Source organism: Somniosus microcephalus, chromosome 1, assembly GCF_052327205.1.
Source record: "Somniosus microcephalus isolate GS21.2 chromosome 1, FLI_Smic_1.0, whole genome shotgun sequence".
NCBI lineage: Eukaryota > Metazoa > Chordata > Chondrichthyes > Squaliformes > Somniosidae > Somniosus > Somniosus microcephalus.
Window position 1 is genome coordinate 344,077,227 of NC_140987.1, and position 288,358 is coordinate 344,365,584.

Below are 288,358 nucleotides of genomic sequence, written 5' to 3' on the forward strand. Positions count from 1 at the left end.
TTTCTGGGACCCATATGGGTCCAGACCCATGGCAGCAGTCAGGGGTAGGGATGGGACACAAGCGAGTGCAGGGGTAGCTTTAGCCCCGGACCTTAAGACGGTCTAAACCCAAGACCCCATCCTTAAGGCAGTTCTCAGTGCAGTGACTGAGGGAAAAAGGGTAGAGGGCCCTTACGGCACAGCAGCCCTCTCCGTGAAAGAAGGCATGCTGTTTAGGGGAGAACAATGGGTGGTACCACAGCAGCACAGGAGGGAATTCCTTCAACTGGCCCATGAGGGTCCAGGAGCGGGACATCCCGGGCCTGAGACCACATGGCAGCGGGTGGAACAGGCGGTATGGTGGCCAGGACTCAGGGAAGATGTCCGCAAGTTCTGCGCCAGCAGTCTGGTGTGTGCTGCTAACAACCCTGACCCCCACAAAAAGAACGTACCCATGGGACACATCAGGAGGGTAGAGGGACCATGGCAGTCGATACAGGTCAACTACATCGGGCCCCTGCCCACCACCCAGGGAGGCTATAAGTACTGCCTAGTCCTGGTAGATGTGTTCACGAACTGGGTAGAAGCCTTCCCCTGCAGAACAGCCACAGCTCTGGGTACAGCCAGGATCCTGGTCCGGGAAGTGTTCTTGTGATGGGGGCTACCACAGTATGTGGAGTCCGACCAAGGGAGTCACTTTACCGGGCAGGTAATGCAGAATACCCTTATGGTGCTCGGCATCGAGGGGAAGTGGCACGTTGCCCACAACCCACAGTCGTCAGAGATTGTGGAGAGGATGAATAGGACCTTAAAGGAAAGGTTGAGGAAAGAGACAGTGGACTCGCCTCGAAAATGGGCAGAGGTCCTACCGTTGGTCCTGATGGGGATCTGGGCCAGCCAGTCAAAAAGCAAGGGGTACTCCCCGTATGAGCTGATGACTGGCAGGGTTATGCAGACCCCCACCCATGTACTAGCCCCGGTGCTCACAGAAGGTCAGCTCAGGGAGGTAAACCGGGACAGGTTCACCCAAAACCTCTTCGAGTACCTTAAGCAGGTCCATGGGCAGACGGCTGGGAACATGGGAAAGCAGCATCGGAGTAACCGATTGCTGTTAGAACCCCGAAAACACCACGAGTGGGAGGTAGGGGATCAGGTTATGGTGAGGAATTATGCTCGGGTAGGAAGTTTAGAGCCACTATACATGGGGCCCTACAGCATTGTAGACAAGGCCAGCCCCATGGTATACGCCATTAAGATGCCTCGGCACACCAAATGGTTCCATATTAATCAGTGTAAACTGTTTAAGCCCGAGAAGAGAGAACAGTCAGTTGGGGTAAGGTCTGAGGATAGAAATCCTCAGTCTGCAGCGGGAACAAGTCCACAGACTGTACAGGCAGGCGCTGTGGCTTGTTTAAGGGGAGTGTCCATCCCGCCCACCAATTGGGACACTCCCCCACTCTTCTGGGATCCAGATGAGGAGGGACCCAAGGGCGAAGACCCTGCCCCTGACCCAGGTTTAAAGGAGGAGGGACCCGAGGGCAAAGACCCCGCCCCGGACCCAGGTTTGGGACCTGGGGGCGGAGACTCTCAGTCTGCAGCAACAGGCTGCGAAGAGTTACCTGTCCCTAGCCCAGGTTCGGGAGAGGTAAAGCCTGAGGAGGAAGATCCCCAGCCAGCGGCAGTGGTAAGCCCGCAGACTGCACCGGAGGGTACAGTGGCTCGGGTCAAAGGCCCACCAGCCAGAAAACCCCCACCCGCCAAAGTCCCTAGAAGGTCCCCACGGACGCCCCAGCCAAGGAAACCGTGGTCACCGGTGTTACGTCCGTGTACAATAAGACACAGACTGCGAGAACGGTACAACAGGTGTTTACTCAACGTGGCTCAAACTGCAACTGAACTGTACAGATTACTACTCAGTGTTATATATAGTTGTGGTCACTGCCGGTACTGCAGTATATATGAGCTGTAAAAAATAGTTCCCTCCTTAAAGGTATATACATTACAATTCCTCCCCTTTTAGATTAACAGTACCATAACACTCATTTAATAATTAAATATCAAACTAAGTACAATTAACACTTTTAACATGCAACATTAGCTGAAAATAGTTTATTTATATATTCAGTCTTTGGGGAGGCTTCCTGATCCTTTCTGGATAGCGCCTTTCCCGAGTGTCTTGCTCTTGGTGCAGAGGCGATTCTGGCCCCCTGTCGTCGGTTGGTTCATCAGCTTCCGATGCTACTGTTTCTGGGGTAGATGCGACCTGTACGTCGCGTTCATCACCAGGTACGTATGGGTGAGGCATGGGGTTGACTTGTTCCTGTGGCTCTAGGATCTGGTCAGCATGGCGTCTCACGATGCTCTCCCCAACATCCACTGTGTACATTAGTGGGCCCTGCCGTGTGCATATCGTTCCTGGCTGCCATTTTTCTGTTCGGTAGTCGCGGGCCAAGACTGGTTGCCCTACATTGAAGCTCCTTGTTGGCTTCTCATGGATGCTTACTCTCAACATCTCTTCGTACGTTTGGTCTGAGCAAATCCAGGCGAGATCTTAACCTTCGGTTAAAGAACATCATGGCTGGGGCCTGGTTGGTGACTGCATGTGTCGCATTCCGGAAGGCGAACAGGACATTGTCCACCTTGTGCTGCAGCGGAATGTTGTCATTGTACATAGCCTTTATTGCCTTCTTAAAGGTTTGTATGAACCTCTCAGCCAATCCATTTGTGGCTGGATGATACGGGGCGGATGTGTAATGCCCTATCCCATTCTTTTTCAAGAACCTCCGGAACTCTTCGGACACAAACTGTGGTCCGTTGTCGGAGCAAATCTGTTCTGGCAAGCCATTCCTGGCAAAAATGGTCCGTAGGACTGCAATAGTTTTCTCCGTGGTGGTGGAAGACATTTTGATGACCTCAGGCCATTTTGAGTGCGCATCCACGGCTATTAAAAACATTGAGTCCATGAATGGACCAGCAAAATCAATATGCACCCGTTGCCATGGAGATGAGGGCCACTCCCATGGGTGTAGAGGGGCCTGTGGTGGTGCATTTTGGACTTTCTGGCATCCTGAGCAGCTTTTGGTCAGGTCTTCGATTTGTTTATCGATTCCCGGCCACCACACATAAGCCCTGGCTAGGCTTTTCATTTTTACCCCTCCCAGATGACCCTCATGAAGCTCATTGAGTACTCTATCCCTTAACTTGGGTGGAATTACCACTCGGGATCCACACATCAAGGTCCCCTGGCACACTGACAGCTGTTCTCTCCTTGTCGAGAATGCTGGCAACAGTGAGTCACCATGTGCTGGCCATCCCTTCACCGTCAAATCATATACCCGAGACAGTGTCGGGTCATTTCGGGTTTCCTTTTCGATACAAGTGTTAGTTACCGGTAGGTATTCAACTATAGTCGAATGGAATATTTCGACAGGATCCACTGCTGGTGCTTCCTCCGCAGTAGGCAGTGGCAGGCGTGATAGCCCATCAGCATTTCCATGCTGTTTCGTGCCCTTATATTCAATCTCACAGTGGTGCGCCCCTAGAAAAAGTGACCACCTTTGTAGTCATTGCGCAGTCATCACCGGAACGCCCTTCTTCGGATTAAAAATGGAGACAAGAGGCTGGTGATCAGTCAGCAAGGTGAATTTCTGCCCGTGCAGATAGTGATTGAACTTTTTCACTCCCCACACTAGGCTGAGGGCCTCCCTGTCAATCTGGGCGTAGTTACGCTCGGCTGAGGTTAGTGATCGTGATGCAAAGGCTATTGGCCTCTCTGAGCCGTCCGAGAATTTGTGCGACAGCACCGCTCCAATGCCGTAGGGTGACGCATCACATGCCAACCTAATTGGTAATGCTGGGCTGTAATGGGCCAATACCTCTTTCGATGTGATTAGTGTTTTGCTCTTCTGGAAAGCTTGTCTACATTCGTCACTCCACTTCCATGGCACCCCAGTTTGCAGTAGGGTGTTCAGTGGGTGTAGTATTGTAGACAAATTTGGCAAGAACTTATGGTAGTAGTTTACCAGCCCGAGGAACGACCTCAGTTGTGACACATTTTCCGGTGCTGGAGCCTTGACTACTGCCTCAATCTTCTCTGGGGACTTATGTAACCCCTCTTTATCGATAACGTGGCCACAATACGAGATCTGATTTCTAAAAAACTCGCATTTGGGCCGGTTAGTTTGGAGCCCATATTCCTGCAATCTAGTGAGCAGCTGCTCCAGGTTGGCAAGGTGATCACTGTCATTTTCGCCCGTGACCAGGATGTCGTCCAAATAACACTGGGTCCCTGGGATCCCTTGCAGGACTTGTTCCATTGCCCTCTGCCAAATAGCCAGGGCTGATGCTACCCCGAATACCAGCAGGTTGTATTGGTAGAGACCTTTATGGGTGTTGATTGTGAGGTATTTTTTTGATGCTTCTTCTACCTCCATTTGCAGATATGCCTGGCCCAGATCAATCTTAGTGAAGCGTTTCCCTCCAGATAGCGAGGCGAAAATATCTTCAATCCGCGGAAGTGGATATAGTACGGTGTGAAGGACCGGGTTCACTGTTACCTTAAAGTCCCCACAGATGCGAACCTTCCTTGGTTCCCCAGGCGTGCTGCTCAATGACTTTTTCATCACAGGGACGATGGGTGTAGCCCACTCGCTCCAGTCTACCTTGGGCAGTACATCTGAACGTTCCAGACTCTCCAGCTCTGCTTGAACGGCTGGGCGGATCGCATAAGGTACCGGTCTGGCCTTAAAAAATTTGGGGCTTGCATTTTCTTCAATTTTAATCATCGCTGTCATGCCTTTTAGTGTTCCGAGTCCTTGCTAGAACACTTCTTTCATGTCAGTTAGGATCTTTGACAGTCGCCCAGGTGTGACGCCGTCATCCTTTTTGTCAGCCACAGTCAGTGCCTGTATGGAATGCCAATCCAGTTGTATTTTCCGGATCCATTCACATCCCAGTAATGGTGATCCTCCATCTTGCAATACATACAGGTCTAGTTTTGGTGTTTCCTTACCGTTATATATAACGGTCACCCTTATTTTTCCTTTGGGGTAGACTTTTTGCCCCGTGTACATCTTCAAAATAATTTTTGTGTCTCTCAAGGGTATGTGTGAGAATAGCCGCTCCTAGTCCCGTCGGTTTATGACTGTTAGGGCTGATCCTGTGTCCAATTCCATCTTTACCTGGACTCCTGCTAACTTGAGAGTCACCCAAATGGTTCGGTGATCCTCCATTGTGATCACATTATGTAGTTTCAGACAACTCAGTTCCCTGCTTTCGGAGTCGTTATCACTCTTTTGTTCGTCTGAACTATTCTCCGTCATCTTATGTACCTTCTTGTACTTTCCTTTGGTAGGTTTCTTATTGCTGGTTTTCTTTCCCGACCTGCTGACTCGTGCTATGTGTCCTACTTTCCACACTGTCTGCACACTTTGTCTTTGAACCAGCAATCATTCTGGTTCTGTGTTGTTCTGCCGCAGCGATAGCACTTCTCTGTTCGATATGACATTTTGTTTGTGCCATATTCTTGCGGTCTCTGTTGTATCTCTGCAGCGCCCCGTGCTCTGCTTCATATGATACCGCAATGCTGAAAGCCTTTTCCAGCGTAAGGTCCTTTTCAGATAAAAACCGTTTCTGGGTTCCTTCACTTTGAAGCCCACACACAAACTTGTCCCTTAAGGTATCTGCCAGTCCTGCTCCAAACTGGCAGTGTTTCGATAGTTTGCGCAGTTCTGTTAAATAATCAGCATTGCTTTCATCCTTATGCTGGTTCCGTTTGTGAAACTTGAATCTTTCTGCTATCAGCAGCGGTGTGGGGTTTAAATGTTCCTTTAGTATCGTTACTATGTCTTCAAAACTCTTTTCCATTGGCTTCGTTGGGGTTACTAGATTTCGTAATAAACCATACGTCTTTGCACCCATTAAATTTAACAATACCGACGCTTTCTTGTCATCTGACACCTCATTTGCCTTGCAGTACACCTCTATTCGTTCGACATATGTAGTCCAATCTTCGACTTCATTGTCAAATGCGGTGATACTGCCACTCTTCGGCATTTTGGGTGTGGTTTAAAATGGCGTCTCCCAATGGCTTAAAATGGCGTCTCCCGCACTTTCCTTCCTCCCCCGCGGCTGCCGGCTCTCGTGGCAATGGCGGCGCCCTGTAGGTTTCGCGCGCTTCTCCTGCGCTGCTGCCAACGCCGCTCTCGGCGGTCCTCGTGGCAATGGCGGCACCTCGCGTGTTTCTGTGCGTCTCTCTCTCCCTCTCTCCGACGCTGCTCGGCCCCTGAACACCGGCTGCGCCCTGTGTGCTCTGCCCTCTCTCTCTCTCCCCCGTCGACGCTGCTCGGCCCTTTGCTGTGCCGCTCGGTCGGGCTCTAGCCCGCCGCTGTCCGGGACGGGTCTGCGCACTACCTGTTGCCAGCCCGGTTCGCTGGACCACCTTGACTGGAAAGCCAAGCCTGGCACTCGACAGCCTCCCCCGCAATTCTCGAGTCTCTGCTGGATGACTGGGCGGTTGCCCGTGGTCGACGCCCGAGTCTGTGGCCTTGACCTCCAATCCACTGATCTTCAGGAACGAATCCCCAGGAGGTGATGCAGAGTTGCAGGTAGGTTCGAACCTGTCTCGTCGCCAATGTTACGTCCGTGTACAATAAGACACAGACTGCGGAGAACGGTACAACAGGTGTTTACTCAACGTGGCTCAAACTGCAACTGAACTGTACAGATTACTACTCAGTGTTATATACAGGTGTGGTCACTGCCGGTACTGCAGTATACATGAGCTGTAAAAAATAGTTCCCTCCTTAAAGGTATATACATTACAACCAGCTCCCCATTTAAAAAGGGCAGCCTCTCAAGTGAGGGATCAGTCTGAGGGCAGAGGTCCCCAGCCAGCAGCCACCGGCTGTGAGGGACCGAAAGTACAGGACAGTGCGGCCACACCGAAGGGAGCGGTGTGCCGCAGCCCGAACAGGAATTAGGCTGGCCGCCCGGAGACGGGCGGCGGATGTACATAGTTTAGGTAATTTAAGTTTGATACTGTTAAGTTTGGATGTTTAGTTTAAGTTTAAACGAGGTGATTGGTAGTTATAAATAAGTAGTAGTATTGTTAAGAGTGTTTGTATTTGAGTCGAGGCCGCAAGACTCTACTATGCTTCACCCAAGCCAGAGAATCTCCTCGGGACCTGGCTATATGTTCTTGTATCTCTTTGCAGAGAGATTTCAGGATGAAGGGGGGCGTACTCCTACTCGCCCTGATAGGAATGAGCATTGGAAAGCGAGGTGACATGGAGGAATCCCACATCTATGGGTGCTCAGGAGATAGAGCACCGATAGTGACCGACGGAAGCGGCGAACGGGATGTGGAGGATCTCGCCATTTACTTCCACGAGGGAAGGTGGCCAGGGTGGCTGGAGTCCAATTCGAGTCAGTACTCCAGCCAGACCAGGTTCACGTACAGGGAGGCCTCCCTCCTGTGCCCCAGGGTGCAGGTTGTTGCCACAAGGGTCAGCGTCACCGTAGGGAAACATGTACGTTTATCATGCAAGGGACAGATTCCTTTAGATAGATGGTGGTGGCTCAGAAAACTGAGCAAGAATATGGGAAACCCCGCAGTCGAGTGGGAACGATTGGGGAATAATGCCCATCGGATGATTACAGGGACTCACGGGGGATTGAGTGTGTGCTGGGACAAGTGGAGGGAACCGGATCAGCGGATTTATGTCTGTATGTGGGGATCAGAGAAGGTCTGCCCCACAGGCATATCCATCATTTTCCACCAGCAGTGGCAAGATGCCGGGGAGGGGGTGGAGTGGGATTCCAGCCTGAAGGCGCGCACGGTCCCATACTCCCCGTTCCCAGTGAATGCCACTGAACTCGTGACCCGCCCCCAAAAGCCCCTGCCCACAACCCAGGCAACAAGGACACACACAGAGGGGTGCCCTGCCACCACCAAGGGACCAGGGAATGGGCTGGTACTAGTGCCGACGGATCAGGTGCTGTACCAGGGGGTATACTATGCGGTAGCCTCCGTGATTTTAAACCTCACCGAGGTACACTTACTGAAGTGGTGCCCCAAAGAGACAGAACAGCTATACCAGGCCCTGTTAGAAGAGATGTTTAGGAAATTTTACGAGTTCAATTTTGCCAACGTAGATAAAACAGAACTGTACACCACACACAATGAGTACTTTGGTAATACAGGGAGACAATGAAGGGGAGCCTGGAATGATGTTTTTACTGCATTTAACACAGGGTCCTCTGTCATCAACAGCTTGGATGACATAGAATTGCAGACACAGATAAACGGTTTAAAAACACAGTTAAAGAGAATCTTGATGGATGAAAATAAGGTGGTAGGCTCAGAGTTACATGAGGACCAGGCCATGACGGTCCATTTAAAAGAAATCATAGCTGAGTTGGAGAAGCATGCAAAGACCGTAAATGCCCTTATAAGAGAGGACAGAAATGCTTCAGATCAGGCTGCGCAGAACGAGGTGTGCGTGCTGTATGGGGTGTGGTTGCTGGGCGACGGCCACGGTAACCTGGAGGATTTAAAACAGGGTTTAGTTCCCTCCTGGATCAGCAACAAGCACCTCGCAGCCCTCCATCCATTTGAGAATGCATTAAGCCTGTGTCAACTCCGGATAGCTGCTGAGGCCTACCCAGTCCCAGTAGATTGTGGACGTTCAAACCATACTATCATGGGTATAGTAGTAAGAATGCCGGTCATGGGTGGGACAGCCCAACCCGCACCGGTATACAGGGTAGAGAACATTGGAGTCATTCAAGGGGGTGCACACATCTGTTTCATTGAAACATAGAAACATGGAAGATAGGAGCAGGAGTAGGCCATTCGGCCCTTCGAGCCTGCTCTGCCATTCAATGAGATCATGGCTGATCATCCAAATTCAGTACCCTGTCGCTGCCTTCTCCCCATATCCCTTGATCCCTTTAGCCTCAAGAAATATATCCAACTCTTTCTTGAATATATTTAATGAACTGGCCTCCACCGCCCTCTGTGGCAGAGAATTCCACAGGTTCACCACTCTCTGGGTGAAGAAATTCCTCCTCATTTCAGTCCTAAATGGCTTACCCCTTATCCTTAGACTAGGACCCCTGGTTCTGGACTCCCCGGCCATCAGAAACATCCTTTCTGCATCTAGTCTGTCCAGACCTGACAGAATTTTATAGGTTTCAATGAGATCCCCTCTCAATCTTCTAAACTCCAGTGAGTATAAGCCCAATTGACACAATCTCTCCTCGTACGTCATTCCTGTCATCCCAGGTATCAGCCTGGTGAATCTTCACTGAACTCCCTCCATGGCAAGAACGTCCTTCCTCAGGTAAGGTGACCAAAACTGCACACAATACTCAAGGTGCGGTCTCACCAAGGCCCTGTACAACTGCAGCAAGACATCCTTGTTCTTGTACTCAAACCCTCTTGCTACGAAGGCCAACATACCATTTGCCTTCTTAACCGCCTGCTGCACCTGCATGCTTACCTTCAGCGACTGGTGCACAAGAACACCCAGGTCTCTTTGCACTTTCCCTTCTCCCAATCTATTGCCATTCAAATAATAATCTGCCTTCCTGTTTTTGCCACCAAAGTGGATAACCTCACATTTATCCACATTATAGTGCATTTGCCATGTTTCTGCCCAATCACCCAACCTGTCCAAATTGTACTGGAGTTTCATGACATCCTCCTCATAGCATACCCTCCCACCCAGCTTTGTGTCATCTGCAAATTTGGAGATATTACATCCAATTCCCTCGTCCAGATCATTAATATATATTGTGAACAGCTGGGGTCCTAGGACCGATCCTTGTGGTACCCCACTAGTCACTGCCTGCCACTCGGAAAACGGCCCGTTTATTCCAACTCTTTGCTTTCTGTCCGCCAACCAGTTCTCTATCCAAGTCAATTCCTTGCCCCCAATCCCATGTGCCTTAATTTTGCACGCTAATCTCTTATGTGGGACCTCATCGAAAGCCTTCTGAAAGTCCAAATACACCACATCCACTGGTTCTCCCTTATCTATTTTACCAGTTACATCCTCAAAAAATTCCAGTAGATTAGTCAAGCATGATTTACCTTTTGTAAATCCATGTTGACTTTGTCCGATCCTGTCACTGCTTTCCAAGTGCTCTGCTATTACATCTTTTATAATTGACTCTAGCATTTTCCCCACTACCGATGTCAGGCTTACCGGTCTATAATTCCCCACTTTTTCTCTGCCACCTTTTTTGAATAGTGGGGTAACATTAGCGACCCTCCAATCCATGGGTACTGTTCCAGAGTCTATCGAGTTCTGGAAGATGACCAGCAATGCATCTACTATTTCTATGGCCACTTCCTTAAGTACCCTGGGATGTAGATTATCAGGCCCTGGGGATTTATTGGCCTTCAGTCCCATCAATTTTCCTAACACCACTTCCCTACAAATACTGATTTCTTTCAGTTCCACCCTTTCATCAGACCGTATGTTCCGCGGTATTTCTGGGAGGTTGTTTGTGTCCTCCTTTGTGAAGACAGAACCAAAATATGTATTTAGTTGGTCTGCCATTTCTTTCTTCCCCATTATAAATTCCCCCGATTCTGACTGCAAGGGACCTACGCTTGACTTCACCAATCTTTTTCTCTTTACATATCTATAAAAGTTTTTACAGTCAGTTTTTATGTTCCCTGAAAGCTTACTCTCATATTCTATTTTCCCTTTGTCCTCCTTTGTTGAATCCTAAACTGCTCCCAATCCTCAGGATTATTGCTTTTTCTGGCCAATTTGTATTTCCTCTCCTTGGATATTATGCTATCCCTAATTTCCCTTGTTAGCCACGGTTGAGTCACCTTTTTTGTTTTATTTTTATGCCAAACTGGGATGAACAACTTCTGTAGTTCATCCATTCGGTCTTTGAATGTTTGCCATTGCCTATCCACCGTCAACCCTTTGAGTGCCATTCCCCAATCAATCCTACCCAACTCGCTCCTCAGACCATCGTAGTTTCCTTTATTTAAATCGAGGACCCTAGTTTCTGAGTCAACTACTTCATTCTCCATCTTAATGAAGAATTCTATCATATTATGATTGCTCCGACCCAAGGGGCCTCGTACAACAAGATTGCTAATTAATTCTTTCTCGTTACATAATACCCAGTCCAAGGTGGCCTGATCTCTGGTTGGCTCCTCGACATATTGGTCCAGGAAACCATCCCGTAAACACTCCAGGAATTCCTCCTCCACAGTATTGTTACTAATTTGGTTAGCCCAATCTATATGTAGATTAAAGTCACCCATGATGACTACTGTGCCCTTATTGCACGCTTCTTTAATTTCCCTTTTAATGCCAGCCCCAACCTCCGCCTTACTGTTTGGAGGTCTATATACCACTCCCACTAATGTTTTTTTCCCCTTAGTATTTCTCAATTCTACCCATACAGATTCCATCTCATCAGAGCTAATATCCTTCATTACAATTGTGTTAATCCCTTCTTTAACCAGTAATGCTACCCCTCCTTCCTTTCCTTTTTGCCTATCTTTCCTGAATATCAAATACCCCTGGATGTTGAGTTCCCAGTCTTGGCCATCCTTGAGCCACGTTTCCGTAATCCCAACCAAATCATATTCGTTTACCTCTATTTGCGCAGCTAATTCATCCACCTTATCACAAATGCTCCTCGCATTAAGACACAAAGCCTTCAGGCTTGTTTTTTTAACGCTCTTAGACCTATTAGAATTATTATTTACTGTGGCCACGTTTGATTTAAACCGTTGATTTCTCTGACTGCCACTTTTGTTTTTCTCCTTCCTATCTTTTGCTTTTATCCTTGTTTCCCTTTCCTCTGTCTCCCTGCTCAGGTTCCCAACCCCCTTCCATTTTAGTTTAAATCCTCCCCCACAGCACTAGCAAACACTCCCCCTAGGACATCGGTTCCAGCCCTGCCCAGGTGCAGACCATCCGGTTTGAACTGGTCCCACCTCCCCCACAACCGGTTCCAATGTCCCAGGAACTTGAATCCCTCCCCCTGGCACCATTCTCTAGCCACGTATTCATCTGAAGTATCCTTCTATATCTACTCTGACTAGCACATGGCACTGGTAGCAATCCTGAGATTACAACCTTTGAGGTCCTGTTTTTTAATTTACCTCCTAACTCCCTATATTCCGCTTTTAGCACCTCATCCTGCTTTTTACCTATATCGTTGGTGCCTATATGCACCACGACAACTGGCTGTTCACCCTCCCCTTCCAAGATGTTCTGCAGCCACTCGGAGACATCCTTGACCCTTGCACCAGGGAGGCAACACACCATCCTGGAGTCTCGTTTGCGGCCGCAGAAATGCCTATCTATTCCCCTTACAATTGAACCCCCTATTACTATAGCTCTACCACTCTTTTTCCTCCCATTCTGTGCAGCAGAGCCACCCCTGGTGCCAGGAAGTTGGCTGCTGCTGCCTTCCTCTGATAAGCCATCCCCCCCAACAGTACTCAAAGTGGTATATCTGTTGGAGAGGGGGATGGCCACAGGGGACCCCTGCACTACCTGCCTGCGCCTAGTACTCTGCCTGTTGGTCACCCGTTCCCTTTCTTCCTGTCCAACCTCTACCTGTGGTGTGTCCAACTCCCTAAACGTGCTATTCACGATGTCCCGAGCATCGTGAACGCTCCAGTATGCATCCAATCGCAGCTCCAGTGCCGCAATGCGGTCTGTCAGTAGCTGCAGCTGGGTGCACTTCCTGCACACGTAGTTGTCAGGGACACAGGAAGTGTCCCTGATTTCCCACATCTCGCAGGAGGAGCAGATCACAGGGCCGGGCTGTCCTGCCATGACTTACCCTTTAATTAATTGAGTTTAAATTAAATCAATCAATCCCACTAATTACACTACAGTTAAATAGTTTACCAACAGTCCCCGCTACACCAGAGAGCCCTTAGAAACTATAAAACAGAGTTAAAGTTTAAGAAAGAGAGAAATACTCACCAACCAATCACTTACCTACTTCCTGCTGACGTCACACTTGGATTACTTTTTACCTCTCTCCCGGAGCCTGGATTGGTACACCTCTGGTGCTCCCTCGCAGGTCCGCTGCCTCTCCGGTCTCGGGTCTCTGGGCCTCGCTGCCTCGGGCTGCTGTTTAAGTACCTCCGCCGCCTCTGGTGCTCCCTCGCAGTTCCGCTGCCTCTCCGGTCTCGGGGCTCTCACAGTGGTCCCACCTTATGTCATAAATTGGGAGCACGCTATGACAGGTACTGACCTCTTGGGGTGCCGGAGCTGGGGAGCACACATAATATTGTGTCCCCAGCACTTGAATGCCTATTCAAAACCACAGTGCGGGTTTAGAGCTGCTGGCGCAAAACCTATAAACTGTACCATGGAGGTAATGGCACAAGACCATGTTCCCCCACAGGTAGCATATATAGGAGGTGGGATATTGGATAAAGGGACCCTGTATGGACAAGTTATTAAAAAGGATGCCCAAAATGGCTTCTGAAACCTCGTGACCAAAACCAACAGGATTTTAAAAGCAAGGCCCTGCAAAAGGCAGGCCCTGAAACGAAACCTAACATGCATGGATCTGTGAAAGACTTTGTAAAGCCAGACAGCTAGGTAAACACAGAATATGCATTCTTCACCTTGGAATAGATCAAGTCAGGATGGGCCTAATCCTGAGGCCATCAACTTTTTGCATACATAATCGGTAACAGATCAACATGGCCACCGAGCCAGGAAAACCCGATTAAGTTTCATAAATAACAAACAGCCAGGATATCGAAGCCATTAAACCAGGAGACAACTGCCCCAGAAGTTGTTAAAGTAAATGACTGTAATCATTTTAAACGAGCCCGCCAAAAGTTAGACAAAGAACTGACCTGATTTGGCACGCAGATAAGGGGTGAAGAACCGAGAATACTTGTAGGCCCACCGGTAGCCAAGCTCTCTCTTCTCTCTTGCCTCTTGCTCGGCCCCTTGCTCGCTCCCTTGCCTCTTGCTGAGGACACCCATTACAACACCGGGGGCCAAACGGGAAAAAAAATGAAACCGAATCAAGCACGCACAGGACACACGGGGCCACGAATGGGTAGGCGAGACGAGATGAGATGAGAAAAATGGTAAAACCAGTAAAGGCAGAGAAGGGCAGCGGAAAGACACATTGGTGGACAAATGGCCTAGTTATAAGCTGGCGTTTGATGAATAAGTTGGCGTTTGAAGCATGGATAGTCAAGTCAATTAAGAATAAGCTGCTGTTTGAAGCTTGGGTAGAAAAATCAGAGTAACGTTAAAAACCGCCAACCAAGCCCCAACCGCAGCAAAACCGTTGGCGACCGAACCGCCCGAAGAAGAAGACCCATCGCGACAAAGTACTCAACGAAGACGTAAACGGAGGAAAAGGAGGGTGCTTCGCACAAACAACTCTATAGTAATCTGGGATTTTATGATTAAGGTTATCCGCCAGAGGGTGTTGTAGCTAGTGCTGCTGCTAGTTAAGGTCAGCGGACGTGGAATGGGAGGATGCAGGCCTGTGTGTTTGTTACGCAGCTGTTTAATAAAGTACACGGACTAATTCTAATATCTCGCCTCTTCGAGTTCCTTGTTTCACTACATGGATTTATCACATTTGGCGACGAGGTAAAAGGACACTGAATAAAGAAGAGAAGTCTGCCAGGACTTTTAAAAAGCAAACTCACGAGCTAAAGTTAGCTACCAATTTGATGAGAGCATGGCTGCCATGGTAGGAATGGTCTCCGCTTTTGATATTCTAGCACAAACCTGGGAGGAATACTGTGAAGTGTTGGGTTATTTCTTCGAAGCAAATGAAATAAATGATGCTGGAAAAAGGAAAGCCATTCTGCTTAGTTCAGTGGGAAGCCAAACCTACAGTTTGATGAAGAATCTGCTCAGTCCTGAAAAGCCTGGAGACAAATCAATTGTTGAGTTAGTGGCCTTGCTAAAAGAACATTTCAACCCTAAGCCTAGTGAGATTGTACAGCGGTTCAAGTTTAATTTAAGGAACAGAAAAGAGGAAGAGAGTGTAATGGACTATGTAGCGGTGTTGCATAAATTAGCACAAGATTGCAATTATGGGAACAACCTGAAGGAAATGCTGAGAGATAGGCTAGTTTGTGGAATAATGGACGACCGAATGCAGCGTAGATTATTATCCGAGACTGGGCTTACTTATGAAAAAGCATTGGAACTTGCTCAAGCCATAGAGACAGCGAACCAAGATGTAAAAGAAATACAGGGTTCAGACAGGGCTAATGCTAAGCAAATTGCAGCTCAGGTTATTGTGCACAAGTTAAACATGCATCAGAAACCATAACATGAGCATGTGAAGGCATGTTATAGATGCAAGGGCGATCACCTGGCGAGTGAATGCTGGTTTCTGGAGGAAAAGTGCCACAAGTGTGGGAAACAAGGACACATAAAATGAGCATGCAGGGCAAAATCACCTGTGGAGGAATCCGAACCAAAAGGAAAGCAAAACCAAGGAAGAGAAGTGAAAAAACATGGAGCACACCACATCAGCGGGGAAGCTGAGGAAGAAGAGGACATGTTCATAATGTATAGCATGTTAGAGAACATTCCAAAAGTGGCTCCTATCACATTGCAACTGACAGTAAATGACTTTAAGGTGAACTTTGAAGTTTATACAGGGTGCGGTGTAACCATAATGAACAGGGCAGAGTATGCAAAATTGTGGAACCGTGCAAAAGTTCCAGAGTTAAAGTCTTGCTCTCTGCATCTTAAAACATATACAGGTGAATGAGTAACGACATTAGGTGCAGCTAATGTAACTGTGCAACACAGGGACACAGTGGAACAGCTACCTGTAGTTATAGTATCAGGTACCGGACTGAACCTGTTAGGCCGGGGCTGGATAAAAGAACTTAAATTAGACTGGGGAGCAGTAAATAAAATAGATAAGGGCAAACAGTTGACTTTGCAAGAAGTGTTGAGTGAACAGGAGAATGTGTTCAAGGAGGAACTTGGCACATTAAATGGCCCCCCAGCTAAGATTTATGTAGACAAGGAGGCACCGCCAAGGTTTTTTAAACAACGAACTGTGCCTTATGCCATGAAACCAAAGGTAGAGGGTGAGCTTGACCATCTATAGAGAGAGAACATACTGGAGCCAGTGAAATGTTCGGAATGGGCAGCTCCCACAGTACCTGTTTTAAAACCGAACAATTTGGTAAGACTCTGGAGATAATAAATTGGCAGTCAATCGGGTGTCCAAATTGGAGCATTATCCTATTCCCAAAACAGAGGATCTCTTTGCAAACCTGGCTGGAGGAAAGAAATTCACAAAGTTGGATATGAGTCATGCATACTTGCAGATTACACTGGATGACGAATCAAAGAAGTATGTTACCATAAATACACACAAGGGCTTGTTTACATATAATTGCTTATCGTTTGGTGTCTCATCTAGTCCAGCTATCTTCCAGAGGACAATCGAAGGTGTACTGCAAGGGATTTCACATGTTTCCATCTATCTGGATGACATTCTGGTGACGGGAAGAACCGACCAGGAGCATCTGAGCACTCTGAGAGAGGTACTACAGAGATTGGAGAGGGCAGGGTTACAGCTCAAGAGGAGTAAGTGCACTTTCCTGGGGAATGAGGCAGTGTTCCTGGGACACAGAGTGGACGCCACCGGGCTCCATCCAATCAAGGAGAAGGTACAAGCACTGCAGGACGCCCCTGCTCCTACCAATGTGGCTGAGTTAAAAGCTTATGTGAGGCTGCTGAACTATTATAACAGGTTTTTACCAAACTTGTCAACAGTGTTAGCACCTCTTCACAAACTACTGCGCAAGGAGACACAGTGGCAGTGCAGAGAGGAGCAGGGGGTTTCATTTGAACATTCCAAGAAACTGATGCTGTCGTTGGATGTGCTGGTTCACTACAATGAAGAGAAAGACATCATTCACTCTTGTGATGCTTCACCTTACGGGGTGGGGGCAGTTCTTTCACACTGCATGAAAGATGGAACTGAAAGACGAATAGGGTTTATGTCCCGAACTCTAACACCAGCGGAAAAAAACTATTCCCAGTTAGACAAAGAGGGGTTAGCAGTAATGTTTGGGTTACAGAGATTCCACAAGTACATATATGGCAGGAAGTTCACCATATGCACCGATCCTAAACCTCTTCTCTCTCTTTTCAATGAAATGAAAGCAGTTCCACAGATGGTATCACCCCGGATCCAGAGGTGGGCAGTGACGTTGAGGGCATGAGTATGTCATCGTCTACAAGGCGGGCAAGTACCATGGGAACGCAGATGCCTTGAGCCGTCTTCCACTGCCAGGCACACCTATCCTTGCAGCTCCAGAGGACAGAGTTTTGATGTTGGAGGACACTGACACGGCACTTGTGACTGCAGAGCAAGTAAGAACATGGACAGGTAAAGATCCAGTACTGTCTAGAGTTCGAGAATATGTGGTGAGGGGATGGCCACAGCATCCGGAAGGGACTGACTTCACACCCTACAGTGTCAGGAAAACAGAGCTGAGTGTGCAGGATGGTTGCGTGTTGTGGGGAGTATGAGTGATTATTCCACAGCCAGCACGACAGTCTATCCTAGAGCAACTACAACAGTGTCATCCTGGGGTCTTGCATATGAAAGCCTTGGCTAGGAGTTACTTGTGGTGGCCAAAGCTAGATGAGGAGATAGAAAATCTAGTCAAGACATGCAGCACTTGTCAGGTACACAGGAAGGCCCCAGCAGCGGCTCCTCTCCACCCCTGGGAGTGGCCGGATAAACCATGGAGAAGATTGCACTTAGATTATGCGGTTCCATTAATGGGAAAGATGTTCATCATAATCATTGATGCACATTCCAAATGGATGGATGTTTATCCTGTTAATTCTGCTTCCTCCACTACTACTATAGACTGCCTGCATCAGAGCTTCAGTAATCAAGGGCTACTGGAGATCGTGGTAAGTGACAATGCCACTTGTTTTGTGAGTCCAGAGACAAAAGAGTTCATGAGAAACAATGGCATAGTGCAGGTGACCTCGGCTCCATATCATCCGTCCTCAAATGGACTTGCAGAGAGAGCCATACAAACATTTAAAGAGATGATAAAAAAAAGTGCAGAAGAGAGTTTAGCAGCCAAAGTATCACGGGTTCTGTTCAGCTACAGAATAACACCTCAATCCACCACAGGACTCTCTCCTGCTGAGATGTTATTAGGTCGTAGACTACACTCCACTCTTGACCTTGTCCACCCAGACCTAAAAAGGAAAATGGAAAACAGACAAAACAAATAAAAAGAGAACCATGACAAAAGAACAAAGAGCCGAAGTTTTGGAGAAGGAGATGCGGTCCTTACCAGGAATTTCAGTTATGGACCAAAGTGGATTCCTGGCTTCATAGACTCAATGACAGGTCCAGTATCATACAAGGTCATGTTGGGAGATGGTAGGGTAGTACGCAGACATGTAGATCAGATACTTACCAGACAAGGGGAAATTGAAATTGAGGTTCCAGATGCAATGGCTGAGGACAGGTTTGCCCCCAGTTATCCAAGTGCATCTGTGGTGCCACCACCATGGACAGAGACAATTCCACAAGAACCCATTCATCAAGAGGAAACCATCGTTGCAGAGTCAGATACTCTGAGCACTGCTCAGGAGCAGCTGGTGGCTTCACCATAAACAAGCAGGGACTTTACTGTCAGACGTTCACAAAGGTCTCGCAAGCCACCAGAGAGATTGGTACTGACCTGTTAGATTCGTCAAGTATTGAACATAGTGAATGGAGGCTTCTTATGTGACCCTTAGGAATGGTTGTTTGTTAAGAAATTCATATTGAAATCTTAAGGGAGGAGGAATATAGCAATCTGGGATGTTATGATTAAGGTTATCCACCAGAGGGTGTTGTAGCTAGTGCTGCTGCTAGTTAATGTCAGCGGAGGTGGAATGGGAGGATGCAGGCCTGCATGTTTGTTACGCAGTTGTTTAATAAAGTACACGGACTAATTCTAATATCTCACCTTTTTGAGTTCCTTGTTTCACTACATGGATTTATCACAAACTCCATCGCCGCACCCTGTGACCACGTGACGATGACGAACCCCAAAAGGACAACAAGAGTGAACCCCAAAACCCACAACCAGTTAAATCAACAAGGTTTCGAATTGGTGAGCATGAATTCCTGGCCCCTCGTAGCTTAATCGAGTTAGGTATTGGGGGTGGGATAAGGATAAGGGGAATTTTAATGTGTTTATTCCCTTGATGTACCATGTGTTCCCCATTCCCAAATAAGTGTATTGTTTTTGCCTGTAATTATTCCAGTAATTCTCAGTATTGTGTTTTATTCAGCCTTTTAATAAAATTATGGTTTTCTTGTACCAAACCACTTGTCTACTCTATTTCTGTATCGCCGCCTGTACCTAAGTCCAATGTTTAGAACCCAGGGGTGTGGGAGCGATTTGAACCGCTCAGAGACAGTCAGGGGCAGAGCTGACTGGGCACACGCCACCCCCTACATAGGTCAAATAATTCTAAAGTTATCCTTCCTGAAATAGTTACATATCCAAAGGTTTTGATCTCAGTAAGTTCTTCACTGTCACTTTTTGAGTTTATATTTCAACAGGAGATCTTATTTTGAAAACTAATGCTATTCGCAGTATTTTATTTCCCTTCATTTGAAGAAATTAAAAATTTGTTGAAGTACTCAGACATTGAACTATTTTAAGGAAGTAGTTTTATTTTGGGCTAAAAATAATGTAAAGTGAATGACGCCAACAGCAGAGGGATTAGTGCAACTTTGTTTCTGAGTTCAGACATCCCAATGCAATAAAGCAAAGCATCAATAACATGGCAATTCATACGAAATGGGGCAAGCACAAACTTAATGAATAATTAGCCAGATTATTATTTTTTTGCCAGACAATTGCCATGAGGTTGGGAGGAAGGGGTTAAGAATTAAAATTTTTTGCAAAATAATCCTTGAAAATCGTTTCAAATTTGGTAAGAGAATATATTTGATAACCAATTGTGTGTTTGCTTATTTTTGTTCTATTTCTATTCTCACTAGCTGAAGTGCCCGGCGGTGCCGAGGGTCTTTTGAGGGCATGTTGTTGTTGGAAGAGAGAGAGAGAGCGACTGGGGGGAAGAGAGAGAGAGTGACTGGGGGGAAGAGAGAAAGGGACTGGGGGGAAGAGAGAGAGCGACTGGGGGAAGAGAGAGAGCGACTGGAGGGAAGAGAGAGAGAGTGACTGGGGGGAAGAGAGAGAGCGACTGGGGGGAAGAGAGAGAGCAACTGGGGGGAAGAGAGAGAGCGACTGGGGGGAAGAGAGAGAGCCACTGGGGGGAAGAGAGAGAGCGACTGGGGGAAGAGAGAGTGACTGGGGGAAGAGAGAGAGCGACTGGGGGGAAGAGAGAGAGAGTGACTGGGGGGAAGAGAGAGAGCGACTGGGGGGGAAGAGAGAGAGCGACTGGGGGGAAGAGAGAGCGATTGGGGGAAGAGAGAGAGCGACTGGGGGGAAGAGAGAGAGTGACTGGGGGGAAGAGAGGGAGCGAGAGACTGGGGGGAAGAGAGAGAGCAACTGGGGGGAAGAGAGAGAGCGACTAGGGGAAGAGAGAGAGCGACTGGGGAAGAGAGAGAGCGATGGGGGGAAGAGAGAGAGCGACTGGGGGGAAGAGAGAGAGCGACTGGGGGGAAGAGAGAGAGCGACTGGGGGAAGGGGGAGGCGGGGAGGAAAGGAGGAGGGGGGAGGAAAGGGGAGGGGCGAGGAAAGGGGGAGGGGTAGGAAAGGGGGAGGGGAGGGGGGAGGAAAGGGGGAGGGGGAGGAAAGGGGGGGATGGGGAGGGGAGAGGGGGGAGGGGAGGGGGAGGGGAGGGGAGGGAGGAAAGGTGGGAGGGGAGAGGGAGAGGGGGGAGGAAGGGGGGGGGAGGGGGAGGGGGGAAGGGGGAGGGGGAGGGGGAGGGGGAAGTGGGAGGGGGGAAGAAGGGGGAAGAAGGGGGAGGGGGAGGGGGAGGGGGAAGAAGGGGGAGGGGGAAGAAGGGGAGGGGGAGGGGGGAAGAAGGGGGGAGGGGAGAAGAAGGGGGAGGGGGGAAGAAGGGGGAGGGGGGAGGGGGGAAGGAGGGGGAGGGGGGGAAGGAGGGGGGAGGGGGGAAGAAGGGGGAGAGGGGGGAAGAAAGGGGAGGGGGATTGGAGGGGGAGTGGGGATGGAGGGGGAGGGGGGAAGAAGGGGGAGGGGTGTAGAGGGGGGGAGGGAGCGCCCTGTCAGCCCGAGCCCTGCCCCCCGCATCGCTGAGCCCCGCTCCACGATCTCCCGAGCCCCGCCCCCCGATCTCCTGAGCCCCACCCCCCGCCCTCCCGAGGCCCGAACTCCCGAGGCCCGATCTCCCGAGCCCCACCCCCGATCTCCCAAGGCCCGATCTCCCGAGCCCCGCCCTCCCGAGCCCCGCCCCCCGCCCTCCCGAGCCCCGATCTCCCGAGGCCCGATCTCCTGAGCCCCGCCCCCCGCCCTCCTGCCCCTGATCTCCCGAGTCTCGCCCCCTGATCTCCCGAGCCCCGCCCCTGATTTCCCGAGCCCCGCCCCCCCCGACCTCCCGAGGCTCGCCCCCCCCGATCACCCGAGGCCTGATCTCTCGAGACCCGGCCCCCCCAAGCCCCGATCTGCCGAACCCTGATCTCCCGAGCCCCGCCCGAGCCAGCTTCAAGAGCAGAGAGAGAGACGCCGCCGCGCAACCTACCGTGTGAGGTCTGGCCGGACTCAAGTCGCGCGCGCTGACTCCTGCCCCACCCGCCTTTACTAAGATGGTGGCCGTGGCGATGCTCGGCTCAGGCCCGCCCCCTCCAGCCTTCACAAAGATGGCAGCGATCGCGAGCCGCTTGTTGAGCGCAACGGGAGGTGCCTAGCTCGGGCATGGCTGGGAAACAGAGGCCCAGGCTTTCAGGCCTGGAAAAACAGTGAAAGGTAGGACAATTCTAGATGTTAGAGAAAAGATTTACAAATTAATTAACTTTTTTTAAAAACAATTTGTGTTTTAAAAGCAACTTTTTTTTTGCTGGAAATGTAGATTTGAAAAGAAACACGCAGAAAGTGGGAAAAATAAATGAACAGTTTGGAATCAAGATGGCGGCCACTCACCTCGGTTCAGAATGATAAGGCCCACCCACCCACGCACCGATTGGTCAACCGTCAGGTCACTGAACTGTAGGATTGGTCAATCATCACGTCACTCAACTGTAGGATGGCCCGCCCGCACACACAATGAACCCGCCCCCACTCGATGCAAATGAGCGGATAATGAGAGGATTTTTGAAAGTTTTTTGGGTACCGTCAGCACAACTTTTGTCCGAGCAAAAAGTAAATATGCCTACAAGAGTCCCCTAATGATGAGCTTTCTTTTGGTATAACATATGTGTAGGTATGCTCTATAACTTTTGATTGTATAGCCGGACAGAGAGACAGACAGAGAGACAGACAGACAGACATATCCTTTTATATATATAGATTTAGAAATTGAAGTTATATCTAAGAGTTTATAGGATACAAGGAAAAGGCAGAGAAATGGGATTAGACTAAAGAAAGAACAAACTTGCATTTCTATAGTGCCTTTCATGACCTCAGGACATCCTAAAGCATTTTACAGCTACTGAAGTACTTTTGAAGTGAAGTCACTGTTGTAATGTAGGAAATGTGGCAGCCAATTTGCGCACAGCAAGCTCCCTCAGACAGCAATGTGACCAGATAATCTGTGTTTTTAGTGATAATTGAGGGGTAAATATTGGCCAGGATACTGGGGAGAACTCCCCTGCTCTTCTTCAAAATAATCCCATGAGATCTTTTACGTCAATCTGAGAGGGTAGACAGGGCATCGGTTTAACGTCTCACCCGAAAGACGGCACCTCTGACAGTGCAGCACTCCCTCAGTACTGCACTGGAGTGTCAGCCGGGATTATGTGCTCAAGTCCCTGGAGTGGGCCTTGAATCCACAACCTTCTGACTCAGAGGCGCGAGTGCTACCCACTTTTTTTTTTATCATACTTTATTGAACATTAAGAACATTTACAACATCGTGATCATTACATTGTTTGATACAAATCAATTCCACCGCCCTGCACAGCCATTCCGCCACCACATTTTAACATCAAAACCTGAAGTTTAATTTGTCACCTGTAACATATATTAATCGATTGTACTTTAAAAATTGGTTGTAAAATACTGTCCTTAAATTCCTTTCTGAATAAAACATCCACAGAGCCTTATAATGGTCTTTTAGCTTATATTTAAAATACTCTTTAAGATTGATTCTCCTCCCCTTAAAAAACAGAGCATTCCTTCTTTGCACAATCACGAATCTAGCCAAACTGGACATTAAATTAATTGCTGCTCCGCTAGACTCTGGCAGACTCTCCTGCAATCCCCATCTCAAAATCGAGTCCCACGGGATTCCCATTCTTGCTGTTCGGTCCCCACCCAACAAAAAAGCTTCACACAACTGTCAAACATAGTACTCAAAGTAATTTAACTGCGGACATAACACCAGTAAATGGGACAGAGTCTCATCCTGTGTCCCACGCATTGGGCAAGTTGCCGCCTCCACTCGTCCAATCTTGCACAAGACCGTCATGGTAAAAATCCGGTTATGAGCCAATTTGAAATCCAGTTCAATCCATTCTGGGCATTTAAAATTCGCCCACACTCCCTTCCAAATCCTGTTGAAGTCCAGCTGTGGGTATGTACTCTGCCAAAACTCTTGACCAGCAGGTGTCTTGAATCTCCATTCTCTGAATACCTCATAGAAATCTCGAGTATTACTGTTGTCAAATTGGACTAACTCTCCCCCTTTCTCCAGTACAAAGCTTGGAAAAGCAGGACGCATTTTACTTCCTTTGGAGATTTCTGCATTTATTTCTTCCATCCAATCCTGTGGCATTGCCCTCACAATCTTCTCATACATGATTCCTATTGCTTTTCCTTCTACCTCCTGATCCTCCTCCCACACCATGTCCCTCACTATCGCTTCCGGCAACCAACCTGGAATCACCTCGTATAATACATCTTTCACCGATATAATCCCAGCTTTTATAAAAGCTTGATTAAATAAAACCTCTCCTTCGATGTTGACCCACCTGTTCAAAAATAAGTGCTGTTCTAAAAATTCCTCAGCCCCCTTGGGCATAAACTGCACACTTTTTAAAAATTGAGCCCAAGTCTCTACAACCCCCTTATAAAACCTAGGGAGAAGCTTAATCGATTTCAAAAACATATTATTGTATTCCATATACAATATCCCCTGCCCTCCTATCCCACTTCGGTTTAAAAAATGCTCAAAACAACTCTTCCAAAAACTTGAATTTGACTTCTGAAGAAATCTCTTCACCCATTTGATTCTAAAGGATTTTTTCTTCAAATCAGTATCTGGGAAGTTGAGTCCTCCCTGATTTCTCCGTCCAATGATGGTATTGTAAGCCACCAAGGCTGGTTTCCCTTCCCATAAAAACCTCACACAAGCCTCTCGGATGGACTTTTCTGCCCACTCAGGAATATCCTCCACCGTCAATAAGTACCATAGCTTAGATAGCAGGAGAGCAGACACCACTGTCGCTCTTCCTTGCACTTTCAACCACCTTCTTTCCCATCTTCCCAAAATCTTTTTAATTTTCATAACCTTCGGTTCCCAATTTAATCGATCCACTTCTTCCCTGTCTTTCTTGCACCCCATATGCACCCCCAGAACTTCCAAAACCTCCACCACCTTAAAGGGACATTCCCCCAACCATTCCCTCCTACCCCTCCCTGCAACCAGGCATTGGGACTTACTATAATTCACTCTGGCACCTGAAACTCTACAATATTCCTCCACTACCTCCATAGCTTTCCTCACTGACTCCCCATTTCTCAATGTTAAGGTTGTGTCATCTGCATATTGGTGTATCACCGACACCGGCCCGGAACTGGGTACCACAATCCCAACTACACCTTGTTTCTTTCGCATCATGTAACCTAATGGTTCTGTTACCAATGTGTACAGCAGTGGGGACAGGGGACAACCCTGTCTCACTGATCTCTGTATCGGAAAATACTTAGATAAAAAACCATTACATTTAACACAGCTAAATATGTTTGAATAAAAAATCCTTATCCACTGAATGAAATTTTCCTTGAAATCAAATGCTTCCAAAACCTTCAATAAAAACTCATGAGAGACCCTATCAAATGCTTTCTCTTGATCTATCTTTAATACATAAGCCTCCCTCCCACTCTCTTCCATGAGCTCTATCGCATCTCGGATTGAGACCACAGAGTCTGCGATGTCCCGGCCTATGACTCCATAGGACTGAGAGGGCCAAACTATCTCCGGTAACACCTCCTTCAAACGATTTGCCATAACCCTCGCCAAGATCTTATAATCCACATTTAATAGTGTGATGGGCCTCCAATTCTTCAGATCCCGTCTATCCCCTTTATTTTTATATAAGCTAAGCTTATGATACTTCTCCTCATAGATGGGGCCAGGCTTCCCTCAATTTTAATTTCCTTAAAAACTTCTAAGAGCAATGGACTTAAAATCTCAAAAAATTCCTTATAAAATTCTGCACTTAGTCCATCGGACCTTGGGCTTTCCCCCCCCCCCTTCATTCCACTTATTGCTATTTTTATTTCCGCTAATCCTACTTCTTTATCACACATGCTTCTCTCATCCTCCTTTAAACCCTTTTCAATAAAAGCAGTAACCTTCTCCATCTCCAAATTGGAAATGTCTTCTTTTGTATATAGCTCTTGATAAAAGCTGCTAGCCGCCTCCAAAATCTCCTCACTTTCATGAATGATCTTCTCCCCAACCTTCAACTCCTCAATTAACGATAATCTCTGTCGCAGCTTCTCTTGCTCTAGAAAATATCTAGTGCATCTTTCGCCCTCCAATGCATCTCTAGCCTTTGCATGGAGAATGGCCCCCTTGCATTTTTCAGCTTGCAATAATTCCCACTCTTCCTTTAGCACCCAGAACTTAGTCTCAGCTCCCTTATCCCCTCCGTCAACTGCTTTACAGACATCCGTAAACCTTTTGTTTATATTCTCTTCTCGATGCCGGTTAGCTGCCGCCCTCTTTTTCCCATAACGTACCGAAAAAACTTTTACCTCATATTTGAAATTGTCCCACCAAACTCTTCTTTCTTTCAAGAACAAAAGTTCCTTCCGAGCATTCTTTATTATATTTATAATCCCTTATTTATAAGCACTTTCCTTCAGGTATTGATTGTTTAAAATCCACACCCCTGAACCGATCTTAACTCTGCTGTTCCTAATTCTAAGAACCAAAGCCGAGTGATCACTAAAAAATATAAAAATACTTTTTTATAATAAATCTCCATCACCTCCGAATTTAACCCTTCCCGCATTAACACAAAATCTATTCGGCTCTGTTTTAAAACATCACCCACCCAACCTGCTCTGGAGAACTCCCTTTTTATGGGGTTCCGGTCCCTCCATAAGTCTCTCAAATTTAAATTTGCCATCATTTTTATAATCATCCCGCTGGAGTTATCCTCTTTAAAGGTCATCTGGGCTGAAATGTCCATCCAAGATAAAAATACATTAAAATCCCCCACTATACAAGGATTTTCCACCTCTGCCACTTCAGTGAATAACCCCCGAAAAAACTCGCGACGCTTGCAATGGTCGTTCGGTGCATAGATATTAGAAAGATCACAATTAATTCCCTCCAATTTTACCCTTAGCCGTAAAAATCTCCCCTCAGTGTCCTTGTCCACCAAGGCAACGTTCTCTTCTATGGACGGACTCACCAAAACAGCCACCCCTCTACGGTTATTGTTTGCATAACTTGCAAACACCTCTCCCTTCCAAACCTTCTGAACTCTTTCTAGAATATCCTCATCCCAAAAGGTTTCTTTCAGACACAACAAGTCCGTGCCTTTAAAACCCTGCAACAACTGCTGCAATTTCTTCTCACCCCTCAGTCCATTCACATTGATCGAGACCAATGTAATCATGGCTCCAAAGAAGGGAAATATGCCCAATAATCTCCCCATCATTTAATCTCTGGCTCTTCCCTCCTCTCATGCTCCTTCTCAACTTTTCGGGCAGCTGTTGCTTTTTCCTGCAGCCTCCAGCTCTTTTTCCCCTCCTGTTTGACCCCTCCCTGCTGTTTCAGCCTCTTCCTTGCCTTAAGTTTGGACCCAGGAGCTGCCCTTTCTCCCTCCTTCTGCCCCTCACTAACCTTTCCCTTTCCACATGATGCCACCCCATCCCCGACTTCCATGTCTCTGTCCCCCTCTAATTCCTCACACTCAAGCTCTTCTGCAACCCCCTGTGTCTGCTCCCCGTCAGATACATAATCCTGCTCCCCGTCAGATACTTCATCTCCCATAGAGAGTCTTCCTGCTATCCCAGATTCTCCCACTGTGCCGCCCCCTTCGACCAGGTCTCTACCTCTGACCCTTGCACCTTGTTCCCTCACTCCATGGGACAATGGCGCACCTAAATTGTTCCCTTCTGACGTCTCTACCTCGCCGATCCCATTCTGCTGTCCCTTTAAGGCTCCTGCCTCTTGCACCCTCTCCCCGCCCTGCCCCCTCCCGCTCACCAAAATATCCGACTCCCCGCCTCTCCCCGGAGCACTCACTTCCACCACACACCCCGCTCCTGCCTCCTCTCCCCCGCAGACACCAGACTCCCCAGGGGGCGCCGAACTGCACTGAGGCTCGAGTCTGCACTCGACCCTTGCTGCCCGCTGCTGTCTTTGTTCCCCTCCATAGCACTCGCCGTGTTTTCCGCCATCTCCATCTCGATCTCCGCTCCGCCAACCTCTGCCTCTTCCTGTGCTCCATTTTCCTTCATTTTGCCGGCTGTGTCCTTCGACTGCACCGCACCTCTGACCGTTCCACACTCCTCTCCTGCTCCTTCTCCCATCTCCTCATCACTCATTTCGCTCCCTTCTGCCACACACTCACAGCGGGCGGGGCCTTTATGACAAACTCCACAGCTCTCCGCCTTGCAGCTCCACGCGATATGTCCCGACTCGCCGCAATTGTAACAATACAAATCAGGACAATTTCTTACGAGATGGACATGTCCCAGACAATAGCAACACACCTTTACTTGGTTATCGTGCAGCACACAAAAGTACTGTACTCCTTCCAGTGTCTCGAACTTCATACTGTAAGGCAAAGACCTCACCCCCTCTGAGAACCACACCTTTACATATCGGGTTCCGTCTGCTACCCGTGTTCCCGGATAGTACCTCCTCTTTATTTCGGAACAGATTTTAATGTCCCACGACTCCAACTTTTTGCTCAGCACTTCGTTCTCAATGTACACAGGCAAGTTCAAAAATGAAACCGCCACCTCCTCTGAATATAGCAGAGTCACCTCCAAAAATTTCTCCCCAACTTTCAGACTGAGCAGCAGTTTTTCCACCTCCTCACGGCCACTGACCGTCACCTCAAATCCCACATTTGGTTTTGGTCGGCAGGCAAAACAGCTTCCCTCACCACAGTCCTCATGAACCACCTGGATTATATCCCAGGCTCGAATCTTCTTATCTTCACATTGCACCACCACCGTATTTTCTTTACCAAACCTCCTGAGGTCCCGGCCCAAATCTTTGGGCCTTTTTTTTCCCCTTCCCACCACAGTTTCTTCCCTAATAAAATTCCTCTCGGGAATATTGTCCTCTGAGGGGCCCGGCACTCCGGACCCCTCAGCAGCCATCTGGCTGTTTTTTGTGGGCCAAAAAGGCCCTAAAACCTGAAAACAACACTCCAAAACCCTCCACCAACTTTTTACAAAACTTCCTCCAACACCCAGCTGCAATTAGGCAACCAGTCACACCTGGCTCACTCCTAGCCCCTCCCACCTAGAGAGTGCTACCCACTGAGCCACAGCTGCCACTCCATTGGAGAGCTAGCAGCCGCATGAATGGGCCAAATGGCATCCTTCTGTACAGTAATTTCTATGCTTCTATGCTGCAAGGTGACAATCAAATGCAACCTTTAAAATGTTCATAACGCAGGAAAAGCTGAGCAACATTCCTGCACTGGTGCTCTGCTGGTCAGTCCCTGTTATGCTATTCAATCTCTTCCCTAAGTGGAAAACTAACAACCCAAATAATTTCTCTATTAATTTTCACTGTATCTTCAAGATGAAAGTGATTAAAACAAATGCAGATGCTCTGCTGGAATCACAGCTTGGTGATATTCTTTAATAACTGCAAATATAGCTCTGCAGAGAAAAAAAATGCAGTTTGCAGTTAAGACTCATTAGACAGTATGAAACATTCTGCGAGAGACTAGTATTTAATTACAGGCTGTACTTTTGGCTGGAAGATATAGATCCTACACAGGCTCACAATCTCCCTCCCCCAAGGCTACACACATCAGTTACTGGAAGAGCCTTCATTAATCCTGCACAGTGTACTGCGCTATGTGATTTGGCACCAAGTAATTAATAGGCTTTCGCATCTCCATATTCACTGATATTGTTAACTAGGTGTAAAACAGGGTCCCTTTGTTACACAGCATGAGAAGTCACTGGACTGCTACATTACTGAGCAATGCAAGGAGCCAGTTTGTGTTAGGTTTCTGGGCCTGTGCCATCATTTAATACAGTTCAATATAATATCTGGTGAAAATTCATTCCTGAACTCACCACAAAAGCGTAAAAAGGAATTACATAATAAAGCTATATTAATTAACCCTGTAGCATGCCGTGTGTAAACATATTTTCTTTTATGGACTAGATTGGACAACTATAGCCTTAGAAAGTATCAAACAGACTCAGACCTTTCATTTTATTATTTATTTTCTGTGTATTTCTGATACTGTGCATACATCGTTCAATCAGTTCACATGAAAAGGACTTTTTGTTATATAAGACCTTGTTACGCCTCTCAGAAACATCTCAAAATGTTGGGCATTGACTCATTATCTAGGCAAACATAGCAGCCTGGTCCAAGCAGCAATGAGGTGAAGGACCAGTTAGTCTGTTTTTGATCGTTTGGTTGGTTTATTGTTGTACAGGACGCTGGGAGAATTCCCTGCTCTTCTTTCCCTCAGGATGTTTAACATTCACTTGAGCCACTAGAAAAGGCAGATTGGGCCTCAGTTTAACATCTCATTCAAAAGTTAGCACCTCCAACAATGCAGCAGTCCCTCAATATTGCATTGGGTTTGGGGTTTGAGCCTAGATTTTGTGCTGAAGTCATAGAATATGGCTTGGACTCAATCTTTTGATTAATTCTTGAAAGTGTACTAACAAGTCTTGCACCTATAGTTGCAGATAAATGAGAATGTCAGTGTACAGGTAAATAGTTGTGTTCCTCCCAGTTCTCTTTCCTTCTCGGAGTCACTATCCAGAGTATGTAACCAATAAAAGTTGTCTTGGTTTATATTTTCTCACAATTTTCCCTCTTATGGGCTGCTCCCTACCACTTAAAGCCACAGAAGCTGGTAAGGTGCAGGGAAGATATCTAAGCTACCATGAAGGGTAGCGTAGTGACTATGCCAGATTGTCGTATAAACCCATCTGGTTCACTAATGTCCTTTAGGGAAGGAAATCTGCCTGTCTGGTCTGGCCTATATGTGACTCCAGACTCACAGCAATGTGGTTGACTCTTAACTGCCCTCTGAAATGGCCTAGCAAGCCACTCAGTTGTACCAAACCGCCACAAAGAACAGCAGTTCAAGAAGGCAGCGGCTCACCACCACCTTCCCAAGGGCAATTAGGGATTGGCAATAAATGCTGGCCTTGCCAGTGACGCCCACATCCCATGAACGGATAAATAAAAAAAAGCTGCTGTCTTCTGTCATTGCTGCACTTTGACTGGCTAGGAGGGTAGTGTATTTTGCATAAGGCAAAACCAGAAAACATCACCCGTTCCACTCCCTGGCTAGGAACAACTTGCGATTGCTGGTTCTGTCCAGTGTCCCAACATTGACAAGCACATTCACCCAGATGAGTTAAGTAACATGAAATGATTGGCAGCCATTGGACCTGAGCTCATAACCTTTGGGTTGTGAATGAATTACTGAATCACTTCTTCCAAGATTTAAAACAAATCTTACATTGCACAATATACTAACTACCTACTTTCAACTTTTTTCAGAAATTATTTTTATACATTGGAGAGGGTGCAGAGGAGATTTACTGGAATGGTACCAGGGATGAGGCACTTCAGTTATGTGCAGAGACTGGAGAAGCTGGAATTGTTCTCCTTAGAACAGAGACGGTTTAGGGGATATTTAATAGAGATGTTAAAAATTACGAAGTAAATAAGGAGAAACTGTTTCCACTGGTAGAAGGATCAGTAACCAGAGGAATAAAAAGAATTAGCAAAAGAACCAGAGAGAGGATGAGGAAAAATGATTTTACACAGCGAGTTGTTGTGATCTGGAATGCATTGCCTGAAAGAGTGGTGGAAGCAGATTCAGTAGAAATTTTCAAAAGGGAATTGGATAAATTCCTGATAAAGGAAAAATGCAGGGCTATGAGAAAAGAGCAGGGGGAGTGGGATTAATTGGATAGCTCTTTCAAAGCCAGCACAGGCACGATGGGCCAAATGGACTCCTGTGTGCTGTGTGATTCTATGATTCAACACGCCCTAAATTTAATAATATTTGTTCTTACTTTTAGAATATTAATAATTAGTGCAAATATCAATAATAATGTGGCACAAAAAAGCTGTGACAGGTGACAAAATTCAATATTTGTAGAGAACAAGTGCAGCGGCACACTCCCTCCTGTGCTCTCTTTTAATTCACCTTTGCACTCAAAATAAGTGCAAACAGAAAAAATGGAATTTGCAGAGGGCTTGTATGATCGAATTTGGACCATGGCACCTAGACCTTAAACAGTAAACTCCAGAGTCTGGCAGTATTTGGCTCTCACGAGGTGGGACTTTTCAGTCACATGCTAGATCATTTTCACTTATATCTGAAAAACTTAGTAAAAAATAAATCTAAAAGAAGATGCCATTTCCCTTTTAACAACTACTGTACATCTGCATTTGATTTCTTCCCCTGCCTATTTTTAATTTATTTGCTGGCATGTGCTGAAGGCAACTCTATTAAAGAAGAAAGGCAAACACTTATGTTGTCTGCCTGAAGGGAATCACGATGCTGGATTGGAAGGTGTGAAAGAATATAAGACGTTACATAATATAAGAAATAATTCTTGGTTCTTTGGATTTGGTTTGAACCTTTTATTTGTTTGTGTGGCATTTTCAAGTCTTTGTTTTCATTATGTCGTGAATGGTGTCTGATATCAAAAACCTCATTTACATGCTCAATAACCTCTGTGCAGCCTACAGTGAAATTATGACTGCCTAAAGGCCCAGAAGCAAATGGTTTTTGGAACGAATTGGCTGCAACATTAACACTGGCTTGAACATAATCTTTTGTGATTAGAAAGTGGTGGTCTCTCTCATAGCAGGTGGTCCTTTCATGAAGGAGATTGTAATACTTTTAACGGCATGTTGCGCAAAGCCGCAGAGTTGTGGTGTTCAAAGAAATGCAAGGAGTGTCCATTTTGCAGAGGGATGGATTTTTATCTTCATCAATCTAACTCGATATTCCCAGTACCAATTTCAGCAGGTTGTTCAGCTGTAAATAAAGGACGTGATTTAAGGGTAGGAATTAACGTAGGCGCAGTTAGCAGATGGGCGCTTAACATGTTCGTGTGACATTGCTCGACTATTTCTAACTATTTGACGTAAACAGGTTGAAATAAACAGCTTGCATTAAAATAGAGTACAAAGGAATGTCACACTGAATGTGTTAAGCCTTCGTCCACTTATATTTGCAACGCTATTTATTCACTGAAGGAAGAGCTTCATCTGACCTTGGCCAGTAAGTCATGCCCTGCAATTTCTTGAGTAAAATTACCCAATACAAAGAAAAGAAAGAGCTTGCATTTATATAGCGCCTTTCACGACCTCATGACCTTTACAACCAATGAAGTCATTTTTTGAAGTGTAGTCACTGTTGTAATGTAGGAAATGCAGCAGCCAGTTTGCACACAGTGAAGTCCCACAAACAATAACGTGATTATGACCAGGTTATCTGTTTAAGTGCTGTTGGTTGAGGGATAACTTTTGTTCAGGACGTCAGGGAGAACTCTCCTATTCTTCTTCGAAATAGTACCATGGGATCTTTTATGTCCACCGGAGAGGGCAGGCAGGGCCTTAATTTAATATCTCATCTCAAAGATGGCATCTCCGACAGTGCAGCACTCCCTCAGCACTGCATTGGATTGTCAGCCCAGATTATGTGTTCAAGTCTCTGGAGTGAGACTTGAAACCCGTGACCTTCTGACACAGATGATTGTGTTACCAACTGAGCCATGGCTGATGCTGTAACTGCAAGCAAAAAGAACCAAGTTTCAAAATAAAAAAAAGAGATCAGAAATGCTTGCCGATGCAAATTATTGAATCGAAGCTCGGGTAGCACAACTCAGCAGATCAGAGTCTGACCCGCAGTAACAGCAAAGGAAAGGGAGTGGGCAGAATAGAATAATCTCAGTAGAAATAGCCTACTTTACATAAAGTTGTTGTTCTCGTTGGAACACAATGAGAAAGGGAACACAAGGAGAAATGGAACACAATGAGAAAGGAAACACAATGAGAAAGGGAACACAATGAGAAAGGGAACACAATGAGAAAGGGAACACAATGGCCCAGAAATTCGGGTCTCCATGGGTGAGTACGCACGGGGTACTCACCCGTAAGCCCAATGGAAGTGGCGGTTTCCTGCATGCACTGCACATGCGTGGAAAACCGGCACTTCCGTTCCCCTGAATGAAGGGGTTCAGAGGCCGAACGCGTGTACAGGAGAGGCTGCGCGTGCGCATCGAACTTGCGTTTTTTTTTTGCAGGTTTTCCCAGGAGGGTAAGTCTCCAAAAGTTACACATGTAAAAAGCAGTCGCAAGGCCTGCTTTTTACAAGGTAAGTGGTGAATTATTTACAATTAAAACTTTTTTCCACAGGTTTATTATTTTTAAATACTTTAAAGAAAGGTAAGTTTATTTTTAGTCTCGTTAGAAAATAAAATTATTTTTTTCAAAATTTAAATTATTGTTTAAAATAGTTATTTCATGTAATTTATAGTTTATTTAAAAAATGTGATTAAAAAAAAAAATTATTTGAAGATTTAGTGATGTTTTGGGGCTTATAATATGAATGAAGCATTCCCAGCTACCATTGGCTCTCCATGGCCCACGTGATCCCAGGGGACGCATTGAACTAACTGCGCCCCTGGGATACACAAATACTGCATGCCAGCAGTTGGAGGAGGCCCAGGATCGGAATTCCACGGGGGCCCACAGTTCAATGGCCCGCGCGCAAGGTAAGTGCAGGTCAGGGTCTTGCACCCACGGGACGCCCCCGACCCGAATTTCCGGGCCAATGAGAAAGGGAATACAATGGGAAAGGGAACACAATGAGAAAGGGAACACAATGAGAAATGGAACACAATGAGAAAGTGAAAACAATGAGAAAGGGAACACAATGAGAAAAGAAACAAAATGAGAAGGGGAACACAATGAGAAAGGGAACACAATGAGAAAGGGAACACAATGAGAAAGGTAACAAAATGAGAAAAGAAACACAATGAGAAAGGGAACAAAATGAGAAAGGGAACACAATGAGAAAGGGAATACAATGAGAAAAGGAACACAATGAGAAAGGGAACACAATGAGAAAGGGAACACAATGAGAAAGGGAACACAATGAGAAAGGGAACACAATGAGAAAGGGAATACAATGAGAAAGGGAATACAATGAGAAAGGGAATACAATGAGAAAGGGAACACAATGAGAAAGGGAATACAATGAGAATGGGAACACAATGAGAAAGGGAATACAATGAGAAAGGGAGCACAATGAGAAAGGGAATACAATGAGAAAGGGAACACAATGAGAAAGGGAATACAATGAGAATGGGAAAAAATTAGAAAGGGAATACAATCAGAAAGGGAACACAATGAGAAAGGGAACACAATGAGAAAGGGAACACAATGAGTAAGGGAATACAATGAGAAAGGGAACACAATGAGAAAGGGAACACAATGAGAAAGGGAACACAATGAGTATGGGAACACAATGAGAAAGGGAACACAATGAGAAAGGGAACAAAATGAGAAAGGGAATACAATGAGAAAGGGAACACAATGAGAGAGGGAACACAATGAGAAAGGGAACACAATGAGAAAGGGAAAACAATGAGAAAGGGAACACAATGTGAAAGGGAACACAATGAGAAAGGGAACACAATGAGAAAGGGAATACAATGAGAAAGGGAACACAATGAGAAAGGGAACACAACGAGAAAGGGAACACAACGAGAAAGGGAACACAATGAGAAAGGGAATACAATGAGAAAGGGAACACAATGAGAAAGGGAACACAACGAGAAAGGGAACACAATGAGAAAGGGAACACAACGAGAAAGGGAACACAATGAGAAAGGGAATACAATGAGAAAGTGAATACAATGAGAAAGGGCACACAATGAGAAAGGGAACACAATGAGAAAAGGAATACAATGAGAAAGGGAACACAATGAGAAAGGGAACACAATGAGAAAGGGAACACAATGAGAGACGGAATACAAAGAGAAAGGGAACACAATGAGAAAGGGAACACAATGAGAATGGGAACATAATGAGAAAGGGAATACAATGAGAAAAGGAACACAATGAGAAAGGGAACACAATGAGAAAGGGAACACAATGAGAAAGGGAGCACAACGAGAAAGGGAACACAATGAGAAAGGGAACATACCGAGTAAGGGAACACAATGAGAACGGGAACACAACGAGAAAGGGAACACAATGAGAAAAGCAACACAATGAGATAGCGAATACAATGAGAAAGGGACACAATGAGAAAGGGCACACAATGAGAAAGGGAGCACAATGAGAAAAGGAATACAATGAGAAAGGGAACAAAATGAGAAAGGGAACACAATGAGAAAGGGAACACAATGAGAAAGGGAACACAATGAGAAATGGAACACAATGAGAAAAGGAATACAATGAGAAAGGGAACACAATGAGAAAGGGAACACAATAAGAAAGCGAATACAATGAGAAAGGGAATACAATGAGAAAGGGAATACAATGAGAAAGGGAACACAATGAGAAAAGGAATACAATGAGAAAGGGAACACAATGAGAAAGGGAACACAATGAGAAAGGGAACACAATGAGAAAGGGAACACAATGAGAATGGGAATACAATGAGAAAGGGAACAAAATGAGAAAGGGAACACAATGAGAAAGGGAACACAATGAGAAAGGGAGCACAATGAGAAAAGGAACACAATGAGAAAGGGAACACAAAGAGAAAGGGAACACAATGAGAAAGGGAACACAATGACAAAGGGATTACAATTAGAAAGGGAACACAATGAGAAAGGGAATACAATGAGAAGGGAATACAATGAGAAAGGGGACAAATTGAGAAAGGGAACACAATGAGAAAGGGAACACAATGAGAAAGGGAATACAATGAGAAAGTGAACACAATGAGAAAGAGAATACAATGAGAAAGGGAATACAATGAGAAAGGGAACACAATGAGAAAGGGAACACAATGATAAAGGGAATACAATGAGAATGGGAACATAATGAGAAAGGGAACACAATGAGAAAAGGAACACAATGAGAAAGGGAACACAATGAGAAAGGGAACACAATGAGAAAGGGAACACAATGAGAATGGGAATACAATGAGAAAGGGAACAAAATGAGAAAGGGAACACAATGAGAAAGGGAACACAATGAGAAAGGGAGCACAATGAGAAAAGGAACACAATGAGAAAGGGAACACAAAGAGAAAGGGAACACAATGAGAAAGGGAACACAATGACAAAGGGATTACAATTAGAAAGGGAACACAATGAGAAAGGGAATACAATGAGAAAGGGAATACAATGAGAAAGGGGACAAATTGAGAAAGGGAACACAATGAGAAAGGGAACACAATGAGAAAGGGAATACAATGAGAAAGTGAACACAATGAGAAAGAGAATACAATGAGAAAGGGAATACAATGAGAAAGGGAACACAATGAGAAAGGGAACACAATGATAAAGGGAATACAATGAGAATGGGAACATAATGAGAAAGGGAACACAATGAGAAAAGGAACACAATGAGAAAGGGAACACAATGAGAAAGGGAACACAATGAGAAAGGGAACACAATGAGAAAGGGAACACAATGAGAAAGGAAATACAATGAGAAAGGGAACTCTATGAGAAAGGGAAACAATGAGAAATGGAACACAATGAGAAAGCGAACAAAATGAGAAAGGGAACACAATGAGAAAGGGAGCAAAATGAGAAAGGGAACACAATGAGAAAGTGAACACAATGAGATAGGGAACACAATGAGAAAGGGAATACAATGAGAAAGGGAACACAATGAGAAAGGGAACACAATGAGAAAGGGAATACAATGAGAAAGGGACCACAATGAGAAAGAGAATACAATGAGAATGGGAAAAAATGAGGAAGGGAATACAATGAGAAAGGGAACACAATGAGAAAGGGAACACAATGAGAAAGGGAACACAATGAGAAAAGGAAGACAATTAGATAGGGAACACAATGAGAAAGGGAGCACAATAAGTATGGGAACACAATGAGAAAGGGAACACAATGAGAAAGGGAACACAATGAGAAAGGGAATACAATGAGAAAGGGAACACACTGAGAAAGGGAACACAATGAGAAAGGGAACACAATGAGAAATGGAACACAATGAGAAAGGGAACACAATGAGAAAGGGATTAAATGAGAAAGGGAACACAATGAGAAAGGGAACACAATGAGAAAGGGAATACAATGAGAATGGGAACACAATGAGAAAGGGAAAACAATGAGAAAGGGACCACCATGAGAATGGGAATACAAAGAGAAAGGGAACACAATGAGAAAGGGAGCACAATGAGAAAAGGAACACAATGAGAAAGGGAACACAAAGAGAAAGGGAACACAATGAGAAAGGGAACACAATGATAAAGGGATTACAATTAGAAAGGGAACACAATGAGAAAGGGAATACAATGAGAAAGGGAATACAATGAGAAAGGGGACAAATTGAGAAAGGGAACACAATGAGAAAGGGAACACAATGAGAAAGGGAATACAATGAGAAAGTGAACACAATGAGAAAGAGAATACAATGAGAAAGGGAATACAATGAGAAAGGGAACACAATGAGAAAGGGAACACAATGATAAAGGGAATACAATGAGAATGGGAACATAATGAGAAAGGGAACACAATGAGAAAAGGAACACAATGAGAAAGGGAACACAATGAGAAAGGGAACACAATGAGAAAGGGAACACAATGAGAAAGGGAACACAATGAGAAAGGAAATACAATGAGAAAGGGAACTCTATGAGAAAGGGAACACAATGAGAAATGGAACACAATGAGAAAGCGAACACAATGAGAAAGGGAACACAATGAGAAAGGGAGCAAAATGAGAAAGGGAACACAATGAGAAAGTGAACACAATGAGATAGGGAACACAATGAGAAAGGGAATACAATGAGAAAGGGAACACAATGAGAAAGGGAACACAATGAGAAAGGGAATACAATGAGTAAGGGACCACAATGAGAAAGGGAATACAATGAGAATGGGAAAAAATGAGGAAGGGAATACAATGAGAAAGGGAACACAATGAGAAAGGGAACACAATGAGAAAGGGAACACAATGAGAAAAGGAACACAATTAGATAGGGAACACAATGAGAAAGGGAGCACAATAAGTATGGGAACACAATGAGAAAGGGAACACAATGAGAAAGGGAACACAATGAGAAAGGGAATACAATGAGAAAGGGAACACACTGAGAAAGGGAACACAATGAGAAAGGGAACACAATGAGAAATGGAACACAATGAGAAAGGGAACACAATGAGAAAGGGATTAAATGAGAAAGGGAACACAATGAGAAAGGGAACACAATGAGAAAGGGAATACAATGAGAATGGGAACACAATGTGAAAGGGAAAACAATGAGAAAGGGACCACAATGAGAATGGGAATACAATGAGAAAGGGAACACAATGAGAAAGGGAACAAAATGACAAAGGGAATACAATGAGAAAGGGAACACAATGAGAACGGGAACACAATGAGAAAGGGAACACAATGACAAAGGGAACACAATGAGAAAGGGAACACAATGAGAAAGGGAACACAATGAGAAAGGGAATACAATGAGAATGGGAACACAATGAGAAAGGGAACACAATGAGAAAGGGAACACAATGAGAAAAGGAACACAATGAGAAACGGAACACAATGAGAAAGCGAACACAATGAGAAAAGGATCACATAGAGTAAGGGAACACAATGAGAAAGGGAACACAATGAGAAAAGGAACACAACGAGAAAGGGATCACAATGAGAAAGGGAATACAATGAGAAAAGGAACACAATGAGAAAGAGAACACAATGAGAATGCGAACACAATGAGAAAAGGAACACAAAGAGAAAGGGAACACAATGAGAAAGGGAACACAATGAGAAAAGGAACACAATGAGAAAGGGAACACAATGAGAAAGGGAACACAATGAGAAAGGGATCACAACGAGAAAGGGAACACAATGAGAAAGGGAACACAACGAGAAAGGGAACAGAACGAGAAAGGGAACACAATGAGAAAGGTATCACAATGAGAAAGGGAACACAATGAGAAAGGGAACACAACGAGAAAGGGAACACAATGAGAAAAGGAACACAACGAGAAAGGGTGCACAATGAGAAAGGGAACACAAGGAGAAAGGGATTACAATGAGAAAGGGACACTATGAGAAAGGGAACACAATGAGAAAGGGAGCACAATGAGAAAAGGAAGAGAATGAGAAAGGGAACACAATGAGTAAGGGAATACAATGAGAAAGGGAACACAATGGGAAAGGGAACACAATGAGAAAAGGAACACAATTAGATAGGGAACACAATGAGAAAGGGAACACAATAAGTATGGGAACACAATGAGAAAGGGAACACAATGAGAAAGGGAACACAATGAGAAAGGAACATAATGAGAAAGGGAACACAACGAGAAAGGGATCACAATGAGAAAGGGAATACAATGAGAAAGGGAACACAATGAGAAAGGGAACACAATGAGAAAGGGAACACAATGAGAAAGGGAACAAAATGACAAAGGGAATACAATGAGAAAGGGAACACAATGAGAACGGGAACACAATGAGAAAGGGAACACAATGACAAAGGGAACACAATGAGAAAGGGAACACAATGAGAAAGGGAATACAATGAGAATGGGAACACAATGAGAAAGGGAACGCAATGAGAAAGGGTACACAATGAGAAAAGGAACACAATGAGAAAGAGAACACAATGAGAATGCGAACACAATGAGAAAAGGAACACAAAGAGAAAGGGAACACAATGAGAAAGGGAACACAATGAGAAAAGGATCACAATGAGAAAGGGAACACAATGAGAAAGGGAACACAATGAGAAAGGGATCACAACGAGAAAGGGAACACAATGAGAAAGGGAACACAACGAGAAAGGGAACACAACGAGAAAGGGAACACAATGAGAAAGGTATCACAACGAGAAAGGGAACACAATGAGAAAGGGAACACAATGAGAAAGGGAACACAACGAGAAAGGGAACACAATGAGAAAAGGAACACAACGAGAATGGGTACACAATGAGAAAGGGAACACAATGAGAAAGGGATTACAATGAGAAAGGGACACAATGAGAAAGGGAACACAATGAGAAAGGGAGCACAATGAGAAAAGGAAGACAATGAGAAAGGGAACACAATGAGAAAGGGAATACAATGAGAAAGGGAACACAATGGGAAAGGGAAGACAATGAGAGAGGCAACACAATGAGAAAAGGAATACAATGAGAAAGGGAACAGAATGGGAAAGGGAACACAAAGAGAAAGGGAATACAATGAGAAGGGGAATACAATGAGAAAGGGAACACAATGAGAAAGGGAACACAATGAGAAAGGGAACACAATGAGAAAGGGAACACAATGAGAAAGAAAATACAATGAGAAAGGGAACTCTATGAGAAAGGGAACACAATGAGAAATGGAACACAATGAGAAAGCGAACACAATGAGAAAGGGAACACAATGAGAAAGGGAGCAAAATGAGAAAGGGAACACAATGAGAAAGTGAACACAATGAGATAGGGAACACAATGAGAAAGGGAATACAATGAGAAAGGGAACACAATGAGAAAGGGAACACAATGAGAAAGGGAATACAATGAGAAAGGGACCACAATGAGAAAGGGAATACAATGAGAATGGGAAAAAATGAGGAAGGGAATACAATGAGAAAGGGAACACAATGAGAAAGGGAACACAATGAGAAAGGGAACACAATGACAAAGGGAACACAATGAGAAAGGGAACACAATGAGAAAGGGAATACAATGAGAATGGGAACACAATGAGAAAGGGAACACAATGAGAAAGGGAACACAATGAGAAAAGGAACACAATGAGAAACGGAACACATTGAGAAAAGGAACACAATGAGAAAGAGAACACAATGAGAATGCGAACACAATGAGAAAAGGAACACAAAGAGTAAGGGAACCCAATGAGAAAGGGAACACAATGAGAAAAGGAACACAATGAGAAAGGGAACACAATGAGAAAGGGAACACAATGAGAAAGGGATCACAACGAGAAAGGGAAAACAATGAGAAAGGGAACACAACGAGAAAGGGAACACAACGAGAAAGGGAACACAAAGAGAAAGGTTTCACAACAAGAAAGGGAACACAATGAGAAAGGGAACACAATGAGAAAGGGAACACAACGAGAAAGGGAACACAATGAGAAAAGGAACACAACGAGAATGGGTACACAATGAGAAAGGGAACACAATGAGAAAGGGATTACAATGAGAAAGGGACACAATGAGAAAGGGAACACAATGAGAAAGGGAGCACAATGAGAAAAGGAAGACAATGAGAAAGGGAACACAATGAGAAAGGGAATACAATGAGAAAGGGAACACAATGGGAAAGGGAACACAATGAGAAAGGGAACACAATGAGAAAAGGGATACAATGAGAAAGGGAACAGAATGGGAAAGGGAACACAAAGAGAAAGGGAATACAATGAGAAGGGGAATACAATGAGAAAGGGAACACAATGAGAAAGGGAACACAATGAGAAAGGGAACACAATGAGAAAGGGAACGCAATGAGAAAGGAAATACAATGAGAAAGGGAACTCGATGAGAAAGGGAACACAATGAGAAATGGAACACAATGAGAAAGCGAACAGAATGAGAAAGGGAACACAATGAGAAAGGGAGCAAAATGAGAAAGGGAACACAATCAGAAAGTGAACACAATGAGATAGGGAACACAATGAGAAAGGGAATACAATGAGAAAGGGAACACAATGAGAAAGGGACCACAATGAGAAAGGGAATACAATGAGAATGGGAAAAAATGAGGAAGGGAATACAATGAGAAAGGGAACACAATGAGAAAGGGAACACAATGAGAAAGGGAACACAATGAGAAAAGGAGCACAATTAGAAAGGGAACACAATGAGAAAGGGAACAAAATGACAAAGGGAATACAATGAGAAAGGGAACACAATGAGAACGGGAACACAATGAGAAAGGGAACACAATGACAAAGGGAACACAATGAGAAAGGGAACACAATGAGAAAGGGAATACAATGAGAATGGGAACACAATGAGAAAGGGAACGCAATGAGAAAGGGTACACAATGAGAAAAGGAACACAATGAGAAAGAGAACACAATGAGAATGCGAACACAATGAGAAAAGGAACACAAAGAGAAAGGGAACACAATGAGAAAGGGAACACAATGAGAAAAGGAACACAATGAGAAAGGGAACACAATGAGAAAGGGAACACAATGAGAAAGGGATCACAACGAGAAAGGGAACACAATGAGAAAGGGAACACAACGAGAAAGGGAACACAACGAGAAAGGGAACACAATGAGAAAGGTATCACAACGAGAAAGGGAACACAATGAGAAAGGGAACACAATGAGAAAGGGAACACAACGAGAAAGGGAACACAATGAGAAAAGGAACACAACGAGAATGGGTACACAATGAGAAAGGGAACACAATGAGAAAGGGATTACAATGAGAAAGGGACACAATGAGAAAGGGAACACAATGAGAAAGGGAGCACAATGAGAAAAGGAAGACAATGAGAAAGGGAACACAATGAGAAAGGGAATACAATGAGAAAGGGAACACAATGGGAAAGGGAAGACAATGAGAGAGGCAACACAATGAGAAAAGGAATACAATGAGAAAGGGAACAGAATGGGAAAGGGAACACAAAGAGAAAGGGAATACAATGAGAAGGGGAATACAATGAGAAAGGGAACACAATGAGAAAGGGAACACAATGAGAAAGGGAACACAATGAGAAAGGGAACACAATGAGAAAGAAAATACAATGAGAAAGGGAACTCTATGAGAAAGGGAACACAATGAGAAATGGAACACAATGAGAAAGCGAACACAATGAGAAAGGGAACACAATGAGAAAGGGAGCAAAATGAGAAAGGGAACACAATGAGAAAGTGAACACAATGAGATAGGGAACACAATGAGAAAGGGAATACAATGAGAAAGGGAACACAATGAGAAAGGGAACACAATGAGAAAGGGAACACAACGAGAAAGGGAACACAATGAGAAAAGGAACACAACGAGAATGGGTACACAATGAGAAAGGGAACACAATGAGAAAGGGATTACAATGAGAAAGGGACACAATGAGAAAGGGAACACAATGAGAAAGGGAGCACAATGAGAAAAGGAAGACAATGAGAAAGGGAACACAATGAGAAAGGGAATACAATGAGAAAGGGAACACAATGGGAAAGGGAACACAATGAGAAAGGGAACACAATGAGAAAAGGGATACAATGAGAAAGGGAACAGAATGGGAAAGGGAACACAAAGAGAAAGGGAATACAATGAGAAGGGGAATACAATGAGAAAGGGAACACAATGAGAAAGGGAACACAATGAGAAAGGGAACACAATGAGAAAGGGAACGCAATGAGAAAGGAAATACAATGAGAAAGGGAACTCGATGAGAAAGGGAACACAATGAGAAATGGAACACAATGAGAAAGCGAACAGAATGAGAAAGGGAACACAATGAGAAAGGGAGCAAAATGAGAAAGGGAACACAATCAGAAAGTGAACACAATGAGATAGGGAACACAATGAGAAAGGGAATACAATGAGAAAGGGAACACAATGAGAAAGGGACCACAATGAGAAAGGGAATACAATGAGAATGGGAAAAAATGAGGAAGGGAATACAATGAGAAAGGGAACACAATGAGAAAGGGAACACAATGAGAAAGGGAACACAATGAGAAAAGGAGCACAATTAGAAAGGGAACACAATGAGAAAGGGAACAAAATGACAAAGGGAATACAATGAGAAAGGGAACACAATGAGAACGGGAACACAATGAGAAAGGGAACACAATGACAAAGGGAACACAATGAGAAAGGGAACACAATGAGAAAGGGAATACAATGAGAATGGGAACACAATGAGAAAGGGAACGCAATGAGAAAGGGTACACAATGAGAAAAGGAACACAATGAGAAAGAGAACACAATGAGAATGCGAACACAATGAGAAAAGGAACACAAAGAGAAAGGGAACACAATGAGAAAGGGAACACAATGAGAAAAGGAACACAATGAGAAAGGGAACACAATGAGAAAGGGAACACAATGAGAAAGGGATCACAACGAGAAAGGGAACACAATGAGAAAGGGAACACAACGAGAAAGGGAACACAACGAGAAAGGGAACACAATGAGAAAGGTATCACAACGAGAAAGGGAACACAATGAGAAAGGGAACACAATGAGAAAGGGAACACAACGAGAAAGGGAACACAATGAGAAAAGGAACACAACGAGAATGGGTACACAATGAGAAAGGGAACACAATGAGAAAGGGATTACAATGAGAAAGGGACACAATGAGAAAGGGAACACAATGAGAAAGGGAGCACAATGAGAAAAGGAAGACAATGAGAAAGGGAACACAATGAGAAAGGGAATACAATGAGAAAGGGAACACAATGGGAAAGGGAAGACAATGAGAGAGGCAACACAATGAGAAAAGGAATACAATGAGAAAGGGAACAGAATGGGAAAGGGAACACAAAGAGAAAGGGAATACAATGAGAAGGGGAATACAATGAGAAAGGGAACACAATGAGAAAGGGAACACAATGAGAAAGGGAACACAATGAGAAAGGGAACACAATGAGAAAGAAAATACAATGAGAAAGGGAACTCTATGAGAAAGGGAACACAATGAGAAATGGAACACAATGAGAAAGCGAACACAATGAGAAAGGGAACACAATGAGAAAGGGAGCAAAATGAGAAAGGGAACACAATGAGAAAGTGAACACAATGAGATAGGGAACACAATGAGAAAGGGAATACAATGAGAAAGGGAACACAATGAGAAAGGGAACACAATGAGAAAGGGAATACAATGAGAAAGGGACCACAATGAGAAAGGGAATACAATGAGAATGGGAAAAAATGAGGAAGGGAATACAATGAGAAAGGGAACACAATGAGAAAGGGAACACAATGAGAAAGGGAACACAATGACAAAGGGAACACAATGAGAAAGGGAACACAATGAGAAAGGGAATACAATGAGAATGGGAACACAATGAGAAAGGGAACACAATGAGAAAGGGAACACAATGAGAAAAGGAACACAATGAGAAACGGAACACATTGAGAAAAGGAACACAATGAGAAAGAGAACACAATGAGAATGCGAACACAATGAGAAAAGGAACACAAAGAGTAAGGGAACCCAATGAGAAAGGGAACACAATGAGAAAAGGAACACAATGAGAAAGGGAACACAATGAGAAAGGGAACACAATGAGAAAGGGATCACAACGAGAAAGGGAAAACAATGAGAAAGGGAACACAACGAGAAAGGGAACACAACGAGAAAGGGAACACAAAGAGAAAGGTTTCACAACAAGAAAGGGAACACAATGAGAAAGGGAACACAATGAGAAAGGGAACACAACGAGAAAGGGAACACAATGAGAAAAGGAACACAACGAGAATGGGTACACAATGAGAAAGGGAACACAATGAGAAAGGGATTACAATGAGAAAGGGACACAATGAGAAAGGGAACACAATGAGAAAGGGAGCACAATGAGAAAAGGAAGACAATGAGAAAGGGAACACAATGAGAAAGGGAATACAATGAGAAAGGGAACACAATGGGAAAGGGAACACAATGAGAAAGGGAACACAATGAGAAAAGGGATACAATGAGAAAGGGAACAGAATGGGAAAGGGAACACAAAGAGAAAGGGAATACAATGAGAAGGGGAATACAATGAGAAAGGGAACACAATGAGAAAGGGAACACAATGAGAAAGGGAACACAATGAGAAAGGGAACGCAATGAGAAAGGAAATACAATGAGAAAGGGAACTCGATGAGAAAGGGAACACAATGAGAAATGGAACACAATGAGAAAGCGAACAGAATGAGAAAGGGAACACAATGAGAAAGGGAGCAAAATGAGAAAGGGAACACAATCAGAAAGTGAACACAATGAGATAGGGAACACAATGAGAAAGGGAATACAATGAGAAAGGGAACACAATGAGAAAGGGAACACAATGAGAAAGGGAATACAATGAGAAAGGGACCACAATGAGAAAGGGAATACAATGAGAATGGGAAAAAATGAGGAAGGGAATACAATGAGAAAGGGAACACAATGAGAAAGGGAACACAATGAGAAAGGGAACACAATGAGAAAAGGAGCACAATTAGATTGGGAACACAATGAGAAAGGGAGCACAATAAGTATGGGAACACAATGAGAAAGGGAACACAATGAGAAAGGGAACACAATGAGAAAGGGAACACAATGAGAAAGGGAACACAACGAGAAAGGGAACACAATGAGAAAGGGAATACAATGAGAAAGGGCACACAATGAGAAAGGGATTAAATGAGAAAGGGAACACAATGAGAAAGGGAACACAATGAGAAAGGGAATACAATGAGAATGGGAACACAATGAGAAAGGGAACACAATGAGAAAGGGACCACAATGAGAATGGGAATACAATGAGAAAGGGAACACAATGAGAAAGGGAACAAAATGACAAAGGGAATACAAATAGAAAGGGAACACAATGAGAACGGGAACACAATGAGAAAGGGAACACAATGACAAGGGGAACACAATGAGAAAGGGAACACAATGAGAAAGGGAACACAATGAGAAAGGGAATACAATGAGAATGGGAACACAATGAGAAAGGGAACACAATGAGAAAGGGAACACAATGAGAAAAGGAACACAATGAGAAACGGAACACAATGAGCAAGCGAACACAATGAGAAAAGGATCACATAGAGTAAGGGAACACAATGAGAAAGGGAACACAATGAGAAAAGGAACACAATGAGAAAGGGATCACAATGAGAAAGGGAATACAATGAGAAAAGGAACACAATGAGAAAGAGAACACAATGAGAATGCGAACACAATGAGAAAAGGAACACAAAGAGAAAGGGAACACAATGAGAAAGGGAACACAATGAGAAAAGGAACACAAGGAGAAAGGGAACACAATGAGAAAGGGAACACAATGAGAAAGGGATCACAACGAGAAAGGGAACACAATGAGAAAGGGAACACAACGAGAAAGGGAACACAACGAGAAAGGGAACACAATGAGAAAGGTATCACAACGAGAAAGGGAACACAATGAGAAAGGGAACACAATGAGAAAGGGAACACAACGAGAAAGGGAACACAATGAGAAAAGGAACACAACGAGAAAGGGTACACAATGAGAAAGGGAACACAAGGAGAAAGGGATTACAATGAGAAAGGGTACACAATGAGAAAGGGAACACAATGAGACAGGGAGCACAATGAGAAAAGGAAGACAATGAGAAAGGGAACACAATGAGAAAGGGAATACAATGAGAAAGGGAAAACAATGGGAAAGGGAACACAATGAGAAAAGGAACACAATTAGATAGGGAACACAATGAGAAAGGGAACACAATAAGTATGGGAACACAATGAGAAAGGGAACACAATGAGAAAGGGAACACAATGAGAAAGGGAACACAATGAGAAAGGGAACACAACGAGAAAGGGATCACAATGAGAAAGGGAATACAATGAGAAAGGGAACACAATGAGAAAGGGAACACAATGAGAAAGGGAACACAATGAGAAAGGGAACAAAATGACAAAGGGAATACAATGAGAAAGGGAACACAATGAGAACGGGAACACAATGAGAAAGGGAACACAATGACAAAGGGAACACAATGAGAAAGGGAACACAATGAGAAAGGGAATACAATGAGAATGGGAACACAATGAGAAAGGGAACACAGTGAGAAAGAGAACACAATGAGAAAAGGAACACAATGAGAAACGGAACACATTGAGAAAAGGAACACAATGAGAAAGAGAACACAATGAGAATGCGAACACAATGAGAAAAGGAACACAAAGAGAAAGGGAACACAATGAGAAAGGGAACACAATGAGAAAAGGAACACAATGAGAAAGGGAACACAATGAGAAAGGGAACACAATGAGAAAGGGATCACAACGAGAAAGGGAACACAATGAGAAAGGGAACACAACGAGAAAGGGAACACAACGAGAAAGGGAACACAATGAGAAAGGTATCACAACGAGAAAGGGAACACAATGAGAAAGGGAACACAATGAGAAAGGGAACACAACGAGAAAGGGAACACAATGAGAAAAGGAACACAGCGAGAATGGGTACACAATGAGAAAGGGAACACAATGAGAAAGGGATTACAATGAGAAAGGGACACAATGAGAAAGGGAACACAATGAGAAAGGGAGCACAATGAGAAAAGGAAGACAATGAGAAAGGGAACACAATGAGAAAGGGAATACAACGAGAAAGGGAACACAATGGGAAAGGGAACACAATGAGAAAGGGAACACAATGAGAAAAGGAATACAATGAGAAAGGGAACAGAATGGGATAGGGAACACAAAGAGAAAGGGAATACAATGAGAAGGGGTATACAATGAGAAAGGGAATACAATGAGAAAGGGAACACAATGAGGAAGGGAACACAATGAGAAAGGGAATACAATGAGAATGGGAACACAATGAGAAAGGGAACACAATGAGAAAGGGAACACAATGAGAAAGGGAACACAATGAGAAATGGAATACAATGAGAAAGGGAACACAATGAGAAAGGCAACACAATGAGAAAGGGAACACAATGAGAAAGGGAACACAATGAGAAAGGGAACACAATTAGAAAGGGAATACAATGAGAAAGGGAACACAATTCGATAGGGAACACAATGAGAAAGGGAACACAATAAGTATGGGAACACAATGAGAAAGGGAACACAATGAGAAAGGGAACACAATGAGAAAGGGAACACAACGAGAAAGGGAACACAATGAGAAAGGGAATACAATGAGAAAGGGAACACAACGAGAAAGGGAACACAATGAGAATGGGAACACAATGAGAAAGGGAACACAATGAGAAAGGGAACACAATGAGAAAGGGATTAAATGAGAAAGGGAACACAATGAGAAAGGGAACACAATGAGAAAGGGAATACAATGAGAATGGGAACACAATGAGAACGGAACACAATGAGAAAGGGAACACAATGAGAAAGGGACCACAATGAGAATGGGAATACAATGAGAATGGGAACACAATGAGAAAGGGAACAAAATGACAAAGGGAATACAATGAGAAAGGGAACACAATGAGAACGGGAACACAATGAGAAAGGGAACACAATGACAAAGGGAGCACAATGAGAAAGGGAACACAATGAGAAAGGGAACACAATGAGAAAGGGAATACAATGAGAATGGGAACACAATGAGAAAGGGAACACAATGAGAAAAGGAACACAATGAGAAAGGGAACACAAAGGAACACATAGAGTAAGGGAACACAATGAGAAAGGGAACACAATGAGAAAAGGAACACAATTAGAAAGGGAACACCATGAGAAAAGGAACACAAAGAGAAAGGGAACACAATGAGAAAGGGAACACAATGACAAAAGGAGCAAAATGAGAAAGGGAACACAATGAGAAAGGGAACACAAAGAGAAAGGGATCACAACGAGAAAGGGAACACAATGAGAAAGGGAACACAACGAGAAAGGGAACACAATGAGAAAGGGAACACAACGAGAATGGAAACACAATGAGAAAGGGAACACAACGAGAAAGTGAACACAATGAGAAAGGTATCACAATGAGAAAGGGAACACAATGAGAAAGGGAACACAATGAGAAAGGGAACACAACGAGAAAGGGAACAGAATGAGAAAAGGAACACAATGAGAAAGGGAACACAATGAGAAAGGGAACACAATGAGAAAGGGATTACAATGAGAAAGGGACACAATGAGAAAGGGAACACAATGAGAAAGGGAGCACAATGACCAAAGGAAGACAATGAGAAAGGGAACACAATGAGAAAGGGAATGCAATGAGAAAGGGAACACAATGGGAAAGGGAACACAATGAGAAAGGGAACACAATGAGAAAAGGAAGACAATGAGAAAGGGAACAGAATGGGAAAGGGAACACAAAGGGAAAGGGAATACAATGAGAAGGGGAATACAATGAGAAAGGGAATACAATGAGAAAGGGAACACAATGAGAAAGGGAACACAATGAGAAAGGGAATACAATGAGAACGGGAACACAATGAGAAAGGGAACACAATGAGAAAGGGAACACAATGAGAAAGGGAACACAATGAGAAAAGGAATACAATGAGAAAGGGAACACAATGAGAAAGGGAACACAATGAGAAAGGGAACACAATGAGAAAGGGAATACAATGAGAAAGGGAACACAATGAGAATGGGAACACAATGAGAAAGGGAACACAATGAGAAAGGGAATACAATGAGAAAAGGAACACAATGAGAAAGGGAACACAATGAGAAAGGGAACACAATGAGAAAGGGAACTCAATGAGAAAGGGAACACAATGACAAAGGGAATACAATTAGAAAGGGAACACAATGAGAAAGGGAATACAATGAGAAAGGGAACACAATGAGAAAGGGAACACAATGAGAAAGGGAATACAATGAGAAAGGGAACACAATGAGAAAGGGAAAACAATGAGAAAGGGAACAAAATGAGAAAGGGAATACAATGAGAAAGGGAACACAATGAGAAAAGGAACACAATGAGAAAGGGAACACAATGAGAATGGGAACACAATGAGAAAGGGAATACAATGAGAAAGGGAACACAATGAGAAAGGGAATACAATGAGAAAGGGAACACAATGAGCAAGGGAACACAATGAGAAAGGGAACACAATGAGAAAGGGAACACAATGAGAATATGAACACAATGAGAAAGGGAACACAATGTGAAAGGGAATACAATGAGAAAGGGTACACAATGAGAAAGGGATTACAATGAGAAAGGGAACACAATGAGAAAGGGAATACAATGAGAAAGGGAATACAATGAGAAAGGGAACACAATGAGAAAGGGAATGCAATGAGAAAGGGAACACAATGAGAAAGGGAACACAATGAGAAAGGGAACACAATGAGAAAGGGAACACAATGAGACAGGGAACACAATGAGAAATGGAACACAATGAGAAAGGGAACACAATGAGAAAGGGAATACAATGAGAAAGGGAACACAATGAGAAAGGGATTACAATGAGAAAGGGAACACAATGAGAAAGGAAATACAATGAGAAAGGGAACACAATGAGAAAGGGAACACAATGAGAAAGGGAACACAATGAGAAAGGGAATACAATGAGAAAGGGAACACAATGAGAAAGGGAACACAAAGAGAAAGGGGATACAATGAGAAAGGGAACAAAATGAGAAAGGGAACTCAATGAGAAAGGGAACACAATGAGAAAGGGAACACAATGAGAAAGGGAATACAATGAGAAAGGGAACACAACGAGAAAAGGAACACCACGAGAAAGGGAACGCAATGAAAAAGGCAACACAATGAGAAAGGGAACACAATGAGAAAGGGAACACAATGAGAAAGGGAACACAATGAGAAAGGCAACACAATGAGAAAGGGAACAGAATGAGAAAGGGAATACAACGAGAAAGGGAATACAATGAGAAAGGGAACACAAGGAGAAAAGGAATATAATGAGAAAGGGAACACAATGAGAAAAGGAACACAATGAGAAAGGGAACACAATGAGAAAGGGAACACAATGCGAAAGGGAACACAATGAGAAAAGGAACACAATGAGAAAGGGAAGACAATGAGAAAAGGAACACAATGAGAAAGGGAACACAATGAGAAAGGCAATACAATCAGAAAGGGAACACAATGAGAAAGGGAATACAATGAGAAAGGGAACACAATGAGAAAGGGAACACAATGAGAAAGGGAACACAATGAGAAAGGGAATACAATGAGATAGGGAACACAATGAGAAAGGGAATACACTGAGAAAGGAACACAATGAGAAAGGGAACACAATGAGAAAGGGAACACAATGAGAAAGGGAACACAATGAGAAAGGGAACACAATGAGGAAGGGAACACAATGAGAAAGGGAACACAATGAGGAAGGGAACACAACGAGAAAGGGAACACAATGAGAAAGGGAACACAACGAGAAAGGGAATACAATGAGAAAGGTATCACAATGAGAAAGGGAACACAATGAGAAAGGGAACACAACGAGAAAGGGAACAGAATGAGAAAAGGAACACAACGAGAAAGGGAACACAATGAGAAAGGGAACAGAATGAGAAAGGGAATACAACGAGAAAGGGAATACAATGAGAAAGGGAACACAAGGAGAAAAGGAATATAATGAGAAAGGGAACACAATGAGAAAAGGAACACAATGAGAAAGGGAATACAATGAGAAAGGGAATACAATAAGAAAGGGAACACAATGAGAAAGGGAACACCATGAGAAAGGGAATACAAGGAGAAAGGGAATACAATGAGAAAGGCAACACAATGAGAAAGGGATAACAATGAGAAAAGGAACACAATGAGAAAGGGAAGACAATGAGCAAGGGAACAGAATGAGAAAGGGACGCAATGAGAAAAGGAACACAATGAGAAAGGGAACACAATGAGAAAGGGAACACAATGCGAAAGGGAACACAATGAGAAAAGGAACACAATGAGAAAGGGAAGACAATGAGAAAAGGAACACAATGAGAAAGGGAACACATTGAGAAAGGGAATACAATCAGAAAGGGAACACAATGAGAAAGGGAATACAATGAGAAAGGGAACACAATGAGAAAGGGAACACAATGAGAAAGGGAACACAATGAGAAAGGGAATACAATGAGATAGGGAACACAATGAGAAAGGGAATACACTGAGAAAGGAACACAATGAGAAAGGGAACACAATGAGAAAGGGAACACAATGAGAAAGGGAACACAAAGAGAAAGGGAATACAATGACAAAGGGAACACAATGAGAAAGGGAACACAATGAGAAAGGGAACACAATGAGAAAGGGAACACAAAGAGAAAGGGAACACAATGAGAAAGGGAACACAATGAGAAAGGGAACACAATGAGAAAGGGAACACAAAGAGAAAGGGAACACAATGAGAAAGGGAACACAATGAGAAAGGGAACACAATGAGAAAGGGAATACAATGAGAAAGGGAACACAATGAGAAAGGGAATACAATGAGAAAGGGAACACAATGAGAAAGGGAACACAATGAGAAAGGGAACACAATGAGAAAGGGAACACAATGAGAAAAGGAACACAAAGAGAAAGGGAACACAATGAGAAAGGGAACACAATGAGAAAAAGAACACAATGAGAAAGGGAACACAATGAGAAAAGGAACAAAATGAGAAAGGGAACACAATGAGAAAGGGAACACAATGAGAAAGGGATCACAACGAGAAAGGGAACACAATGAGAAAGGGAACACAATGAGAAAGGGAACACAATGAGGAAGGGAACACAACGAGAAAGGGAACACAATGAGAAAGGGAACACAACGAGAAAGGGAATACAATGAGAAAGGTATCACAATGAGAAAGGGAACACAATGAGAAAGGGAACACAACGAGAAAGGGAACAGAATGAGAAAAGGAACACAACGAGAAAGGGAACACAATGAGAAAGGGAACACAATGAGAAAGGGATTACAATGAGAAAGGGACACAATGAGAAAGGGAACACAATGAGAAAGGGAGCACAATGAGCAAAGGAAGACAATGAGAAAGGGAACACAATGAGAAAGGGAATACAATGAGAAAGGGAACACAATGGGAAAGGGAACACAATGAGAAAGGGAACACAATGAGAAAAGGAAAGCAATGAGAAAGGGAACAGAATGGGAAAGGGAACACAAGGAGAAAGGGAATACAATGAGAAGGGGAATAAAATGAGAAAGGGAATACAATGAGAAAGGGAACACAATGAGAATGGGAACACAATGAGAAAGGGAATACAATGAGAACGGGAACACATTGAGAAAGGGAACACAATGAGAAAGGGAACACAATGAGAAAGCTAACACAATGAGAAAGGGAATACAATGAAAAAGGGAACACAATGAGAATGGGAACACAATGAGAAAGGGATCAAAATGAGAAAGGGAATACAATGAGGAAAGGAACACAATGAGAAAGGGAATACAGTGAGAAAGGGAACACAATGAGAAAGGGAACACAATGAGAAAGGGAATACAATGAGAAAGGGAACACAATGAGAAAGGGAACACAATGTGAAAGGGAACAAAATTAGAAAGGGAACACAATGAGAAAAGGAACACAATGAGAAAGGGAACACAATGAGAATGGGAACACAATGAGAAAGGGAATACAATGAGAAAGGGAACACAATGAGAAAGGGAATACAATGAGAAAGGGAACAAAATGAGCAAGGGAACAAAATGAGAAAGGGAACACAATGAGAAAGGGAACACAATGACAAAGGGAATACAATTAGAAAGGGAACACAATGAGAAAGGGAATACAATGAGAAAGGGAACACAATGAGAAAGGGAACACAATGAGAAAGGGAATACAATGAGAAAGGGAACACAATGAGAAAGGGAACACAGTGAGAAAGGGAACAAAATGAGAAAGGGAATACAATGAGAAAGGGAACACAATGAGAAAAGGAACACAATGAGAAAGGGAACACAATGAGAATGGGAACACAATGAGAAAGGGAATACAATGAGAAAGGGAACACAATGAGAAAGGGAATACAATGAGAAAGGGAACACAATGAGCAAGGGAACACAATGAGAAAGGGAACACAATGAGAAAGGGAACACAATGAGAATAGGAACACAATGAGAAAGGGAACACAATGAGAAAGGGAATACAATGAGAAAGGGAACACAATGAGAAAGGGATTACAATGAGAAAGGGAACACAATGAGAAAGGGAATACAATGAGAAAGGGAATACAATGAGAAAGGGAACACAATGAGAAAGGGAATGCAATGAGAAAGGGAACACAATGAGAAAGGGAACACAATGAGAAAGGGAACACAATGAGAAAGGGAACACAATGAGAAAGGGAACACAATGAGAAATGGAACACAATGAGAAAGGGAACACAATGAGAAAGGGAATACAATGAGAAAGGGAACACAATGAGAAAGGGATTACAATGAGAAAGGGAACACAATGAGAAAGGAAATACAATGAGAAAGGGAACACAATGAGAAAGGGAACACAATGAGAAAGGGAACACAATGAGAAAGGGAATACAATGAGAAAGGGAACACAATGAGAAAGGGAACACAAAGAGAAAGGGGATACAATGAGAAAGGGAACACAATGAGAAGGGGAACTCAATGAGAAAGGGAACACAATGAGAAAGGGAACACAATGAGAAAGGGAATACAATGAGAAAGGGAACACAATGAGAAAGGGAACACCACGAGAAAGGGAACGCAATGAAAAAGGCAACACAATGAGAAAGGGAACACAATGAGAAAGGGAACACAATGAGAAAGGGAACACAATGAGAAAGGCAACACAATGAGAAAGGGAACAGAATGAGAAAGGGAATACAACGAGAAAGGGAATACAATGAGAAAGGGAACACAAGGAGAAAAGGAATATAATGAGAAAGGGAACACAATGAGAAAAGGAACACAATGAGAAAGGGAATACAATGAGAAAGGGAATACAATAAGAAAGGGAACACAATGAGAAAGGGAACACCATGAGAAAGGGAATACAAGGAGAAAGGGAATACAATGAGAAAGGCAACACAATGAGAAAGGGATAACAATGAGAAAAGGAACACAATGAGAAAGGGAAGACAATGAGCAAGGGAACAGAATGAGAAAGGGACGCAATGAGAAAAGGAACACAATGAGAAAGGGAACACAATGAGAAAGGGAACACAATGCGAAAGGGAACACAATGAGAAAAGGAACACAATGAGAAAGGGAAGACAATGAGAAAAGGAACACAATGAGAAAGGGAACACATTGAGAAAGGGAATACAATCAGAAAGGGAACACAATGAGAAAGGGAATACAATGAGAAAGGGAACACAATGAGAAAGGGAACACAATGAGAAAGGGAACACAATGAGAAAGGGAATACAATGAGATAGGGAACACAATGAGAAAGGGAATACACTGAGAAAGGAACACAATGAGAAAGGGAACACAATGAGAAAGGGAACACAATGAGAAAGGGAACACAATGAGAAAGGGAATACAATGACAAAGGGAACACAATGAGAAAGGGAACACAATGAGAAAGGGAACACAATGAGAAAGGGAACACAAAGAGAAAGGGAACACAATGAGAAAGGGAACACAATGAGAAAGGGAACACAATGAGAAAGGGAATACAATGAGAATGGAACACAATGAGAAAGGGAATACAATGAGAAAGGGAACACAATGAGAAAGGGAACACAATGAGAAAGGGAACACAATGAGAAAGGGAACACAATGAGAAAAGGAACACAAAGAGAAAGGGAACACAATGAGAAAGGGAACACAATGAGAAAAAGAACACAATGAGAAAGGGAACACAATGAGAAAAGGAACAAAATGAGAAAGGGAACACAATGAGAAAGGGAACACAATGAGAAAGGGATCACAACGAGAAAGGGAACACAATGAGAAAGGGAACACAATGAGAAAGGGAACACAATGAGGAAGGGAACACAACGAGTAAGGGAACACAACGAGAAAGGGAACACAACGAGAAAGGGAACACAATGAGAAAGGTATCACAATGAGAAAGGGAACACAATGAGAAAGGGAACACAACGAGAAAGGGAACAGAATGAGAAAAGGAACACAACGAGAAAGGGAACACAATGTGAAAGGGAACACAATGAGAAAGGGATTACAATGAGAAAGGGACACAATGAGAAAGGGAACACAATGAGAAAGGGAGCACAATGAGCAAAGGAAGACAATGAGAAAGGGAACACAATGAGAAAGGGAATACAATGAGAAAGGGAACACAATGGGAAAGGGAACACAATGAGAAAGGGAACACAATGAGAAAAGGAAAACAATGAGAAAGGGAACAGAATGGGAAAGGGAACACAAGGAGAAAGGGAATACAATGAGAAGGGGAATACAATGAGAAAGGGAATACAATGAGAAAGGGAACACAATGAGAATGGGAACACAATGAGAAAGGGAATACAATGAGAACGGGAACACATTGAGAAAGGGAACACAATGAGAAAGGGAACACAATGAGAAAGCTAACACAATGAGAAAGGGAATACAATGAAAAAGGGAACACAATGAGAATGGGAACACAATGAGAAAGGGATCAAAATGAGAAAGGGAATACAATGAGGAAAGGAACACAATGAGAAAGGGAATACAATGAGAAAGGGAACACAATGAGAAAGGGAACACAATGAGAAAGGGAATACAATGAGAAAGGGAACATAATGAGAAAGGGAACACAATGAGGAAGGGAACAAAATGAGAAAGGGAACACAATGAGAAAAGGAACACAATGAGAAAGGGAACACAATGAGAATGGGAAGACAATGAGAAAGGGAATACAATGAGAAAGGGAACACAATGAGAAAGGGAATACAATGAGAAAGGGAACAAAATGAGCAAGGGAACAAAATGAGAAAGGGAACACAATGAGAAAGGGAACACAATGAGAAAAGGAACACAATGAGAAAGGGAACACAATGACAAAGGGAACACAATGAGAAAGGGAACACAATGAGAAAGGGAATACAATGAGAAAGGGAACACAATGAGAAAGGGATTACAATGCGAAAGGGAACACAATGTGAAAGGGAACAAAATGAGAAAGGGAACACAATGAGAAAGGGAACACAATGAGAAAGGGAACACAATGAGAAATCGAACACAATGAGAAAGGGAACACAATGAGAAAGGGAATACAATGAGAAAAGGAACACAATGAGAAAGGGATTACAATGAGAAAGGGAACACAATGAGAAAGGGAATACAATGAGAAAAGGTACACAATGAGAAAGGGAACACAATGAGAAAGGGAACACAATGAGAAAGGGAACACAATGAGAAAGGGAATACAATGAGAAAGGGAACACAATGAGAAAGGGAACACAATGAGAAAGGGGATACAATGAGAAAGGGAACACAATGAGAAAGGGAACTCAATGGGAAATGGAACACAATGAGAAAGGGAACACAATGAGAAAGGGAATACAATGAGAAAGGGAACACAACGAGAAAGGGAACACAACGAGAAAGGGAACACAATGAAAAAGGCAACACAATGAGAAAGGGAACACAATGAGAAAAAGAACACAATGAGAAAGGGAATACAATGAGAAAGGCAACACAATGAGAAAGGGAACAGAATGAGAAAGGGAATACAACGAGAAAGGGAATACAATGAGAAAGGGAACACAATGAGAAAAGGAATGTAATGAGAAAGGGAACACAATGAGAAAAGGAACACAATGAGAAAGGGAATACAATGAGAAAGGGAATACAATAAGAAAGGGAACACAATGAGAAAGGGAACTCCATGAGAAAGGGAATACAAGGAGAAAGGGAATACAATGAGAAAGGCAACACAATGAGAAAGGGAACACAATGGGAAAGGGAACACAATGAGAAAGGGAACACAATGAGAAAAGGAATACAATGAGAAAGGGAACAGAATGGGAAAGGGAACACATAGAGAAAGGGAATACAATGAGAAGGGGAATACAATGAGAAAGGGAATACAATGAGGAAGGGAACACAAAGAGAAAGGGAACACAATGAGAAAGGGAATACAATGAGAACGGGAACACAATGAGAATGGGAACACAATGAGAAAGGGAATACAATGAGAACGGGAACACAATGAGAAAGGGAACACAATGAGAAAGGGAACACAATGAGAAAGGGAACACAATGAGAAAGGGAATACAATGAGAAAGGGAACACAATGAGAATGGGAACACAATGAGAAAGGGATCACAATGAGAAAGGGAATACAATGAGGAAAGGAACACAATGAGAAAGGGAACACAATGAGAAAGGGAACACAATGAGAAAGGGAACACAATGAGAAAGGGAATACAATGAGAAAGGGAACACAATGAGAAAGGGATTACAATGTGAAAGGGAACACAATGAGAAAGGGAATACAATGAGAAAGGGAATACAATGAGAAAGGGAACACAATGAGAAAGGGAATGCAATGAGAAAGGGAACACAATGTGAAAGGGAACACAATGAGAAAGGGAACACAATGAGAAAGGGAACACAATGAGAAAGGGAACACAATGAGAAATGGAACACAATGAGAAAGGGAACACAATGAGAAAGGGAATACAATGAGAAAAGGAACACAATGAGAAAGGGATTACAATGAGAAAGGGAACACAATGAGAAAGGGAATACAATGAGAAAGGGAACACAATGAGAAAGGGATTACAATGAGAAAGGGAACACAATGAGAAAGGGAATACAATGAGAAAGGGAACACAATGAGAAAGGGAACACAATGAGAAAGGGAACACAATGAGAAAGGGAACACAATGAGAAAGGGAATACAATGAGAAAGGGAACACAATGAGAAAGGGAACACAATGAGAAAGGGGATACAATGAGAAAGGGAACACAATGAGAAAGGGAACTCAATGAGAAAGGGAACAAAATGAGAAAGGGAACACAATGGGAAAGGGAATACAATGAGAAAGGGAACACAACGAGAAAGGGAACACCACGAGAAAGGGAACGCAATGAAAAAGGCAACACAATGAGAAAGGGAACACAATGAGAAAGGGAACACAATGAGAAAGGGAACACAATGAGAAAGGCAACACAATGAGAAAGGTAACAGAATGAGAAAGGGAATACAACGAGAAAGGGAATACAATGAGAAAGGGAACACAATGAGAAAAGGAATATAATGAGAAAGGGAACACAATGAGAAAAGGAACACAATGAGAAAGGGAATACAATGAGAAAGGGAATACAATAAGAAAGGGAACACAATGAGAAAGGGAACACCATGAGAAAGGGAATACAAGGAGAATTTAAATCAATGAGAAAGGCAACACAATGAGAAAGGGAACACAATGAGAAAAGGAACACAATGAGAAAGGGAACACAATGAGCAAGGGAACACAATGAGAAAGGGATGCAATGAGAAAAGGAACACAATGAGAAAGGGAACACAATGAGAAAGGGAACACAATGCGAAAGGGAACACAATGAGAAAAGGAACACAATGAGAAAGGGAAGACAATGAGAAAAGGAACACAATGAGAAAGGGAACACAATGAGAAAGGGAACACAATCAGAAAGGGAACACAATGAGAAAGGGAATACAATGAGAAAGGGAACACAATGAGAAAGGGAACACAATGAGAAAGGGAACACAATGAGAAAGGGAACACAATGAGAAAGGGAATACAATGAGATAGGGAACACAATGAGAAAGGGAATACACTGAGAAAGGGAACACAATGAGAAAGGGAGCACAATGAGAAAGGGAACACAATGAGAAAGGGAACACAATGAGAAAGGGAATACAATGACAAAGGGAACACAATGAGAAAGGGAACACAATGAGAAAGGGAACACAATGAGAAAGGGAACACAAAGAGAAAGGGAACACAAAGAGAAAGGGAACACAATGAGAAAGGGAACACAATGAGAAAGGGATCACAATGAGAAAGGGAATACAATGAGAAAGGGAACACAATGAGAAAGGGAATACAATGAGAAAGGGAACACAATGAGAAAGGGAACACAATGAGAAAGGGAACACAATGAGAAAGGGAACACAATGAGAAAAGGAACAAAAAGAGAAAGGGAACACAATGAGAAAGGGAACACAATGAGAAAAGGAACACAATGAGAAAGGGAACACAATGAGAAAAGGAACAAAATGAGAAAGGGAACACAATGAGAAAGGGAACACAATGAGAAAGGGATCACAACGAGAAAGGGAACACAATGAGAAAGGGAACAAAACGAGAAAGGGAACACAATGAGGAAGGGAACACGACGAGAAAGGGAACACAACGAGAAAGGGAACACAACGAGAATGGTAACACAATGAGAAAGGTATCACAATGAGAAAGTGAACACAATGAGAAAGGGAACACAACGAGAAAGGGAACAGAATGAGAAAAGGAACACAACGAGAAAGGGAACACAATGAGAAAGGGAACACAATGAGAAAGGGATTACAATGAGAAAGGGACACAATGAGAAAGGGAACACAATGAGAAAGGGAGCACAATGAGCAAAGGAAGACAATGAGAAAGGGAACACAATGAGAAAGGGAATACAATGAGAAAGGGAACACAATGGGAAAGGGAACACAATGAGAAAGGGAACACAATGAGAAAAGGAATACAATGAGAAAGGGAACAGAATGGGAAAGGGAACACAAGCAGAAAGGGAATACAATGAGAAGGGGAATACAATGAGAAAGGGAATACAATGAGAAAGGGAACACAATGAGAATGGGAACACAATGAGAAAGGGAATACAATGAGAACGGGAACACATTGAGAAAGGGAACACAATGAGAAAGGGAACACAATGAGAAAGCTAACACAATGAGAAAGGGAATACAATGAGAAAGGGAAGACAATGAGAATGGGAACACAATGAGAAAGGGATCACAATGAGAAAGGGAATACAATGAGGAAAGGAACACAATGAGAAAGGGAATACAATGAGAAAGGGAACACAATGAGAAAGGGAACACAATGAGAAAGGGAATACAATGAGAAAGGGAACACAATGAGAAAGGGAACACAATGAGAAAGGGAATACAATGAGAAAGGGAACACAACGAGAAAGGGAACACCACGAGAAAGGGAACGCAATGAAAAAGGCAACACAATGAGAAAGGGAACACAATGAGAAAGGGAACACAATGAGAAAGGGAACACAATGAGAAAGGCAACACAATGAGAAAGGTAACAGAATGAGAAAGGGAGTACAACGAGAAAGGGAATACAATGAGAAAGGGAACACAATGAGAAAAGGAATATAATGAGAAACGGAACACAATGAGAAAAGGAACACAATGAGAAAGGGAATACAATGAGAAAGGGAATACAATAAGAAAGGGAACACAATGAGAAAGGGAATACCATGAGAAAGGGAATACAAGGAGAAAGTGAATACAATGAGAAAGGCAACACAATGAGAAAGGGAACACAATGAGAAAAGGAACACAATGAGAAAGGGAACACAATGAGCAAGGGAACACAATGAGAAAGGGATGCAATGAGAAAAGGAACACAATGAGAAAGGGAACACAATGAGAAAGGGAACACAATGCGAAAGGGAACACAATGAGAAAAGGAACACAATGAGAAAGGGAAGACAATGAGAAAAGGAACACAATGAGAAAGGGAACACAATGAGAAAGGGAACACAATCAGAAAGGGAACACAATGAGAAAGGGAATACAATGAGAAAGGGAACACAATGAGAAAGGGAACACAATGAGAAAGGGAACACAATGAGAAAGGGAACACAATGAGAAAGGGAATACAATGCGATAGGGAACACAATGAGAAAGGGAATACACTGAGAAAGGGAACACAATGAGAAAGGGAGCACAATGAGAAAGGGAACACAATGAGAAAGGGAACACAATGAGAAAGGGAATACAATGACAAAGGGAACACAATGAGAAAGGGAACACAATGAGAAAGGGAACACAATGAGAAAGGGAACACAAAGAGAAAGGGAACACAATTGAGAAAGGGAACACAATGAGAAAGGGATCACAATGAGAAAGGGAATACAATGAGAAAGGGAACACAATGAGAAAGGGAATACAATGAGAAAGGGAACACAATGAGAAAGGGAACACAATGAGAAAGGGAACACAATGAGAAAGGGAACACAATGAGAAAAGGAACACAAAGAGAAAGGGAACACAATGAGAAAGGGAACACAATGAGAAAAGGAACACAATGAGAAAGGGAACACAATGAGAAAAGGAACAAAATGAGAAAGGGAACACAATGAGAAAGGGAACACAATGAGAAAGGGATCACAACGAGAAAGGGAACACAATGAGAAAGGGAACACAACGAGAAAGGGAACACAATGAGGAAGGGAACACAACGAGAAAGGGAACACAACGAGAAAGGGAACACAACGAGAATGGTAACACAATGAGAAAGGTATCACAATGAGAAAGGGAACACAATGAGAAAGGGAACACAACGAGAAAGGGAACAGAATGAGAAAAGGAACACAACGAGAAAGGGAACACAATGAGAAAGGGAACACAATGAGAAAGGGATTACAATGAGAAAGGGACACAATGAGAAAGGGAACACAATGAGAAAGGGAGCACAATGAGCAAAGGAAGACAATGAGAAAGGGAACACAATGAGAAAGGGAATACAATGAGAAAGGGAACACAATGGGAAAGGGAACACAATGAGAAAGGGAACACAATGAGAAAAGGAATACAATGAGAAAGGGAACAGAATGGGAAAGGGAACACAAGCAGAAAGGGAATACAATGAGAAGGGGAATACAATGAGAAAGGGAATACAATGAGAAAGGGAACACAATGAGAATGGGAACACAATGAGAAAGGGAATACAATGAGAACGGGAACACATTGAGAAAGGGAACACAATGAGAAAGGGAACACAATGAGAAAGCTAACACAATGAGAAAGGGAATACAATGAGAAAGGGAAGACAATGAGAATGGGAACACAATGAGAAAGGGATCACAATGAGAAAGGGAATACAATGAGGAAAGGAACACAATGAGAAAGGGAATACAATGAGAAAGGGAACACAATGAGAAAGGGAACACAATGAGAAAGGGAATACAATGAGAAAGGGAACACAATGAGAAAGGGAACACAATGAGAAAGGGAACAAAATGAGAAAGGGAACACAATGAGTAAAGGAACACAATGAGAAAGGGAACACAATGAGAATGGGAACACAATGAGAAAGGGAATACAATGAGAAAGGGAACACAATGAGAAAGGGAATACAATGAGAAAGGGAACAAAATGAGCAAGGGAACAAAATGAGAAAGGGAACACAATGAGAAAGGGAACACAAAGAGAAAAGGAACACAATGAGAAAGGGAACACAATGAGAAAGGGAACACAATGAGAAAGGGAACACAATGAGAAAGGGAATACAATGAGAAAGGGAACACAATGAGAAAGGGATTACAATGTGAAAGGGAACACAATGAGAAAGGGAATACAATGAGAAAGGGAATACAATGAGAAAGGGAACACAATGTGAAAGGGAATGCAATGAGAAAGGGAACACAATGTGAAAGGGAACACAATGAGAAAGGGAACACAATGAGAAAGGGAACACAATGAGAAAGGGAACACAATGAGAAATGGAACACAATGAGAAAGGGAACACAATGAGAAAGGGAATACAATGAGAAAAGGAACACAATGAGAAAGGGATTACAATGAGAAAGGGAACACAATGAGAAAGGGAATTCAATGAGAAAGGGTACACAATGAGAAAGGGAACACAATGAGAAAGGGAACACAATGAGAAAGGGAACACAATGAGAAAGGGAATACAATGAGAAAGGGAACACAATGAGAAAGGGAACACAATGAGAAAGGGGATACAATGAGAAAGGGAACACAATGAGAAAGGGAACTCAATGAGAAAGGGAACACAATGAGAAAGGGAACACAATGAGAAAGGGAATACAATGAGAAAGGGAACACAACGAGAAAGGAAACACAACGAGAAAGGGAACACAATGAAAAAGGTAACACAATGAGAAAGGGAACACAATGAGAAAGGGAACACAATGAGAAAGGGAATACAATGAGAAAGGGAACACAATGAGAAAGGGAACACAATGAGGAAGGGAACACAATGAGAAAGGGAACACAATGAGAAAGGGAATACAATGAGAAAGGGAACACAATGAGAAAGGGAACACAATGAGAAAGGGGATACAATGAGAAAGGGAACACAATGAGAAAGGGAACTCAATGAGAAAGGGAACACAATGAGAAAGGGAACACAATGAGAAAGGGAATACAATGAGAAAGGGTACACAACGAGAAAGGGAACACCACGAGAAAGGGAACGCAATGAAAAAGGCAACACAATGAGAAAGGGAACACAATGAGAAAGGGAATACAATGAGAAAGGGAATACAATGAGAAAGGGAACACAATGAGAAAGGGAATGCAATGAGAAAGGGAACACAATGTGAAAGGGAACACAATGAGAAAGGGAACACAATGAGAAAGGGAAAACAATGAGAAAGGGAACACAATGAGAAATGTAACACAATGAGAAAGGGAACACAATGAGAAAGGGAATACAATGAGAAAAGGAACACAATGAGAGAGGGATTACAATGAGAAAGGGAACACAATGAGAAAGGGAATACAATGAGAAAGGGAACACAATGAGAAAGGGATTACAATGAGAAAGGGAACACAATGAGAAAGGGAATACAATGAGAAAGGGAACACAATGAGAAAGGGAACACAATGAGAAAGGGAACACAATGAGAAAGGGAACACAATGAGAAAGGGAATACAATGAGAAAGGGAACACAATGAGAAAGGGAACACAATGAGAAAGGGGATACAATGAGAAAGGGAACACAATGAGAAAGGGAACTCAATGAGAAAGGGAACACAATGAGAAAGGGAACACAATGAGAAAGGGAATACAATGAGAAAGGGAACACAACGAGAAAGGGAACACCACGAGAAAGGGAACGCAATGAAAAAGGCAAGACAATGAGAAAGGGAACACAATGAGAAAGGGAACACAATGAGAAAGGGAACACAATGAGAAAGGCAACACAATGAGAAAGGTAACAGAATGAGAAAGGGAATACAAAGAGAAAGGGAACACAATGAGAAAGGGAACACAATGAGAAAGGGAACACAATGAGAAAGGGAATACAATGAGAAAGGGAACACAATGAGAAAGGGAATACAATGAGAAAGGGAACACAATGAGAAAGGGAACACAATGAGAAAGGGAATACAATGAGAAAGGGAACACAATGAGAAAGGGAATACAATGAGAAAGGGAACACAATGAGAAAGGGAACACAATGAGAAAGGGAACACAATGAGAAAGGGAACACAATGAGAAAAGGAACACAAAGAGAAAGGGAACACAATGAGAAAGGGAACACAATGAGAAAAGGAACACAATGAGAAAGGGAACACAATGAGAAAAGGAACAAAATGAGAAAGGGAACACAATGAGAAAGGGAACACAATGAGAAAGGGATCACAACGAGAAAGGGAACACAATGAGAAAGGGAACACAATGAGAAAGGGAACACAATGAGGAAGGGAACACAACGAGAAAGGGAACACAACGAGAAAGGGAACACAACGAGAATGGTAACACAATGAGAAAGGTATCACAATGAGAACGGGAACACAATGAGAAAGGGAACACAACGAGAAAGGGAACAGAATGAGAAAAGGAACACAACGAGAAAGGGAACACAATGAGAAAGGGAACACAATGAGAAAGGGATTACAATGAGAAAGGGACACAATGAGAAAGGGAACACAATGAGAAAGGGAGCACAATGAGCAAAGGAAGACAATGAGAAAGGGAACACAATGAGAAAGGGAATACAATGAGAAAGGGAACACAATGGGAAAGGGAACACAATGAGAAAGGGAACACAATGAGAAAAGGAATACAATGAGAAAGGGAACAGAATGGGAAAGGGAACACAAGCAGAAAGGGAATACAATGAGAAGGGGAATACAATGAGAAAGGGAATACAATGAGAAAGGGAACACAATGAGAATGGGAACACAATGAGAAAGGGAATACAATGAGAACGGGAACACATTGAGAAAGGGAACACAATGAGAAAGGGAACACAATGAGAAAGCTAACACAATGAGAAAGGGAATACAATGAGAAAGGGAAGACAATGAGAATGGGAACACAATGAGAAAGGGATCACAATGAGAAAGGGAATACAATGAGGAAAGGAACACAATGAGAAAGGGAATACAATGAGAAAGGGAACACAATGAGAAAGGGAACACAATGAGAAAGGGAATACAATGAGAAAGGGAACACAATGAGAAAGGGAACACAATGAGAAAGGGAACAAAATGAGAAAGGGAACACAATGAGAAAAGGAACACAATGAGAAAGGGAACACAATGAGAATGGGAACACAATGAGAAAGGGAATACAATGAGAAAGGGAACACAATGAGAAAGGGAATACAATGAGAAAGGGAACAAAATGAGCAAGGGAACAAAATGAGAAAGGGAACACAATGAGAAAGGGAACACAAAGAGAAAAGGAACACAATGAGAAAGGGAACACAATGAGAAAGGGAACACAATGAGAAAGGGAACACAATGAGAAAGGGAATACAATGAGAAAGGGAACACAATGAGAAAGGGATTACAATGTGAAAGGGAACACAATGAGAAAGGGAATACAATGAGAAAGGGAATACAATGAGAAAGGGAACACAATGTGAAAGGGAATGCAATGAGAAAGGGAACACAATGTGAAAGGGAACACAATGAGAAAGGGAACACAATGAGAAAGGGAACACAATGAGAAAGGGAACACAATGAGAAATGGAACACAATGAGAAAGGGAACACAATGAGAAAGGGAATACAATGAGAAAAGGAACACAATGAGAAAGGGATTACAATGAGAAAGGGAACACAATGAGAAAGGGAATTCAATGAGAAAGGGTACACAATGAGAAAGGGAACACAATGAGAAAGGGAACACAATGAGAAAGGGAACACAATGAGAAAGGGAATACAATGAGAAAGGGAACACAATGAGAAAGGGAACACAATGAGAAAGGGGATACAATGAGAAAGGGAACACAATGAGAAAGGGAACTCAATGAGAAAGGGAACACAATGAGAAAGGGAACACAATGAGAAAGGGAATACAATGAGAAAGGGAACACAACGAGAAAGGAAACACAACGAGAAAGGGAACACAATGAAAAAGGTAACACAATGAGAAAGGGAACACAATGAGAAAGGGAACACAATGAGAAAGGGAATACAATGAGAAAGGGAACACAATGAGAAAGGGAACACAATGAGAAAGGGAACACAATGAGAAAGGGAACACAATGAGAAAGGGAATACAATGAGAAAGGGAACACAATGAGAAAGGGAACACAATGAGAAAGGGGATACAATGAGAAAGGGAACACAATGAGAAAGGGAACTCAATGAGAAAGGGAACACAATGAAAAAGGGAACACAATGAGAAAGGGAATACAATGAGAAAGGGAACACAACGAGAAAGGGAACACCACGAGAAAGGGAACGCAATGAAAAAGGCAACACAATGAGAAAGGGAACACAATGAGAAAGGGAATACAATGAGAAAGGGAATACAATGAGAAAGGGAACACAATGAGAAAGGGAATGCAATGAGAAAGGGAACACAATGTGAAAGGGAACACAATTAGAAAGGGAACACAATGAGAAAGGGAACACAATGAGAAAGGGAACACAATGAGAAATGGAACACAATGAGAAAGGGAACACAATGAGAAAGGGAATACAATGAGAAAAGGAACACAATGAGAAAGGGATTACAATGATAAAAGGGAACACAATGAGAAAGGGAATACAATGAGAAAGGGAACACAATGAGAAAGGGATTACAATGAGAAAGGGAACACAATGAGAAAGGGAATACAATGAGAAAGGGAACACAATGAGAAAGGGAACACAATGAGAAAGGGAACACAATGAGAAAGGGAACACAATGAGAAAGGGAATACAATGAGAAAGGGAACACAATGAGAAAGGGAACACAATGAGAAAGGGGATACAATGAGAAAGGGAACACAATGAGAAAGGGAACTCAATGAGAAAGGGAACACAATGAGAAAGGGAACACAATGAGAAAGGGAATACAATGAGAAAGGGAACACAACGAGAAAGGGAACACCACGAGAAAGTGAACGCAATGAAAAAGGCAACACAATGAGAAAGGGAACACAATGAGAAAGGGAACACAATGAGAAAGGGAACACAATGAGAAAGGCAACACAATGAGAAAGGTAACAGAATGAGAAAGGGAATACAAAGAGAAAGGGAACACAATGAGAAAGGGAACACAATGAGAAAGGGAACACAATGAGAAAGGGAATACAATGAGAAAGGGAACACAATGAGAAAGGGAATACAATGAGAAAGGGAACACAATGAGAAAGGGAACACAATGAGAAATGGAACACAATGAGTAAGGGAACACAATGAGAAAAGGAACACAAAGAGAAAGGGAACACAATGAGAAAGGGAACACAATGAGAAAAAGAACACAATGAGAAAGGGAACACAATGAGAAAAGGAACAAAATAAGAAAGGGAACACAATGAGAAAGGGAACACAATGAGAAAGGGATCACAACGAGAAAGGGAACACAATGAGAAAGGGAACACAATGAGAAAGGGAACACAATGAGGAAGGGAACACAACGAGAAAGGGAACACAACGAGAAAGGGAACACAACGAGAAAGGGAACACAATGAGAAAGGTATCACAATGAGAAAGGGAACACAATGAGAAAGGGAACACAACGAGAAAGGGAACAGAATGAGAAAAGGAACACAACGAGAAAGGGAACACAATGAGAAAGGGAACACAATGAGAAAGGGATTACAATGAGAAAGGGACACAATGAGAAAGGGAACACAATGAGAAAGGGAGCACAATGAGCAAAGGAAGACAATGAGAAAGGGAACACAATGAGAAAGGGAATACAATGAGAAAGGGGACACAATGGGAAAGGGAACACAATGAGAAAGGGAACACAATGAGAAAAGGAAAACAATGAGAAAGGGAACAGAATGGGAAAGGGAACACAAGGAGAAAGGGAATACAATGAGAAGGGGAATACAATGAGAAAGGGAATACAATGAGAAAGGGAACACAATGAGAATGGGAACACAATGAGAAAGGGAATACAATGAGAATGGGAACACATTGAGAAAGGGAACACAATGAGAAAGGGAACACAATGAGAAAGCTAACACAATGAGAAAGGGAATACAATGAAAAAGGGAACACAATGAGAATGGGAACACAATGAGAAAGGGATCAAAATGAGAAAGGGAATACAATGAGGAAAGGAACACAATGAGAAAGGGAATACAATGAGAAAGGGAACACAATGAGAAAGGGAACACAATGAGAAAGGGAATACAATGAGAAAGGGAACACAATGAGAAAGGGAACACAATGAGAAAGGGAACAAAATGAGAAAGGGAACACAATGAGAAAAGGAACACAATGAGAAAGGGAACACAATGAGAATGGGAACACAATGAGAAAGGGAATACAATGAGAAAGGGAACACAATGAGAAAGGGAATACAATGAGAAAGGGACCAAAATGAGCAAGGGAACAAAATGAGAAAGGGAACACAATGAGAAAGGGAACACAATGACAAAGGGAATACAATTAGAAAGGGAACACAATGAGAAAGGGAATACAATGAGAAAGGGAACACAATGAGAAAGGGAACACAATGAGAAAGGGAATACAATGAGAAAGGGAACACAATGAGAAAGGGAACACAATGAGAAAGGGAACAAAATGAGAACGGGAATACAAAGAGAAAGGGAACACAATGAGAAAAGGAACACAATGAGAAAGGGAACACAATGAGAATGGGAACACAATGAGAAAGGGAATACAATGAGAAAGGGAACACAATGAGAAAGGGAATACAATGAGAAAGGGAACACAATGAGCAAGGGAACACAATGAGAAAGGGAACACAATGAGAAAGGGAACACAATGAGAATAGGAACACAATGAGAAAGGGAACACAATGAGAAAGGGAATACAATGAGAAAGGGAACACAATGAGAAAGGGATTACAATGAGAAAGGGAACACAATGAGAAAGGGAATACAATGAGAAAGGGAATACAATGAGAAAGGGAACACAATGAGAAAGGGAATGCAATGAGAAAGGGAACACAATGAGAAAGGGAACACAATGAGAAAGGGAACACAATGAGAAAGGGAACACAATGAGAAAGGGAACACAATGAGAAATGGAACACAATGAGAAAGGGAACACAATGAGAAAGGGAATACAATGAGAAAGGGAACACAATGAGAAAGGGATTACAATGAGAAAGGGAACACAATGAGAAAGGAAATACAATGAGAAAGGGAACACAATGAGAAAGGGAACACAATGAGAAAGGGAACACAATGAGAAAGGGAATACAATGAGAAAGGGAACACAATGAGAAAGGGAACACAAAGAGAAAGGGGATACAATGAGTAAGGGAACACAATGAGAAAGGGAACTCAATGAGAAAGGGAACACAATGAGAAAGGGAACACAATGAGAAAGGGAATACAATGAGAAAGGGAACACAACGAGAAAGGGAACACCACGAGAAAGGGAACGCAATGAAAAAGGCAACACAATGAGAAAGGGAACACAATGAGAAAGGGAACACAATGAGAAAGGGAACACAATGAGAAAGGCAACACAATGTGAAAGGGAACAGAATGAGAAAGGGAATACAACGAGAAAGGGAATACAATGAGAAAGGGAACACAAGGAGAAAAGGAATATAATGAGAAAGGGAACACAATGAGAAAAGGAACACAATGAGAAAGGGAATACAATGAGAAAGGGAATACAATAAGAAAGGGAACACAATGAGAAAGGGAACACCATGAGAAAGGGAATACAAGGAGAAAGGGAATACAATGAGAAAGGCAACACAATGAGAAAGGGAACACAATGAGAAAAGGAACACAATGAGAAAGGGAACACAATGAGCAAGGGAACAGAATGAGAAAGGGACGCAATGAGAAAAGGAACACAATGAGAAAGGGAACACAATGAGAAAGGGAACACAATGCGAAAGGGAACACAATGAGAAAAGGAACACAATGAGAAAGGGAAGACAATGAGAAAAGGAACACAATGAGAAAGGGAACACATTGAGAAAGGGAATACAATCAGAAAGGGAACACAATGAGAAAGGGAATACAATGAGAAAGGGAACACAATGAGAAAGGGAACACAATGAGAAAGGGAACACAATGAGAAAGGGAATACAATGAGATAGGGAACACAATGAGAAAGGGAATACACTGAGAAAGGAACACAATGAGAAAGGGAACACAATGAGAAAGGGAACACAATGAGAAAGGGAACACAATGAGAAAGGGAACACAAAGAGAAAGGGAACACAATGAGAAAGGGAACACAATGAGAAAGGGAACACAATGAGAAAGGGAATACAATGAGAATGGAACACAATGAGAAAGGGAATACAATGAGAAAGGGAACACAATGAGAAAGGGAACACAATGAGAAAGGGAACACAATGAGAAAGGGAACACAATGAGAAAAGGAACACAAAGAGAAAGGGAACACAATGAGAAAGGGAACACAATGAGAAAAAGAACACAATGAGAAAGGGAACACAATGAGAAAAGGAACAAAATGAGAAAGGGAACACAATGAGAAAGGGAACACAATGAGAAAGGGATCACAACGAGAAAGGGAACACAATGAGAAAGGGAACACAATGAGAAAGGGAACACAATGAGGAAGGGAACACAATGAGAAAGGGAACACAATGAGAAAGGGAGCACAACGAGAAAGGGAACACAATGAGAAAGGTATCACAATGAGAAAGGGAACACAATGAGAAAGGGATCACAACGAGAAAGGGAACACAATGAGAAAGGGAACACAATGAGAAAGGGAACACAATGAGAAAGGGAACACAACGAGAAAGGGAACAGAATGAGAAAAGGAACACAACGAGAAAGGGAACACAATGAGAAAGGGAACACAATGAGAAAGGGATTACAATGAGAAAGGGAATCAATGAGAAAGGGAACACAATGAGAAAGGGAGCACAATGAGCAAAGGAAGACAATGAGAAAGGGAACTCAATGAGAAAGGGAATACAATGAGAAAGGGAACACAATGGGAAAAGGAACACAATGAGAAAGGGAACACAATGAGAAAAGGAAAACAATGAGAAAGGGAACAGAATGGGAAAGGGAACACAAGGAGAAAGGGAATGCAATGAGAAGGGGAATACAATGAGAAAGGGAATACAATGAGAAAGGGAACACAATGAGAATGGGAACACAATGAGAAAGGGAATACAATGAGAACGGGAACACATTGAGAAAGGGAACACAATGAGAAAGGGAACACAATGAGAAAGCTAACACAATGAGAAAGGGAATACAATGAAAAAGGGAACACAATGAGAATGGGAACACAATGAGAAAGGGATCAAAATGAGAAAGGGAATACAATGAGGAAAGGAACACAATGAGAAAGGGAATACAATGAGAAAGGGAACACAATGAGAAAGGGAACACAATGAGAAAGGGAATACAATGAGAAAGGGAACATAATGAGAAAGGGAACACAATGAGAAAGGGAACAAAATGAGAAAGGGAACACAAAGAGAAAAGGAACACAATGAGAAAGGGAACACAATGAGAATGGGAAGACAATGAGAAAGGGAATACAATGAGAAAGGGAACACAATGAGAAAGGGAATACAATGAGAAAGGGAACAAAATGAGCAAGGGAACAAAATGAGAAAGGGAACACAATGAGAAAGGGAACACAATGAGAAAAGGAACACAATGAGAAAGGGAACACAATGAGACAGGGAACACAATGAGAAAGGGAACACAATGAGAAAGGGAATACAATGAGAAAGGGAACACAATGAGAAAGGGATTACAATGTGAAAGGGAACACAATGTGAAAGGGAACAAAATGAGAAAGGGAACACAATGAGAAAGGGAACACAATGAGAAAGGGAACACAATGAGAAATGGAACACAATGAGAAAGGGAACACAATGAGAAAGGGAATACAATGAGAAAAGGAACACAATGAGAAAGGGATTACAATGAGAAAGGGAACACAATGAGAAAGGGAATACAATGAGAAAAGGTACACAATGAGAAAGGGAACACAATGAGAAAGGGAACACAATGAGAAAGGGAACACAATGAGAAGGGGAATACAATGAGAAAGGGAACACAATGAGAAAGGGAACACAATGAGAAAGGGGATACAATGAGAAAGGGAACACAATGAGAAAGGGAACTCAATGGGAAAGGGAACACAATGAGAAAGGGAACACAATGAGAAAGGGAATACAATGAGAAAGGGAACACAACGAGAAAGGGAACACAACGAGAAAGGGAACACAATGAAAAAGGCAACACAATGAGAAAGGGAACACAATGAGAAAAAGAACACAATGAGAAAGGGAATACAATGAGAAAGGCAACACAATGAGAAAGGGAACAGAATGAGAAAGGGAATACAACGAGAAAGGGAATACAATGAGAAAGGGAACACAATGAGAAAAGGAATATAATGAGAAAGGGAACACAATGAGAAAAGGAACACAATGAGAAAGGGAATACAATGAGAAAGGGAATACAATAAGAAAGGGAACACAATGAGAAAGGGAACTCCATGAGAAAGGGAATACAAGGAGAAAGGGAATACAATGAGAAAGGCAACACAATGAGAAAGGGAACACAATGGGAAAGGGAACACAATGAGAAAGGGAACACAATGAGAAAAGGAATACAATGAGAAAGGGAACAGAATGGGAAAGGGAACACAAAGAGAAAGGGAATACAATGAGAAGGGGAATACAATGAGAAAGGGAATACAATGAGAAAGGGAACACAAAGAGAAAGGGAACACAATGAGAAAGGGAATACAATGAGAACGGGAACACAATGAGAATGGGAACACAATGAGAAAGGGAATACAATGAGAACGGGAACACAATGAGAAAGGGAACACAATGAGAAAGGGAACACAATGAGAAAGGGAACACAATGAGAAAGGGAATACAATGAGAAAGGGAACACAATGAGAATGGGAACACAATGAGAAAGGGATCACAATGAGAAAGGGAATACAATGAGGAAAGGAACACAATGAGAAAGGGAACACAATGAGAAAGGGAACACAATGAGAAAGGGAACACAATGAGAAAGGGAATACAATGAGAAAGGGAACACAATGAGAAAGGGATTACAATGTGAAAGGGAACACAATGAGAAAGGGAATACAATGAGAAAGGGAATACAATGAGAAAGGGAACACAATGAGAAAGGGAATGCAATGAGAAAGGGAACACAATGTGAAAGGGAACACAATGAGAAAGGGAACACAATGAGAAAGGGAACACAATGAGAAAGGGAACACAATGAGAAATGGAACACAATGAGAAAGGGAACACAATGAGAAAGGGAATACAATGAGAAAAGGAACACAATGAGAAAGGGATTACAATGAGAAAGGGAACACAATGAGAAAGGGAATACAATGAGAAAGGGAACACAATGAGAAAGGGAACACAATGAGAAAGGGATTACAATGAGAAAGGGAACACAATGAGAAAGGGAATACAATGAGAAAGGGAACACAATGAGAAAGGGAACACAATGAGAAAGGGAACACAATGAGAAAGGGAACACAATGAGAAAGGGAATACAATGAGAAAGGGAACACAATGAGAAAGGGAACACAATGAGAAAGGGGATACAATGAGAAAGGGAACACAATGAGAAAGGGAACTCAATGAGAAAGGGAACACAATGAGAAAGGGAACACAATGAGAAAGGGAATACAATGAGAAAGGGAATACAACGAGAAAGGGAACACCACGAGAAAGGGAACGCAATGAAAAAGGCAACACAATGAAAAAGGGAACACAATGAGAAAGGGAACACAATGAGAAAGGGAACACAATGAGAAAGGCAACACAATGAGAAAGGTAACAGAATGAGAAAGGGAATACAACGAGAAAGGGAATACAATGAGAAAGGGAACACAATGAGAAAAGGAATATAATGAGAAAGGGAACACAATGAGAAAAGGAACACAATGAGAAAGGGAATACAATGAGAAAGGGAATACAATAAGAAAGGGAACACAATGAGAAAGGGAACACCATGAGAAAGGGAATACAAGGAGAAAGTGAATACAATGAGAAAGGCAACACAATGAGAAAGGGAACACAATGAGAAAAGGAACACAATGAGAAAGGGAACACAATGAGCAAGGGAACACAATGAGAAAGGGATGCAATGAGAAAAGGAACACAATGAGAAAGGGAACACAATGAGAAAGGGAACACAATGCGAAAGGGAACACAATGAGAAAAGGAACACAATGAGAAAGGGAAGACAATGAGAAAAGGAACACAATGAGAAAGGGAACACAATGAGAAAGGGAACACAATCAGAAAGGGAACACAATGAGAAAGGGAATACAATGAGAAAGGGAACACAATGAGAAAGGGAACACAATGAGAAAGGGAACACAATGAGAAAGGGAACACAATGAGAAAGGGAATACAATGAGATAGGGAACACAATGAGAAAGGGAATACACTGAGAAAGGGAACACAATGAGAAAGGGAGCACAATGAGAAAGGGAACACAATGAGAAAGGGAACACAATGAGAAAGGGAATACAATGACAAAGGGAACACAATGAGTAAGGGAACACAATGAGAAAGGGAACACAATGAGAAACGGAACACAAAGAGAAAGGGAACACAATGAGAAAGGGAACACAATGAGAAAGGGATCACAATGAGAAAGGGAATACAATGAGAAAGGGAACACAATGAGAAAGGGAATACAATGAGAAAGGGAACACAATGAGAAAGGGAACACAATGAGAAAGGGAACACAATGAGAAAGGGAACACCATGAGAAAGGGAATACAAGGAGAAAGTGAATACAATGAGAAAGGCAACACAATGAGAAAGGGAACACAATGAGAAAAGGAACACAATGAGAAAGGGAACACAATGAGCAAGGGAACACAATGAGAAAGGGATGCAATGAGAAAAGGAACACAATGAGAAAGGGAACACAATGAGAAAGGGAACACAATGCGAAAGGGAACACAATGAGAAAAGGAACACAATGAGAAAGGGAAGACAATGAGAAAAGGAACACAATGAGAAAGGGAACACAATGAGAAAGGGAACACAATCAGAAAGGGAACACAATGAGAAAGGGAATACAATGAGAAAGGGAACACAATGAGAAAGGGAACACAATGAGAAAGGGAACACAATGAGAAAGGGAACACAATGAGAAAGGGAATACAATGAGATAGGGAACACAATGAGAAAGGGAATACACTGAGAAAGGGAACACAATGAGAAAGGGAGCACAATGAGAAAGGGAACACAATGAGAAAGGGAACACAATGAGAAAGGGAATACAATGACAAAGGGAACACAATGAGAAAGGGAACACAATGAGAAAGGGAACACAATGAGAAAGGGAACACAAAGAGAAAGGGAACACAATGAGAAAGGGAACACAATGAGAAAGGGATCACAATGAGAAAGGGAATACAATGAGAAAGGGAACACAATGAGAAAGGGAATACAATGAGAAAGGGAACACAATGAGAAAGGGAACACAATGAGAAAGGGAACACAATGAGAAAGGGAACACAATGAGAAAAGGAACACAAAGAGAAAGGGAACAAAATGAGAAAGGGAACACAATGAGAAAAGGAACACAATGAGAAAGGGAACACAATGAGAAAAGGAACAAAATGAGAAAGGGAACACAATGAGAAAGGGAACACAATGAGAAAGGGATCACAACGAGAAAGGGAACACAATGAGAAAGGGAACACAACGAGAAAGGGAACACAATGAGGAAGGGAACACAACGAGAAAGGGAACACAACGAGAAAGGGAACACAACGAGAATGGTAACACAATGAGAAAGGTATCACAATGAGAAAGGGAACACAATGAGAAAGGGAACACAACGAGAAAGGGAACAGAATGAGAAAAGGAACACAACGAGAAAGGGAACACAATGAGAAAGGGAACACAATGAGAAAGGGATTACAATGAGAAAGGGACACAATGAGAAAGGGAACACAATGAGAAAGGGAGCACAATGAGCAAAGGAAGACAATGAGAAAGGGAACACAATGAGAAAGGGAATACAATGAGAAAGGGAACACAATGGGAAAGGGAACACAATGAGAAAGGGAACACAATGAGAAAAGGAATACAATGAGAAAGGGAACAGAATGGGAAAGGGAACACAAGCAGAAAGGGAATACAATGAGAAGGGGAATACAATGAGAAAGGGAATACAATGAGAAAGGGAACACAATGAGAATGGGAACACAATGAGAAAGGGAATACAATGAGAACGGGAACACATTGAGAAAGGGAACACAATGAGAAAGGGAATACAATGAGAAAGCTAACACAATGAGAAAGGGAATACAATGAGAAAGGGAAGACAATGAGAATGGGAACACAATGAGAAAGGGATCACAATGAGAAAGGGAATACAATGAGGAAAGGAACACAATGAGAAAGGGAATACAATGAGAAAGGGAACACAATGAGAAAGGGAACACAATGAGAAAGGGAATACAATGAGAAAGGGAACACAATGAGAAAGGGAACACAATGAGAAAGGGAACAAAATGAGAAAGGGAACACAATGAGAAAAGGAACACAATGAGAAAGGGAACACAATGAGAATGGGAACACAATGAGAAAGGGAATACAATGAGAAAGGGAACACAATGAGAAAGGGAATACAATGAGAAAGGGAACAAAATGAGCAAGGGAACAAAATGAGAAAGGGAACACAATGAGAAAGGGAACACAAAGAGAAAAGGAACACAATGAGAAAGGGAACACAATGAGAAAGGGAACACAATGAGAAAGGGAACACAATGAGAAAGGGAATACAATGAGAAAGGGAACACAATGAGAAAGGGATTACAATGTGAAAGGGAACACAATGAGTAAGGGAATACAATGAGAAAGGGAAAACAATGAGAAAGGGAACACAATGTGAAAGGGAATGCAATGAGAAAGGGAACACAATGTGAAAGGGAACACAATGAGAAAGGGAACACAATGAGAAAGGGAACACAATGAGAAAGGGAACACAATGAGAAATGGAACACAATGAGAAAGGGAACACAATGAGAAAGGGAATACAATGAGAAAAGGAACACAATGAGAAAGGGATTACAATGAGAAAGGGAACACAATGAGAAAGGGAATTCAATGAGAAAGGGTACACAATGAGAAAGGGAACACAATGAGAAAGGGAACACAATGAGAAAGGGAACACAATGAGAAAGGGAATACAATGAGAAAGGGAACACAATGAGAAAGGGAACACAATGAGAAAGGGGATACAATGAGAAAGGGAACACAATGAGAAAGGGAACTCAATGAGAAAGGGAACACAATGAGAAAGGGAACACAATGAGAAAGGGAATACAATGAGAAAGGGAACACAACGAGAAAGGAAACACAACGAGAAAGGGAACACAATGAAAAAGGTAACACAATGAGAAAGGGAACACAATGAGAAAGGGAACACAATGAGAAAGGGAATACAATGAGAAAGGGAACACAATGAGAAAGGGAACACAATGAGAAAGGGAACACAATGAGAAAGGGAACACAATGAGAAAGGGAATACAATGAGAAAGGGAACACAATGAGAAAGGGAACTCAATGAGAAAGGGAACACAATGAGAAAGGGAACACAATGAGAAAGGGAATACAATGAGAAAGGGAACACAACGAGAAAGGGAACACCACGAGAAAGGGAACGCAATGAAAAAGGCAACACAATGAGAAAGGGAACACAATGAGAAAGGGAATACAATGAGAAAGGGAATACAATGAGAAAGGGAACACAATGAGAAAGGGAATGCAATGAGAAAGGGAACACAATGTGAAAGGGAACACAATGAGAAAGGGAACACAATGAGAAAGGGAACACAATGAGAAAGGGAACACAATGAGAAATGGAACACAATGAGAAAGGGAACACAATGAGAAAGGGAATACAATGAGAAAAGGAACACAATGAGAAAGGGATTACAATGAGAAATGGAACACAATGAGAAAGGGAATACAATGAGAAAGGGAACACAATGAGAAAGGGATTACAATGAGAAAGGGAACACAATGAGAAAGGGAATACAATGAGAAAGGGAACACAATGAGAAAGGGAACACAATGAGGAAGGGAACACAATGAGAAAGGGAACACAATGAGAAAGGGAATACAATGAGAAAGGGAACACAATGAGAAAGGGAACACAATGAGAAAGGGGATATAATGAGAAAGGGAACACAATGAGAAAGGGAACTCAATGAGAAAGGGAACACAATGAGAAAGGGAACACAATGAGAAAGGGAATACAATGAGAAAGGGAACACAACGAGAAAGGGAACACCACGAGAAAGGGAACGCAATGAAAAAGGCAACACAATGAGAAAGGGAACACAATGAGAAAGGGAACACAATGAGAAAGGGAACACAATGAGAAAGGCAACACAATGAGAAAGGTAACAGAATGAGAAAGGGAATACAACGAGAAAGGGAATACAATGAGAAAGGGAACACAATGAGAAAAGGAATATAATGAGAAAGGGAACACAATGAGAAAAGGAACACAATGAGAAAGGGAATACAATGAGAAAGGGAATACAATAAGAAAGGGAACACAATGAGAAAGGGAACACCATGAGAAAGGGAATACAAGGAGAAAGGGAACACAATGAGAAAGGCAACACAATGAGAAAGGGAACACAATGAGAAAAGGAACACAATGAGAAAGGGAACACAATGAGCAAGGGAACACAATGAGAAAGGGACGCAATGAGAAAAGGAACACAATGAGAAAGGGAACACAATGAGAAAGGGAACACAATGCGAAAGGGAACACAATGAGAAAAGGAACACAATGAGAAAGGGAAGACAATGAGAAAAGGAACACAATGAGAAAGGGAACACAATGAGAAAGGGAACACAATCAGAAAGGGAACACAATGAGAAAGGGAATACAATGAGAAAGGGAACACAATGAGAAAGGGAACACAATGAGAAAGGGAACACAATGAGAAAGGGAACACAATGAGAAAGGGAATACAATGAGATAGGGAACACAATGAGAAAGGGAATACACTGAGAAAGGGAACACAATGAGAAAGGGAGCACAATGAGAAAGGGAACACAATGAGAAAGGGAACACAATGAGAAAGGGAACACAATGAGAAAGGGAATACAATGACAAAGGGAACACAATGAGAAAGGGAACACAATGAGAAAGGGAACACAATGAGAAAGGGAACACAAAGAGAAAGGGAACACAATGAGAAAGGGAACACAATGAGAAAGGGATCACAATGAGAAAGGGAATACAATGAGAAAGGGAACACAATGAGAAAGGGAATACAATGAGAAAGGGAACACAATGAGAAAGGGAACACAATGAGAAAGGGAACACAATGAGAAAGGGAACACAATGAGAAAAGGAACACAAAGAGAAAGGGAACACAATGAGAAAGGGAACACAATGAGAAAAGGAACACAATGAGAAAGGGAACACAATGAGAAAAGGAACAAAATGAGAAAGGGAACACAATGAGAAAGGGAACACAATGAGAAAGGGATCACAATGAGAAAGGGAACACAATGAGAAAGGGAACACAACGAGAAAGGGAACACAATGAGGAAGGGAACACAACGAGAAAGGGAACACAACGAGAAAGGGAACACAACGAGAATGGTAACACAATGACAAAGGTATCACAATGAGAAAGGGAACACAATGAGAAAGGGAACACAACGAGAAAGGGAACAGAATGAGAAAAGGAACACAACGAGAAAGGGAACACAATGAGAAAGGGAACACAATGAGAAAGGGATTACAATGAGAAAGGGACACAATGAGAAAGGGAACACAATGAGAAAGGGAGCACAATGAGCAAAGGATTACAATGAGAAAGGGAACACAATGAGAAAGGGAATACAATGAGAAAGGGAGCACAATGGGAAAGGGAACACAATGAGAAAGGGAACACAATGAGAAAAGGAATACAATGAGAAAGGGAACAGAATGGGAAAGGGAACACAAGCAGAAAGGGAATACAATGAGAAGGGGAATACAATGAGAAAGGGAACACAATGAGAATGGGAACACAATGAGAAAGGGAATACAATGAGAACGGGAACACATTGAGAAAGGGAACACAATGAGAAAGGGAACACAATGAGAAAGCTAACACAATGAGAAAGGGAATACAATGAGAAAGGGAAGACAATGAGAATGGGAACACAATGAGAAAGGGATCACAATGAGAAAGGGAATACAATGAGGAAAGGAACACAATGAGAAAGGGAATACAATGAGAAAGGGAACACAATGAGAAAGGGAACACAATGAGAAAGGGAATACAATGAGAAAGGGAACACAATGAAAAAGGGAACACAATGAGAAAGGGAACAAAATGAGAAAGGGAACACAATGAGAAAAGGAACACAATGAGAAAGGGAACACAATGAGAATGGGAACACAATGAGAAAGGGAATACAATGAGAAAGGGAACACAATGAGAAAGGGAATACAATGAGAAAGGGAACAAAATGAGCAAGGGAACAAAATGAGAAAGGGAACACAATGAGAAAGGGAACACAATGAGAAAAGGAACACAATGAGAAAGGGAACACAATGAGAAAGGGAACACAATGAGAAAGGGAACACAATGAGAAAGGGAATACAATGAGAAAGGGAACAAAATGAGAAAGGGATTACAATGTGAAAGGGAACACAATGAGAAAGGGAATACAATGAGAAATGGAATACAATGAGAAAGGGAATACAATGTGAAAGGGAATGCAATGAGAAAGGGAACACAATGTGAAAGGGAACACAATGAGAAAGGGAACACAATGAGAAAGGGAACACAATGAGAAAGGGAACACAATGAGAAATGGAACACAATGAGAAAGGGAACACAATGAGAAAGGGAACACAATGAGAAAGGGAACACAATGAGAAAGGCAACACAATGAGAAAGGTAACAGAATGAGAAAGGGAATACAACGAGAAAGGGAATACAATGAGAAAGGGAACACAATGAGAAAAGGAATATAATGAGAAAGGGAACACAATGAGAAAAGGAACACAATGAGAAAGGGAATACAATGAGAAAGGGAATACAATAAGAAAGGGAACACAATGAGAAAGGGAACACCATGAGAAAGGGAATACAAGGAGAAAGGGAACACAATGAGAAAGGCAACACAATGAGAAAGGGAACACAATGAGAAAAGGAACACAATGAGAAAGGGAACACAATGAGCAAGGGAACACAATGAGAAAGGGACGCAATGAGAAAAGGAACACAATGAGAAAGGGAACACAATGAGAAAGGGAACACAATGCGAAAGGGAACACAATGAGAAAAGGAACACAATGAGAAAGGGAAGACAATGAGAAAAGGAACACAATGAGAAAGGGAACACAATGAGAAAGGGAACACAATCAGAAAGGGAACACAATGAGAAAGGGAATACAATGAGAAAGGGAACACAATGAGAAAGGGAACACAATGAGAAAGGGAACACAATGAGAAAGGGAACACAATGAGAAAGGGAATACAATGAGATAGGGAACACAATGAGAAAGGGAATACACTGAGAAAGGGAACACAATGAGAAAGGGAGCACAATGAGAAAGGGAACACAATGAGAAAGGGAACACAATGAGAAAGGGAACACAATGAGAAAGGGAATACAATGACAAAGGGAACACAATGAGAAAGGGAACACAATGAGAAAGGGAACACAATGAGAAAGGGAACACAAAGAGAAAGGGAACACAATGAGAAAGGGAACACAATGAGAAAGGGAACACAATGAGAAAGGGAACACAATGAGAAAGGGAACACAATGAGAAAGGGAACACAATGAGAAAAGGAACACAAAGAGAAAGGGAACACAATGAGAAAGGGAACACAATGAGAAAAGGAACACAATGAGAAAGGGAACACAATGAGAAAAGGAACAAAATGAGAAAGGGAACACAATGAGAAAGGGAACACAATGAGAAAGGGATCACAATGAGAAAGGGAACACAATGAGAAAGGGAACACAACGAGAAAGGGAACACAATGAGGAAGGGAACACAACGAGAAAGGGAACACAACGAGAAAGGGAACACAACGAGAATGGTAACACAATGACAAAGGTATCACAATGAGAAAGGGAACACAATGAGAAAGGGAACACAACGAGAAAGGGAACAGAATGAGAAAAGGAACACAACGAGAAAGGGAACACAATGAGAAAGGGAACACAATGAGAAAGGGATTACAATGAGAAAGGGACACAATGAGAAAGGGAACACAATGAGAAAGGGAGCACAATGAGCAAAGGATTACAATGAGAAAGGGAACACAATGAGAAAGGGAATACAATGAGAAAGGGAGCACAATGGGAAAGGGAACACAATGAGAAAGGGAACACAATGAGAAAAGGAATACAATGAGAAAGGGAACAGAATGGGAAAGGGAACACAAGCAGAAAGGGAATACAATGAGAAGGGGAATACAATGAGAAAGGGAACACAATGAGAATGGGAACACAATGAGAAAGGGAATACAATGAGAACGGGAACACATTGAGAAAGGGAACACAATGAGAAAGGGAACACAATGAGAAAGCTAACACAATGAGAAAGGGAATACAATGAGAAAGGGAAGACAATGAGAATGGGAACACAATGAGAAAGGGATCACAATGAGAAAGGGAATACAATGAGGAAAGGAACACAATGAGAAAGGGAATACAATGAGAAAGGGAACACAATGAGAAAGGGAACACAATGAGAAAGGGAATACAATGAGAAAGGGAACACAATGAGAAAGGGAACACAATGAGAAAGGGAACAAAATGAGAAAGGGAACACAATGAGAAAAGGAACACAATGAGAAAGGGAACACAATGAGAATGGGAACACAATGAGAAAGGGAATACAATGAGAAAGGGAACACAATGAGAAAGGGAATACAATGAGAAAGGGAACAAAATGAGCAAGGGAACAAAATGAGAAAGGGAACACAATGAGAAAGGGAACACAATGAGAAAAGGAACACAATGAGAAAGGGAACACAATGAGAAAGGGAACACAATGAGAAAGGGAACACAATGAGAAAGGGAATACAATGAGAAAGGGAACAAAATGAGAAAGGGATTACAATGTGAAAGGGAACACAATGAGAAAGGGAATACAATGAGAAATGGAATACAATGAGAAAGGGAATACAATGTGAAAGGGAATGCAATGAGAAAGGGAACACAATGTGAAAGGGAACACAATGAGAAAGGGAACACAATGAGAAAGGGAACACAATGAGAAAGGGAACACAATGAGAAATGGAACACAATGAGAAAGGGAACAAAATGAGAAAGGGAATACAATGAGAAAAGGAACACAATGAGAAATGGATTACAATGAGAAAGGGAACACAATGAGAAAGGGAATTCAATGAGAAAGGGTACACAATGAGAAAGGGAACACAATGAGAAAGGGAACACAATGAGAAAGGGAACACAATGAGAAAGGGAATACAATGAGAAAGTGAACACAATGAGAAAGGGAACACAATGAGAAAGGGGATACAATGAGAAAGGGAACACAATTAGAAAGGGAACTCAATGAGAAAGGGAACACAATGAGAAAGGGAACACAATGAGAAAGGGAATACAATGAGAAAGGGAACACAACGAGAAAGGAAACACAACGAGAAAGGGAACACAATGAAAAAGGTAAAACAATGAGAAAGGGAATTCAATGAGAAAGGGTACACAATGAGAAAGGGAACACAATGAGAAAGGGAACACAATGAGAAAGGGAACACAATGAGAAAGGGAATACAATGAGAAAGGGAACACAATGAGAAAGGGAACACAATGAGAAAGGGGATACAATGAGAAAGGGAACACAATGAGAAAGGGAACTCAATGAGAAAGGGAACACAATGAGAAAGGGAACACAATGAGAAAGGGAATACAATGAGAAAGGGAACACAACGAGAAAGGAAACACAACGAGAAAGGGAACACAATGAAAAAGGTAAAACAATGAGAAAGGGAACACAATGAGAAAGGGAACACAATGAGAAAGGGAATACAATGAGAAAGGGAACACAATGAGAAAGGGAACACAATGAGAAAGGGAACACAAAGAGAAAGGGAACACAATGAGAAAGGGAATACAATGAGAAAGGGAACACAATGAAAAAGGGAACACAATGAGAAAGGGGATACAATGAGAAAGGGAACACAATGAGAAAGGGAACTCAATGAGAAAGGGAACACAATGAGAAAGGGAACACAATGAGAAAGGGAATACAATGAGAAAGGGAACACAACGAGAATGGGAACACCACGAGAAAGGGAACGCAATGAAAAAGGCAACACAATGAGAAAGGGAACTCAATGAGAAAGGGAACACAATGAGAAAGGGAACACAATGAGAAAGGCAACACAATGAGAAAGGGAACAGAATGAGAAAGGGAATACAACGAGAAAGGGAATACAATGAGAAAGGGAACACAATGAGAAAAGGAATATAATGAGAAAGGGAACACAATGAGAAAAGGAACACAATGAGAAAGGGAATACAATGAGAAAGGGAATACAATAAGAAAGGGAACACAATGAGCAAGGGAACACCATGAGAAAGGGAATACAAGGAGAAAGGGAATACAATGAGAAACGCAACACAATGAGAAAGGGAACACAATGAGAAAAGGAACACAATGAGAAAGGGAACACAATGAGCAAGGGAACACAATGAGAAAGGGACGCAATGAGAAAAGGAACACAATGAGAAAGGGAACACAATGAGAAAGGGAACACAATGCGAAAGGGAACACAATGAGAAAAGGAACACAATGAGAAAGGGAAGACAATGAGAAAAGGAACACAATGAGAAAGGGAACACAATGAGAAAGGGAACACAATCAGAAAGGGAACACAATGAGAAAGGGAATACAATGAGAAAGGGAACACAATGAGAAAGGGAATACAATGAGATAGGGAACACAATGAGAAAGGGAATACACTGAGAAAGGGAACAAAATGAGAAAGGGAACACAATGAGAAAGGGACGCAATGAGAAAAGGAACACAATGAGAAAGGGAACACAATGAGAAAGGGAACACAATGCGAAAGGGAACACAATGAGAAAAGGAACACAATGAGAAAGGGAAGACAATGAGAAAAGGAACACAATGAGAAAGGGAACACAATGAGAAAGGGAACACAATCAGAAAGGGAACACAATGAGAAAGGGAATACAATGAGAAAGGGAACACAATGAGAAAGGGAACACAATGAGAAAGGGAACACAATGAGAAAGGGAACACAATGAGAAAGGGAATACAATGAGATAGGGAACACAATGAGAAAGGGAATACACTGAGAAAGGGAACACAATGAGAAAGGGAGCACAATGAGAAAGGGAACACAATGAGAAAGGGAACACAATGAGAAAGGGAACACAATGAGAAAGGGAATACAATGACAAAGGGAACACAATGAGAAAGGGAACACAATGAGAAAGGGAACACAATGAGAAAGGGAACACAAAGAGAAAGGGAACACAATGAGAAAGGGAACACAATGAGAAAGGGATCACAATGAGAAAGGGAATACAATGAGAAAGGGAACACAATGAGAAAGGGAATACAATGAGAAAGGGAACACAATGAGAAAGGGAACACAATGAGAAAGGGAACACAATGAGAAAGGGAACACAATGAGAAAAGGAACACAAAGAGAAAGGGAACACAATGAGAAAGGGAACACAATGAGAAAAGGAACACAATGAGAAAGGGAACACAATGAGAAAAGGAACAAAATGAGAAAGGGAACACAATGAGAAAGGGAACACAATGAGAAAGGGATCACAATGAGAAAGGGAACACAATGAGAAAGGGAACACAACGAGAAAGGGAACACAATGAGGAAGGGAACACAACGAGAAAGGGAACACAACGAGAAAGGGAACACAACGAGAATGGTAACACAATGACAAAGCTATCACAATGAGAAAGGGAACACAATGAGAAAGGGAACACAACGAGAAAGGGAACAGAATGAGAAAAGGAACACAACGAGAAAGGGAACACAATGAGAAAGGGAACACAATGAGAAAGGGATTACAATGAGAAAGGGACACAATGAGAAAGGGAACACAATGAGAAAGGGAGCACAATGAGCAAAGGATTACAATGAGAAAGGGAACACAATGAGAAAGGGAATACAATGAGAAAGGGAGCACAATGGGAAAGGGAACACAATGAGAAAGGGAACACAATGAGAAAAGGAATACAATGAGAAAGGGAACAGAATGGGAAAGGGAACACAAGCAGAAAGGGAATACAATGAGAAGGGGAATACAATGAGAAAGGGAACACAATGAGAATGGGAACACAATGAGAAAGGGAATACAATGAGAACGGGAACACATTGAGAAAGGGAACACAATGAGAAAGGGAACACAATGAGAAAGCTAACACAATGAGAAAGGGAATACAATGAGAAAGGGAAGACAATGAGAATGGGAACACAATGAGAAAGGGATCATAATGAGAAAGGGAATACAATGAGGAAAGGAACACAATGAGAAAGGGAATACAATGAGAAAGGGAACACAATGAGAAAGGGAACACAATGAGAAAGGGAATACAATGAGAAAGGGAACACAATGAGAAAGGGAACACAATGAGAAAGGGAACAAAATGAGAAAGGGAACACAATGAGAAAAGGAACACAATGAGAAAGGGAACACAATGAGAATGGGAACACAATGAGAAAGGGAATACAATGAGAAAGGGAACACAATGAGAAAGGGAATACAATGAGAAAGGGAACAAAATGAGCAAGGGAACAAAATGAGAAAGGGAACACAATGAGAAAGGGAACACAATGAGAAAAGGAACACAATGAGAAAGGGAACACAATGAGAAAGGGAACACAATGAGAAAGGGAACACAATGAGAAAGGGAATACAATGAGAAAGGGAACACAATGAGAAAGGGATTACAATGTGAAAGGGAACACAATGAGAAAGGGAATACAATGAGAAATGGAATACAATGAGAAAGGGAATACAATGTGAAAGGGAATGCAATGAGAAAGGGAACACAATGTGAAAGGGAACACAATGAGAAAGGGAACACAATGAGAAAGGGAACACAATGAGAAAGGGAACACAATGAGAAATGGAACACAATGAGAAAGGGAACACAATGAGAAAGGGAATACAATGAGAAAAGGAACACAATGAGAAAGGGATTACAATGAGAAAGGGAACACAATGAGAAAGGGAATTCAATGAGAAAGGGTACACAATGAGAAAGGGAACACAATGAGAAAGGGAACACAATGAGAAAGGGAACACAATGAGAAAGGGAATACAATGAGAAAGGGAACACAATGAGAAAGGGAACACAATGAGAAAGGGGATACAATGAGAAAGGGAACACAATGAGAAAGGGAACTCAATGAGAAAGGGAACACAATGAGAAAGGGAACACAATGAGAAAGGGAATACAATGAGAAAGGGAACACAACGAGAAAGGAAACACAACGAGAAAGGGAACACAATGAAAAAGGTAAAACAATGAGAAAGGGAATTCAATGAGAAAGGGTACACAATGAGAAAGGGAACACAATGAGAAAGGGAACACAATGAGAAAGGGAACACAATGAGAAAGGGAATACAATGAGAAAGGGAACACAATGAGAAAGGGAACACAATGAGAAAGGGGATACAATGAGAAAGGGAACACAATGAGAAAGGGAACTCAATGAGAAAGGGAACACAATGAGAAAGGGAACACAATGAGAAAGGGAATACAATGAGAAAGGGAACACAACAAGAAAGGAAACACAACGAGAAAGGGAACACAATGAAAAAGGTAAAACAATGAGAAAGGGAACACAATGAGAAAGGGAACACAATGAGAAAGGGAATACAATGAGAAAGGGAACACAATGAGAAAGGGAACACAATGAGAAAGGGAACACAAAGAGAAAGGGAACACAATGAGAAAGGGAATACAATGAGAAAGGGAACACAATGAGAAAGGGAACACAATGAGAAAGGGGATACAATGAGAAAGGGAACACAATGAGAAAGGGAACTCAATGAGAAAGGGAACACAATGAGAAAGGGAACACAATGAGAAAGGGAATACAATGAGAAAGGGAACACAACGAGAATGGGAACACCACGAGAAAGGGAACGCAATGAAAAAGGCAACACAATGAGAAAGGGAACACAATGAGAAAGGGAACAGAATGAGAAAGGGAACACAATGAGAAAGGCAACACAATGAGAAAGGGAACAGAATGAGAAAGGGAATACAACGAGAAAGGGAATACAATGAGAAAGGGAACACAATGAGAAAAGGAATATAATGAGAAAGGGAACACAATGAGAAAAGGAACACAATGAGAAAGGGAATACAATGAGAAAGGGAATACAATAAGAAAGGGAACACAATGAGCATGGGAACACCATGAGAAAGGGAATACAAGGAGAAAGGGAATACAATGAGAAACGCAACACAATGAGAAAGGGAACACAATGAGAAAAGGAACACAATGAGAAAGGGAACACAATGAGCAAGGGAACACAATGAGAAAGGGACGCAATGAGAAAAGGAACACAATGAGAAAGGGAACACAATGAGAAAGGGAACACAATGCGAAAGGGAACACAATGAGAAAAGGAACACAATGAGAAAGGGAAGACAATGAGAAAAGGAACACAATGAGAAAGGGAACACAATGAGAAAGGGAACACAATCAGAAAGGGAACACAATGAGAAAGGGAATACAATGAGAAAGGGAACACAATGAGAAAGGGAACACAATGAGAAAGGGAACACAATGAGAAAGGGAACACAATGAGAAAGGGAATACAATGAGATAGGGAACACAATGAGAAAGGGAATACACTGAGAAGGGGAACACAATGAGAAAGGGAGCACAATGAGAAAGGGAACACAATGAGAAAGGGAACACAATGAGAAAGGGAATACAATGACAAAGGGAACACAATGAGAAAGGGAACACAATGAGAAAGGGAACACAATGAGAAAGGGAACACAAAGAGAAAGGGAACACAATGAGAAAGGGAACACAATGAGAAAGGGATCACAATGAGAAAGGGAATACAATGAGAAAGGGAACACAATGAGAAAGGGAATACAATGAGAAAGGGAACACAATGAGAAAGGGAACACAATGAGAAAGGGAACACAATGATAAAGGGAACACAATGAGAAAAGGAACAAAAAGAGAAAGGGAACACAATGAGAAAGGGAACACAATGAGAAAAGGAACACAATGAGAAAGGGAACACAATGAGAAAAGGAACAAAATGAGAAAGGGAACACAATGAGAAAGGGAACACAATGAGAAAGGGATCACAAAGAGAAAGGGAACACAATGAGAAAGGGAACACAACGAGAAAGGGAACACAATGAGGAAGGGAACACAACGAGAAAGGGAACACAACGAGAAAGGGAACACAACGAGAAAGGGACCACAATGAGAAAGTTATCACAATGAGAAGGGGAACACAATGAGAAAGGGAACACAACGAGAAAGGGAACAGAATGAGAAAAGGAACACAACGAGAAAGGGAACACAATGAGAAAGGGAACACAATGAGAAAGGGATTACAATGAGAAAGGGACACAATGAGAAAGGGAACACAATGAGAAAGGGAGCACAATGAGCAAAGGAAGACAATGAGAAAGGGAACACAATGAGAAAGGGAATACAATGAGAAAGGGAAAGCAATGGGAAAGGGAACACAATGAGAAAGGGAACACAATGAGAAAAGGAATACAATGAGAAAGGGAACAGAATGGGAAAGGGAACACAAGGAGAAAGGGAATACAATGAGAAGGGGAATACAATGAGAAATGGAATACAATGAGAAAGGGAACACAATGAGAATGGGAACACAATGAGAAAGGGAATACAATGAGAACGGGAACACATTGAGAAAGGGAACACAATGAGAAAGGGAACACAATGAGAAAGCTAACACAATGAGAAAGGGAATACAATGAGAAAGGGAAGACAATGAGAATGGGAACACAATGAGAAAGGGATCACAATGAGAAAGGGAATACAATGAGGAAAGGAATACAATGAGAAAGGGAACACAATGAGAAAGGGAACACAATGAGAAAGGGAACAAAATGAGAAAGGGAACACAATGAGAAAAGGAACACAATGAGAAAGGGAACACAATGAGAATGGGAACACAATGAGAAAGGGAATACAATGAGAAAGGGAACACAATGAGAAAGGGAATACAATGAGAAAGGGAACAAAATGAGCAAGGGAACAAAATGAGAAAGGGAACACAATGAGAAAGGGAACACAATGAGAAAAGGAACACAATGAGAAAGGGAACACAATGAGAAAGGGAACACAATGAGAAAGGGAACACAATGAGAAAGGGAATACAATGAGAAAGGGAACACAATGAGAAAGGGATTACAATGTGAAAGGGAACACAATGAGAAAGGGAATTCAATGAGAAAGGGAATACAATGAGAAAGGGAACACAATGTGAAAGGGAATGCAATGAGAAAGGGAACACAATGTGAAAGGGAACACAATGAGAAAGGGAACACAATGAGAAAGGGAACACAATGAGAAAGGGAACACAATGAGAAATGGAACACAATGAGAAAGGGAACACAATGAGAAAGGGAATACAATGAGAAAAGGAACACAATGAGAAAGGGATTACAATGAGAAAGGGAACACAATGAGAAAGGGAATTCAATGAGAAAGTGGACACAATGAGAAAGGGAACACAATGAGAAAGGGAACACAATGAGAAAGGGAACACAATGAGAAAGGGAATACAATGAGAAAGGGAACACAATGAGAAAGGGAACACAATGAGAAAGGGGATACAATGAGAAAGGGAACACAATGAGAAAGGGAACTCAATGAGAAAGGGAACACAATGAGAAAGGGAACACAATGAGAAAGGGAATACAATGAGAAAGGGAACACAACGAGAAAGGAAACACAACGAGAAAGGGAACACAATGAAAAAGGCAACACAATGAGAAAGGGAACACAATGAGAAAGGGAACACAATGAGAAACGGAATACAATGAGAAAGGCAACACAATGAGAAAGGGAACAGAATGAGAAAGGGAAGAGAAAGGGAACACAATGAGAAAGGGAATACAATGAGAAAGGGAACACAATGAGAAAGGGATTACAATGTGAAAGGGAACACAATGAGAAAGGGAATACAATGAGAAAGGGAATACAATGAGAAAGGGAACACAATGAGAAAGGGAATGCAATGAGAAAGGGAACACAATGTGAAAGGGAACACAATGAGAAAGGGAACACAATGAGAAAGGGAACACAATGAGAAAGGGAACACAATGATAAATGGAACACAATGAGAAAGGGAACACAATGAGAAAGGGAATACAATGAGAAAAGGAACACAATGAGAAAGGTAACACAATGAGAAAGGGAACACAATGAGAAAGGGAATACAATGAGAAAGGGAATACAATGAGAAAGGGAACACAATGAGAAAGGGAATGCAATGAGAAAGGGAACACAATGTGAAAGGGAACACAATGAGAAAGGGAACACAATGGGAAAGGGAACACAATGAGAAAGGGAACACAATGAGAAATGGAACACAATGAGAAAGGGAACACAATGAGAAAGGGAATACAATGAGAAAAGGAACACAATGAGAAAGGGATTACAATGAGAAAGGGAACACAATGAGAAAGGGAATTCAATGAGAAAGGGTACACAATGAGAAAGGGAACACAATGAGAAAGGTAACACAATGAGAAAGGGAACACAATGAGAAAGGGAATACAATGAGAAAGGGAACACAATGAGAAAGGGAACACAATGAGAAAGGGGATACAATGAGAAAGGGAACACAATGAGAAAGGGAACTCAATGAGAAAGGGAACACAATGAGAAAGGGAACACAATGAGAAAGGGAATACAATGAGAAAGGGAACACAACGAGAAAGGGAACACAACGAGAAAGGGAACACAATGAAAAAGGCAACACAATGAGAAAGGGAACACAATGAGAAAGGGAACACAATGAGAAAGGGAATACAATGAGAAAGACAACACAATGAGAAAGGGAACAGAATGAGAAAGGGAATACAACGAGAAAGGGAATACAATGAGAAAGGGAACACAATGAGAAAAGGAATATAATGAGAAAGGGAACACAATGAGAAAAGGAACACAATGAGAAAGGGAATACAATGAGAAAGGGAATACAATAAGAAAGGGAACACAATGAGAAAGGGAACACCACGAGAAAGGGAATACAAGGAGAAAGGGAATACAATGAGAAAGGCAACACAATGAGAAAGGGAACACAATGGGAAAGGAAACACAATGAGAAAGGGAACACAATGAGAAAAGGAATACAATGAGAAAGGGAACAGAATGGGAAAGGGAACACAAAGAGAAAGGGAATACAATGAGAAGGGGAATACAATGAGAAAGGGAATACAATGAGAAAGGGAACACAAAGAGAAAGGGAACACAATGAGAAAGGGAATACAATGAGAACGGGAACACAATGAGAATGGGAACACAATGAGAAAGGGAATACAATGAGAACGGGAACACAATGAGAAAGGGAACACAATGAGAAAGGGAACACAATGAGAAAGGGAACACAATGAGAAAGGGAATACAATGAGAAAGGGAACACAATGAGAATGGGAACACAATGAGAAAGGGATCGCAATGAGAAAGGGAAAACAATGAGGAAAGGAACACAATGAGAAAGGGAATACAATGAGAAAGGGAACACAATGAGAAAGGGAGCACAATGAGAAAGGGAATACAATGAGAAAGGGAACACAATGAGAAAGGGAACACAATGAGAAAGGGAACAAAATGAGAAAGGGAACATAATGAGAAAAGGAACACAATGAGAAAGGGAACACAATGAGAATGGGAACACAATGAGAAAGGGAATACAATGAGAAAGGGAACACAATGAGAAAGGGAATACAATGAGAAGGGAACAAAATGAGCAAGGGAACAAAATGAGAAAGGGAACACAATGAGAAAGGGAACACAATGAGAAAAGGAACACAATGAGAAAGGGAACACAATGAGAAAGGGAACACAATGAGAAAGGGAACACAATGAGAAAGGGAATACAATGAGAAAGGGAACACAATGAGAAAGGGATTACAACGTGAAAGGGAACACAATGAGAAAGGGAATACAATGAGAAAGGGAATACAATGAGAAAGGGAACACAATGAGAAAGGGAATGCAATGAGAAAGGGAACCCAACGTGAAAGGGAACACAATGAGAAAGGGAACACAATGAGAAAGGGAACACAATGAGAAAGGGAACACAATGAGAAATGGAACACAATGAGAAAGGGAACACAATGAGAAAGGGAATACAATGAGAAAAGGAACACAATGAGAAAGGGATTAGAATGAGAAAGGGAACACAATGAGAAAGGGAATACAATGAGAAAGGGTACACAATGAGAAAGGGAACACAATGAGAAAGGGAACACAATGAGAAAGGGAACACAATGAGAAAGGGAATACAATGAGAAAGGGAACACAATGAGAAAGGGAACACAATGAGAAAGGGAATACAATGAGAAAGGGAACACAAAGAGAAAGGGAACACAATGAGAAAGGGAATACAATGAGAACGGGAACACAATGAGAAAGGGAACACAATGAGAAAGGGAACACAATGAGAAAGGGAACACATTGAGAAAAGGAATACAATGAGAAAGGGAACACAATGAGAAAGGGAACACAATGAGAAAGGGAACACAATGAGAAAGGGAATACAATGAGAAAGGGAACACAATGAGAATGGGAACACAATGAGAAAGGGAACACAATGAGAAAGGGAATACAATGAGAAAAGGAACACAATGAGAAAGGGAACACAATGAGAAAGGGAACACAATGAGAAAGGGAACACAATGAGAAAAGGAACACAATGAGAAAGGGAACACAATGAGAAAGGGAACACAATGAGAAAGGGAGCAAAATGAGAAAGGGACCACAATGAGAAAGGGAAGACAATGAGAAATGGAACACAATGAGAAAGGGAACACAATGAGAAAGGGAATATAATGAGAAAGGGAACACAATGAGAAAGGGATTACAATGAGAAAGGGAACACAATGAGAAAGGGAATACAATGAGAAAGGAAATACAATGAGAAAGGGAACACAATGAGAAAGGGAACGCAATGAGAAAGGGAACACAATGAGAAAGGGAACACAATGAGAAAGGGAACACAATGAGAAAGGGAATACAATGAGAAAGGGAACACAATGAGAAAGGGAACACAATGAGAAAGGGAACACAATGAGAAAGGGAACACAATGAGAAAGGGAATACAATGAGAAAGGGAACACAATGAGAAAGGGAACACAATGAGAAAGGGGATACAATGAGAAAGGGAATACAATGAGAACGGGAACACAATGAGAAAGGGAACACAATGAGAAAGGGAACACAATGAGAAAGGGAACACATTGAGAAAAGGAATACAATGAGAAAGGGAACACAATGAGAAAGGGAACACAATGAGAAAGGGAACACAATGAGAAAGGGAATACAATGAGAAAGGGAACACAATGAGAATGGGAACACAATGAGATAGGGAACACAATGAGAAAGGGAATACAATGAGAAAAGGAACACAATGAGAAAGGGAACACAATGAGAAAGGGAACACAATGAGAAAGGGAACACAATGAGAAAAGGAACACAATGAGAAAGGGAACACAATGAGAAAGGGAACACAATGAGAAAGGGAGCAAAATGAGAAAGGGACCACAATGAGAAAGGGAAGACAATGAGAAATGGAACACAATGAGAAAGGGAACACAATGAGAAAGGGAATATAATGAGAAAGGGAACACAATGAGAAAGGGATTACAATGAGAAAGGGAACACAATGAGAAAGGGAATACAATGAGAAAGGAAATACAATGAGAAAGGGAACACAATGAGAAAGGGAACGCAATGAGAAAGGGAACACAATGAGAAAGGGAACACAATGAGAAAGGGAACACAATGAGAAAGGGAAGACAATGAGAAAGGGAACACAATGAGAAAGGGAACACAATGAGAAAGGGAACACAATGAGAAAGGGAACACAATGAGAAAGGGAATACAATGAGAAAGGGAACACAATGAGAAAGGGAACACAATGAGAAAGGGGATACAATGAGAAAGGGAACACAATGAGAAAGGGAACTCAATGAGAAAGGGAACACAATGAGAAAGGGAACACAATGAGAAAGGGAATACAATGAGAAAGGGAACACAACGAGAAAGGGAACACCACGAGAAAGGGAACGCAATGAAAAAGGCAACACAATGAGAAAGGGAACACAATGAGAAAGGGACCACAATGAGAAAGGGAACAGAATGAGAAAGGGAATACAATGAGAAAGGGAATACAATGAGAAAGGGAACACAATGAGAAAAGGAATATAATGAGAAAGGGAACACAATGAGAAAAGGAACACAATGAGAAAGGGAATACAATGAGAAAGGGAATACAATAAGAAAGGGAACACAATGAGAAAGGGAACACCATGAGAAAGGGAATACAAGGAGAAAGGGAATACAATGAGAAAGGCAACACAATGAGAAAGGGAACACAATGAGAAAAGGAACACAATGAGATAGGGAACACAATGAGCAAGGGAACACAATGAGAAAGGGACGCAATGAGAAAAGGAACACAATGAGAAAGGGAACACAATGCGAAAGGGAACACAATGAGAAAGGGAAGACAATGAGAAAGGGAACACAATGAGAATGGGAACACAATGAGAAAGGGAACACAATGAGAAAGGGAACACAATGAGAAAGGGAATACAATGAGAAAGGGAACACAATGAGAATGGGAACAGAATGTTAAAGGGAACGCAATGAGAAAGGGAATGCAATGAGAAAAGGAACACAATGAGAAAGGGAACACAATGAGAAAGGGAACACAATGAGAAAGGGAACTCAATGAGAAAGGGAACACAATGACAAAGGGAATACAATTAGAAAGGGAACACAATGAGAAAGGGAATACAATGAGAAAGGGAACACAATGAGAAAGGGAACACAATGAGAAAGGGAATACAATGAGAAAGGGAACACAATGAGAAAGGGAACAAAATGAGAAAGGGAATACAATGAGAAAGGGAACACAATGAGAAAAGGAACACAATGAGAAAGGGAACACAATGAGAATGGGAACACAATGAGAAAGGGAATACAATGAGAAAGGGAACACAATGAGAAAGGGAATACAATGAGAACGGGAACACAATGAGAAAGGGAACACAATGAGAAAGGGAACACAATGAGAAAGGGAACACAATGAGAAAAGAAATACAATGAGAAAGGGAACACAATGAGAAAGGGAACACAATGAGAAAGGGAACACAATGAGAAAGGGAATACAATGAGAATGGGAATACAATGAGAATGGGAACACAATGAGAAAGGGAACACAATGAGAAAGGGAATACAATGAGAAAAGGAACACAATGAGAAAGGGAACACAATGAGAAAGGGAACACAATGAGAAAGGGAACACAATGAGAAAAGGAACACAATGAGAAAGGGAACACAATGAGAAAGCGAACACAATGAGAAAGGGAGCAAAATGAGAAAGGGACCACAATGAGAAAGGGAAGACAATGAGAAATGGAACACAATGAGAAAGGGAACACAATGAGAAAGGGAATATAATGAGAAAGGGAACACAATGAGAAAGGGATTACAATGAGAAAGGGAACACAATGAGAAAGGGAATACAATGAGAAAGGGAATACAATGAGAAAGGGAACACAATGAGAAAGGGAACGCAATGAGAAAGGGAACACAATGAGAAAGGGAACACAATGAGAAAGGGAACACAATGAGAAAGGGAATACAATGAGAAAGGGAACACAATGAGAAAGGGAACACAATGAGAAAGGGAACACAATGAGAAAGGGAACACAATGAGAAAGGGAATACAATGAAAAAGGGAACACAATGAGAAAGGGAACACAATGAGAAAGGGGATACAATGAGAAAGGGAACACAATGAGAAAGGGAACTCAATGAGAAAGGGAACACAATGAGAAAGGGAACACAATGAGAAAGGGAATACAATGAGAAAGGGAACACAACGAGAAAGGGAACACCACGAGAAAGGGAACGCAATGAAAAAGGCAACACAATGAGAAAGGGAACACAATGAGAAAGGGACCACAATGAGAAAGGGAACACAATGAGAAAGGCAACACAATGAGAAAGGGAACAGAATGAGAAAGGGAATACAATGAGAAAGGGAATACAATGAGAAAGGGAACACAATGAGAAAAGGAATATAATGAGAAAGGGAACACAATGAGAAAAGGAACACAATGAGAATGGGAATACAATGAGAAAGGGAATACAATAAGAAAGGGAACACAATGAGAAAGGGAACACCATGAGAAAGGGAATACAAGGAGAAAGGGAATACAATGAGAAAGGCAACACAATGAGAAAGGGAACACAATGAGAAAAGGAACACAATGAGATAGGGAACACAATGAGCAAGGGAACACAATGAGAAAGGGACGCAATGAGAAAAGGAACACAATGAGAAAGGGAACACAATGAGAAAGGGAACACAATGCGAAAGGGAACACAATGAGAAAAGAAACTCAATGATAAAGGGAAGACAATGAGAAAGGGAACACAATGAGAATGGGAACACAATGAGAAAGGGAGTACAATGAGAATGGGAACACAATGAGAAAGGGAACACAATGAGAAAGGGAACACAATGAGAAAGGGAACACAATGAGAAAGGGAATACAATGAGAAAGGGAACACAATGAGAATGGGAACAGAATGAGAAAGGGAACGCAATGAGAAAGGAATTACAATGAGATAAGGAACACAATGAGAAAGGGAACACAATGAGAAAGGGAACACAATGAGAAAGGGAACTCAATGAGAAAGGGAACACAATGACAAAGGGAATACAATTGGAAAGGGAACACAATGAGAAAGTGAACACAATGAGAAAGGGAACACAATGAGAAAGGGAACACAATGAGAAAGGGAATACAATGAGAAAGGGAACACAATGAGAAAGGGAACACAATGAGAAAGGGAACAAAATGAGTAAGGGAATACAATGAGAAAGGGAACACAATGAGAAAAGGAACACAATGAGAAAGGGAACACAATGAGAATGGGAACACAATGAGAAAGGGAATACAATGAGAAAGGGAACACAATGAGAAAGGGAATACAATGAGAAAGGGAAGAAAATGAGTAAGGGAACACAATGAGAAAGGGAACACAATGAGAAAGGGAACACAATGAGAAAAGGAACACAATGAGAAAGGGAACACAATGAGAAAGGGAACACAATGAGCAAGGGAACACAATGAGAAAGGGAATACAATGAGAAAGGGAACACAATGAGAAAGGGATTACAATGTGAAAGGGAACACAATGAGAAAGGGAATACAATGAGAAAGGGAATACAATGAGAAAGGGAACACAATGAGAAAGGGAATGCAATGAGAAAGGGAACACAATGTGAAAGGGAACACAATGAGAAAGGGAACACAATGAGAAAGGGAACACAATGAGAAAGGGAACACAATGAGAAATGGAACACAATGAGAAAGGGAACACAATGAGAAAGGGAATACAATGAGAAAAGGAACACAATCAGAAAGGGATTACAATGAGAAAGGGAACACAATTAGAAAGGGAATACAATGAGAAAGGGAACACAATGAGAAAAGGAACACAATGAGAAAGGGAACACAATGAGAATGGGAACACAATGAGAAAGGGAATACAATGAGAAAGGGAACACAATGAGAAAGGGAATACAATGAGAAAGGGAACAAAATGAGAAAGGGAACACAATGAGAAAGGGAACCCAATGAGAAAGGGAACACAATGAGAAAAGGAACACAATGAGAAAGGGAACACAATGAGAAAGGGAACACAATGAGCAAGGGAACACAATGAGAAAGGGAATACAATGAGAAAGGGAACACAATGAGAAAGGGAACACATTGAGAAAAGGAATACAATGAGAAAGGGAACACAATGAGAAAGGGAACACAATGAGAAAGGGAACACAATGAGAAAGGGAATACAATGAGAAAGGGAACACAATGAGAATGGGAACACAATGAGAAAGGGAACACAATGAGAAAGGGAATACAATGAGAAAAGGAACACAATGAGAAAGGGAACACAATGAGAAAGGGAACACAATGAGAAAGGGAACACAATGAGAAAAGGAACACAATGAGAAAGGGAACACAATGAGAAAGGGAACACAATGAGAAAGGGAGCAAAATGAGAAAGGGACCACAATGAGAAAGGGAAGACAATGAGAAATGGAACACAATGAGAAAGGGAACACAATGAGAAAGGGAATATAATGAGAAAGGGAACACAATGAGAAAGGGATTACAATGAGAAAGGGAACACAATGAGAAAGGGAATACAATGAGAAAGGAAATACAATGAGAAAGGGAACACAATGAGAAAGGGAACGCAATGAGAAAGGGAACACAATGAGAAAGGGAACACAATGAGAAAGGGAACACAATGAGAAAGGGAATACAATGAGAAAGGGAACACAATGAGAAAGGGAACACAATGAGAAAGGGAACACAATGAGAAAGGGAACACAATGAGAAAGGGAATACAATGAGAAAGGGAACACAATGAGAAAGGGAACACAATGAGAAAGGGGATACAATGAGAAAGGGAATACAATGAGAACGGGAACACAATGAGAAAGGGAACACAATGAGAAAGGGAACACAATGAGAAAGGGAACACATTGAGAAAAGGAATACAATGAGAAAGGGAACACAATGAGAAAGGGAACACAATGAGAAAGGGAACACAATGAGAAAGGGAATACAATGAGAAAGGGAACACAATGAGAATGGGAACACAATGAGAAAGGGAACACAATGAGAAAGGGAATACAATGAGAAAAGGAACACAATGAGAAAGGGAACACAATGAGAAAGGGAACACAATGAGAAAGGGAACACAATGAGAAAAGGAACACAATGAGAAAGGGAACACAATGAGAAAGGGAACACAATGAGAAAGGGAGCAAAATGAGAAAGGGACCACAATGAGAAAGGGAAGACAATGAGAAATGGAACACAATGAGAAAGGGAACACAATGAGAAAGGGAATATAATGAGAAAGGGAACACAATGAGAAAGGGATTACAATGAGAAAGGGAACACAATGAGAAAGGGAATACAATGAGAAAGGAAATACAATGAGAAAGGGAACACAATGAGAAAAGGAATATAATGAGAAAGGGAACACAATGAGAAAAGGAACACAATGAGAATGGGAATACAATGAGAAAGGGAATACAATAAGAAAGGGAACACAATGAGAAAGGGAACACCATGAGAAAGGGAATACAAGGAGAAAGGGAATACAATGAGAAAGGCAACACAATGAGAAAGGGAACACAATGAGAAAAGGAACACAATGAGATAGGGAACACAATGAGCAAGGGAACACAATGAGAAAGGGACGCAATGAGAAAAGGAACACAATGAGAAAGGGAACACAATGAGAAAGGGAACACAATGCGAAAGGAAACACAATGAGAAAAGAAACTCAATGATAAAGGGAAGACAATGAGAAAGGGAACACAATGAGAATGGGAACACAATGAGAAAGGGAGTACAATGAGAACGGGAACACAATGAGAAAGGGAACACAATGAGAAAGGGAACACAATGAGAAAGGGAACACAATGAGAAAGGGAATACAATGAGAAAGGGAACACAATGAGAATGGGAACAGAATGAGAAAGGGAACGCAATGAGAAAGGGAATACAATGAGATAAGGAACACAATGAGAAAGGGAACACAATGAGAAAGGGAACACAATGAGAAAGGGAACTCAATGAGAAAGGGAACACAATGACAAAGGGAATACAATTGGAAAGGGAACACAATGAGAAAGTGAACACAATGAGAAAGGGAACACAATGAGAAAGGGAACCCAATGAGAAAGGGAATACAATGAGAAAGGGAACACAATGAGAAAGGGAACACAATGAGAAAGGGAACAAAATGAGTAAGGGAATACAATGAGAAAGGGAACACAATGAGAAAAGGAACACAATGAGAAAGGGAACACAATGAGAATGGGAACACAATGAGAAAGGGAATACAATGAGAAAGGGAACACAATGAGAAAGGGAATACAATGAGAAAGGGAAGAAAATGAGTAAGGGAACACAATGAGAAAGGGAACACAATGAGAAAGGGAACACAATGAGAAAAGGAACACAATGAGAAAGGGAACACAATGAGAAAGGGAACACAATGAGCAAGGGAACACAATGAGAAAGGGAATACAATGAGAAAGGGAACACAATGAGAAAGGGATTACAATGTGAAAGGGAACACAATGAGAAAGGGAATACAATGAGAAAGGGAATACAATGAGAAAGGGAACACAATGAGAAAGGGAATGCAATGAGAAAGGGAACACAATGTGAAAGGGAACACAATGAGAAAGGGAACACAATGAGAAAGGGAACACAATGAGAAAGGGAACACAATGAGAAATGGAACACAATGAGAAAGGGAACACAATGAGAAAGGGAATACAATGAGAAAAGGAACACAATCAGAAAGGGATTACAATGAGAAAGGGAACACAATGAGAAAGGGAATACAATGAGAAAGGGAATACAATGAGAAAGGGAACAAAATGAGAAAGGGAACACAATGAGAAAGGGAACCCAATGAGAAAGGGAACACAATGAGAAAAGGAACACAATGAGAAAGGGAACACAATGAGAAAGGGAACACAATGAGCAAGGGAACACAATGAGAAAGGGAATACAATGAGAAAGGGAACACAATGAGAAAGGGATTGCAATGAGAAAGGGTACACAATGAGAAAGGGAACACAATGAGAAAGGGAACACAATGAGAAAGGGAACACAATGAGAAAGGGAATACAATGAGAAAGGGAACACAATGAGAAAGGGAACACAATGAGAAAGGGGATACAATGAGAAAGGGAACACAATGAGAAAGGGAACTCAATGAGAAAGGGAACACAATGAGAAAGGGAACACAATGAGAAACGGAATACAATGAGAAAGGGAACACAACGAGAAAGGGAACACAACGAGAAAGGGAACACAATGAAAAAGGCAACACAATGAGAAAGGGAACACAATGAGAAAGGGAACACAATGAGAAAGGGAATACAATGAGAAAGGCAACACAATGAGAAAGGGAACAGAATGAGAAAGGGAATACAACAAGAAAGGGAATACAATGAGAAAGGGAACACAATGAGAAAAGGAATATAATGAGAAAGGGAACACAATGAGAAAAGGAACACAATGTGAAAGGGAATACAATGCGAAAGGGAATACAATAAGAAAGGGAACACAACGAGAAAGGGAACACCATGAGAAAGGGAATACAAGGAGAAAGGGAATACAATGAGAAAGGCAACACAATGAGAAAGGGAACACAATGGGAAAGGGAACACAATGAGAAAGGGAACACAATGAGAAAAGGAATCCAATGAGAAAGGGAACAGAATGGGAAAGGGAACACAAAGAGAAAGGGAATACAATGAGAAGGGGAATACAATGAGAAAGGGAATACAATGAGAAAGGGAACACAAAGAGAAAGGGAACACAATGAGAAAGGGAATACAATGAGAATGGAATCACAATGAGAAAGGGAACACAATGAGAAAGGGAGCACAATGAGAAAGGGAACACAATGAGAAAAGGAATACAATGAGAAAGGGAACACAATGAGAAAGGGAACACAATGAGAAAGGGAACACAATGAGAAAGGGAATACAATGAGAAAGGGAACACAATGAGAATGGGAACACAATGAGAAAGGGAACACAATGAGAAAGGGAATACAATGAGAAAAGGAACACAATGAGTAAGGGAACACAATGAGAAAGGGAACACAATGAGAAAGGGAACTCAATGAGAAAGGGAACACAATGACAAAGGGAATACAATTAGAAAGGGAACACAATGAGAAAGGGAATACAATGAGAAAGGGAACACAATGAGAAAGGGAACACAATGAGAAAGGGAATACAATGAGAAAGGGAACACAATGAGAAAGGGAACACAATGAGAAAGGGCACAAAATGAGAAAGGGAATACAATGAGAAAGGGAACACAATGAGAAAAGGAACACAATGAGAAAGGGAACACAATGAGAAAGGGAACACAATGAGAAAGGGAATACAATGAGAAAGGGAACACAATGAGAAAGGGAATACAATGAGAAAGGGAACACAATGAGCAAGGGAACACAATGAGAAAGGGAACACAATGAGAAAGGGAACACAATGAGAAAAGGAACACAATGAGAAAGGGAACACAATGAGAAAGGGAACACAATGAGAAAGGGAGCAAAATGAGAATGGGACCACAATGAGAAAGGGAACACAATGAGAAATGGAACACAATGAGAAAGGGAACACAATGAGAAAGGGAATACAATGAGAAAGGGAACACAATGAGAAAGGGATTACAATGAGAAAGGGAACACAATGAGAAAGGGAATACAATGAGAAAGGGAATACAATGAGAAAGGGAACACAATGAGAAAGGGAACGCAATGAGAAAGGGAACACAATGAGAAAGGGAACATAATGAGAAAGGGAACACAATGAGAAAGGGAATACAATGAGAAATGGAACACAATGAGAAAGGGAACACAATGAGAAAGGGAATACATTGAGAAAAGGAACACAATGAGAAAGGGATTACAATGAGAAAGGGAACACAATGAGAAATGGAATACAATGAGAAAGGGAACACAATGAGAAAGGGAACACAATGAGAAAGGGAACACAATGAGAAAGGGAACACAATGAGAATGGGAACACAATGAGAAAGGGAATACAATGAGAAAGGGAACACAATGAGAAAGGGAATACAATGAGAAAGGGAACAAAATGAGAAAGGGAACACAATGAGAAAGGGAACCCAATGAGAAAGGGAACACAATGAGAAAAGGAACACAATGAGAAAGGGAACACAATGAGAAAGGGAACACAATGAGCAAGGGAACACAATGAGAAAGGGAATACAATGAGAAAGGGAACACAATGAGAAAGGGATTGCAATGAGAAAGGGTACACAATGAGAAAGGGAATACAATGAGAAAGGGAACACAATGAGAAAGGGAACACAATGAGAAAGGGAATACAATGAGAAAGGGAACACAATGAGAAAGGGAACACAATGAGAAAGGGGATACAATGAGAAAGGGAACACAATGAGAAAGGGAACTCAATGAGAAAGGGAACACAATGAGAAAGGGAACACAATGAGAAACGGAATACAATGAGAAAGGGAATACAATGAGAAAGGGAACACAATGAGAAAAGGAATATAATGAGAAAGGGAACACAATGAGAAAAGGAACACAATGTGAAAGGGAATACAATGCGAAAGGGAATACAATAAGAAAGGGAACACAACGAGAAAGGGAACACCATGAGAAAGGGAATACAAGGAGAAAGGGAATACAATGAGAAAGGCAACACAATGAGAAAGGGAACACAATGGGAAAGGGAACACAATGAGAAAGGGAACACAATGAGAAAAGGAATCCAATGAGAAAGGGAACAGAATGGGAAAGGGAACACAAAGAGAAAGGGAATACAATGAGAAGGGGAATACAATGAGAAAGGGAATACAATGAGAAAGGGAACACAAAGAGAAAGGGAACACAATGAGAAAGGGAATACAATGAGAATGGAATCACAATGAGAAAGGGAACACAATGAGAAAGGGAGCACAATGAGAAAGGGAACACAATGAGAAAAGGAATACAATGAGAAAGGGAACACAATGAGAAAGGGAACACAATGAGAAAGGGAACACAATGAGAAAGGGAATACAATGAGAAAGGGAACACAATGAGAATGGGAACACAATGAGAAAGGGAACACAATGAGAAAGGGAATACAATGAGAAAAGGAACACAATGAGTAAGGGAACACAATGAGAAAGGGAACACAATGAGAAAGGGAACTCAATGAGAAAGGGAACACAATGACAAAGGGAATACAATTAGAAAGGGAACACAATGAGAAAGGGAATACAATGAGAAAGAGAACACAATGAGAAAGGGAACACAATGAGAAAGGGAATACAATGAGAAAGGGAACACAATGAGAAAGGGAACACAATGAGAAAGGGCACAAAATGAGAAAGGGAATACAATGAGAAAGGGAACACAATGAGAAAAGGAACACAATGAGAAAGGGAACACAATGAGAAAGGGAACACAATGAGAAAGGGAATACAATGAGAAAGGGAACACAATGAGAAAGGGAATACAATGAGAAAGGGAACACAATGAGCAAGGGAACACAATGAGAAAGGGAACACAATGAGAAAGGGAACACAATGAGAAAAGGAACACAATGAGAAAGGGAACACAATGAGAAAGGGAACACAATGAGAAAGGGAGCAAAATGAGAATGGGACCACAATGAGAAAGGGAACACAATGAGAAATGGAACACAATGAGAAAGGGAACACAATGAGAAAGGGAATACAATGAGAAAGGGAACACAATGAGAAAGGGATTACAATGAGAAAGGGAACACAATGAGAAAGGGAATACAATGAGAAAGGGAATACAATGAGAAAGGGAACACAATGAGAAAGGGAACGCAATGAGAAAGGGAACACAATGAGAAAGGGAACATAATGAGAAAGGGAACACAATGAGAAAGGGAACACAATGAGAAATGGAACACAATGAGAAAGGGAACACAATGAGAAAGGGAATACATTGAGAAAAGGAACACAATGAGAAAGGGATTAGAATGAGAAAGGGAACACAATGAGAAATGGAATACAATGAGAAAGGGAACACAATGAGAAAGGGAACACAATGAGAAAAGGAACACAATGAGAAAGGGAACACAATGAGAAAGGGAACACAATGAGAAAGGGAATACAATGAGAAAGGGAACACAATGAGAAAGGGAATACAATGAGAAAGGGAACACAATGAGCAAGGGAACACAATGAGAAAGGGAACACAATGAGAAAGGGAACACAATGAGAAAAGGAACACAATGAGAAAGGGAATACAATGAGAAAGGGAACACAATGAGAAAGGGAACACAATGAGAAAGGGAATACAATGAGAAAGGGAACACAATGAGAAAGGGAACACAATGAGAAAGGGGATACAATGAGAAAGGGAACACAATGAGAAAGGGAACTCAATGAGAAAGGGAACACAATGAGAAAGGGAACACAATGAGAAACGGAATACAATGAGAAAGGGAATACAATGAGAAAGGGAACACAATGAGAAATGGAATATAATGAGAAAGGGAACACAATGAGAAAAGGAACACAATGTGAAAGGGAATACAATGCGAAAGGGAATACAATAAGAAAGGGAACACAACGAGAAAGGGAACACCATGAGAAAGGGAATACAAGGAGAAAGGGAATACAATGAGAAAGGCAACACAATGAGAAAGGGAACACAATGGGAAAGGGAACACAATGAGAAAGGGAACACAATGAGAAAAGGAATCCAATGAGAAAGGGAACAGAATGGGAAAGGGAACACAAAGAGAAAGGGAATACAATGAGAAGGGGAATACAATGAGAAAGGGAATACAATGAGAAAGGGAACACAAAGAGAAAGGGAACACAATGAGAAAGGGAATACAATGAGAATGGAATCACAATGAGAAAGGGAACACAATGAGAAAGGGAGCACAATGAGAAAGGGAACACAATGAGAAAAGGAATACAATGAGAAAGGGAACACAATGAGAAAGGGAACACAATGAGAAAGGGAACACAATGAGAAAGGGAATACAATGAGAAAGGGAACACAATGAGAATGGGAACACAATGAGAAAGGGAACACAATGAGAAAGGGAATACAATGAGAAAAGGAACACAATGAGTAAGGGAACACAATGAGAAAGGGAACACAATGAGAAAGGGAACTCAATGAGAAAGGGAACACAATGACAAAGGGAATACAATTAGAAAGGGAACACAATGAGAAAGGGAATACAATGAGAAAGAGAACACAATGAGAAAGGGAACACAATGAGAAAGGGAATACAATGAGAAAGGGAACACAATGAGAAAGGGAACACAATGAGAAAGGGCACAAAATGAGAAAGGGAATACAATGAGAAAGGGAACACAATGAGAAAAGGAACACAATGAGAAAGGGAACACAATGAGAAAGGGAACACAATGAGAAAGGGAATACAATGAGAAAGGGAACACAATGAGAAAGGGAATACAATGAGAAAGGGAACACAATGAGCAAGGGAACACAATGAGAAAGGGAACACAATGAGAAAGGGAACACAATGAGAAAAGGAACACAATGAGAAAGGGAACACAATGAGAAAGGGAACACAATGAGAAAGGGAGCAAAATGAGAATGGGACCACAATGAGAAAGGGAACACAATGAGAAATGGAACACAATGAGAAAGGGAACACAATGAGAAAGGGAATACAATGAGAAAGGGAACACAATGAGAAAGGGATTACAATGAGAAAGGGAACACAATGAGAAAGGGAATACAATGAGAAAGGGAATACAATGAGAAAGGGAACACAATGAGAAAGGGAACGCAATGAGAAAGGGAACACAATGAGAAAGGGAACATAATGAGAAAGGGAACACAATGAGAAAGGGAACACAATGAGAAATGGAACACAATGAGAAAGGGAACACAATGAGAAAGGGAATACATTGAGAAAAGGAACACAATGAGAAAGGGATTACAATGAGAAAGGGAACACAATGAGAAATGGAATACAATGAGAAAGGGAACACAATGAGAAAGGGAACACAATGAGAAAAGGAACACAATGAGAAAGGGAACACAATGAGAAAGGGAACACAATGAGAAAGGGAATACAATGAGAAAGGGAACACAATGAGAAAGGGAATACAATGAGAAAGGGAACACAATGAGCAAGGGAACACAATGAGAAAGGGAACACAATGAGAAAGGGAACACAATGAGAAAAGGAACACAATGAGAAAGGGAACACAATGAGAAAGGGAACACAATGAGAAAGGGAGCAAAATGAGAATGGGACCACAATGAGAAAGGGAACACAATGAGAAATGGAACACAATGAGAAAGGGAACACAATGAGAAAGGGAATACAATGAGAAAGGGAACACAATGAGAAAGGGATTACAATGAGAAAGGGAACACAATGAGAAAGGGAATACAATGAGAAAGGGAATACAATGAGAAAGGGAACACAATGAGAAAGGGAACGCAATGAGAAAGGGAACACAATGAGAAAGGGAACATAATGAGAAAGGGAACACAATGAGAAAGGGAACACAATGAGAAATGGAACACAATGAGAAAGGGAACACAATGAGAAAGGGAATACATTGAGAAAAGGAACACAATGAGAAAGGGATTACAATGAGAAAGGGAACACAATGAGAAATGGAATACAATGAGAAAGGGAACACAATGAGAAAGGGAACACAATGAGAAAGGGAACACAATGAGAAAGGGAACACAATGAGAAACGGAACACAATGAGAATGGGGATACAATGAGAAAGGGAACACAATGAGAAAGGGAACTCAATGAGAAAGGGAACACAAAGAGAAAGGGAGCACAATGAGGAAGGGAATACAATGAGAAAGGGAACACAACGAGAAAGGGAACACAATGAGAAAGGGACCACAATGAAAAAGGCAACACAATGAGAAAGGGAACACAATGAGAAAGGGAACACAATGAGAAAGGGAACACAATGAGAAAGGCAACACAATGAGAAAGGGAACAGAATGAGAAAGGGAATACAACGAGAAAGGGAATACAATGAGAAAGGGAACACAATGAGAAATGGAATATAATGAGAAAGGGAACACAAAGAGAAAAGGAACACAATGAGAAAGGGAATACAATGAGAAAGGGAATATAATAAGAAAGGGAACACAATGGGAAAAGGAACACAATGAGAAAGGGAACACAATGAGAAAGGGAACACAATGAGCAAGGGAACACAATGAGAAAGGGAATACAATGAGAAAGGGAACACAATGAGAAAGGGATTGCAATGAGAAAGGGTACACAATGAGAAAGGGAACACAATGAGAAAGGGAACACAATGAGAAAGGGAACACAATGAGAAAGGGAATACAATGAGAAAGGGAACACAATGAGAAAGGGAACACAATGAGAAAGGGGATACAATGAGAAAGGGAACACAATGAGAAAGGGAACTCAATGAGAAAGGGGACACAATGAGAAAGGGAACACAATGAGAAACGGAATACAATGAGAAAGGGAACACAACGAGAAAGGGAACACAACGAGAAAGGGAACACAATGAAAAAGGCAACACAATGAGAAAGGGAACACAATGAGAAAGGGAACACAATGAGAAAGGGAATACAATGAGAAAGGCAACACAATGAGAAAGGGAACAGAATGAGAAAGGGAATACAACAAGAAAGGGAATACAATGAGAAAGGGAACACAATGAGAAAAGGAATATAATGAGAAAGGGAACACAATGAGAAAAGGAACACAATGTGAAAGGGAATACAATGCGAAAGGGAATACAATAAGAAAGGGAACACAACGAGAAAGGGAACACCATGAGAAAGGGAATACAAGGAGAAAGGGAATACAATGAGAAAGGCAACACAATGAGAAAGGGAACACAATGGGGAAGGGAACACAATGAGAAAGGGAACACAATGAGAAAAGGAATCCAATGAGAAAGGGAACAGAATGGGAAAGGGAACACAAAGAGAAAGGGAATACAATGAGAAGGGGAATACAATGAGAAAGGGAATACAATGAGAAAGGGAACACAATGAGAAAGGGAATACAATGAGAATGGGATCACAATGAGAAAGGGAACACAATGAGAAAGGGAGCACAATGAGAAAGGGAACACAATGAGAAAAGGAATACAATGAGAAAGGGAACACAATGAGAAAGGGAACACAATGAGAAAGGGAACACAATGAGAAAGGGAATACAATGAGAAAGGGAACACAATGAGAATGGGAACACAATGAGAAAGGGAACACAATGAGAAAGGGAATACAATGAGAAAAGGAACACAATGAGTAAGGGAACACAATGAGAAAGGGAACACAATGAGAAAGGGAACTCAATGAGAAAGGGAACACAATGACAAAGGGAATACAATTAGAAAGGGAACACAATGAGAAAGGGAATACAATGAGAAAGGGAACACAATGAGAAAGGGAACACAATGAGAAAGGGAATACAATGAGAAAGGGAACACAATGAGAAAGGGAACACAATGAGAAAGGGCACAAAATGAGAAAGGGAATACAATGAGAAAGGGAACACAATGAGAAAAGGAACACAATGAGAAAGGGAACACAATGAGAAAGGGAACACAATGAGAAAGGGAATACAATGAGAAAGGGAACACAATGAGAAAGGGAATACAATGAGAAAGGGAACACAATGAGCAAGGGAACACAATGAGAAAGGGAACACAATGAGAAAGGGAACACAATGAGAAAAGGAACACAATGAGAAAGGGAACACAATGAGAAAGGGAACACAATGAGAAAGGGAGCAAAATGAGAATGGGACCACAATGAGAAAGGGAACACAATGAGAAATGGAACACAATGAGAAAGGGAACACAATGAGAAAGGGAATACAATGAGAAAGGGAACACAATGAGAAAGGGATTACAATGAGAAAGGGAACACAATGAGAAAGGGAATACAATGAGAAAGGGAATACAATGAGAAAGGGAACACAATGAGAAAGGGAACGCAATGAGAAAGGGAACACAATGAGAAAGGGAACATAATGAGAAAGGGAACACAATGAGAAAGGGAACACAATGAGAAATGGAACACAATGAGAAAGGGAACACAATGAGAAAGGGAATACAATGAGAAAGGCAACACAATGAGAAAGGGAACAGAATGAGAAAGGGAATACAACAAGAAAGGGAATACAATGAGAAAGGGAACACAATGAGAAAAGGAATATAATGAGAAAGGGAACACAATGAGAAAAGGAACACAATGTGAAAGGGAATACAATGCGAAAGGGAATACAATAAGAAAGGGAACACAACGAGAAAGGGAACACCATGAGAAAGGGAATACAAGGAGAAAGGGAATACAATGAGAAAGGCAACACAATGAGAAAGGGAACACAATGGGGAAGGGAACACAATGAGAAAGGGAACACAATGAGAAAAGGAATCCAATGAGAAAGGGAACAGAATGGGAAAGGGAACACAAAGAGAAAGGGAATACAATGAGAAGGGGAATACAATGAGAAAGGGAATACAATGAGAAAGGGAACACAATGAGAAAGGGAATACAATGAGAATGGGATCACAATGAGAAAGGGAACACAATGAGAAAGGGAGCACAATGAGAAAGGGAACACAATGAGAAAAGGAATACAATGAGAAAGGGAACACAATGAGAAAGGGAACACAATGAGAAAGGGAACACAATGAGAAAGGGAATACAATGAGAAAGGGAACACAATGAGAATGGGAACACAATGAGAAAGGGAACACAATGAGAAAGGGAATACAATGAGAAAAGGAACACAATGAGTAAGGGAACACAATGAGAAAGGGAACACAATGAGAAAGGGAACTCAATGAGAAAGGGAACACAATGACAAAGGGAATACAATTAGAAAGGGAACACAATGAGAAAGGGAATACAATGAGAAAGGGAACACAATGAGAAAGGGAACACAATGAGAAAGGGAATACTATGAGAAAGGGAACACAATGAGAAAGGGAACACAATGAGAAAGGGCACAAAATGAGAAAGGGAATACAATGAGAAAGGGAACACAATGAGAAAAGGAACACAATGAGAAAGGGAACACAATGAGAAAGGGAACACAATGAGAAAGGGAATACAATGAGAAAGGGAACACAATGAGAAAGGGAATACAATGAGAAAGGGAACACAATGAGCAAGGGAACACAATGAGAAAGGGAACACAATGAGAAAGGGAACACAATGAGAAAAGGAACACAATGAGAAAGGGAACACAATGAGAAAGGGAACACAATGAGAAAGGGAGCAAAATGAGAATGGGACCACAATGAGAAAGGGAACACAATGAGAAATGGAACACAATGAGAAAGGGAACACAATGAGAAAGGGAATACAATGAGAAAGGGAACACAATGAGAAAGGGATTACAATGAGAAAGGGAACACAATGAGAAAGGGAATACAATGAGAAAGGGAATACAATGAGAAAGGGAACACAATGAGAAAGGGAACGCAATGAGAAAGGGAACACAATGAGAAAGGGAACATAATGAGAAAGGGAACACAATGAGAAAGGGAACACAATGAGAAATGGAACACAATGAGAAAGGGAACACAATGAGAAAGGGAATACATTGAGAAAAGGAACACAATGAGAAAGGGATTACAATGAGAAAGGGAACACAATGAGAAAGGGAATACAATGAGAAAGGGAACACAATGAGAAAGGGAACACAATGAGAAAGGGAACACAATGAGAAACGGAACACAATGAGAATGGGGATACAATGAGAAAGGGAACACAATGAGAAAGGGAACTCAATGAGAAAGGGAACACAAAGAGAAAGGGAGCACAATGAGAAAGGGAATACAATGAGAAAGGGAACACAACGAGAAAGGGAACACAACGAGAAAGGGACCACAATGAAAAAGGCAACACAATGAGAAAGGGAACACAATGAGAAAGGGAACACAATGAGAAAGGGAACACAATGAGAAAGGCAACACAATGAGAAAGGGAACAGAATGAGAAAGGGAATACAACGAGAAAGGGAATACAATGAGAAAGGGAACACAATGAGAAAAGGAATATAATGAGAAAGGGAACACAAAGAGAAAAGGATCACAATGAGAAAGGGAATACAATGAGAAAGGGAATATAATAAGAAAGGGAACACAATGAGAAAGGGAACACCATGAGAAAGGGAATACAAGGAGAAAGGGAATACAATGAGAAAGGCAACACAATGAGAAAGGGAACACAATGAGAAAGGCAACACAATGAGAAAGGGAATACAATGAGAAAGGGAACACAATGAGAAAAGGAATACAATGAGAAAGGGAACACAATGAGAAAGGGAACACAATGAGAAAGGGAACACAATGAGAAAGGGAATACAATGAGAAAGGGAACACAATGAGAATGGGAACACAATGAGAAAGGGAACACAATGAGAAAGGGAATACAATGAGAAAAGGAACACAATGAGAAAGGGAACACAATGAGAAAGGGAACACAATGAGAAAGGGAACTCAATGAGAAAGGGAACACAATGACAAAGGGAATACAATTAGAAAGGGAACACAATGAGAAAGGGAATACAATGAGAAAGGGAACACAATGAGAAAGGGAACACAATGAGAAAGGGAATACAATGAGAATGGGAACACAATGAGAAAGAGAACACAATGAGAAAGGGCACAAAATGAGAAAGGGAATACAATGAGAAAGGGAACACAATGAGAAAAGGAACGCAATGAGAAAGGGAACACAATGAGAATGGGAACACAATGAGAAAGGGAATACAATGAGAAAGGGAACACAATGAGAAAGGGAATACAATGAGAAAGGAAACACAATGAGCAAGGGAACACAATGAGAAAGGGAACACAATGAGAAAGGGAACACAATGAGAAAAGGAACACAATGAGAAAGGGAACACAATTGGAAAGGGAACACAATGAGAAAGGGAGCAAAATGAGAAAGGGACCACAATGAGAAAGGGAACACAATGAGAAATGGAACACAATGAGAAAGGGAATACAATGAGAAAGGGAACACAATGAGAAAGGGATTACAATGAGAAAGGGAACACAATGAGAAAGGGAATACAATGAGAAAGGGAATACAATGAGAAAGGGAACACAATGAGAAAGGGAACGCAATGAGAAAGGGAACACAATGAGAAAGGGAACATAATGAGAAAGGGAACACAATGAGAAAGGGAACACAATGAGAAATGGAACACAATGAGAAAGGGAACACAATGAGAAAGGGAATACATTGAGAAAAGGAACACAATGAGAAAGGGATTACAATGAGAAAGGGAACACAATGAGAAAGGGAATACAATGAGAAAGGCAACACAATGAGAAAGGGAACACAATGAGAAAGGGAACACAATGAGAAAGGGAACACAATGAGAATGGGGATACAATGAGAAAGGGAACACAATGAGAAAGGGAACTCAATGATAAAGGGAACACAAAGTGAAAGGGAGCACAATGAGAAAGGGAATACAATGAGAAAGGGAACACAACGAGAAAGGGAACACAATGAGAAAGGGACCACAATGAAAAAGGCAACACAATGAGAAAGGGAACACAATGAGAAAGGGAACACAATGAGAAAGGGAACACAATGAGAAAGGCAACACAATGAGAACGGGAACAGAATGAGAAAGGGAATACAACGAGAAAGGGAATACAATGAGAAAGGGAACACAATGAGAAAAGGAATATGATGAGAAAGGGAGCACAATGAGAAAAGGAACACAATGAGAAAGGGAATACAATAAGAAAGGGAACAGAATGAGAAAGGGAACACCATGAGAAAGGGAATACAAGGAGAAAGGGAATACAATGAGAAAGGCAACACAATGAGAAAGGGAACACAATGAGAAAGGGAACACAATGAGAAAGGGAACACAATGAGCAAGGGAACACAATGTGAAAGGGACACAATGAGAAAAAGAACACAATGAGAAAGGGAACACAATGAGAAAGGGAACACAATGCGAATGGGAACACAATGAGAAAAGGAACACAATGAGAAAGGGAAGACAATGAGAAAAGGAACACAATGAGAAAGGGAACACAATGAGAAAGGGAACACAATCAGAAAGGGAACACAATGAGAAAGGGAATACAATGAGAAAGGGAACACAATGAGAAAGGGAACACAATGAGAAAGGGAACACAATGAGAAAGGGAACACACTGAGAAAGGGAATACAATGAGATAGGGAACACAATGAGAAAGGGAATACAATGAGAAAGGGAACACAATGAGAAAGGGAACACAATGAGAAAGGGAACACAATGAGAAAAGGGAACACAATGAGAAAGGGAATACAATGAGAAAGGGAACACAATGAGAAAGGGAACACAATGAGAAAGGGAACACAATGAGAAAGGGAACACAATGAGAAAGGGAACACAATGAGAAAGGGAACACAATGAGAAAGGGAATACAATGAGAAAGGGAACATAATAAGAAAGGGAACACAATGAGAAAGGGAACACTATGAGAAAGGGAACACAATGAGAAAGGGAACACAATGAGAAAGGGAACACAATGAGAAAAGGAACACAAAGAGAAAGGGAACACAATGAGAAAGGGAACACAATGAGAAAAGGAACACAATGAGAAAGGGAACACAATGAGAAAAGGAATACAATGTGAAAAGGAACACAATGAGAAAGAGAACACAATGAGAAAGCGAACACAATGAGAAAAGGAACACAAAGAGAAAGGGAACACAATGAGAAAGGGAACACCATGAGAAAAGGAACACAATGCCAAAGGGAACACAATGAGAAAGGGAACACAATGAGCAAAGGAATACAATGAGAAAGGCAACAGAATGAGAAAGGGAACAGAAAGAGAAAGGGAATACAATGAGAATGGGAATACAGTGAGAAAGGGAACACAATGAGAAAGGGAACACAATGAGAAAGAGAACACAATGAGAAAGGGAACACAATAAGAAAAGGAATACAATGAGAAAGGGAACACAATGAGAAAGGGAACACAATGAGAAAGGGAACACAATAAGAAAGGGAATACAATGAGAAAGGGAACACAATGAGAATGGGAACACAATGAGAAAGGGAACACAATGCGAAAGGGAATACAATGAGAAAAGGAAAACAATGAGAAAGGGAACACAATGAGAAAGGGAACACAATGAGAAAGGGAACTCAGTGAGAAAGGAAACACAATGACAAAGGGAATACAATTAGAAAGGGAAAACAACGAGAAAGGGAATACATTGAGAAAAGGAACACAATGAGAAAGGGATTACAATGAGAAAGGGAACACAATGAGAAAGGGAATACAATGAGAAAGGGAACACAATGAGAAAGGGAACACAATGAGAAAGGGAACACAATGAGAAAGGGAACACAATGAGAAACGGAACACAATGAGAATGGGGATACAATGAGAAAGGGAACACAATGAGAAAGGGAACTCAATGAGAAAGGGAACACAAAGAGAAAGGGAGCACAATGAGAAAGGGAATACAATGAGAAAGGGAACACAACGAGAAAGGGAACACAACGAGAAAGGGACCACAATGAAAATGGCAACACAATGAGAAAGGGAACACAATGAGAAAGGGAACACAATGAGAAAGGGAACACAATGAGAAAGGCAACACAATGAGAAAGGGAACAGAATGAGAAAGGGAATACAACGAGAAAGGGAATACAATGAGAAAGGGAACACAATGAGAAAAGGAATATAATGAGAAAGGGAACACAAAGAGAAAAGGAACACAATGAGAAAGGGAATACAATGAGAAAGGGAATATAATAAGAAAGGGAACACAATGAGAAAAGGAACACAATGAGAAAGGGAACACAATGAGAAAGGGAACACAATGAGCAAGGGAACACAATGAGAAAGGGAATACAATGAGAAAGGGAACACAATGAGAAAGGGATTGCAATGAGAAAGGGTACACAATGAGAAAGGGAACACAATGAGAAAGGGAACACAATGAGAAAGGGAACACAATGAGAAAGGGAATACAATGAGAAAGGGAACACAATGAGAAAGGGAACACAATGAGAAAGGGGATACAATGAGAAAGGGAACACAATGAGAAAGTGAACTCAATGAGAAAGGGAACACAATGAGAAAGGGAACACAATGAGAAACGGAATACAATGAGAAAGGGAACACAACGAGAAAGGGAACACAACGAGAAAGGGAACACAATGAAAAAGGCAACACAATGAGAAAGGGAACACAATGAGAAAGGGAACACAATGAGAAAGGGAATACAATGAGAAAGGCAACACAATGAGAAAGGGAACAGAATGAGAAAGGGAATACAACAAGAAAGGGAATACAATGAGAAAGGGAACACAATGAGAAAAGGAATATAATGAGAAAGGGAACACAATGAGAAAAGGAACACAATGTGAAAGGGAATACAATGCGAAAGGGAATACAATAAGAAAGGGAACACAACGAGAAAGGGAACACCATGAGAAAGGGAATACAAGGAGTAAGGGAATACAATGAGAAAGGCAACACAATGAGAAAGGGAACACAATGGGAAAGGGAACACAATGAGAAAGGGAACACAATGAGAAAAGGAATCCAATGAGAAAGGGAACAGAATGGGAAAGGGAACACAAAGAGAAAGGGAATACAATGAGAAGGGGAATACAATGAGAAAGAGAATACAACGAGAAAGGGAACACAAAGAGAAAGGGAACACAATGAGAAAGGGAATACAATGAGAATGGGATCACAATGAGAAAGGGAACACAATGAGAAAGGGAGCACAATGAGAAAGGGAACACAATGAGAAAAGGAATACAATGAGAAAGGGAACACAATGAGAAAGGGAACACAATGAGAAAGGGAACACAATGAGAAAGGGAATACAATGAGAAAGGGAACACAATGAGAAAGGGAACACAATGAGAAAGGGAACACAATGAGAAAGGGAATACAATGAGAAAAGGAACACAATGAGTAAGGGAACACAATGAGAAAGGGAACACAATGAGAAAGGGAACTCAATGAGAAAGGGAACACAATGACAAAGGGAATACAATTAGAAAGGGAACACAATGAGAAAGGGAATACAATGAGAAAGGGAACTCAATGAGAAAGGGAACACAATGAGAAAGGGAATACAATGAGAAAGGGAACACAATGAGAAAGGGAACACAATGAGAAAGGGCACAAAATGAGAAAGGGAATACAATGAGAAAGGGAACACAATGAGAAAAGGAACACAATGAGAAAGGGAACACAATGAGAAAGGGAACACAATGAGAAAGGGAATACAATGAGAAAGGGAACACAATGAGAAAGGGAATACAATGAGAAAGGGAACACAATGAGCAAGGGAACACAATGAGAAAGGGAACACAATGAGAAAGGGAACACAATGAGAAAAGGAACACAATGAGAAAGGGAACACAATGAGAAAGGGAACACAATGAGAAAGGGAGCAAAATGAGAATGGGACCACAATGAGAAAGGGAACACAATGAGAAATGGAACACAATGAGAAAGGGAACACAATGAGAAAGGGAATACAATGAGAAAGGGAACACAATGAGAAAGGGATTACAATGAGAAAGGGAACACAATGAGAAAGGGAATACAATGAGAAAGGGAATACAATGAGAAAGGGAACACAATGAGAAAGGGAACGCAATGAGAAAGGGAACACAATGAGAAAGGGAACATAATGAGAAAGGGAACACAATGAGAAAGGGAACACAATGAGAAATGGAACACAATGAGAAAGGGAACACAATGAGAAAGGGAATACATTGAGAAAAGGAACACAATGAGAAAGGGATTACAATGAGAAAGGGAACACAATGAGAAAGGGAATACAATGAGAAAGGGAACACAATGAGAAAGGGAACACAATGAGAAAGGGAACACAATGAGAAAGGGAACACAATGAGAAACGGAACACAATGAGAATGGGGATACAATGAGAAAGGGAACACAATGAGAAAGGGAACTCAATGAGAAAGGGAACACAAAGAGAAAGGGAGCACAATGAGAAAGGGAATACAATGAGAAAGGGAACACAACGAGAAAGGGAACACAACGAGAAAGGGACCACAATGAAAAAGGCAACACAATGAGAAAGGGAACACAATGAGAAAGGGAACACAATGAGAAAGGGAACACAATGAGAAAGGCAACACAATGAGAAAGGGAACAGAATGAGAAAGGGAATACAACGAGAAAGGGAATACAATGAGAAAGGGAACACAATGAGAAAAGGAATATAATGAGAAAGGGAACACAAAGAGAAAAGGAAGACAATGAGAAAGGGAATACAATGAGAAAGGGAATATAATAAGAAAGGAACACAATGAGAAAGGGAACACCATGAGAAAGGGAATACAAGGAGAAAGGGAATACAATGAGAAAGGCAACACAATGAGAAAGGGAACACAATGAGAAAGGCAACACAATGAGAAAGGGAATACAATGAGAAAGGGAACACAATGAGAAAAGGAATACAATGAGAAAGGGAACACAATGAGAAAGGGAACACAATGAGAAAGGGAACACAATGAGAAAGGGAATACAATGAGAAAGGGAACACAATGAGAATGGGAACACAATGAGAAAGGGAACACAATGAGAAAGGGAATACAATGAGAAAAGGAACACAATGAGAAAGGGAACACAATGAGAAAGGGAACACAATGAGAAAGGGAACTCAATGTGAAAGGGAACACAATGACAAAGGGAATACAATTAGAAAGGGAACACAATGAGAAAGGGAATACAATGAGAAAGGGAACACAATGAGAAAGGGAACACAATGAGAAAGGGAATACAATGAGAAAGGGAACACAATGAGAAAGAGAACACAATGAGAAAGGGCACAAAATGAGAAAGGGAATACAATGAGAAAGGGAACACAATGAGAAAAGGAACGCAATGAGAAAGGGAACACAATGAGAATGGGAACACAATGAGAAAGGGAATACAATGAGAAAGGGAACACAATGAGAAAGGGAATACAATGAGAAAGGAAACACAATGAGCAAGGGAACACAATGAGAAAGGGAACACAATGAGAAAGGGAACACAATGAGAAAAGGAACACAATGAGAAAGGGAACACAATGAGAAAGGGAACACAATGAGAAAGGGAGCAAAATGAGAAAGGGACCACAATGAGAAAGGGAACACAATGAGAAATGGAACACAATGAGAAAGGGAATACAATGAGAAAGGGAACACAATGAGAAAGGGATTACAATGAGAAAGGGAACACAATGAGAAAGGGAATACAATGAGAAAGGGAATACAATGAGAAAGGGAACACAATGGGAAAGGGAACGCAATGAGTAAGGGAACACAATGAGAAAGGGAACATAATGAGAAAGGGAACACAATGAGAAAGGGAACACAATGAGAAAGGGAATACATTGAGAAAAGGAACACAATGAGAAAGGGATTACAATGAGAAAGGGAACACAATGAGAAAGGGAATACAATGAGAAAGGGAACACAATGAGAAAGGGAACACAATGAGAAAGGGAATACAATGAGAAAGGGAACACAATGAGAAAAGGAATACAATGAGAAAGGGAACACAATGAGAAAGGGAACACAATGAGAAAGGGAACACAATGAGAAAGGGAATACAATGAGAAAGGGAACACAATGAGAATGGGAACACAATGAGAAAGGGAACACAATGAGAAAGGGAATACAATGAGAAAAGGAACACAATGAGAAAGGGAACACAATGAGAAAGGGAACACAATGAGAAAGGGAACTCAATGAGAAAGGGAACACAATGACAAAGGGAATACAATTAGAAAGGGAACACAATGAGAAAGGGAATACAATGAGAAAGGGAACACAATGAGAAAGGGAACACAATGAGAAAGGGAATACAATGAGAAAGGGAACACAATGAGAAAGAGAACACAATGAGAAAGGGCACAAAATGAGAAAGGGAATACAATGAGAAAGGGAACACAATGAGAAAAGGAACGCAATGAGAAAGGGAACACAATGAGAATGGGAACACAATGAGAAAGGGAATACAATGAGAAAGGGAACACAATGAGAAAGGGAATACAATGAGAAAGGAAACACAATGAGCAAGGGAACACAATGAGAAAGGGAACACAATGAGAAAGGGAACACAATGAGAAAAGGAACACAATGAGAAAGGGAACACAATGAGAAAGGGAACACAATGAGAAAGGGAGCAAAATGAGAAAGGGACCACAATGAGAAAGGGAACACAATGAGAAATGGAACACAATGAGAAAGGGAATACAATGAGAAAGGGAACACAATGAGAAAGGGATTACAATGAGAAAGGGAACACAATGAGAAAGGGAATACAATGAGAAAGGGAATACAATGAGAAAGGGAACACAATGGGAAAGGGAACGCAATGAGTAAGGGAACACAATGAGAAAGGGAACATAATGAGAAAGGGAACACAATGAGAAAGGGAACACAATGAGAAAGGGAATACATTGAGAAAAGGAACACAATGAGAAAGGGATTACAATGAGAAAGGGAACACAATGAGAAAGGGAATACAATGAGAAAGGGAACACAATGAGAAAGGGAACACAATGAGAAAGGGAACACAATGAGAAAGGGAACACAATGAGAATGGGGATACAATGAGAAAGGGAACACAATGAGAAAGGGAACACAATGAGAAAGGGAACACAAAGAGAAAGGGAGCACAATGAGAAAGGGAATACAATGAGAAAGGGAACACAACGAGAAAGGGAACACAATGAGAAAGGGACCACAATGAAAAAGGCAACACAATGAGAAAGGGAACACAATGAGAAAGGGAACACAATGAGAAAGGGAACACAATGAGAAAGGCAACACAATGAGAACGGGAACAGAATGAGAAAGGGAATACAACGAGAAAGGGAATACAATGAGAAAGGGAACACAATGAGAAAAGGAATATGATGAGAAAGGGAGCACAATGAGAAAAGGAACACAATGAGAAAGGGAATACAATAAGAAAGGGAACAGAATGAGAAAGGGAACACCATGAGAAAGGGAATACAAGGAGAAAGGGAATACAATGAGAAAGGCAACACAATGAGAAAGGGAACACAATGAGAAAGGGAACACAATGAGAAAGGGAACACAATGAGCAAGGGAACACAATGTGAAAGGGACACAATGAGAAAAAGAACACAATGAGAAAGGGAACACAATGAGAAAGGGAACACAATGCGAATGGGAACACAATGAGAAAAGGAACACAATGAGAAAGGGAAGACAATGAGAAAAGGAACACAATGAGAAAGGGAACACAATGAGAAAGGGAACACAATCAGAAAGGGAACACAATGAGAAAGGGAATACAATGAGAAAGGGAACACAATGAGAAAGGGAACACAATGAGAAAGGGAACACAATGAGAAAGGGAACACACTGAGAAAGGGAATACAATGAGATAGGGAACACAATGAGAAAGGGAATACAATGAGAAAGGGAACACAATGAGAAAGGGAACACAATGAGAAAAGGGAACACAATGAGAAAGGGAATACAATGAGAAAGGGAACACAATGAGAAAGGGAACACAATGAGAAAGGGAACACAATGAGAAAGGGAACACAAAGAGAAAGGGAACACAATGAGAAAGGGAACACAATGAGAAAGGGAACACAATGAGAAAGGGAATACAATGAGAAAGGGAACATAATGAGAAAGGGAACACAATGAGAAAGGGAACACTATGAGAAAGGGAACACAATGAGAAAGGGAACACAATGAGAAAGGGAACACAATGAGAAAAGGAACACAAAGAGAAAGGGAACACAATGAGAAAGGGAACACAATGAGAAAAGGAACACAATGAGAAAGGGAACACAATGAGAAAAGGAATACAATGTGAAAAGGAACACAATGAGAAAGAGAACACAATGAGAAAGCGAACACAATGAGAAAAGGAACACAAAGAGAAAGGGAACACAATGAGAAAGGGAACACCATGAGAAAAGGAACACAATGCCAAAGGGAACACAATGAGAAAGGGAACACAATGAGCAAAGGAATACAATGAGAAAGGCAACAGAATGAGAAAGGGAACAGAAAGAGAAAGGGAATACAATGAGAAGGGGAATACAGTGAGAAAGGGAACACAATGAGAAAGGGAACACAATGAGAAAGAGAACACAATGAGAAAGGGAACACAATAAGAAAAGGAATACAATGAGAAAGGGAACACAATGAGAAAGGGAACACAATGAGAAAGGGAACACAATAAGAAAGGGAATACAATGAGAAAGGGAACACAATGAGAATGGGAACACAATGAGAAAGGGAACACAATGAGAAAGGGAATACAATGAGAAAAGGAAAACAATGAGAAAGGGAACACAATGAGAAAGGGAACACAATGAGAAAGGGAACTCAGTGAGAAAGGAAACACAATGACAAAGGGAATACAATTAGAAAGGGAAAACAACAAGAAAGGGAATACAATGAGAAAGGGAACACAATGAGAAAAGGAATATAATGAGAAAGGGAACACAATGAGAAAAGGAACACAATGAGAAAGGGAATACAATGAGAAAGGGAATACAATAAGAAAGGGAACACAATGAGAAAGGGAACACCATGAGAAAGGGAATACAAGGAGAAAGGGAATACAATGAGAAAGGCAACACAATGAGAAAGGGAACACAATGAGAAAGGGAACACAATGAGCAAGGGAACACAATGTGAAAGGGACACAATGAGAAAAAGAACACAATGAGAAAGGGAACACAATGAGAAAGGGAACACAATGCGAACGGGAACACAATGAGAAAAGGAACACAATGAGAAAGGGAAGACAATGAGAAAAGGAACACAATGAGAAATGTAATACAATGAGAAAGGGAACACAATCAGAAAGGGAACACAATGAGAAAGGGAATACAATGATAAAGGGAACACAATGAGAAAGGGAACACAATGAGAAAGGGAACACAATGAGAAAGGGAACACACTGAGAAAGGGAATACAATGAGATAGGGAACACAATGAGAAAGGGAATACAATGAGAAAGGGAACACAATGAGAAAGGGAACACAATGAGAAAGGGAACACAATGAGAAAGGGAATACAATGAGAAAGGGAACACAATGAGAAAGGGAACACAATGAGAAAGGGAACAGAATGAGAAAGGGAACACAAAGAGAAAGGGAACACAATGAGAAAGGGAACACAATGAGAAAGGGAACACAATGAGAAAGGGAATAAAATGAGAAAGGGAACATAATGAGAAAGGGAACACAATGAGAAAGGGAACACTATGAGAAAGGGAACACAATGAGAAAGGGAACACAATGAGAAAGGGAACACAATGAGAAAAGGAACACAATGAGAAAAGGAACACAATGAGAAAGGGAACACAATGAGAAAAGGAACACAATGAGAAAGTGAACACAATGAGAAAAGGAATACAATGTGAAAAGGAACACAATGAGAAAGAGAACACAATGAGAAAGCGAACACAATGAGAAAAGGAACACAAAGAGAAAGGGAACACAATGAGAAAGGGAACACCATGAGAAAAGGAACACAATGCCAAAGGGAACAAAATGAGAAAGGGAACACAATGAGCAAAGGAATACAATGAGAAAGGCAACAGAATGAGAAAGGGAACAGAAAGAGAAAGGGAATACAATGAGAAGGGGAATACAGTGAGAAAGGGAACACAATGAGAAAGGGAACACAATGAGAAAGAGAACACAATGAGAAAGGGAACACAATGAGAAAAGGAATACAATGAGAAAGGGAACACAATGAGAAAGGGAACACAATGAGAAAGGGAACACAATAAGAAAGGGAATACAATGAGAAAGGGAACACAATGAGAATGGGAACACAATGAGAAAGGGAACACAATGAGAAAGGGAATACAATGAGAAAAGGAAAACAATGAGAAAGGGAACACAATGAGAAAGGGAACTCAGTGAGAAAGGGAACTCAGTGAGAAAGGAAACACAATGACAAAGGGAATACAATTAGAAAGGGAAAACAATGAGAAAGGGAATACAATGAGAAAGGGAACACAATGAGAAAGGGAACACAATGAGAAAGGGAATGCAATGAGAAAGGGAACACAATGAGAAAGGGAACACAATGAGAAAGGGAACAAAATGAGAAAGGGAATACAATGAGAAAGGGAACACAATGAGAAAAGGAACACAATGAGAAAGGGAACACAATGAGAATGGGAACACAATGAGAAAGGGAATACAATGAGAAAGGGAACACAATGAGAAAGGGAATACAATGAGAAAGGGAACACAATGAGCAAGGGAACACAATGAGAAAGGGAACACAATGAGAAAGGGAACACAATGAGAAAAGGAACACAATGAGAAAGCAACACAATGAGAAATGGAACACAATGAGAAAGGGAACACAATGAGAAAGGGAATACAATGAGAAAGGGAACACAATGAGAAAGGGAATACAATGAGTAAGGGAACACAATGAGAAAGGGAATACAATGAGAAAGGGAAAACAATGAGAAAGGGAACACAATGAGAAAGGGAATGCAATGAGAAAGGGAACGCAATGAGAAAGGGAACACAATGAGAAAGGGAACACAATGAGAAAGGGAACACAATGAGAAATGGAACACATTGAGAAAGGGAAAACAATGAGAAAGGGAATACAATGAGAAAGGGAACACAATGAGAAAGGGATTACAATGAGAAAGGGAACACAATGAGAAAGGGAATACAATGAGAAAGGGTACACAATGAGAAAGGGAACACAATGAGAAAGGGAACACAATGAGAAAGGGAACACAATGAGAAAGGGAATACAATGAGAAAGGGAACACAATGAGAATGGGAACAGAATGAGAAAGGGAACGCAATGAGCAAGGGAATACAATGAGATAAGGAACACAATGAGAAAGGGAACACAATGAGAAAGGGAACACAATGAGAAAGGGAACTCAATGAGAAAGGGAACACAATGACAAAGGGAATACAATTGGAAAGGGAACACAATGAGAAAGGGAATACAATGAGAAAGGGAACACAATGAGAAAGGGAACACAATGAGAAAGGGAATACAATGAGAAAGGGAACACAATGAGAAAGGGAACACAATGAGAAAGGGAACAAAATGAGAAAGGGAATACAATGAGAAAGGGAACACAATGAGAAAAGGAACACAATGAGAAAGGGAACACAATGAGAATGGGAACACAATGAGAAAGGGAATACAATGAGAAAGGGAACACAATGAGAAAGTGAATACAATGAGAAAGGGAACAAAATGAGTAAGGGAACACAATGAGAAAGGGAACACAATGAGAAAGGGAACACAATGAGAAAAGGAACACAATGAGAAAGGGAACACATTGAGAAAGGGAACACAATGAGCAAGGGAACACAATGAGAAAGGGAATACAATGAGAAAGGGAACACAATGGGAAAGGGATTGCAATGTGAAAGGGAACACAATGAGAAAGGGAATACAATGAGAAAGGGAATACAATGAGAAAGGGAACACAATGAGAAAGGGAATGCAATGAGAAAGGGAACACAATGTGAAAGGGAACACAATGAGAAAGGGAACACAATGAGAAAGGGAACACAATGAGAAAGGTAACACAATGAGAAATGGAACACAATGAGAAAGGGAACACAATGAGAAAGGGAATACAATGAGAAAAGGAACACAATGAGAAAGGGATTACAATGAGAAAGGGAACACAATGAGAAAGGGAATACAAAGGGAAAGGGTACACAATGAGAAAGGGAACACAATGAGAAAGGGAACACAATGAGAAAGGGAACACAATGAGAAGGGGAATACAATGAGAAAGGGAACACAATCAGAAAGGGAACACAATGAGAAAGGGAACACAATGAGAAAGGGAACACAATGAGAAAGGGAACACAATGAGAAAGGGGATACAATGAGAAAGGGAACACAATGAGAAAGGGAACTCAATGAGAAAGGGAACACAATGAGAAAGGGAACACAATGAGAAAGGGAATACAATGAGAAAGGGAACACAACGAGAAAGGGAACACAACGAGAAAGGGAACACAATGAAAAAGGCAACACAATGAGAAAGGGAACACAATGAGAAAGGGAACACAATGAGAAAGGGAATACAATGAGAAAGGCAACACAATGAGAAAGGGAACAGAATGAGAAAGGGAATACAACAAGAAAGGGAATACAATGAGAAAGGGAACACAATGAGAAAAGGAATATAATGAGAAAGGGAACACAATGAGAGAAGGAACACAATGAGAAAGGGAATACAATGAGAAAGGGAATACAATAAGAAAGGGAACACAATGAGAAAGGGAACACCATGAGAAAGGGAATACAAGGAGAAAGGGAATACAATGAGAAAGGCAACACAATGAGAAAGGGAACACAATGGGAAAGGGAACACAATGAGAAAGGGAACACAATGAGAAAAGGAATACAATGAGAAAGGGATCAGAATGGGAAAGGGAACACAAAGAGAAAGGGAATACAATGAGAAGGGGAATACAATGAGAAAGGGAATACAATGAGAAAGGGAACACAAAGAGAAAGGGAACACAATGAGAAAGGGAATACAATGAGAATGGGAACACAATGAGAAAGGGAACACAATGAGAAAGGGAACACAATGAGAAAGGGAACACAATGAGAAAAGGAATACAATGAGAAAGGGAACACAATGAGAAAGGGAACACAATGAGAAAGGGAACACAATGAGAAAGGGAATACAATGAGAAAGGGAACACAATGAGAATGGGAACACAATGAGAAAGGGAACACAATGAGAAAGGGAATACAATGAGAAAAGGAACACAATGAGAAAGGGAACACAATGAGAAAGGGAACACAATGAGAAAGGGAACTCAATGAGAAAGGGAACACAATGACAAAGGGAATACAATTAGAAAGGGAACACAATGAGAAAGGGAATACAATGAGAAAGGGAACACAATGAGAAAGGGAACACAATGAGAAAGGGAATACAATGAGAAAGGGAACACAATGAGAAAGGGAACACAATGAGAAAGGGCACAAAATGAGAAAGGGAATACAATGAGAAAGGGAACACAATGAGAAAGGGAATACAATGAGAAAGGGAACACAATGAGAAAGGGAACACAATGAGAAAGGGAACACAATGAGAAAGGGAACACAATGAGAAACGGAACACAATGAGAATGGGGATACAATGAGAAAGGGTTCACAATGAGAAAGGGAACACAATGAGAAAGGGAATACAATGAGAAAGGGAACACAACGAGAAGGGGAACACAACGAGAAAGGGACCACAATGAAAAAGGCAACACAATGAGAAAGGGAACACAATGAGAAAGGGACCACAATGAGAAAGGGAACACAAAGAGAAAGGGAGCACAATGAGAAAGGGAATACAATGAGAAAGGGAACACAATGAGAAAGGGAACACAACGAGAAAGGGACCACAATGAAAAAGGCAACACAATGAGAAAGGGAACACAATGAGAAAGGGAACACAATGAGAAAGGGAACACAATGAGATAGGCAACACAATGAGAAAGGGAACAGAATGAGAAAGGGAATACAACGAGAAAGGGAATACAATGAGAAAGGGAACACAATGAGAAAAGGAATATAATGAGAAAGGGAACACAAAGAGAAAAGGAACTCAATGAGAAAGGGAATACAATGAGAAAGGGAATACAATAAGAAAGGGAACACCATGAGAAAGGGAATACAAGGAGAAAGGGAATACAATGAGAAAGGCAACACAATGAGAAAGGGAACACAATGAGAAAGGCAACACAATGAGAAAGGGAATACAATGAGAAAGGGAACACAATGAGAAAAGGAATACAATGAGAAAGGGAACACAATGAGAAAGGGAACACAATGAGAAAGGGAACACAATGAGAAAGGGAATACAATGAGAAAGGGAACACAATGAGAATGGGAACACAATGAGAAAGGGAACACAATGAGAAAGGGAATACAATGAGAAAAGGAACACAATGAGAAAGGGAACACAATGAGAAAGGGAACACAATGAGAAAGGGAACTCAATGAGAAAGGGAACACAATGACAAAGGGAATACAATTAGAAAGGGAACACAATGAGAAAGGGAATACAATGAGAAAGGGAACACAATGAGAAAGGGAACACAATGAGAAAGGGAATACAATGAGAAAGGGAACACAATGAGAAAGGGAACACAATGAGAAAGGGCACAAAATGAGAAAGGGAATACAATGAGAAAGGGAACACAATGAGAAAAGGAACACAATGAGAAAGGGAACACAATGAGAATGGGAACACAATGAGAAAGGGAATACAATGAGAAAGGGAACACAATGAGAAAGGGAATACAATGAGAAAGGGAACACAATGAGCAAGGGAACACAATGAGAAAGGGAACACAATGGGAAAGGGAGCACAATGAGAAAAGGAACACAATGAGAAAGGGAACACAATGAGAAAGGGAACACAATGAGAAAGGGAGCAAAATGAGAAAGGGACCACAATGAGAAAGGGAACACAATGAGAAATGGAACACAATGAGAAAGGGAACACAATGAGAAAGGGAATACAATGAGAAAGGGAACACAATGAGAAAGGGATTACAATGAGAAAGGGAACACAATGAGAAAGGGAATACAATGAGAAAGGGAATACAATGAGAAAGGGAACACAATGAGAAAGGGAACGCAATGAGAAAGTGAACCCAATGAGAAAGGGAACATAATGAGAAAGGGAACACAATGAGAAAGGGAACACAATGAGAAATGGAACAGAATGAGAAAGGGAACACAATGAGAAAGGGAATACATTGAGAAAAGGAACACAATGAGAAAGGGATTACAATGAGAAAGGGAACACAATGAGAAAGGGAATACAATGAGAAAGGGAACACAATGAGAAAGGGAACACAATGAGAAAGGGAACACAATGAGAAAGGGAACACAATGAGAAAGGGAACACAATGAGAATGGGGATACAATGAGAAAGGGAACACAATGAGAAAGGGAACTCAATGAGAAAGGGAACACAAAGAGAAAGGGAGCACAATGAGAAAGGGAATACAATGAGAAAGGGAACACAATGAGAAAGGGAACACAATGAGAAAGGGAACACAATGAGAAAGGCAACACAATGAGAAAGGGAACAGAATGAGAAAGGGAATACAACGAGAAAGGGAATACAATGAGAAAGGGAATACAATAAGAAAGGGAACACAATGAGAAAGGGAACACCATGAGAAAGGGAATACAAGGAGAAAGGGAATACAATGAGAAAGGCAACACAATGAGAAAGGGAACACAATGAGAAAGGGAACACAATGAGCAAGGGAACACAATGTGAAAGGGACACAATGAGAAAAAGAACACAATGAGAAAGGGAACACAATGAGAAAGGGAACACAATGCGAACGGGAACACAATGAGAAAAGGAACACAATGAGAAAGGGAAGACAATGAGAAAAGGAACACAATGAGAAAGGGAACACAATGAGAAAGGGAACACAATCAGAAAGGGAACACAATGAGAAAGGGAATACAATGAGAAAGGGAACACAATGAGAAAGGGAACACAATGAGAAAGGGAATACAATGAGAAAGGGAACACAATGAGAAAGGGAACACAATGAGAAAGGGAACACAATGAGAAAGGGAACACAAAGAGAAAGGGAACACAATGAGAAAGGGAAAACAATGAGAAAGGGAACATAATGAGAAAGGGAATACAATGAGAAAGGGAACATAATGAGAAAGGGAACACAATGAGAAAGGGAACACTATGAGAAAAGGAACACAATGAGAAAGGGAACACAATGAGAAAGGGAACACAATGAGAAAAGGAACACAAAGAGAAAGGGAACACAATGAGAAAGGGAACACAATGAGAAAAGGAACACAATGAGAAAGGGAACACAATGAGAAAAGGAATACAATGTGAAAAGGCACACAATGAGAAAGAGAACACAATGAGAAAGCGAACACAATGAGAAAAGGAACACAAAGAGAAAGGGAACAAAATGAGAAAGGGAACACCATGAGAAAAGGAACACAATGCCAAAGGGAACACAATGAGAAAGGGAACACAATGAGAAAGCGATCACAACGAGAAAGGGATCACAAAGAGAAAGGGATCACAAAGAGAAAGGGAACACAATGAGAAAGGGACCACAATGAGACAGGGAACACAAAGAGAAAGGGAACAGAATGAGAAAGGGAACACAACGAGAAAGGGCACACAATGAGAAAGGGATCACAAAGAGAAAGGGAACACAATGAGAAAGGGAACACAATGAGAAAGGGAACACAACGAGAAAGGGAACACAACGGGAAAGGAAACACAATGAGAAAAGGAACACAATGAGAAAGGGAACACAATGAGAAAGGGAACACAATGAGAAAGGGATTACAATGAGAAGGGGACACAATGAGAAAGGGAACACAATGAGAAAGGGAGCACAATGAGAAAAGCAATACAATGAGAAAGGGAACACAATGAGAAAGGGAACACAATGAGAAAGGGAACACAATGAGAAAGGGAACACAATGAGAAAAGGAATACAATGAGAAAGGGACACAATGAGAAAGGGAACACAATGAGAAAGGGAGCACACTGAGAAAAGGAATACAATGAGAAAGGGAACACAATGAGAAAGGGAATACAAAGAGAAAGGGAACACAATGAGAAAGGGAACACAATGAGTAAGGGAACACAATGAGCAAAGGAATACAATGAGAAAGGCAACAGAATGAGAAAGGGAACAGAAAGAGAAAGGGAATACAATGAGAAGGGGAATACAGTGAGAAAGGGAACACAATGAGAAAGGGAACACAATGAGAAAGAGGACACAATGAGAAAGGGAACACAATGAGAAAAGGAATACAATGAGAAAGGGAACACAATGAGAAAGGGAACACAATGAGAAAGGGAACACAATAAGAAAGGGAATACAATGAGAAAGGGAACACAATGAGAAAGGGAACACAATGAAAAAGGCAACACAATGAGAAAGGGATCACAATGAGAATGGGAACACAATGAGAAATGGAACACAATGAGAAAGGCAACACAATGAGAAAGGGAACACAATGAGAAAGGGAATACAATGAGAAAGGGAATACAATGAGAAAGGGAACACAATGAGAAAAGGAATACAAAGAGAAAGGTAACACAATGAGAAAAGGAACACAATGAGAAAGGGAACACAATGAGAAAGGGAATACAATAAGAAAGGGAACACAATGAGAAAGGGAACACAATGAGAAAGGGAATACTAGGAGAAAGGGAATACAATGAGAAAGGCAACACAATGAGAAAGGGAACACAGTGAAAAAGGGAACACAATGAGAAAGGGAACACAATGAGCAAGGGAACACAATCAGAAAGGGAACACAATGAGAAAGGGAATACAATGAGAAAGGGAATACAAAGAGAAAGGCAACACAATGAGAAAGGGAACAGAATGAGAAAGGGAATACAACGAGAAAGGGAATACAATGAGAAAGGGAACACAATGACAAAAGGAATATAATGAGAAAGGCAACACATGAGAAAAGGAACACAATGAGAAAGGGAATACAATGAGAAAGGGAATACAATAAGAAAGGGAACACAATGAGAAAGGGAACACCATGAGAAAGGGAATACAAGGAGAAAGGGAATACAATGAGAATGGCAACACAATGAGAAAGGGAACACAATGAGAAAGGGAACACACTGAGAAAGGGAACACAATGAGCAAAGGAACACAATGAGAAAGGGACACAATGAGAAAAGGAACACAATGAGAAAGGGAACACAATGAGAAAGGGAACACAATGCTAAAGGGAACACAATGAGAAAAGGAACACAATGAGAAAGGGAAGACAATGAGAAAAGGAACACAATGAGAAAGGGAGCACAATGAGAAAGGGAACACAATCAGAAAGGGAACACAATGAGAAAGGGAATACAATGAGAAAGGGAACACAATGAGAAAGGGAACACAATGAGAAAGGGAACACAATGAGAAAGGGAATACAATGAGATAGGGAACACAATGAGAAAGGGAATACAATGAGAAAGGGAACACAATGAGAAAGGGAACACAATGAGAAAGGGAACACAATGAGAAAGGGAACACAATGAGAAAGGGAACACAATGAGAAAGGGAATACAATGAGAAAGGGAACACAATGAGAAAGGGAACACAATGAGAAAGGGAACACAATGAGAAACGGAACACAAAGAGAAAAGGAACACAATGAGAAAGAGAACACAATGAGAAAGGGAACACAATGAGAAAGGGAATACAATGAGAAAGGGAACATAATGAGAAAGAGAACGCAATGAGAAAGGGAACACAATGAGAAAGGGAACACAATGAGAAAGGGAACACAATGAGAAAGGGAACACAATGAGAAAAGGAACACAAAGAGAAAGGGAACACAATGAGAAAGGGAATACAATGAGAAAGGGAACACAATGAGAAAGGGAATGCAATGAGAAAGGGAACGCAATGAGAAAGGGAACACAATGAGAAAGGGAACACAATGAGAAAGGGAACACAATGAGAAATGGAACACATTGAGAAAGGGAAAACAATGAGAAAGGGAATACAATGAGAAAGGGAACACAATGAGAAAGGGATTACAATGAGAAAGGGAACACAATGAAAAAGGGAATACAATGAGAAAGGGTACACAATGAGAAAGGGAACACAATGAGAAAGGGAACACAATGAGAAAGTGAACACAATGAGAAAATGAACACAACGAGAAAGGGAACACAATGAAAAAGGCAACACAATGAGAAAGGGAGCACAATGAGAATGGGAACACAATGAGAAAGGGAACACAATGAGAAAGGCAACACAATGAGAAAGGGAACACAATGAGAAAGGGAATACAATGAGAAAGGGAATACAATGAGAAAGGGAACACAATGAGAAAAGGAATACAAAGAGAAAGGTAACACAATGAGAAAAGGAACACAATGAGAAAGGGAACACAATGAGAAAGGGAATACAATAAGAAAGGGAACACAATGAGAAAGGGAACACAATGAGAAAGGGAATACAAGGAGAAAGGGAATACAATGAGAAAGGCAACACAATGAGAAAGGGAACACAATGAAAAAGGGAACACAATGAGAAAGGGAACACAATGAGCAAGGGAACACAATCAGAAAGGGAACACAATGAGAAAGGGAATACAATGAGAAAGGGAATACAATGAAAAAGGCAACACAATGAGAAAGGGAACAGAATGAGAAAGGGAATACAACGAGAAAGGGAATACAATGAGAAAGGGAACACAATGACAAAAGGAATATAATGAGAAAGGCAACACATGCGAAAAGGAACACAATGAGAAAGGGAATACAATGAGAAAGGGAATACAATAAGAAAGGGAACACAATGAGAAAGGGAACACCAGGAGCAAGGGAATACAAGGAGAAAGGGAATACAATGAGAATGGCAACACAATGAGAAAGGGAACACAATGAGAAAGGGAACACAATGAGAAAGGGAACACAATGAGCAAAGGAACACAATGAGAAAGGGACACAATGAGAAAAGGAACACAATGAGAAAGGGAACACAATGAGAAAGGGAACACAATGCGAAAGGGAACACAATGAGAAAAGGAACACAATGAGAAAGGGAAGACAATGAGAAAAGGAACACAATGAGAAAGGGAGCACAATGAGAAAGGGAACACAATCAGAAAGGGAACACAATGAGAAAGGGAATACAATGAGAAAGGGAACACAATGAGAAAGGGAACACAATGAGAAAGGGAACACAATGAGAAAGGGAATACAATGAGATAGGGAACACAATGAGAAAGGGAATACAATGAGAAAGGGAACACAATGAGAAAGGGAACACAATGAGAAAGGGAACACAATGAGAAAGGGAACACAATGAGAAAGGGAACACAATGAGAAAGGGAATACAATGAGAAAGGGAACACAATGAGAAAGGGAACACAATGAGAAAGGGAACACAATGAGAAAGGGAACACAAAGAGAAAGGGAACACAATGAGAAAGGGAACACAATGAGAAAGGGAACACAATGAGAAAGGGAATACAATGAGAAAGGGAACATAATGAGAAAGAGAACGCAATGAGAAAGGGAACACAATGAGAAAGGGAACACAATGAGAAAGGGAACACAATGAGAAAGGGAACACAATGAGAAAAGGAACACAAAGAGAAACGGAACACAATGAGAAAGGGAACACAATGAGAAAGGGAATACAATGTGAAAAGGAACACAATGAGAAAGAGAACACAATGAGAAAGCGAACACAATGAGAAAAGGAACACAAAGAGAAAGGGAACACAATGAGAAAGGGAACACCATGAGAAAAGGAACACAATGCGAAAGTGAACACAATGAGAAAGGGAACACAATGAGAAAGGGATCACAACGAGAAAGGGAACACAATGAGACAGGGAACACAACGAGAAAGGCAACACAATGAGAAAGGGAACACAACGAGAAAGGGAACACAATGAGAAAAGGAACACAACGAGAAAGGGCACACAATGAGAAAGGGATCACAACGAGAAAGGGAACACAATGAGAAAGGGAACACAATGAGAAAGGGAACACAACGAGAAAGGGAACACAATGAGAAAAGGAACACAATGAGAAAGGGAACACAATGAGAAAGGGAACAATATGAGAAAGGGATTACAATGAGAAAGGGACACAATGAGAAAGGGAACACAATGAGAAAGGGAGCACAATGAGAAAAGGAATACAATGAGATAGGGAACACAATGAGAAAGGGAATACAAAGAGAAAGGGAACACAATGAGAAAGGGAACACAATGAGAAAGGGAACACAATGAGAAAGGGAACACAATGAGAAAAGGAATACAATGAGAAAGGGACACAATGAGAAAGGGAACACAATGAGAAAGGTAGCACACTGAGAAAAGGAATACAATGAGAAAGGGAACACAATGAGAAAGGGAATACAAAGAGAAGGGGAACACAATGAGAAAGGGAACACAATCAGAAAGGGAACACAATGAGCAAAGGAATACAATGAGAAAGGGAACAGAATGAGAAAGGGAACACAAAGAGAAAGGGAATACAATGAGAAGGGGAATACAGTGAGAAAGGGAACACAGTGAGAAAGGGAACACAATGAGAAAGGGAACACAATGAGAAAGGGAACACAATGAGAAAAGGAATACAATGAGAAAGGGAACACAATGAGAAAGGGAACACATTGAGAAACGGAACACAATAAGAAAGGGAATACAATGAGAAAGGGAACACAATGAGAATGGGAACACAATGAGAAAGGGAACACAATGAGAAAGGGAATACAATGAGAAAACGAACACAATGAGAAAGGGAACACAATGAGAAAGGGAACACAATGAGAAAGGGAACTCAATGAGAAAGGAAACACAATGACAAAGGGAATACAATTAGAAAGGTAACACAATGAGAAAGGGAATGCAATGAGAAAGGGAACACAATGAGAAAGGGAACACAATGAGAAAGGGAATACAATGAGAAAGGGAACACAGTGAGAAAGGGAACACAATGAGAAAGGGAACAAAATGAGAAAGGGAATACAAAGAGAAAGGGAACACAATGAGAAAAGGAACACAATGAGAAAGGGAACACAATGAGAATGGGAACACAATGAGAAAGGGAATACAATGAGAAAGGGAACACAATGAGAAAGTGAACACAATGAGAAAGGGAACACAATGAGAAAAGGAACGCAATGAGAAAGGGAACACAATGAGAAAGGGAACACAATGAGAAAGGGAACAAAATGAGAAAGGGACCACAATGAGAAAGGGAACACAATGAGAAATGGAACACAATGAGAAAGGGAACACAATGAGAAAGGGAATACAATGAGAAAGGGAACACAATGAGAAAGGGATTACAATGAGAAAGGGAACACAATGAGAAAGGGAATATAATGAGAAAGGGAATACAATGAGAAAGGGAACACAATGAGAAAGGGAATGCAATGAGAAAGGGAACACAATGAGAAAGGGAACACAATGAGAAAGGGAACACAATGAGAAAGGGAACACAATGAGAAATGGAACACAATGAGAAAGGGAAAACAATGAGAAAGGGAATACAATGAGAAAGGGAACACAATGAGAAAGGGATTTCAATGAGAAAGGGAATACAATGAGAAAGGGAACACAATGAGAAAGGGAACACAATGAGAAAGGGAACACAATGAGAAAGGGAACACAATGAGATAAGGAACACAATGAGAAAGGGAATACAATGAGAAAGGGAACACAATGAGAAAGGGAACACAATGAGAAAGGGGATACAATGAGAAAGGGAACTCAATGAGAAAGGGAACACAATGAGAAAGGGAACACAATGAGAAAGGGAACACAATGAGAAAGGGAATACAATGAGAAAGGGAACACAATGAGAAAGGGAACACAATGAGAAAGGGAACACAACGAGAAAGGAACACAATGAAAAAGGCAACACAATGAGAAAGGGAACACAATGAGAATGGGAACACAATGTGAAAGGGAACACAATGAGAAAGGCAACACAATGAGAAAGGGAACACAATGAGAAAGGGAACACAATGAGAAAGGGAATACAAGGAGAAAGGGAATACAATGAGAAAGGCAACACAATGAGAAAGGGAACACAATGAGAAAGGGAACACAATGAGAAAGGGAACACAATGAGCAAGGGAACACAAGCAGAAAGGGAACACAATGAGAAAGGGAATACAATGAGGAAGGGAACACAATGAGACAGGGAACACAATGAGAAAGGGAACACAATGAGAAAGGGAATACAATGAGATAGGGAACACAATGAGAAAGGGAATACAATGAGAAAGGGAACACAATGAGAAAGGGAACACAATGAGAAAGGGATCACAATGAGAAAGGGAACACAATGAGAAAGGGAACACAATGAGAAAGGGAATACAATGAGAAAGGGAACACAATGAGAAAGGGAACACAATGAGAAAGGGAACACAATGAGAAAGGTAACACAAAGAGAAAGGGAACACAATGAGAAAGGGAACACAATGAGAAAGGGAACACAATGAGAAAGGGAATACAATGAAAAAGGGAACATAATGAGAAAGGGAACACAATGAGAAAGGGAACACAATGAGAAAGGGAACACAATGAGAAAGGGAACACAATGAGAAAAGGAACACAAAGAGAAAGGGAACACAATGAGAAAGGGAACACAATGAGAAAAGGAACACAATGAGAAAGGGAACACAATGAGAAAGGGAATACAATGAGAAAAGGAACACAATGAGAAAGAGAACACAATGAGAAAGCGAACACAATGAGAAAAGGAACACAAAGAGAAAGGGAACACAATGAGAAAGGAAACACAATGAGAAAAGGAACACAATGCGAAAGGGAGCACAATGAGAAAGGGAACACAATGAGAAAGGGATCACAACGAGAAAGGGAACACAATGAGAAAGGGAACACAATAAGAAAGGGAATACAATGAGAAAGGGAACACAATGAGAATGGGAACACAATGAGAAAGGGAACACAATGAGAAAGGGAATACAATGAGAAAAGGAAAACAATGAGAAAGGGAACACAATGAGAAAGGGAACTCAGTGAGAAAGGGAACTCAGTGAGAAAGGAAACACAATGACAAAGGGAATACAATTAGAAAGGGAAAACAATGAGAAAGGGAATACAATGAGAAAGGGAACACAATGAGAAAGGGAACACAATGAGAAAGGGAATGCAATGAGAAAGGGAACACAATGAGAAAGGGAAAACAATGAGAAAGGGAACAAAATGAGAAAGGAAATACAATGAGAAAGGGAACACAATGAGAAAAGGAACACAATGAGAAAGGGAACACAATGAGAATGGGAACACAATGAGAAAGGGAATACAATGAGAAAGGGAACACAATGAGAAAGGGAATACAATGAGAAAGGGAACACAATGAGCAAGGGAACACAATGAGAAAGGGAACACAATGAGAAAGGGAACACAATGAGAAAAGGAACACAATGAGAAAGCAACACAATGAGAAATGGAACACAATGAGAAAGGGAACACAATGAGAAAGGGAATACAATGAGAAAGGGAACACAATGAGAAAGGGAATACAATGAGTAAGGGAACACAATGAGAAAGGGAATACAATGAGAAAGGGAAAACAATGAGAAAGGGAACACAATGAGAAAGGGAATGCAATGAGAAAGGGAACGCAATGAGAAAGGGAACACAATGAGAAAGGGAACACAATGAGAAAGGGAATACAATGAGAAAGGGAACACAATGAGTATGGGAACAGAATGAGAAAGGGAACGCAATGAGCAAGGGAATACAATGAGATAAGGAACACAATGAGAAAGGGGACACAATGAGAAAGGGAACACAATGAGAAAGGGAACTCAATGAGAAAGGGAACACAATGACAAAGGGAATACAATTGGAAAGGGAACACAATGAGAAAGGGAATACAATGAGAAAGGGAACACAATGAGAAAGGGAACACAATGAGAAAGGGAATACAATGAGAAAGGGAACACAATGAGAAAGGGAACACAATGAGAAAGGGAACAAAATGAGAAAGGGAATACAATGAGAAAGGGAACACAATGAGAAAAGGAACACAATGAGAAAGGGAACACAATGAGAATGGGAACACAATGAGAAAGGGAATACAATGAGAAAGGGAACACAATGAGAAAGTGAATACAATGAGAAAGGGAACAAAATGAGTAAGGGAACACAATGAGAAAGGGAACACAATGAGAAAGGGAACACAATGAGAAAAGGAACACAATGAGAAAGGGAACACATTGAGAAAGGGAACACAATGAGCAAGCGAACACAATGAGAAAGGGAATACAATGAGAAAGGGAACACAATGAGAAAGGGATTACAATGTGAAAGGGAACACAATGAGAAAGGGAATACAATGAGAAAGGGAATACAATGAGAAAGGGAACACAATGAGAAAGGGAATGCAATGAGAAAGGGAACACAATGTTAAAGGGAACACAATGAGAAAGGGAACACAATGAGAAAGGGAACACAATGAGAAAGGTAACACAATGAGAAATGGAACACAATGAGAAAGGGAACACAATGAGAAAGGGAATACAATGAGAAAAGGAACACAATGAGAAAGGGATTACAATGAGAAAGGGAACACAATGAGAAAGGGAATACAATGAGAAAGGGTACACAATGAGAAAGGGAACACAATGAGAAAGGGAACACAATGAGAAAGGGAACACAATGAGAAAGGGAATACAATGAGAAAGGGAACACAATCAGAAAGGGAACACAATGAGAAAGGGAACACAATGAGAAAGGGAACACAATGAGAAAGGGAACACAATGAGAAAGGGGATACAATGAGAAAGGGAACACAATGAGAAAGGGAACTCAATGAGAAAGGGAACACAATGAGAAAGGGAACACAATGAGAAAGGGAATACAATGAGAAAGGGAACACAACGAGAAAGGGAACACAACGAGAAAGGGAACACAATGAAAAAGGCAACACAATGAGAAAGGGAACACAATGAGAAAGGGAACACAATGAGAAAGGGAATACAATGAGAAAGGCAACACAATGAGAAAGGGAACAGAATGAGAAAGGGAATACAACAAGAAAGGGAATACAATGAGAAAGGGAACACAATGAGAAAAGGAATATAATGAGAAAGGGAACACAATGAGAGAAGGAACACAATGAGAAAGGGAATACAATGAGAAAGGGAATACAATAAGAAAGGGAACACAATGAGAAAGGGAACACCATGAGAAAGGGAATACAAGGAGAAAGGGAATACAATGAGAAAGGCAACACAATGAGAAAGGGAACACAATGGGAAAGGGAACACAATGAGAAAGGGAACACAATGAGAAAAGGAATACAATGAGAAAGGGAACAGAATGGGAAAGGGAACACAAAGAGAAAAGGAATACAATGAGAAGGGGAATACAATGAGAAAGGGAATTCAATGAGAAAGGGAACACAAAGAGAAAGGGAACACAATGAGAAAGGGAATACAATGAGAATGGGAACACAATGAGAAAGGGAACACAATGAGAAAGGGAACACAATGAGAAAGGGAACACAATGAGAAAAGGAATACAATGAGAAAGGGAACACAATGAGAAAGGGAACACAATAAGAAAGGGAACACAATGAGAAAGGGAATACAATGAGAAAGGGAACACAATGAGAATGGGAACACAATGAGAAAGGGAACACAATGAGAAAGGGAATACAATGAGAAAAGGAACACAATGAGAAAGGGAACACAATGAGAAAGGGAACACAATGAGAAAGGGAACTCAATGAGAAAGGGAACACAATGACAAAGGGAATACAATTAGAAAGGGAACACAATGAGAAAGGGAATACAATGAGAAAGGGAACACAATGAGAAAGGGAACACAATGAGAAAGGGAATACAATGAGAAAGGGAACACAATGAGAAAGGGAACACAATGAGAAAGAGCACAAAATGAGAAAGGGAATACAATGAGAAAGGGAACACAATGAGAAAGGGAATACAACGAGAAAGGGAACACAATGAGAAAGGGAACACAATGAGAAAGGGAACACAATGAGAAAGGGAACACAATGAGAAACGGAACACAATGAGAATGGGGATACAATGAGAAAGGGTTCACAATGAGAAAGGGAACACAATGAGAAAGGGAATACAATGAGAAAGGGAACACAACGAGAAAGGGAACACAACGAGAAAGGGACCACAATGAAAAAGGCAACACAATGAGAAAGGGAACACAATGAGAAAGGGACCACAATGAGAAAGGGAACACAAAGAGAAAGGGAGCACAATGAGAAAGGGAATACAATGAGAAAGGGAACACAACGAGAAAGGGAACACAACGAGAAAGGGACCACAATGAAAAAGGCAACACAATGAGAAAGGGAACACAATGAGAAAGGGAACACAATGAGAAAGGGAACACAATGAGAAAGGCAACACAATGAGAAAGGGAACAGAATGAGAAAGGGAATACAACGAGAAAGGGAATACAATGAGAAAGGGAACACAATGAGAAAAGGAATATAATGAGAAAGGGAACACAAAGAGAAAAGGAACACAATGAGAAAGGGAATACAATGAGAAAGGGAATACAATAAGAAAGGGAACACAATGAGAAAGGGAACACCATGAGAAAGGGAATACAAGGAGAAAGGGAATACAATGAGAAAGGCAACACAATGAGAAAGGGAACACAATGAGAAAGGCAACACAATGAGAAAGGGAATACAATGAGAAAGGGAACACAATGAGAAAAGGAACACAATGAGAAAGGGAACACAATGAGAAAGGGAACACAATGAGAAAGGGAACACAATGAGAAAGGGAATACAATGAGAAAGGGAACACAATGAGAATGGGAACACAATGAGAAAGGGAATACAATGAGAAAAGGAACACAATGAGAAAGGGAACACAATGAGAAAGGGAACACAATGAGAAAGGGAACTCAATGAGAAAGGGAACACAATGACAAAGGGAATACAATTAGAAAGGGAACACAATGAGAAAGGGAATACAATGAGAAAGGGAACACAATGAGAAAGGGAACACAATGAGAAAGGGAATACAATGAGAAAGGGAACACAATGAGAAAGGGAACACAATGAGAAAGGGCACAACATGAGAAAGGGAATACAATGAGAAAGGGAACACAATGAGAAAAGGAACACAATGAGAAAGGGAACACAATGAGAATGGGAACACAATGAGAAAGGGAATACAATGAGAAAGGGAACACAATGAGAAAGGGAATACAATGAGAAAGGGAACACAATGAGCAAGGGAACACAATGAGAAAGGGAACACAATGAGAAAGGGAACACAATGAGAAAAGGAACACAATGAGAAAGGGAACACAATGAGAAAGGGAACACAATGAGAAAGGGAGCAAAATGAGAAAGGGACCACAATGAGAAAGGGAACACAATGAGAAATGGAACACAATGAGAAAGGGAACACAATGAGAAAGGGAATACAATGAGAAAGGGAACACAATGAGAAAGGGATTACAATGAGAAAGGGAACACAATGAGAAAGGGAATACAATGAGAAAGGGAATACAATGAGAAAGGGAACACAATGAGAAAGGGAACGCAATGAGAAAGGGAACACAATGAGAAAGGGAACATAATGAGAAAGGGAACACAATGAGAAAGGGAACACAATGAGAAATGGAACAGAATGAGAAAGGGAACACAATGAGAAAGGGAATACATTGAGAAAAGGAACACAATGAGAAAGGGATTACAATGAGAAAGGGAACACAATGAGAAAGGGAATACAATGAGAAAGGGAACACAATGAGAAAGGGAACACAATGAGAAAGGGAACACAATGAGAAAGGGAACACAATGAGAAAGGGAACACAATGAGAATGGGGATACAATGAGAAAGGGAACACAATGAGAAAGGGAACTCAATGAGAAAGGGAACACAAAGAGAAAGGGAGCACAATGAGAAAGGGAATACAATGAGAAAGGGAACACAATGAGAAAGGGAACACAATGAGAAAGGGAACACAATGAGAAAGGCAACACAATGAGAAAGGGAACAGAATGAGAAAGGGAATACAACGAGAAAGGGAATACAATGAGAAAGGGAACACAATGAGAAAAGGAATATAATGAGAAAGGGAACACAATGAGAAAAGGAACACAATGAGAAAGGGAATACAATGAGAAAGGGAATACAATAAGAAAGGGAACACAATGAGAAAGGGAACACCATGAGACAGGGAATACAAGGAGAAAGGGAATACAATGAGAAAGGCAACACAATGAGAAAGGGAACACAATGAGAAAGGGAACACAATGAGAAAGGGAACACAATGAGCAAGGGAACACAATGTGAAAGGGACACAATGAGAAAAAGAACACAATGAGAAAGGGAACACAATGAGAAAGGGAACACAATGAGAAAGGGAACACAATGCGAACGGGAACACAATGAGAAAAGGAACACAATGAGAAAGGGAAGACAATGAGAAAAGGAACACAATGAGAAAGGGAACACAATGAGAAAGGGAACACAATCAGAAAGGGAACACAATGAGAAAGGGAATACAACGAGAAAGGGAACACAATGAGAAAGGGAACACAATGAGAAAGGGAACACACTGAGAAAGGGAATACAATGAGATAGGGAACACAATGAGAAAGGGAATACATTGAGAAAGGGAACACAATGAGAAAGGGAACACAATGAGAAAGGGAACACAATGAGAAAGGGAACACAATGAGAAAGGGAATACAATGAGAAAAGGAACACAATGAGAAAGGGAACACAATGAGAAAGGGAACACAATGAGAAAAGGAACACAAAGAGAAAGGGAACACAATGAGAAAGGGAACACAATGAGAAAAGGAACACAATGAGAAAGGGAACACAATGAGAAAAGGAATACAATGTGAAAAGGCACACAATGAGAAAGAGAACACAATGAGAAAGCGAACACAATGAGAAAAGGAACACAAAGAGAAAGGGAACAAAATGAGAAAGGGAACACCATGAGAAAAGGAACACAATGCCAAAGGGAACACAATGAGAAAGGGAACACAATGAGAAAGGGATCACAACGAGAAAGGGACCACAATGAGACAGGGAACACAAAGAGAAAGGGAACACAATGAGAAAGGGAACACAACGAGAAAGGGCACACAATGAGAAAGGGTTCACAAAGAGAAAGGGAACACAATGAGAAAGGGAACACAATGAGAAAGGGAACACAACGAGAAAGGGAACACAACGGGAAAGGAAACACAATGAGAAAAGGAACACAATGAGAAAGGGAACACAATGAGAAAGGGAACACAATGAGAAAGGGATTACAATGAGAAGGGGACACAATGAGAAAGGGAACACAATGAGAAAGGGAGCACAATGAGAAAAGCAATACAATGAGAAAGGGAACACAATGAGAAAGGGAACACAATGAGAAAGGGAACACAATGAGAAAGGGAACACAATGAGAAAAGGAATACAATGAGAAAGGGACACAATGAGAAAGGGAACACAATGAGAAAGGGAGCACACTGAGAAAAGGAATACAATGAGAAAGGGAACACAATGAGAAAGGGAATACAAAGAGAAAGGGAACACAATGAGAAAGGGAACACATTGAGTAAGGGAACACAATGAGCAAAGGAATACAATGAGAAAGGCAACAGAATGAGAAAGGGAACAGAAAGAGAAAGGGAATACAATGAGAAGGGGAATACAGTGAGAAAGGGAACACAATGAGAAAGGGAACACAATGAGAAAGAGGACACAATGAGAAAGGGAACACAATGAGAAAAGGAATACAATGAGAAAGGGAACACAATGAGAAAGGGAACACAATGAGAAAGGGAACACAAGAAGAAAGGGAATACAATGATAAAGGGAACACAATGAGAAAGGGAACACAATGAAAAAGGCAACACAATGAGAAAGGGAGCACAATGAGAATGGGAACACAATGAGAAATGGAACACAATGAGAAAGGCAACACAATGAGAAAGGGAACACAATGAGAAAGGGAATACAATGAGAAAGGGAATACAATGAGAAAGGGAACACAATGAGAAAAGGAATACAAAGAGAAAGGTAACACAATGAGAAAAGGAACACAATGAGAAAGGGAACACAATGAGAAAGGGAATACAATAAGAAAGGGAACACAATGAGAAAGGGAACACAATGAGAAAGGGAATACTAGGAGAAAGGGAATACAATGAGAAAGGCAACACAATGAGAAAGGGAACACAGTGAAAAAGGGAACACAATGAGAAAGGGAACACAATGAGCAAGGGAACACAATCAGAAAGGGAACACAATGAGAAAGGGAATACAATGAGAAAGGGAATACAAAGAGAAAGGCAAGACAATGAGAAAGGGAACAGAATGAGAAAGGGAATACAACGAGAAAGGGAATACAATGAGAAAGGGAACACAATGACAAAAGGAATATAATGAGAAAGGCAACACATGAGAAAAGGAACACAATGAGAAAGGGAATACAATGAGAAAGGGAATACAATAAGAAAGGGAACACAATGAGAAAGGGAACACCATGAGAAAGGGAATACAAGGAGAAAGGGAATACAATGAGAATGGCAACACAATGAGAAAGGGAACACAATGAGAAAGGGAACACAATGAGAAAGGGAACACAATGAGCAAAGGAACACAATGAGAAAGGGACACAATGAGAAAAGGAACACAATGAGAAAGGGAACACAATGAGAAAGGGAACACAATGCTAAAGGGAACACAATGAGAAAAGGAATACAATGAGAAAGGGAAGACAATGAGAAAAGGAACACAATGAGAAAGGGAGCACAATGAGAAAGGGAACACAATCAGAAAGGGAACACAATGAGAAAGGGAATACAATGAGAAAGGGAACACAATGAGAAAGGGAACACAATGAGAAAGGGAACACAATGAGAAAGGGAATACAATGAGATAGGGAACACAATGAGAAAGGGAATACAATGAGAAAGGGAACACAATGAGAAAGGGAACACAATGAGAAAGGGAACACAATGAGAAAGGGAACACAATGAGAAAGGGAACACAATGAGAAAGGGAATACAATGAGAAAGGGAACACAATGAGAAAGGGAACACAATGAGAAAGGGAACACAATGAGAAAGGGAACACAAAGAGAAAGGGAACACAATGAGAAAGAGAACACAATGAGAAAGGGAACACAATGAGAAAGGGAATACAATGAGAAAGGGAACATAATGAGAAAGAGAACGCAATGAGAAAGGGAACACAATGAGAAAGGGAACACAATGAGAAAGGGAACACAATGAGAAAGGGAACACAATGAGAAAAGGAACACAAAGAGAAAGGGAACACAATGAGAAAGGGAATACAATGAGAAAGGGAACACAATGAGAAAGGGAATGCAATGAGAAAGGGAACGCAATGAGAAAGGGAACACAATGAGAAAGGGAACACAATGAGAAAGGGAACACAATGAGAAATGGAACACATTGAGAAAGGGAAAACAATGAGAAAGGGAATACAATGAGAAAGGGAACACAATGAGAAAGGGATTACAATGAGAAAGGGAACACAATGAGAAAGGGAATACAATGAGAAAGGGTACACAATGAGAAAGGGAACACAATGAGAAAGGGAACACAATGAGAAAGTGAACACAATGAGAAAATGAACACAACGAGAAAGGGAACACAATGAAAAAGGCAACACAATGAGAAAGGGAGCACAATGAGAATGGGAACACAATGAGAAAGGGAACACAATGAGAAAGGCAACACAATGAGAAAGGGAACACAATGAGAAAGGGAATACAATGAGAAAGGGAATACAATGAGAAAGGGAACACAATGAGAAAAGGAATACAAAGAGAAAGGTAACACAATGAGAAAAGGAACACAATGAGAAAGGGAACGCAATGAGAAAGGGAATACAATAAGAAAGGGAACACAATGAGAAAGGGAACACAATGAGAAAGGGAATACAAGGAGAAAGGGAATACAATGAGAAAGGCAACACAATGAGAAAGGGAACACAATGAAAAAGGGAACACAATGAGAAAGGGAACACAATGAGCAAGGGAACACAATCAGAAAGGGAACACAATGAGAAAGGGAATACAATGAGAAAGGGAATACAATGAAAAAGGCAACACAATGAAAAAGGGAACAGAATGAGAAAGGGAATACAACGAGAAAGGGAATACAATGAGAAAGGGAACACAATGACAAAAGGAATATAATGAGAAAGGCAACACATGCGAAAAGGAACACAATGAGAAAGGGAATACAATGAGAAAGGGAATACAATAAGAAAGGGAACACAATGAGAAAGGGAACACCAGGAGCAAGGGAATACAAGGAGAAAGGGAATACAATGAGAATGGCAACACAATGAGAAAGGGAACACAATGAGAAAGGTAACACAATGAGAAAGGGAACACAATGAGCAAAGGAACACAATGAGAAAGGGACACAATGAGAAAAGGAACACAATGAGAAAGGGAACACAATGAGAAAGGGAACACAATGCGAAAGGGAACACAATGAGAAAAGGAACACAATGAGAAAGGGAAGACAATGAGAAAAGGAACACAATGAGAAAGGGAGCACAATGAGAAAGGGAACACAATCAGAAAGGGAACACAATGAGAAAGGGAATACAATGAGAAAGGGAACACAATGAGAAAGGGAACACAATGAGAAAGGGAATACAATGAGATAGGGAACACAATGAGAAAGGGAATACAATGAGAAAGGGAACACAATGAGAAAGGGAACACAATGAGAAAGGGAACACAATGAGAAAGGGAACACAATGAGAAAGGGAACACAATGAGAAAGGGAATACAATGAGAAAGGGAACACAATGAGAAAGGGAACACAATGAGAAAGGGAACACAATGAGAAAGGGAACACAAAGAGAAAGGGAACACAATGAGAAAGGGAACACAATGAGAAAGGGAACACAATGAGAAAGGGAATACAATGAGAAACGGAACATAATGAGAAAGAGAACGCAATGAGAAAGGGAACACAATGAGAAAGGGAACACAATGAGAAAGGGAACACAATGAGAAAGGGAACACAATGAGAAAAGGAACACAAAGAGAAAGGGAACACAATGAGAAAGGGAACACAATGAGAAAGGGAATACAATGTGAAAAGGAATACAATGAGAAAGAGAACACAATGAGAAAGCGAACACAATGAGAAAAGGAACACAAAGAGAAAGGGAACACAATGAGAAAGGGAACACCATGAGAAAAGGAACACAATGCGAAAGGGATCACAATGAGAAAGGGAACACAATGAGAAAGGGATCACAACGAGAAAGGGAACACAATGAGACAGGGAACATAATGAGAAAGAGAACGCAATGAGAAAGGGAACACAATGAGAAAGGGAACACAATGAGAAAGGGAACACAATGAGAAAGGGAACACAATGAGAAAAGGAACACAAAGAGAAAGGGAACACAATGAGAAAGGGAATACAATGAGAAAGGGAACACAATGAGAAAGGGAATGCAATGAGAAAGGGAACGCAATGAGAAAGGGAACACAATGAGAAAGGGAACACAATGAGAAAGGGAACACAATGAGAAATGGAACACATTGAGAAAGGGAAAACAATGAGAAAGGGAATACAATGAGAAAGGGAACACAATGAGAAAGGGATTACAATGAGAAAGGGAACACAATGAGAAAGGGAATACAATGAGAAAGGGTACACAATGAGAAAGGGAACACAATGAGAAAGGGAACACAATGAGAAAGTGAACACAATGAGAAAATGAACACAACGAGAAAGGGAACACAATGAAAAAGGCAACACAATGAAAAAGGCAACACAATGAGAACGGGAGCACAATGAGAATGGGAACACAATGAGAAAGGGAACACAATGAGAAAGGCAACACAATGAGAAAGGGAACACAATGAGAAAGGGAATACAATGAGAAAGGGAACACAATGAGAAAGGGAATACAATAAGAAAGGGAACACAATGAGAAAGGGAACACAATGAGAAAGGGAATACAAGGAGAAAGGGAATACAATGAGAAAGGCAACACAATGAGAAAGGGAACACAATGAAAAAGGGAACACAATGAGAAAGGGAACACAATGAGCAAGGGAACACAATCAGAAAGGGAACACAATGAGAAAGGGAATACAATGAGAAAGGGAATACAATGAAAAAGGCAACACAATGAGAAAGGGAACAGAATGAGAAAGGGAATACAACGAGAAAGGGAATACAATGAGAAAGGGAACACAATGACAAAAGGAATATAATGAGAAAGGCAACACATGCGAAAAGGAACACAATGAGAAAGGGAATACAATGAGAAAGGGAATACAATAAGAAAGGGAACACAATGAGAAAGGGAACACCAGGAGCAAGGGAATACAAGGAGAAAGGGAATACAATGAGAATGGCAACACAATGAGAAAGGGAACACAATGAGAAAGGGAACACAATGAGAAAGGGAACACAATGAGCAAAGGAACACAATGAGAAAGGGACACAATGAGAAAAGGAACACAATGAGAAAGGGAACACAATGAGAAAGGGAACACAATGCGAAAGGGAACACAATGAGAAAAGGAACACAATGAGAAAGGGAAGACAATGAGAAAAGGAACACAATGAGAAAGGGAGCACAATGAGAAAGGGAACACAATCAGAAAGGGAACACAATGAGAAAGGGAATACAATGAGAAAGGGAACACAATGAGAAAGGGAACACAATGAGAAAGGGAACACAATGAGAAAGGGAATACAATGAGATAGGGAACACAATGAGAAAGGGAATACAATGAGAAAGGGAACACAATGAGAAAGGGAACACAATGAGAAAGGGAACACAATGAGAAAGGGAACACAATGAGAAAGGGAACACAATGAGAAAGGGAATACAATGAGAAAGGGAACACAATGAGAAAGGGAACACAATGAGAAAGGGAACACAATGAGAAAGGGAACACAAAGAGAAAGGGAACACAATGAGAAAGGGAACACAATGAGAAAGGGAACACAATGAGAAAGGGAATACAATGAGAAAGGGAACATAATGAGAAAGAGAACGCAATGAGAAAGGGAACACAATGAGAAAGGGAACACAATGAGAAAGGGAACACAATGAGAAAGGGAACACAATGAGAAAAGGAACACAAAGAGAAAGGGAACACAATGAGAAAGGGAACACAATGAGAAAGGGAATACAATGTGAAAAGGAACACAATGAGAAAGAGAACACAATGAGAAAGCGAACACAATGAGAAAAGGAACACAAAGAGAAAGGGAACACAATGAGAAAGAGAACACCATGAGAAAAGGAACACAATGCGAAAGGGAACACAATGAGAAAGGGAACACAATGAGAAAGGGATCACAACGAGAAAGGGAACACAATGAGACAGGGAACACATCGAGAAAGGCAACACAAAGAGAAAGGGAACACAACGAGAAAGGGAACACAATGAGAAAGGGAACACAACGAGAAAGGGCACACAATGAGAAAGGGATCACAACGAGAAAGGGAACACAATGAGAAAGGGAACACAATGAGAAAGGGAACACAATGAGAAAGGGAACACAACGAGAAAGGGAACACAATGAGAAAAGGAACACAATGAGAAAGGGAACACAATGAGAAAGGGAACAATATGAGAAAGGGATTACAATGAGAAAGGGACACAATGAGAAAGGGAACACAATGAGAAAGGGAGCACAATGAGAAAAGGAATACAATGAGAAAGGGAACACAATGAGAAAGGGAATACAAAGAGAAAGGGAACACAATGAGAAAGGGAACACAATGAGAAAGGGAACACAATGAGAAAGGGAACACAATGAGAAAAGGAATACAATGAGAAAGGGACACAATGAGAAAGGGAACACAATGAGAAAGGTAGCACACTGAGAAAAGGAATACAATGAGAAAGGGAACACAATGAGAAAGGGAATACAAAGAGAAGGGGAACACAATGAGAAAGGGAACACAATCAGAAAGGGAACACAATGAGCAAAGGAATACAATGAGAAAGGGAACAGAATGAGAAAGGGAACACAAAGAGAAAGGGAATACAATGAGAAGGGGAATACAGTGAGAAAGGGAACACAGTGAGAAAGGGAACACAATGAGAAAGGGAACACAATGAGAAAGGGAACACAATGAGAAAAGGAATACAATGAGAAAGGGAACACAATGAGAAAGGGAACACATTGAGAAACGGAACACAATAAGAAAGGGAATAAAATGAGAAAGGGAACACAATGAGAATGGGAACACAATGAGAAAGGGAACACAATGAGAAAGGGAATACAATGAGAAAACGAACACAATGAGAAAGGGAACACAATGAGAAAGGGAACACAATGAGAAAGGGAACTCAATGAGAAAGGAAACACAGTGACAAAGGGAATACAATTAGAAAGGTAACACAATGAGAAAGGGAATGCAATGAGAAAGGGAACACAATGAGAAAGGGAACACAATGAGAAAGGGAATACAATGAGAAAGGGAACACAGTGAGAAAGGGAACACAATGAGAAAGGGAACAAAATGAGAAAGGGAATACAAAGAGAAAGGGAACACAATGAGAAAAGGAACACAATGAGAAAGGGAACACAATGAGAATGGGAACACAATGAGAAAGGGAATACATTGAGAAAGGGAACACAATGAGAAAGTGAACACAATGAGAAAGTGAACACAATGAGAAAGGGAACACAATGAGAAAAGGAACGCAATGAGAAAGGGAACACAATGAGAAAGGGAACACAATGAGAAAGGGAACAAAATGAGAAAGGGACCACAATGAGAAAGGGAACACAATGAGAAATGGAACACAATGAGAAAGGGAACACAATGAGAAAGGGAATACAATGAGAAAGGGAACACAATGAGAAAGGGATTACAATGAGAAAGGGAACACAATGAGAAAGGGAATATAATGAGAAAGGGAATACAATGAGAAAGGGAACACAATGAGAAAGGGAATGCAATGAGAAAGGGAACACAATGAGAAAGGGAACACAATGAGAAAGGGAACACAATGAGAAAGGGAACACAATGAGAAATGGAACACAATGAGAAAGGGAAAACAATGAGAAAGGGAATACAATGAGAAAGGGAACACAATGAGAAAGGGATTACAATGAGAAAGGGAATACAATGAGAAAGGGAACACAATGAGAAAGGGAACACAATGAGAAAGGGAACACAATGAGAAAAGGTACACAATGAGAAAGGGAATACAATGAGAAAGGGAACACAATGAGAAAAGGAACACAATGAGAAAGGGGATACAATGAAAAAGGGAACACAATGAGAAAGGGAACACAAAGAGAAAGGGAACACAATGAGAAAGGGAACACAATGAGAAAGGGAATACAATGAGAAAGGGAACACAATGAGAAAGGGAACACAATGAGAAAGGGAACACAACGAGAAAGGAACACAATGAAAAAGGCAACACAATGAGAAAGGGAACACAATGAGAATGGGAACACAATGTGAAAGGGAACACAATGAGAAAGGCAACACAATGAGAAAGGGAACACAATGAGAAAGGGAACACAATGAGAAAGGGAATACAAGGAGAAAGGGAATACAATGAGAAAGGCAACACAATGAGAAAGGGAACACAATGAGAAAGGGAACACAATGAGAAAGGGAACACAATGAGCAAGGGAACACAATGAGAAAGGGAACACAATGAGCAAGGGAACACAATCAGAAAGGGAACACAATGAGAAAGGGAATACAATGAGAAAGGGAATACAATGAAAAAGGCAACACAATGAAAAAGGGAACAGAATGAGAAAGGGAATACAACGAGAAAGGGAATACAATGAGAAAGGGAACACAATGACAAAAGGAATATAATGAGAAAGGCAACACATGCGAAAAGGAACACAATGAGAAAGGGAATACAATAAGAAAGGGAACACAATGAGAAAGGGAACACCAGGAGCAAGGGAATACAAGGAGAAAGGGAATACAATGAGAATGGCAACACAATGAGAAAGGGAACACAATGAGAAAGGTAACACAATGAGAAAGGGAACACAATGAGCAAAGGAACACAATGAGAAAGGGACACAATGAGAAAAGGAACACAATGAGAAAGGGAACACAATGAGAAAGGGAACACAATGCGAAAGGGAACACAATGAGAAAAGGAACACAATGAGAAAGGGAAGACAATGAGAAAAGGAACACAATGAGAAAGGGAGCACAATGAGAAAGGGAACACAATCAGAAAGGGAACACAATGAGAAAGGGAATACAATGAGAAAGGGAACACAATGAGAAAGGGAACACAATGAGAAAGGGAATACAATGAGATAGGGAACACAATGAGAAAGGGAATACAATGAGAAAGGGAACACAATGAGAAAGGGAACACAATGAGAAAGGGAACACAATGAGAAAGGGAACACAATGAGAAAGGGAACACAATGAGAAAGGGAATACAATGAGAAAGGGAACACAATGAGAAAGGGAACACAATGAGAAAGGGAACACAATGAGAAAGGGAACACAAAGAGAAAGGGAACACAATGAGAAAGGGAACACAATGAGAAAGGGAACACAATGAGAAAGGGAATACAATGAGAAACGGAACATAATAAGAAAGAGAACGCAATGAGAAAGGGAACACAATGAGAAAGGGAACACAATGAGAAAGGGAACACAATGAGAAAAGGAACACAATGTGAAAAGGAATACAATGAGAAAGAGAACACAATGAGAAAGCGAACACAATGAGAAAAGGAACACAAAGAGAAAGGGAACACAATGAGAAAGGGAACACCATGAGAAAAGGAACACAATGCGAAAGGGAACACAATGAGAAAGGGAACACAATGAGAAAGGGATCACAACGAGAAAGGGAACACAATGAGACAGGGAACATAATGAGAAAGAGAACGCAATGAGAAAGGGAACACAATGAGAAAGGGAACACAATGAGAAAGGGAACACAATGAGAAAGGGAACACAATGAGAAAAGGAACACAAAGAGAAAGGGAACACAATGAGAAAGGGAATACAATGAGAAAGGGAACACAATGAGAATGGGAATGCAATGAGAAAGGGAAGGCAATGAGAAAGGGAACACAATGAGAAAGGGAACACAATGAGAAAGGAAACACAATGAGAAATGGAACACATTGAGAAAGGGAAAACAATGAGAAAGGGAATACAATGAGAAAGGGAACACAATGAGAAAGGGATTACAATGAGAAAGGGAACACAATGAGAAAGGGAATACAATGAGAAAGGGTACACAATGAGAAAGGGAACACAATGAGAAAGGGAACACAATGAGAAAGTGAACACAATGAGAAAATGAACACAACGAGAAAGGGAACACAATGAAAAAGGCAACACAATGAGAAAGGGAGCACAATGAGAATGGGAACACAATGAGAAAGGGAACACAATGAGAAAGGCAACACAATGAGAAAGGGAACACAATGAGAAAGGGAATACAATGAGAAAGGGAATACAATGAGAAAGGGAACACAATGAGAAAAGGAATACAAAGAGAAAGGTAACACAATGAGAAAAGGAACACAATGAGAAAGGGAACACAATGAGAAAGGGAATACAATAAGAAAGGGAACACAATGAGAAAGGGAACACAATGAGAAAGGGAATACAAGGAGAAAGGGAATACAATGAGAAAGGCAACACAATGAGAAAGGGAACACAATGAAAAAGGGAACACAATGAGAAAGGGAACACAATGAGCAAGGGAACACAATCAGAAAGGGAACACAATGAGAAAGGGAATACAATGAGAAAGGGAATACAATGAAAAAGGGAACACAATGAGAAAGGGAACAGAATGAGAAAGGGAATACAACGAGAAAGGGAATACAATGAGAAAGGGAACACAATGACAAAAGGAATATAATGAGAAAGGCAACACATGCGAAAAGGAACACAATGAGAAAGGGAATACAATGAGAAAGGGAATACAATAAGAAAGGGAACACAATGAGAAAGGGAACACCAGGAGCAAGGGAATACAAGGAGAAAGGGAATACAATGAGAATGGCAACACAATGAGAAAGGGAACACAATGAGAAAGGGAACACAATGAGAAAGGGAACACAATGAGCAAAGGAACACAATGAGAAAGGGACACAATGAGAAAAGGAACACAATGAGAAAGGGAACACAATGAGAAAGGGAACACAATGCGAAAGGGAACACAATGAGAAAAGGAACACAATGAGAAAGGGAAGACAATGAGAAAAGGAACACAATGAGAAAGGGAGCACAATGAGAAAGGGAACACAATCAGAAAGGGAACACAATGAGAAAGGGAATACAATGAGAAAGGGAACACAATGAGAAAGGGAACACAATGAGAAAGGGAACACAATGAGAAAGGGAATACAATGAGATAGGGAACACAATGAGAAAGGGAATACAATGAGAAAGGGAACACAATGAGAAAGGGAACACAATGAGAAAGGGAACACAATGAGAAAGGGAACACAATGAGAATGGGAACACAATGAGAAAGGGAATACAATGAGAAAGGGAACACAATGAGAAAGGGAACACAATGAGAAAGGGAACACAATGAGAAAGGGAACACAAAGAGAAAGGGAACACAATGAGAAAGGGAACACAATGAGAAAGGGAACACAATGAGAAAGGGAATACAATGAGAAAGGGAACATAATGAGAAAGAGAACGCAATGAGAAAGGGAACACAATGAGAAAGGGAACACAATGAGAAAGGGAACACAATGAGAAAGGGAACACAATGAGAAAAGGAACACAAAGAGAAAGGGAACACAATGAGAAAGGGAACACAATGAGAAAGGGAATACAATGTGAAAAGGAACACAATGAGAAAGAGAACACAATGAGAAAGCGAACACAATGAGAAAAGGAACACAAAGAGAAAGGGAACACAATGAGAAAGGGAACACCATGAGAAAAGGAACACAATGCGAAAGGGAACACAATGAGAAAGGGAACACAATGAGAAAGGGATCACAACGAGAAAGGGAACACAATGAGACAGGGAACACAACGAGAAAGGCAACACAATGAGAAAGGGAACACAACGAGAAAGGGAACACAATGAGAAAGGGAACACAACGAGAAAGGGCACACAATGAGAAAGGGATCACAACGAGAAAGGGAACACAATGAGAAAGGGAACACAATGAGAAAGGGAACACAATGAGAAAGGGAACACAACGAGAAAGGGAACACAATGAGAAAAGGAACACAATGAGAAAGGGAACACAATGAAAAAGGGAACAATATGAGAAAGGGATTACAATGAGAAAGGGACACAATGAGAAAGGGAACACAATGAGAAAGGGAGCACAATGAGAAAAGGAATACAATGAGAAAGGGAACACAATGAGAAAGGGAATACAAAGAGAAAGGGAACACAATGAGAAAGGGAACACAATGAGAAAGGGAACACAATGAGAAAGGGAACACAATGAGAAAAGGAATACAATGAGAAAGGGACACAATGAGAAAGGGAACACAATGAGAAAGGTAGCACACTGAGAAAAGGAATACAATGAGAAAGGGAACACAATGAGAAAGGGAATACAAAGAGAAGGGGAACACAATGAGAAAGGGAACACAATCAGAAAGGGAACACAATGAGCAAAGGAATACAATGAGAAAGGGAACAGAATGAGAAAGGGAACACAAAGAGAAAGGGAATACAATGAGAAGGGGAATACAGTGAGAAAGGGAACACAGTGAGAAAGGGAACACAATGAGAAAGGGAACACAATGAGAAAGGGAACACAATGAGAAAAGGAATACAATGAGAAAGGGAACACAATGAGAAAGGGAACACATTGAGAAACGGAACACAATAAGAAAGGGAATAAAATGAGAAAGGGAACACAATGAGAATGGGAACACAATGAGAAAGGGAACACAATGAGAAAGGGAATACAATGAGAAAACGAACACAATGAGAAAGGGAACACAATGAGAAAGGGAACACAATGAGAAAGGGAACTCAATGAGAAAGGAAACACAATGACAAAGGGAATACAATTAGAAAGGTAACACAATGAGAAAGGGAATGCAATGAGAAAGGGAACACAATGAGAAAGGGAACACAATGAGAAAGGGAATACAATGAGAAAGGGAACACAGTGAGAAAGGGAACACAATGAGAATGGGAACAAAATGAGAAAGGGAATACAAAGAGAAAGGGAACACAATGAGAAAAGGAACACAATGAGAAAGGAAACACAATGAGAATGGGAACACAATGAGAAAGGGAATACAATGAGAAAGGGAACACAATGAGATAGTGAACACAATGAGAAAGGGAACACAATGAGAAAAGGAACGCAATGAGAAAGGGAACACAATGAGAAAGGGAACACAATGAGAAAGGGAACAAAATGAGAAAGGGACCACAATGAGAAAGGGAACACAATGAGAAATGGAACACAATGAGAAAGGGAACACAATGAGAAAGGGAATACAATGAGAAAGGGAACACAATGAGAAAGGGATTACAATGAGAAAGGGAACACAATGAGAAAGGGAATATATTGAGAAAGGGAATACAATGAGAAAGGGAACACAATGAGAAAGGGAATGCAATGAGAAAGGGAACACAATGAGAAAGGGAACACAATGAGAAAGGGAACACAATGAGAAAGGGAACACAATGAGAAATGGAACACAATGAGAAAGGGAAAACAATGAGAAAGGGAATACAATGAGAAAGGGAACACAATGAGAAAGGGATTACAATGAGAAAGGGAATACAATGAGAAAGGGAACACAATGAGAAAGGGAACACAATGAGAAAGGGAACACAATGAGAAAAGGAACACAATGAGAAAGGGAATACAATGAGAAAGGGAACACAATGAGAAAGGGAACACAATGAGAAAGGGGATACAATGTAAAAGGGAACACAATGAGAAAGGGAACACAAAGAGAAAGGGAACACAATGAGAAAGGGAACACAATGAGAAAGGGAATACAATGAGAAAGGGAACACAATGAGAAAGGGAACACAATGAGAAAGGGAACACAACGAGAAAGGAACACAATGAAAAAGGCAACACAATGAGAAAGGGAACACAATGAGAATGGGAACACAATGTGAAAGGGAACACAATGAGAAAGGCAACACAATGAGAAAGGGAACACAATGAGAAAGGGAACACAATGAGAAAGGGAATACAAGGAGAAAGGGAATACAATGAGAAAGGCAACACAATGAGAAAGGGAACACAATGAGAAAGGGAACACAATGAGAAAGGGAACACAATGAGCAAGGGAACACAAGCAGAAAGGGAACACAATGAGAAAGGGAATACAATGAGGAAGGGAACACAATGAGACAGGGAACACAATGAGAAAGGGAACACAATGAGAAAGGGAATACAATGAGATAGGGAACACAATGAGAAAGGGAATACAATGAGAAAGGGAACACAATGAGAAAGGGAACACAATGAGAAAGGGATCACAATGAGAAAGGGAACACAATGAGAAAGGGAACACAATGAGAAAGGGAATACAATGAGAAAGGGAACACAATGAGAAAGGGAACACAATGAGAAAGGGAACACAATGAGAAAGGTAACACAACGAGAAAGGGAACACAATGAGAAAGGGAACACAATGAGAAAGGGAACACAATGAGAAAGGGAATACAATGAAAAAGGGAACATAATGAGAAAGGGAACACAATGAGAAAGGGAACACAATGAGAAAGGGAACACAATGAGAAAGGGAACACAATGAGAAAAGGAACACAAAGAGAAAGGGAACACAATGAGAAAGGGAACACAATGAGAAAAGGAACACAATGAGAAAGGGAACACAATGAGAAAGGGAATACAATGAGAAAAGGAACACAATGAGAAAGAGAACACAATGAGAAAGCGAACACAATGAGAAAAGGAACACAAAGAGAAAGGGAACACAATGAGAAAGGAAACACAATGAGAAAAGGAACACAATGCAAAAGGGAACACAATGAGAAAGGGAACACAATGAGAAAGGGATCACAACGAGAAAGGGAACACAATGAGAAAGGGATCACAACGAGAAAGGGAACACAATGAGAAAGGGAACACAACGAGAAAGGGAACACAATGAGAAAGGGAACACAACGAGAAAGGGCACACAATGAGAAAGGGATCACAATGAGAATGGGAACACAATGAGAAAGGGAACACAGTGAGAAAGGGAACACAACGAGAAAGGGAACACAACGAGAAAGGGAACACAATGAGAAAAGGAACACAATGAGAAAGGGAACACAATGAGAAAGGGAACACAATGAGAAAGGGAATACAATGAGAAAGGGAACACAATGAGAAAGGGAGCACACTGAGAAAAGGAATACAATGAGAAAGGGAACACAATGAAAAAGGGAATACAAAGAGAAAGGGAACACAATGAGAAAGGGAACACAATGAGCAAAGGAATACAATGAGCAAAGGAATACAATGAGAAAGGGAACAGAATGAGAAAGGGAACACAAAGAGAAAGGGAATACAATGAGAAGGGGAATACAGTGAGAAAGGGAACACAATGAGAAAGGGAACACAATGAGAAAGGGAACACAATGAGAAAGGGAACACAATGAGAAAAGGAATACAATGAGAAAGCGAACACAATGAGAAAAGGAACACAAAGAGAAAGGGAACACAATGAGAAAGGGAACACAATGAGAAAAGGAACACAATGCGAAGGGGAACACAATGAGAAAGGGAACACAATGAGAAAGGGATCACAACGAGAAAGGGAACACAATGAGAAAGGGATCACAACGAGAAAGGGAACACAATGAGAAAGGGAACACAACGAGAAAGGGAACACAATGAGAAAGGGAACACAACGAGAAAGGGCACACAATGAGAAAGGGATCACAATGAGAAAGGGAACACAATGAGAAAGGGAACACAGTGAGGAAGGGAACACAACGAGAAAGGGAACACAACGAGAAAGGGAACACAATGAGAAAAGGAGCACAATGAGAAAGGGAACACAATGAGAAAGGGAACACAATGAGAAAGGGAATACAATGAGAAAGGGAACACAATGAGAAAGGGAGCACACTGAGAAAAGGAATACAATGAGAAAGGGAACACAATGAAAAAGGGAATACAAAGAGAAAGGTAACACAATGAGAAAGGGAACACAATGAGCAAAGGAATACAATGAGCAAAGGAATACAATGAGAAAGGGAACAGAATGAGAAAGGGAACACAAAGAGAAAGGGAATACAATGAGAAGGGGAATACAGTGAGAAAGGGAACACAATGAGAAAGGGAACACAATGAGAAAGGGAACACAATGAGAAAGGGAACACAATGAGAAAAGGAATACAATGAGAAAGGGAACACAATGAGAAAGGGAACACAATGAGAAAGGGAACACAACAAGAAAGGGAATACAATGAGAAAGGGAAGACAATGAGAATGGGAACACAATGAGAAAGGGAACACAATGAGAAAGGGAATACAATGAGAAAAGGAACACAATGAGAAAGGGAACACAATGAGAAAGGGAACAAAATGAGAAAGGGAACTCAATGAGAAAGGAAACAAAATGAGAAAGGGAATACAATGAGAAAGGGAACACAATGAGAAAAGGAACACAATGAGAAAGGGAACACAACGAGAATGGGAACACAATGAGAAAGGGAATACAATGAGAAAGGGAACACAATGAGAAAGGGAATGCAATGAGAAAGGGAACACAATGAGCAAGGGAACACAATGAGAAAGGGAACACAATGAGAAAGGGAACACAATGAGGAAAGGAACACAATGAGAAAGGGAACACAATGAGAAAGGGAACACAATGAGAAAGGGACCAAAATGAGAAAGGGACCACAATGAGAAAGGGAACACAATGAGAAATGGAACACAATGAGAAAGGGAACACAATGAGAAAGGGAACACAAGCAGAAAGGGAACACAATGAGAAAGGGAACACAGTGAGAAAGGGAACACAACGAGAAAGGGAACACAACGAGAAAGGTAACACAATGCGAAAAGGAACACAATGAGAAAGGGAACACAATGAGAAAGGGAACACAATGAGAAAGGGAATACAATGAGAAAGGGAACACAATGAGAAAGGGAGCACACTGAGAAAAGGAATAAAATGAGAAAGGGAACACAATGAAAAAGGGAATACAAAGAGAAAGGGAACACAATGAGAAAGGGAACACAATGAGCAAAGGAATACAATGAGCAAAGGAATACAATGAGAAAGGGAACAGAATGAGAAAGGGAACACAAAGAGAAAGGGAATACAATGAGAAGGGGAATACAGTGAGAAAGGGAACACAATGAGAAAGGGAACACAATGAGAAAGGGAACACAATGAGAAAGGGAACACTATGAGAAAAGGAATACAATGAGAAAGGGAACACAATGAGAAAGGGAACACAATGAGAAAGGGAAAACAAGAAGAAAGGGAATACAATGAGAAAGGGAACACAATGAGAAAGGGAATACAATGAGAAAGGGAACACAATGAGAAAGGGAATACAATGGTAAAGGGAAAACAATGAGCAAGGGAACACAATGAGAAAGGGAACACAATGAGAAAGGGAACACAATGAGGAAAGGAACACAATGAGAAAGGGAACACAATGAGAAAGGGAACACAATGAGAAAGGGAACAAAATGAGAAAGGGACCACAATGAGAAAGGGAACACAATGAGAAATGGAACACAACGAGAAAGGGAACACAATGAGAAAGGGAATACAATGAGAAAGGGAACACAATGAGAAAGGGATTACAATGAGAAAGGGAACACAATGAGAAAGGGAATACAATGAGAAAGGGAATACAATGAGAAAGGGAACACAATGAGAAAAGGAATGCAATGAGAAAGGGAACACAATGAGAAAGGGAACACAATGAGAAAGGGAACACAATGAGAAAGGGAACACAATGAGAAATGGTACACAATGAGAAAGGGAAAACAAAGAGAAAGGGAATACAATGAGAAATGGAACACAATGAGAAAGGGATTACAATGAGAAAGGGAACACAATGAGAAAGGGAATACAATGAGAACGGGAACACAATGAGAAAGGGAACACAATGAGAATGGAAACACAATGAGAAAGGGAACACAATGAGAAAAGGAACACAATGAGAAAGGGAACACAATGAGAAAGGGAACACAATGAGAAAGGTGATACAATGAGAAAGGGAACACAATGACAAAGGGAACACAATGAGAAAGGGAACACAATGAGAAAGGGAACACAATGAGAATGGGAACACAATGAGAAAGGGAATACAATGAGAAAGGGAACACAATGAGAAAGGGAATACAATGAGAAAGGGAACACAATGAGCAAGGGAACACAATGAGAAAGGGAACACAATGAGAAAGGGAACACAATGAGGAAAGGAACACAATGAGAAAGGGAACACAATGAGAAAGGGAACACAATGAGAAAGGGACCAAAATGAGAAAGGGACCACAATGAGAAAGGGAACACAATGAGAAATGGAACACAATGAGAAAGGGAACACAATGAGAAAGGGAACACAAGCAGAAAGGGAACAAAATGAGAAAGGGAACACAGTGAGAAAGGGAACACAACGAGAAAGGGAACACAATGAGAAAGGTAACACAATGAGAAAAGGAACACAATGAGAAAGGGAACACAATGAGAAAGGGAACACAATGAGAAAGGGAATACAATGAGAAAGGGACCACAATGAGAAAGGGAGCACACTGAGAAAAGGAATAAAATGAGAAAGGGAACACAATGAAAAAGGGAATACAAAGAGAAAGGGAACACAATGAGAAAGGGAACACAATGAGCAAAGGAATACAATGAGCAAAGGAATACAATGAGAAAGGGAACAGAATGAGAAAGGGAACACAAAGAGAAAGGGAATACAATGAGAAGGGGAATACAGTGAGAAAGGGAACACAATGAGAAAGGGAACACAATGAGAAAGGGAACACAATGAGAAAGGGAACACTATGAGAAAAGGAATACAATGAGAAAGGGAACACAATGAGAAAGGGAACACAATGAGAAAGGGAACACAAGAAGAAAGGGAATACAATGAGAAAGGGAACACAATGAGAATGGGAACACAATGAGAAAGGGAACACAATGAGAAAGGGAATACAATGAGAAAAGGAACACAATGAGAAAGGGAACACAATGAGAAAGGGAACACAATGAGAAAGGGAACTCAATGAGAAAGGAAACACAATGACAAAGGGAATACAATTAGAAAGGGAACACAATGAGAAAGGGAATACAATGAGAAAGGGAATACAATGAGAAAGGGAACACAATGAGAAAGGGAACACAATGAGAAAGGGAACACAATGAGAAAAGGAACACAATGAGAAAGGGAACACAATGAGAAAGGGAACACAATGAGAAAGGGGATACAATGAGAAAGGGAACACAATGACAAAGGGAACACAATGAGAAAGGGAACACAATGAGAAAGGGAACACAATGAGAATGGGAACACAATGAGAAAGGGAATACAATGAGAAAGGGAACACAATGAGAAAGGGAATACAATGAGAAAGGGAACACAATGAGCAAGGGAACACAATGAGAAAGGGAACACAATGAGAAAGGGAACACAATGAGGAAAGGAACACAATGAGAAAGGGAACACAATGAGAAAGGGAACACAATGAGAAAGGGACCAAAATGAGAAAGGGACCACAATGAGAAAGGGAACACAATGAGAAATGGAACACAATGAGAAAGGGAACACAATGAGAAAGGGAACACAAGCAGAAAGGGAACAAAATGAGAAAGGGAACACAGTGAGAAAGGGAACACAACGAGAAAGGGAACACAATGAGAAAGGTAACACAATGAGAAAAGGAACACAATGAGAAAGGGAACACAATGAGAAAGGGAACACAATGAGAAAGGGAATACAATGAGAAAGGGACCACAATGAGAAAGGGAGCACACTGAGAAAAGGAATAAAATGAGAAAGGGAACACAATGAAAAAGGGAATACAAAGAGAAAGGGAACACAATGAGAAAGGGAACACAATGAGCAAAGGAATACAATGAGCAAAGGAATACAATGAGAAAGGGAACAGAATGAGAAAGGGAACACAAAGAGAAAGGGAATACAATGAGAAGGGGAATACAGTGAGAAAGGGAACACAATGAGAAAGGGAACACAATGAGAAAGGGAACACAATGAGAAAGGGAACACTATGAGAAAAGGAATACAATGAGAAAGGGAACACAATGAGAAAGGGAACACAATGAGAAAGGGAACACAAGAAGAAAGGGAATACAATGAGAAAGGGAACACAATGAGAATGGGAACACAATGAGAAAGGGAACACAATGAGAAAGGGAATACAATGAGAAAAGGAACACAATGAGAAAGGGAACACAATGAGAAAGGGAACACAATGAGAAAGGGAACTCAATGAGAAAGGAAACACAATGACAAAGGGAATACAATTAGAAAGGGAACACAATGAGAAAGGGAATACAATGAGAAAGGGAATACAATGAGAAAGGGAACACAATGAGAAAGGGAACACAATGAGAAAGGGAACACAATGAGAAAAGGAACACAATGAGAAAGGGAACACAATGAGAAAGGGAACACAATGAGAAAGGGGATACAATGAGAAAGGGAACACAATGACAAAGGGAACACAATGAGAAAGGGAACACAATGAGAAAGGGAACACAATGAGAATGGGAACACAATGAGAAAGGGAATACAATGAGAAAGGGAACACAATGAGAAAGGGAATACAATGAGAAAGGGAACACAATGAGCAAGGGAACACAATGAGAAAGGGAACACAATGAGAAAGGGAACACAATGAGGAAAGGAACACAATGAGAAAGGGAACACAATGAGAAAGGGAACACAATGAGAAAGGGACCAAAATGAGAAAGGGACCACAATGAGAAAGGGAACACAATGAGAAATGGAACACAATGAGAAAGGGAACACAATGAGAAAGGGAACACAAGCAGAAAGGGAACACAATGAGAAAGGGAACACAGTGAGAAAGGGAACACAACGAGAAAGGGAACACAACGAGAAAGGTAACACAATGAGAAAAGGAACACAATGAGAAAGGGAACACAATGAGAAAGGGAACACAATGAGAAAGGGAATACAATGAGAAATGGACCACAATGTGAAAGGGAGCACACTGAGAAAAGGAATAAAATGAGAAAGGGAACACAATGAAAAAGGGAATACAAAGAGAAAGGGAACACAATGAGAAAGGGAACACAATGAGCAAAGGAATACAATGAGCAAAGGAATACAATGAGAAAGGGAACAGAATGAGAAAGGGAACACAAAGAGAAAGGGAATACAATGAGAAGGGGAATACAGTGAGAAAGGGAACACAATGAGAAAGGGAACACAATGAGAAAGGGAACACAATGAGAAAGGGAACACTATGAGAAAAGGAATACAATGAGAAAGGGAACACAATGAGAAAGGGAACACAATGAGAAAGGGAACACAAGAAGAAAGGGAATACAATGAGAAAGGGAACACAATGAGAATGGGAACACAATGAGAAAGGGAACACAATGAGAAAGGGAATACAATGAGAAAAGGAACACAATGAGAAAGGGAACACAATGAGAAAGGGAACACAATGAGAAAGGGAACTCAATGAGAAAGGAAACACAATGACAAAGGGAATACAATTAGAAAGGGAACACAATGAGAAAGGGAATACAATGAGAAAGGGAACACAATGAGAAAGGGAACACAATGACAAAGGGAATACAATGAGCAAGGGAACACAATGAGAAAGGGAACACAATGAGAAAGGGAACAAAATGAGAAAGGGAATACAATGAGAAAGGGAACACAATGAGAAAAGGAACACAATGTGAAAGGGAACACAATGAGAATGGGAACACAATGAGAAAGGGAATACAATGAGAAAGGGAACACAATGAGAAAGGGAATACAATGATAAAGGGAACACAACGAGCAAGGGAACACAATGAGAAAGGGAACACAATGAGAAAGGGAACACAATGAGGAAAGGAACACAATGAGAAAGGGAACGCAATGAGAAAGGGAACACAATGAGAAAGGGAACAAAATGAGAAAGGGACCACAATGAGAAAGGGAACACAATGAGAAATGGAACACAATGAGAAAGGGAACACAATGAGAAAAGGAACACAATGAGAAAGGGAACACAATGAGAAAGGGAACACAATGAGAAAGGGAACTCAATGAGAAAGGAAACACAATGACAAAGGGAATACAATTAGAAAGGGAACACAATGAGAAAGGGAATACAATGAGAAAGGGAACACAATGAGAAAGGGAACACAATGAGAAAGGGAATACAATGAGCAAGGGAACACAATGAGAAAGGGAACACAATGAGAAAGGGAACAAAATGAGAAAGGGAATACAATGAGAAAGGGAACACAATGAGAAAAGGAACACAATGTGAAAGGGAACACAATGAGAATGGGAACACAATGAGAAAGGGAATACAATGAGAAAGGGAACACAATGAGAAAGGGAATACAATGATAAAGGGAACACAATGAGCAAGGGAACACAATGAGAAAGGGAACACAATGAGAAAGGGAACACAATGAGGAAAGGAACACAATGAGAAAGGGAACACAATGAGAAAGGGAACACAATGAGAAAGGGAACAAAATGAGAAAGGGACCACAATGAGAAAGGGAACACAATGAGAAATGGAACACAACGAGAAAGGGAACACAATGAGAAAGGGAATACAATGAGAAAGGGAACACAATGAGAAAGGGATTACAATGAGAAAGGGAACACAATGAGAAAGGGAATACAATGAGAACGGGAACACAATGAGAAAGGGAACACAATGAGAATGGGAACACAATGAGAAAGGGAACACAATGAGAAAAGGAACACAATGAGAAAGGGAACACAATGAGAAAGGGAACACAATGAGAAAGGGGATACAATGAGAAAGGGAACACAATGACAAAGGGAACACAATGAGAAAGGGAACACAATGAGAAAGGGAACACAATGAGAATGGGAACACAATGAGAAAGGGAATACAATGAGAAAGGGAACACAATGAGAAAGGGAATACAATGAGAAAGGGAACACAATGAGCAAGGGAACACAATGAGAAAGGGAACACAATGAGAAAGGGAACACAATGAGGAAAGGAACACAATGAGCAAGGGAACACAATGAGAAAGGGAACACAATGAGAAAGGGAACACAATGAGAAAAGGAACACAATGAGAAAGGGAACACAATGAGAAAGGGAACACAATGAGAAAGGGAACAAAATGAGAAAGGGACCACAATGAGAAAGGGAACACAATGAGAAATGGAACACAACGAGAAAGGGAACACAATGAGAAAGGGAATACAATGAGAAAGGGAACACAATGAGAAAGGGATTACAATGAGAAAGGGAACACAATGAGAAAGGGAATACAATGAGAAAGGGAATACAATGAGAAAGGGAACACAATGAGAAAAGGAATGCAATGAGAAAGGGAACACAATGAGAAAGGGAACACAATGAGAAAGGGAACACAATGAGAAAGGGAACACAATGAGAAATGGTACACAATGAGAAAGGGAAAACAATGAGAAAGGGAATACAATGAGAAACGGAACACAATGAGAAAGGGATTACAATGAGAAAGGGAACACAATGAGAAAGGGAATACAATGAGAACGGGAACACAATGAGAAAGGGAACACAATGAGAATGGGAACACAATGAGAAAGGGAACACAATGAGAAAAGGAACACAATGAGAAAGGGAACACAATGAGAAAGGGAACACAATGAGAAAGGGGATACAATGAGAAAGGGAACACAATGACAAAGGGAACACAATGAGAAAGGGAACACAATGAGAAAGGGAACACAATGAGAATGGGAACACAATGAGAAAGGGAATACAATGAGAAAGGGAACACAATGAGAAATGGAATACAATGAGAAAGGGAACACAATGAGCAAGGGAACACAATGAGAAAGGGAACACAATGAGAAAGGGAACACAATGAGGAAAGGAACACAATGAGAAAGGGAACACAATGAGAAAGGGAACACAATGAGAAAGGGACCAAAATGAGAAAGGGACCACAATGAGAAAGGGAACACAATGAGAAATGGAACACAATGAGAAAGGGAACACAATGAGAAAGGGAACACAAGCAGAAAGGGAACACAATGAGAAAGGGAACACAGTGAGAAAGGGAACACAACGAGAAAGGGAACACAACGAGAAAGGTAACACAATGAGAAAAGGAACACAATGAGAAAGGGAACACAATGAGAAAGGGAACACAATGAGAAAGGGAATACAATGAGAAAGGGACCACAATGAGAAAGGGAGCACACTGAGAAAAGGAATAAAATGAGAAAGGGAACACAATGAAAAAGGGAATACAAAGAGAAAGGGAACACAATGAGAAAGGGAACACAATGAGCAAAGGAATACAATGAGAAAAGGAACACAATGAGAAAGGGAACACAATGAGAAAGGGAAAACAATGAGAAAGGGATTACAATGAGAATTGGAAGCAATGAGAAAGGGAACACAATGGGAAAGGGAGCACAATGAGAAAAGGAATACAATGAGAAAGGGAACACAATGAGAAAGGGAATACAAAGAGAAAGGGAACACAATGAGAAAGGGAACACAATGAGAAAGGGAACACAATGAGAAAGGGAATACAATGAGAACGGGCACACAATGAGAAAGGGAACACAATTTGAAAGGGAACACAATGAGAAAAGGAATACAATGAGAAAGAGAACACAATGAGAAAGCGAACACAATGAGAAAAGGAACACAAAGAGAAAGGGAACACAATGAGTAAGGGAACACAATGAGAAAAGGAACACAATGCGAAAGGGAATACAATGAGAAAAGGAACACAATTAGAAAGAGAACACAATGAGAAAGCGAACACAATGAGAAAAGGAACACAAAGAGAAAGGGAACACAATGAGAAAGGGAACACAATGAGAAAGGGAACACAATGAGAAAAGGAACACAAAGAGAAAGGGAACACAATGAGAAAGGGAACACAATGAGAAAAGGAACACAATGAGAAAGGGAACACAATGAGAAAGGGAATACAATGAGAAAAGGAACACAATGAGAAAGAGAACACAATGAGAAACCGAACACAATGAGAAAAGGAACACAAAGAGAAAGGGAACACAATGAGAAAGGGAACACAATGAGAAAAGGAACACAATGCGAAAGGGAACACAATGAGAAAGGGAACACAATGAGAAAGGGATCACAACGAGAAAGGCAACACAACGAGAAAGGGATCACAACGAGAAAGGGAACACAATGAGAAAGGGAACACAACGAGAAAGGGAACACAATGAGAAAGGGAACACAACGAGAAAGTGCACACAATGAGAAAGGGATCACAATGAGAAAGGGAACACAATGAGAAAGGAAAAAAAGTGAGAACGGGAACACAACGAGAAAGGGAACACAACGAGAAAGGGAACACAATGAGAAAAGGAACACAATGAGAAAGGGAACACAATGAGAAAGGGAACACAATGAGAAAGGGATTACAATGAGAAAGGGACACAATGAGAAAAGGAACACAATGAGAAAGGGAGCACAATGAGAAAAGGAATACAATGAGAAAGGGAACACAATGACAAAGGGAATACAAAGAGAAAGGGAACACAATGAGAAATGGAACAGAATGAGAAAGGGAACACAATGAGAAAAGGAATACAATGAGAAAGGGAACAGAATGAGAAAGGGAACACAAAGAGAAAGGGAATACAATGAGAAGGGGAATACAGTCAGAAAGGGAATACAATGAGAAAGGGAACACAATGAGAAAGGGAACACAATGAGAAAAGGAACACAATGCGAAAGGGAACACAATGCGAAAGGGAAAACAATGAGAAAGGGATCACAACGAGAAAGGGAACACAATGAGAAAGGGAATACAATGAGAAAAGGAACACAATGAGAAAGAGAACACAATGAGAAAGCGAACACAATGAGAAAAGGAACACAAAGAGAAAGGGAACACAATGAGAAAGGGAACACAATGAGAAAGGGAACACAATGAGAAAAGGAACACAAAGAGAAAGGGAACACAATGAGAAAGGGAACACAATGAGAAAAGGAACACAATGAGAAAGGGAACACAATGAGAAAGGGAATACAATGAGAAAAGGAACACAATGAGAAAGAGAACACAATGAGAAAGCGAACACAATGAGAAAAGGAACACAAAGAGAAAGGGAACACAATGAGAAAGGGAACACAATGAGAAAAGGAACACAATGCGAAAGGGAACACAATGAGAAAGGGAACACAATGAGAAAGGGATCACAACGAGAAAGGCAACACAACGAGAAAGGAATCACAACGAGAAAGGGAACACAATGAGAAAGGGAACACAACGAGAAAGGGAACACAATGAGAAAGGGAACACAACGAGAAAGTGCACACAATGAGAAAGGGATCACAATGAGAAAGGGAACAAAATGAGAATGGGAACACAGTGAGAACGGGAACACAACGAGAAAGGGAACACAATGAGAAAAGGAATACAATGAGAAAGGGAACACAATGAGAAAGGGAATACAAAGAGAAAGGGAACACAATGAGAAAGGGAACACAATGAGAAAGGGAACACAATGAGAAAAGGAATACAATGAGAAAGGGAACAGAATGAGAAAGGGAACACAAAGAGAAAGGGAATACAATGAGAAGGGGAATACAGTCAGAAAGGGAATACAATGAGAAAGGGAAGACAATGAGAAAGGGAACACAATGAGAAGGAGAATACAATGAGAACGGGAACACAATGAGAAAGGGAACACAATGAGAAAGGGAACACAATTTGAAAGGGACCGCAATGAGAAAAGGAATACAAAGAGAAAGGGAACACAATGAGAAAGGGAACACAATGAGAAAGGGAACTCAATGAGAAAGGGAACCCAAAGACAAATGGAGCACAATGACAAAGGGAATATAATTAGAAAGGGAACACAATGAGAAAGGTAGTACAATGAGAAAGGGAACACAATGAGTAAGGGAACACAATGAGAAAGGGAATACAATGAGAAAGGGAACACAATGAGAAAGGGAACACAATGAGAAAGGGAACACAAAGAGAAAGGGAACACAATGAGAAAGGGAATACAATGAGAAAGGGAACATAATGGTAAGGGCACACAATGAGAAAGGGAACACAATGAGAAAGGGAACACAATGAGAAAGGGAACACAATGAGAAAGGGAACACAATGAGAAAAGGAACACAAAGAGAAAGGGAACACAATGAGAAAGGGAACACAATGAGAAAGGGAACACAATGAGAAAGGGAACACAATGAGAAAGGGAATACAATGAGAAAAGGAACACAATGAGAAAGAGAACACAATGAGAAAGCGAACACAATGAGAAAAGGAACACAAAGAGAAAGGGAACACAATGAGAAAGGGAACAAAATGAGAAAAGGAACACAATGGAAAAGGGAACACAATGACAAAGGGAACACAATGAGAATGGAATCACAACGAGAAAGGGAACACAATGGGAAAGGGAACATAACGAGAAAGGGAACACAATGAAAAAGGGAACACAACGAGAAAGGGAACACAATGAGAAAGGGAACACAACGAGAAAGGGCACACAATGAGAAAGGGATCACAACGAGAAAGGGAACACAATGAGAAAGGAACACAATGAGAAAGGGAACACAACGAGAAATGGAACACAACGAGAAAGGGAACACAATGAGAAAAGGAACACAATGAGAAAGGGAACACAATGAGAAAGGGAACACAATGAGAAAGGGATTACAATGAGAATTGGAAGCAATGAGAAAGGGAACACAATGGGAAAGGGAGCACAATGAGAAAAGGAATACAATGAGAAAGGGAACACAATGAGAAAGGGAATACAAAGAGAAAGGGAACACAATGAGAAAGGGAACACAATGAGAAAGGGAACACAATGAGAAAGGGAATACAATGAGAACGGGCACACAATGAGAAAGGGAACACAATTTGAAAGGGAACACAATGAGAAAAGGAATACAATGAGAAAGAGAACACAATGAGAAAGCGAACACAATGAGAAAAGGAACACAAAGAGAAAGGGAACACAATGAGTAAGGGAACACAATGAGAAAAGGAACACAATGCGAAAGGGAATACAATGAGAAAAGGAACACAATTAGAAAGAGAACACAATGAGAAAGCGAACACAATGAGAAAAGGAACACAAAGAGAAAGGGAACACAATGAGAAAGGGAACACAATGAGAAAAGGAACACAATGCGAAAGGGAACACAATGCGAAAGGGAAAACAATGAGAAAGGGATCACAACGAGAAAGGGAACACAATGAGAAAGGGAATACAATGAGAAAAGGAACACAATGAGAAAGAGAACACAATGAGAAAGCGAACACAATGAGAAAAGGAACACAAAGAGAAAGGGAACACAATGAGAAAGGGAACACAATGAGAAAGGGAACACAATGAGAAAAGGAACACAAAGAGAAAGGGAACACAATGAGAAAGGGAACACAATGAGAAAAGGAACACAATGAGAAAGGGAACACAATGAGAAAGGGAATACAATGAGAAAAGGAACACAATGAGAAAGAGAACACAATGAGAAACCGAACACAATGAGAAAAGGAACACAAAGAGAAAGGGAACACAATGAGAAAGGGAACACAATGAGAAAAGGAACACAATGCGAAAGGGAACACAATGAGAAAGGGAACACAATGAGAAAGGGATCACAACGAGAAAGGCAACACAACGAGAAAGGGATCACAACGAGAAAGGGAACACAATGAGAAAGGGAACACAACGAGAAAGGGAACACAATGAGAAAGGGAACACAACGAGAAAGTGCTCACAATGAGAAAGGGATCACAATGAGAAAGGGAACACAATGAGAAAGGGAACACAGTGAGAACGGGAACACAACGAGAAAGGGAACACAACGAGAAAGGGAACACAATGAGAAAAGGAACACAATGAGAAAGGGAACACAATGAGAAAGGGAACACAATGAGAAAGGGATTACAATGAGAAAGGGACACAATGAGAAAAGGAACACAATGAGAAAGGGAACACAATGAGAAAAGGAATACAATGAGAAAGGGAACACAATGACAAAGGGAATACAAAGAGAAAGGGAACACAATGAGAAAGGGAACACAATGAGAAAGGGAACACAATGAGAAAAGGAATACAATGAGAAAGGGAACAGAATGAGAAAGGGAACACAAAGAGAAAGGGAATACAATGAGAAGGGGAATACAGTCAGAAAGGGAATACAATGAGAAAGGGAACACAATGAGAAAGGGAACACAATGAGAAGGAGAATACAATGAGAACGGGAACACAATGAGAAAGGGAACACAATGAGAAAGGGAACACAATTTGAAAGGGACCACAATGAGAAAAGGAATACAATGAGAAAGGGAACACAATGAGAAAGGGAACACAATGAGAAAGGGAACTCAATGAGAAAGGGAACCCAAAGACAAATGGAACACAATGACAAAGGGAATATAATTAGAAAGGGAACACAATGAGAAAGGTAGTACAAAGAGAAAGGGAACACAATGAGAAAGGGAACACAATGAGAAAGGGAATACAATGAGAAAGGGAACACAATGAGAAAGGGAACACAATGAGAAAGGGAACACAATGAGAAAGGGAACACAAAGAGAAAGGGAACACAATGAGAAAGGGAACAAAATGAGAAAGGGACCACAATGAGAAAGGGAACACAATGAGAAATGGAACACAATGAGAAAGGGAACACAATGAGAAAGGGAATACAATGAGAAAGGGAACACAATGAGAAAGGGATTACAATGAGAAAGGGAACACAATGAGAAAGGGAATATAATGAGAAAGGGAATACAATGAGAAAGGGAACATAATGGTAAGGGAACACAATGAGAAAGGGAACACAATGAGAAAGGGAACACAATGAGAAAGGGAACACAATGAGAAAGGGAACACAATGAGAAAAGGAACACAAAGAGAAAGGGAACACAATGAGAAAGGGAACACAATGAGAAAGGGAACACAATGAGAAAGGGAACACAATGAGAAAGGGAATACAATGAGAAAAGGAACACAATGAGAAAGAGAACACAATGAGAAAGCGAACACAATGAGAAAAGGAACACAAAGAGAAAGGGAACACAATGAGAAAGGGAACACAATGAGAAAAGGAACACAATGCGAAAGGGAACACAATGAGAAAGGGAACACAATGAGAAAGGAATCACAACGAGAAAGGAACACAATGGGAAAGGGAACATAACGAGAAAGGGAACACAATGAAAAAGGGAACACAACGAGAAAGGGAACACAATGAGAAAGGGAACACAACGAGAAAGGGCACACAATGAGAAAGGGATCACAACGAGAAATGGAACACAATGAGAAAGGAACACAATGAGAAAGGGAACACAACGAGAAATGGAACACAACGAGAAAGGGAACACAATGAGAAAAGGAAGACAATGAGAAAGGGAACACAATGAGAAAGGGAACACAATGAGAAAGGGATTACAATGAGAATTGGAAACAATGAGAAAGGGAACACAATGGGAAAGGGAGCACAATGAGAAAAGGAATACAATGAGAAAGGGAACACAATGAGTAAGGGAATACAAAGAGAAAGGGAACACAATGAGAAAGGGAACACAATGAGAAAGGGAACACAATGAGAAAACGAATACAATGAGAAAGGGAACAGAATGAGAAAGGGAACACAAAGAGAAAGGGAATACAATGAGAAGGGGAATACAGTGAGAAAGGGAATACAATGAGAAAGGGAACACAATGAGAAAGGGAACACAATGAGAAAGGGAATACAATGAGAAAGGGCACACAATGAGAAAGGGAACACAATGAGAAAGGGAACACAATGAGAAAGGGAACACAATGAGAAAGGGAAAAGAATGAGAAAACGAATACAATGAGAAAGGGAACACAATGAGAAAGGGAACACAATGAGAAAGGGAATACAATGAGAAAGGGAACACAATGAGAAAAGGAACACAATGCGAAAGGGAACACAATGAGAAAGGGAACACAATGAGAAAAGGAACACAATGAGAAAGAGAACACAATGAGAAAGGGAACACAATGAGAAAAGGAACACAATGAGAAAGGGAACACAATGAGAAAGGGAATACAATGAGAAAAGGAACACAATGAGAAAGAGAACACAATGAGAAAGCGAACACAATGAGAAAAGGAACACAAAGAGAAAGGGAACACAATGAGAAAGGGAACACAATGAGAAAAGGAACACAATGCGAAAGGGAACACAATGAGAAAGGGAACACAATGAGAAAGGGATCACAACGAGAAAGGCAACACAACGAGAAAGGGATCACAACGAGAAAGGGAGCACAATGAGAAAGGGAACACAACGAGAAAGGGAACACAATGAGAAAGGGAACACAACGAGAAAGGGCACACAATGAGAAAGGGATCACAATGAGAAAGGGAACACAATGAGAAAGGGAACACAGTGAGAACGGGAACACAACGAGAAAGGGAACACAACGAGAAAGGGAACACAATGAGAAAAGGAACACAATGAGAAAGGGAACACAATGAGAAAGGGAACACAATGAGAAAGGGATTACAATGAGAAAGGGAGCACAATGAGAAAAGGAATACAATGAGAAAGGGAACACAATGAGAAAGGGAATACAAAGAGAAAGGGAACACAATGAGAAAGGGAACACAATGAGAAAAGGAATACAATGAGAAAGGGAACAGAATGAGAAAGGGAACACAAAGAGAAAGGGAATACAATGAGAAGGGGAATACAGTCAGAAAAGGAATACAATGAGAAAGGGAACACAATGAGAAAGGGAACACAATGAGAAGGAGAATACAATGAGAACGGGAACACAATGAGAAAGGGAACACAATGAGAAAGGGAACACAATTTGAAAGGGACCACAATGAGAAAAGGAATACAATGAGAAAGGGAACACAATGAGAAAGGGAACACAATGAGAAAGGGAACACAATGAGAAAAGGAACACAATGAGAAAGGGAATACAATGAGAAAGGGAACACAATGAGAAAGGGAACACAATGAGAAAGGGAACACAATGAGAAAGGGATTACAATGAGAAAAGGAACACAATGACAAAGGGAACACAATGAGAAAGGGAACACAATGAGAAAGGGAACTCAATGAGAAAGGGAACACAATGACAAATGGAATACAATTAGAAAGGGAACACAATGAGAAAGGGAGTACAATGAGAAAGGGAACACAATGAGAAAGGGAACACAATGAGAAAGGGAATACAATGAGAAAGGGAACACAATGAGAAAGGGAACACAAAGAGAAAGGGAACACAATGAGAAAGGGAACACAATGAGAAAGGGAACACAATGAGAAAGGGAATACAATGAGAAAGGGAACATAATGAGAAAGGGAACACAATGAGAAAGGGAACACAATGAGAAAGGGAACACAATGAGAAAGGGAACACAATGAGAAAGGGAACACAATGAGAAAAGGAACACAAAGAGAAAGGGAACACAATGAGAAAGGGAACACAATGAGAAAAGGAACACAATGAGAAAGGGAACACAATGAGAAAGGGAATACAATGAGAAAAGGAACACAATGAGAAAGAGAACACAATGAGAAAGCGAACACAATGGGAAAAGGAACACAGAGAAAGGGAACACAATGAGAAAGGGAACACAATGAGAAAAGGAACACAATGCGAAAGGGAACACAATGAGAAAGGGAACACAATGAGAAAGGGATCACAACGAGAAAGGGAACACAATGGGAAAGGGAACACAACGAGGGAGGGAACACAATGAGAAAGGGAACAGAACGAGAAAAGGAATACAATGAGAAAGGGAACACAATGAGAAAGGGAATACAAAGAGAAAGGGAACACAATGAGAAAGGGAACACAATGAGAAAGGAAACACAAAGAGAAAGGGAACAGAATGAGAAAGGGATCACAAAGAGAAAGGGAATACAATGAGAAGGGGAATACAGTGAGAAAGGGAATACAATGAGGAAGGGTACACAATGAGAAAGGGAACACAATGAGAAAGGGAATACAATGAGAACGGGAACACAATGAGAAAGGGAACACAATGAGAAAGGGAACACAATGAGAAAGGGAACACAATGAGAAAAGGAATACAATGAGAAAGGGAACACAATGAGAAAGGGAACAGAATGAGAAAGGGAACACAATGAGAAAGGGAATACAATGAGAAAGGGAACACAATGAGAAAGGGAACACAATGAGAAAGGGAACACAATGAGAAAGGGAATACAATGAGAAAAGGAACACAATGAGAAAGGGAACACAATGAGAAAAGGAACACAATGAGAAATTGAACTCAATGAGAACGGGAATGCAATGACAAAGGGAATGCAATTAGAAAGGGAACAAAATGAGAAAGGGAGTACAATGAGAAAGGGAACACAATGAGAAAGAGAACACAATGAGAAAGCGAACACAATGAGAAAAGGAACACAAAGAGAAAGGGAACACAATGAGAAAGGGAACACAATGAGAAAAGGAACACAATGCGAAAGGGAACACAATGAGAAAGGGAACACAATGAGAAAGAGAACACAATGAGAAAGCGAACACAATGAGAAAAGGAACACAAAGAGAAAGGAAACACAATGAGAAAGGGAACACAATGAGAAAGGGAACACAATGAGAAAGGGAACTCAATGAGAAAGGGAACACAATGACAAATGGAATACAATTAGAAAGGGAACACAATGAGAAAGGGAGTACAATGAGAAAGGGAACACAATGAGAAAGGGAACACAATGAGAAAGGGAATACAATGAGAAAGGGAACACAATGAGAAAGGGAACACAAAGAGAAAGGGAACACAATGAGAAAGGGAACACAATGAGAAAGGGAACACAATGAGAAAGGGAATACAATGAGAAAGGGAACATAATGAGAAAGGGAACACAATGAGAAAGGGAACACAATGAGAAAGGGAACACAATGAGAAAGGGAACACAATGAGAAAGGGAACACAATGAGAAAAGGAACACAAAGAGAAAGGGAACACAATGAGAAAGGGAACACAATGAGAAAAGGAACACAATGAGAAAGGGAACACAATGAGAAAGGGAATACAATGAGAAAAGGAACACAATGAGAAAGAGAACACAATGAGAAAGCGAACACAATGGGAAAAGGAACACAGAGAAAGGGAACACAATGAGAAAGGGAACACAATGAGAAAAGGAACACAATGCGAAAGGGAACACAATGAGAAAGGGAACACAATGAGAAAGGGATCACAACGAGAAAGGGAACACAATGGGAAAGGGAACACAACGAGGGAGGGAACACAATGAGAAAGGGAACAGAACGAGAAAAGGAATACAATGAGAAAGGGAACACAATGAGAAAGGGAATACAAAGAGAAAGGGAACACAATGAGAAAGGGAACACAATGAGAAAGGAAACACAAAGAGAAAGGGAACAGAATGAGAAAGGGATCACAAAGAGAAAGGGAATACAATGAGAAGGGGAATACAGTGAGAAAGGGAATACAATGAGGAAGGGAACACAATGAGAAAGGGAACACAATGAGAAAGGGAATACAATGAGAACGGGAACACAATGAGAAAGGGAACACAATGAGAAAGGGAACACAATGAGAAAGGGAACACAATGAGAAAAGGAATACAATGAGAAAGGGAACACAATGAGAAAGGGAACAGAATGAGAAAGGGAACACAATGAGAAAGGGAATACAATGAGAAAGGGAACACAATGAGAAAGGGAACACAATGAGAAAGGGAACACAATGAGAAAGGGAATACAATGAGAAAAGGAACACAATGAGAAAGGGAACACAATGAGAAAAGGAACACAATGAGAAATTGAACTCAATGAGAACGGGAATGCAATGACAAAGGGAATGCAATTAGAAAGGGAACAAAATGAGAAAGGGAGTACAATGAGAAAGGGAACACAATGAGAAAGAGAACACAATGAGAAAGCGAACACAATGAGAAAAGGAACACAAAGAGAAAGGGAACACAATGAGAAAGGGAACACAATGAGAAAAGGAACACAATGCGAAAGGGAACACAATGAGAAAGGGAACACAATGAGAAAGAGAACACAATGAGAAAGCGAACACAATGAGAAAAGGAACACAAAGAGAAAGGAAACACAATGAGAAAGGGAACACAATGAGAAAAGGAACACAATGCGAAAGGGAATACAATGAGAAAAGGAACACAATTAGAAAGAGAACACAATGAGAAAGCGAACACAATGAGAAAAGGAACAAAAAGAGAAAGGGAACACAATGAGAAAGGGAACACAATGAGAAAAGGAACACAATGCGAAAGGGAACACAATGAGAAAGAGAACACAATGAGAAAGCGAACACAATGAGAAAGGGAACACAATGAGAAAGGGAACACAAAGAGAAAGGGAACACAATGAGAAAGGGAACACAATGAGAAAGGGAACACAATGAGAAAGGGAATACGATGAGAAAGGGAACACAATGAGAAAGGGAACACAATGAGAAAGGGAACACAATGAGAAAGGGAACACAATGAGAAAGGGAACACAATGAGAAAGGGAACACAATGAGAAAAGGAACACAAAGAGAAAGGGAACACAATGAGAAAGGGAACACAATGAGAAAAGGAACACAATGAGAAAGGGAACACAATGAGAAAGGGAATACAATGAGAAAAGGAACACAATGAGAAAGAGAACACAATGAGAAAGCGAACACAATGAGAAAAGGAACACAAAGAGAAAGGGAACACAATGAGAAAGGGAACACAATGAGTAAAGGAACACAATGCGAAAGGGAACACAATGAGAAAGGGAACACAATGAGAAAGGGATCACAACGAGAAAGGGAACACAATGGGAAAGGGAACACAACGAGAGAGGGAACACAATGAGAAAGGGAACACAACGAGAAAAGGAATACAATGAGAAAGGGAACACAATGAGAAAGGGAATACAAAGAGAAAGGGAACACAATGAGAAAGGGAACACAATGAGAAACGGAACACAAAGAGAAAGGGAACAGAATGAGAAAGGGATCTCAAAGAGAAAGGGAATACAATGAGAAGGGGAATACAGTGAGAAAGGGAATACAATGAGAACGGGAACACAATGAGAAAGGGAACACAATGAGAAAGGTAACGCAATGAGAAAGGGAACACAATGAGAAAAGGAATACAATGAGAAAGGGAACACAATGAGAAAGGGAACAGAATGAGAAAGGGAACACAATGAGAAAGGAAATACAATGAGAAAGGGAACACAATGAGAAAGGGAACACAATGAGAAAGGGAACACAATGAGAAAGGGATCACAACGAGAAAGGGAACACAATGGGAAAGGGAACACAACGAGAGAGGGAACACAATGAGAAAGGGAACACAACGAGAAAAGGAATACAATGAGAAAGGGAACACAATGAGAAAGGGAATACAAAGAGAAAGGGAACACAATGAGAAAGGGAACACAATGAGAAAGGGAACACAAAGAGAAAGGGAACAGAATGAGAAAGGGATCTCAAAGAGAAAGGGAATACAATGAGAAGGGGAATACAGTGAGAAAGGGAATACAATGAGAACGGGAACACAATGAGAAAGGGAACACAATGAGAAAGGTAACGCAATGAGAAAGGGAACACAATGAGAAAAGGAATACAATGAGAAAGGGAACACAATGAGAAAGGGAACAGAATGAGAAAGGGAACACAATGAGAAAGGAAATACAATGAGAAAGGGAACACAATGAGAAAGGGAACACAATGAGAAAGGGAACACAATGAGAAAGGGAATACAATGAGAAAAGGAACACAATGAGAAAGAAAACACAATGAGAAAAGGAACACAATGAGAAATTGAACTCAATGAGAACGGGAACGCAATGACAAAGGGAATACAATTAGAAAGGGAACACAATGAGAAAGGGAGTACAATGAGAAAGGGAACACAATGAGAAAGAGAACACAATGAGAAAGCGAACACAATGAGAAAAGGAACACAAAGAGAAAGGGAACACAATGAGAAAGGGAACACAATGAGAAAAGGAACACAATACGAAAGGGAACACAATGAGAAAGGGAACACAATGAGAAAGAGAACACAATGAGAAAGCGAACACAATGAGAAAAGGAACACAAAGAGAAAGGGAACAAAATGAGAAAGGGAACACAATGAGAAAAGGAACACAATGCGAAAGGGAAAACAATGAGAAAAGGAACACAATTAGAAAGAGAACACAATGAGAAAGCGAACACAATGTGAAAAGGAACACAAAGAGAAAGGGAACACAATGAGAAAGGGAACACAATGAGAAAAGGAACACAATGCGAAAGGGAACACAATGAGAAAGGGAAAACAATGAGAAAGGGATCACAACGAGAAAGGGAACACAATGAGAAAGGGATCACAACGAGAAAAGGAACACAATGAGAAAGGGAACACAACGAGAAAGGGAACACAATGAGAAAGGGAACACAACGAGAAAGGGCACACAATGAGAAAGGGATCACAATGAGAAAGGGAACACAATGAGAAAGGGAACACAGTGAGAACGGGAACACAACGAGAAAGGGAACACAACTAGAAAGGGAACACAATGAGAAAAGGAACACAATGAGAAAGGGAACACAATGAGAAAGGGAACACAATGAGAAAGGGATTACAATGAGAAAGGGACACAATGAGAAAGGGAACACAATGAGAAAGGGAGCACAATGAGAAAAGGAATACTATAAGAAAGGGAACACAATGACAAAGGGAATACAAAGAGAAAGGGAACACAATGAGAAAGGGAACACAATGAGAAAGGGAACACAATGAGAAAAGGAATACAATGAGAAAGGGAACAGAATGAGAAAGGGAACACAAAGAGAAAGGGAATACAATGAGAAGGGGAATACAGTCAGAAAGGGAATACAATGAGAAAGGGAACACAATGAGAAAAGGAACACAATGCGAAAGGGAACACAATGAGAAAGGGAACACAATGAGAAAGGGATCACAACGAGAAAGGGAACACAATGGGAAAGGGAACACAACGAGAGAGGGAACACAATGAGAAAGGGAACAGAACGAGAAAAGGAATACAATGAGAAAGGGAACACAATGAGAAGGGGAATACAAAGAGAAAGGGAACACAATGAGAAAGGGAACACAATGAGAAAGGAAACACAAAGAGAAAGGGAACAGAATGAGAAAGGGATCACAAAGAGAAAGGGAATACAATGAGAAGGGGAATACAGTGAGAAAGGGAATACAATGAGGAAGGGTATACAATGAGAAAGGGAACACAATGAGAAAGGGAATACAATGAGAATGGGAACACAATGAGAAAGGGAACACAATGAGAAAGGGAACACAATGAGAAAGGGAACACAATGAGAAAAGGAATACAATGAGAAAGGGAACAAAATGAGAAAGGGAACAGAATGAGAAAGGGAACACAATGAGAAAGGGAATACAATGAGAAAGGGAACACAATGAGAAAGGGAACACAATGAGAAAGGGAACACAATGAGAAAGGGAATACAATGAGAAAAGGAACACCATGAGAAAGGGAACTCAATGAGAAAAGGAACACAATGAGAAATTGAACTCAATGAGAACGGGAACGCAATGACAAAGGGAATGCAATTAGAAAGGGAACACAATGAGAAAGGGAGTACAATGAGAAAGGGAAGACAATGAGAAAGAGAACACAATGAGAAAGCGAACACAATGAGAAAAGGAACACAAAGAGAAAGGGAACACAATGAGAAAGGGAACACAATGAGAAAAGGAACACAATGCGAAAGGGAACACAATGAGAAAGGGAACACAATGAGAAAGAGAACACAATGAGAAAGCGAACACAATGAGAAAAGGAACACAAAGAGAAAGGGAACGCAATGAGAAAGGGAACACAATGAGGAAAGGAACACAATGCGAAAGGGAATACAATGAGAAAAGGAACACAATTAGAAAGAGAACACAATGAGAAAGCGAACACAATGAGAAAAGGAACAAAAAGAGAAAGGGAACACAATGAGAAAGGGAACACAATGAGAAAAGGAACACAATGCGAAAGGGAACACAATGAGAAAGAGAAGACAATGAGAAAGCGAACACAATGAGAAAGGGAACACAATGAGAAAGGGAACACAAAGAGAAAGGGAACACAATGAGAAAGGGAACACAATGAGAAAGGGAACACAATGAGAAAGGGAACACAAAGAGAAAGGGAACACAATGAGAAAGGGAACACAATGAGAAAAGGAACACAATGAGAAAGGGAACACAATGAGAAAGGGAATACAATGAGAAAAGGAACACAATGAGAAAGAGAACACAATGAGAAAGCGAACATAATGAGAAAAGGAACACAAAGAGAAAGGGAACACAATGAGAAAGGGAACACAATGAGAAAGGGAATACAATGAGAAAAGGAACACAATGAGAAAGAGAACACAATGAGAAAGCGAACACAATGAGAAAAGGAACACAAAGAGAAAGGGAACACAATGAGAAAGGGAACACAATGAGTAAAGGAACACAATGCGAAAGGGAACACAATGAGAAAGGGAACACAATGATAAAGGATCACAACGAGAAAGGGAACACAATGGGAAAGGGAACACAACGAGAGAGGGAACACAATGAGAAAGGGAACACAATGAGAAAAGGAATACAATGAGAAAGGGAACACAATGAGAAAGGGAATACAAAGAGAAAGGGAACACAATGAGAAAGGGAACACAATGAGAAAGGGAACACAAAGAGAAAGGGAACACAAAGAGAAAGGGAACAGAATGAGAAAGGGATCACAAAGAGAAAGGGAATACAATGAGAAGGGGAATACAGTGAGAAAGGGAATACAATGAGAACGGGAACACAATGAGAAAGGGAACACAATGAGAAAGGTAACGCAATGAGAAAGGGAACACAATGAGAAAAGGAATACAATGAGAAAGGGAACACAATGAGAAAGGGAACAGAATGAGAAAGGGAACACAATGAGAAAGGGAATACAATGAGAAAGGGAACACAATGAGAAAGGGAACACAATGAGAAAGGGAACACAATGAGAAAGGGAATACAATGAGAAAAGGAACACAATGAGAAAGAAAACACAATGAGAAAAGGAACACAATGAGAAATTGAACTCAATGAGAACGGGAACGCAATGACAAAGGGAATACAATTAGAAAGGGAACACAATGAGAAAGGGAGTACAATGAGAAAGGGAACACAATGAGAAAGAGAACACAATGAGAAAGCGAACACAATGAGAAAAGGAACACAAAGAGAAAGGGAACACAATGAGAAAGGGAACAAAATGAGAAAAGGAACACAATGCGAAAGGGAACACAATGAGAAAGGGAACACAATGAGAAAGAGAACACAATGAGAAAGCGAACACAATGAGAAAAGGAACACAAAGAGAAAGGGAACAAAATGAGAAAGGGAACACAATGAGAAAAGGAACACAATGCGAAAGGGAAAACAATGAGAAAAGGAACACAATTAGAAAGAGAACACAATGAGAAAGCGAACACAATGTGAAAAGGAACACAAAGAGAAAGGGAACACAATGAGAAAGGGAACACAATGAGAAAAGGAACACAATGCGAAAGGGAACACAATGAGAAAGGGAAAACAATGAGAAAGGGATCACAACGAGAAAGGGAACACAATGAGAAAGGGATCACAACGAGAAAAGGAACACAATGAGAAAGGGAACACAACGAGAAAGGGAACACAATGAGAAAGGGAACACAACGAGAAAGGGCACACAATGAGAAAGGGATCACAATGAGAAAGGGAACACAATGAGAAAGGGAACACAGTGAGAACGGGAACACAACGAGAAAGGGAACACAACGAGAAAGGGAACACAATGAGAAAAGGAACACAATGAGAAAGGGAACACAATGAGATAGGGATTACAATGAGAAAGGGACACAATGAGAAAGGGAACACAATGAGAAAGAGAGCACAATGAGAAAAGGAATACTATGAGAAAGGGAACACAATGAGAAAGGGAATACAAAGAGAAAGGGAACACAATGAGAAAGGGAACACAATGAGAAAGGGAACACAATGAGAAAAGGAATACAATGAGAAAGGGAACAGAATGAGAAAGGGAACACAAAGAGAAAGGGAATACAATGAGAAGGGGAATACAGTCAGCAAGGGAATACAATGAGAAAGGGAACACAATGAGAAAGGGAACACAATGAGAAGGGGAATACAATGAGAACGGGACACAATGAGAAAGGGAACACAATGAGAAAGGGAACACAATTTGAAAGGGAACACAATGAGAAAAGGAATACAATGAGAAAGGGAACACAATGAGAAAGGGAACACAATGAGAAAGGGAACACAATGAGAAAGGGAACACAATGAGTAAGGGAATACAATGAGAAAGGGAACACAATGAGAAAGGGAACACAATGAGAAAGGGAACACAATGAGAAAGGGAATACAATGAGAAAAGGAACACAATGAGAAAGGGAACACAATGAGAAAGGGAACACAATGAGAAAGGGAACTCAATGAGAAAGGGAACACAATGACAAAGGGAGTACAATTAGAAAGGGAACACAATGAGAAAGGGAGTACAATGAGAAAGGGAACACAATGAGAAAGGGAACACAATGAGAAAGGGAACAGAATGAGAAAGGGAACACAATGAGAAAGGGAATACAATGAGAAAGGGAACACAATGAGAAAGGGAACACAATGAGAAAGGGAATACAATGAGAAAAGGAACACAATGAGAAAGGGAACACAATGAGAAAGGGAACACAATGAGAAAGGGAACACAATGAGTAAGGGAATACAAAGAGAAAGGGAACACAATGAGAAAGGGAACACAATGAGAAAGGGAACACAATGAGAAAGGGAATACAGTGAGAAAGGGAATACAATGAGGAAGGGAACACAATGAGAAAGGGAACACAATGAGAAAGGGAATACAATGAGAATGGGAACACAATGAGAAAGGGAACACAATGAGAAAGGGAACACAATGAGAAAAGGAATACAATGAGAAAGGGAACACAATGAGAAAGGGAACAGAATGAGAAAGGGAACACAATGAGAAAGGGAATACAATGAGAAAGGGAACACAATGAGAAAGGGAACACAATGAGAAAGGGAACACAATGAGAAAGGGAATACAATGAGAAAAGGAACACAATGAGAAAGGGAACACAATGAGAAAAGGAACACAATGAGAAATTGAACTCAATGAGAACGGGAACGCAATGACAAAGGGAATGCAATTAGAAAGGGAACACAATGAGAAAGGGAGTACAATGAGAAAGGGAACACAATGAGAAAGATAACACAATGAGAAAGCGAACACAATGAGAAAAGGAACACAAAGAGAAAGGGAACACAATGAGAAAGGGAACACAATGAGAAAAGGAACACAATGCGAAAGGGAACACAATGAGAAAGGGAACACAATGAGAAAGAGAACACAATGAGAAAGCGAACACAATGAGAAAAGGAACACAAAGAGAAAGGGAACACAATGAGAAAGGGAGCACAATGAGAAAAGGAACACAATGCGAAAGGGAATACAATGAGAAAAGGAACACAATTAGAAAGAGAACACAATGAGAAAGCGAACACAATGAGAAAAGGAACAAAAAGAGAAAGGGAACACAATGAGAAAGGGAACACAATGAGAAAAGGAACACAATGCGAAAGGGAACACAATGAGAAAGAGAACACAATGAGAAAGCGAACACAATGAGAAAGGGAACACAATGAGAAAGGGAACACAAAGAGAAAGGGAACACAATGAGTAAGGGAACACAATGAGAAAGGGAACACAATGAGAAAGGGAATACAATGAGAAAGGGGACACAATGAGAAAGGGAACACAATGAGAAAGGGAACACAATGAGAAAGGGAACACAATGAGAAAGGGAACACAATGAGAAAGGGAACACAATGAGAAAAGGAACACAAAGAGAAAGGGAACACAATGAGAAAGGGAACACAATGAGAAAAGGAACACAATGAGAAAGGGAACACAATGAGAAAGGGAATACAATGAGAAAAGGAACACAATGAGAAAGAGAACACAATGAGAAAGCGAACACAATGAGAAAAGGAACACAAAGTGAAAGGGAACACAATGAGAAAGGGAACACAATGAGAAAAGGAACACAATGCGAAAGGGAACACAATGAGAAAGGGAACACAATGAGAAAGGGATCACAACGAGAAAGGGAACACAATGGGAAAGGGAACACAACGAGAGAGGGAACACAATGCGAAAGGGAACACAATGAGAAAAGGAATACAATGAGAAAAGGAACACAATGAGAAAGGGAATACAAAGAGAAAGGGAACACAATGAGAAAGGGAACACAATGAGAAAGGGAACACAAAGAGAAAGGGAACAGAATGAGAAAGGGATCACAAAGAGAACGGGAATACAATGAGAAGGGGAATACAGTGAGAAAGGGAATACAATGAGAACGGGAACACAATGAGAAAGGGAACACAATGAGAAAGGTAACGCAATGAGAAAGGGAACACAATGAGAAAAGGAATACAATGAGAAAGGGAACACAATGAGAAAGGGAACAGAATGAGAAAGGGAACACAATGAGAAAGGGAATACAATGAGAAAGGGAACACAATGAGAAAGGGAACACAATGAGAAAGGGAACATAATGAGAAAGGGAATACAATGAGAAAAGGAACACAATGAGAAAGAAAACACAATGAGAAAGGGAACACAATGAGAAAGGGAACACAGTGAGAACGGGAACACAACGAGAAAGGGAACACAACGAGAAAGGGAACACAATGAGAAAAGGAACACAATGAGAAAGGGAACACAATGAGAAAGGGAACACAATGAGAAAGGGATTACAATGAGAAAGGGACACAATGAGAAAGGGAACACAATGAGAAAGGGAGCACAATAAGAAAAGGAATACTATGAGAAAGGGAACACAATGAGAAAGGGAATACAAAGAGAAAGGGAACACAATGAGAAAGGGAACACAATGAGAAAGGGAACACAATGAGAAAAGGAATACAATGAGAAAGGGAACAGAATGAGAAAGGGAACACAAAGAGAAAGGGAATACAATGAGAAGGGGAATACAGTCAGAAAGGGAATACAATGAGAAAGGGAACACAATGAGAAAGGTTACACAATGAGAAGGGGAATACAATGAGAACGGGACACAATGAGAAAGGGAACACAATGAGAAAGGGAACACAATTTGAAAGGGAACACAATGAGAAAAGGAATACAATGAGAAAGGGAACACAATGAGAAAGAGAACACAATGAGAAAGGGAACACAATGAGAAAGGGAACACAATGAGAAAGGGAACACAATGAGTAAGGGAACACAATGAGAAAGGGAACACAATGAGAAAGGGAACACAATGAGAAAGGGAATACAATGAGAAAAGGAACACAATGAGAAAGGGAACACAATGAGAAAGGGAACACAATGAGAAAGGGAACTCAATGAGAAAGGGAACACAATGACAAAGGGAGTACAATTAGAAAGGGAACACAATGAGAAAGGGAGTACAATGAGAAAGTGAACACAATGAGAAAGGGAACACAATCAGAAAGGGAACAGAATGAGAAAGGGAACACAATGAGAAAGGGAATACAATGAGAAAGGGAACACAATGAGAAAGGGAACACAATGAGAAAGGGAACACAATGAGAAAGGGAACACAATGAGAAAAGGAATACAATGAGAAAGGGAACACAATGAGAAAGGGAACAGAATGAGAAAGGGAACACAATGAGAAAGGGAATACAATGAGAAAGGGAACACAATGAGAAAGGGAACACAATGAGAAAGGGAACACAATGAGAAAGGGAATACAATGAGAAAAGGAACACAATGAGAAAGGGAACACAATGAGAAAAGGAACACAATGAGAAATTGAACTCAATGAGAACGGGAACGCAATGACAACGGGAATGCAATTAGAAAGGGAACACAATGAGAAAGGGAGTACAATGAGAAAGGGAACACAATGAGAAAGAGAACACAATGAGAAAGCGAACACAATGAGAAAAGGAACACAAAGAGAAAGGGAACACAATGAGAAAGGGAACACAATGAGAAAAGGAACACAATGCGAAAGGGAACACAATGAGAAAGGGAACACAATGAGAAAGAGAACACAATGAGAAAGCGAACACAATGAGAAAAGGAACACAAAGAGAAAGGGAACACAATGAGAAAGGGAACACAATGAGAAAAGGAACACAATGCGAAAGGGAATACAATGAGAAAAGGAACACAATTAGAAAGAGAACACAATGAGAAAGCGAACACAATGAGAAAAGGAACAAAAAGAGAAAGGGAACACAATGAGAAAGGGAACACAATGAGAAAAGGAACACAATGCGAAAGGGAACACAATGAGAAAGAGAACACAATGAGAAAGCGAACACAATGAGAAAAGGAACACAAAGAGAAAGGGAACAAAATGAGAAAGGAAACACAATGAGAAAAGGAACACAATGCGAAAGGGAAAACAATGAGAAAAGGAACACAATTAGAAAGAGAACACAATGAGAAAGCGAACACAATGAGAAAAGGAACACAAAGAGAAAGGGAACACAATGAGAAAGGGAACACAATGAGAAAAGGAACACAATGCGAAAGGGAACACAATGAGAAAGGGAAAACAATGAGAAAGGGATCACAACGAGAAAGGGAACACAATGAGAAAGGGATCACAACGAGAAAAGGAACACAATGAGAAAGGGAACACAACGAGAAAGGGAACACAATGAGAAAGGGAACACAACGAGAAAGGGCACACAATGAGAAAGGGATCACAATGAGAAAGGGAACACAATGAGAAAGGGAACACAGTGAGAACGGGAACACAACGAGAAAGGGAACACAACGAGAAAGGGAACACAATGAGAAAAGGAACACAATGAGAAAGGGAACACAATGAGAAAGGGAACACAATGAGAAAGGGATTACAATGAGATAGGGACACAATGAGAAAGGGAACACAATGAGAAAGGGAGCACAATGAGAAAAGGAATACTATGAGAAAGGGAACACAATGAGAAAGGGAATACAAAGAGAAAGGGAACACAATGAGAAAGGGAACACAATGAGAAAGGGAACACAATGAGAAAAGGAATACAATGAGAAAGGGAACAGAATGAGAAAGGGAACACAAAGAGAAAGGGAATACAATGAGAAGGGGAATACAGTCAGAAAGGGAATACAATGAGAAAGGGAACACAATGAGAAAGGGAACACAATGAGAAGGGGAATACAATGAGAACGGGACACAATGAGAAAGGGAACACAATGAGAAAGGGAACACAATTTGAAAGGGAACACAATGAGAAAAGGAATACAATGAGAAAGGGAACACAATGAGAAAGGGAACACAATGAGAAAGGGAACACAATGAGAAAGGGAACACAATGAGTAAGGGAATACAATGAGAAAGGGAGCACAATGAGAAAGGGAACACAATGAGAAAGGGAACACAATGAGAAAGGGAATACAATGAGAAAAGGAACACAATGAGAAAGGGAACACAATGAGAAAGGGAACACAATGAGAAAGGGAACTCAATGAGAAAGGGAACACAATGACAAAGGGAGTACAATTAGTAAGGGAACACAATGAGAAAGGGAGTACAATGAGAAAGGGAACACAATGAGAAAGGGAACACAATGAGAAAGGGAACAGAATGAGAAAGGGAACACAATGAGAAAGGGAATACAATGAGAAAGGGAACACAATGAGAAAGGGAACACAATGAGAAAGGGAACACAATGAGAAAGGGAATACAATGAGAAAAGGAACACAATGAGAAAGGGAACACAATGAGAAAGGGAACACAATGAGAAAGGGAACACAATGAGTAAGGGAATACAAAGAGAAAGGGAACACAATGAGAAAGGGAACACAATGAGAAAGGGAACACAATGAGAAAGGGAATACAGTGAGAAAGGGAATACAATGAGGAAGGGAACACAATGAGAAAGGGAACACAATGAGAAAGGGAATACAATGAGAACGGGAACACAATGAGAAAGGGAACACAATGAGAAAGGGAACACAATGAGAAAGGGAACACAATGAGAAAAGGAATACAATGAGAAAGGGAACACAATGAGAAAGGGAACAGAATGAGAAAGGGAACACAATGAGAAAGGGCATACAATGAGAAAGGGAACACAATGAGAAAGGGAACACAATGAGAAAGGGAACACAATGAGAAAGGGAATACAATGAGAAAAGGAACACAATGAGAAAGGGAACACAATGAGAAAAGGAACACAATGAGAAATTGAACTCAATGAGAACGGGAACGCAATGACAAAGGGAATGCAATTAGAAAGGGAACACAATGAGAAAGGGAGTACAATGAGAAAGGGAACACAATGAGAAAAAGAACACAATGAGAAAGCGAACACAATGAGAAAAGGAACACAAAGAGAAAGGGAACACAATGAGAAAGGGAACACAATGAGAAAAGGAACACAATGCGAAAGGGAACACAATGAGAAAGGGAACACAATGAGAAAGAGAACACAATGAGAAAGGGAACACAATGAGAAAAGGAACACAAAGAGAAAGGGAACACAATGAGAAAGGGAACACAATGAGAAAAGGAACACAATGCGAAAGGGAATACAATGAGAAAAGGAACACAATTAGAAAGAGAACACAATGAGAAAGCGAACACAATGAGAAAAGGAACAAAAAGAGAAAGGGAACACAATGAGAAAGGGAACACAATGAGAAAAGGAACACAATGCGAAAGGGAACACAATGAGAAAGAGAACACAATGAGAAAGCGAACACAATGAGAAAGGGAACACAATGAGAAAGGGAACACAAAGAGAAAGGGAACACAATGAGAAAGGGAACACAATGAGAAAGGGAACACAATGAGAAAGGGAATACAATGAGAAAGGGGACACAATGAGAAAGGGAACACAATGAGAAAGGGAACACAATGAGAAAGGGAACACAATGAGAAAGGGAACACAATGAGAAAAGGAACACAAAGAGAAAGGGAACACAATGAGAAAGGGAACACAATGAGAAAAGGAACACAATGAGAAAGGGAACACAATGAGAAAGGGAATACAATGAGAAAAGGAACACAATGAGAAGGAGAACACAATGAGAAAGCGAACACAAAGAGAAAAGGAACACAAAGAGAAAGGGAACACAATGAGAAAGGGAACACAATGAGAAAAGGAACACAATGCGAAAGGGAACACAATGAGAAAGGGAACACAATGAGAAAGGGATCACAACGAGAAAGGGAACACAATGGGAAAGGGAACACAACGAGAGAGGGAACACAATGAGAAAGGGAGCACAACGAGAAAAGGAATACAATGAGAAAGGGAACACAATGAGAAAGGGAATACAAAGAGAAAGGGAACACAATGAGAAAGGGAACACAATGAGAAAGGGAACACAAAGAGAAAGGGAACAGAATGAGAAAGGGATCACAAAGAGAAAGGGAATACAATGAGAAGGGGAATACAGTGAGAAAGGGAATACAATGAGAACGGGAACACAATGAGAAAGGGAACACAATGAGAAAGGTAACGCAATGAGAAAGGGAACACAATGAGAAAAGGAATACAATGAGAAAGGGAACACAATGAGAAAGGGAACAGAATGAGAAAGGGAACACAATGAGAAAGGGAATACAATGAGAAAGGGAACACAATGAGAAAGGGAACACAATGAGAAAGGGAACACAATGAGAAAGGGAATACAATGAGAAAAGGAACACAATGAGAAAGAAAACACAATGAGAAAGGGAACACAATGAGAAAGGGAACACAGTGAGAACGGGAACACAACGAGAAAGGGAACACAACGAGAAAGGGAACACAATGAGAAAAGGAACACAATGAGAAAGGGAACACAATGAGAAAGGGAACACAATGAGAAAGGGATTACAATGAGAAAGGGACACAATGAGAAAGGGAACACAATGAGAAAGGGAGCACAATGAGAAAAGGAATACTATGAGAAAGGGAACACAATGAGAAAGGGAATAAAAAGAGAAAGGGAACACAATGAGAAAGGGAACACAATGAGAAAGGGAACACAATGAGAAAAGGAATACAATGAGAAAGGGAACAGAATGAGAAAGGGAACACAAAGAGAAAGGGAATACAATGAGAAGGGGAATACAGTCAGAAAGGGAATACAATGAGAAAGGGAACACAATGAGAAAGGGAACACAATGAGAAGGGGAATACAATGAGAACGGGACACAATGAGAAAGGGAACACAATGAGAAAGGGAACACAATTTGAAAGGGAACACAATGAGAAAAGGAATACAATGAGAAAGGGAACACAATGAGAAAGGGAACACAATGAGAAAGGGAACACAATGAGAAAGGGAACACAATGACTAAGGGATTACAATGAGAAAGGGAACACAATGAGAAAGGGAACACAATGAGAAAGGGAACACAAAGAGAAAGGGAATACAATGAGAAAAGGAACACAATGAGAAAGGGAACACAATGAGAAAGGGAACACAATGAGAAAGGGAACTCAATGAGAAAGGGAACACAATGACAAAGGGAGTACAATTAGAAAGGGAACACAATGAGAAAGGGAACACAATGAGAAAGGGAACAGAATGAGAAAGGGAACACAATGAGTAAGGGAATACAAAGAGAAAGGGAACACAATGAGAAAGGGAACACAATGAGAAAGGGAACACAATGAGAAAGGGAATACAGTGAGACAGGGAATACAATGAGGAAGGGAACACAATGAGAAAGGGAACACAATGAGAAAGGGAATACAATGAGAACGGGAACGCAATGAGAAAGGGAACACAATGAGAAAGGGAACACAATGAGAAAGGGAACACAATGAGAAAAGGAATACAATGAGAAAGGGAACACAATGAGAAAGGGAACAGAATGAGAAAGGGAACACAATGAGAAAGGGAATACAATGAGAAAGGGAACACAATGAGAAAGGGAACACAATGAGAAAGGGAACACAATGAGAAAGGGAATACAATGAGAAAAGGAACACAATGAGAAAGGGAACACAATGAGAAAAGGAACACAATGAGAAATTGAACTCAATGAGAACGGGAACGCAATGACAAAGGGAATGCAATTAGAAAGGGAACACAATGAGAAAGGGAGTACAATGAGAAAGGGAACACAATGAGAAAGAGAACACAATGAGAAAGCGAACACAATGAGAAAAGGAACACAAAGAGAAAGGGAACACAATGAGAAAGGGAACACAATGAGAAAAGGAACACAATGCGAAAGGGAACACAATGAGAAAGGGAACACAATGAGAAAGAGAACACAATGAGAAAGCGAACACAATGAGAAAAGGAATACAAAGAGAAAGGGAACACAATGAGAAAGGGAACACAATGAGAAAAGGAACACAATGCGAAAGGGAATACAATGAGAAAAGGAACACAATTAGAAAGAGAACACAATGAGAAAGCGAACACAATGAGAAAAGGAACAAAAAGAGAAAAGGAACACAATGAGAAAGGGAACACAATGAGAAAAGGAACACAATGCGAAAGGGAACACAATGAGAAAGAGAACACAATGAGAAAGCGAACACAATGAGAAAGGGAACACAATGAGAAAGGGAACACAAAGAGAAAGGGAACACAATGAGAAAGGGAACACAATGAGAAAGGGAACACAATGAGAAAGGGAATACAATGAGAAAGGGGACACAATGAGAAAGGGAACACAATGAGAAAGGGAACACAATGAGAAAGGGAACACAATGAGAAAAGGAACACAAAGAGAAAGGGAACACAATGAGAAAGGGAACACAATGAGAAAAGGAACACAATGAGAAAGGGAACACAATGAGAAAGGGAATACAATGAGAAATGGAACACAATGAGAAAGAGAACACAATGAGAAAGCGAACACAATGAGAAAAGGAACACAAAGAGAAAGGGAACACAATGAGAAAGGGAACACAATGAGAAAGGGAATACAATGAGAAAAGGAACACAATTAGAAAGGGAACACAATGAGAAAAGGAACACAATGAGAAATTGAACTCAATGAGAATGGGAACGCAATGACAAAGGGAATGCAATTAGAAAGGGAACACAATGAGAAAGGGAGTACAATGAGAAAGGGAACACAATGAGAAAGAGAACACAATGAGAAAGGGAACACAATGAGAAAGGGAACACAAAGAGAAAGGGAACACAATGAGAAAGGGAACACAATGAGAAAGGGAACACAATGAGAAAGGGAATACAATGAGAAAGGGGACACAATGAGAAAGGGATCACAATGAGAAAGGGAACACAATGAGAAAGGGAACACAATGAGAAAAGGAACACAAAGAGAAAGGGAACACAATGAGAAAGGGAACACAATGAGAAAAGGAACACAATGAGAAAGGGAACACAATGAGAAAGGGAATACAATGAGAAATGGAACACAATGAGAAAGAGAACACAATGAGAAAGCGAACACAATGAGAAAAGGAACACAAAGAGAAAGGGAACACAATGAGAAAGGGAACACAATGAGAAAGGGAATACAATGAGAAAAGCAACACAATGAGAAAGGGAACACAATGAGAAAAGGAACACAATGAGAAATTGAACTCAATGAGAACGGGAACGCAATGACAAAGGGAATGCAATTAGAAAGGGAACACAATGAGAAAGGGAGTACAATGAGAAAGGGAACACAATGAGAAAGAGAACACAATGAGAAAGCGAACACAATGAGAAAAGGAACACAAAGAGAAAGGGAACACAATGAGAAAGGGAACACAATGAGAAAAGGAACACAATGCGAAAGGGAACACAATGAGAAAGGGAACACAATGAGAAAGAGAACACAATGAGAAAGCGAACACAATGAGAAAAGGAATACAAAGAGAAAGGGAACACAATGAGAAAGGGAACACAATGAGAAAAGGAACACAATGCGAAAGGGAATACAATGAGAAAAGGAACACAATTAGAAAGAGAACACAATGAGAAAGCGAACACAATGAGAAAAGGAACAAAAAGAGAAAGGGAACACAATGAGAAAGGGAACACAATGAGAAAAGGAACACAATGCGAAAGGGAACACAATGAGAAAGAGAACACAATGAGAAAGCGAACACAATGAGAAAAGGAACACAAAGAGAAAGGGAACAAAATGAGAAAGGAAACACAATGAGAAAAGGAACACAATGCGAAAGGGAAAACAATGAGAAAAGGAACACAATTAGAAAGAGAACACAATGAGAAAGCGAACACAATGAGAAAAGGAACACAAAGAGAAAGGGAACACAATGAGAAAGGGAACACAATGAGAAAAGGAACACAATGCGAAAGGGAACACAATGAGAAAGGGAAAACAATGAGAAAGGGATCACAACGAGAAAGGGAACACAATGAGAAAAGGAACACAATGAGAAAGGGAACACAATGAGAAAGGGAACACAATGAGAAAGGGATTACAATGAGATAGGGACACAATGAGAAAGGGAACACAATGAGAAAGGGAGCACAATGAGAAAAGGAATACTATGAGAAAGGGAACACAATGAGAAAGGGAATACAAAGAGAAAGGGAACACAATGAGAAAGGGAACACAATGAGAAAGGGAACACAATGAGAAAAGGAATACAATGAGAAAGGGAACAGAATGAGAAAGGGAACACAAAGAGAAAGGGAATACAATGAGAAGGGGAATACAGTCAGAAAGGGAATACAATGAGAAAGGGAACACAATGAGAAAGGGAACACAATGAGAAGGGGAATACAATGAGAACGGGACACAATGAGAAAGGGAACACAATGAGAAAGGGAACACAATTTGAAAGGGAACACAATGAGAAAAGGAATACAATGAGAAAGGGAACACAATGAGAAAGGGAACACAATGAGAAAGGGAACACAATGAGAAAGGGAACACAATGAGTAAGGGAATACAATGAGAAAGGGAGCACAATGAGAAAGGGAACACAATGAGAAAGGGAACACAATGAGAAAGGGAATACAATGAGAAAAGGAACACAATGAGAAAGGGAACACAATGAGAAAGGGAACACAATGAGAAAGGGAACTCAATGAGAAAGGGAACACAATGACAAAGGGAGTACAATTAGTAAGGGAACACAATGAGAAAGGGAGTACAATGAGAAAGGGAACACAATGAGAAAGGGAACACAATGAGAAAGGGAACAGAATGAGAAAGGGAACACAATGAGAAAGGGAATACAATGAGAAAGGGAACACAATGAGAAAGGGAACACAATGAGAAAGGGAACACAATGAGAAAGGGAATACAATGAGAAAAGGAACACAATGAGAAAGGGAACACAATGAGAAAGGGAACACAATGAGAAAGGGAACACAATGAGTAAGGGAATACAAAGAGAAAGGGAACACAATGAGAAAGGGAACACAATGAGAAAGGGAACACAATGAGAAAGGGAATACAGTGAGAAAGGGAATACAATGAGGAAGGGAACACAATGAGAAAGGGAACACAATGAGAAAGGGAATACAATGAGAACGGGAACACAATGAGAAAGGGAACACAATGAGAAAGGGAACACAATGAGAAAGGGAACACAATGAGAAAAGGAATACAATGAGAAAGGGAACACAATGAGAAAGGGAACAGAATGAGAAAGGGAACACAATGAGAAAGGGCATACAATGAGAAAGGGAACACAATGAGAAAGGGAACACAATGAGAAAGGGAACACAATGAGAAAGGGAATACAATGAGAAAAGGAACACAATGAGAAAGGGAACACAATGAGAAAAGGAACACAATGACAAATTGAACTCAATGAGAACGGGAACGCAATGACAAAGGGAATGCAATTAGAAAGGGAACACAATGAGAAAGGGAGTACAATGAGAAAGGGAACACAATGAGAAAAAGAACACAATGAGAAAGCGAACACAATGAGAAAAGGAACACAAAGAGAAAGGGAACACAATGAGAAAGGGAACACAATGAGAAAAGGAACACAATGCGAAAGGGAACACAATGAGAAAGGGAACACAATGAGAAAGAGAACACAATGAGAAAGCGAACACAATGAGAAAAGGAACACAAAGAGAAAGGGAACACAATGAGAAAGGCAACACAATGAGAAAAGGAACACAATGCGAAAGGGAATACAATGAGAAAAGGAACACAATTAGAAAGAGAACACAATGAGAAAGCGAACACAATGAGAAAAGGAACAAAAAGAGAAAGGGAACACAATGAGAAAGGGAACACAATGAGAAAGGGAACACAATGAGAAAGGGAATACAATGAGAAAAGGAACACAATGAGAAAGAAAACACAATGAGAAAGGGAACACAATGAGAAAGGGAACACAGTGAGAACGGGAACACAACGAGAAAGGGAACACAACGAGAAAGGGAACACAATGAGAAAAGGAACACAATGAGAAAGGGAACACAATGAGAAAGGGAACACAATGAGAAAGGGATTACAATGAGAAAGGGACACAATGAGAAAGGGAACACAATGAGAAAGGGAGCACAATGAGAAAAGGAATACTATGAGAAAGGGAACACAATGAGAAAGGGAATAAAAAGAGAAAGGGAACACAATGAGAAAGGGAACACAATGAGAAAGGGAACACAATGAGAAAAGGAATACAATGAGAAAGGGAACAGAATGAGAAAGGGAACACAAAGAGAAAGGGAATACAATGAGAAGGGGAATACAGTCAGAAAGGGAATACAATGAGAAAGGGAACACAATGAGAAAGGGAACACAATGAGAAAAGGAACACAATGCGAAAGGGAACACAATGAGAAAGGGAACACAATGAGAAAGAGAACACAATGAGAAAGCGAACACAATGAGAAAAGGAACACAAAGAGAAAGGGAACACAATGAGAAAGGGAACACAATGAGAAAAGGAACACAATGCGAAAGGGAATACAATGAGAAAAGGAACACAATTAGAAAGAGAACACAATGAGAAAGCGAACACAATGAGAAAAGGAACAAAAAGAGAAAGGGAACACAATGAGAAAGGGAACACAATGAGAAAGGGAACACAATGAGAAAGGGAATACAATGAGAAAAGGAACACAATGAGAAAGAAAACACAATGAGAAAGGGAACACAATGAGAAAGGGAACACAGTGAGAACGGGAACACAACGAGAAAGGGAACACAACGAGAAAGGGAACACAATGAGAAAAGGAACACAATGAGAAAGGGAACACAATGAGAAAGGGAACACAATGAGAAAGGGATTACAATGAGAAAGGGACACAATGAGAAAGGGAACACAATGAGAAAGGGAGCACAATGAGAAAAGGAATACTATGAGAAAGGGAACACAATGAGAAAGGGAATAAAAAGAGAAAGGGAACACAATGAGAAAGGGAACACAATGAGAAAAGGAATACAATGAGAAAGGGAACAGAATGAGAAAGGGAACACAAAGAGAAAGGGAATACAATGAGAAGGGGAATACAGTCAGAAAGGGAATACAATGAGAAAGGGAACACAATGAGAAAGGGAACACAATGAGAAGGGGAATACAATGAGAACGGGACACAATGAGAAAGGGAACACAATGAGAAAGGGAACACAATTTGAAAGGGAACACAATGAGAAAAGGAATACAATGAGAAAGGGAACACAATGAGAAAGGGAACACAATGAGAAAGGGAACACAATGAGAAAGGGAACACAATGACTAAGGGAATACAATGAGAAAGGGAACACAATGAGAAAGGGAACACAATGAGAAAGGGAACACAAAGAGAAAGGGAATACAATGAGAAAAGGAACACAATGAGAAAGGGAACACAATGAGAAAGGGAACACAATGAGAAAGGGAACTCAATGAGAAAGGGAACACAATGACAAAGGGAGTACAATTAGAAAGGGAACACAATGAGAAAGGGAACACAATGAGAAAGGGAACAGAATGAGAAAGGGAACACAATGAGTAAGGGAATACAAAGAGAAAGGGAACACAATGAGAAAGGGAACACAATGAGAAAGGGAACACAATGAGAAAGGGAATACAGTGAGACAGGGAATACAATGAGGAAGGGAACACAATGAGAAAGGGAACACAATGAGAAAGGGAATACAATGAGAACGGGAACGCAATGAGAAAGGGAACACAATGAGAAAGGGAACACAATGAGAAAGGGAACACAATGAGAAAAGGAATACAAAGAGAAAGGGAACACAATGAGAAAGGGAACAGAATGAGAAAGGGAACACAATGAGAAAGGGAATACAATGAGAAAGGGAACACAATGAGAAAGGGAACACAATGAGAAAGGGAACACAATGAGAAAGGGAATACAATGAGAAAAGGAACACAATGAGAAAGAAAACACAATGAGAAAGGGAACACAATGAGAAAGGGAACACAGTGAGAACGGGAACACAACGAGAAAGGGAACACAACGAGAAAGGGAACACAATGAGAAAAGGAACACAATGAGAAAGGGAACACAATGAGAAAGGGAACACAATGAGAAAGGGATTACAATGAGAAAGGGACACAATGAGAAAGGGAACACAATGAGAAAGGGAGCACAATGAGAAAAGGAATACTATGAGAAAGGGAACACAATGAGAAAGGGAATAAAAAGAGAAAGGGAACACAATGAGAAAGGGAACACAATGAGAAAAGGAATACAATGAGAAAGGGAACAGAATGAGAAAGGGAACACAAAGAGAAAGGGAATACAATGAGAAGGGGAATACAGTCAGAAAGGGAATACAATGAGAAAGGGAACACAATGAGAAAGGGAACACAATGAGAAGGGGAATACAATGAGAACGGGACACAATGAGAAAGGGAACACAATGAGAAAGGGAACACAATTTGAAAGGGAACACAATGAGAAAAGGAATACAATGAGAAAGGGAACACAATGAGAAAGGGAACACAATGAGAAAGGGAACACAATGAGAAAGGGAACACAATGACTAAGGGAATACAATGAGAAAGGGAACACAATGAGAAAGGGAACACAATGAGAAAGGGAACACAAAGAGAAAGGGAATACAATGAGAAAAGGAACACAATGAGAAAGGGAACACAATGAGAAAGGGAACACAATGAGAAAGGGAACTCAATGAGAAAGGGAACACAATGACAAAGGGAGTACAATTAGAAAGGGAACACAATGAGAAAGGGAACACAATGAGAAAGGGAACAGAATGAGAAAGGGAACACAATGAGTAAGGGAATACAAAGAGAAAGGGAACACAATGAGAAAGGGAACACAATGAGAAAGGGAACACAATGAGAAAGGGAATACAGTGAGACAGGGAATACAATGAGGAAGGGAACACAATGAGAAAGGGAACACAATGAGAAAGGGAATACAATGAGAACGGGAACGCAATGAGAAAGGGAACACAATGAGAAAGGGAACACAATGAGAAAGGGAACACAATGAGAAAAGGAATACAAAGAGAAAGGGAACACAATGAGAAAGGGAACAGAATGAGAAAGGGAACACAATGAGAAAGGGAATACAATGAGAAAGGGAACACAATGAGAAAGGGAACACAATGAGAAAGGGAACACAATGAGAAAGGGAATACAATGAGAAAAGGAACAAAATGAGAAAGGGAACACTATGAGAAAAGGAACACAATGAGAAATTGAACTCAATGAGAACGGGAACGCAAAGACAAAGGGAATGCAATTAGAAAGGGAACACAATGAGAAAGGGAGTACAATGAGAAAGGGAACACAATGAGAAAGAGAACACAATGAGAAAGCGAACACAATGAGAAAAGGAACACAAAGAGAAAGGGAACACAATGAGAAAGGGAACACAATGAGAAAAGGAACACAATGCGAAAGGGAACACAATGATAAAGGGAACACAATGAGAAAGAGAACACAATGAGAAAGCGAACACAATGAGAAAAGGAACACAAAGAGAAAGGGAACACAATGAGAAAGGGAACACAATGAGAAAAGGAACACAATGCGAAAGGGAATACAATGAGAAAAGGAACACAATTAGAAAGAGAACACAATGAGAAAGCGAACACAATGAGAAAAGGAACAAAAAGAGAAAAGGAACACAATGAGAAAGGGAACACAATGAGAAAAGGAACACAATGCGAAAGGGAACACAATGAGAAAGAGAACACAATGAGAAAGCGAACACAATGAGAAAGGGAACACAATGAGAAAGGGAACACAAAGAGAAAGGGAACACAATGAGAAAGGGAACACAATGAGAAAGGGAACACAATGAGAAAGGGAATACAATGAGAAAGGGGACACAATGAGAAAGGGAACACAATGAGAAAGGGAACACAATGAGAAAGGGAACACAATGAGAAAAGGAACACAAAGAGAAAGGGAACACAATGAGAAAGGGAACACAATGAGAAAAGGAACACAATGAGAAAGGGAACACAATGAGAAAGGGAACACAATGAGAAAGGGAACACAAAGAGAAAGGGAACAGAATGAGAAAGGGTTCAAAAAGAGAAAGGGAATACAATGAGAAGGGGAATACAGTGAGAAAGGGAATACAATGAGAACGGGAACACAATGAGAAAGGGAACACAATGAGAAAGGTAATGCAATGAGAAAGGGAACACAATGAGAAAAGGAATACAATGAGAAAGGGAACACAATGAGAAAGGGAACAGAATGAGAAAGGGAACACAATGAGAAAGGGATCACAACGAGAAAGGGAACACAATGGGAAAGGGAACACAACGAGAGAGGGAACACAATGAGAAAGGGAACACAACGAGAAAAGGAATACAATGAGAAAGGGAACACAATGAGAAAGGGTATACAAATAGAAAGGGAACACAATGAGAAAGGGAACACAATGAGAAAGGGAACACAAAGAGAAAGGGAACAGAATGAGAAAGGGATCAAAAAGAGAAAGGGAATACAATGAGAAGGGGAATACAGTGAGAAAGGGAATACAATGAGAACGGGAACACAATGAGAAAGGGAACACAATGAGAAAGGTAACGCAATGAGAAAGGGAACACAATGAGAAAAGGAATACAATGCGAAAGGGAACACAATGAGAAAGGGAACAGAATGAGAAAGGGAACACAATGAGAAAGGGAATACAATGAGAAAGGGAACACAATGAGAAAGGGAACACAATGAGAAAGGGAACACAATGAGAAAGGGAATACAATGAGAAAAGGAACACAATGAGAAAGAAAACACAATGAGAAAAGGAACACAATGAGAAATTGAACTCAATGAGAATGGGAACGCAATGACAAAGGGAATACAATTAGAAAGGGAACACAATGAGAAAGGGAGTACAATGAGAAAGGGAACACAATGAGAAAGAGAACACAATGAGAAAGCGAACACAATGAGAAAAGGAACACAAAGAGAAAGGGAACACAATGAGAAAGGGAACACAATGAGAAAAGGAACACAATGCGAAAGGGAACACAATGAGAAAGGGAACACAATGAGAAAGAGAACACAATGAGAAAGCGAACACAATGAGAAAAGGAACACAAAGAGAAAGGGAACAAAATGAGAAAGGGAAGACAATGAGAAAAGGAACACAATGCAAAAGGGAAAACAATGAGAAAAGGAACACAATTAGAAAGAGAACACAATGAGAAAGCGAACACAATGAGAAAAGGAACACAAAGAGAAAGGGAACACAGTGAGAAAGGGAACACAATGAGAAAAGGAACACAATGCGAAAGGGAACACAATGAGAAAGGGAAAACAATGAGAAAGGGATCACAACGAGAAAGGGAACACAATGAGAAAGGGATCACAACGAGAAAAGGAACACAATGAGAAAGGGAACACTACGAGAAAGGGAACACAATGAGAAAGGGAACACAACGAGAAAGGGCACACAATGAGAAAGGGATCACAATGAGAAAGGGAACACAATGAGAAAGGGAACACAGTGAGAACGGGAGCACAACGAGAAAGGGGACACAATGAGAAAGGGAACACAATGAGAAAAGGAACACAATGAGAAAGGGAACACAATGAGAAAGGGAACACAATGAGAAAGGGATTACAATGAGAAAGGGACACAATGAGAAAGGGAACACAATGAGAAAGGGAGCACAATGAGAAAAGGAATACTATGAGAAAGGGAACACAATGAGAAAGGGAATACAAAGAGAAAGGGAACACAATGAGAAAGGGAACACAATGAGAAAGGGAACACAATGAGAAAAGGAATACAATGAGAAAGGGAACAGAATGAGAAAGGGAACACAAAGAGAAAGGGAATACAATGAGAAGGGGAATACAGTCAGAAAGGGAATACAATGAGAAAGGGAACACAATGAGAAAGGGAACACAATGAGAAGGGGAATACAATGAGAACGGGACACAATGAGAAAGGGAACACAATGAGAAAGGGAACACAATTTGAAGGGGAACACAATGAGAAAAGGAATACAATGAGAAAGGGAACACAATGAGAAAGGGAACACAATGAGAAAGGGAACACAATGAGAAAGGGAGCACAATGAGTAAGGGAATACAATGAGAAAGGGAACACAATGAGAAAGGGAACACAATGAGAAAGGGAACACAATGAGAAAGGGAATACAATGAGAAAAGGAACACAATGAGAAAGGGAACACAATGAGAAAGGGAACACAATGAGAAAGGGAACTCAATGAGAAAGGGAACACAATGACAAAGGGAGTACAATTAGAAAGGGAACACAATGAGAAAGGGAGTACAATGAGAAAGGGAACACAATGAGAAAGGGAACACAATGAGAAAGGGAATACAATGAGAAAGGGAACACAATGAGAAAGGGAACACAATGAGAAAGGGAACACAATGAGAAAGGGAACACAATGAGAAAGGGAACACAATGAGAAAGGGAACACAATGAGAAAAGGAACACAAAGAGAAAGGGAACACAATGAGAAAGGGAACACAATGAGAAAAGGAACATAATGAGAAAGGGAACACAATGAGAAAGGGAATACAATGAGAAAAGGAACACAAAGAGAAAGGGAACACAATGAGAAAGGGAACACAATGAGAAAAGGAACACAATGAGAAAGGGAACACAATGAGAAAGGGAATACAATGAGAAAAGGAACACAATGAGAAAGAGAACACAATGAGAAAGCGAACACAATGAGAAAAGGAACACAAAGAGAAATGGAACACAATGAGAAAGGGAACACAATGAGAAAAGGAACACAATGCGAAAGGGAACACAATGAGAAAGGGAACACAATGAGAAAGGAATCACAACGAGAACGGGAACACAATGGGAAAGGGAACACAACGAGAAAGGGAACACAATGAAAAAGGGAACAAAACGAGAAAGGGAACACAATGAGAAAGGGAACACAACGAGAAAGGGCACACAATGAGAAAGGGATCACAACGAGAAAGGGAACACAATGAGAAAGGGAACACAATGAGAAAGGGAACACAACGAGAAATGGAACACAACGAGAAAGGGAACACAATGAGAAAAGGAACACGATGTGAAAGGGAACGCAATGAGAAAGGGAACACAATGAGAAAGGGATTACAATGAGAATTGGACACAATGAGAAAGGGAACACAATGGGAAAGGGAGCACAATGAGAAAAGGAATACAATGAGAAAGGGAACACAATGAGAAAGGGACTACAAAGAGAAAGGGAACACAATGAGAAAGGGAACACAATGAGAAAGGGAACACAATGAGAAAACGAATACAATGAGAAAGGGAACAGAATGAGAAAGGGAACACAAAGAGAAAGGGAATACAATGAGAAGGGGAATACAGTGAGAAAGGGAATACAATGAGAAAGGGAACACAATGAGAAAGGGAGCACAATGAGAAAGGGAATACAATGAGAACGGGCACACAATGAGAAAGGGAACACAATGAGAAAGGGAACACAATGAGAAAGGGAACACAATGAGAAAAGGAATACAATGAGAAAGGGAACACAATGAGAAAGGGAACAGAATGAGAAAGGGAACACAATGAGAAAGGGAATACAATGAGAAAGGGAACAGAATGAGAAAGGGAGCACAATGAGAAAGGGAACACAATGAGAAAGGGAATACAATGAGAAAAGGAACACAATGAGAAAGGGAACACAATGAGAAAAGGAACACAATGAGAAATTGAACTCAATGAGAACGGGAACGCAATGACAAAGGGAATACAATCAGAAAGGGAACACAATGAGAAAGGGAGTACAATGAGAAAGGGAGCACAATGAGAAAAGGAACACAATGAGAAAGGGGACACAATGAGAATGGGAACACAATGAGAAAGGGAATACAATGAGAAAGGGAACTCACTGAGAAAGGGAACACAATGAGAAAGGGAACACAACGAGAAAGGGAACACAATGAGAAAGGGAACACAATGAGAAAGGGAACACAATGAGAAAAGGAACACAAAGAGAAAGGGAACACAATGAGAAAGGGAACACAATGAGAAAAGGAACACAATGAGAAAGGGAACACAATGAGAAAGGGAATACAATGAGAAATGGAACACAATGAGAAAGAGAACACAATGAGAAAGCGATCACAATGAGAAAAGGAACACAAAGAGAAAGGGAACACAATGAGAAAGGGAACACAATGAGAAAAGGAACACAATGCGAAAGGGAACACAATGAGAAAGGGAACACAATGAGAAAGGGATCACAACGAGAAAGGGAACACAATGGGAAAGGGAACACAACGAGAGAGGGTACACAATGAGAAAGGGAACACAACGAGAAAAGGAATACAATGAGAAAGGGAACACAATGAGAAAGGGAATACAAAGAGAAAGGGAACACAATGAGAAAGGGAACACAATGAGAAAGGGAACACAAAGAGAAAGGGAACAGAATGAGAAAGGGATCACAAAGAGAAAGGGAATACAATGAGAAGGGGAATACAGTGAGAAATGGAATACAATGAGAACGGGAACACAATGAGAAAGGGAACACAATGAGAAAGGTAACGCAATGAGAAAGGGAACACAATGAGAAAAGGAATACAATGAGAAAGGGAACACAATGAGAAAGGGAACAGAATGAGAAAGGGAACACAATGAGAAAGGGAATACAATGAGAAAGGGAACACAATGAGAAAGGGAACACAATGAGAAAGGGAACACAATGAGAAAGGGAATACAATGAGAAAAGGAACACAATGAGAAAGAAAACACAATGAGAAAAGGAACACAATGAGAAATTGAACTCAATGAGAATGGGAACGCAATGACAAAGGGAATACAATTAGAAAGGGAACACAATGAGAAAGGGAGTACAATGAGAAAGGGAACACAATGAGAAAGAGAACACAATGAGAAAGCGAACACAATGAGAAAAGGAACACAAAGAGAAAGGGAACACAATGAGAAAGGGAACACAATGAGAAAAGGAACACAATGCGAAAGGGAACACAATGAGAAAGGGAACACAATGAGAAAGAGAACACAATGAGAAAGCGAACACAATGAGAAAAGGAACACAAAGAGAAAGGGAACAAAATGAGAAAGGGAACACAATGAGAAAAGGAACACAATGCGAAAGGGAAAACAATGAGAAAAGGAACACAATTAGAAAGAGAACACAATGAGAAAGCGAACACAATGAGAAAAGGAACACAAAGAGAAAGGGAACACAATGAGAAAGGGAACACAATGAGAAAAGGAACACAATGCGAAAGGGAAAACAATGAGAAAGGGAAAACAATGAGAAAGGGATCACAACGAGAAAGGGAACACAATGAGAAAGGGATCACAACGAGAAAAGGAACACAATGAGAAAGGTAACACAACGAGAAAGGGAACACAATGAGAAAGGGAACACAACGAGAAAGGGCACACAATGAGAAAGGGATCACAATGAGAAAGGGAACACAATGAGAAAGGGAACACAGTGAGAACGGGAGCACAACGAGAAAGGGAACACAATGAGAAAGGGAACACAATGAGAAAAGGAACACAATGAGAAAGGGAACACAATGAGAAAGGGAACACAATGAGAAAGGGACTACAATGAGAAAGGGACACAATGAGAAAGGGAACACAATGAGAAAGGGAGCACAATGAGAAAAGGAATACTATGAGAAAGGGAACACAATGAGAAAGGGAATACAAAGAGAAAGGGAACACAATGAGAAAGGGAACACAATGAGAAAGGGAACACAATGAGAAAAGGAATACAATGAGAAAGGGAACAGAATGAGAAAGGGAACACAAAGAGAAAGGGAATACAATGAGAAGGGGAATACAGTCAGAAAGGGAATACAATGAGAAAGGGAACACAATGAGAAAGGGAACACAATGAGAAGGGGAATACAATGAGAACGGGACACAATGAGAAAGGGAACACAATGAGAAAGGGAACACAATTTGAAAGGGAACACAATGAGAAAAGGAATACAATGAGAAAGGGAACACAATGAGAAAGGGAACACAATGAGAAAGGGAACACAATGAGAAAGGGAACACAATGAGTAAGGGAATACAATGAGAAAGGGAACACAATGAGAAAGGGAACACAATGAGAAAGGGAACACAATGAGAAAGGGAATACAATGAGAAAAGGAACACAATGAGAAAGGGAACACAATGAGAAAGTGAACACAATGAGAAAGGGAACTCAATGAGAAAGGGAACACAATGACAAAGGGAGTACAATTAGAAAGGGAACACAATGAGAAAGGGAGTACAATGAGAAAGGGAACACAATGAGAAAGGGAACACAATGAGAAAGGGAATACAATGAGAAAGGGAACACAATGAGAAAGGGAACACAATGAGAAAGGGAACACAATGAGAAAGGGAACACAATGAGAAAGGGAACACAATGAGAAAGGGAACACAATGAGAAAAGGAACACAAAGAGAAAGGGAACACAATGAGAAAGGGAACACAATGAGAAAAGGAACATAATGAGAAAGGGATCACAATGAGAAAGGGAATACAATGAGAAAAGGAACACAAAGAGAAAGGGAACACAATGAGAAAGGGAACACAATGAGAAAAGGAACACAATGAGAAAGGGAACACAATGAGAAAGGGAATACAATGAGAAAAGGAACACAATGAGAAAGAGAACACAATGAGAAAGGGAACACAATGAGAAAGGAATCACAACGAGAACGGGAACACAATGGGAAAGGGAAGACAACGAGAAAGGGAACACAATGAAAAAGGGAACAAAACGAGAAAGGGAACACAATGAGAAAGGGAACACAACGAGAAAGGGCACACAATGAGAAAGGGATCACAACGAGAAAGGGAACACAATGAGAAAGGGAACACAATGAGAAAGGGAACACAACGAGAAATGGAACACAACGAGAAAGGGAACAAAATGAGAAAAGGAACACGATGAGAAAGGGAACACAATGAGAAAGGGAACACAATGAGAAAGGGATTACAATGAGAATTGGACACAATGAGAAAGGGAACACAATGGGAAAGGGAGCACAATGAGAAAAGGAATACAATGAGAAAGGGAACACAATGAGAAAGGGACTACAAAGAGAAAGGGAACACAATGAGAAAGGGAACACAATGAGAAAGGGAACACAATGAGAAAAGGAATACAATGAGAAAGGGAACAGAATGAGAAAGGGAACACAAAGAGAAAGGGAATACAATGAGAAGGGGAATACAGTCAGAAAGGGAATACAATGAGAAAGGGAACACAATGAGAAAGGGAACACAATGAGAAGGGGAATACAATGAGAACGGGACACAATGAGGAAGGGAACACAATGAGAAAGGGAACACAATTTGAAAGGGAACACAATGAGAAAAGGAATACAATGAGAAAGGGAACACAATGAGAAAGGGAACACAATGAGAAAGGGAACACAATGAGAAAGGGAACACAATGAGTAAGGGAATACAATGAGAAAGGGAACACAATGAGAAAGGGAACACAATGAGAAAGGGAACACAATGAGAAAGGGAATACAATGAGAAAAGGAACACAATGAGAAAGGGAACACAATGAGAAAGTGAACACAATGAGAAAGGGAACTCAATGAGAAAGGGAACACAATGACAAAGGGAGTACAATTAGAAAGGGAACACAATGAGAAAGGGAGTACAATGAGAAAGGGAACACAATGAGAAAGGGAACACAATGAGAAAGGGAATACAATGAGAAAGGGAACACAATGAGAAAGGGAACACAATGAGAAAGGGAACACAATGAGAAAGGGAACACAATGAGAAAGGGAACACAATGAGAAAGGGAACACAATGAGAAAAGGAACACAAAGAGAAAGGGAACACAATGAGAAAGGGAACACAATGAGAAAAGGAACATAATGAGAAAGGGATCACAATGAGAAAGGGAATACAATGAGAAAAGGAACACAAAGAGAAAGGGAACACAATGAGAAAGGGAACACAATGAGAAAAGGAACACAATGAGAAAGGGAACACAATGAGAAAGGGAATACAATGAGAAAAGGAACACAATGAGAAAGAGAACACAATGAGAAAGGGAACACAATGAGAAAGGAATCACAACGAGAACGGGAACACAATGGGAAAGGGAACACAACGAGAAAGGGAACACAATGAAAAAGGGAACAAAACGAGAAAGGGAACACAATGAGAAAGGGAACACAACGAGAAAGGGCACACAATGAGAAAGGGATCACAATGAGAAAGGGAACACAATGAGAAAGGGAACACAGTGAGAACGGGAGCACAACGAGAAAGGGAACACAATGAGAAAGGGAACACAATGAGAAAAGGAACACAATGAGAAAGGGAACACAATGAGAAAGGGAACACAATGAGAAAGGGACTACAATGAGAAAGGGACACAATGAGAAAGGGAACACAATGAGAAAGGGAGCACAATGAGAAAAGGAATACTATGAGAAAGGGAACACAATGAGAAAGGGAATACAAAGAGAAAGGGAACACAATGAGAAAGGGAACACAATGAGAAAGGGAACACAATGAGAAAAGGAATACAATGAGAAAGGGAACAGAATGAGAAAGGGAACACAAAGAGAAAGGGAATACAATGAGAAGGGGAATACAGTCAGAAAGGGAATACAATGAGAAAGGGAACACAATGAGAAAGGGAACACAATGAGAAGGGGAATACAATGAGAACGGGACACAATGAGAAAGGGAACACAATGAGAAAGGGAACACAATTTGAAAGGGAACACAATGAGATAAGGAATACAATGAGAAAGGGAACACAATGAGAAAGGGAACACAATGAGAAAGGGAACACAATGAGAAAGGGAAAACAATGAGTAAGGGAATACAATGAGAAAGGGAACACAATGAGAAAGGGAACACAATGAGAAAGGGAACACAATGAGAAAGGGAATACAATGAGAAAAGGAACACAATGAGAAAGGGAACACAATGAGAAAGTGAACACAATGAGAAAGGGAACTCAATGAGAAAGGGAACACAATGACAAAGGGAGTACAATTAGAAAGGGAACACAATGAGAAAGGGAGTACAATGAGAAAGGGAACACAATGAGAAAGGGAACACAATGAGAAAGGGAATACATTGAGAAAGGGAACACAATGAGAAAGGGAACACAATGAGAAAGGGAACACAATGAGAAAGGGAACACAATGAGAAAGGGAACACAATGAGAAAGGGAACACAATGAGAAAAGGAACACAAAGAGAAAGGGAACACAATGAGAAAGGGAACACAATGAGAAAAGGAACATAATGAGAAAGGGATCACAATGAGAAAGGGAATACAATGAGAAAAGGAACACAAAGAGAAAGGGAACACAATGAGAAAGGGAACACAATGAGAAAAGGAACACAATGAGAAAGGGAACACAATGAGAAAGGGAATACAATGAGAAAAGGAACACAATGAGAAAGAGAACACAATGAGAAAGGGAACACAATGAGAAAGGAATCACAACGAGAACGGGAACACAATGGGAAAGGGAACACAACGAGAAAGGGAACACAATGAAAAAGGGAACAAAACGAGAAAGGGAACACAATGAGAAAGGGAACACAACGAGAAAGGGCACACAATGAGAAAGGGATCACAACGAGAAAGGGAACACAATGAGAAAGGGAACACAATGAGAAAGGGAACACAACGAGAAATGGAACACAACGAGAAAGGGAACAAAATGAGAAAAGGAACACGATGAGAAAGGGAACACAATGAGAAAGGGAACACAATGAGAAAGGGATTACAATGAGAATTGGACACAATGAGAAAGGGAACACAATGGGAAAGGGAGCACAATGAGAAAAGGAATACAATGAGAAAGGGAACACAATGAGAAAGGGACTACAAAGAGAAAGGGAACACAATGAGAAAGGGAACACAATGAGAAAGGGAACACAATGAGAAAAGGAATACAATGAGAAAGGGAACAGAATGAGAAAGGGAACACAAAGAGAAAGGGAATACAATGAGAAGGGGAATACAGTCAGAAAGGGAATACAATGAGAAAGGGAACACAATGAGAAAGGGAACACAATGAGAAGGGGAATACAATGAGAACGGGACACAATGAGGAAGGGAACACAATGAGAAAGGGAACACAATTTGAAAGGGAACACAATGAGAAAAGGAATACAATGAGAAAGGGAACACAATGAGAAAGGGAACACAATGAGAAAGGGAACACAATGAGAAAGGGAACACAATGAGTAAGGGAATACAATGAGAAAGGGAACACAATGAGAAAGGGAACACAATGAGAAAGGGAATACAATGAGAAAGGGAATACAATGAGAAAAGGAACACAATGAGAAAGGGAACACAATGAGAAAGTGAACACAATGAGAAAGGGAACTCAATGAGAAAGGGAACACAATGACAAAGGGAGTACAATTAGAAAGGGAACACAATGAGAAAGGGAGTACAATGAGAAAGGGAACACAATGAGAAAGGGAACACAATGAGAAAGGGAATACAATGAGAAAGGGAACACAATGAGAAAGGGAACACAATGAGAAAGGGAACACAATGAGAAAGGGAACACAATGAGAAAGGGAACACAATGAGAAAGGGAACACAATGAGAAAAGGAACACAAAGAGAAAGGGAACACAATGAGAAAGGGAACACAATGAGAAAAGGAACATAATGAGAAAGGGATCACAATGAGAAAGGGAATACAATGAGAAAAGGAACACAAAGAGAAAGGGAACACAATGAGAAAGGGAACACAATGAGAAAAGGAACACAATGAGAAAGGGAACACAATGAGAAAGGGAATACAATGAGAAAAGGAACACAATGAGAAAGAGAACACAATGAGAAAGGGAACACAATGAGAAAGGAATCACAACGAGAACGGGAACACAATGGGAAAGGGAACACAACGAGAAAGGGAACACAATGAAAAAGGGAACAAAACGAGAAAGGGAACACAATGAGAAAGGGAACACAACGAGAAAGGGCACACAATGAGAAAGGGATCACAACGAGAAAGGGAACACAATGAGAAAGGGAACACAATGAGAAAGGGAACACAACGAGAAATGGAACACAAAAAGAAAGGGAACAAAATGAGAAAAGGAACACGATGAGAAAGGGAACACAATGAGAAAGGGAACACAATGAGAAAGGGATTACAATGAGAATTGGACACAATGAGAAAGGGAACACAATGGGAAAGGGAGCACAATGAGAAAAGGAATACAATGAGAAAGGGAACACAATGAGAAAGGGACTACAAAGAGAAAGGGAACACAATGAGAAAGGGAACACAATGAGAAAGGGAACACAATGAGAAAACGAATACAATGAGAAAGGGAACAGAATGAGAAAGGGAACACAAAGAAAAAGGGAATACAATGAGAAGGGGAATACAGTGAGAAAGGGAATACAATGAGAAAGGGAACACAATGAGAAAGGGAGCACAATGAGAAAGGGAATACAATGAGAACGGGCACACAATGAGAAAGGGAACACAATGAGAAAGGGAACACAATGAGAAAGGGAACACAATGAGAAAAGGAATACAATGAGAAAGGGAACACAATGAGAAAGGGAACAGAATGAGAAAGGGAACACAATGAGAAAGGGAATACAATGAGAAAGGGAACAGAATGAGAAAGGGAACACAATGAGAAAGGGAACACAATGAGAAAGGGAATACAATGAGAAAAGGAACACAATGAGAAAGGGAACACAATGAGAAAAGGAACACCATGAGAAATTGAACTCAATGAGAACGGGAACGCAATGACAAAGGGAATACAATGAGAAAGGGAACACAATGAGAAAGGGAGTACAATGAGAAAGGGAACACAATGAGAAAGGGAACACAATGAGATAGGGAACACAATGAGAAAGGCACTACAATGAGAAAGGGAGCACAATGAGAAAAGGAACACAATGAGAAAGGGGACACAATGAGAATGGGAACACAATGAGAAAGGGAATACAATGAGAAAGGGAACTCACTGAGAAAGGGAACACAATGAGAAAGGGATCACAATGAGCAAGGGAACACAATGAGAAAGGGAACACAATGCAAAAGGGAACACAATGAGAAAAGGAACACAATGAGAAAGGGAACACAATGAGAAAGGCATTATAATGAGAAAGGGACACAATGAGAGAGGGAACACAATGAGAAAGGGAGCACAATGAGAAAAGGAATAGAAAGAGAAAGGGAACACAATGAGAAAGGGAACACAATGAGAAAGGGAACACAATGAGAAAAGGAATACAATGAGAAAGGGAACAGAATGAGAAAGGGAACACAAAGAGAAAGGGAATACAATGAGAAGGGGTATACAGTGAGAAAGGGAATAAAATGAGAAAGGGAACACAATGAGAAAGGGAACACAATGAGAAAGGGAATACAATGAGAATGGGAACACAATGAGAAAGGGAACACAATGAGAAAGGGAACACAATTTGAAAGGGAACACAAAGAGAAAAGGAATACAATGAGAAAGAGAACACAATGAGAAAGCGAACACAATGAGAAAAGGAACACAAAGAGAAAGGGAACATAATGAGAAAGGGAACACAATGAGAAAAGGAACACAATGCGAAAGGGAATACAATGAGAAAAGGAACACAATTAGAAAGAGAACACAATGAGAAAGCGAACACAATGAGAAAAGGAACACAAAGAGAAAGGGAACACAATGAGAAAGGGAACACAATGAGAAAAGCAACACAATGAGAAAGGGAACACAATGAGAAAAGGAATACAATGAGAAAGGGAACAGAATGAGAAAGGGAACACAAAGAGAAAGGGAATACAATGAGAAGGGGAATACAGTCAGAAAGGGAATACAATGAGAAAGGGAACACAATGAGAAAGGGAACACAATGAGAAGGGGAATACAATGAGAACGGGACACAATGAGGAAGGGAACACAATGAGAAAGGGAACACAATTTGAAAGGGAACACAATGAGAAAAGGAATACAATGAGAAAGGGAACACAATGAGAAAGGGAACACAATGAGAAAGGGAACACAATGAGAAAGGGAACACAATGAGTAAGGGAATACAATGAGAAAGGGAACACAATGAGAAAGGGAACACAATGAGAAAGGGAACACAATGAGAAAGGGAATACAATGAGAAAAGGAACACAATGAGAAAGGGAACACAATGAGAAAGTGAACACAATGAGAAAGGGAACTCAATGAGAAAGGGAACACAATGACAAAGGGAGTACAATTAGAAAGGGAACACAATGAGAAAGGGAGTACAATGAGAAAGGGAACACAATGAGAAAGGGAACACAATGAGAAAGGGAATACAATGAGAAAGGGAACACAATGAGAAAGGGAACACAATGAGAAAGGGAACACAATGAGAAAGGGAACACAATGAGAAAGGGAACACAATGAGAAAGGGAACACAATGAGAAAAGGAACACAAAGAGAAAGGGAACACAATGAGAAAGGGAACACAATGAGAAAAGGAACATAATGAGAAAGGGATCACAATGAGAAAGGGAATACAATGAGAAAAGGAACACAAAGAGAAAGGGAACACAATGAGAAAGGGAACACAATGAGAAAAGGAACACAATGAGAAAGGGAACACAATGAGAAAGGGAATACAATGAGAAAAGGAACACAATGAGAAAGAGAACACAATGAGAAAGGGAACACAATGAGAAAGGAATCACAACGAGAACGGGAACACAATGGGAAAGGGAACACAACGAGAAAGGGAACACAATGAAAAAGGGAACAAAACGAGAAAGGGAACACAATGAGAAAGGGAACACAACGAGAAAGGGCACACAATGAGAAAGGGATCACAACGAGAAAGGGAACACAATGAGAAAGGGAACACAATGAGAAAGGGAACACAACGAGAAATGGAACACAAAAAGAAAGGGAACAAAATGAGAAAAGGAACACGATGAGAAAGGGAACACAATGAGAAAGGGAACACAATGAGAAAGGGATTACAATGAGAATTGGACACAATGAGAAAGGGAACACAATGGGAAAGGGAGCACAATGAGAAAAGGAATACAATGAGAAAGGGAACACAATGAGAAAGGGACTACAAAGAGAAAGGGAACACAATGAGAAAGGGAACACAATGAGAAAGGGAACACAATGAGAAAACGAATACAATGAGAAAGGGAACAGAATGAGAAAGGGAACACAAAGAAAAAGGGAATACAATGAGAAGGGGAATACAGTGAGAAAGGGAATACAATGAGAAAGGGAACACAATGAGAAAGGGAGCACAATGAGAAAGGGAATACAATGAGAACGGGCACACAATGAGAAAGGGAACACAATGAGAAAGGGAACACAATGAGAAAGGGAACACAATGAGAAAAGGAATACAATGAGAAAGGGAACACAATGAGAAAGGGAACAGAATGAGAAAGGGAACACAATGAGAAAGGGAATACAATGAGAAAGGGAACAGAATGAGAAAGGGAACACAATGAGAAAGGGAACACAATGAGAAAGGGAATACAATGAGAAAAGGAACACAATGAGAAAGGGAACACAATGAGAAAAGGAACACCATGAGAAATTGAACTCAATGAGAACGGGAACGCAATGACAAAGGGAATACAATGAGAAAGGGAACACAATGAGAAAGGGAGTACAATGAGAAAGGGAACACAATGAGAAAGGGAACACAATGAGATAGGGAACACAATGAGAAAGGCACTACAATGAGAAAGGGAGCACAATGAGAAAAGGAACACAGTGAGAAAGGGGACACAATGAGAATGGGAACACAATGAGAAAGGGAATACAATGAGAAAGGGAACTCACTGAGAAAGGGAACACAATGAGAAAGGGATCACAATGAGCAAGGGAACACAATGAGAAAGGGAACACAATGCAAAAGGGAACACAATGAGAAAAGGAACACAATGAGAAAGGGAACACAATGAGAAAGGCATTATAATGAGAAAGGGACACAATGAGAGAGGGAACACAATGAGAAAGGGAGCACAATGAGAAAAGGAATAGAAAGAGAAAGGGAACACAATGAGAAAGGGAACACAATGAGAAAGGGAACACAATGAGAAAAGGAATACAATGAGAAAGGGAACAGAATGAGAAAGGGAACACAAAGAGAAAGGGAATACAATGAGAAGGGGTATACAGTGAGAAAGGGAATAAAATGAGAAAGGGAACACAATGAGAAAGGGAACACAATGAGAAAGGGAATACAATGAGAATGGGAACACAATGAGAAAGGGAACACAATGAGAAAGGGAACACAATTTGAAAGGGAACACAAAGAGAAAAGGAATACAATGAGAAAGAGAACACAATGAGAAAGCGAACACAATGAGAAAAGGAACACAAAGAGAAAGGGAACATAATGAGAAAGGGAACACAATGAGAAAAGGAACACAATGCGAAAGGGAATACAATGAGAAAAGGAACACAATTAGAAAGAGAACACAATGAGAAAGCGAACACAATGAGAAAAGGAACACAAAGAGAAAGGGAACACAATGAGAAAGGGAACACAATGAGAAAAGCAACACAATGGGAAAGGGAACACAATGAGAAAGGGAAAACAATGAGAAAGGGATCACAACGAGAAAGGGAACACAATGAGAAAGGGATCACAACGAGAAAAGGAACACAATGAGAAAGGGAACACAACGAGAAAGGGAACACAATGAGAAAGGGAACACAACGAGAAAGGGCAAACAATTGGAAAGGGATCACAATGAGAAAGGGAACACAATGAGAAAGGGAACACAGTGAGAATGGGAACACAACGAGAAAGGGAACACAACGAGAAAGGGAACACAATGAGAAAAGGAACACAATGAGAAAGGGAACACAATGAGAAAGGGAACACAATGAGAAAGGGATTACAATGAGAAAGGGACACAATGAGAAAGGGAACACAATGAGAAAGGGAGCACAATGAGAAAAGGAATACTATGAGAAAGGGAACACAATGAGAAAGGGAATACAAAGAGAAAGGGAACACAATGAGAAAGGGAACACAATGAGAAAGGGAACACAATGAGAAAAGGAATACAATGAGAAAGGGAACAGAATGAGAAAGGGAACACAAAGAGAAAGGGAAAACAATGAGAAGGGGAATACAGTCAGAAAGGGAGTACAATGAGAAAAGGAACACAAAGAGAAAGGGAACACAATGAGAAAGGGAACACAATGAGAAAAGCAACACAATGGGAAAGGGAACACAATGAGAAAGGGAAAACAATGAGAAAGGGATCACAACGAGAAAGGGAACACAATGAGAAAGGGATCACAACGAGAAAAGGAACACAATGAGAAAGGGAACACAACGAGAAAGGGAACACAATGAGAAAGGGAACACAACGAGAAAGGGCAAACAATTGGAAAGGGATCACAATGAGAAAGGGAACACAATGAGAAAGGGAACACAGTGAGAATGGGAACACAACGAGAAAGGGAACACAACGAGAAAGGGAACACAATGAGAAAAGGAACACAATGAGAAAGGGAACACAATGAGAAAGGGAACACAATGAGAAAGGGATTACAATGAGAAAGGGACACAATGAGAAAGGGAACACAATGAGAAAGGGAGCACAATGAGAAAAGGAATACTATGAGAAAGGGAACACAATGAGAAAGGGAATACAAAGAGAAAGGGAACACAATGAGAAAGGGAACACAATGAGAAAGGGAACACAATGAGAAAAGGAATACAATGAGAAAGGGAACAGAATGAGAAAGGGAACACAAAGAGAAAGGGAAAACAATGAGAAGGGGAATACAGTCAGAAAGGGAGTACAATGAGAAAGGGAACACAATGAGAAAGGGAACACAATGAGAAGGGGAATACAATGAGAACGGGAACACAATGAGAAAGGGAACACAATGAGAAAGGGAACACAATTTGAAAGGGAACACAATGAGAAAAGGAATACAATGAGAAAGGGAACACAATGAGAAAGGGAACACAATGAGAAAGGGAACACAATGAGTAAGGGAATACAATGAGAAAGGGAACACAACGAGAAAGGGAACACAATGAGAAAGGGAACACAATGAGAAAGGGAATACAAAGGGAAAAGGAACACAATGAGAAAGGGAACACAATGAGAAAGGGAACACAATGAGAAAGGGAACTCAATGAGAAAGGGAACACAATGACAAAGGGAATACAATTAGAAAGGGAACACAATGAGAAAGGGAGTACAATGAGAAAGGGAACACAATGAGAAAGGGAACACAAAGAGAAAGGGAACACAATGAGAAAGGGAACACAATGAGAAAGGGAACACAATGAGAAAGGGAACACAATGAGAAAGGGAATACAATGAGAAAAGGAACACAATGAGAAAGGGAACACAATGAGAAAGGGAACACAATGAGAATGGGAACTCAATGAGAAAGGGAACACAATGACAAGGGGAATACAATTAGAAAGGGAACACAATGAGAAAGGGAGTACAACGAGAAAGGGAACACAATGAGAAAGGGAACACAATGAGAAAGGGAATACAATGAGAAAGGGAACACAATGAGAAAGGGAACACAATGGGAAAGGGAACACAATGAGAAAGGGAACACAAAGAGAAAGGGAACAGAATGAGAAGGGGAACACAATGAGAAAGGGAAAACAAAGAGAAAGGGACACAATGAGAAAGGGAATAGAATGAGAAAGGGAACACAATCAGAAAGCAAACACAATGAGAAAGGGAACAAAATGAGAAAGGGAATACAATGAGAAACGGAACACAATGAGAAAGGGAACACAATGAGAAAGGGAACATAATGAGAAAGGGAACACAATGAGAAAGGGAATACTATGAGAAAGGGAACACAAGGAGAAAGCGAACACAGTGAGAAAGGGAACACAATGAGAAAGGGAACACAATGAGAAAGCGAACACTGAGAAAGGGAACACAATGAGAAAGGGAACACAATGAGAAAGGGAACACAATGAGAAAGGGAACACAATGAGAAAGGGAACACAATGAGAAAGGGAACACAATGAGAAAGGGAACACAATGAGAAAGGGAACACAATGAGAAAGGGAACACAATGAGAAAGGGATCACAACGAGAAAGGGAATACAACGAGAAAGGGAACACAATGAGAAAGGGAACACAATGAGAAAGGGAATACAATGAGGACGGGAACACAATGAGAAATGGAATACAATGAGGAAGGGAACACAATGAGAAAGGGAATACAATGAGAAAGCGAACACAATGAGAAAGGGAACACAATGAGAAAGGGAACACAATGAGAAAGGGAACACAATGCGAAAGGGAATACAATGAGAAAGGGAACACAATGAGAAAAGGAACACAATGAGAAAGGGAATACAATGAGAAAGGGAACACAATCAGAAAAGAAATACAAAAAGAAAGGGAACACAATGAGAAAGGGAACACAATGAGAAAGGGAACACAATGAGAAAGGGAACACAATGAGAAAGTGAACACAATGAGTAAGGGAACACAATGAGAAAGGGAACACAATGAGAAAGGGAACACAATGAGAAAGGGAACAGAATGAGAAAGGGAACACAATGAGAAAGGGAACACAATGAGAAAGGGATCACAACGAGAAAGGGAAGACAACGAGAAAGGGAACACAATGAGAAAGGGAACACAATGAGAAAGGGAATACAATGAGGACGGGAACACATTGAGAAATGGAATACAATGAGGAAGGGAACACAATGAGAAAGGGAATACAATGAGAAAGCGAACACAATGAGAAAGGGAACACAATGAGAAAGGGAACACAATGAGAAAGGGAACACAATGCGAAAGGGAATACAATGAGAAAGGGAACACAAGGAGAAAGGGAACACAATGAGAAAAGGAACACAATGAGAAAGGGAATACAATGAGAAAGGGAACACAATCAGAAAAGAAATACAAAAAGAAAGGGAACACAATGAGAAAGGGAACACAATGAGAAAGGGAACACAATGAGAAAGGGAACACAATGAGAAAGTGAACACAATGAGAAAGGGAACACAATGAGAAAGGGAATACAATGAGAAAGGGAGCACAATGAGAAAGGGAACACAATGAGAAAGGGAACACAATGAGAAAGGGAATACAATGAGAAAGGGAACACAATGAGAAAGGGAACACAATGAGAAAGGGAACACAATGGGAAAGGGAACACAATGAGAAAGGGAAAACAAAGGGAAAGGGAATACAATGAGAAAGGGAATACAATGAGAAAGGGAACACAATGAGAAAGGGAATACAATGAGAAAGGGAATACAGAGGGAAAGGGAACACAATGGGAAAGGGAACACAATGAGAAAGGGAACACAATGAGAAAGGGAATACAATGAGAAAGGGAACACAATGAGAAAGGGAATACAAAGAGAAAGGGAATACAATGAGAAAGGGAACACAGTGAGAAAGGGAATACAATGACAAAGGGATCACAATGAGAAAGGGAACACAATGAGAAAGGGAATACAATGAGAAAGGGAACAAAATGAGAAAGGGAATACACTGAGGAAGGGAACACAATGAGAAAGGGAACACAGTGAGAAAGCGAACACAATGAGAAAGGGAACACAATGAGAAATGGAGCACAATGATAAAGGGAACACAATGAGAAAGGGAACACAATGAGAAAGGGAACACAATGAGAAAGGGAACACAATGAGAAAGGGAACACAATGAGAAAGGGAACACAATGAGAAAGGGAACACAATGAGAAAGGGAACACAATGAGAAAGGGATCACAACGAGAAAGGGAATACAACGAGAAAGGGAACACAATGAGAAAGGGAACACAATGAGAAAGGGAATACAATGAGGACGGGAACACAATGAGAAATGGAATACAATGAGGAAGGGAACACAATGAGAAAGGGAATACAATGAGAAAGCGAACACAATGAGAAAGGGAACACAATGAGAAAGGGAACACAATGAGAAAGGGAACACAATGCGAAAGGGAATACAATGAGAAAGGGAACACAATGAGAAAAGGAACACAATGAGAAAGGGAATACAATGAGAAAGGGAACACAATCAGAAAAGAAATACAAAAAGAAAGGGAACACAATGAGAAAGGGAACACAATGAGAAAGGGAACACAATGAGAAAGGGAACACAATGAGAAAGTGAACACAATGAGTAAGGGAACACAATGAGAAAGGGAACACAATGAGAAAGGGAACACAATGAGAAAGGGAACAGAATGAGAAAGGGAACACAATGAGAAAGGGAACACAATGAGAAAGGGATCACAACGAGAAAGGGAAGACAACGAGAAAGGGAACACAATGAGAAAGGGAACACAATGAGAAAGGGAATACAATGAGGACGGGAACACATTGAGAAATGGAATACAATGAGGAAGGGAACACAATGAGAAAGGGAATACAATGAGAAAGCGAACACAATGAGAAAGGGAACACAATGAGAAAGGGAACACAATGAGAAAGGGAACACAATGCGAAAGGGAATACAATGAGAAAGGGAACACAAGGAGAAAGGGAACACAATGAGAAAAGGAACACAATGAGAAAGGGAATACAATGAGAAAGGGAACACAATCAGAAAAGAAATACAAAAAGAAAGGGAACACAATGAGAAAGGGAACACAATGAGAAAGGGAACACAATGAGAAAGGGAACACAATGAGAAAGTGAACACAATGAGAAAGGGAACACAATGAGAAAGGGAATACAATGAGAAAGGGAGCACAATGAGAAAGGGAACACAATGAGAAAGGGAACACAATGAGAAAGGGAATACAATGAGAAAGGGAACACAATGAGAAAGGGAACACAATGAGAAAGGGAACACAATGGGAAAGGGAACACAATGAGAAAGGGAAAACAAAGGGAAAGGGAATACAATGAGAAAGGGAATACAATGAGAAAGGGAACACAATGAGAAAGGGAATACAATGAGAAAGGGAATACAGAGGGAAAGGGAACACAATGGGAAAGGGAACACAATGAGAAAGGGAACACAATGAGAAAGGGAATACAATGAGAAAGGGAACACAATGAGAAAGGGAATACAAAGAGAAAGGGAATACAATGAGAAAGGGAACACAGTGAGAAAGGGAATACAATGACAAAGGGATCACAATGAGAAAGGGAACACAATGAGAAAGGGAATACAATGAGAAAGGGAACAAAATGAGAAAGGGAATACACTGAGGAAGGGAACACAATGAGAAAGGGAACACAGTGAGAAAGCGAACACAATGAGAAAGGGAACACAATGAGAAATGGAGCACAATGATAAAGGGAACACAATGAGAAAGGGAACACAATGAGAAAGGGAACACAATGAGAAAGGGAACACAATGAGAAAGTGTATACAATGAGAAAGGGAACACAATGAGAAATGGAACACAATGAGAAAGGGAACACAATGAGAAAAGAAACACAATGAGAAAGGGAACACAATGAGATAGGGAACACAATGAGAAACGGAACACAATGAGAAAGGGAACACAATGAGAAAGGGAAAACCATGAGAAAGGAAACACAATGAGAAAGGAATACAATGAGAAAGGGAACACAATGAGAAAGGGAATACAATGAGAAAGAGAACGCAATGAGAAAGGGAACACAATGAGAAAGGGAATACAATGAGAAAGGGAACACAATGAGAAAGGGAACACAATGAGAAAGGGAACACAATGAGAAAGGGATTACAAAGAGAAAGGGAACACAATGAGAAAGGGAATACAATGAGAAAGGGAACACAATGGGAAAGGGAACACAATGAGAAAGGGTACACAATGAGAAAGGGAATACAATGAGAAAGGGAATACAATGAGAAAGGGAACAGAATGAGAAAGGGAATACAATGAGCAAGGGAATACAATGGGAAAGGGAACACAATGAGAAAGGGAAAACAATGAGAAAGGGAACACAATGAGAAAGGGGATACAATGAGAAAGGGAACACAATGAGAAAGGGAATACAAAGAGAAAGGGAATACAATGAGGAAGTAAACACAGTGAGAAAGTGAATACAATGAGAACGGGAACACAATGAGAAAGGGAACACAATGAAAAAGGGAACACAATGAGAAAGGGAACTCAATGAGAAATGTAGCACAATGAGAAAGGGAACACAATGAGAAAGGGAACACAATGAGAAAGGGAATACAATGAGGACGGGAACACAATGAGAAAGGGAACACAATGAGAAAGGGAATACAATGAGAAAGGGAACACAATGAGAAAGGGAATACAATGAGAAAGGGAACACAATGAGAACGGGAACACAATGAGAAAGGGAACACAATGAGAAAGGGAACACAATGAGAAAGGGATTACAATGAGACAGGGAACACAATGAGAAAGGGAACACAATGAGAAAGGAAACACAAGAAGAAAGGGAACACAATGTGAAAAGAAACACAATGAGAAAGGGAATACAATGAGAAAGGGAATACAATGAGAAAGGGAATACAATGAGAAAGGGAACAGAAAGAGAAAGGGAATACAATGAGAAAGGGAATACAGAGGGAAAGGGAACACAATGGGAAAAGAAACACTATGAGAAAGGGAACACAATGAGAAAGGGAACAGAATGATAAAGGGAACAGAATGAGAAAGGGAACACGATGAGAAAGGCAATGTAATGAGAAAGGGAACACAATGAGAAAAGGAACACAATGAGAAAGGGAACACAATGAGAAAGGGAACACAATGAAAAAGGGAACACAATGAGAAAGGGAACTCAATGAGAAATGTAGCACAATGAGAAAGGGAACACAATGAGAAAGGGAACACAATGAGAAAGGGAATACAATGAGGACGGGAACACAATGAGAAATGGAATACAATGAGGAAGGGAACACAATGAGAAAGGGAACACAATGAGAAAGGGAACACAGTGAGAAAGGGAACACAATGCGAAAGGGAATACAATGAGAAAGGGAATACAACGAGAAAGGGAACACAATGAGAAAGGGAACACAATGACAAAGGGAATACAATGAGGACGGGAACACAATGAGAAATGGAATACAATGAGGAAGGGAACACAATGAGAAAGGGAATACAATGAGAAAGCGAACACAATGAGAAAGGGAACACAATGAGAAAGGGAACACAATGAGAAAGGGAACACAATGCGAAAGGGAATACAATGAGAAAGGGAACACAATGAGAAAAGGAACACAATGAGAAAGGGAATACAATGAGAAAGGGAACACAATCAGAAAAGAAATACAAAAAGAAAGGGAACACAATGAGAAAGGGAACACAATGAGAAAGGGAACACAATGAGAAAGGGAACACAATGAGAAAGTGAACACAATGAGAAAGGGAACACAATGAGAAAGGGAACACAATGAGAAAGGGAACACAATGAGAAAGGGAACAGAATGAGAAAGGGAACACAATGAGAAAGGGAACACAATGAGAAAGGGATCACAACGAGAAAGGGAAGACAACGAGAAAGGGAACACAATGAGTAAGGGAACACAATGAGAAAGGGAATACAATGAGGACGGGAACACAATGAGAAATGGAATACAATGAGGAAGGGAACACAATGAGAAAGGGAATACAATGAGAAAGCGAACACAATGAGAAAGGGAACACAATGAGAAAGGGAACACAATGAGAAAGGGAACACAATGCGAAAGGGAATACAATGAGAAAGGGAACACAAGGAGAAAGGGAACACAATGAGAAAAGGAACACAATGAGAAAGGGAATACAATGAGAAAGGGAACACAATCAGAAAAGAAATACAAAAAGAAAGGGAACACAATGAGAAAGGGAACACAATGAGAAAGGGAACACAATGAGAAAGGGAACACAATGAGAAAGTGAACACAATGAGAAAGGGAACACAATGAGAAAGGGAATACAATGAGAAAGGGAGCACAATGAGAAAGGGAACACAATGAGAAAGGGAACACAATGAGAAAGGGAATACAATGAGAAAGGGAACACAATGAGAAAGGGAACACAATGAGAAAGGGAACACAATGGGAAAGGGAACACAATGAGAAAGGGAAAACAAAGGGAAAGGGAATACAATGAGAAAGGGAATACAATGAGAAAGGGAACACAATGAGAAAGGGAATACAATGAGAAAGGGAATACAGAGGGAAAGGGAACACAATGGCAAAGGGAACACAATGAGAAAGGGAACACAATGAGAAAGGGAATACAATGAGAAAGGGAACACAATGAGAAAGGGAATACAAAGAGAAAGGGAATACAATGAGAAAGGGAACACAGTGAGAAAGGGAATACAATGACAAAGGGATCACAATGAGAAAGGGAACACAATGAGAAAGGGAATACAATGAGAAAGGGAACAAAATGAGAAAGGGAATACACTGAGGAAGGGAACACAATGAGAAAGGGAACACAGTGAGAAAGTGAACACAATGAGAAAGGGAACACAATGAGAAATGGAATACAATGAGAAAGGGAACACAATGAGAAAGGGAAAACATTGAGAAAGGGAATACAATGAGAAAGGGAACACAATGAGAAAGGGAATACAATGAGAAAGCGAACACAGTGAGAAAGCGAACACAATGAGAAAGGGAACACAATGAGAAATGGAGCACAATGATAAAGGGAACACAATGAGAAAGGGAACACAATGAGAAAGGGAACACAATGAGAAAGGGAACACAATGAGAAAGTGTATACAATGAGAAAGGGAACACGATGAGAAATGGAACACAATGAGAAAGGGAACACAATGAGAAAAGAAACACAATGAGAAAGGGAACACAATGAGATAGGGAACACAATGAGAAACGGAACACAATGAGAAAGGGAACACAATGAGAAAGGGAAAACCATGAGAAAGGAAACACAATGAGAAAGGAATACAATGAGAAAGGGAACACAATGAGAAAGGGAATACAATGAGAAAGAGAACGCAATGAGAAAGGGAACACAATGAGAAAGGGAATACAATGAGAAAGGGAACACAATGAGAAAGGGAACACAATGAGAAAGGGAACACAATGAGAAAGGGATTACAAAGAGAAAGGGAACACAATGAGAAAGGGAATACAATGAGAAAGGGAACACAATGGGAAAGGGAACACAATGAGAAAGGGTACACAATGAGAAAGGGAATACAATGAGAAAGGGAATACAATGAGAAAGGGAACAGAATGAGAAAGGGAATACAATGAGCAAGGGAATACAATGGGAAAGGGAACACAATGAGAAAGGGAAAGCAATGAGAAAGGGAACACAATGAGAAAGGGGATACAATGAGAAAGGGAACACAATGAGAAAGGGAATACAAAGAGAAAGGGAATACAATGAGTAAGTAAACACAGTGAGAAAGTGAATACAATGAGAACGGGAACACAATGAGAAAGGGAACACAATGAGAAAGGGAATACAATGAGAAAGGGAACACAATGAGAAAGGGTCTACAATGAGAAAGGGAACACAATGAGAAAGGGAACAAAATGAGAAAGGGAATAGAATGAGAAAGGGAACACAATGAGAACGGGAACACAATGAGAAAGGGAACACAATGAGAAAGGGAACACAATGAGAAAGGGATTACAATGAGACAGGGAACACAATGAGAAAGGGAACACAATGAGAAAGGAAACACAAGAAGAAAGGGAACACAATGTGAAAAGAAACACAATGAGAAAGGGAATACAATGAGAAAGGGAATACAATGAGAAAGGGAATACAATGAGAAAGGGAACAGAAAGAGAAAGGGAATACAATGAGAAAGGGAATACAGAGGGAAAGGGAACACAATGGGAGAAGAAACACTATGAGAAAGGGAACACAATGAGAAAGGGAACAGAATGATAAAGGGAACAGAATGAGAAAGGGAACACGATGAGAAAGGCAATGTAATGAGAAAGGGAACACAATGAGAAAAGGAACACAATGAGAAAGGGAACACAATGAGAAAGGGAACACAATGAAAAAGGGAACACAATGAGAAAGGGAACTCAATGAGAAATGTAGCACAATGAGAAAGGGAACACAATGAGAAAGGGAACACAATGAGAAAGGGAACACAATGAGAAAGGGAACACAATGCGAAATGGAGCACAATGAGAAAGGGAACACAATGAGAAAGGGAACACAATGAGAAAGGGAACACAATGAGAAAGCGAACACAATGAGAAAGCGAACACAATGAGAAAGGGAACACAATGAGAAAGGGAACACAATGAGAAAGGGAATACAATGAGAAAGGGCATACAATGAGAAGGGGAATACAGAGGGAAAGGGAACACAATGGCAAAGGGAACACAATGAGAAAGGGAACACAATGAGAAAGGGAATACAATGAGAAAGGGAACACAATGAGAAAGGGAATACAAAGAGAAAGGGAATACAATGAGAAAGGGAACACAGTGAGAAAGGGAATACAATGACAAAGGGATCACAATGAGAAAGGGAACACAATGAGAAAGGGAATACAATGAGAAAGGGAACAAAATGAGAAAGGGAATACACTGAGGAAGGGAACACAATGAGAAAGGGAACACAGTGAGAAAGTGAACACAATGAGAAAGGGAACACAATGAGAAATGGAATACAATGAGAAAGGGAACACAATGAGAAAGGGAAAACATTGAGAAAGGGAATACAATGAGAAAGGGAACACAATGAGAAAGGGAATACAATGAGAAAGCGAACACAGTGAGAAAGCGAACACAATGAGAAAGGGAACACAATGAGAAATGGAGCACAATGATAAAGGGAACACAATGAGAAAGGGAACACAATGAGAAAGGGAACACAATGAGAAAGGGAACACAATGAGAAAGTGTATACAATGAGAAAGGGAACACGATGAGAAATGGAACACAATGAGAAAGGGAACACAATGAGAAAAGAAACACAATGAGAAAGGGAACACAATGAGATAGGGAACACAATGAGAAACGGAACACAATGAGAAAGGGAACACAATGAGAAAGGGAAAACCATGAGAAAGGAAACACAATGAGAAAGGAATACAATGAGAAAGGGAACACAATGAGAAAGGGAATACAATGAGAAAGAGAACGCAATGAGAAAGGGAACACAATGAGAAAGGGAATACAATGAGAAAGGGAACACAATGAGAAAGGGAACACAATGAGAAAGGGAACACAATGAGAAAGGGATTACAAAGAGAAAGGGAACACAATGAGAAAGGGAATACAATGAGAAAGGGAACACAATGGGAAAGGGAACACAATGAGAAAGGGTACACAATGAGAAAGGGAATACAATGAGAAAGGGAATACAATGAGAAAGGGAACAGAATGAGAAAGGGAATACAATGAGCAAGGGAATACAATGGGAAAGGGAACACAATGAGAAAGGGAAAGCAATGAGAAAGGGAACACAATGAGAAAGGGGATACAATGAGAAAGGGAACACAATGAGAAAGGGAATACAAAGAGAAAGGGAATACAATGAGTAAGTAAACACAGTGAGAAAGTGAATACAATGAGAACGGGAACACAATGAGAAAGGGAACACAATGAGAAAGGGAATACAATGAGAAAGGGAACACAATGAGAAAGGGTCTACAATGAGAAAGGGAACACAATGAGAAAGGGAACAAAATGAGAAAGGGAATAGAATGAGAAAGGGAACACAATGAGAACGGGAACACAATGAGAAAGGGAACACAATGAGAAAGGGAACACAATGAGAAAGGGATTACAATGAGACAGGGAACACAATGAGAAAGGGAACACAATGAGAAAGGAAACACAAGAAGAAAGGGAACACAATGTGAAAAGAAACACAATGAGAAAGGGAATACAATGAGAAAGGGAATACAATGAGAAAGGGAATACAATGAGAAAGGGAACAGAAAGAGAAAGGGAATACAATGAGAAAGGGAATACAGAGGGAAAGGGAACACAATGGGAGAAGAAACACTATGAGAAAGGGAACACAATGAGAAAGGGAACAGAATGATAAAGGGAACAGAATGAGAAAGGGAACACGATGAGAAAGGCAATGTAATGAGAAAGGGAACACAATGAGAAAAGGAACACAATGAGAAAGGGAACACAATGAGAAAGGGAACACAATGAAAAAGGGAACACAATGAGAAAGGGAACTCAATGAGAAATGTAGCACAATGAGAAAGGGAACACAATGAGAAAGGGAACACAATGAGAAAGGGAACACAATGAGAAAGGGAACACAATGCGAAATGGAGCACAATGAGAAAGGGAACACAATGAGAAAGGGAACACAATGAGAAAGGGAACACAATGAGAAAGCGAACACAATGAGAAAGCGAACACAATGAGAAAGGGAACACAATGAGAAAGGGAACACAATGAGAAAGGGAATACAATGAGAAAGGGCATACAATGAGAAGGGGAACACAATGAGAAAGGGAAAACAAAGAGAAAGGGACACAATGAGAAAGGGAATAGAATGAGAAAGGGAACACAATCAGAAAGCAAACACAATGAGAAAGGGAACAAAATGAGAAAGGGAATACAATGAGAAAGGGAACACAATGAGAAAGGGAACACAATGAGAAAGGGAACATAATGAGAAAGGGAACACAATGAGAAAGGGAATACTATGAGAAAGGGAACACAAGGTGAAAGCGAACACAGTGAGAAAGGGAACACAATGAGAAAGGGAACACAATGAGAAAGCGAACACTGAGAAAGGGAACACAATGAGAAAGGGAACACAATGAGAAAGGGAACACAATGAGAAAGGGAACACAATGAGAAAGGGAACACAATGAGAAAGGGAACACAATGAGAAAGGGAACACAATGAGAAAGGGAACACAATGAGAAAGGGAACACAAAGAGAAAGGGATCACAACGAGAAAGGGAATACAACGAGAAAGGGAACACAATGAGAAAGGGAACACAATGAGAAAGGGAATACAATGAGGACGGGAACACAATGAGAAATGGAATACAATGAGGAAGGGAACACAATGAGAAAGGGAATACAATGAGAAAGCGAACACAATGAGAAAGGGAACACAATGAGAAAGGGAACACAATGAGAAAGGGAACACAATGCGAAAGGGAATACAATGAGAAAGGGAACACAATGAGAAAAGGAACACAATGAGAAAGGGAATACAATGAGAAAGGGAACACAATCAGAAAAGAAATACAAAAAGAAAGGGAACACAATGAGAAAGGGAACACAATGAGAAAGGGAACACAATGAGAAAGGGAACACAATGAGAAAGTGAACACAATGAGAAAGGGAACACAATGAGAAAGGGAATACAATGAGAAAGGGAGCACAATGAGAAAGGGAACACAATGAGAAAGGGAACACAATGAGAAAGGGAATACAATGAGAAAGGGAACACAATGAGAAAGGGAACACAATGAGAAAGGGAACACAATGGGAAAGGGAACACAATGAGAAAGGGAAAACAAAGGGAAAGGGAATACAATGAGAAAGGGAATACAATGAGAAAGGGAACACAATGAGAAAGGGAATACAATGAGAAAGGGAATACAGAGGGAAAGGGAACACAATGGGAAAGGGAACACAATGAGAAAGGGAACACAATGAGAAAGGGAATACAATGAGAAAGGGAACACAATGAGAAAGGGAATACAAAGAGAAAGGGAATACAATGAGAAAGGGAACACAGTGAGAAAGGGAATACAATGACAAAGGGATCACAATGAGAAAGGGAACACAATGAGAAAGGTAATACAATGAGAAAGGGAACAAAATGAGAAAGGGAATACACTGAGGAAGGGAACACAATGAGAAAGGGAACACAGTGAGAAAGTGAACACAATGAGAAAGGGAACACAATGAGAAATGGAATACAATGAGAAAGGGAACACAATGAGAAAGGGAAAACATTGAGAAAGGGAATACAATGAGAAAGGGAACACAATGAGAAAGGGAATACAATGAGAAAGCGAACACAGCGAGAAAGCGAACACAATGAGAAAGGGAACACAATGAGAAATGGAGCACAATGAGAAAGGGAACACAATGAGAAAGGGAACACAATGAGAAAGGGAACACAATGAGAAAGGGAACACAATGAGAAAGTGTATACAATGAGAAAGGGAACACAATGAGAAATGGAACACAATGAGAAAGGGAACACAATGAGAAAAGAAACACAATGAGAAAGGGAACACAATGAGATAGGGAACACAATGAGAAACGGAACACAATGAGAAAGGGAACACAATGAGAAAGGGAAAACCATGAGAAAGGAAACACAATGAGAAAGGAATACAATGAGAAAGGGAACACAATGAGAAAGGGAATACAATGAGAAAGAGAACGCAATGAGAAAGGGAACACAATGAGAAAGGGAATACAATGAGAAAGGGAACACAATGAGAAAGGGAACACAATGAGAAAGGGAACACAATGAGAAAGGGATTACAAAGAGAAAGGGAACACAATGAGAAAGGGAATACAATGAGAAAGGGAACACAATGGGAAAGGGAACACAATGAGAAAGGGAACACAATGAGAAAGGGAAAACAATGAGAAAGGGAACACAGTGAGAAAGGGGATACAATGAGAAAGGGAACACAATGAGAAAGGGAATACAAAGAGAAAGGGAATACAATGAGGAAGTAAACACAGTGAGAAAGTGAATACAATGAGAACGGGAACACAATGAGAAAGGGAACACAATGAGAAAGGGAATACAATGAGAAAGGGAACACAATGAGAAAGGGACTACAATGAGAAAGGGAACACAATGAGAAAGGGAACAAAATGAGAAAGGGAATAGAATGAGAAAGGGAAGAAAATGAGAAAGGGAACACAATGAGAAAGGGAATACAATGAGCTAGGGAACACAATGAGAAAGGGAACACAATGAGAAAGGGAATACAATGAGAAAGGGAACACAATGAGAAAGGGAATACAATGAGAAAGGGAACACAATGAGAACGGGAACACAATGAGAAAGGGAACACAATGAGAAAGGGAACACAATGAGAAAGGGATTACAATGAGACAGGGAACACAATGAGAAAGGGAACACAATGAGAAAGGGAACACAAGAAGAAAGGGAACACAATGTGAAAAGAAACACAATGAGAAAGGGAATACAATGAGAAAGGGAATACAATGAGAAAGGGAATACAATGAGAAAGGGAACAGAAAGAGAAAGGGGATACAATGAGAAAGGGAATACAGAGGGAAAGGGAACACAATGGGAAAAGAAACACAATGAGAAAGGGAACACAATGAGAAAGGGAACAGAATGATAAAGGGAACAGAATGAGAAAGGGAACACGATGAGAAAGGCAATGTAATGAGAAAGGGAACACAATGAGAAAAGGAACACAATGAGAAAGGGAACACAATGAGAAAGGGAACACAATGAGAAAGGGAACACAATGAGAAAGGGAACTCAATGAGAAATGTAGCAGAATGAGAAAGGGAACACAATGAGAAAGGGAACACAATGAGAAAGGGAACACAATGAGAAAGCGAACACAATGAGAAAGGGAACACAATGAGAAAGGGAACACAATGAGAAAGGGAACACAATGAGAAAAGGAACACAATGAGAAAGGGAACTCAATGAGAAATGTAGCAGAATGAGAAAGGGAACACAATGAGAAAGCGAACACAATGATAAATGGAACATAATGAGAAAGGGAACACAACGAGAAAGGGAACACAATGAGAAACGGAACACAATGAGAAAGGGAACACAATGAGAAAGGGAATACAATGAGGACGGGAACACAATGAGAAATGGAATAAAATGAGGAAGGGAACACAATGAGAAAGGGAATACAATGAGAAAGCGAACACAATGAGAAGGGGAACACAATGAGAAAGGGAACACAATGAGAAAGGGAACACAATGCGAAAGGGAATACAATGAGAAAGGGAACACAATGAGAAAGGGAACACAGTCAGAAAAGAAATACAGAAAGAAAGGGAACACAATGAGAAAGGGAACACAATGAGAAAGGGAACACAATGAGAAAAGGAACACAATGAGAAAGGGAACACAATGAGAAAGGGAATACAATGAGAAAGGGAACACAATGAGAAAGGGAACACAATGAGAAAGGGAACACAATGAGAAAGGGAATACAATGAGAAAGGGAACACAATGAGAAAGGGAACACAATGAGAAAGGGAACACAATGGGAAAGGGAACACAATGAGAAAGGGAAAACAAAGAGAAAGGGAATACAATGAGAAAGGGAATACAATGAGAAAGGGAACACAATGAGAAAGGGAATACAATGAGAAAGGGAATACAGAGGGAAAGGGAACACAATGGGAAAGGGAACACAATGAGAAAGGGAACACAATGAGAAAGGGAATACAATGAGAAAGGGAACACAATGAGAAAGGGAATACAAAGAGAAAGGGAATACAATGAGAAAGGGAACACAGTGAGAAAGGGAATACAATGAGAAAGGGATCACAATGAGAAAGGGAACACAATGAGAAAGGGAATACAATGAGAAAGGGAACAAAATGAGAAAGGGAATACACTGAGGAAGGGTACACAATGAGAAAGGGAACACAGTGAGAAAGTGAACACAATGAGAAAGGGAATACAATGAGAAAGGGAACACAATGAGAAAGGGAATACAATGAGAAAGCGAACACAGTGAGAAAGCGAACACAATGAGAAAGGGAACACAATGAGAAATGGAGCACAATGAGAAAGGGAACACAATGAGAAAGGGAACACAATGAGAAAGGGAACACAATGAGAAAGGGAACACAATGAGAAAGTGTATACAATGAGAAAGGGAACACAATGAGAAAGGGAACACAATGAGAAAGGGAACACAATGAGAAAGGGAACACAATGTGAAAAGGAACACAATGAAAAAGGGAACACAATGAGAAAGGGAACACAATGAGACAGGGAGCACAATGAGAAAGGGAACACAATGAGAAAGGGAACACAATGAGAAAGGGAACACAATGAGGAAGGGAACACAATGAGAAAAGGAACACAATGAGAAATGGAACACAATGAGAAAGGGAACACAATGAGAAAAGAAACACAATGAGAAAGGGAACACAATGAGAAAGGGAAAACCATGAGAATGGAAACACAATGAGAAAGGAATACAATGAGAAAGGGAACAAAATGAGATAGGGAATACAATGAGAAAGAGAACACAATGAGAAAGGGAACACAATGAGAAAGGGAATACAATGAGAAAGGGAACATAATGAGAAAGGGAACACAATGGGAAAGGGAACACAATGAGAAAGTGATTACAAAGAGAAAGGGAACACAATGAGAAAGGGAATACAATGAGAAAGGGAACACAATGGGAAAGGGAACACAATGAGAAAGGGAACACAATGAGAAAGGGAATACAATGAGAAAGGGAATACAATGAGAAAGGGAACACAATGAAAAAGGGAATACAATGAGCAAGGGAATACAATGGGAAAGGGAACACAATGAGAAAGGGAAAACAATGAGAAAGGGAACACAATGAGAAAGGGGATACAATGAGAAAGGGAACACAATGAGAAAGGGAATACAAAGAGAAAGGGAATACAATGAGGAAGTAAACACAGTGAGAAAGTGAATACAATGAGAACGGGAACACAATGAGAAAGGGAATACAATGAGAAAGGGAACACAATGAGAAAGGGAATACAAAGAGAAAGGGAATACATTGAGAAAGGGAACACAGTGAGAAAGGGAATACAATGAGAAAGGGATCTCAATGAGAAAGGGAACACAATGAGAAAGGGAATACAATGAGAAAGGGAACAAAATGAGAAAGGGAATACACTGAGGAAGGGTACACAATGAGAAAGGGAACAGAGTGAGCAAGTGAACACAATGAGAAAGGGAATACAATGAGAAAGGGAACACAATGAGAAAGGGAATACAATGAGAAAGCGAACACAGTGAGAAAGCGAACACAATGAGAAAGGGAACACAATGAGAAATGGAGCACAATGAGAAAGGGAACACAATGAGAAAGGGAACACAATGAGAAAGGGAACACAATGAGAAAGTGTATACAATGAGAAACGGAACACAATGAGAAAGGGAACACAATGAGAAAGGGAACACAATGAGAAAGGGAACACAATGTGAAAAGGAACACAATGAAAAAGGGAACACAATGAGAAAGGGAACACAATGAGACAGGGAGCACAATGAGAAAGGGAACACAATGAGAAAGGGAACACAATGAGAAAGGGAACACAATGAGGAAGGGAACACAATGAGAAAAGGAACACAATGAGAAATGGAACACAATGAGAAAGCGAACACAATGAGAAACGGAACACAATGAGAAAGGGAACACAATGAGAAAGGGAAAACCATGAGAATGGAAACACAATGAGAAAGGAATACAATGAGAAAGGGAACAAAATGAGATAGGGAATAGAATGAGAAAGAGAACACAATGAGAAAGGGAACACAATGAGAAAGGGAATACAATGAGAAAGGGAACACAATGAGAAAGGGAACACAATGACAAAGGGAACACAATGAGAAAGGGATTACAAAGAGAAAGGGAACACAATGAGAAAGGGAATACAATGAGAAAGGGAACACAATGGGAAAGGGAACACAATGAGAAAGGGAACACAATGAGAAAGGGAATACAATGAGAAAGGGAATACAATGAGAAAGGGAACACAATGAGAAAGGGAATACAATGAGCAAGGGAATACAATGGGAAAGGGAACACAATGAGAAAGGGAAAACAATGAGAAAGGGAACACAATGAGAAAGGGGATACAATGAGAAAGGGAACACAATGAGAAAGGGAATACAAAGAGAAAGGGAATACAATGAGGAAGTAAACACAGTGAGAAAGTGAATACAATGTGAACGGGAACACAATGAGAAAGGGAACACAATGAGAAAGGGAATAAAATGAGAAAGGGAACACAATGAGAAAGGGACTACAATGAGAAAGGGAACACAATGAGAAAGGGAACACAATGAGAAAGGGAACACAATGAGAAAGGGAACACAATGAGAAAGGGAAGAAAATGAGAAAGGGAACACAATGAGAAAGGGAATACAATGAGCTAGGGAACACAATGAGAAAGGGAACACAATGAGAAAGGGAATACAATGAGAAAGGGAACACAATGAGAAAGGGAATACAATGAGAAAGGGAACACAATGAGAACGGGAACACAATGAGAAAGGGAACACAATGAGAAAGGGATTACAATGAGACAGTGAACACAAAGAGAAAGGGAACACAATGAGAAAGGGAACATAATGAGAAAGGGAACACAATGTGAAAAGAAACACAATGAGAAAGGGAATACAATGAGAAAGGGAATACAATGAGAAAGGGAATACAATGAGAAAGGGAACACAAAGAGAAAGGGAATACAATGAGAAAGGGAATACAGAGGGAAAGGGAACACAATGGGAAAAGAAACACAATGAGAAAGGGAACACAATGAGAAAGGGAACAGAATGAGAAAGGGAACATAATGAGAAAGGGAACACAATCAGAAAGGCAATGTAATGAGAAAGGGAACACAATGAGAAAAGGAACACAATGAGAAAGGGAACACAATGGGAAAGGAACACGTTGAGAAAGGGAACACAATGAGAAAGGGAACTCAATGAGAAATGTAGCACAATGAGAAAGGGAACACAATGAGAAAGGGAACACAATGAGAAAGGGAAAACAAAGAGAAAGGGAATACAATGAGAAAGGGAATACAATGAGAAAGGGAACACAATGAGAAAGGGAATACAATGAGAAAGGGAATACAGAGGGAAAGGGAACACAATGGGAAAGGGAACACAATGAGAAAGGGAACACAATGAGAAAGGGAATACAATGAGAAAGGGAACACAATGAGAAAGGGAATACAAAGAGAAAGGGAATACAATGAGAAAGGGAACACAGTGAGAAAGGGAATACATTGAGAAAGGGATCACAATGAGAAAGGGAACACAATGAGAAAGGGAATACAATGAGAAAGGGAACAAAATGAGAAAGGGAATACACTGAGGAAGGGATCACAATGAGAAAGGGAACACAGTGAGAAATTGAACACAATGAGAAAGGGAACACAATGAGAAATGGAATACACTGAGAAAGGGAACACAATGAGAAAGGGAAAACATTGAGAAAGGGAATACAATGAGAAAGGGAACACAATGAGAAAGGGAATACAATGAGAATGCGAACAGAGTGAGAAAGCGAACACAATGAGAAAGGGAACACAATGAGAAATGGAGCACAATGAGAAAGGGAACACAATGAGAAAGGGAACACAATGAGAAAGGGAACACACTGAGAAAGGGAACACAATGAGAAAGTGTATACAATGAGAAAGGGAACACAATGAGAAAGGGAACACAATGAGAAAGGGAACACAATGCGAAAAGGAACACAATGAAAAAGGGAACACAATGAGAAAGGGAACACAATGAGACAGAGAGCACAATGAGAAAGGGAACACAATGAGAAAGGGAACACAATGAGAAAGGGAACACAATGAGAAAGGGAACACAATGAGAAAGGGAACACAATGAGAATTGGAACACAATGAGAAAGGGAACACAATGAGAAAAGAAACACAATTAAAATAGGGAACACAATGAGATAGGGAACACAATGAGAAATGTAACACAATGAGAAAGGGAACACAATGAGAAAGGGAAAACCATGAGAAAGGAAACACAATGAGAAAGGAATACAATGAGAAAGGGAACACAATGAGAAAGGGAATACAATGAGAAAGAGAACACAATGAGAAAGGGAACACAATGAGAAAGGGAATACAATGAGAATGGGAACACAATGAGAAAGGGAACACAATGAGAAAGGGAACACAATGAGAATGGGATTACAAAGAGAAATGGAACACAATGAGAAAGGGAATACAATGAGAAAGGGAACACAATGGGAAAGGGAACACAATGAGAAAGGGAGAACAATGAGAAAGGGAATACAATGATAAAGGGAATACAATGAGAAAGGGAACACAATGAGAAAGGGAATACAATGAGCAAGGGAATACAATGGGAAAGGGAACACAATGAGAAAGGGAAAACAATGAGAAAGGGAACACAATGAGAAAGGGAATACAATGAGAAAGGGAACACAATGAGAAAGGGAATACAAAGAGAAAGGGAATACAATGAGGAAGTAAGCACAGTGAGAAAGTGAATACAATGTGAACGGGAACACAATGAGAAAGGGAACACAATGAGAAAGGGAATACAATGAGAAAGGGAACACAATGAGAAAGGGTCTACAATGAGAAAGGGAACACAATGAGAAAGGGAACACAATGAGAAAGGGAACACAATGAGAAAGGGAATACAATGCGAAAGGGAAGAAAATGAGAAAGGGAACACAATGAGAAAGGGAATACAATGAGCTAGGGAACACAATGAGAAAGGGAACACAATGAGAAAGGGAATACAATGAGAAAGGGAACAAAATGAGAAAGGGAATACAATGAGAAAGGGAACACAATGAGAATGGGAACACAATGAGAAAGGGAACACAATGAGAAAGGGAACACAACGAGAAAGGGATTACAATGACACAGGGAACACAATGAGAAAGGGAACACAATGAGAAAGGGATCACAATGAGAAAGGGAACACAATGTGTAAAGAAACACAATGAGAAAGGGAATACAATGAGAAAGGGAATACAATGAGAAAGGGAATACAATGAGAAAGGGAACACAAAGAGAAAGGAAACACAATGAGAAAGGGAATACAATGAGAAAAGAAACACAATGAGAAACGGAACACAATGAGAAAGGGAACACAATGAGAAAGGGAACACAAGGAGAAAGGGAACACAATGAGAAAGCGTACACAATGAGAAAGTGAACACAATGAGAAAGGGAACACAATGAGAAAGGGAACACAATGAGAAATGGAATACAATGAGAAAGGGAACACAATGAGAAAGGGAACACAATGATCAAGGGAACACAATGAGAAAGGGACACAATGAGAAAGGGAATACAATGAGAAAGGGAACACAATGAGCAAGGGAACACAATCAGAAAGCAAACACAATCAGAAAGGGAACACAATGAGAAAGGCAATACAATGAGAAAGGGAACACAATGAGAAAGGGAACACAATGAGAAAGGGAAAACAATGAGAAAGGGAACACAATGAGAAAGGGAACACAATGAGAAAGGGAACACAATGAGAATGGGAACACAATGAGAAATGGAGCACAATGAGAAAGGTAACACAATGAGAAAGGGAACACAATGAGAAAGGGAAAACAATGAGAAAGGGAACACAATGAGAACGGGAACACAATGAGAAAGGGAACACAATGAGAAAGGGATCACAAAGAGAAAGGGAATACAACGAGAAAGGGAACACAACGAGAAAGAGAACACAATTAGAAAGGGAACAAACTGAGAAAGGGAACACAATGAGAAAGGGAATACAATGAGAAAGGGAATACAATGAGAAAGGGAACACAATGAGAAAGGGAATACAATGAGAAAGGGACACAATGAGAAAGGGAATACAATGAGAAAGGGAACACAATGAGAAAGGGAACACAATGAGAAAGGGAACACAATGAGAAAGGGAACACAATGCGAAAGGGAATACAATGAGAAAGGGAACACAATGAGAAAGGCAACACAATGAGAAATGGAACACAATGAGAAAGGGAATACTATAAGGAAGGGAACACAATGAGAAAAGAAATACAAAGAGAAAGGGAACACAATGAGAAAGGGAACACAATGAGAAAGGGAATACAAGGAGAAAGGGAACACAATGGCAAAGCGAACACAGTGAGAAAGGGAACACAATGAGAAAGGGAACACAATGAGAAGGGGAACACAATGAGAAAGGGAACACAATGAGAAAGGGAACACAATGAGAAAGCGAACACAGTGAGAAAGGGAATACAATGAGAAAGCGAACACAATGAGATAGGGAATACAATGAGAAAGGGAATACAATGAGAACGGGAACACAATGAGAAAGGGAACACAAAGAGAAAGGGAATACAATGATGAAGGGATCACAATGAGAAAGGGAACACAATGAGAAAGGGAAAGCAATGAGAAAGAGAACACAATGAGAAAGGGAACACAATGAGAAAGGGAATACAAGGAGAAAGGGAACACAATGAGAAAGGGAATACAATGAGAAAGGGAACACAATGGGAAAGGGAACACAATGAGAAAGGGAACACAAAGAGAAAGGGAATACAACGAGAAAGGGAATACAATGAGATAGGGAACACAATGAGAAAGGGAATACAATGAAAAAGGGAATACAAAGGGAAAGGGAACACAATGAGAAAGGGATAAAATGAGAAAGGGAACACAATGAGAAAGGGAATACAATGAGAAAGGGAACAGAATGAGAAAGGGAACACAATGAGAAAGGGAACACAATGAGAAAGGGAATACAAGGAGAAAGGGAATACAATGAGAAAGGGAACACAATGAGAAAGGGAACACAATGAGAAAGGGAATACAAGGAGAAAGGGAACACAATGAGAAAGGGAATACAATGAGAAAGGGAACACAATGGGAAAGGCAACGCAATGAGAAAGGGAACACAAAGAGAAAGGCAATACAACGAGAAAGGGAATACAATGAGATAGGGAACACAATGAGAAAGGGAATACAATGAAAAAGGGAATACAAAGGGAAAGGGAACACAATGAGAAGGGGAACACAATGAGAAAGGGAACACAATGAGAAAGGGAATACAATGAGAAAGGGAACACAATGAGAAAGGGAATAGAAAGAGAAAGGGAATACAATGAGAAAGGGAACACAGTGAGAAAGGGAATACAATGAGAAAGGGAACACAATGAGAAAGGGAACACAATGAGGAAGGGAATACAATGAGAAAGGGAACAAAATGAGAAAGGAATACAATGAGGAAGGGAACACAATGAGAAAGGGAACACAGTGAGAAAGCGAACACAATGAGAAAGGGAATACAATGAGAAAGGGAACACAATGAGAAAGGGAACACAATGAGAAATGGATTACAATGAGACAGGGAACACAATGAGAAAGGGAACACAATGAGAATGGGAACACAATGAGAAAGGGAACACAATGTGAAAAGAAACACAATGAGAAAGGGAATACAATGAGAAAGGGAATACAATGAGAAAGGGAATACAATGAGAAAGGGAATACAATGAGAAAGGGAACACAATGAGAAAGGGAATACAATGAGAAAGGGAATACAGAGGGAAAGGGAACACAATGGGAAAGGGAACACAATGAGAAAGGGAACACAATGAGAAAGGGAATACAATGAGAAAGGGAACACAATGAGAAAGGGAATACAAAGAGAAAGGGAATACAATGAGAAAGGGAACACAGTGAGAAAGGGAATACAATGAGAAAGGGATCACAATGAGAAAGGGAACACAATGAGAAAGGGAATACAATGAGAAAGGGAACAAAATGAGAAAGGGAATACACTGAGGAAGGGTACACAATGAGAAAGGGAACACAGTGAGAAAGTGAACACAATGAGAAAGGGAATACAATGAGAAAGGGAACACAATGAGAAAGGGAATACAATGAGAAAGCGAACACAGTGAGAAAGCGAACACAATGAGAAAGGGAACACAATGGGAAATGGAGCACAATGAGAAAGGGAACACAATGAGAAAGGGAACACAATGAGAAAGGGAACACAATGAGAAAGGGAACACAATGTGAAAAGGAACACAATGAAAAAGGGAACACAATGAGAAAGGGAACACAATGAGACAGGGAGCACAATGAGAAAGGGAACACAATGAGAAAGGGAACACAATGAGAAAGGGAACACAATGAGGAAGGGAACACAATGAGAAAAGGAACACAATGAGAAATGGAACACAATGAGAAAGGGAACACAATGAGAAAAGAAACACAATGAGAAAGGGAACACAATGAGAAAGGGAAAACCATGAGAATGGAAACACAATGAGAAAGGAATACAATGAGAAAGGGAACAAAATGAGACAGGGAATACAATGAGAAAGAGAACACAATGAGAAAGGGAACACAATGAGAAAGGGAATACAATGAGAAAGGGAACATAATGAGAAAGGGAACACAATGAGAAAGGGAACACAATGAGAAAGGGATTACAAAGAGAAAGGGAACACAATGAGAAAGGGAATACAATGAGAAAGGGAATACAATGGGAAAGGGAACACAATGAGAAAGGGAACACAATGAGAAAGGGAATACAATGAGAAAGGGAATACAATGAGAAAGGGAACACAATGAGTAAGGGAACACAATGAGCAAGGGAATACAATGGGAAAGGGAACACAATGAGAAAGGGAAAACAATGAGAAAGGGAACACAATGAGAAAGGGGATACAATGAGACAGGGAACACAATGAGAAATGGAATACAATGAGAAAGGGAACACAATGAGAAAGGGAACACAATGATCAAGGGAACACAATGAGAAAGGGACACAATGAGAAAGGGAATACAATGAGAAAGGGAACACAATGAGCAAGGGAACACAATCAGAAAGGGAACACAAGGAGAAAGGGAACACAATGAGAAAGCGTACACAATGAGAAAGTGAACACAATGAGAAAGGGAACACAATGAGAAAGGGAACACAATGAGAAATGGAATACAATGAGAAAGGGAACACAATGAGAAAGGGAACACAATGATCAAGGGAACACAATGAGAAAGGGACACAATGAGAAAGGGAATACAATGAGAAAGGGAACACAATGAGCAAGGGAACACAATCAGAAAGCAAACACAATCAGAAAGGGAACACAATGAGAAAGGCAATACAATGAGAAAGGGAACACAATGAGAAAGGGAACACAATGAGAAAGGGAAAACAATGAGAAAGGGAACACAATGAGAAAGGGAATACAAGGAGAAAGGGAACACAATGGCAAAGCGAACACAGTGAGAAAGGGAACACAATGAGAAAGGGAACACAATGAGAAGGGGAACACAATGAGAAAGGGAACACAATGAGAAAGGGAACACAATGAGAAAGCGAACACAGTGAGAAAGGGAATACAATGAGAAAGCGAACACAATGAGATAGGGAATACAATGAGAAAGGGAATACAATGAGAACGGGAACACAATGAGAAAGGGAACACAAAGAGAAAGGGAATACAATGATGAAGGGATCACAATGAGAAAGGGAACACAATGAGAAAGGGAAAGCAATGAGAAAGAGAACACAATGAGAAAGGGAACACAATGAGAAAGGGAATACAAGGAGAAAGGGAACACAATGAGAAAGGGAATACAATGAGAAAGGGAACACAATGGGAAAGGGAACACAATGAGAAAGGGAACACAAAGAGAAAGGGAATACAACGAGAAAGGGAATACAATGAGATAGGGAACACAATGAGAAAGGGAATACAATGAAAAAGGGAATACAAAGGGAAAGGGAACACAATGAGAAAGGGATAAAATGAGAAAGGGAACACAATGAGAAAGGGAATACAATGAGAAAGGGAACAGAATGAGAAAGGGAACACAATGAGAAAGGGAACACAATGAGAAAGGGAATACAAGGAGAAAGGGAATACAATGAGAAAGGGAACACAATGAGAAAGGGAACACAATGAGAAAGGGAATACAAGGAGAAAGGGAACACAATGAGAAAGGGAATACAATGAGAAAGGGAACACAATGGGAAAGGCAACGCAATGAGAAAGGGAACACAAAGAGAAAGGCAATACAACGAGAAAGGGAATACAATGAGATAGGGAACACAATGAGAAAGGGAATACAATGAAAAAGGGAATACAAAGGGAAAGGGAACACAATGAGAAGGGGAACACAATGAGAAAGGGAACACAATGAGAAAGGGAATACAATGAGAAAGGGAACACAATGAGAAAGGGAATAGAAAGAGAAAGGGAATACAATGAGAAAGGGAACACAGTGAGAAAGGGAATACAATGAGAAAGGGAACACAATGAGAAAGGGAACACAATGAGGAAGGGAATACAATGAGAAAGGGAACAAAATGAGAAAGGAATACAATGAGGAAGGGAACACAATGAGAAAGGGAACACAGTGAGAAAGCGAACACAATGAGAAAGGGAATACAATGAGAAAGGGAACACAATGAGAAAGGGAACACAATGAGAAATGGATTACAGTGAGACAGGGAACACAATGAGAAAGGGAACACAATGAGAATGGGAACACAATGAGAAAGGGAACACAATGTGAAAAGAAACACAATGAGAAAGGGAATACAATGAGAAAGGGAATACAATGAGAAAGGGAATACAATGAGAAAGGGAATACAATGAGAAAGGGAACACAATGAGAAAGGGAATACAATGAGAAAGGGAATACAGAGGGAAAGGGAACACAATGGGAAAGGGAACACAATGAGAAAGGGAACACAATGAGAAAGGGAATACAATGAGAAAGGGAACACAATGAGAAAGGGAATACAAAGAGAAAGGGAATACAATGAGAAAGGGAACACAGTGAGAAAGGGAATACAATGAGAAAGGGATCACAATGAGAAAGGGAACACAATGAGAAAGGGAATACAATGAGAAAGGGAACAAAATGAGAAAGGGAATACACTGAGGAAGGGTACACAATGAGAAAGGGAACACAGTGAGAAAGTGAACACAATGAGAAAGGGAATACAATGAGAAAGGGAACACAATGAGAAAGGGAATACAATGAGAAAGCGAACACAGTGAGAAAGCGAACACAATGAGAAAGGGAACACAATGGGAAATGGAGCACAATGAGAAAGGGAACACAATGAGAAAGGGAACACAATGAGAAAGGGAACACAATGAGAAAGGGAACACAATGTGAAAAGGAACACAATGAAAAAGGGAACACAATGAGAAAGGGAACACAATGAGACAGGGAGCACAATGAGAAAGGGAACACAATGAGAAAGGGAACACAATGAGAAAGGGAACACAATGAGGAAGGGAACACAATGAGAAAAGGAACACAATGAGAAATGGAACACAATGAGAAAGGGAACACAATGAGAAAAGAAACACAATGAGAAAGGGAACACAATGAGAAAGGGAAAACCATGAGAATGGAAACACAATGAGAAAGGAATACAATGAGAAAGGGAACAAAATGAGACAGGGAATACAATGAGAAAGAGAACACAATGAGAAAGGGAACACAATGAGAAAGGGAATACAATGAGAAAGGGAACATAATGAGAAAGGGAACACAATGAGAAAGGGAACACAATGAGAAAGGGATTACAAAGAGAAAGGGAACACAATGAGAAAGGGAATACAATGAGAAAGGGAATACAATGGGAAAGGGAACACAATGAGAAAGGGAACACAATGAGAAAGGGAATACAATGAGAAAGGGAATACAATGAGAAAGGGAACACAATGAGTAAGGGAACACAATGAGCAAGGGAATACAATGGGAAAGGGAACACAATGAGAAAGGGAAAACAATGAGAAAGGGAACACAATGAGAAAGGGGATACAATGAGACAGGGAACACAATGAGAAAGGGAATACAAAGAGAAAGGGAATACAATGAGGAAGTAAACACAGTGAGAAAGTGAATACAATGAGAACGGGAACACAATGAGAAAGGGAATACAATGAGAAAGGGAACACAATGAGAAAGGGAATACAAAGAGAAAGGGAATACAATGAGAAAGGGAACACAGTGAGAAAGGGAATACACTGAGGAAGGGTACACAATGAGAAAGGGAACACAGTGAGAAAGTGAACACAATGAGAAAGGGAATACAATGAGAAAGGGAACACAATGAGAAAGGGAATACAATGAGAAAGCGAACACAGTGAGAAAGCGAACACAATGAGAAAGGGAACACAATGAGAAATGGAGCACAATGAGAAAGGGAACACAATGAGAAAGGGAACACAATGAGAAAGGGAACACAATGAGAAAGGGAACACAATGAGAAAGTGTATACAATGAGAAAGGGAACACAATGAGAAAGGGAACACAATGAGAAAGGGAACACAATGAGAAAGGGAACACAATGTGAAAAGGAACACAATGAAAAAGGGAACACAATGAGAAAGGGAACACAATGAGACAGGGAGCACAATGAGAAAGGGAACACAATGAGAAAGGGAACACAATGAGAAAGGGAACACAATGAGGAAGGGAACACAATGAGAAAAGGAACACAATGAGAAATGGAACACAATGAGAAAGGGAACACAATGAGAAACGAAACACAGTGAGAAAGGGAACACAATGAGAAAGGGAAAACCATGAGAATGGAAACACAATGAGAAAGGAATACAATGAGAAAGGGAACAAAATGAGATAGGGAATACAATGAGAAAGAGAACACAATGAGAAAGGGAACACAATGAGAAAGGGAATACAATGAGAAAGGGAACACAATGAGAAAGGGAACACAATGAGAAAGGGAACACAATGAGAAAGGGATTACAAAGAGAAAGGGAACACAATGAGAAAGGGAATACAATGAGAAAGGGAACACAATGGGAAAGGGAACACAATGAGAAAGGGAACACAATGAGAAAGGGAATACAAGGAGAAAGGGAATACAATGAGAAAGGGAACACAATGAGAAAGGGAATACACTGAGGAAGGGTACACAATGAGAAAGGGAACACAGTGAGAAAGTGAACACAATGAGAAAGGCAATACAATGAGAAAGGGAACACAATGAGAAAGGGAATACAATGAGAAAGCGAACACAGTGAGAAAGCGAACACAATGAGAAAGGGAACACAATTAGAAATGGAGCACAAGGAGAAAGGGAACACAATGAGAAAGGGAACACAATGAGAAAGGGAACACAATGAGAAAGGGAACACAATGAGAAAGTGTATACAATGAGAAAGGGAACACAATGAGAAAGGGAACACAATGAGAAAGGGAACTCAATGAGAAAGGGAACACAATGTGAAAAGGAACACAATGAAAAAGGGAACACAATGAGAAAGGGAACACAATGAGACAGGGAGCACAATGAGAAAGGGAACACAATGAGAAAGGGAACACAATGAGAAAGGGAACACAATGAGGAAGGGAACACAATGAGAAAAGGAACACAATGAGAAATGGAACACAATGAGAAAGGGAACACAATGAGAAAGGGAATACAATGAGAAAGGGAATACAATGAGAAAGGGAACACAATGAGAAAGGGAATACAATGAGCAAGGGAATACAATGGGAAAGGGAACACAATGAGAAAGGGAAAACAATGAGAAAGGGAACACAATGAGAAAGGGGATACAATGAGAAAGGGAACACAATGAGAAAGGGAATACAAAGAGAAAGGGAATACAATGAGGAAGTAAACACAGTGAGAAAGTGAATACAATGAGAACGGGAACACAATGAGAAAGGGAACACAATGAGAAAGGGAATACAATGAGAAAGGGAACACAATGAGAAAGGGACTACAATGAGAAAGGGAACACAATGAGAAAGGGAAGTCAATGAGAAAGGGAACACAATGAGAAAGGGAACACAATGAGAAAGGGAAGAAAATGAGAAAGGGAACACAATGAGAAAGGGAATACAATGAGCTAGGGAACACAATGAGAAAGGGAACACAATGAGAAAGGGAATACAATGAGAAAGGGAACACAATGAGAAAGGGAATACAATGAGAAAGGGAACACAATGAGAACGGGAACACAATGAGAAAGGGAACACAATGAGAAAGGGAACACAATGAGAAAGGGATTACAATGAGACAGTGAACACAAAGAGAAAGGGAACACAATGAGAAAGGGAACACAATGAGAAAGGGAACACAATGTGAAAAGAAACACAATGAGAATGGGAATACAATGAGAAAGGGAAAACAATGAGAAAGGGAATACAATGAGAAAGGGAACACAAAGAGAAAGGGAATACAATGAGAAAGGGAATACAGAGGGAAAGGGAACATAATGGGAAAAGAAACACAATGAGAAAGGGAACACAATGAGAAAGGGAACAGAATGAGAAAGGGAACACAATGAGAAAGGGAACACAATCAGAAAGGCAATGTAATGAGAAAGGGAACACAATGAGAAAAGGAACACAATGAGAAAGGGAACACAATGAGAAAGGGAACACAATGAGAAAGGGAACACAATGAGAAAGGGAACTCAATGAGAAATGTAGCACAATGAGAAAGGGAACACAATGAGAAAGGGAACACAATGAGAAAGGGAAAACAAAGAGAAAGGGAATACAATGAGAAAGGGAATAGAATGAGAAAGGGAACACAATGAGAAAGGGAAAACAATGAGAAAGGGAATACAGAGGGAAAGGGAACACAATGGGAAAGGGAACACAATGAGAAAGGGAACACAATGAGAAAGGGAATACAATGAGAAAGGGAACACAATGAGAAAGGGAATACAAAGAGAAAGGGAATACAATGAGAAAGGGAACACAGTGAGAAAGGGAATACATTGAGAAAGGGATCACAATGAGAAAGGGAACACAATGAGAAAGGGAATACAATGAGAAAGGGAACAAAATGTGAAAGGGAATACACTGAGGAAGGGATCACATTGAGAAAGGGAACACAGTGAGAAATTGAACACAATGAAAAAGGGAACACAATGAGAAATGGAATACACTGAGAAAGGGAACACAATGAGAAAGGGAAAACATTGAGAAAGGGAACACAATGAGAAAGGGAACACAATGAGAAAGGGAATACAATGAGAACGCGAACAGAGTGAGAACGTGAACACAATGAGAAAGGGAACACAATGAGAAATGGAGCACAATGAGAAAGGGAACACAATGAGAAAGGGAACACAATGAGAAAGGGAACACACTGAGAAAGGGAACACAATGAGAAAGTGTATACAATGAGAAAGGGAACACAATGAGAAAGGGAACACAATGAGAAAGGGAACACAATGAGAAAGGGAACACAATGCGAAAAGGAACACAATGAAAAAGGGAACACAATGAGAAAGGGAACACAATGAGACAGGGAGCACAATGAGAAAGGGAACATAATGAGAAAGGGAACACAATGAGAAAGGGAACACAATGAGAAAGGGAATATAATGAGAAAGGGAACACAATGAGAATTGGAACACAATGAGAAAGGGAACACAATGAGAAAAGAAACACAATTAAAATACGAAACACAATGAGATAGGGAACACAATGAGAAATGGAACACAATGAGAAAGGGAACACAATGAGAAAGGGAAAACCATGAGAAAGGAAACACAATGAGAAAGGAATACAATGAGAAAGGGAACACAATGAGAAAGGGAATACAATGAGAAAGAGAACACAATGAGAAAGGGAACACAATGAGAAAGGGAATACAATGAGAATGGGAACACAATGAGAAAGGGAACACAATGAGAAAGGGAACACAATGAGAAAGGGATTACAAAGAGAAAGGGAACACAATGAGAAAGGGAATACAATGAGAAAGGGAACACAATGGGAAAGGGAACACTATGAGAAAGGGAAAACAATGAGAAAGGGAATACAATGATAAAGGGAATACAATGAGAAAGGGAACACAATGAGAAAGGGAATACAATGAGCAAGGGAATACAATGGGAAAGGGAACACAATGAGAAAGGGAAAACAATGAGAAAGGGAACACAATGAGAAAGGGAATACAATGAGAAAGGGAACACAATGAGAAAGGGAATACAAAGAGAAAGGGAATACAATGAGGAAGTAAGCACAGTGAGAAAGTGAATACAATGTGAACGGGAACACAATGAGAAAGGGAACACAATGAGAAAGGGAATACAATGAGAAAGGGAACACAATGAGAAAGGGTCTACAATGAGAAAGGGAACACAATGAGAAAGGGAACACAATGAGAAAGGGAACACAATGAGAAAGGGAATACAATGAGAAAGGGAAGAAAATGAGAAAGGGAACACAATGAGAAAGGGAATACAATGAGCTAGGGAACACAATGAGAAAGGGAACACAATGAGAAACGGAATACAATGAGAAAGGGAACAAAATGAGAAAGGGAATACAATGAGAAAGGGAACACAATGAGAACGGGAACACAATGAGAAAGGGAACACAATGAGAAAGGGAATACAACGAGAAAGGGATTACAGTGACACAGGGAACACAATGAGAAAGGGAACACAATGAGAATGTGATCACAATGAGAAAGGGAACACAATGTGAAAAGAAACACAATGAGAAAGGGAATACAATGAGAAAGGGAATACAATGAGAAAGGGAATACAATGAGAAAGGGAACACAAAGAGAAAGGAAACACAATGAGAAAGGGAATACAATGAGAAAAGAAACACAATGAGAAAGGGAACACAATGAGAAAGGGAACACAATGAGAAAGGGAACACAATGAGAAAGGGAACACAATGAGAAAGCGTACACAATGAGAAAGTGAACACAATGAGAAAGGGAACACAATGAGAAAGGGAACACAATGAGAAATGGAATACAATGAGAAAGGGAACACAATGAGAAAGGGAACACAATGATCAAGGGAACACAATGAGAAAGGGACACAATGAGAAAGGGAATACAATGAGAAAGGGAACACAATGAGAAAGGGAACACAATCAGAAAGCAAACACAATGAGAAAGGGAACACAATGAGAAAGGCAATACAATGAGAAAGGGAACACAATGAGAAAGGGAACACAATGAGAAAGGGAATACAATAAGAAAGGGAACACAATGAGAAAGGGAACACAATGAGAAAGGGAACATAATGAGAAAGGGAACACAATGAGAAAGGGAATACAATGAGAAAGGGAACACAAGGAGAAAGCGAACACAGTGAGAAAGGGAACACAACGAGAAAGGGAACACAATGAAAAAGGGAGCACAATGAGAAATGGAGCACAATGAGAAAGGTAACACAATGAGAAAGGGAACACAATGAGAAAGGGAAAACAATGAGAAAGGGAACACAATGAGAAAGGGAACACAATGAGAAAGGGAACACAATGAGAATGGGAACACAATGAGAAATGGAGCACAATGAGAAAGGTAACACAATGAGAAAGGGAACACAATGAGAAAGGGAAAACAATGAGAAAGGGAACACAATGAGAACGGGAACACAATGAGAAAGGGAACACAGTGAGAAAGGGATCACAAAGAGAAAGGGAATACAACGAGAAAGGGAACACAACGAGAAAGAGAACACAATTAGAAAGGGAACAAACTGAGAAAGGGAACACAATGAGAAAGGGAATACAATGAGAAAGGGAATACAATGAGAAAGGGAACACAATGAGAAAGGGAACACAATGAGAAAGGGAACACAATGAGAAAGGGATTACAAAGAGAAAGGGAACACAATGAGAAAGGGAATACAATGAGAAAGGGAACACAATGGGAAAGGGAACACAATGAGAAAGGGAACACAATGAGAAAGGGAATACAAGGAGAAAGGGAATACAATGAGAAAGGGAACACAATGAGAAAGGGAATACACTGAGGAAGGGTACACAATGAGAAAGGGAACACAGTGAGAAAGTGAACACAATGAGAAAGGCAATACAATGAGAAAGGGAACACAATGAGAAAGGGAATACAATGAGAAAGCGAACACAGTGAGAAAGCGAACACAATGAGAAAGGGAACACAATGAGAAATGGAGCACAAGGAGAAAGGGAACACAATGAGAAAGGGAACACAATGAGAAAGGGAACACAATGAGAAAGGGAACACAATGAGAAAGTGTATACAATGAGAAAGGGAACACAATGAGAAAGGGAACACAATGAGAAAGGGAACACAATGAGAAAGGGAACACAATGTGAAAAGGAACACAATGAAAAAGGGAACACAATGAGAAAGGGAACACAATGAGACAGGGAGCACAATGAGAAAGGGAACACAATGAGAAAGGGAACACAATGAGAAAGGGAACACAATGAGGAAGGGAACACAATGAGAAAAGGAACACAATGAGAAATGGAACACAATGAGAAAGGGAACACAATGAGAAAGGGAATACAATGAGAAAGGGAATACAATGAGAAAGGGAACACAATGAGAAAGGGAATACAATGAGCAAGGGAATACAATGGGAAAGGGAACACAATGAGAAAGGGAAAACAATGAGAAAGGGAACACAATGAGAAAGGGGATACAATGAGAAAGGGAACACAATGAGAAAGGGAATACAAAGAGAAAGGGAATACAATGAGGAAGTAAACACAGTGAGAAAGTGAATACAATGAGAACGGGAACACAATGAGAAAGGGAACACAATGAGAAAGGGAATACAATGAGAAAGGGAACACAATGAGAAAGGGACTACAATGAGAAAGGGAACACAATGAGAAAGGGAAGTCAATGAGAAAGGGAACACAATGAGAAAGGGAACACAATGAGAAAGGGAAGAAAATGAGAAAGGGAACACAATGAGAAAGGGAATACAATGAGCTAGGGAACACAATGAGAAAGGGAACACAATGAGAAAGGGAATACAATGAGAAAGGGAACACAATGAGAAAGGGAATACAATGAGAAAGGGAACACAATGAGAACGGGAACACAATGAGAAAGGGAACACAATGAGAAAGGGAACACAATGAGAAAGGGATTACAATGAGACAGTGAACACAAAGAGAAAGGGAACACAATGAGAAAGGGAACACAATGAGAAAGGGAACACAATGTGAAAAGAAACACAATGAGAATGGGAATACAATGAGAAAGGGAAAACAATGAGAAAGGGAATACAATGAGAAAGGGAACACAAAGAGAAAGGGAATACAATGAGAAAGGGAATACAGAGGGAAAGGGAACATAATGGGAAAAGAAACACAATGAGAAAGGGAACACAATGAGAAAGGGAACAGAATGAGAAAGGGAACACAATGAGAAAGGGAACACAATCAGAAAGGCAATGTAATGAGAAAGGGAACACAATGAGAAAAGGAACACAATGAGAAAGGGAACACAATGAGAAAGGGAACACAATGAGAAAGGGAACACAATGAGAAAGGGAACTCAATGAGAAATGTAGCACAATGAGAAAGGGAACACAATGAGAAAGGGAACACAATGAGAAAGGGAAAACAAAGAGAAAGGGAATACAATGAGAAAGGGAATAGAATGAGAAAGGGAACACAATGAGAAAGGGAAAACAATGAGAAAGGGAATACAGAGGGAAAGGGAACACAATGGGAAAGGGAACACAATGAGAAAGGGAACACAATGAGAAAGGGAATACAATGAGAAAGGGAACACAATGAGAAAGGGAATACAAAGAGAAAGGGAATACAATGAGAAAGGGAACACAGTGAGAAAGGGAATACATTGAGAAAGGGATCACAATGAGAAAGGGAACACAATGAGAAAGGGAATACAATGAGAAAGGGAACAAAATGTGAAAGGGAATACACTGAGGAAGGGATCACATTGAGAAAGGGAACACAGTGAGAAATTGAACACAATGAAAAAGGGAACACAATGAGAAATGGAATACACTGAGAAAGGGAACACAATGAGAAAGGGAAAACATTGAGAAAGGGAACACAATGAGAAAGGGAACACAATGAGAAAGGGAATACAATGAGAACGCGAACAGAGTGAGAACGTGAACACAATGAGAAAGGGAACACAATGAGAAATGGAGCACAATGAGAAAGGGAACACAATGAGAAAGGGAACACAATGAGAAAGGGAACACACTGAGAAAGGGAACACAATGAGAAAGTGTATACAATGAGAAAGGGAACACAATGAGAAAGGGAACACAATGAGAAAGGGAACACAATGAGAAAGGGAACACAATGCGAAAAGGAACACAATGAAAAAGGGAACACAATGAGAAAGGGAACACAATGAGACAGGGAGCACAATGAGAAAGGGAACATAATGAGAAAGGGAACACAATGAGAAAGGGAACACAATGAGAAAGGGAATATAATGAGAAAGGGAACACAATGAGAATTGGAACACAATGAGAAAGGGAACACAATGAGAAAAGAAACACAATTAAAATACGAAACACAATGAGATAGGGAACACAATGAGAAATGGAACACAATGAGAAAGGGAACACAATGAGAAAGGGAAAACCATGAGAAAGGAAACACAATGAGAAAGGAATACAATGAGAAAGGGAACACAATGAGAAAGGGAATACAATGAGAAAGAGAACACAATGAGAAAGGGAACACAATGAGAAAGGGAATACAATGAGAATGGGAACACAATGAGAAAGGGAACACAATGAGAAAGGGAACACAATGAGAAAGGGATTACAAAGAGAAAGGGAACACAATGAGAAAGGGAATACAATGAGAAAGGGAACACAATGGGAAAGGGAACACTATGAGAAAGGGAAAACAATGAGAAAGGGAATACAATGATAAAGGGAATACAATGAGAAAGGGAACACAATGAGAAAGGGAATACAATGAGCAAGGGAATACAATGGGAAAGGGAACACAATGAGAAAGGGAAAACAATGAGAAAGGGAACACAATGAGAAAGGGAATACAATGAGAAAGGGAACACAATGAGAAAGGGAATACAAAGAGAAAGGGAATACAATGAGGAAGTAAGCACAGTGAGAAAGTGAATACAATGTGAACGGGAACACAATGAGAAAGGGAACACAATGAGAAAGGGAATACAATGAGAAAGGGAACACAATGAGAAAGGGTCTACAATGAGAAAGGGAACACAATGAGAAAGGGAACACAATGAGAAAGGGAACACAATGAGAAAGGGAATACAATGAGAAAGGGAAGAAAATGAGAAAGGGAACACAATGAGAAAGGGAATACAATGAGCTAGGGAACACAATGAGAAAGGGAACACAATGAGAAACGGAATACAATGAGAAAGGGAACAAAATGAGAAAGGGAATACAATGAGAAAGGGAACACAATGAGAACGGGAACACAATGAGAAAGGGAACACAATGAGAAAGGGAATACAACGAGAAAGGGATTACAGTGACACAGGGAACACAATGAGAAAGGGAACACAATGAGAATGTGATCACAATGAGAAAGGGAACACAATGTGAAAAGAAACACAATGAGAAAGGGAATACAATGAGAAAGGGAATACAATGAGAAAGGGAATACAATGAGAAAGGGAACACAAAGAGAAAGGAAACACAATGAGAAAGGGAATACAATGAGAAAAGAAACACAATGAGAAAGGGAACACAATGAGAAAGGGAACACAATGAGAAAGGGAACACAATGAGAAAGGGAACACAATGAGAAAGCGTACACAATGAGAAAGTGAACACAATGAGAAAGGGAACACAATGAGAAAGGGAACACAATGAGAAATGGAATACAATGAGAAAGGGAACACAATGAGAAAGGGAACACAATGATCAAGGGAACACAATGAGAAAGGGACACAATGAGAAAGGGAATACAATGAGAAAGGGAACACAATGAGAAAGGGAACACAATCAGAAAGCAAACACAATGAGAAAGGGAACACAATGAGAAAGGCAATACAATGAGAAAGGGAACACAATGAGAAAGGGAACACAATGAGAAAGGGAATACAATAAGAAAGGGAACACAATGAGAAAGGGAACACAATGAGAAAGGGAACATAATGAGAAAGGGAACACAATGAGAAAGGGAATACAATGAGAAAGGGAACACAAGGAGAAAGCGAACACAGTGAGAAAGGGAACACAACGAGAAAGGGAACACAATGAAAAAGGGAGCACAATGAGAAATGGAGCACAATGAGAAAGGTAACACAATGAGAAAGGGAACACAATGAGAAAGGGAAAACAATGAGAAAGGGAACACAATGAGAAAGGGAACACAATGAGAAAGGGAACACAATGAGAATGGGAACACAATGAGAAATGGAGCACAATGAGAAAGGTAACACAATGAGAAAGGGAACACAATGAGAAAGGGAAAACAATGAGAAAGGGAACACAATGAGAACGGGAACACAATGAGAAAGGGAACACAGTGAGAAAGGGATCACAAAGAGAAAGGGAATACAACGAGAAAGGGAACACAACGAGAAAGAGAACACAATTAGAAAGGGAACAAACTGAGAAAGGGAACACAATGAGAAAGGGAATACAATGAGAAAGGGAATACAATGAGAAAGGGAACACAATTAGAAAGGGAATACAATGAGAAAGGGACACAATGAGAAAGGGAATACAATGAGAAAGGGAACACAATGAGAAAGGGAACACAATGAGAAAGGGAACACAATGAGAAAGGGAACACAATGCGAAAGGGAATACAATGAGAAAGGGAACACAATGAGAAAGGCAACACAATGAGAAAGGGAACACAATGAGAAAGGGAATACTATAAGGAAGGGAACACAATGAGAAAAGAAATACAAAGATAAAGGGAACACAATGAGAAAGGGAACACAATGAGAAAGGGAATACAAGGAGAAAGGGAACAGAATGGCAAAGCGAACACAGTGAGAAAGGGAACACAATGAGAAAGGGAACACAATGAGAAGGGGAACACAATGAGAAAGGGAACACAATGAGAAAGGGAACACAATGAGAAAGCGAACACAGTGAGAAAGGGAATACAATGAGAAAGCGAACACAATGAGATAGGGAATACAATGAGAAAGGGAATACAATGAGAAAGGGAACACAATGAGAAAGGGAACACAAAGAGAAAGGGAATACAATGATGAAGGGATCACAATGAGAAAGGGAACACAATGAGAAAGGGAAAGCAATGAGAAAGAGAACACAATGAGAAAGGGAACACAATGAGAAAGGGAATACAAGGAGAAAGGGAACACAATGAGAAAGGGAATACAATGAGAAAGGGAACACAATGGGAAAGGGAACATAATGAGAAAGGGAACACAAAGAGAAAGGGAATACAACGAGAAAGGGAATACAATGAGATAGGGAACACAATGAGAAAGGGAATACAATGAAAAAGGGAATACAAAGGGAAAGGGAACACAATGAGAAAGGGATAAAATGAGAAAGGGAACACAATGAGAAAGGGAATACAATGAGAAAGGGAACAGAATGAGAAAGGGAACACAATGAGAAAGGGAACACAATGAGAAAGGGAATACAAGGAGAAAGGGAATACAATGAGAAAGGGAACACAATGAGAAAGGGAACACAATGAGAAAGGGAATACAAGGAGAAAGGGAACACAATGAGAAAGGGAATACAATGAGAATGGGAACACAATGAGAAAGGGAACACAATGAGAAAGGGAACACAATGAGAAAGGGATTACAAAGAGAAAGGGAACACAATGAGAAAGGGAATACAATGAGAAAGGGAACACAATGGGAAAGGGAACACAATGAGAAAGGGAAAACAATGAGAAAGGGAATACAATGATAAAGGGAATACAATGAGAAAGGGAACACAATGAGAAAGGGAATACAATGAGCAAGGGAATACAATGGGAAAGGGAACACAATGAGAAAGGGAAAACAATGAGAAAGGGAACACAATGAGAAAGGGAATACAATGAGAAAGGGAACACAATGAGAAAGGGAATACAAAGAGAAAGGGAATACAATGAGGAAGTAAGCACAGTGAGAAAGTGAATACAATGTGAACGGGAACACAATGAGAAAGGGAACACAATGAGAAAGGGAATACAATGAGAAAGGGAACACAATGAGAAAGGGTCTACAATGAGAAAGGGAACACAATGAGAAAGGGAACACAATGAGAAAGGGAACACAATGAGAAAGGGAATACAATGAGAAAGGGAAGAAAATGAGAAAGGGAACACAATGAGAAAGGGAATACAATGAGCTAGGGAACACAATGAGAAAGGGAACACAATGAGAAAGGGAATACAATGAGAAAGGGAACAAAATGAGAAAGGGAATACAATGAGAAAGGGAACACAATGAGAACGGGAACACAATGAGAAAGGGAACACAATGAGAAAGGGAACACAACGAGAAAGGGATTACAATGACACAGGGAACACAATGAGAAAGGGAACACAATGAGAATGTGATCACAATGAGAAAGGGAACACAATGTGAAAAGAAACACAATGAGAAAGGGAATACAATGAGAAAGGGAATACAATGAGAAAGGGAATACAATGAGAAAGGGAACACAAAGAGAAAGGAAACACAATGAGAAAGGGAATACAATGAGAAAAGAAACACAATGAGAAAGGGAACACAATGAGAAAGGGAACACAATGAGAAAGGGAACACAATGAGAAAGGGAACACAATGAGAAAGCGTACACAATGAGAAAGTGAACACAATGAGAAAGGGAACACAATGAGAAAGGGAACAAATGAGAAATGGAATACAATGAGAAAGGGAACACAATGAGAAAGGGAACACAATGATCAAGGGAACACAATGAGAAAGGGACACAATGAGAAAGGGAATACAATGAGAAAGGGAACACAATGAGAAAGGGAACACAATCAGAAAGCAAACACAATGAGAAAGGGAACACAATGAGAAAGGCAATACAATGAGAAAGGGAACACAATGAGAAAGGGAACACAATGAGAAAGGGAATACAATAAGAAAGGGAACACAATGAGAAAGGGAACACAATGAGAAAGGGAACATAATGAGAAAGGGAACACAATGAGAAAGGGAATACAATGTGAAAGGGAACACAAGGAGAAAGCGAACACAGTGAGAAAGGGAACACAACGAGAAAGGGAACACAATGAAAAAGGGAGCACAATGAGAAATGGAGCACAATGAGAAAGGTAACACAATGAGAAAGGGAACACAATGAGAAAGGGAAAACAATGAGAAAGGGAACACAATGAGAAAGGGAACACAATGAGAAAGGGAACACAATGAGAATGGGAACACAATGAGAAATGGAGCACAATGAGAAAGGTAACACAATGAGAAAGGGAACACAATGAGAAAGGGAAAACAATGAGAAAGGGAACACAATGAGAACGGGAACACAATGAGAAAGGGAACACAATGAGAAAGGGATCACAAAGAGAAAGGGAATACAACGAGAAAGGGAACACAACGAGAAAGAGAACACAATTAGAAAGGGAACAAACTGAGAAAGGGAACACAATGAGAAAGGGAATACAATGAGAAAGGGAATACAATGAGAAAGGGAACACAATTAGAAAGGGAATACAATGAGAAAGGGACACAATGAGAAAGGGAATACAATGAGAAAGGGAACACAATGAGAAAGGGAACACAATGAGAAAGGGAACACAATGAGAAAGGGAACACAATGCGAAAGGGAATACAATGAGAAAGGGAACACAATGAGAAAGGCAACACAATGAGAAAGGGAACACAATGAGAAAGGGAACACAATGAGAAAAGAAATACAAAGAGAAAGGGAACACAATGAGAAAGGGAACACAATGAGAAAGGGAATACAAGGAGAAAGGGAACAGAATGGCAAAGCGAACACAGTGAGAAAGGGAACACAATGAGAAAGGGAACACAATGAGAAGGGGAACACAATGAGAAAGGGAACACAATGAGAAAGGGAACACAATGAGAAAGCGAACACAGTGAGAAAGGGAATACAATGAGAAAGCGAACACAATGAGATAGGGAATACAATGAGAAAGGGAATACAATGAGAAAGGGAACACAATGAGAAAGGGAACACAAAGAGAAAGGGAATACAATGATGAAGGGATCACAATGAGAAAGGGAACACAATGAGAAAGGGAAAGCAATGAGAAAGAGAACACAATGAGAAAGGGAACACAATGAGAAAGGGAATACAAGGAGAAAGGGAACACAATGAGAAAGGGAACACAATGGGAAAGGGAACACAATGAGAAAGGGAACACAAAGAGAAAGGGAATACAACGAGAAAGGGAATACAATGAGATAGGGAACACAATGAGAAAGGGAATACAATGAAAAAGGGAATACAAAGGGAAAGGGAACACAATGAGAAAGGGATAAAATGAGAAAGGGAACACAATGAGAAAGGGAATACAATGAGAAAGGGAACAGAATGAGAAAGGAAACACAATGAGAAAGGGAACACAATGAGAAAGGGAATACAAGGAGAAAGGGAATACAATGAGAAAGGGAACACAATGAGAAAGGGAACACAATGAGAAAGGGAATACAAGGAGAAAGGGAACACAATGAGAAAGGGAATACAATGAGAAAGGGAACACAATGGGAAAGGCAACACAATGAGAAAGGGAACACAAAGAGAAAGGGAATACAACGAGAAAGGGAATACAATGAGATAGGGAACACAATGTGAAAGGGAATACAATGAAAAAGGGAATACAAAGGGAAAGGGAACACAATGAGAAGGGGAACACAATGAGAAAGGGAGCACAATGAGAAAGGGAATACAATGAGAAAGGGAACACAATGAGAAAGGGAATAGAAAGAGAAAGGGAGCAAAATGAGAAAGGGAATACAATGAGAAAGGGAACACAATGAGAACGGGAACACAATGAGAAAGGGAACACAATGAGAAAGGGAACACAATGAGAAAGGGATTACAATGACACAGGGAACACAATGAGAAAGGGAACACAATGAGAAAGGGATCACAATGAGAAAGGGAACACAATGTGAAAAGAAACACAATGAGAAAGGGAACACAATGAGAACGGGAACACAATGAGAAAGGGAACACAATGAGAAAGGGAACACAATGAGAAAGGGATTACAATGACACAGGGAACACAATGAGAAAGGGAACACAATGAGAAAGGGATCACAATGAGAAAGGGAACACAATGTGAAAAGAAACACAATGAGAAAGGGAATACAATGAGAAAGGGAATACAATGAGAAAGGGAATACAATGAGAAAGGGAACACAAAGAGAAAGGAAACACAATGAGAAAGGGAATACAATGAGAAAAGAAACACAATGAGAAAGGGAACACAATGAGAAAGGGAACACAATGAGAAAGGGAACACAATGAGAAAGGGAACACAATGAGAAAGCGTACACAATGAGAAAGTGAACACAATGAGAAAGGGAACACAATGAGAAAGGGAACACAATGAGAAATGGAATACAATGAGAAAGGGAACACAATGAGAAAGGGAACACAATGATCAAGGGAACACAATGAGAAAGGGACACAATGAGAAAGGGAATACAATGAGAAAGGGAACACAATGAGAAAGGGAACACAATCAGAAAGCAAACACAATGAGAAAGGGAACACAATGAGAAAGGCAATACAATGAGAAAGGGAACACAATGAGAAAGGGAACACAATGAGAAAGGGAATACAATAAGAAAGCGAACACAATGAGAAAGGGAACACAATGAGAAAGGGAACATAATGAGAAAGGGAACACAATGAGAAAGGGAATACAATGAGAAAGGGAACACAAGGAGAAAGCGAACACAATGAGAAAGGGAACACAACGAGAAAGGGAACACAATGAGAAAGGGAGCACAATGAGAAATGGAGCACAATGAGAAATGTAACACAATGAGAAAGGGATCACAATGAGAAAGGGAAAACAATGAGAAAGGGAACACAATGAGAAAGGGAACACAATGAGAAAGGGAACACAATGAGAATGTGAACACAATGAGAAATGGAGCACAATGAGAAAGGTAACACAATGAGAAAGGGAACACAATGAGAAAGGGAAAACAATGAGAAAGGGAACACAATGAGAACGGGAACACAATGAGAAAGGGAACACAATGAGAAAGGGATCACAAAGAGAAAGGGAATACAACGAGAAAGGGAACACAACGAGAAAGAGAACACAATTAGAAAGGGAACAAACTGAGAAAGGGAACACAATGAGAAAGGGAATACAATGAGAAAGGGAATACAATGAGAAAGGGAACACAATGAGAAAGGGAATACAATGAGAAAGGGACACAATGAGAAAGGGAATACAATGAGAAAGGGAACACAATGAGAAAGGGAACACAATGAGAAAGGGAACACAATGAGAAAGGGAACACAATGCGAAAGGGAATACAATGAGAAAGGGAACACAATGAGAAAGGCAACACAATGAGAAAGGGAACACAATGAGAAAGGGAATACTATAAGGAAGGGAACACAATGAGAAAAGAAATACAAAGAGAAAGGGAACACAATGAGAAAGGGAACACAATGAGAAAGGGAATACAAGGAGAAAGGGAACACAATGGCAAAGCGAACACAGTGAGAAAGGGAACACAATGAGAAAGGGAACACAATGAGAAGGGGAACACAATGAGAAAGGGAACACAATGAGAAAGGGAACACAATGAGAAAGCGAACACAGTGAGAAAGGGAATACAATGAGAAAGCGAACACAATGAGATAGGGAATACAATGAGAAAGGGAATACAATGAGAAAGGGAACACAATGAGAAAGGGAACACAAAGAGAAAGGGAATACAATGATGAAGGGATCACAATGAGAAAGGGAACACAATGAGAAAGGGAAAGCAATGAGAAAGAGAACACAATCAGAAAGGGAACACAATGAGAAAGGGAATACAAGGAGAAAGGGAACACAATGAGAAAGGGAATACAATGAGAAAGGGAACACAAAGGGAAAGGGAACACAATGAGAAAGGGAACACAAAGAGAAAGGGAATACAACGAGAAAGGGAATACAATGAGATAGGGAACACAATGAGAAAGGGAATACAATGAAAAAGGGAATACAAAGGGAAAGGGAACACAATGAGAAAGGGATAAAATGAGAAAGGGAACACAATGAGAAAGGGAATACAATGAGAAAGGGAACAGAATGAGAAAGGGAACACAATGAGAAAGGGAACACAATGAGAAAGGGAACACAAGGAGAAAGGGAATACAATGAGAAAGGGAACACAATGAGAAAGGGAACACAATGAGAAAGGGAATACAAGGAGAAAGGGAACACAATGAGAAAGGGAATACAATGAGAAAGGGAACACAATGGGAAAGGCAACACAATGAGAAAGGGAACACAAAGAGAAAGGGAATACAACGAGAAAGGGAATACAATGAGATAGGGAACACAATGAGAAAGGGAATACAATGAAAAAGGGAATACAAAGGGAAAGGGAACACAATGAGAAGGGGAACACAATGAGAAAGGGAACACAATGAGAAAGGGAATACAACGAGAAAGGGAACACAATGAGAAAGGGAATAGAAAGAGAAAGGGAATATAATGAGAAAGGGAACACAGTGAGAAAGGGAATACAATGAGAAAGGGAACACAATGAGAAAGGGAACACAATGAGGAAGGGAATACAATGAAAAAGGGAACAAAATGAGAAAGGAATACAATGAGGAAGGGAACACAATGAGAAAGGGAACACAGTGAGAAAGCGAACACAATGAGAAAGGGAATACAATGAGAAAGGGAACACAATGAGAAAGGGAACACAATGAGAAATGGATTACAATGAGACAGGGAACACAATGAGAAAGGGAACACAATGAGAAAGGGAACACAATGAGAAACGGAACACAATGTGCAAAGAAACACAATGAGAAAGGGAATACAATGAGAAAGGGAATACAATGAGAAAGGGAATACAATGAGAAAGGGAACACAAAGAGAAAGGGAATACAATGAGAAAGGGAATACAGTGGGAAAGGGAACACAATGGGAAAAGAAACACAATGAGAAAGGGAACACAATGAGAAAGGGAACAGAATGAGAAAGGGAACAGAATGAGAAAGGGAACACAATGAGAAAGGCAATGTAATGAGAAAGGGAACACAATGAGAAAAGGAACACAATGAGAAAGGGAACACAATGAGAAAGGGAACACAATGAGAAAGGGAACACAATGAGAAAGGGAACTCAATGAGAAATGGAGCACAATGAGAAAGGGAACACAATGAGAAAGGGAACACAATGAGAAAGGGAACACAATGAGAAAGGGAACACAATGAGAAAGTGTATACAATGAGAAAGGGAACACAATGAGAAAGGGAACACAATGAGAAAGGGAACACAATGAGAAAGGGAACACAATGCGAAAAGGAACACAATGAAAAAGGGAACACAATGAGAAAGGGAACACAATGAGACAGGGAGCACAATGAGAAAGGGAACACAATGAGTAAGGGAACACAATGAGAAAGAGAACACAATGAGAAAGGGAACACAATGAGAAAGGGAACACAATGAGAAATGGAACACAATGAGAAAGGGAACACAATGAGAAAAGAAACACAATGAGAAAGGGAACACAATGAGATAGGGAACACAATGAGAAACGGAACACAATGAGAAAGGGAACACAAAGAGAAATGGAAAACCATGAGAAAGGAAACACAATGAGAAAGGAATACAATGAGAAAGGGAACACAATGAGGAAGGGAATACAATGAGAAAGAGAACACAATGAGAAAGGGAACACAATGAGAAAGGGAATACAATGAGAAAGGGAACACAATGAGAAAGGGAACACAATGGGAAAGGGAATACAATGAGAAAGGGAACACAATGGGAAGGGCAACACAATGAGAAAGGGAACACAAAGAGAAAGGGGATACAACGAGAAAGGGAATACAATGAGATAGGGAACACAATGAGAAAGGGAATGCAATGAAAAAGGGAATACAAAGGGAAAGGGAACACAATGAGAAGGGGAACACAATGAGAAAGGGAACACAATGAGAAAGGGAATACAATGAGAAAGGGAACACAATGAGAAAGGGAATAGAAAGAGAAAGGGAATACAATGAGAAAGGGAACAGAGTGAGAAAGTGAATACAATGAGAAAGGGAACACAATGAGAAAGGGAACACAATGAGAAAGGGAACAGAATGAGAAAGGGAACACAATGTGAAAGGGAATACAAGGAGAAAGGGAACACAATGAGAAAGGGAACACAATGAGAAAGGGAACACAATGAGAAAGGGTATACAAGGAGAAAGGGAACACATTGAGAAAGGGAATACAATGAGAAAGGGAACACAATGGGAAAGGCAACACAATGAGAAATGGAACACAAAGAGAAAGGGAATACAACGAGAAAGGGAATACAATGAGATAGGGAACACAATGAGAAAGGGAATACAATGAAAAAGGGAGTACAAAGGGAAAGGGAACACAATGAGAAGGGGAACACAATGAGAAAGGGAACACAATGAGAAAGGGAATACAATGAGAAAGGGAACACAATGAGAAAGGGAATAGAAAGAGAAAGGGAATACAATGAGAAAGAGAACACAGTGAGAAAGGGAATACAATGAGAAAAGGATCACAATGAGAAAGGGAACACAATGAGGAAGGGAATACAATGAGAAAGGGAACAAAATGAGAAAGGAATACAATGAGGAAGGGAACACAATGAGAAAGGGAACACAGTGAGAAAGCGAACACAATGAGAAAGGGAATACAATGAGAAAGGGAACACAATGAGAAAGGGAACACAATGAGAAAGGGATTACAATGAGACAGGGAACACAATGAGAAAGGGAACACAATGAGAAAGGGAACACAATGAGAAAGGGAACACAATGTGAAAAGAAACACAATGAGAAAGGGAATACAATGAGAAAGGGAATACAATGAGAAAGGGAATACAATGAGAAAGGGAACACAAAGAGAAAGGGAATACAATGAGAAAGGGAATACAGTGGGAAAGGGAACACAATGGGAAAAGAAACACAATGAGAAAGGGAACAAAATGAGAAAGGGAACAGAATGAGAAAGGGAACAGAATGAGAAAGGGAACACAATGAGAAAGGCAATGTAATGAGAAAGGGAACACAATGAGAAAAGGAACACAATGAGAAAGGGAACACAATGAGAAAGGGAACACAATGAGAAAGGGAACACAATGAGAAAGGGAACTCAATGAGAAATGGAGCACAATGAGAAAGGGAACACAATGAGAAAGGGAACGCAATGAGAAAGGGAACACAATGAGAAAGGGAACACAATGAGAAAGTGTATACAATGAGAAAGGCAACACAATGAGAAAGGGAACACAATGAGAAAGGGAACACAATGAGAAAGGGAACACAATGCGAAAAGGAACACAATGAAAAAGGGAACACAATGAGAAAGGGAACACAATGAGACAGGGAGCACAATGAGAAAGGGAACACAATGAGAAAGGGAACACAATGAGAAAGGGAACACAGTGAGAAAGGGAACACAATGAGGAAGGGAACACAATGAGAAAAGAAATACAAAGAGAAAGGGAACACAATGAGAAAGGGAACACAATGAGAAAGGGAATACAAGGAGAAAGGGAACACAATGGGAAAGCGAACACAGTGAGAAAGGGAACACAATGAGAAAGGGAACACAATGAGAAGGGGAAAACAATGAGAAAGGGAACACAATGATAAAGAGAACACAATGAGAAAGCGAACACAGTGAGAAAGGGAATACAATGAGAAAGTGAGCACAATGAGAAAGGGAATACAATGAGAAAGGGAATACAATGAGAAAGGGAACGCAATGAGAAACGGAACACAATGAGAAAGCGAACACAATGAGAAAGGGAACACAATGAGAAAGGGATCACAATGAGAAAGGGAACACAATGAGAAAGGGAAAGCAATGAGTAAGAGAATACAATGAGAAAGGGAACACAATGAGAAAGGGAATACAAGGAGAAAGGGAACACAATGAGAAAGGGAATACAATGAGAAAGGGAACACAATGGGAAAGGGAACACAATGAGAAAGGGAACACAAAGAGAAAGGGAATACAACGAGAAAGGGAATACAATGAGATAGGGAACACAATGAGAAAGGGAATACAATGAAAAAGGGAATACAAAGGGAAAGGGAACACAATGAGAAAGGGAACACAATGAGAAAGGGAACACAATGAGAAAGGGAATACAATGAGAAAGGGAACAGAATGAGAAAGGGAATACAATGAGAAAGGGAACACAATGAGAAAGGGAATACAAGGAGAAAGGGAACACAATGAGAAAGGGAACACAATGAGAAAGGGAGCACAATGAGAAAGGGAATACAAGGAGAAAGGGAACACAATGAGAAAGGGAATACAATGAGAAAGGGAACACAATGGGAAAGGCAACACAATGAGAAAGGGAATACAATGAGAAAGGGAACACAATGGGAAAGGCAACACAATGAGAAAGGGAACACAAAGAGAAAGGGAATACAACGAGAAAGGGAATACAATGAGATAGGGAACACAGTGAGAAAGGGAATACAATGAGAAAGGGAACACAATGAGAAAGGGAACACAATGAGGAAGGGAATACAATGAGAAAGGGAACAAAATGAGAAAGGAATACAATGAGGAAGGGAACACAATGAGAAAGGGAACACAGTGAGAAAGCGAACACAATGAGAAAGGGAATACAATGAGAAAGGGAACACAATGAGAAAGGGAACACAATGAGAAATGGATTACAATGAGACAGGGAACACAATGAGAAAGGGAACACAATGAGTAAGGGAGCACAATGAGAAAGGGAACACAATGTGAAAAGAAACACAATGAGAAAGGGAATACAATGAGAAAGGGAATACAATGAGAAAGGGAATACAATGAGAAAGGGAACACAAAGAGAAAGGGAATACAATGAGAAAGGGAATACAGTGGGAAAGGGAACACAATGGGAAAAGAAACACAATGAGAAAGGGAACACAATGAGAAAGGGAACAGAATGAGAAAGGAACAGAATGAGAAAGGGAACACAACGAGAAAGGCAATGTAATGAGAAAGGGAACACAATGAGAAAAGGAACACAATGAGAAAGGGAACACAATGAGAAAGGGAACACAATGAGAAAGGGAACACAATGAGAAAGGGAACTCACTGAGAAATGGAGCTCAATGAGAAAGGGAACACAATGAGAAAGGGAACACAATGAGAAAGGGAACACAATGAGAAAGGGAACACAATGAGAAAGTGTATACAATGAGAAAGGGAACACAATGAGAAAGGGAACACAATGAGAAAGGGAACACAATGAGAAAGGGAACACAATGCGAAAAGGAACACAATGAAAAAGGGAACACAATGAGAAAGGGAACACAATGAGACAGGGAGCACAATGAGAAAGGGAACACAATGAGAAAGGGAACACAATGAGAAAGAGAACACAATGAGAAAGGGAACACAATGAGAAAGGGAACACAATGAGAAATGGAACACAATGAGAAAGGGAACACAATGAGAAAAGAAACACAATGAGAAAGGGAACACAATGAGATAGGGAACACAATGAGAAACGGAACACAATGAGAAAGGGAACACAAAGAGAAATGGAAAACCATGAGAAAGGAAACACAATGAGAAAGGAATACAATGAGAAAGGGAACACAATGAGGAAGGGAATACAATGAGAAAGAGAACACAATGAGAAAGGGAACACAATGAGAAAGGGAATACAATGAGAAAGGGAACACAATGGGAAAGGGAACACAATGAGAAAGGGAATACAATGAGAAAGGGAACACAATGGGAAGGGCAACACAATGAGAAAGGGAACACAAAGAGAAAGGGAATACAACGAGAAAGGGAATACAATGAGATAGGGAACACAATGAGAAAGGGAATACAATGAAAAAGGGAATACAAAGGGAAAGGGAACACAATGAGAAGGGGAACACAATGAGAAAGGGAACACAATGAGAAAGGGAATACAATGAGAAAGGGAACACAATGAGAAAGGGAATAGAAAGAGAAAGGGAATACAATGAGAAAGGGAACACAGTGAGAAAGGGAATACAATGAGAAAGGGAACACAATGAGAAAGGGAACACAACGAGGAAGGGAATACAATGAGAAAGGGAACAAAATGAGAAAGGAATACAATGAGGAAGGGAACACAAAGAGAAAGGGAATACAACGAAAAAGGGAATACAATGAGATAGGGAACACAATGAGAAAGGGAATACAATGAAAAAGGGAATACAAAGGGAAAGGGAACACAATGAGAAAGGGAACACAATGAGAAAGGGAACACAATGAGAAAGGGAATACAATGAGAAAGGGAACAGAATGAGAAAGGGAACACAATGAGAAAGGGAACACAATGTGAAAGGGAATACAAGGAGAAAGGGAACACAATGAGAAAGGGAACACAATGAGAAAGGGAACACAATGAGAAAGGGTATACAAGGAGAAAGGGAACACATTGAGAAAGGGAATACAATGAGAAAGGGAACACAATGGGAAAGGCAACACAATGAGAAAAGGAACACAAAGAGAAAGGGAATACAACGAGAAAGGGAATACAATGAGATAGGGAACACAATGAGAAAGGGAATACAATGAAAAAGGGAATACAAAGGGAAAGGGAACACAATGAGAAGGGGAACACAATGAGAAAGGGAACACAATGAGAAAGGGAATACAATGAGAAAGGGAACACAATGAGAAAGGGAATAGAAAGAGAAAGGGAATACAATGAGAAAGGGAACACAGTGAGAAAGGGAATACAATGAGAAAAGGAACACAATGAGAAAGGGAACACAATGAGGAAGGGAATACAATGAGAAAGGGAACAAAATGAGAAAGGAATACAATGAGGAAGGGAACACAATGAGAAAGGGAACACAGTGAGAAAGCGAACACAATGAGAAAGGGAATACAATGAGAAAGGGAACACAATGAGAAAGGGAACACAATGAGAAAGGGATTACAATGAGACAGGGAACACAATGAGAAAGGGAACACAATGAGAAAGGGAACACAATGAGAAAGGGAACACAATGTGAAAAGAAACACAATGAGAAAGGGAATACAATGAGAAAGGGAATACAATGAGAAAGGGAATACAATGAGAAAGGGAACACAAAGAGAAAGGGAATACAATGAGAAAGGGAATACAGTGGGAAAGGGAACACAATGGGAAAAGGAACACAATGAGAAAGGGAACACAATGAGAAAGGGAACAGAATGAGAAAGGGAACACAATGAGAAAGGGAACACAATGAGAAAGGCAATGTAATGAGAAAGGGAACACAATGAGAAAAGGAACACAATGAGAAAGGGAACACAATGAGAAAGGGAACACAATGAGAAAGGGAACACAATGAGAAAGGGAACTCAATGAGAAATGGAGCACCATGAGAAAGGGAATACAAGGAGAAAGGGAACACAATGAGAAAGGGAACACAATGAGAAAGGGAGCACAATGAGAAAGGGAATACAAGGAGAAAGGGAACACAATGAGAAAGGGAATACAATGAGAAAGGGAACACAATGGGAAAGGCAACACAATGAGAAAGGGAATACAATGAGAAAGGGAACACAATGGGAAAGGCAACACAATGAGAAAGGGAACACAAAGAGAAAGGGAATACAACGAGAAAGGGAATACAATGAGATAGGGAACACAGTGAGAAAGGGAATACAATGAGAAAGGGAACACAATGAGAAAGGGAACACAATGAGGAAGGGAATACAATGAGAAAGGGAACAAAATGAGAAAGGAATACAATGAGGAAGGGAACACAATGAGAAAGGGAACACAGTGATAAAGCGAACACAATGAGAAAGGGAATACAATGAGAAAGGGAACACAATGAGAAAGGGAACACAATGAGAAATGGATTACAATGAGACAGGGAACACAATGAGAAAGGGAACACAATGAGAAAGGGAGCACAATGAGAAAGGGAACACAATGTGAAAAGAAACACAATGAGAAAGGGAATACAATGAGAAAGGGAATACAATGAGAAAGGGAATACAATGAGAAAGGGAACACAAAGAGAAAGGGAATACAATGAGAAAGGGAATACAGTGGGAAAGGGAACACAATGGGAAAAGAAACACAATGAGAAAGGGAACACAATGAGAAAGGGAACAGAATGAGAAAGGGAACAGAATGAGAAAGGGAACACAATGAGAAAGGCAATGTAATGAGAAAGGGAACACAATGAGAAAAGGAACACAATGAGAAAGGGAACACAATGAGAAAGGGAACACAATGAGAAAGGGAACACAATGAGAAAGGGAACTCACTGAGAAATGGAGCTCAATGAGAAAGGGAACACAATGAGAAAGGGAACACAATGAGAAAGGGAACACAATGAGAAAGGGAACACAATGAGAAAGTGTATACAATGAGAAAGGGAACACAATGAGAAAGGGAACACAATGAGAAAGGGAACACAATGCGAAAAGGAACACAATGAAAAAGGGAACACAATGAGAAAGGGAACACAATGAGACAGAGAGCACAATGAGAAAGGGAACACAATGAGAAAGGGAACACAATGAGAAAGAGAACACAATGAGAAAGGGAACACAATGAGAAAGGGAACACAATGAGAAATGGAACACAATGAGAAAGGGAACACAATGAGAAAAGAAACACAATGAGAAAGGGAACACAATGAGATAGGGAACACAATGAGAAACGGAACACAATGAGAAAGGGAACACAAACAGAAATGGAAAACCATGAGAAAGGAAACACAATGAGAAAGGAATACAATGAGAAAGGGAACACATTGAGAAAGGGAACACAATGAGAAAGGGAACACAATGAGGAAGGGAATACAATGAGAAAGGGAACAAAATGAGAAAGGAATACAATGAGGAAGGGAACACAATGAGAAAGGGAACACAGTGAGAAAGCGAACACAATGAGAAAGGGAATACAATGAGAAAGGGAACACAATGAGAAAGGGAACACAATGAGAAATGGATTACAATGAGACAGGGAACACAATGAGAAAGGGAACACAATGAGAAAGGGAGCACAATGAGAAAGGGAACACAATGTGAAAAGAAACACAATGAGAAAGGGAATACAATGAGAAAGGGAATACAATGAGAAAGGGAATACAATGAGAAAGGGAACACAAAGAGAAAGGGAATACAATGAGAAAGGGAATACAGTGGGAAAGGGAACACAATGGGAAAAGAAACACAATGAGAAAGGGAACACAATGAGAAAGGGAACAGAATGAGAAAGGGAACAGAATGAGAAAGGGAACACAACGAGAAAGGCAATGTAATGAGAAAGGGAACACAATGAGAAAAGGAACACAATGAGAAAGGGAACACAATGAGAAAGGGAACACAATGAGAAAGGGAACACAATGAGAAAGGGAACTCACTGAGAAATGGAGCTCAATGAGAAAAGGAACACAATGAGAAAGGGAACACAATGAGAAAGGGAACACAATGAGAAAGGGAACACAATGAGAAAGTGTATACAATGAGAAAGGGAACACAATGAGAAAGGGAACACAATGAGAAAGGGAACACAATGAGAAAGGGAACACAATGCGAAAAGGAACACAATGAAAAAGGGAACACAATGAGAAAGGGAACACAATGAGACAGGGAGCACAATGAGAAAGGGAACACAATGAGAAAGGGAACACAATGAGAAAGAGAACACAATGAGAAAGGGAACACAATGAGAAAGGGAACACAATGAGAAATGGAACACAATGAGAAAGGGAACACAATGAGAAAAGAAACACAATGAGAAAGGGAACACAATGAGATAGGGAACACAATGAGAAACGGAACACAATGAGAAAGGGAACACAAAGAGAAATGGAAAACCATGAGAAAGGAAACACAATGAGAAAGGAATACAATGAGAAAGGGAACACAATGAGGAAGGGAATACAATGAGAAAGAGAACACAATGAGAAAGGGAACACAATGAGAAAGGGAATACAATGAGAAAGGGAACACAATGGGAAAGGGAACACAATGAGAAAGGGAATACAATGAGAAAGGGAACACAATGGGAAGGGCAACACAATGAGAAAGGGAACACAAAGAGAAAGGGAATACAACGAGAAAGGGAATACAATGAGATAGGGAACACAATGAGAAAGGGAATACAATGAAAAAGGGAATACAAAGGGAAAGGGAACACAATGAGAAGGGGAACACAATGAGAAAGGGAACACAATGAGAAAGGGAATACAATGAGAAAGGGAACACAATGAGAAAGGGAATAGAAAGAGAAAGGGAATACAATGAGAAAGGGAACACAGTGAGAAAGGGAATACAATGAGAAAGGGAACACAATGAGAAAGGGAACACAACGAGGAAGGGAATACAATGAGAAAGGGAACAAAATGAGAAAGGAATACAATGAGGAAGGGAACACAAAGAGAAAGGGAATACAACGAAAAAGGGAATACAATGAGATAGGGAACACAATGAGAAAGGGAATACAATGAAAAAGGGAATACAAAGGGAAAGGGAACACAATGAGAAAGGGAACACAATGAGAAAGGGAACACAATGAGAAAGGGAATACAATGAGAAAGGGAACAGAATGAGAAAGGGAACACAATGAGAAAGGGAACACAATGTGAAAGGGAATACAAGGAGAAAGGGAACACAATGAGAAAGGGAACACAATGAGAAAGGGAACACAATGAGAAAGGGTATACAAGGAGAAAGGGAACACATTGAGAAAGGGAATACAATGAGAAAGGGAACACAATGGGAAAGGCAACACAATGAGAAAAGGAACACAAAGAGAAAGGGAATACAACGAGAAAGGGAATACAATGAGATAGGGAACACAATGAGAAAGGGAATACAATGAAAAAGGGAATACAAAGGGAAAGGGAACACAATGAGAAGGGGAACACAATGAGAAAGGGAACACAATGAGAAAGGGAATACAATGAGAAAGGGAACACAATGAGAAAGGGAATAGAAAGAGAAAGGGAATACAATGAGAAAGGGAACACAGTGAGAAAGGGAATACAATGAGAAAAGGAACACAATGAGAAAGGGAACACAATGAGGAAGGGAATACAATGAGAAAGGGAACAAAATGAGAAAGGAATACAATGAGGAAGGGAACACAATGAGAAAGGGAACACAGTGAGAAAGCGAACACAATGAGAAAGGGAATACAATGAGAAAGGGAACACAATGAGAAAGGGAACACAATGAGAAAGGGATTACAATGAGACAGGGAACACAATGAGAAAGGGAACACAATGAGAAAGGGAACACAATGAGAAAGGGAACACAATGTGAAAAGAAACACAATGAGAAAGGGAATACAATGAGAAAGGGAATACAATGAGAAAGGGAATACAATGAGAAAGGGAACACAAAGAGAAAGGGAATACAATGAGAAAGGGAATACAGTGGGAAAGGGAACACAATGGGAAAAGGAACACAATGAGAAAGGGAACACAATGAGAAAGGGAACAGAATGAGAAAGGGAACACAATGAGAAAGGGAACACAATGAGAAAGGCAATGTAATGAGAAAGGGAACACAATGAGAAAAGGAACACAATGAGAAAGGGAACACAATGAGAAAGGGAACACAATGAGAAAGGGAACACAATGAGAAAGGGAACTCAATGAGAAATGGAGCACCATGAGAAAGGGAATACAAGGAGAAAGGGAACACAATGAGAAAGGGAACACAATGAGAAAGGGAGCACAATGAGAAAGGGAATACAAGGAGAAAGGGAACACAATGAGAAAGGGAATACAATGAGAAAGGGAACACAATGGGAAAGGCAACACAATGAGAAAGGGAATACAATGAGAAAGGGAACACAATGGGAAAGGCAACACAATGAGAAAGGGAACACAAAGAGAAAGGGAATACAACGAGAAAGGGAATACAATGAGATAGGGAACACAGTGAGAAAGGGAATACAATGAGAAAGAGAACACAATGAGAAAGGGAACACAATGAGAAAGGGAATACAATGAGAAAGGGAACACAATGGGAAAGGGAACACAATGAGAAAGGGAATACAATGAGAAAGGGAACACAATGGGAAGGGCAACACAATGAGAAAGGGAACACAAAGAGAAAGGGAATACAACGAGAAAGGGAATACAATGAGATAGGGAACACAATGAGAAAGGGAATACAATGAAAAAGGGAATACAAAGGGAAAGGGAACACAATGAGAAGGGGAACACAATGAGAAAGGGAACACAATGAGAAAGGGAATACAATGAGAAAGGGAACACAATGAGAAAGGGAATAGAAAGAGAAAGGGAATACAATGAGAAAGGGAACACAGTGAGAAAGGGAATACAATGAGAAAGGGAACACAATGAGAAAGGGAACACAACGAGGAAGGGAATACAATGAGAAAGGGAACAAAATGAGAAAGGAATACAATGAGGAAGGGAACACAAAGAGAAAGGGAATACAACGAAAAAGGGAATACAATGAGATAGGGAACACAATGAGAAAGGGAATACAATGAAAAAGGGAATACAAAGGGAAAGGGAACACAATGAGAAAGGGAACACAATGAGAAAGGGAACACAATGAGAAAGGGAATACAATGAGAAAGGGAACAGAATGAGAAAGGGAACACAATGAGAAAGGGAACACAATGTGAAAGGGAATACAAGGAGAAAGGGAACACAATGAGAAAGGGAACACAATGAGAAAGGGAACACAATGAGAAAGGGTATACAAGGAGAAAGGGAACACATTGAGAAAGGGAATACAATGAGAAAGGGAACACAATGGGAAAGGCAACACAATGAGAAAAGGAACACAAAGAGAAAGGGAATACAACGAGAAAGGGAATACAATGAGATAGGGAACACAATGAGAAAGGGAATACAATGAAAAAGGGAATACAAAGGGAAAGGGAACACAATGAGAAGGGGAACACAATGAGAAAGGGAACACAATGAGAAAGGGAATACAATGAGAAAGGGAACACAATGAGAAAGGGAATAGAAAGAGAAAGGGAATACAATGAGAAAGGGAACACAGTGAGAAAGGGAATACAATGAGAAAAGGAACACAATGAGAAAGGGAACACAATGAGGAAGGGAATACAATGAGAAAGGGAACAAAATGAGAAAGGAATACAATGAGGAAGGGAACACAATGAGAAAGGGAACACAGTGAGAAAGCGAACACAATGAGAAAGGGAATACAATGAGAAAGGGAACACAATGAGAAAGGGAACACAATGAGAAAGGGATTACAATGAGACAGGGAACACAATGAGAAAGGGAACACAATGAGAAAGGGAACACAATGAGAAAGGGAACACAATGTGAAAAGAAACACAATGAGAAAGGGAATACAATGAGAAAGGGAATACAATGAGAAAGGGAATACAATGAGAAAGGGAACACAAAGAGAAAGGGAATACAATGAGAAAGGGAATACAGTGGGAAAGGGAACACAATGGGAAAAGGAACACAATGAGAAAGGGAACACAATGAGAAAGGGAACAGAATGAGAAAGGGAACACAATGAGAAAGGGAACACAATGAGAAAGGCAATGTAATGAGAAAGGGAACACAATGAGAAAAGGAACACAATGAGAAAGGGAACACAATGAGAAAGGGAACACAATGAGAAAGGGAACACAATGAGAAAGGGAACTCAATGAGAAATGGAGCACCATGAGAAAGGGAATACAAGGAGAAAGGGAACACAATGAGAAAGGGAACACAATGAGAAAGGGAGCACAATGAGAAAGGGAATACAAGGAGAAAGGGAACACAATGAGAAAGGGAATACAATGAGAAAGGGAACACAATGGGAAAGGCAACACAATGAGAAAGGGAATACAATGAGAAAGGGAACACAATGGGAAAGGCAACACAATGAGAAAGGGAACACAAAGAGAAAGGGAATACAACGAGAAAGGGAATACAATGAGATAGGGAACACAGTGAGAAAGGGAATACAATGAGAAAGGGAACACAATGAGAAAGGGAACACAATGAGGAAGGGAATACAATGAGAAAGGGAACAAAATGAGAAAGGAATACAATGAGGAAGGGAACACAATGAGAAAGGGAACACAGTGAGAAAGCGAACACAATGAGAAAGGGAATACAATGAGAAAGGGAACACAATGAGAAAGGGAACACAATGAGAAATGGATTACAATGAGACAGGGAACACAATGAGAAAGGGAACACAATGAGAAAGGGAGCACAATGAGAAAGGGAACACAATGTGAAAAGAAACACAATGAGAAAGGGAATACAATGAGAAAGGGAATACAATGAGAAAGGGAATACAATGAGAAAGGGAACACAAAGAGAAAGGGAATACAATGAGAAAGGGAATACAGTGGGAAAGGGAACACAATGGGAAAAGAAACACAATGAGAAAGGGAACACAATGAGAAAGGGAACAGAATGAGAAAGGGAACAGAATGAGAAAGGGAACACAATGAGAAAGGCAATGTAATGAGAAAGGGAACACAATGAGAAAAGGAACACAATGAGAAAGGGAACACAATGAGAAAGGGAACACAATGAGAAAGGGAACACAATGAGAAAGGGAACTCACTGAGAAATGGAGCTCAATGAGAAAGGGAACACAATGAGAAAGGGAACACAATGAGAAAGGGAACACAATGAGAAAGGGAACACAATGAGAAAGTGTATACAATGAGAAAGGGAACACAATGAGAAAGGGAACACAATGAGAAAGGGAACACAATGCGAAAAGGAACACAATGAAAAAGGGAACACAATGAGAAAGGGAACACAATGAGACAGGGAGCACAATGAGAAAGGGAACACAATGAGAAAGGGAACACAATGAGAAAGAGAACACAATGAGAAAGGGAACACAATGAGAAAGGGAACACAATGAGAAATGGAACACAATGAGAAAGGGAACACAATGAGAAAAGAAACACAATGAGAAAGGGAAAACAATGAGATAGGGAACACAATGAGAAACGGAACACAATGAGAAAGGGAACACAAAGAGAAATGGAAAACCATGAGAAAGGAAACACAATGAGAAAGGAATACAATGAGAAAGGGAACACAATGAGGAAGGGAATACAATGAGAAAGAGAACACAATGAGAAAGGGAACACAATGAGAAAGGGAATACAATGAGAAAGGGAACACAATGGGAAAGGGAACACAATGAGAAAGGGAATACAATGAGAAAGGGAACACAATGGGAAGGGCAACACAATGAGAAAGGGAACACAAAGAGAAAGGGAATACAACGAGAAAGGGAATACAATGAGATAGGGAACACAATGAGAAAGGGAATACAATGAAAAAGGGAATACAAAGGGAAAGGGAACACAATGAGAAGGGGAACACAATGAGAAAGGGAACACAATGAGAAAGGGAATACAATGAGAAAGGGAACACAATGAGAAAGGGAATAGAAAGAGAAAGGGAATACAATGAGAAAGGGAACACAGTGAGAAAGGGAATACAATGAGAAAGGGAACACAATGAGAAAGGGAACACAACGAGGAAGGGAATACAATGAGAAAGGGAACAAAATGAGAAAGGAATACAATGAGGAAGGGAACACAAAGAGAAAGGGAATACAACGAAAAAGGGAATACAATGAGATAGGGAACACAATGAGAAAGGGAATACAATGAAAAAGGGAATACAAAGGGAAAGGGAACACAATGAGAAAGGGAACACAATGAGAAAGGGAACACAATGAGAAAGGGAATACAATGAGAAAGGGAACAGAATGAGAAAGGGAACACAATGAGAAAGGGAACACAATGTGAAAGGGAATACAAGGAGAAAGGGAACACAATGAGAAAGGGAACACAATGAGAAAGGGAACACAATGAGAAAGGGTATACAAGGAGAAAGGGAACACATTGAGAAAGGGAATACAATGAGAAAGGGAACACAATGGGAAAGGCAACACAATGAGAAAAGGAACACAAAGAGAAAGGGAATACAACGAGAAAGGGAATACAATGAGATAGGGAACACAATGAGAAAGGGAATACAATGAAAAAGGGAATACAAAGGGAAAGGGAACACAATGAGAAGGGGAACACAATGAGAAAGGGAACACAATGAGAAAGGGAATACAATGAGAAAGGGAACACAATGAGAAAGGGAATAGAAAGAGAAAGGGAATACAATGAGAAAGGGAACACAGTGAGAAAGGGAATACAATGAGAAAAGGAACACAATGAGAAAGGGAACACAATGAGGAAGGGAATACAATGAGAAAGGGAACAAAATGAGAAAGGAATACAATGAGGAAGGGAACACAATGAGAAAGGGAACACAGTGAGAAAGCGAACACAATGAGAAAGGGAATACAATGAGAAAGGGAACACAATGAGAAAGGGAACACAATGAGAAAGGGATTACAATGAGACAGGGAACACAATGAGAAAGGGAACACAATGAGAAAGGGAACACAATGAGAAAGGGAACACAATGTGAAAAGAAACACAATGAGAAAGGGAATACAATGAGAAAGGGAATACAATGAGAAAGGGAATACAATGAGAAAGGGAACACAAAGAGAAAGGGAATACAATGAGAAAGGGAATACAGTGGGAAAGGGAACACAATGGGAAAAGGAACACAATGAGAAAGGGAACACAATGAGAAAGGGAACAGAATGAGAAAGGGAACACAATGAGAAAGGGAACACAATGAGAAAGGCAATGTAATGAGAAAGGGAACACAATGAGAAAAGGAACACAATGAGAAAGGGAACACAATGAGAAAGGGAACACAATGAGAAAGGGAACACAATGAGAAAGGGAACTCAAAGAGAAATGGAGCACCATGAGAAAGGGAACACAATGAGAAAGGGAACGCAATGAGAAAGGGAACACAATGAGAAAGGGAACACAATGAGAAAGTGTATACAATGAGAAAGGCAACACAATGAGAAAGGGAACACAATGAGAAAGGGAACAAAATGAGAAAGGGAACACAATGCGAAAATAACACAATGAAAAAGGGAACACAATGAGAAAGGGAACACAATGAGACAGGGAGCACAATGAGAAAGGGAACACAATGAGAAAGGGAACACAATGAGAAAGGGAACACAGTGAGAAAGGGAACACAATGAGGAAGGGAACACAATGAGAAAAGAAATACAAAGAGAAAGGGAACACAATGAGAAAGGGAACGCAATGAGAAAGGGAATACAAGGAGAAAGGGAACACAATGGGAAAGCGAACACAGTGAGAAAGGGAACACAATGAGAAAGGGAACACAATGAGAAGGGGAACACAATGAGAAAGGGAACACAATGATAAAGGGAACACAATGAGAAAGCGAACACAGTGAGAAAGGGAATACAATGAGAAAGCGAACACAATGAGAAAGGGAATACAATGAGAAAGGGAATACAATGAGAAAGGGAACGCAATGAGAAACGGAACACAATGAGAAAGCGAACACAATGAGAAAGGGAACACAATGAGAAAGGGATCACAATGAGAAAGGGAACACAATGAGAAAGGGAAAGCAATGAGAAAGAGAACACAATGAGAAAGGGAACACAAAGAGAAAGGGAATACAAGGAGAAAGGGAACACAATGAGAAAGGGAATACAATGAGAAAGGGAACACAATGGGAAAGGGAACACAATGAGAAAGGGAACACAAAGAGAAAGGGAATACAACGAGAAAGGGAATACAATGAGATAGGGAACACAATGAGAAAGGGAATACAATGAAAAAGGGAATACAAAGGGAAAGGGAACACAATGAGAAAGGGAACACAATGAGAAAGGAACACAATGAGAAAGGGAATACAATGAGAAAGGGAACAGAATGAGAAAGGGAATACAATGAGAAAGGGAACACAATGAGAAAGGGAATACAAGGAGAAAGGGAACACAATGAGAAAGGGAACACAATGAGAAAGGGAGCACAATGAGAAAGGGAATTCAAGGAGAAAGGGAACACAATGAGAAAGGGAATACAATGAGAAAGGGAACACAATGGGAAAGGCAACACAATGAGAAAGGGAACACAAAGAGAAAGGGAATACAACGAGAAAGGGAATACAATGAGATAGGGTACACAATGAGAAAGGGAATACAATGAAAAAGGGAATACAAAGGGAAAGGGAACACAATGAGAAGGGGAACACAATGAGAAAGGGAACACAATGAGAAAGGGAATACAATGAGAAAGGGAACACAATGAGAAAGGGAATAGAAAGAGAAAGGGAATACAATGAGAAAGGGAACACAGTGAGAAAGGGAATACAATGAGAAAGGGAACACAATGAGGAAGGGAACACAATGAGGACGGGAATACAATGAGAAAGGGAACAAAATGAGAAAGGAATACAATGAGGAAGGGAACACAATGAGAAAGGGAACACAGTGAGAAAGCGAACACAATGAGAAAGGGAATACAATGAGAAAGGGAATAAAATGAGAAAGGGAACACAAAGAGAAAGGGAATACAATGAGAAAGGGAATACAGTGGGAAAGGGAACACAATGGGAAAAGAAACACAATGAGAAAGGGAACACAATGAGAAAGGGAACAGAATGAGAAAGTGAACAGAATGAGAATGGGAACACAATGAGAAAGGCAATGTAATGAGAAAGGGAACACAATGAGAAAAGGAACACAATGAGAAAGGGAACACAATGAGAAAGGGAACTCAATGAGAAATGGAGCACAATGAGAAAGGGAACACAATGAGAAAGGGAACACAATGAGAAAGGGAACACAATGAGAAAGGGAGCACAATGAGAAAGTGTATACAATGAGAAACGGAACACAATGACAAAGGGAGCACAATGAGAAAGGGAACACAATGAGAAAGGGAACACAATGCGAAAAGGAACACAATGAAAAAGGGAACACAATGAGAAAGGGAACACAATGAGACAGGGAGCACAATGAGAAAGGGAACACAATGAGAAAGGGAACACAATGAGAAAGGGAACACAATGAGAAAGGGAACACAATGAGAAAGCGAACACAGTGAGAAAGGGAATCCAATGAGAAAGCGAACACAATGAGAAAGGGAATACAAGGAGAAAGGGAACACAATGAGAAAGGCAATGTAATGAGAAAGGGAACACAATGAGAAAAGGAACACAATGAGAAAGGGAACACAATGAGAAAGGGAACACAATGAGAAAGGGAACACAATGAGAAAGGGAACTCACTGAGAAATGGAGCTCAATGAGAAAGGGAACACAATGAGAAAGGGAACACAATGAGAAAGGGAACACAATGAGAAAGGGAACACAATGAGAAAGTGTATACAATGAGAAAGGGAACACAATGAGAAAGGGAACACAATGAGAAAGGGAACACAATGCGAAAAGGAACACAATGAAAAAGGGAACACAATGAGAAAGGGAACACAATGAGACAGAGAGCACAATGAGAAAGGGAACACAATGAGAAAGGGAACACAATGAGAAAGAGAACACAATGAGAAAGGGAACACAATGAGAAAGGGAACACAATGAGAAATGGAACACAATGAGAAAGGGAACACAATGAGAAAAGAAACACAATGAGAAAGGGAACACAATGAGATAGGGAACACAATGAGAAACGGAACACAATGAGAAAGGGAACACAAACAGAAATGGAAAACCATGAGAAAGGAAACACAATGAGAAAGGAATACAATGAGAAAGGGAACACATTGAGAAAGGGAACACAATGAGAAAGGGAACACAATGAGGAAGGGAATACAATGAGAAAGGGAACAAAATGAGAAAGGAATACAATGAGGAAGGGAACACAATGAGAAAGGGAACACAGTGAGAAAGCGAACACAATGAGAAAGGGAATACAATGAGAAAGGGAACACAATGAGAAAGGGAACACAATGAGAAATGGATTACAATGAGACAGGGAACACAATGAGAAAGGGAACACAATGAGAAAGGGAGCACAATGAGAAAGGGAACACAATGTGAAAAGAAACACAATGAGAAAGGGAATACAATGAGAAAGGGAATACAATGAGAAAGGGAATACAATGAGAAAGGGAACACAAAGAGAAAGGGAATACAATGAGAAAGGGAATACAGTGGGAAAGGGAACACAATGGGAAAAGAAACACAATGAGAAAGGGAACACAATGAGAAAGGGAACAGAATGAGAAAGGGAACAGAATGAGAAAGGGAACACAACGAGAAAGGCAATGTAATGAGAAAGGGAACACAATGAGAAAAGGAACACAATGAGAAAGGGAACACAATGAGAAAGGGAACACAATGAGAAAGGGAACACAATGAGAAAGGGAACTCACTGAGAAATGGAGCTCAATGAGAAAAGGAACACAATGAGAAAGGGAACACAATGAGAAAGGGAACACAATGAGAAAGGGAACACAATGAGAAAGTGTATACAATGAGAAAGGGAACACAATGAGAAAGGGAACACAATGAGAAAGGGAACACAATGAGAAAGGGAACACAATGCGAAAAGGAACACAATGAAAAAGGGAACACAATGAGAAAGGGAACACAATGAGACAGGGAGCACAATGAGAAAGGGAACACAATGAGAAAGGGAACACAATGAGAAAGAGAACACAATGAGAAAGGGAACACAATGAGAAAGGGAACACAATGAGAAATGGAACACAATGAGAAAGGGAACACAATGAGAAAAGAAACACAATGAGAAAGGGAACACAATGAGATAGGGAACACAATGAGAAACGGAACACAATGAGAAAGGGAACACAAAGAGAAATGGAAAACCATGAGAAAGGAAACACAATGAGAAAGGAATACAATGAGAAAGGGAACACAATGAGGAAGGGAATACAATGAGAAAGAGAACACAATGAGAAAGGGAACACAATGAGAAAGGGAATACAATGAGAAAGGGAACACAATGGGAAAGGGAACACAATGAGAAAGGGAATACAATGAGAAAGGGAACACAATGGGAAGGGCAACACAATGAGAAAGGGAACACAAAGAGAAAGGGAATACAACGAGAAAGGGAATACAATGAGATAGGGAACACAATGAGAAAGGGAATACAATGAAAAAGGGAATACAAAGGGAAAGGGAACACAATGAGAAGGGGAACACAATGAGAAAGGGAACACAATGAGAAAGGGAATACAATGAGAAAGGGAACACAATGAGAAAGGGAATAGAAAGAGAAAGGGAATACAATGAGAAAGGGAACACAGTGAGAAAGGGAATACAATGAGAAAGGGAACACAATGAGAAAGGGAACACAACGAGGAAGGGAATACAATGAGAAAGGGAACAAAATGAGAAAGGAATACAATGAGGAAGGGAACACAAAGAGAAAGGGAATACAACGAAAAAGGGAATACAATGAGATAGGGAACACAATGAGAAAGGGAATACAATGAA